At 42.4% G+C, this 253,631-nt stretch overlaps 4 protein-coding genes and 1 long non-coding RNA gene across 12 annotated transcripts; 2 read left to right on the forward strand and 3 right to left on the reverse strand.

The window, feature by feature from the left end:
* Positions 1 to 31,843: 31,843 nt before the first annotated feature.
* LOC310999641 (plectin-like) lies at positions 31,844 to 142,548 on the reverse strand. 6 transcript variants are annotated; one of them, XM_083990160.1, is made up of 36 exons: positions 142,305 to 142,548; positions 69,505 to 69,566; positions 66,647 to 66,661; positions 65,797 to 65,886; positions 64,145 to 64,222; positions 63,920 to 64,012; positions 62,471 to 62,637; positions 59,533 to 59,648; positions 59,281 to 59,384; positions 58,495 to 58,614; positions 57,637 to 57,732; positions 57,407 to 57,534; positions 56,030 to 56,123; positions 55,476 to 55,630; positions 55,039 to 55,360; positions 54,857 to 54,934; positions 54,556 to 54,717; positions 54,359 to 54,463; positions 54,151 to 54,246; positions 53,917 to 54,042; positions 53,603 to 53,755; positions 53,322 to 53,476; positions 52,793 to 52,919; positions 52,194 to 52,377; positions 52,063 to 52,086; positions 51,290 to 51,447; positions 50,102 to 50,280; positions 49,868 to 50,006; positions 49,338 to 49,694; positions 49,161 to 49,244; positions 48,930 to 49,034; positions 48,709 to 48,807; positions 43,471 to 46,824; positions 33,003 to 40,073; positions 32,679 to 32,795; positions 31,844 to 32,534 (listed from the first exon to the last, which is right to left on the reverse strand). In XM_083990160.1, the coding sequence occupies exons 1-34, from the start codon at positions 142,393 to 142,395 to the stop codon at positions 33,930 to 33,932; spliced, it is 13,560 nt and encodes a 4,519-aa protein (XP_083846286.1). In that variant the 5' UTR covers positions 142,396 to 142,548; the 3' UTR covers positions 31,844 to 32,534; positions 32,679 to 32,795; positions 33,003 to 33,929. The 6 variants fall into 6 exon arrangements, with proteins under 6 accessions (XP_083846286.1, XP_083846288.1, XP_083846289.1 ...); XM_083990162.1 differs by lacking the exon at positions 66,647 to 66,661; XM_083990163.1 differs by lacking the exon at positions 52,063 to 52,086.
* Positions 142,549 to 177,944: 35,396 nt separating this feature from the next.
* LOC310999454 (hepcidin-like) lies at positions 177,945 to 178,649 on the reverse strand. Its single transcript, XM_083989888.1, has 3 exons — positions 178,496 to 178,649; positions 178,331 to 178,408; positions 177,945 to 178,183 (listed from the first exon to the last, which is right to left on the reverse strand). Exons 1-3 carry the CDS (start codon positions 178,577 to 178,579, stop codon positions 178,091 to 178,093), a joined length of 255 nt encoding a protein of 84 aa, XP_083846014.1. The 5' UTR covers positions 178,580 to 178,649; the 3' UTR covers positions 177,945 to 178,090.
* Positions 178,650 to 183,781: 5,132 nt separating this feature from the next.
* Positions 183,782 to 184,461, forward strand: LOC310999263 (hepcidin-like). Its single transcript, XM_083989596.1, has 3 exons — positions 183,782 to 183,948; positions 184,036 to 184,119; positions 184,224 to 184,461. The coding sequence occupies exons 1-3, from the start codon at positions 183,862 to 183,864 to the stop codon at positions 184,314 to 184,316; spliced, it is 264 nt and encodes an 87-aa protein (XP_083845722.1). The 5' UTR covers positions 183,782 to 183,861; the 3' UTR covers positions 184,317 to 184,461.
* Positions 184,462 to 186,188: 1,727 nt separating this feature from the next.
* Positions 186,189 to 188,626, forward strand: LOC310999264. Its single transcript, XR_014596036.1, has 3 exons — positions 186,189 to 187,524; positions 187,619 to 187,696; positions 187,833 to 188,626. It is a non-coding gene; the product is annotated as an uncharacterized lncRNA (long non-coding RNA).
* Positions 188,627 to 196,505: 7,879 nt separating this feature from the next.
* Positions 196,506 to 249,186, reverse strand: rspo2 (R-spondin 2; the record flags this gene model as incomplete). 3 transcript variants are annotated; one of them, XM_083990214.1, is made up of 5 exons in its annotated part: positions 196,506 to 196,621; positions 218,224 to 218,412; positions 218,697 to 218,840; positions 227,346 to 227,534; positions 249,066 to 249,186. In XM_083990214.1, the coding sequence occupies 5 exons, from the start codon at positions 249,163 to 249,165 to the stop codon at positions 196,506 to 196,508; spliced, it is 738 nt and encodes a 245-aa protein (XP_083846340.1). The 3 variants fall into 3 exon arrangements, with proteins under 3 accessions (XP_083846340.1, XP_083846339.1, XP_083846338.1); XM_083990213.1 differs by having other exon boundaries at positions 196,506 to 196,612; positions 218,197 to 218,412; positions 249,066 to 249,165; XM_083990212.1 differs by having other exon boundaries at positions 218,197 to 218,412; positions 249,066 to 249,165.
* Positions 249,187 to 253,631: the final 4,445 nt, after the last annotated feature.

Below are 253,631 nucleotides of genomic sequence, written 5' to 3' on the forward strand. Positions count from 1 at the left end.
TTACCGAAGATCATTATGAAATGATTCTGATTAATGAAGAATGAGGATTTGAAGTGAAACATACAAAATTGTAGAAAAGTATGAGAAGATCAAACCACCAAAGACATGTCTGCTGTTGGCCTTAGATGATATCTGTTGATTTCATGACCTAATTTTTTTTTCTGCTGCACTCAAAACTGTCTCTTCATCTTTAGTGTGTCAATTTGTGAGCAAAACACACTGGTGTCCAGTCACAGGATGATATTGTTTTGTTTAAAAGTCCAGGGGTGTACATGGCATTCCTGTGACCTGGACTCATTGTGACTATTTGTGTAGAAGTACAATCCTCTGCTTTCTTTCTCAAAACTGCTGGGGCTCTGTGTTTGAACAAATATGTCTGTGTTTTTGGTACTGCATGTACAGTGTGAGCGGGACTGAAGGATTCACTTGTTCAGACATCAGCGGGAGGGGGGGGCTGAGCTGGGGGTTCACGGATGAAATTTCTAACATTGAGAATTTGATATTAAATAAAAAAGCAAACACAAGACAATAGACACCCTGACCTTTATCCTCATTTGTTATGGTGACTGCTGACGCCCTCTTTTATAACTGGATCCTGATTTGATGTGGAGTGTAACATGTGGCAGACTGACCTATATATTATTAATGTAAGACAATATTTGGATTATTTAATAGCATCTCTGTAACAACAGTGGAGCAAATGACAAGATAATTTTCATCTGATTGCAATTTGACATGACAAAGTACATGTGAATGATAGTAGCTCACTGTGCGTCAGTTAAACTGGCCATTTGGTTTGTAAATGTGCAGATGTTAACTTGATCATGTGCCTTCACTGGGCGATGTCTAACAGAACAGCACATGAATGCAGCATTGCATTAAAATGAACGATCACTGCAAATATGTCATTTTCATTACAAAAAGATTTATTTTTATACAAGTGGACTTAAAATTATTAGTGACATTCATCTACAGTTTCCCTAAATTAGACGTCGGAACGGGTGCTGGGTATAGAAACATTTACAGTACAGAAAGATTAGGGTGCATAGCAATAGTAGTGAAATCTGGCTATTGTATTTTCTTTTTACAGTGCAGTAAATTACCAACCTTCTCCAAACATCAACACATTGAGGCCAAGAGGAAAAGGTACTTCATCATGTAAAAACTGTTTTGACTTTAAAAAATGTCTTTCACAACTGCATAGACCAAATGCAATTAAGTACATAAGCTACTGTCTCCAACCTCAGGTAGATCTCTAGTACAAAGGGACAGTTGCAAATACGATACCTTTACACCGATGATATCACATTGTGTTTACTGCTGTATAATGAAACCACAGAGTAAAGGCCAAGCACAGAGCAACACTTAACAGCCTGTGCAGTGGACTGATGGTGGAGCTGCAGTTGCTTCTCTCTCAGGGGAAATTGTCTTCCAGTATTTTTTTTGCTAAAACAATGCATATTGATATTTCAAGATAAATCTCACAGGAAACACATTCTAACATGTTTCCAAAAGTAACAGAGTAATAAAATTAAGACAGCTGTGAGAATTTCTGACTGGACAGGGGATTATAGAACAACAACAAAGGCAAGAAAACAGAATATATACTGTGTATATATTTACTGTATAAACTGCTTTTGGTAAAAGATGCTGAACAGGTAAGACAGGGAAACTAAAAGGCAGAACTCACTAAAAAACTACACCGCTCAACCACTCTGCATCACCTCCAGTGCATTCTGCTGAAACACAATTGTAAAAATTCTTCTTTTTATGAAACACAAACCAAAATTATAGTTTGTGTTTCAGAAATAATTCTCTTGCTTATGACAACTGCCAAATTTTCCACTTTGCAAAAACAACCTATCAGTAGTTGGACACAGAAAAGTGCATTTTTTATGAAGAAATGTGCTAAACAAAACGTTCCTAGGCAGTATAGTGTTATAAAGAAAACAACACATCTACATGTTCACAGTAATGTTCCAGAAAAAACATACATCAAAAGGCAAAACCAATCCTGAGAAAATAATCTCTACTAATCAACAATGGCCCGTTGCACTGCAGTGCACTGATCATTACACAATCTCCAATGTTTAAAACATCCTTACAACACAGGACAATAAAAATACATTATTATTTGAAAACATGGTGTCAAAAATGGTAAAAGACAGAAACAGTGTGGCCCTGCCAACAATGTCTTCTTCATGGATTGAAAAAAGAACAAAAATAATATAACGAAAGTTGAAGGACAACATACTGTACCCTTCACATAGTAATGGTTTTGGTATATGTGTTTTTTGGATGCTAGTTGGGGCAGTCAAACAGTACAACACCCCCATGTACCATGTATACAAATGTGTTCTAGCTGTATGTCACTTTTACATCAGTTACACCACATTTTACTCTCAGCTTCAGGTACGACTGTACTGTCTGACTTGGCTTTTCTTTGCAACCACGTAAAAAAAAAAAAACAAGCTGGAAAAAAACAATCTGATTTAAGCAAGGCTCTGGCTATCATGCAATAAGCATCCATGCAGAACTTCTCAATACCTACTCTCTACACAGTCAGATACTAGTGTATAAATTGCAACAGAGGACAGTAAAATAATCTTGCATCTGGACTCAACTCCTCATTGTCTGCACATTATCTTTTCAGAGATTACTCAAAGCTAAAGGCCCGTCAGCATCACCTCTCGTGACCTTCTTTGTATTTTTCCGCCAGTGTCTGCTTGTCAGATGTGACTGATACTCCTGCTTATCGGCCCCGGGGCTGTGTGTTTGGGTTCAGTGCTGCAGCATACACATGGTGCTCAGAGGCAGAGGTAATCATGTGGGTAACCTCTCAGCTTCATCTGGAGGGTGAAAGAGAACGTAAACACACAGGGTGGTGTTAACTCAGCAGCTCGAGTTATACATATTTTTTTTTTGTATGTATCCAGTGGAAACTAATTCTGCATTCTGATTAATGATGCATGGCATAGAAAATTTCCTTTAGACCAACTGAGATGACTGACCTGATGGCGAGGACTGGTTGTCCTCCCCTGTGGTGGCAAACTGTAGATCAGATCCTAAAGCAGCGATGGAGCTCCTTGGACGGATGCAACGGTCACCTGAGAAACTCCTGCGGAGTAACGCCTGCTGCAAGAAACGTCAGACATAACGGGTTGTGACAAAGGTAAAATATTTTAATTTCCTATGGAAAATTGCTACGTTTATTTTTTCATTCCTCAAAACCACAAATAAAGACATTTTAAAAAAGGCTACTGTCCTTATTTTGCTCAGTATAAGATTAAATCCAGTATCTTACAAATATAAATACGTATAAGTCGATGACAATAAAAAAAAACAAAAAAAGAAGAAGCTGAACAGGAAAGAGTTGACATCTTGCCTTGCGTGTCATGGGGCTGGTGGGGGCAGAGGCGCTGCTGTAGAGGCTGAGGCTGGAGTTGGACCTGCTAACAGTCAAGCCCTTAGAGGTGCTTCCTGCAGGAGACAAGTACTTCTCCTTGATCTTCAGGTTGGTCCGACCTTTTACTGTTGGTGACACAGCAAGGGGAAAGGGAACACTGTAAACCTTGTAATTCATAGCAGCCACACCTTAAATAACAACCAACAGACACGGATAGTCAGAAAAAAATAATAATACACATGCGATGATTTGTAAATGATCAGTAGAGCACTTTTCAGTCATGTCATGTGCTGAAGGCTTCTCACGATACAGTGATGGTTTGTCTTTGAAAGACAGCTGTGCTTTGTTGTATTGAGAAAATGCAGAGTAGGGGCTTATGAAGGGTGTGCTGACCTCTGCAGGGGTCGTTCTTGACCAGGAACTCATCTAAAGCCGTCCAGCCTCCTCCCACCCTCACCATCAAAGTGCTGCGTAGGATACGGACCATCCGCAGCTGCTGGGAATCTCCAAACTGCAGCAAACAGACAAAAATATATTTGCAAATTGTAGCTTTGAGGTTACAGTTACACAATTAATAGAGTAGCAGATAATTATAGTCCTCATTGCTTTTTACTGTATATCCGTTATGTTCAACCTCTCTTATTCTCATGTGCAGCTCAGAGGATGCTCTCCCAGAAACGGCCACCAGACATAAGGTGATTAAAGCAGTGAGTGAAATTGCTGCTCCAACATTTGTGGAATTTGTGTCAATAAAACAAAAGACTCACTCTGTATCTGTTGGCACTTATTTGCTCCACTTGGAACCTCTTGGGACAGTTGCACTGTGACACCTGTCGACTCACCTGAAGAAACCAAATAATGAGTTAGAGAGATAAATGATAAACAAGCCACTCCTGAATCAAATTACTCAGTAGTTTGATGTTTTTCTTATGCACACACAGTTCATACCTCTTCATTGATTTGGTCTGCATCCAGTGTTCTCCTGTAGGGATCTCTGCTAGGATGAAGTGCACTCACAAACTCGTAGTAGTCAATGAAGCCATCACTGTTCATGTCGAAGATGTTTGCCACCGCATTCATCTCCAAGGAGTTGGTAGGAAATTCTACAGGAGAGAAACCGAGAGGGTTTTGAACTGTGTAAAACATATTGTAGGTATGGCATCATGGAAACTGAAAGCATGTGAAACATTGGTCACAACACTGAAGGGAATCATAGCTGGTGGCTCTTACTTGAGGCGAGAACATAATCAACAAACTCCTTCTGGCTGATGCGTCCGTCCTGGTCACGGTCGATGCTGCGGAACACGTCTAAGATCCGTGACTTCAAATGACTGATCCACTGTATGTAACGCTTTCGCCAAACATTGAAGTCGAAGTTTGCAAATTCCTCCATCTGTCCAGAAACATAGACATGTCATTTTACACAAAACTAAGCTAAGATGGGACTTTTTATTGATCCCACTTATGAGGAATATAACTAGGCTAAAAAAATGGCACTAAAATTGGTCTATGTTACAAAAGTGATATTTCGAAGGTCATAATAACCTCTTTGAGCGTTTGCTGGTGTTGTTCCAGTCGGGTTTGTCTGGCCACAGCCAGGAGCCAAAGCTTCTGCCACTGACTGACCAGCTGACAGAGCTGTGGGGTCTGGGGGTCAAGGTGCTCCAGGGGAACCGGTACAACAGGCTGCAACTTAAGAGTGCTCCTCCGCTCTGGATGGAGAAACAGAGGTCAGTTAAATAATATTTGTTTTATCATTAACAAAGAGACACGCCTCAAGCTGTAAGTGCTAATTATGACTTGTTCATGTGTTGATGCCATGTGAAATATACGGTGGCTTACTTGTGAGCGGCCTTTTGCTGGGAGACACGTGCTGTTTGGGAATGTTCTTGTGTTTGCAGGACTTTGTGGCTTGTTCAACCTCTGGAAACTTTTTATTCAACTCCTCCATGAATATCTAGAGGGGACAAACAGCAGTATATGATGATAAATATGCTTCATAATGAGCTGTGAGTGGGAATCATTTAGTTACAGTGTCACCATGGTTAAATGGTAGAAGTTACATTGTCATTTAAATATCCAACAAAGTATCTGGCCATCCTGACCATGATTTGACAGAAGGTGCAGTACTGTAAGATTGTTTTCTGGGCAGCTCATAGAGGAGAGGGAAAATGGTACCGTGTGCTGTTCAATGAGCTCCTGGTTCTGCTCTGTGGTCTCAGGAGGAGGCTCCTGGTCTCTGAGGCTGAGGGCCTCCTCTGCCGAGGAGATCCAGTCTAGAAGCCTCTGGACCTCCTCTTTCTCTGCATCCAGTGCTGCTAAGTTGGACTGGATCTTCTGTCCCTGCTGCTGAGCCCATGTTTGAACCTGGCTCAGAAAAGTGAAACAAAGTTAAACCATTCACATCTGGAACATCTGGATGTTCTGAAATATTGACATGCTTATTACGGCTTATTGAAAACATGTCTTCCTGACTTCAAAGCATTTTCAGTAAACTAATTGAACGCAACAAATCACTTCCTAAATAATCTGTGATTTATTTACAACACATTTTCCCTTTGTTTATTATGTGGTGATGAAAGCGCTCACCTCTTCATATCGGGTCTTGGTGACACTGATCCAAGATTTGAGGGTGATTATGGAGTCTGGATGACAGGAGGCCAGGATCTCTTCACCCAGACGCTGGATGTTCTCTAACTCCACAGCCTGAGCTTGAAGAGCACTCATTGACTCCTACACAGGGTTAGATAGAAAAATACTTTCCAGTTTTTTTTTTTCAAGTAACAATTGGGATGGCTATCATTCACAACATACAGCTGATCATTTGCCCCCCACCACCACCAGTAAGGGTGAAGTGAGTTCAAGCATTGTCTTGCTTAACTGCCCTTTAGCCAAATGCTGAATCCTTATCAGCACCACTTGTTATTATGTAGCAGACCCTGACCTTTGACCTCCGGAAAAGAAGGGAAAAAATGAACTTGCCTACAGGGAGTGATAAAATATCATGTTATACTGACCTCGTGCTGTTTGCGGAAGGCAAGTAAACTTTCCTCCTCTTCTGGTATCAGCCCATATTTCAGTATCCTCTCTACCTCAGTAAGACGCTCCATGAAAGAGTGGACAAGGCCATCGAACTTCTCAGCCTAATAAGAACAAGGAAAGATAAGCACTGAGATCAAATTTCAGACATATATTGAATACATGAATGTTTGTGATTTCTGCAGAAAAAACTTCAAATTTAAAGCCACTGTCCCAGCAATAATTCGTAATAAGTTGTATTCAAAATATTTAAAGGGTAACTATGCAAGTCCGGTCGCTTTTCCGCTGTTTTGCTAACCCTCCTCCTGGCCATGTGCATTTGTTTACAACAAAGCCAGCGAGAAAGCAATCAATAGAGCAGTACATAACGTTATATATCATAAACGATGTGACGGTGTGTATATCTGCGTAGTCTTATCTGTCATAAACATGAGATTATGGGTTACGGGGCGCGTTTGTGTTGTGGTGCCGCAAAAACGAGAGCTTGGACACAGGGTTAAAGATCTCTGATCTTACAAGGTTGTTTTTCAGCCAAGAGCTGCTACATGGAAGCCTCCATTCTCATGTCATTTATTAAACTATTACAATTACTCCAAAGCTGTTTAATTAAGGTAAAATTGTAGCACATTTAAGCGAAAACTCATGCATAGTTCCTCTCTAACAGTGTGTCCATCTCAGGAGGAAAACAGTCACAGTCTGATTCTCATCATGGTGTTGTGTACTTGGTCCACCCCTTTGCTTCACCTTTTTTATTAGCATTTTTTAGGTCTTCATAGTTGAACAAATACCTGCTGAAGTGCTGCTTCCAGTCTGTCTTGCTTGCTGACTGACAGCTTGCACACAGCCTCCCAGCGGCCCTCCAGTTCATCCATCTGCTCCTGCAGCCAGTGAGCATCAGCTGTGCTGCTCCTGGTCAGATCCCTCACGGAGCGCTTCAGGGTCCTAATGCAGCCGGCTCGCTTCCCTAACTCCTTTTGGAAAGCCTGAAGAAAGAATATTTACTGAGAACCTGCAAATCTTCTCAGGACAGGATTACGAAAAACCTGCCACCAAGACAAAGTTTGTATGCAACAACTTCACATGAATAAATTCACAGGTGTACCTTGTGTTTGTCAATCAGATTATTGACCATGTCTTTGTCTCCACCAACAGGAACATCCTCAGCCAGCTGGGGCTCTGCTCTGTACAGCCAGTCATTCAGGGCCTGGAGAGCATCAGTGAATCTGCCCGAGAACAGCAGTGCTTCCTCCAGCTTATGTTGCCTGAGAGAAAACCACACACATTGTCAACATTATTAAGGACAAACCAGTATCATTTAAAATAAATTGTATAGTGTATGTTCACCCTTCATACACGCTTCACTTCCATACCTCTCCATAGACTTGCCACTGATGGTGTCCCACGTGTCTTTGAGTTCAGCCAGCAGGTTTTCCAGATGCTGTCTATCATGGCTGCTTTGAGCTCGTTCGTGGAGGCTGCGACCGTTCTTCAGCGTGGCCTCGTACATGGGCCTCTTTGACCTCAGTAGTTTCTGGAACTCCTAATTACCAGACAGTTGATCAGCAATGGTACTAAAGGCAGATGAAACACAGAGCATGATACCAACGTTTTCACTGAAATGCACCTTTTGTTCGGTCAGCTGTTGTTTGATCTCCTCATGCGACACAGCGATCTCTTTATGGGTGTCTAACGTCTGTTCGACCTCAATCATCCAGTCCACGAGCAGGCGCCAAGATTCATTGAACTAAATTATCAGAGATCAAGACAGATAGACATTTCTTAAACTGCACACATGACACTTTGAGAATGAAAGTAAAGTGCATGCATTCACATAGGAGATGATGAAGTGGTTTACCTGTCTAGCGTTCTTTTTGACTTCCTCCAGCATCCTGCCTCTCTCTAAGCTACGTTGCTGTAGCTTTTTGTAGCGGTCCTGGACGGTCATAATTAGGTTATGGATGACATCGCAGTCTTCCTTCCTGCTCAGTTCAATTAATCTACAGCCTGTGTGCTCCACTGTGGTCTTCTTCTCACAGTAGCTGGTCACCTCATTCACTAGCGTCTGTGAAGAGGAGGAGAATGATTTGTGAATCAATTACAAACCGAAGATTTGAAGCAGGCGGGCGGAGAGAATATAGCAGGTATAAAAAAAAAAAACATACTCTGTGATTCTGCAGCTGAGCACAAACAGTGTCCAGAACAAAGCTGGGAGAAGGAAGAAGTCCAATAGACTCTTCACACTTGCTCATCTTAGTGAGAAGATCCTGGACGTTGCTGTGGAACTCCTTGGCCAGACTCAGTCCCTCTGTGAGCTTCGCCTGCAGGACAAGCATTACACTCGGATATAATCATGCACTTGCATTCATTATAAAACCCAGCTCTCGCTGAAATCAAATTCAGCTGAGATAATACATGATGACTGTGTAAAATAATATCACCTTTCGCTCCTGGACTTTGCTGTAAACAGACACCCATTTCTGTTCAAGAATAGACAGGCTGTGTTCAGTGTTCGATCCCCGCACAACGTTGCCGCTCTCCAGCATCCTGTAGATGGCATTCTTCACATCTGTGTATGCATGGAGCTTTGACTCCATCTCATTGCACAGCTCCTAATATGTGTGAGGACATGGAAATTGTCAGATTATGGGGAAAACATAATTATTTTCACGAGGGAAAAATTATTTTATCCTACTGTAGATCTTTTTTTTAGATAAAAATTCTCATAGGTCTCACCATGTGTGCACTGAGCCTCTCACTGGCAGAGTCCGGCATCCCCCACATGGTTTTGGAGGAGGACAGTCTCAGGTCTGTGTTCTCCAGCCACTGCAGAAGATCCTGAATTTCCATCGTAACATCTTGGACCTACAGTAAAAACAATCCATTGATTACGTAAGTGATAAATAATTAGAAACTGATAAAAAAAATTGTTATTGTAACACAATTGTAGGTTCACCATGTTACCACCACAAGATGGCACCATCACATACCAATGTAAAACTACAATGTGTTCTGATGTTGCCTCCTGTCATATTGTTTTAAACAATACTGTATAAACACAGGTGTTGGTGTAATCTACCCTCTGGCTGTTACTGTGATTACTACAGAATAATGGATGTTTTCTCTGATCACCTGACTCAGTCTGTTCTCTAGCTCCAGCTGCCTGCGTTCAGTTTCACAGCGAACAAACTCCCAGCTTTCATTGAGTTGCTCGAGCCGAGACTGCAGACCATGTGGACTGTCCCCGGACCCGACCTCCAGCAGCCCCCTGCCTGCCTGGTTCAGTGACTCCATTGTGCGAACATGGGACATGACATCATTGCGCAAGACCTTAGTGAAGAAAAAAAAGCATTAGAAGGTTAAAGAGAGAGGTCACAGTATCAGTATCATCACTAATTAATTCAAATGTATTGATTGGAAGTATTAGAGCTGAGTGTTTTCTGGTCTTTGTTGTGTTTTGCAGATCAGATAAAGACAGAATTTAAGCAGTTGTGAGGCCAGCTCTTGGTAAGGCATTAATTAACAGAACTGACAGACTGGTGTGCACTCTGTAGAGAGAAGCTTGTTGTTAATCCAAGGCTAAGTGTTCAGTGTTATCTAGCAGATAAAGATATAAAAACAAAAGCTGTTATAAATGTTTATTATTTCCTGAGACCTTCAAAGTCTCAGACAGTTTTATTAGCCCAGACCCTCTGATCCTCTAGCCCTCTCTATACATTGATGCTATTAGACCAGCACTAACCTTGTGTTTGGCCAGCTCTATCTCACAGGCCTGCAGGTCGATGCTGATTGGCTGGCTGCCCTGCAGTTGTTCTGCGGTGCGCGACAGCCATGTATGAAGCTCATCCAGTGTGTTTTGGAACTGGCCCAAACCGAGCAGAGCACATTCCAGCTGATGCTGAAAATATAATGTGTGGATAGAAAGCTTTCAGTGACACGGCATTACGAGAACAGTTAATTACATGTTTATTGATTACAGGTCTCATTTATTTGAATTGATGCTATCTGATACGATATTCTCACCTGTCTGTTGACCGTCTCTGACTCCAGGCCGTCCCAGCGCAGTCTGAAGTCACACAGTGGTGAGACTGAGCCTGGGCGCTCTGAGCCTGGAGACAGCCGGCACACAAAGCGATGGTTCAGGCTTTCTATCTCAATCTTCTTTTGGTAAAGCTCTCGCTTAAATTCCTGAAGCAAAAAAATAATGAAAAGAATTGTTTGGTCTAAAACACCAGCACGATTAGCACATTTACTGTGCAAAACTAGTCATCAGTTAGTCTTTGTTGGTTGTTACTGTGTGTGAACTCACCTTTAGGTCACAGAGTTGCTCTTTAACTGATTCCAGGTCAGTTCCTACCATGAATTCTTCAGTAGACCTCAGTTCAGCTGACTTCAACCACTCGAAAAGACCCTGTTAGTGGAGCAATAACACAATATGGATATAAGCCCATTTAATAATATTATATAATATAATATGGTTATATGCCCAATCTCTGTTCACTCAGGCCTTAATGTCTACCATGTTATGTGAGTGTGTGTAACATTGATGATTTTTTGTTTTGCCAAACATGTGTCCTTGCTGATACATGCAGCTGCATACATTTCATCCAGTTTTCTTTAGATACGGTCTCACACACACCACTGGCTCATTTGCCTTTGGCAGAGCACCACACCATCTGTCATTTACGCACAGTGAAACTGCAGGGAGTCACAGTGGAGAACTTTTCTATTGCAACAAAATAAAAGACGAGCTTTGTCTTTGGCAGGACGCCATAGGACTTATGCTCGAGTCAAGAAGTGGGTGCCAAAGTGTCCTGTCTGACATGGCTATCATACTGATCATAGCATGTTTGTTAATATATGGGTATGCATATACACATAATGCAAGCATAGACTGTGAGTATACACACACCTGCATTGTGTCTTGATAGTTCAGCGCCATTTGCAAGGACTCCTCCAGCTTTTTGTGACATTCGTTCCACAGTTTGCTCAAGTTGTTCCATGTGCAATAGAGCTTCAAGACATGAAAAGATGGCGTGTTAAGTTTGTCAGTACATCTTCATGTGACTAATATGATGTATTTATGATGATTTAAATTACTGCTTACTTCATCTAGGCTCTTTGTGACATCTGGTTTGTCTGTATCCCCACATGCTGACATCAGGTCCATTCCCAAAACACCAAGGGTGTCCAGATCTCCCTGTAAACTGTCAATATCCTCCCTGACAGTCTGTAGTGGGAAGAATAAAAAAATTATATAATGTCATGGCGAATAATCACAAACAGTAATACGGGTTTTTTATAATTCAAATTTTCCAGACGAACCTGCATGGTTTCAAGGCTCTGGCGGATTGTTTCAGAGTCTGTCCGACTAGCATTGAGGTCCAAAACTGCCTGTTGAGCATCGTTGAGAGCAGCCGTGACATCGCTGACATCACTCCAGAACTTCATAGCAAGGTCCAAGAGATGAAGCAGCCAGGTTTCCCTCTCCTGGGCCTGAGTGTGTGTCTCATCCCACAGCTGGGACAGGTTGGACACCCGCTCCTGGATTGCTAGGATCGCCAATATTGACAAAGCTTAAAATCGACCCCTTATCCTACAGGAGATAGCACTGCACTAGTGCCATTTTATATTGCTAATTTGCCAATGTCTTGGGACAATAAACGTATCTTGTTTCTGAGAAGAGGATTACCTGTGCCAATGGATCCATCACCAGCTGCCTGTGTGTTAGCCAGCAGCTCATCTGCCTGTGCCTTGACACTGCTGAGGCCCAACTCCAGTTTGGATAGTTCAGCCAGCGTGTGCTTGTTGTCCTGCAGCTGCTCCTGGATCCTTGGGGTGAGTCCTTGAAGTGAGGTGGGAGTCTGTATACGACTGCACAGTCGGTCCAGACTCTCTCTGATTAGAGTCATCCTTTCATTCAGCTAAAGGGGCAAGTGATTTTTAAAATTTGTGATATACTGAGTGAATTCAGAGTTGTTCATGATATTTACATGTACATTATGGACATTATTCAACAGTCTTTCTTACCTGAGTGAATCGTGGCAATGACTCTTCAAGCAGACTGGCTGTTTCTCTGACCCGGTCTCTGATGGCTCTGTGTTGCTCCTCGGCATGTGTAGCCTTGCGACAGAACTCATCCCCCTGAACGGGATTTAGTTCTGACAAGCGTTTTGCCAGAGAGCATACGCGTGCAATCAGAGGTCTGTGTTCTGCTATAGACTCCCTCAGACCCTTAGCAGAGGAGAAAGGTACAGAAAGGGTTTAATAACAGAGTGGTGAAAAGACTCCACTAAGAACATGATCTGAGTGTAATCCCTAAAATGGATTGAGAAAAAAAAATCATATTGTCTCACTTTACATGGCAAACCTGACAAAACAGAAATGTCATTATAGTACATTGGTGGAAAAGTAATCCTGTCAAGATGTAGATAAACACAAATGAACTATGCTTGAACAAAACAGTCCATTAGTCCATTAGGAAAATGGCTGCAGACTGTGAAGTATAAAAGAACTTCTTTGTTGAACAGGACAAGAAAAAAAGCTGGCAGAACTAGCTGTCCAGGCAGGTTTCTTCTACCTGTAAAAGGTCCTGTTGTTCCCGAAATGCTTCATAGCTAATTGTGCTCAGGGTGAGCTGGCCAATGAGGGTTTGAGTTTCTTCTAGCCAGGGTGAAACCTCGGCAAGGCCCTCTGAGAACTGGAGAAGAAGTGACTGAGCATGTTCGAGCTGCAAAACCACGTGGGAATTGGTGGCTGAAGTGGTGTTGCATTGCTCCTGTAACACATCTATTGGGGTCTGCATGGAGAGATGACAGTAAAGAAAAATAAATATTACCTCTGATGTGAATCTACAGTTATACAATCAGTGAAATATTTGCATAAATTAGAAACTCTACCCGAAGATCTCCCATTTCTCCTTCATCACTGTATGTAAGCAGGATTTCAGCAATCTTCACCATCTTCTCAATGTTGAACCTGTGTTGGAGAATCTCCACGGCCAAAATCTATTCAGGGCATGAAGAATGAAGACAGAAATGAACACAAACATACAGTCTCACATTAAACTGGGGAAATATCCGTTTAGTTTTACATTGAGTCAACAACAGTGGTCCTGACCTTCTGCTCATAGAGTTGTTCTGCTATGAACTCTGGATTCAGATTGATGGTTTTCAGCTTTTCAAGGCTTAGGGCTGTGTCTCTGAACCAAGCCATCTCTTTCACCACGGCCTGTTCCAGCTGAAAGGAATATGTTAGCAGATCATTATTACTTCAAACATGTCTGAAGTAAAACAACAGTGCTGGGCAAATCCTGACCTCAGTCATAACGTGGTCACTACAAGTTATACTAACATAACAAAATGAAAACACATACCGTAAGACAATAACATGATGAAACATGTCATTACTGTACCCAATATTTGCCATAGCAGGCTAATCAAGTGGGAGCAGGTACAGGCCCTCAGGCCAGACACAGCTGGAAGTGGAACTAATGACATTAACGAGGACCTCTGCCTCTGTACTGCCATTACTGCCAGTGCCATTACTGCACCTGTGTCTCTCTCCTACAATTACATGGCAACATAAGTGGTCTGTCTTACAACAAAGGAGTCCCGAGTGAGTTCCACTAGATTTATCTGTCAACCAACCATATATGGTAAATAATCTGATAATAATAATACAATATAATACTTTTTTAGAAAGGAATTTGTGTTGATTGATCTAGCCTGAAAAAGTACCTCAGCAGTAAACACCTGCATGAATTTGAGTGCATTGTTAGCTTGCTAACCAAGTAACCAAACCCAAACCTATTTGCGTTGCTAAATTGCTAAATGCTAGCGAGTGACCTCAGGGTTGCTAATGAAATAATACATAAAAAAGAAAAGTTTTTGTGTGTGTGTGTGTGTGTGTGTGTGTATATAGCTGACGAAAGCTGACTACTTTTTGTTTCTTGGTCAGATACTTAAATTGTGCTGTTCTGAGATGTGGTTGGCTGTTTGCTATGCTAAGATAAGAAATGCTAAACTGCAGCTCTTGTAGCCTAGCACAAAGTACCACATTAACCACATCACATTATGATTCAAATCATAAAATGTATTGGACTACGGAAAAAAAAGAAAAGAACAGAAAAGAAAAGAAGACATTTGTAAGATCACCTTTGCTCCGCCAAATTCGTGTCATACAGTTATGAAATTGTATTTATTTATTTATTACTTCAAAATCTCTCTTGCTGTAAAACGATGTCAGACGTTTGATGGCTCATCCTGCACTTGAGCGGAAACAAATGAGCACGTGAACTGCATGGAAGTTACTATTCATTTGCCATTTGTGTGCATTTACCCTCTGTCTCTCAGCTGCACATAGTACTGCATCTCCAGTGTGTGTCTGTGCTCCTGCTGCTCCCAGGAGCTCCCTCTCGATGCGGCCCAGCCACAGGTGGAGGTCCTCCTGGCTGGAGGTGCAACGACTGGAGGCCTCCAGGGCCTGCTCCAGCCTCTGCAGCACATCCAGACTGCTCAGACTCAGCACAGAGCAACGGATACGCAGAGCATCCACCTTCTCCTGCACCTGCTGGGCTTCCTCCCCTGTAAGCACAAATACACAGATATGGGACATAACAGCATGCATGGGTTAAATACCAAAATATTTAGCATACATTAGTTAAAATTGATCTAGTAGGGTTAGGGATTTATGGGCTATTATTATTGGCTGACATTTATTGTATAGCCTAATTGATCAGTATGCTAATGTATGAAACGACTAGCAATAAATGTTGCAATCAAACTGCCACCTCTCATACTCGATTTTTATTGATTTAACCACAAACTCATAACTGGGCACATATTTGTATATTACCTGTTATTGCTTCCATCAGAGCATGTCCTGACTTTTGTATTTTCCCTAACTCAGCAGTTTTGACTTTAATCTCTTCAACAACAGCCTGTTGAGATGAAGAAATGTTGAAATTATATTTTAATTTTCAAACAACCCAAATCCACATTTATTAAATTGTACACAATGAAACCACACATGGTAGATTTCCAACCTTGGCCCGATCCGTGGCCTCTGACAGATGCAGCATCACTCTCTCAGCATTTCGTAGTTCAGCTAAGGTCTGTTCCACAGAAATGAGCCATTGCTGCAGACTGTCTACTCCTTCCTGGAAGAGCTGGGCCCGGGGCAGAATGAGCTCCAGACTTGCCCTCCTACCAACAAGAAAATGTCCAGCGATTGTTAACATTGGTGGTGAGTCAGACTTTGATCATGCTGTGTGCTTTGATGAATAAATGTGTGCCATTGCCAGTAAAATCAGCTGACCTTTGCTCTGCCTCCAGCTGTAAGGCTTCCCACTTCTGTTTGAGAGTGGAGAGCTTGACCTTTGCCTGCTCCCCCTCCTCTCCTGGGTGGGCCTCTACCAGCCGAGGGCCCTCTAACATCATAGAGCTCATACTATTGCGGCGGTCTGTTAAGAGGCGTTGCAACAGCTGTAAAACAACATTACATGCTCAGGTAAAGTCATACTTCAAATCAAAAAGGTTTATCATAGATGGAGGAGTCATTTTAAAATTGTATCCCTCTTTGCAGAAAGAAAAATGACGTGATAAATATTTAAAAACCCTTACAAAGATTAGCATGAGTCAGACATGTTCTCATCACTATTCCTGAAATGTTTTTGAGGTGTAATTTCAGAGAAATCTCGTGGCTTGTAGCAAGATTTAATATTTATCAAAGCCCTATTCTTGTTTTTTTCTGCCTCCCTTTGTGTCAGTGTGGAGGACGCCCAGTCTTGTGTGTCAAGCTCACATTGTCAAGAGCCAGGCAGGTTTCACCTCATCTGAAGAGCTCACAATGGGTGTGATTACAGCTGAAAGGTGAGAGACTTCCTTGCTTTTCTCATCCCCCCCAGGAAATCTTTACAAAGCCTTACTGAGGTTCATTGTGACCACAAATGCAATCCCTTCACCACTGAATAGGACCGAATTTATGTCATAGAGGAAGTAGTTGACCATTTTCCATGACCTCAGCATACCTTTTATATAGGTGCACCATTCAGGTGTATTCCCTCTGCTAGAGTACTAGATGTTTTTAAGAACAAGGAATCAGGTGTTGTGATGTTGCTGATAACACACCTTTTGTTCTTGGAGCTGCGCTTTCACCACTTTGACCTCTGATGATGTAGGTTTCTGATTGGCTGTGAGCTCCTCTATCTCACAGACCCATGTGAGTAGAGCATCCAGGGTTTGGAGAAAAGTCTCAGAGTCTGTTGACACATCCTTGAGTGCCAAGGCAGATTTTGTTCCCTTGAGAAACACCATTATAGAAAATATTAGCAGAGGTATGATCAAATGAAAATGTGAGATTCGTTTTCAGGAGACACGTGGTCAGTTTTGGTGTTGCACCACAACGATAAAGGAGGTAAGAGTGAAACATACCCTCCATCTATCCAGGCTGGAATCCTGGTCTGAGCTTGAATGTCCATCACTTTGGAGCTGTAAAATAAAGACCACCCATATGTTGCATCAGTTCATCAAAAAATGATCCAGCACCTTGTCAGAAAACATAATCTGTAGATTATTATTATTTCAGAGAAGGAGACTGAGGTGAGAATGGCTGGTTTTGTTGAGAAGAGGAAAGAATGAAATGGAAGAAAGAGATGATATTTGGTGTTTGTTTTATCAACCTCAGCGAGTTCCTCGGCCACCCCATTCAGGACTCTAACAGTTCTGGTGACAATTGGGTCCCCTCCTTTTTCCGGATACTCTGTCACTTCTACGATTTCGGTTACAGTCGTCTCTGTCACCTCCGTCACCTCCGTAACCTCCCGTGATGCCACAGTCTTCCAGGACCAGGGACTTCCTTCTCTAGAGTCTCTCCTCTGGAAGCTGGCCCTCCTCTCTGCAGTGCCCATGTCCGAACGAGCCAGGGGGGATCTGGCAAACTCTGGAGGCACTGTTTTTCTTGTTAGTGTCCCATTTCGGGATGTTTTTATTGGTGATGGGCTGCTGTGCCAGGCGTTATCCAGAGTACTGCTACTCCTGATTGTGGAGGCAGGAGAGCTGCGGAGGGGTTTGTCTGAGATGGGAGTATGAGCTCCCTCCTCCCGCTTATAGTCAATTTCCTGTGCTTCTTTGTCTGTCTCAACCTCTCTCTCCTGGTTGGCATCCTCTCCAGCTTTGTCTTTGACAGCCTCCTCTCGTTTGGCCTCCCCATGTTGCTCTGAGGACTGCCACTCTCTTCGTCGCTGGTAGCACTCTTTCAGGAAGTCCTCATCTGATCTCACGTGCTTGGACTTCTGGCCCAGGCAGCTGGGCCGGCTGATGAGGTTACCCATAATCCTTCAGCCCAGAGGCTAGTGAGGTAATAGGTGAGGTTAGGCCCCGTGGCCATGCATGCAGGGGTTCCTTCAGCTACCTAAAATAAGACAAGGGGGCTCTGGGTCATCATGAAGTGGAAAATTGCTCATGCAAATCAACAAAACATATACCACTGCAGTTGTATCCTTAAAAATGCAACATTTTATGTCTTCAAAATCACACAATACTGTTTGCTGTAGCTTACGTCTTCAACAAACTGCCGCAAGACGAAATTAAACCTATGAACCCATCCTTCATTTGTTGTATATCTGTGCCAACGAGATGCAGAAAGCCCACAGGGAACTACAGCAGAGATACTTGGCCAGGATGTATCCTGTCCCTTTGTCTCCCTTGCAACCACATACACACATGCTCCCCTCTGTCTCACATCACCAACTGAAATATTCCGGGTTTAGAAATCAATGTGACAGGCTTGTCGAGGATCCCACTGTTTAGCCTGGCACAGACAGGCTTGTGGCAGCCAGCCAGCTCTTTCTCTAGCTCAGCCTCAACCAGTCCTGGGAAACCCGTTGAGGATCTGATCAAATATGACAGCCATAAAAACGCAGACATCACCTCATTTCTCTGGGGGAAATAGTAACACACAGTTGGATGGGAGCGAGGAAAATAAATAACACTCAACAGCATACTTAAGTATACAGTATAAATGCTTTTTTAAAAGGCACAAACAAATAAGCTCAGAATTTTCTGTAACAGTCACTAATTGGAGCTCATATGATATCAGGCTTTCCCCCTCCTCTTGCTACCAGTGCTACAATGCTGGATGCCAATTTTCAATCTAAAAATAAGCTCATCAACATTGTATTTGACTAAAGCAGATTATAGCAAGACTCACACTAACAGTGACAGTTTCAAACTGTGTCAGCCTGTCTGCTTCCCCCTCAGCTCAGTGCCTTCATTGTTTTGACAGTAGGGTTAAAGGTGAATGTAATTATCTTGGTCTAGAGAAGCTGAGGTGAGGTGAGCCCATCGTAGATCACAGGGAGGGATCCTGTTGAGCTTGGGTACCTCCCCCTGAGGCGGGGTTGGACTGGTTCATTCAGAATTATATAGGTTATGTCAGGTCATGCTTAGTGAGTAAAGATCTGCAGGGGAGCAATATGGGTCAACAAGGGGGAAATTGGGGTGTTGCCTCCTTTTCTTCTAGCTGAGAGGCAAAAGATATGAATTTCTAGTGGTGTCCGCGCACAGTTGCATCACGCTTACAGTCAAGTAGGCAGAGAAATTTATGCTGAATCTGCAGCTCACTGTTTCTAAGCTACTGTCAGTACTCCACCCCGTTTCAACCTAACCCCATTTGAGTATATCTCAAATATTAGACTAAATAATTATACTAATAGTATTTACAATATGTCCCAGCTTTCAAATAAAGTAGAATCATGACCTAGTTTGATATGACGCCTCCATGTGCATTAGGCTACTAATTACCTGCATCATGAATGTCTCTGCAGAGCAGATGATGCAGTCAGGGGGTCCACAGGGGAGTACACAGTCAGATCAGAGAGTGGTGCCCAGACAAAGCCCCAGCCCCAAGATCAATGATTACCCAGTTAGCTCAGATCACTGCCCAACGGTCTCTCGAGGAGGGCAGAGAGAGTGTCTGTGGCCATGTCCACATGGGTTAACAATTCAGGGGAGTGGGTGTGCCGTGTCTGGTTACTGCGCCGCCATGTGCGGTCATTTGCTAAATTACACAGTTGTCTCTACAGTGATCTCACAGCACCGCATGTGAGGATATGCTGAGTAGTTTTATTAGCAAGCACATGTGCTGTACATAAATATTCTAGGTATATACAATAGGTAGAATTTTTTTTTTTTTCGTGATGTCTACCAACCTGCTAAAAACAACATACACTTTGAGGAAAGCAAATTAATCATCTTATTGTTATTTTGGCCCAGGCATAAAACAATATCACAATACCATGACCTACATTATTCTACAGTCAAAGCAAACCAGGAAAATCCTCCCAACACGCCCCAAGCCTGTATTTGATATGCACCTCTCACTTTCTAGAATAATGATACTAGAGAGAGAACCAGGGAATAGAACCACTCCACCATTTAACTCGTATTGCGGCTGACCTAACCATCCCATCACTTAACCTACTTTGAAATGGCCCTTAATTCAGCCCAGCCCCTTATTTCCCCTCAACAGTGATTTATGATACATGACTGCAGTCCATTTCCTGATGAATTTGATTATCGCTGTAGTGTAGGGGTCTTTCCATGGTAGGATGGTAAAAGAGCATGAAATAAAAAATCATAATGCAATTGTCTGGTAAACAAAAGAAAAATTCAATCTTCACAATAATCTCAATCCAAATTCTGGAAACATGTGTATGCGTATGTACACGTTTCGAGCAATACCTCACATAATCCAAATACTATACCAAGGTTCTAATGTTGATCTCATGTATTGCATCGATTGACCCACTTAGATGATTCAAGTAGGTCTGTATGGGTAGATTTGTAATTTGTAGCACACAATAATCATCAATCACAACAGTATAGCACCATATTGTCATGTCACTGCTGTGTGTCTGTCTCTGTTAAAGGAGATCCTGAAGTAGTAATCATGGTAGTGGTCCCTAATCAAGGATGGCAGCTGTGCATTCACCCATGAGACCCATAACATCTTAGGGTGGATATTGTACAAGGTCACACGTTCATCCCAAAGACAGTCAATCTTAACATGCAACACAAAGCTAAATATATGTAAAAAAAAAAAAAAATAACATAAAAATAATGATAATATGTATAGTCCAATGTCAGCATGGCTTTGGTAAAATTGAAGGATTAGTGAATTTGGCCCGTCTTCTCAGAAATGTAGATGTAAAAAGAAAAAATAAATACTAAGAATCGTGAAACCTTGAATCTAAGAGGATTTAACTAATTAAGCTAAAAAAAATCTACTTACTTTAGAATGATCCATTCACACTGATGTTATTAATGGTGGAATGCCTCATTTTCTGCTACATTTGTACATTTTACTTAGAAAGAATAAGTGAAGAAAATCCCTGTCAGAACTCATACACTGTCACATGGTTCTCCAGATCAGTCAGTGACCAGCAAAAAGTCCAAACCCAAACTCTCTCCATGGTGATTCTGGGTCACTGGCAGTTTTGGCGGTTTGAAGCTTACGTGAGCCACACTTACCCTGAAGCAGAGTTGAGCGCAACAGCATGAGTAAAGGAATCCAGCCAGTCCTCAATCACCATTCAAAAAGCAGAGGGAAGAAAAAAAATCCAGCTTTGTTTGAGCATCCTTTGAACGGCCTCCCAGCTCCAACATCCCAAACTGATGGCTCCTCACACACATGCACTTGCATTCTCCATTCAACACACACTCAATCTAGTTCACTCATTCACACATGGTCACAAACAAACACACTTGCTAAACACACTCACACATGCCCTGATAACTCATGCTTTTCCGTTGCCCACAGTCACAGGCAAACAATGTCCTCCTCTCTCCTCACAGTGCACCCCTCCCCTCCCCTCACTTCACTTCTCCTCCCACCAGCTCTGCTCCTCTCCCTTTCTTCTTTGTTGTGGGAGCTGTGATAGAGGAATTCCTTCCTTGTTAACGCCGCTGATGGGATAGTGCGCCCAGATGGAGACAATGTATTCCAACGGCTCAGTTGAACTCCCACAGTTCCCGGCCAAGAGCAGTTTTCACATGGAGGTCAGATTGTGCCAGTTCCATATACCGACAAGGCGGTTGCATTCTCACCAGCGCTGCTGCTGCTCAGGTTGCTCTTGTACCAGGCAGCAAGGCGGCAAAGTGCCCCTTTTACCTTCCCTGGGCTTTTTTCTCTCACTCTCTCCCCCTCCTCATCCAACAAAGCCCCTCCTCTGGATCTAACTGTGGCTCAGAAACTCCATGCTGCTTCTGCGTGAAAAATGGGGTGGGTGGGGGGCAAAAAAGGAGAGTTTTCTAAAGACCCCTGGGCCGCCCTCGAAACATTCACATGTTAAGTGACAGCTGCCTCAGCCCATTCCCTCTCTCGATGGTGAGGGAGAGAAGTGCAGGCTACAAAAGAAGAGACCCACACCCACCCTGCTACCCACCCTCTCACACATTCACCCCCATCCCCCTTGCAGTCCCCTCTTTCCGCATTCAGAGTCAGTGCAGCAGTCTCCACAGCAGCAACAAAGACGACTAATTACTGTAAAACATCTCAGATTACTTTTCAACCCACTTCCAGCCATTGCAACCCCAACCCATAAACAAAGAGGCTGGAAACAAACACAAAATAGAGAGCAATGGGCACATAATGCTCAGTCCTTTCTCTGACTCTGGCATGGGAAAGCAAAGGAAGGACCCCTATGGTGAAATTCTATCTTGCCCCATTTCAGGAAGTCACAATATTTGCTATAGACCAAGTGTACTGTATGCAAACATCAATACAGCAGCAGTCACTTGCATTTTCTTGTTGCTGAACTCTTTCTATATTGAGAATGAGCTGTGGGTTTAACACTTGACTTAATAAACCAGAAATATCTCGGTGTAAATTGTGTAATGTGCAGGTGCTCTACAGAGACAAAAGTGTTCACACAGGTGACTGTTTTACAGTGAGGGTTTACACTCCAAGTCCTGCCCTCTTTATTCAATTCTTTCTGTCTTTCTGCATTCAACCAAATAATCAACCAATCCACTGATCCACCAAATGCACGCATGAATGTGCAACACACACACCCACCCACACACCCTCGTGCACTTGCCTGCATGCAGATACCAGTCATCTGCCTCCCCAGTCATTGGAGTGTTAACTGGTTGAAGGATAAACACTCTGAATACCTGAATATCACAACTGGTGCACCCAGAAATGATCATATCTTTTTGAAGTAGGAGGAATGTTCATGTGCATTCCACTAAAGTAAATAGATACATTACCTCATAAAACACACACATATATCACTTTATAAAACATCATATAATCAATACCACTAGCTCTAGTGTAAATGGCCTACTATGTTACATGTGAGTGGAACTGTCTGTGAACCTGTCAATGCAAACCTAGTTAATTCAGCCTGAGACGTGTGCCTAGACCTGATTTACTTTGTGTAGATCATAGGATCATGATGTAGGCCTAACTCCATTAACCAAGACTTAATACTAGTACAGTATGAGCGGACTTTCTGAATCAAACAGATACAAAGATGACAGTTTTCTCACATGAAGTCCTTTCCTTTGAAACAATTTGTAATGTGAGTGCACAAAACAGTGAACTGAATTTGAAGGCTGTGTCCCTAAGTCTATTTTTTTTTTTTAGAGATATTCACGACAGTGCACCCAAGAATTGTCAAGATTCAATAACAACCAGGAAGTAAAAGAAAAGAAACAGGAGTGCTCTAGAGGCTGAATACTGTAGTTACAGCACATCCCACCTCGGGGTGATAGTTACTGCACATGCACAACCATTCCTCCTGTTTACCTCACTGTTGTTGGTCAAATAGAGTCAAAAATAAAATGAAACCAAAGACAAAGCATTCTAGCCATCCAACTGCTAACAGGGAAGGTGAAAGAGAGGGAGAGAGAGAGGGATGACAAGCAGCAGCCAAAGCTTCTTAAACAGGACTCAGGTGTTACCAGTCGTCGCAAATGATCCCTGCCTCACCCACCAGGTGAAAAGCAGGCAGACAAAAATAGGTTGACAGGAAAGGTTAGGGGGTCATCATACAAGTTCAATGGCATCCAAAAGCTGTAAGAGATATTTCAGCCTTTTTCAGCATTGTCCTAAAGCCATGCATCTGGCTTTGCTATGCTGAATATGAAGGTATGGAAGCTCAGAGGAGTTGTTTACATTAATGAAAGGAACACAGAGCCCAATTACTAATGTGGTAAAACTGCTGAAATTGATGGGGGATGGGACTTGTAACATGACTTAATGCTTGAATAGAAACCATTCCTAGAGAGACACCAGTCTTGTTAAACAGTGTATCATGTTATTGTTTTGTAAAGATCATAAAAACCCTCTTTTTCTATGAAAGAGCCCTAAGAGTCTGATGCTGGTAAAAGTAGGCTCTTAAATCTGCTTTGAAGATACTTCAGGTTTTCAGAGGTATCCTCAGTCCCCACATCAGCAACCCCTCACCCTCTTCAAGCCTTAATTTATGCAAATAGGGATAAAAAAAAGTAAAAAGAAAACTGAAAGTGCCTGCCTCAGTGGCCAGTGACAGAGTGAGGGAAGAGGGTTGAATGACCCCTGTGGGGTCAAGTTATTTAACCCCTGCGTACTCTAGTGCTGATGCAAGAACACCACAGTCTCTGTAACACAACACATCCTGTAGTCGGCTCACAACCCAGGAGGTACAGGGGAAATCATACATTATTAACACCTTTCGCTGTGAGAGATTTACAAACTCCTGGATAGCTTTTTCTTAGGGTCACTCAGAGAGCTAATGTCTTTAGCCGTTTAATGAGCAAGTAAGGCCCACATTCCCCGTCCCCCCGTTCTTTATCTGAAAGAAGCTGGCAGTGATGAGGCACCACTTTGCCAGGAAGACATTGTTGTAGAACCATGACACCTGATCCCAGCTTTCAGCATCCTCTGTACTAATTAAATGACTTTGCCAAATCTCTCTCCTCTCCATTTCACAGTAGGTGCACACAGAGCCTGCACACAGGCCTAGAAAGACAGCAACTGATGTAGCTGAAGAGCAACTGGCACGCTGAGTTATATAGTGATGCAATAATCTGCTAAGATTTGTAGCTGGTGATGCCAGCTCATTTTTTCTTCAGCTGCCCTCATTATCCTTCCAAAATGCACATAATAATGGAGTGGACACAGGCTGGTTGAAGGAATAAAGTGGGTTTCCAAATTAATGTGATTCCAAATTAGTGACCGCTGGGAGTCCAAATTTGATCACACATCCCATGTGCAAAGGGACCTGAGAAAAAGAAGATTAATTTTACGGGCTTGTTTTTCCCCTCCTCCTCCATCTCAACCTCTCTGCGGCCTTCAAATTAAATAAGACCTCAATGGCTCCTCTACAGAACATGGTAATTAGCCCTCTTCATGAGAAATAAAAAAAAAGAGGGGGTCCCTTTTAGGGGTCAGACCAGAAGCACCATTCAGTACGCACACTGTCATTTATCAACGAAAGAGGTTGCTTCCAAGAAAAGTGGATGAAAGGCTGATGGGATTCCCTGTTGGGTTGCCTGGGCTCGGCTGGGCTGCCTGGAAACTGGAAATCATAGTCATGTGTGAGCGGAGGATTTAGCCACTTGGGGATAGAGGAGTTCAACCACATCATCGGCTCCGCTTTTGATTCAACTGCTCCCAAGAAGAGGATTTACAGCCATAAGTCTACATTTTCAACTGAGTACAGGAAAGCAAGTGCAATAAAGGAAGAGGCCCCACATTGCCATTAACCCTGATAAACTGTGTGAATCAAAAAGTCTCTTATGTGAGAGATTACCTAAAGAGCTATAAAATGAAAATCAATTTGACCCACTGAGCAAGAGACAAATAGGAGATTTAATCCTTAAAATATATGAGCTTACTTTGTCACCATTTAAACATAGACTACCTCTATATTCATGTGTCATGAAGGTGATTCACAGCAAAGAAAACAAGTGTCCTTTTCCCTAAAGGTTATGACAGCATCCTAGAGCAGGGGTTCTGTTTGCTGGCTGTCAGAAACAGAGAAGGGAGGATAAAAAGTCTGTGATCTCTCGACCCTCTTCTTGGGCCCGGTCAGGCCTGTTTGTAAGTTGTGTGTACAAGGCTTATTTGGGATGCAGCATCTGCCACTGGCCCAGGGAAACCAGAGACATTTAAGACACAGAGAGCCTTTATCCAGAAGAATGTCATCAGCAAGGGAGAGGGGAGGGGAGGGTGTCAAAAGAAGAACTTTTGACCTCATACTGACTGTCAAAGTGAAGAGACGTCGTTTTGACTTGTCACCGACATAATGTTCTGACACAGTGTAAAAAGAGACTAAAGTTGTTATCAAAACACTATTAGTCAAACGTGTGAGGATCTCCTGTTCTCCATGACTGCTTCTCATGGTGACAAAGACTGACTGAAACATTATCATGGACTATTGGTGACCAACCTGTTTTGTCTGACAACAGTCCTATCAGATGAGCTCACTTCATCAGTGTCAGCCACAATGTCCCATATATGTTGATTTCACATGCAATTTTAAGTGGGTGTTATTTAACAGTAGCATCATGAATTATGTGTCTGAAGTGTAGTAAATTATATTTTCACGCACAAGACATGGTGACACTAATTTCCAGACAAAGACTAGAAGTCTTATTTTTTTCAGAAAGTTTGCATTACCAATATTCAAAGTGGCTGAGACTTGACATTTCAACCATTTATCCATTACTTTTAATCTGCCTGGGTCTAGTGTGTTTATATATATATGTTGTAAGTGTCCAAGGTTGTTATGAGGTGTGTCATTAAAGCCCTGGATCAGGTCAGACGTGCCAAGAAGTGCCAAGAAACCTTCTGTAGTAATTCACCTTGATTCACCTCGATCCCACTCCCCCCAATAGTTTAGCACTGTATTAAAATATTGTGATGAAGTTTTGGCTAATAAGACCTGTATGGTGCTGTATGTATGATATTTTGTTTCATCATTCTAGGGTAGATATCCCTTTAACTATATAAAAGGTTATTGAAAACTGTTACTGAATGTGACTCAAAGTTAATTTAAATTTAGTTTTTGAGTTAAAACTTTACAAAATACTTGATGTTTATATTTTCAGTGCTTATTATGCTCATGCAAAACAACCCCCAGTTTGAGACTCATATGCATCCAGTAATCATGGGAAAAGAAGTCCAAGATGTGTCAGTGCATGCCTTGTGTCAAGGAGCAGGTGTGTGTCTCTCCTGTGTATTGTAGAGGGGTCTGTATATAGGGGGCTGCTCTGGGATGTCCTCATTCACGCTGCTAACTAACGAGTCCCTCAGGCCCAGACTGGAACCAGCAGTGCAGCAGACTAACAAGATTAACATGACAAAGGTCTGTTGTCGGATGCAGTATGATAAAGGCATGGTAGAGATAAAAAAAAGACACCCCCTTATTTCACACACTCTTGTAGGGGGTCGAACTAAAGCCCTCCAAAGCGTTCAAGCTTTCATGACGTGATAAGACATGCCAGTGCATCTTACCCGTCAGTCCAGGGAAACAGAGCCTCTCTTCAGACACAGACAAAACATGTAAAAGGATTTTTTACTCGGAACATCTGTTAAGAAATGATAAACTCTTCTTGAGGTGATATTCAGTAGTTTCTTCAAAGGTCATTTGAGTTCACACCCAGATCATATTTTGTCTCTTGGCCCTTTCGATAAATTAATGGCTCAAACATTCAGTCCTGACAATGAAATACGTTCATTTTAATGAGCCATAACTGTTTTTTACTATAGGTGGTAAAAACATCAAACACTCCTGATCCTTTTGTGTAATTGATTCACAGTTCATTGGATAAGGTGCAGTCACCCTTCACTAAGGATATTTAAATAAATTATTACCCTACCATCTTGGTGCTCGACAGAGCTGTATCATGTTAATGTTTTGTTCAAGAGTGCCTTTCAGTTACTGCTGTGCACTGGATTAATCTCAATGAGAATTTTTCATATTAAAAGACTTATTAATTCACTATCAAACAACTTCTTACACTATCGAAGCACAAACTCCAACCAGATAATACATAACTTGACAGTTTCATTGACGTATTGTGGAGCAATAATCAATTTGCAAATAAGGCTTCTTTTTTACACAAACAATTACACAAACACAGAGCTACTTTGTACATAGAAGTAAACTGGTAATTAGTTAAGTTCCATTTTTTGTCATTCAAGAAATTGACACAGCCCTCAAATGACAAGCACGTTTAATTTGAAATAAACAAAATAACACAACTTTACTCCGTTTAAAACTCCTGGAGTTTTTGCTGATGCAGCCTTGGTTTGAGCTAATTTCAGCCAACTATTGCTGAGTAACTGCCTTCTGTGTTGACATTTTACCTTTTTACCATCTACCATTGCCTTGTAATTGTCACCATGGTGAATTACAGTCACTTTAACCAGCTGACAGCCCACTATTGACCAGAGTTTTTGTTTTGTTTTTATTCAGCCAGTAACACAATTATTGCCCTCAGCTCTGACAAACTCTGTATAAATATTGGTATAAAGGTTGTCTCACAAAATCTACAGTTGTGTTCAATAAATGCCTCAACAGTCAGATCTGAGTGCTCTTACCATTAAAGATCCTGCTTTTCTTTTTTCCTGTCCCCTTTGCCTCTTCCTACCATCTGAGTCTAATGTCTTTTCAGCGTGTTCGCTCATGTGTACAGAGGGCCTCCACTGCCAAGCACTTCTCCTGCCTGGCTGTCCAGGCCAGGCACAATAGAGACTGATTCCCCAGCCGCTCTGTCTCCCTGTGGCCTAAAGAGGTCTCCCTGCAGGAGTGGAGGAGGACCACCTTGGTATTCGTCTGAGTATGCCAGACTTTGAAAAACATCCAAAATCCCTTTCCTCTTTTACATAATGCTTAATTAACTTAAGAGTTCATATACTGAACTGATTTTGTTTCTGTTAGTCAGATTACTAATTTTTTCTTTGCATGTTTTTGCTCTCTTGCCATATAGCCTCAGACAGCTGTTACAGATAAAAGTTTTTTGCTATTTTAGTCATGTTGCAGTAGGTAGCCTAATGTACACAGGGTAATTGTTGGTATAACAAGGTAAAATGAAATGGTGACCATTGTAAGCATTACCTGCGTAGTAGTAAGCACTGTTGCTCTTACAAGTATGGCCTCAGAACGCATGGCTGTAGACTCTTGTTATTTGATGATAATGTAATAATATTGTTGTATTATTCCCAGTGGGATGTGAAGGTCACACAAGTATCTTTGTAGGCTTCAGGGTTGTGGTTGTGGATTTATTTTCATGTAGACCAACTTGTCACATGGAGATGATGGGCCAGCTCCCTTTGTTTGAGAGAAGATGGGATGAGATGACAAGGGGAAAGAGACAGAAGTAGAGAGGGGAAGGATGACAACAGCAGCAGCCAGGAAATAGATAGTAGTCTCAACTGACCCTGGAGTCTAGAGGAGGTAACCTCATCTCCATGCTCTTCAGCCACTGTCTCAGGGCCCTGATTTGACCCCTGAACTCACTCTGCCACTGGCTCATGTCCTCCCCATCCATCCTGAAATAGACAGGAAAAATCCACACTGATCATATTTTACAGTTACCTTAGAATCTCAATAGTGAAGGAAATTAAAACAGATAAAAGGATACTACAACTAAATGTTGCCAAATGCCTTCTTATTTTAATTTTTAAAAGAAAGGGATCGGTGATATGCTTCTTCTGTGATATTTCTATTTCTATTATCTGTCTAATGAAATAATGCTTTTTCTGCACATGCAGGTGCTGTGACAAGTATGTGAGAGAATCCCTCCACTCATATAAGCCTTTGGTTTGTAGCCTTTGTCTTTTCAGGGGCAACACAGCAATTCACCAATGACCATGAAAAGGTCCATCTTATTTTATGAGATGAGTTTGAGGTTACAATCACACCTGCTACAACACCTGTCGCTTCATTTTGGACCACAGTGACAATGATAAAATGCTCTAGCAGAATGACTAAAAATATCTTCATATTAATAAGACAAATAGTATGAAAGTGTAGAAACCAAATAGGTGACCGTAATATACTATTAGACAATAAGTATTATTCTTATTTCAGGACAACAAAAGTAGGACTCTTTGGTTGAAAACAGTCAAATATCTCATTAGGAAGGCATCCGGCCTCTGTCTGCTGGGTTGGAACCTTGGTTTTTCTTGTAACGGTATGTTTCAATTAGATGTTTTACACTGTGTGCTCACTTCACAATCCACAGCACTGTCTTTGTGTTATTGACAAATGCAGACGCATCGGTCTACAAAGTTGATACAATTGACCAACTGTCGTCACTGGTTGTGTGTTTTGTTTAATCTGACTGTTGGTGGTCACATACATGTACAGTCATGCAGGATTAACTAATTTGGGTTTCAACAGTTGCTTTTCCAGAAATGACTGTGCAGTATGTGCAGTCAACCAGTATTTAATGGATATAAAAATCTGAAACACCAGTTTGTATCTCTAAAGGTTGTCAAGGACACGTGCTTCCTCTTGTGGCAATGCCAAGTAGTGGGAATGACGTTTCATACATTAGCCTACCCATATCTCTGATCTTGTGATGTAGGTGTTGGTGATCCAAAGAAAGCACCTTCTTTGTCCTGCAAGAGACCATTAGAAAAAAAAAAAATTCAAAATGACGTGTGCAGCACTTTTCCTTTTACTCTTAACAGCTATAGGGTTTCCAGCTGTGTCATCCGACACTGTTCAGTGCTCTGAGATATACAGTGTATGATGACATGAGTGATTTTACCCTGTCCACCATGTTCTTACCTCTGTGCCTGAAGCTTCAGATGTAGCTAGAGCTGGCAGGGAAAGCGTGAGATCTGAGTAGTCAAGGGAGCTCACTGAGGAATTCTGGGAGGTGAATGCCCCGTTGCGTCTGTTGGCAGGCTCCTCCATCAAATCCAGTGGCTAATGTTGGCACATAGTTCAAAAACATGTATAGTATGTTTGTAGTAGGATGGTGTAAATACAGTACACCAACTCTGAGTTTCTAATCACAATATAAAAACTGGTAATTTATTTTAATGTTGTGCTGTTGTATACTGTATGCATCAACAACTATACACTATGTATTCAACCATTTCCGGCCCATCACAGGCTTTGGAAAAGTGATCTCCAGTCATAATCTCCGTGCTTTAAATATTTTTTCACCAAGTTAGATGATAAACAATGATGTCAGTAGGGTTCATAATATGATCAGTTGTTGAGCAGGTTTGTTTCAACTAATGCACCTGCTTTCTCTGAGGATGAGTGTAGGTCAGGTTGATACTGCCCTCATGTGGCCAACTACTGTCTTTTCCAGTGGGAAGATGCATATCACAGACAAGGATCAGTTAACACTATTATATTAACAGGGACCCTGCACACAATATTAAAGCAGATATCAGCTTCACGGCCGTTTCGGCTAATGCTGCGTTCAAGGCAGGCTTTTGAAACCGTAAGTTACAGCTTCAAGTCACAACTACGACTTGGTAGCGTTCCAGGTAACCCGTAGCTCGTGTTTTTACCATCCTGTTGTCTGTGAAAGTTCCCTATAACGGCCACTCGTAACTTCCGACCCGTGAACTCGTACCAGATCGAACTGGTATGACTTCACAGGAAGGAAAAACACAAAGTACGAGTTTCTTTGAACGCACCATGAGTTAGCAGCCCCCGCCCTTGTCAGGCATCAATTGGTCCTCGTGCTACGTCACCACATTCACGCGCATCCCTTGGCTGCACACACAGCCCTTCATGCCGTTCTCTCTCCTCATTGGATAACACTTGTATCCCACAAGGAAAATTTTCTCCTCGGGTTACAGCAGAGCAGAGTGACGGAGAGACTCGTGTTTAGGCTGAAATACTTCATGTAAGTGATTGCTGACGGAAAATAGGACTATTTAGGACTTATATTAACAAAAACATTCCACTGATATCTGCTTTAATGCAACCGTCTCTCCTCTGATAACTTCTGCCATAAAATTTAATCTACTGACAGTGAAGAGGTAAATAAGGTCAACATCCGAAAGCAATATGTCCACTAAGACATGTTTACAATACCCTTCACAGACTGTAGTGTACAGTGTGTACACTATGTATGTATGTGATAGTTTTCATGGCTGATGGCTGATTTTAACACCAGTATAATGAAAAACTGCATGTACCCTAAACCCTAACCCTACTGCTAGAAATATATTCAGATGTAATATTATATGTATATACATACAGTATATATATATATAGATAGATGACAAGAGTGCCTCTTCATTGCATATTTATTTACAACAAAGTGTTATGTTAGGAACATATAGCTGTATCCACTCACTATATCTGCCCCATGAGCAAAACCAACCAGTTAGATGTGATTTTACATATTGCTAAAATGAAAATATGCACAGTTACATCTGCAATTGTCTTTATTTTACATCAATAATTTCCCAAATATCCTCTGTAAAGTTAGTAAAACATGCAAGGCAAATTCATAATATATCAAAAAAAAAAAACATGATGAAAACAAAGTATAAGGATTTACAGAGTAAACTCTTTAGAGATGCATAAAAGAAATAATTGCTGTGGAAAAATAACTGAGCAAAATAAAGCTTCAAGCTGTTTTTTTTTCAGGTTGCAAAGGAAATCTGTGGCAAAATGTCAGTGAGCTAATTTGATATAATACATACATTCATGCAATGTATTGCTCTATCAGATATGTCAATTCTCCAAATTTATCTCATTAGTGCTTTGGTTGAACTGAGTTTACAGTCAGAGATGATGCATAAAAATACTCAGTGGACTTAAGACTAATGAAATGAAGATGTGCTGTTGTACTGTATCATTACAGTTAATCACAATTTAAATGAAAAAAATGTACACAAAGATGTGCCTACGCTTTGGGAGTGTTCTCTTTCAAATAAGATGTGACAACATAAATATCACTGTTAACATTCAAGTAATAAATAGATGAAAAAAAAGTCATGAATAAAGAGTGCTCCTAGAAAAGTTTCCCAAGATGATGTCAGGTTCATTCAGCCTCAGCTTTCTTCAAATGTGATGGATGTGCAATGGAAATAATGGACATGCTCAATGGGAGATCTAGAACAAAAAAGAAAAGAAAATTGCTATGAATTAAAATCAAAAGGAACCAAACAAGGTGGTGAGACAAAAAAAAGAAACAAATCTAGTCGGAGCTCTGCAAATGAAAATGACAAAGTTGTCTAAAACAGCTAGATACTGTACCTGTATTACTGTGTGAGGATGGCAGGGACTCACAAATCCATCCATGTTGAGAGGATCATATGCTCCGGCCAACTGAGTGTCTGGGCTCACATGTTGGATTCTAAGAGACTGAGGCAGCTGTCAAAAATAAGAGGATAGACAACAGTCAATAAGCAGCAATTTGAAATTTAACCAATACAGTTCACCAGTGGTATCACCAGTGTGGCCTGTGGGATTGGAAGACATGGAATAATCTAGGTTCTGAGATGTGATTGATTTGAAATCAAATAAATAAAACAACAAAAAATAAGGAAATAATAAAAAAAAAAAAAAAAATCAACTTACAAGAACCAAAATAACAGGAGGCAGGTCTGTATGGAGGAGCAGGATCAAGTCTGACATCATCTTGGGATTTAACTGGAGCACTTGATCGTTGGTGAATGTGAAGAATCCAAAACTTGTAGTGTGTAAAACAATGATGCAATGAACTAAAAGAATGCAAAAGTCCACTGAATATAAGTAAGTACAAAGTAATGGCAGATGTGAAACTACTTATAGAGCAGTTTGCATAATTTTGCCTCTGGCACTTTTCAGTGTTGTATTCTTGTATTGTCTCATTTTAGTGTCTCACAGGTGTATTCTTACTGGGTACATTATTTAGATACCCTGGCAGCATTTAACATAAAAACATTAACACAAAATCTGTCCATACTCTATACAAACATTCAGAATTTGAAGGCATCTATGTATTTTAGAATCTGTTAAAAACATTAGAACTATGCTGACATACAGTATCTCATTATATAGTACTGTCAAAAAAGATAAAAAATAGACAAATAATTTTGAATTCCAAAGGAAACAAGGAATACTGGAAAAATATTTCTGTTTGACATACATACATTATATATTAGTTTCAGAAAGCACAAGTATACAACTTTTTAATGTGTAAAATGAAAACTATAAAGTCACATAAAAAAATTATAGCTGAAATGTCATGCTTTGCTCTGAAAAAAATATAAATTGACTTTATAATCTGCACTAAAGGAAATTAATATTCTGTATCTATAGCAATGCTTGGTAATGTATCCATATATGAGGCACATGTTTAGACATCTGTTATATATGAGAAAATCAATAGCCAATAGTAGCCACATGCAGGGCAGAATAAATAAATTATATTTTCTTTGTTATTGTAACTATTTTTTCCTGTGAGAAATGCAACTGTAAAGTGCATTAGTATTGTTGGTTCTTAGTAGAAAGAGAACTAGCTAATCAGAATCTGCGGCTGTAGCCAGTTGAAGAGGATGTGAAGGAAGAAGATGAGAAGTTCATGCTGAAGCCAGAGCCGGCATCGATACTGCCTCTCCTGGAGCCTGATCGGGATCCAGTCCTTGAGCCAGTCCGGGAACCATAAGCAGATCCAGAGCCACTGACATTGTATGGACTGTAGAGGCCTTTGCTGGATTGTGAGGAGGCCTCCAAAAGCCTTAGGCTAGTTCCTTCCTCAACCATACTTCTGTCCATGGCATCTTTGAAGGAGATTTTAAGTTTGGTTTTTGGACATGTCAGGTATTTAGAGTAAGTGCTGACATCTCTTAGTTTCTGGGCAGTGCGGGCGTCAATCATGCCCTTCCTGATAGATTCATCAAGAGTCACTCTACCCTCAACATCAGGCTCAATAAGTCCTCCAGTCAGATATTGGACCTCAAGGAAACGCTGTCCAGCCTCATAATATAACCACCCCTTCTTTAGAGCCTGGGAGGCAGACATCTTCACTTTAGTTCTGGGGTCTTCAAATCCATTGAATGCCTTTTGAGCCAGGTTGAGGCGATCAACCATGGCTTTATCCACTAGGCCCCGTTCTGTTGCATCAGTGACCGCCAATTTCTCTCCAGTTGCGGGGTCAATTATTCCTCCTGTGCAAGCCTGAGCCTCCAACAGTCTTTGGCCTGTGATATTGTCTACCAGGTTTCTGTGCATTGCCTCTGTGACAGACACTTTCTCCAGCGTGTCTATGTCCAATATTCCAGCAACAGGGCCAGTCTCTTCTGTTGGGTCATTCCATATGACTGCAGGTGGTTTAATGGAGGGTATGGGGCTCATAGGAGTAGAGTAGGTGGAGCCAGTGGTGGAACCAAAGGAGGATGATCGTGAACGGAAGCCTCCCATGTTTCCAGAGAGCATGTCAGCAAATTCGGTGATGGACAGGTGTCCAGATCGGTATGTATCAAGAGAATTCTGGTCAATGAGGCCGCGTGAAAGAGCATCATCAACATCATACTGCCTTCCTGACCTCCTGTCAATGATAATAGATTTGACAGTACCATCAGAGGAGGTCATTGTGATCTCTTCCCATTCGCACTCTTGCTCGGAAAGCTCCAAGTACGTTTGATGGTCGATGAGTCCCTTCCTGTAGGCCTCATACACAGTCATTTCTTTGCCTGTCTCTGGGTCCACGATGACAACTCTGCGTTTACGCACTGAGGACTTGGAGGAGGTCTTCCTTTCCCTGCTCTTTTGTTTCAGTAGCAGGAGCACCAGGCCAGTGTCAGGGTCAGTGATGCACCGCTCCATGAGCCCGAGGTATGTTAGGTTTTCCTCAGTGTTGGGATCAAAGAAACCTTTGGTGTCATCAGATGGATCAGTCAGGATCTCATTCATTTCCTCATCAAAGAAGCCACGCTTGTAGGCCACCTCAACTGGCACACGGTGACTTTCCTCTGGGTCAATGATACCACCAGTAGCAATCTGGGCTTCCAAGAGACGGATACCATGATCTTTTAGGATGAGCCCTTTTTTCATTGCCTGAAACAGGGAGATTGTCTTGCCTGAATAAGGATCTCTGTATCCTGTCACTGCACGCTCAGCAGAGAGGAGCTTGTCCTTGAATTCTGGACCCACAATTCCCATTTTCACTGATTCATTGACTGTCAATTTGAGGTTTTTGATTGGATCAATAACATAGCCTGTGGCTGCCTGTGCCTCAAGGAGCTCAAAAGCAGTTCCTGGCCTAATCATGTTCTTCTTCATGGCTTGGTAAATTGACAGACGTTCCTTTGTGGACTCTAAAAACACACCAGCAATACAGCTTGTGCCCTCGAGGTACTTTGATAGTCTCTTGCTTACCTCCTCGACTGTAACGAGGCCTTCATTCAGTTGAGTGACAGTCTGCTGATCAATAATTTGTGAGCTGACCAGCTCCTCCATTGTGATCTGTTTCCTCAGACCCTTAAATGTCAGTCTCTTGTCTCCCAGGGAGAGAAGACGCAATCCACCATCTAACTTGCATCTCTTTAGCAGCTGTGCATATGATATTTTCTCCTCAGTAACAGGGTCAACAAATCCTTTAACGTCACTAGCCAGTCTCTCATTGGTTTCCTTGTTGATGTAACTTCTTTGTATGGCAATGTCTGCTGGCAGGTGGAACTGGAATTCAGGATCAATAATACCACCAGTGGCAGTTTGTGCCTCCAGCATTTTCAGAGCATAATCCTCTGGAACAAGATCCTTCTTCATGGCCTGGAAAAGAGATATGATTTTCCCACTGTATGGATCCTTGTATCCTGTGACTGCTCTTTCAGCTGACAGAAGTTTATCATGGATCTCAGGGCCGACAACACCCTTCCGAACAGCTTCATCAACAGTGAGTGTCTCATTCTTTGCTGGATCAACAATGAATCCTGTGGCAGCCTGTGCCTCTAGGAGGCTGAGGGCCATTTCTGGTTTAAGGAAGCCTCTCTTCATTGCTTGGTAGATGCTTATCTTGGCGCTTGAGTCAGTTGTGACCCCTGCAACACAGCCTGTGCCATAGAGATACTGTTTTACACTGGTCATCTCCATTATGTCACGGATATTCCTCTTGCCCTGTTTAAGTAGGTTGTATGTCTCCAAGTCAATGATGCGGGCACTGTAGAGTTCCTCAATAGTAATCCTTCTCCTTATAGTCATACATGACAATGGGTTTTCATTTCTAATGATCTCTCTCTGCTCCATGATCTCAATGATAATGATGATCATCCTCTCTTTAGTGATTTGACCAGAACGATATTCAGCCATGAGCTTCTGGCGCTCTGTTTCTGGTAGCAAATTTGAGTTCATGACATCCCAGAGGCTCATTGATTTATCTGCAAGACCCTCAATTGGAATGTCAATCTGAGTGTTGGTCAGATCACTCTGTGTCTGTTCCTCTGTGTAGAGGTATGTCTTCTCCACCACGGTTGGAGACTGAGGTTTGGAGAGTGGGAGGATATACAGGCCCGTCTCGGGATCTCTTTGGCATTTGTCTTTAAGTTGTCTGTAGGTTACATTCTCGTCATTTTCTGGGTCTGAGAATGCCTTGTTATCATCAGATGGTTCAGATAAGGTTTTAGCAGTGTCTTTGCTGAAGATATTCTTTTGATATGCAACATCAGTTGGGACACGATGGCTGTTTACAGGGTCAATGATTCCTCCACTAACCATCTGTGCTTCCAACAGTGGCATGGCATGCTTTTTCAAGATGAGATCTTTTTGCACAGCTTCAAAGAGGGAGATTGTGTTGCCTGTGAATGGATCTTTATAGCCAGTTATAGCCTTCTCTGCAGAGAGGAGTTTTTCATGTAGCTCTGGACCAACAAGACCAGACTTCACTGCCTCATCTACTGACAGACATTGGTTCCTCACTGGATCTACAAGGAACCCAGTGGCAACCTGGGCCTCAAGAAGTGAGAGGCCTGTGTCATGTCTGATAAGCTTTTTCTTCATGGCCTGATAAATGCTTACAGTCTCTTTTGTTGGCTCCAGGTAGATGCCAGCAATACTATCAGATCCCTGGAGGTATTTATTGACATTGGGATTCTCACTGACTTGTTTAGGTGTTGTTTTACCTTGTTGGAGGAGATCGAATGTTGGTTTGTCAATGATTTTGGCATCAAGCAGAGAGCTTGCTGGGACAGGGGCTCTGAGTCCCTTGAAGCTGGACTGTTCTCGTTTCTTCGTCTCTTTCTCATCTACAATAGTGATAACAATCTTGATGATCTTTTCAATTGTAACCTTTCCAGATCTAAATTGTCTGAGCAGGTCAAGCCTTTGTTCCTCAGTGAGATATTCAGAGTTGATGATTTCCCAGATGGTCATCTTCCTGCCCTTGAATGGCCCAGAGTCAAGCTCCACAGTTGCCTGAGTCATAGCCTCTTTTGTCTGGGCTTCAGTGTATGTTGGCTCTTCCTTTGCATTGATTGCTTCATCAGAGAGTGGAAGAAGCTGGAGACCAGTTTTCTTGTCAGTGACACATCTCTTGTAGAGCTGTGAGTATGTGACTTTTTCTTTTTTGTTTGGGTCTAAGAAGCATTTGGTTTCATCAGTGGGATTGCTTAGAACCTGTTTCATTTCATCATCAAAGTAATTTCTCTTGCAGGCCACATCATGTGGAATGCGATGGCTCTTCACTGGATCAATAATGCCACCGGTGGTCATTTGGGCATCAAGCAGTCGGATTCCTTGTTCTTTGGGTATGAGATCTTTTTTCATTGCCTGGAACAGGGACACAGTCTTTCCACTGTAAGGATCTCGGTAACCTGTAACAGCTCTCTCTGCAGAGAGGAGCTTCTCATGCAGTTCCGGGCCAACAACACCTGCTTTGACAGCTTCATCAACAGTGTGCGTCTGATTATTATTGGGGTCAACCACAAAGCCTGTTCCTGCTTGGGCTTCAAGCATAATCAAGGCAGGTCCTGGCCTCATCATGTCCTTCTTCATAGCTTGGTAGAAGGACATTATTTCCTTGGTTGAGTCAATAACTACACCTGCAATGCAGTTTGTACCCTTCAGTGCTTGATGGACAGGCTCCATTTCAGACACCTCTTTGACAGTCTTATTGCCCTTATGCAATTTGTTGAACAGGTCTTTATCAATGATTTTGGATTCCAGGAGTTCAGTGGCAGGGACAGGGGCTCTTAGACCATCAAAAGTGATTTCATTCTTCTTCTCCTTCTCCTCTGCCACAGTAATCACAATCTTAATGATTTTCTCGATTGTGATTTTGCCTGTCCTGTATTGACGGAGAAGGTCTTTCTTCTGGTCCTCAGTGAAGTATTCAGAATTAATTATTTCCCAAATGGTAACAGTCTTTCCCTGGAATCTTCCAAATGGCATGGACACAGTTGTTTTGCTGAACACATCCTTGGTCTCCTCTTCTGTGTACATGCTTGAGCACTGGGCAGCTTTATCTGTGATTGGTAGCAAGAGCATACCTGTGTTAGGGTCAGTGTTGCATCTTGCCATGAGCTCAGCATATGTCAAAGGTTCCTGAGTGCTTGGGTCAAAATATCCCTTAGTGTCATCTGTAGGGTTCTCCATAATCTTATTCATTTCTGCATCATATTGTCCCTGCTTGTAGGCTATTTCATTAGGTACACGGTGACTATTGATGGGGTCGATGATGCCACCAGTTGCAAGCTGAGCCTCAAGAACTCTTATGGCATGATCATGCTCCATGAGACCCTTCTTCATCGCTTCAAAGACAGAGATCTTCTTACCAGTGTATGGATCTTTGTAGCCAACAACAGCCCTCTCAGCTGAAAGCATTTTGTTGTGCAGTTCAGGGCCGATCAAACCTTCCTTGACAGCCTCATTAACAGAAAGTTTCTGGTTCTTAATAGGGTCTAAGATGTACCCTGTGGCTGCTTGGGCTTCAAGAAGGATCAAGGCTGTGCCTGGAGTGAGTTTCTTCTCTTTGGATGCTTGATAGATTGTCATCTTTTCATTAGATGGTGTCAAAACACCGGCAATGCAGTTGTTTCCTTTAAGAATTCTTTTCAGATTTTCATTTTGACCAAGGTCTTCCACAGTGGCTTTGCCTTTTTTCAGCTTATCAAAGTTCTTCTTGGATAAAAGACCAACATCATGAAGTCTGCTTGCAGGCACCTTCTCACGAATACCGTCAAAGGACAATGGATCTGCACCATCTACCCCATCACCTGTATTTTGGCCATTGATAACTTTGCTTGTCTCTACCATTGTTACTTGGATGATCTCTTTCTCTTTGACCTGTGCTTCCTCAAGCAGCTGCAGTTTCTCACGCAGTTTCTGGTTTTCTTCTGCAAGAATTCTTTCCTGCTCCAGTCTCTTCTTTTCCAGTTCCTGCATTTCTTTTTGCTTGTTGAGCATCTCTTCCTCAGCCTCTTTTTGCTTATTAAGGGCTGCATCCATGGTAGCCTGGAGTCTCTTCTTCTCCTCCTCCATCTTCTGCCTCTGGCGTTCCTGTTCATCTTGGAGTGCCTTAGCCTTTTTGACCTCCTCTTCAAACTGGCTCTCCAGCCTCTTTTTCTCATCTTCAATTAGTTTTTCTTTCTTCAAGAGCATTTCCTTTTCTGTCAGGAATGTCTGCTGGAGCACCGTCTTCTCATGTTCCATTTGTTTCTGCTGTGCTTCAGCGACCTGATAAAAAAAATAGAGAGAAAAAAAAGTCATAATAAGTTTTTGATTATGGCACATAGTAACATCTTTACATATTTTAATTTAAATTGCTCATGGTTTATTTAATCTGTAATGGATATACATTGTACAATGCACTGTGCTAATGCAAATAAAGATACTGTAGAATACTGCTGAATAGTTTATTTTAAATGTATTGTTTTTATTATCACTGTTGTTTATTTTGTTGATTTCATTTAATATTTTAAACCCAAATAAATGTCCTCTGGTGTCCTTGTTTAAAAATATTCATAGCTTTTACTATTTCTACCTACATCACCAAGACTGAACAATGTGAATGACATTCAACTACATAATTATCACAATTATACAGAAATGTGCAATGGAATGTAATAGGTTACTATGAGACAGTTAACAACGTAAACTGGTTCGATTGTTGACATAAATCTTGATGTAAATATAGCCTGTCAACAGTAGCTTCCCTGGGACAGATCACCTTCGACTTCTATGTCACATACTGTACAATGCACATACTTACACCTCTACACACTAAAATACATATCCCAGTAATAGTACTACTACCACTTGGAACATACTGTACAAATTCATATGATCTGCAAACCAAGTATAGTATAAAATAGTGCATCCCCAATTGTGACAACTTGTTTGCAGTATTAACTCATTGAGTGCCGCGCTCCTTTCCAAAGTTTTAGTCAAGTGTACCGGCAATTTAGACCATTTTTGACAATTTTTGTGGAGCCACAGTGTATTCTATATTATTGCCACCAACACATACTGTGGCTCATTTGAAAGGTGAAACTTTATGCTTCAAATGGCCACAAACCGTTTGTTTCTACATGCCTCCGTTCCTGAGAAAACTCAAGCTAAACATGGCTGGGTTTCACCAAAATCCCTGCTTTTTTTCTAGAAAAGGAGATACAGCGTCTTTTATGAAAGGTGCTCTGTTTGTGCCTGTCGCTCTTCTGACACCCGCATTTCTGGATCAAAGGGCACGTGTAAGATAAATATATACAACAATTGTTGTTCTATTCACAAATCCACCATCGGGGGCGGGAGGGGGCGCCACTAAACAACAATAACACAGACGCACTGTGCCGTGGCACAGCCTCTCGCCGCGGAATGTGATGGTCTCTCGGCCAAAAACAGGTCGGGAACACCAGCCCCACCGGTGGTCGCGGCCTGCTTTGGCCCAGAGACCATCACATTTTACCGCGGGAGGACACGGTGTTGCTCCAGATGAAGACCGGCCGGGACTGTCGGCTGAGAGCTTCCTGTTTTGGCTCTGAGCTGCTGGAGCCTCGCGGGTGAGAGCAGAGCAGCTGCGCTGCATCCACATGCAGACCTCCGTTTGCAAAAGCCGAGTTATGATAAAAACTTCCAGATCATGAGCTGTCATGAGTTTTTGATCGTCATCTATTTCAGTTCTGCTCGTCGTAGAGTCCCGAAATTTACACATAAGGTGTGTTAAAGTGTCTAGTTTCATAATAAATAAAAAAAAGCAAAAAACGAGAAATCTCGTTTTTGGCACTCAACGCATGGGAACGAAAAACGAGAAATTACGTGGTTGGCACTCAATGAGTTAACAGTTTTTCAATACATATATTTTTTTATACCGATTTGGTATCCACTATACTGACTGCTGTTTTCCCAATGTTATTTTACTAGCTTTCACTTATTTGCATGTGTTAGTTTCCAGTTCAATTAAGGACATTTATTTGATAATTATTAGATAGTCACTAATGAAAGTGAGTAATTATTTTGCATGTATAATTGCATGTAGTGTAACAGGCACCCCCCCCCCCCCCCCTTTTTTATTTATTTTTTTAAATCTGTGTAAAACGCCATTAAATGCATACTAATGTATTTCATGGTATTGTCAGAAGGTAAGAATGTCTGACTCTAGAGTGAATATTCTAGCATATTTGTATTGATGACAGAATTGGGATTGCCGGAATCAGTATTCATACACTTTGACATATGGATACCTAGTTTTAGGTAGAACAGTCTTTCTCTCAGCCACTGTTTGTGATTTTCTTTTTAACTAAATTGCTAATGGAATTCCATACTTTTAAGAACTTAAAGGAACTTGGGGTAGGATTTGTGAAAAAATGCACATGCATTTTAAGTTTTTTAATGCTAATGGGTGATGAAGCGTTATAAGCCAAAATGAATGAGCCCACCCATGTATCTCTCCATTGCCTTGTGTGCTGCATAAAATACTGCAATTCGTGGTCCGAATTTCCCGCACAGTAATACTAAAGTTACACTAAAATAACATTGTTAGTTTATTTACTTAGTCGCAGTTGTAGGATATTCTGCGGAGATCTTGCAGTAACAGTGAACAGCAAGTAAAAGAAATAACATTAATATTTTTTCATGAGAAAGTCACAGTTTAGATTCCCAGTTTTAGTTTATCCAAATAATGCCTGTTAGGAAGTTTGCTCCGACGTTTTTAGAGTGCAGAGCCACCTGTGGCAGCAGCGACCGAGAGCAGCAGGTTGTCTCAGAGGCAGCAGCCGGTCTCCTGAGGTGATCGGCCGGTCAACCTGCGTCGTCATCCCGGGTGAGAAAACGAGCCGAGTCACTTACCCACAGGTTTTTAGAGGTTTACTGCTGGCTGGTTAAATTCTTTTTAGGAGATAAATGTTGGTCTCATTGATTAAATCTAACAACTGTGGAAGACACATTAGTTTGTTTGAATGAAAAGTGAAACTTCATGTGTGTATCGAAGAGCAGCACTGTCTCTGGGCTCTGTACAGAAATCACCACATTACATCAATAAATGTTTTACAATGAACCAATCAGTCTACATTAAACTTTATTTTATTAATTTATATAACGTGGTTACGGTGTTACGAATCAGTACGACATCCAGGAATTTTTCGCATACTGCAGATTTTGCTTTTGTTTGTATACTGTATACTACATGCTACATTTTGGCCAAATCAGTACGTACAGCTACTCTGCTGTGAAGGGTTCATGCGCGCTCCCACGCCGGCTTGCAGTTACCCTAACGGCCGCAAAAGCCGCTGTGCCACTATTACAGTAAGTCTTATTTATCGATCCTGCCCCAAGTTCCTTTAATCATGTACTATTAATTTATGTTGGTGCTAAGCTGCAACATGGTGTTGAAACTGAAATACAAAGCATGTCTTAAAATGGGAAAGCATTCCAGGATATGAGGAGGCATTCAGGATGTCTGCATGAGCACAGTGCACTGTAAAAAAAAAATTAAAACTAAAATCATATTGAAGGGTATGGATTCATGATTAGTATAGTCAGAAAAAGGGATAGAGGAAATTTCAGAAACAAGTGTGTTAGTTCAGATAGTATTAACAATGACATAAGCTGCTCTGTTATGCCATTTTTGACACAATACCTCTTTTGATTTATTTTGAAGTTCTTCAGCCTCCGTTTTCAGTCTAGACTTCTCCTTCTCTAGGTCTGCGATAGCTTTACGTAAATCCTCAGCCTCTTTGCTGGTATTAAGCCTCTCAACTTCCAGTTTTTCCACCACTGTATTTTTTTCTTTGGTGGATATTTCAGTCTCATGAAGACGAGCAGCAATTTTATCAGCTTGTTTCTTGAATTTTTTAGCCTCCTCTTCAGCTTTGGCCTGGGCTTCACTGAGCTGAGAAACTTGAAGCTTGAGTTTTTCTGCTTCGGCTACGATCTCCAACTGCCTTTTCCTCTCTGCTTCAAGTGATTTTTGGTACTCCTCTGTTTCCTCGTCGAGGCGCTGTTGCATAAGTTGTTTATCCTCCAGCAGCTTCTGTGCTTGCTCCTGAGCCAGGTCCTTCTGCCTTTGGAGCATCTCTGCCTCGGCTTTAAGTCTAGAAGCCTCTTGTATGGCCTGCATTTTCTCTTTGAGCATTTTCTCTGCAAGAGCTCGTTGCTGATTGAGGTCGTCTTCTGCAATCTGTCTCAAGCGTGCAGCCTCTTGGGCTTCAACACTAAGTCTAGCAGCATCCTCTGCAAGCCTTTTCATATTTTCAGCCTCTTCAGCAAGGAATTTCTGTGTGTTATCTTTATCTTTCTTGATGAGGCGCTGATTTTCTTCCTCAATTTTGATTTTCAGTTTGAGCAGTTCCTCCATCTGAACCTTGACTTTGAACAGCTCCTCCTCCACCTGGGACCTTTGTTTGACAGCGTCATCAACCTCATCCTTCAAGCGCTGCAATTCGTCATCCAAGATAGATTTCTGTTTATCAGTTTGATCAAGCTTCAGTTTAACCTTTGTGAGCTCTTGCTCCACTGAGAACTTCTGTTTTAATGTTTGCTCTGCCAGTTTTTTGTGCTTTGCCATTTCAGCATCAGCTTGTTGCTTCTGCTTGAGAGCCGCAGCTTCTGCTTGTGCTCGTTTAGCAGCTTCGAATTCAGCCTCCTTCCTCAGCCTCTCAGCATCTTCCTGAGCTTTGGCTTGGTTCAAAGCTTCTTGCTCGGCTGCAGCTTTTTGTCGCTCTGCGTCCTCTGCTTGTTGACGAAGGAGAGCTGCCTCTCTCTCTGCCTTCTCTCTAGCAGCCTCAGCCTCTTTAGCAAGCTTCTTGGCTTTTTCATACTCTGCCTTAAGCTTCTTTTGCATGAGGCCGTCTTCTTTCTGTTGAGCAAGGACACTTTGGACTTGCTGCTCAGCTGCACTGCATTTCATGGCTGCTTGTTGAGCTGCAGTAATCTGTAGTTCTGCTTCTTTGTCGGCTTCTTCTTTCTGTTTTCTGGCTTCCTCTGCTTTCTTTTTCAGGCGATCAAGCTCGTCTTGGGCTAGCTTGCGTTGTCTGGCTGCCTCTTCTTCTGCGGCTGCGATTTTCTTAACCTTCTCCTCCGCTTCCCTCCTTCTCGTCTCCTCCTCGAGGGCAAGCTTCCTTAGCTTCTCAGCCTCCTCCTCAGCTCTGAGCTTGCTTTGTTGAGTTTCCTCTGCAATGTTCTTCAATTTGTTCAGTTCCAGCTCCAGGTCGAGTTTTCCAGATGAAGCCTTTTCAAAGTTGAGCTTAAGAATTCGGATTTCTTCTTCGACAACGCGCCTCTGTTTGAGTGTGTCATCAACAATTGCCTTTTGTCTTTCCATTTCAGCCTCAGATGATTTCTTGAGTAAGATGATCTTTTCCTCAATATCATGCTTGTGCTGGTTGGCCTGGTCTTCAAGAGCTTTCCTCTGGTAAGCCTCATCCTCTGCTTGTCGCCGGAGTCTCTCGTTTTCTGCCTCCTTCTCTTTCAGGGCAATTTCAGCCTCTGTTTTAAGTCGGGTAGCGTCACCGATTGCAGCCAGCTTCTCTTTGAGTATCCTCTCAGCCTCTGCTCTCTGACGAGCTGCCTCCTCCTCAGCGACTTGTCTCTGATGCTTAGCCTCCTCGGCAATGGCTCTAAGTTTGCCTGCCTCCTCCGCCAGGTCTCTCATCTTGGCAGCTTCTGCCTCAAGGAGTTGTTTGCTCTTCTCTGTGTTGGACATCGTCTCCTTTTCAGCCTTGGACTTGAGCTGAATGAGTACGTCCATTTCGCTCCTCACTTTGGCGAGTTCATCCTCCAGTATTTTTCTTTGTTGTTCTGCTGCGACAACTTCGTTCTTGAGGCGGTAGAGTTCATCTTCAAGGAGGGATCTTTGCTGTTCTGCATTGTCAAAGTCTGCCCTAAGTCGAATCAGTTCCTGCTCCGCAGTGAGTTTCTGCTGGGCTGTGCTCTCAGCCACCTTCCTCTGCCTTTCAAGTTCTTTTTCAGCCATATCTTTCTGCTTCAGGGCAGAGTCTTCAGCTTTGGATCTCTTTTTAGCCTCACGCTCAGCCTCCTCCTTCTGTTTTTCAGCATCTTCTTGAGCGAGACTCTTTTTGTGAGCTTCTTCCTCAGCCTGAAGTCGTAGACGGAGGGCTTCATTAGCTTTCTGCCGCCATTTCTCAAGCTCTTTTTCTGCCTCTTCCCTGGCACGTTCTGCATCCTCTTGTTGTTTCTTGAGATGCGTAGCTTGTTGTTGCAGCTGGAGGACGGCACCATGCTCCTGTTTGAGGGATTCCTCTAACTTTGAGGTCTTTTCCACAAAGGAGATGTGTTTGCTCTGGAGTTCAGCAGCGGCACTCTTCTGGGCTGCCTCGTGAGCAACCTTGATTTGTCTTGATTTTTCAATCTCCGCTTGCTTCACTTGCTTTTCGGCCTCCTCAGCCTGCATTCGGAGGTTTTGAAGGTCATCCAAGGCTTTTTGCTTTTGCCTAGCAGCTTCTTTCTCTGCCTCAGATTTGCGTTTGAGTTCCTCCTCTGCCATGCGCTTTTTCTGGGTTTCTTCATTGACTTGTTTGCGGAGCTTCTCAGCTTCCTCTTGGGCAGCCTTTCTTAGTTTCTCAGCCTCATCTGCTCTATCACGAAGTTGTTGGAGCTCAGATTCAGCTGTCGACTTCTGTGTCACTGTGGTCTCAAGCTGGATCCTAATCAGGCGGATTTCCTCTTCAATCTTGACCCTGCTTTGAAGAGCTTCATCCACCTGTTGACTTTTGTCTTTGATTTGCTGCTCTGAGAGGTTTTTGAGCTCATGAAGTTCCAGCTGGATGTTATGTTTTTGCTTTTCTGCATCTACAGCAGCGATTTCTCGCCTGCTGACTTCTTCCTGCATTCTGAGCTTCAGCTCTTGAGCCTCTTTCTCAGCTTTGGCAATTGCCTTTGCGTGAGCTTCGGCTAACTGCTTCTGTTTGTCTAACTCAGCCTGCATCTTGGCCATTTTTTTCTGCTCTTCCGCTTTGAGTTTCTCTGCAGCTTTCTGCATTAGTGGAAGCAAATGGTAAAGAGAGGATTAAAATCAAGCATGACAGGTTAAAGGTAACACTTTACATTATACAGCTCAAAACAGTGTGGACTAAAATTGTAATTACTTCAGTAATCACATCCTAACCACACTGAAATAAGGGCAATATAATGTACTGTATTACCATGCCAATGTTAATGTTAAAATTAGCTCAGTCTAGATGCAAATTAGATGCACAAACACAATGTTAAAGTAACGTCAAAGTAATGTTAAATTCACGATGCAATTAAAAAAAATCATGACATGGCAATTCAAGAAAAAATGGATGATGTGGATGTATTGATTAATGTATGGAAACAAAATATCACTTCACAACACAGCAAGAAAATCATATGGCATGCAACTGTAGCTGTATAGCTAAACCCTCTAAAAGTATATTATGAAATATACCAGTAGATCATTTTCTACAATTTTACTTTACTGCTAAATATATATATTTTTATATATTTATTTCAATATTAGTAGCAATATTTCCCACACATATTTGATAGTCATTATTATATAAAGCAAAGTTGACACTAATGTGCTCATTAGCCAGTTCTTTATAGAACTGTTACACATAAAAAAAAAAGGTCTGTGGGAAAAGTATAGGTCACTTGATTATTTTACAGACTAAATGCTTCATGTTAGAGAATTATTCACACCATTCACTTTGTTGTTGTTTTTTTCAATTCATCCCATGCACTTGGGGTTCTTTAAATCACTATTTGCCATAAAATGGAATGAAAAGGAAAGGAAAAGCCAAAGATGACAGGTTCAGGTTCAGAAGATCACTGCAAGTTAAGAAACCATCTTGCAACTAAGCTCTGTAAATTAAGCTACAGAGGCTGACTATGCATGGACTGTATGCAAGGACATTAGTGACTAGGGGACAGTGGGGATAGTTGCAGTAATTCTATAAACAGCTGCAGTGGAAGCAAGAGGATAGTATGAGAGGATATATATGAAAAGCCAGAGAGTGACAGAGATGTTAGAGTGACAGAGAGAATGGAGTTTAAACAGTACAGTAGGTACCTGAATAATTTACCTCTTTAATGCTCAAACAAGTTAAGCATTCATCATGGCAAAGCACTGGCAAGCAGTTAAGAGAAGCAAAGAAACAAACAAAACATTAGGGTTAGAATAATAACGTAAAACTGTAGACTTTGTGTTAATTTAAGAGAAAAGGAGAGCTGCAGATCATGATATCCACACTGAACCACAGAGTCCTGACTTTAATTTTAATCTCAGAAAATAGGTGGGAGAAGAAAGAAAAGGGAAATCAAAAGAAGTGAAAGAAAGAACCCCTTTGTTTTAAATCCACTACAGCACAATACACACAAGGAATGGTAATGGAGTAGCTAATGCATGTATGAACATACAATGAGTTGTAATTATTCATTCTCATTTTAGACATTGAGATTAATGATCTCAATAAGGCCTCAACTGAATATTTTGTTTTTCTCTTTTTGCTGTTTTACAAACCTGGAGTCTTCATATGACCACTGAGCTACCTGTTCCTCTAGCTAATACTGTACATCAGCTACAGCATGCCAATGTTTCATGCATAGCCAGTGCAAAGGAACTATTTGCCACCCGTACATTCATTTTCTGCATGTATGTGTGAGAATATGTGTTTGTATTTCTGTGTGTGTGTGTGTGTGTATGTTTGTGTGGGGGTGGGTATGTGAGTGTATGTATGACACACAGAGAAGTGTGTGCGTGCAAGCATGCGTTGTGGAGATCAACAGGTAGAACTAGTTTGTTGGTTGGTTGGTTGGTTGGTTGATTATTTGGTTGGTTGGTTAGGTTAATGTTAGAAATTAGTTTGTTTGGGATCCTCAGCCAGTTGTCACGCACCTCCTCATCCTCCAGACGTCGCTGCGTGTCGGTGATGAACTTGATGTACTGACTCGTCAGAGTCATCAGCTCGCTGTACCGAGTCCTCAGTGTTACATACTGATACAGGGAGAAACAAATAGCACTTAATGCTAATATTAATAATAGTTATCTTGTATTGTGTTTTCAAATATTTCGTATTTTCTAAAAAACTGTAACTGATCTGGTTTGAAGGAACGTACCTCCTGGATAATGTTGTCAGAAGCAGAATCCAGTTTGGTTTTCTTCAAGGGAGAAGCAAGAGGCTCCACCTGAGCTTTGTAGGCAACCAACTGGAGCTCATAGTCCTAAGTGATGAGATGAGATGAACAGAGATGAAAATTTTCCATAGATGTGTTGTGCCACAGTCATTTATTACACATGATAATACTGTATGTTACAATTAATGCAATCATGTGTTACTTGATGCTCACCTTGATAGTATCAATGTATCCTTTGGCATATTTCTGACACTCATCAACTTTGTCTTTGTTCTTCTCAATCTCCTCCAGCAGTTTCTGTATTCACAAATGGTTTAAACAAGTGTTAAGCTCAGTTGTTTCAAATTAAACACAATGATGGTCAAATACGGTCAACATATATAAGTTTACCTTTTCCTTGGCAAGCTGCTCCTTCAGAGTTTTGCTGTCACTGATGGGCACAGCCTGGATCTTCTCCTGCCTCTGCTTGGCATCGGCAATCCAGGAGATCAGCCAATCGTAGCTCTCGCGGTAGTAGCCAAGCTGGCGACCAAGCTGCTCCAACTCCCTCTGGCGAAGGTCGATCTGAGTGAACACGGCCTTCCAGCGGTCCTGGAGACTAGACAGGAGCTGGCGGTAGTGGTCCAGCTCAGCATCACGCTCGCTGTGGACGCGGGACATCTTGTCGCTCACAGCGGTGGCTTTCTTCAGCTCTTCCTCCAGGGAGTCAAACACCGGCTGTTCGCCCTCAGCCTCAGTCCGCATTTTCTGCAAGTTTTCAAGCAAAACGAAAAGCCGACCAATGGTGAGCAGCATAGTCGTTCATTAGGAGAGACTCGGCTGACCTTTTTTTGTTTCATGTAGAATCACTTACAGTAATACATTCTACTCCAACTGAAATTATGTTTCTAAGAACTAAGATTTGGTAAAACCTTCTTTACCTTGAGTTTTGCTCTATAAGCCTCAACTTCCTTGATATCCTTAGGCACAGTGTGGACCTCACGCAGACAGTCCTCATACTGCTTGAGCACTCCCTCAGCACCCTGTGTGTTACGGATGACCATTTCCACAGTCTTCAGCCTGGACAAGACAGAATAAATCAATAAAGGAGTACAACACAAAGAGCATTACAGTAGAAAGCAGATCGTTTTCACTACAAGCGGCCGGGGACTCACTTCTCTAGATAACAGGTGGAGAGCATGTGGGCGTGATCCATCTTCTGCACGGTGATGTCGAGCTCTGACCGCAGCACAGGAGCTGAGGCAGTCTGCTGTGGGGAGGCCAAGACTTCCTTTGTCTTCACAGATACCTTATCAAGGTCCTTCTTGAGACCCTCAAGCTCCACTTGGACTTTCTGTACAACAGAAGAACACAAGTTAACAATGTTAAAAAAAAGAAACAAAACATAAACATTTTACATTTAAGATGAAAAGAAAAACTCTCAACATTTTCAAACAGCCTACTGTATATTATTATGTGCTGGAAGAAAACATTCAATTTTAAATGAAGCGGTGTTCAGGTTTTTCTGTGCTGTCTGGATTGGCCTGAGGCACAGCTCAAATTTTAACAGTCTCAGATCAGCAGGGACACACTGAGCTGCAGAACAAAGGCTCGTAAATCTCTGCAACTCTCACTCAACAGCCTACAAGCATCTGCAATTCTCTATCGTATTTATTTATATTGTACTGTAGCCGACGCTCTTCAACATGAAATTGTTTTTCCCTTTTACTCCTTGCTGCTCCTTACTCTCCACCACACTACATGGATACAATGCTGACTATAAGTGTGTTCAGGCTTTTTCACCTTTTATCAATCGTCCAATTATTCTCTCTTGAATTCACCTTCATTTTTTGTACCCCAGCTTATCATTCCTTCTTTCTTCTTTGTGAAAGGATTTATTTTGCATCTCGGATAAGTGGGCCTCTTAGAATTTTGTTATGGATGTTTTTTTCCTCCAACAATGTGTATTTATTGTTCTGACATTTTAAGTACGATGTTTTTGTTTAATCAGCTAAATGTCACGAGGCTCATTAATTAGAAAAGATCATTCATACATGATTCCAATGTATACATAATAATAACCACATTATTTGAAGGTACTCTTTGGGATATTTTACATCTCTTTTTTGAATTAAGACACATTTCCTTGGCTACACTACTTGTTTCCACCTCATCTTCACAAAGCTCACAGGAATACAAGGATGCGAGTGATCCAGCCCAATATAGTGGTAAACATCATAAAAACCTAGTGTAGAAGCTGGTAGAAGGACTCCTAAGGCAAATATATTAAAAACTGAATATCATAGGGACTTTGATTTTTATGTCATATTGCTATTTCACACATGACAATTTGATTACACTACCTTTTGCTCAGTTGTCTTCTGAACACATTCTTTCAGAGGTTCCTTTTCTATAGGTTTGCGTATGCGAGCAACGGTCCGAGCCTCACAGTCCTCAATGTGCAGACGCAGGTCCTTGATCTCAGAGATGTAGTTCTTACACAGAGTCTCATCCTGCTGACCTGTGGAGTAGCACATTAAATTTGTTTAGAACAACACGTAAAAGCTTTTACCTAAAGGTGAGCTTGAAGAATACACAAAAGGATTTTATTTTCTGAAGGACTGGAAGGCCAACACAGACATCCTGAATAGACTGATACATTTTTGAGTATAACACAGTATGATGTCCTGTTCATGATTTGATATTGATAAATAATTAGGATGAATTCATTTTCTGTAACCAATATCACATAGTAGTCACACTGTAGTGCAGTGCAGTGCATTTAAGCACAATCAGGACATGCAGTTCCGCATGTGTTGTGTCAAACACACTCAGCTGCATATACACTACGTACATTCATAGCAGACAGGATCTAGCGAGTACTTTCTGTCCAAGTAATCACACTACTATGTATTATGTTGTGACAAAAAGCAGAACATACTGTCCCCTAACACACGACCTAAGATTTCTACTTGATGCAGAGCTGCAACAAAGAAAAAAAAAAGCGACATGTGAAGCAAAACAACATGCTGTCACACAGGACTCTTAAACACTAATGGTTAAATTAAAACTCCTCATCCAAGGCTTCAAAGCGAGTGCACACACCAGCTTGGTTTACTGGCTTTGCATCACTCACCTTTGAGCCTAACAACCATTTGTCCTGAAAGGTGAATTGACAGTATAAAGTTGCTATACATACACTTATATTTGGTTGAATATCCATGAATAGTCACAAGCTAATTAGTTATTTAGGGAAAACATTTCTACCTTTCTCCATGGAGCGAAGCAGGCCGTCGAAGTGCTGGGTGGCCGTGGTGTAGTCCCCCTCCACCTGCATGCGGTCATCTGGACCAAAGACCTGTGAGTCCTGGCTGTCACGCATGAAGTCCTGGTAGTGGAGCTCCAGGTTTCTAATCAAGAGCCTATACTCCTCTGGTTTCATGGACTTTAACTGCATGGGGTGGAGAGAAAAAAAAGAGGAGGATGAGGAGACTGAGTGGCTGTCAGGTTTGTCCCAGGGCCTAAAATATACAGAATCATTAAAGCATAAATAAGTAGCTAGTGCCCTCTTCCTGTGCCAACAAATTATTCTCCAGTAATTGAGATTGATTACAAACACTTAATGCAATTAACACTTCTCTGTATAGCCTCCTCCCTGAATAACCCTAAACTTTGATTTGTTCTTGCATAGGACAATTAATTGAATCTCTATTGAACCCCCCCCCCCCCCCCCCAACAGACGGTTGGTTTAATCTTATTTTACAGTTGGCTGGGGTTAACATAGAAACTTGCTGTTGTGCTAAATGCACGGTAACTCTGATTATGCACATACAGTACAGGTCGACTTGCAGAGGGTAAATGCTCACCATTGTTATGTTCCAGGATCGTATCTGTGTGAAGTCTCTCATCAGGTATTGCCATGACAACAGACTCCTCATTTCTATGTGGTACATCTGCCACATGGTCACCATCTGCTGCTGACCTGCATCCAGACTGGAGTGGGAAAGAAACATATAGAGCACATTAGGATTGACATCAAAGGATCTGTTAGGCATAAAGGGTAACATAGTGGAGTAACTGGAAGACATCATGTGTAGCATTTGCTGTTTCTCAGAAGTCTGATCAAAAGATGACTCATGAAATCCTGTGAATCCTTTTACAGAATGCAGAATGTGTTATTCGAAATGTTCTAAATAATATCTGTCTATTATTTGACAGGTCTATTAAACACTGTAAGTATCATAACTTCATTTAAAGCTACTAACAGTCTAAGGTAGTGATATTCTGGTTGTATCTGAAGAGCTGCATGACTTAAAATACAGTGAAGTGTCTGTTCATATACACATCTGTCACACAGACTAGACTAGATTTAGTTTAGCTTAGTTGTGTTCTCACCTGGACACACTGTCCACTGCCTCCTTGTTGACTGGAGGAACCATGAAGCAGACAGAGGGCACCACCGCTTCGTTTCCAGAGCGGTTCAGGACCTTCCACTTGAAGGGCTGGGAGTTGTTGATCAGAGCACATTCATCTCCTTTATGGACAGTGATCTGAAACAGAAGAGAGTCCAAGATTGGAAAAACTTGAAAAAGACATAGCTACTCAGGCTTACAACTATGACCTCTCTGGGCTACGAATGATTATAAATCAATACGGCCACTGTGGAGTGTTCTCACCTCCTGTTGCTTGAAATCACAGACAGCCTGAATGGGGAGTTTGCCTTTGATTGGAGTGGTGGGGTTACGTGGTTTCAGCTGAATGATGGACTTGGCTCTCTTGTTCAGGCTGGTCACCAGGGTCTTGAATTCATTCAACTGCTCCCTCTCCTCCTGTTGAAAAAATGATGTCAAACTAGATTAAATTAAGAGGATTGTAGAACTTTTTTTTAACTTTACATAATCTCACTATTCATCTCAGAAAGTTCAAAAACTCTGGTAGTATACATGATCACATCCATCTCTCTTTTTTAACGTGAGCAATCAACACTGACCACAGCATCCTGCAGCAGATCCTCCAGGCGAGTGGCTGTTGTAGAGCGATCGCAGCTGTATTTCTTTTTCATGTTGTCCTGTATCTTCTTCATCTTGTCCTGAGCCTCTTTCACATCAGCAAAGAACTACAAGAAAAAGGACGTCATGTGAGGGACACTAACGTTTAAATGACTCCTCTGAATGGTGAGGGATGTTTACTGTTGGCCTGTTGAAGTAATGTCACGGTTACATACCTGGTAGTAGGCTGTGTTTTCTTTGAGATGAGCCTCAATACAGCAGCACAGCTGGAGGATCCAGCTCCACTGAGTCTGCAGGGCAGCGGTGAAGGCCTGGTATTGACAAAGAGGATATGATGAGAGTGGATTACTTCAGGACTCATTCAGTTGCTTTAATACTGTCTGTGGATTTTGACTGTTCAGTGGAGTTTACTACAGCAATTACCTCAACTGTCTTCTTGCCAGGATGTCCGTCCTTGACCATCTTGTCTCCCAAGGCCTGGATGTCATTGATCTTCTTCTCCCTCAGCTCCAGCTCACGCATGAGACCCTGAAGAATCCCATTGGAAAAGTTCATTACAAACTTGGGATAAAAATATATGTAGGCAGGGATTAGAGGAGACAGGGGGAAAAAAAGCTTACAGAGTAGTTGTCTTTCTTAGCAGTCATGTTGGTGTTTCTGTCACTCCAGTCAAAGTTGACCTCCTCCTCTTCTTTGTCATTCAACCACATCAGTTCCTTAGTGGCAGCGCTGACGAAGGCGTGGAGCGAATCCAAGTTCCTGAGGCGGGACTTGGAAGAGTTCTGAGAGAAGAAAAGAAAAGAAGCTTATCAGTGCTACATCTATTGTACATCTTCATTATATGCAGAAAAGTTATACAAAAGATTAAAATAACAGCCCCGGAAAAATGTTTAAAATGTAAAAAAAAGAAAAGAAAATTACCAGTAGTTTGCCATACTGAAGGTCCAGTTTACCCAGGTATTCTTTGTATGTACCCTTGCTGATAGGAGACAGCTGGTTCTGGAAACATGAAAGATACAACAAAGATAAATGAACAGAACAATGCCAACAATATCTAATCTGTCTGATCCAATCATAATCAGCAGTTCTGATAGTGACACTACCTCGTCTGCCTTGGCCCGTTCAATCTTGGATCGGAAGTCCTCCACAGTCTGGTGCAGGCCTCTGTGGCTGCCCAGCTGGGACTCCACCGAGGGCAGATCAGATCCCCACTCAGCCTCATTAATGCGATGCTGGTTCTCCTCCACCCAGGCCAGCAGGTCTTGGACGTAGCGCAAGGTCACATCATCCAACTCAGGCCGTACCTTCATGGTGCTCTGCTGGGTACTCTTCAAAAGGTTAACCTGGGTAGTGGTCACGGAAGTCTTCAGACGTAGGTTGTAATCGCTGCGCAGGTTCACCAGGCGCTCGTGGAGGCGGTAAACCCTGTGGACAATAACAAAATAACTTTACTTTGTGGTCTTAAAGTGCTTGATAGGTGTCCCTGGACTACTTTGCAATAAAAAAAACTTCACTTGAGTGCAAAACATGTAGCACCCACTTGCGGTACATCTGTTCAGCCTGAGGGTGGCGCCCATCCTTAAGTAGCTGCACATCATTGAAGAGCAGACGAATCACATTGTCTGCCTTGTCCAGCTCCCTCTCCACCTCGGCCGTGTGCTGAGCTGGTTTCCCTGCATTCAGCAGACGAATGTCCTGAAGGGATGAAAACCAGTGAAAATGTCAAGCCTTATCTTTTCTTTTCTTCTCAAATGTCACCTCAATTAAAGAGCTACTTTTTACTGCCTGAGGCTTAACGACATTTGCCTGGATTTTTTTTCCTTTACTGTCTTAAATGATGATTTAAAATGTCTGATGGGGGGATATTTGCAGTGAGTCTTTACTCTGGACTCTGAATAAAGACCAAAGGACTGGTTTGTATCATGATGCAAAACTTTTTTATATAGTGCTTAAAAAGCTGTGTGAAAACTTCCAGAACCTGTCATTTACTCCTATTGTGATATTTGCTTTAATCACATGGCTTACATTTTTTGTAACATTTTGAAGTACAGTAATAACAAAGTCTAGGATTACTAATGACTGAATAGCACTCACCGTCTGCAGCAGGGTCTCCAGGTGGCTGAGCTGGTCATCACACAACCCAGACTCCATCTGGACTTTACTGACAATCCTCTGAAGCCTCTCAAGTCTGTATTCGATAGAATAAAATTAAATAAAATTATAATAATTTCTGGGAGACAGTAGACCATTTTGTGTTTCTAAAACTAACCCTAACACACCAGGTAACATCTGAATTGCTCACATTAGTCAGCATCAACCCTCTTCTTAACAGGACTAACAACCTGTTGCACAACCACATTACATTACAGTCTAGCAGAAGCTAGAGCTCAAAACATGCTGATCCAAACACTTACGGCCATCTGCATTTCAGCATATATTCCAATTTATGAGGGTCAGTTACAAATGCCATCTCCATACAGATTAAAGTTCCAGTTTTTTGATCGGTCTTTCTCACACTCCCATTGTGTCTGCGGAAAACTCGCTGCCACACAGAGTGGGCTCAGAGTCGGGCAAAAATGTCTTGGTTTCCTGACAAAGATGCCCAGTCTGCTCAATCGGTCATTCCACATCGCAAGACCAAAAACAAGGCTATTAGATGACTGAACAATCTCGTGACATGAACCATCCCATTTACCAGGCATGACGCAATGCTATATTAAGTACATGGAAAACTTACAATGTCCCATCCTGCTTTATCAGGATTTATAAGGAATATTTTACTTACAACTCAAAAGAAGAAGAACAGTCTTTCCTAACGATGTCTGGCTTCTATAACAGCAGGGAAATTATGCACTAATAATAAATAAAGATGTTGCTCACAATATTTTTGTAATGTTTCATGTGAGTAGTTTAGTAGCAGGCTATCGCACAGAATGACCAACTTCAACAAATAACAAAGGCATTACTGTAGCTTAATGCTATTAGCCAAGTTCTAGTCCCTCCATTTTAATTTATGTATTTGATATTTTGTTATCTTGTTGTTGACGGAGGTTTTGTAGCTTCTGCTGGATCAACCTAGCTAACATTAGCTTAGTTTCCTTTACCAAAACTAAAAGTAGAAGAACATCAGTCTGTAATGTTAGGCTAAACCTACATGACAAGTTATTTGAGTTAGACTGTGCTGCTGTCTTTGTAAATACATATGCACTGTATTTAGATCTTTTTCATAACATGGTGTAAATTTGTGTTCTGCAATCATCAGCATTGTTATGTTGGCAAAGTGTTGGGAGCTACATATATCCTGACTTGCTAGTCTAACACGATGGCTGGCTAATTTCATTCTGTATTGTTTCATCTTTTTTACTGCTACACTTCTTGGCTGTGAGGAATTAGTGTACAGTAATTGCAAGTTTTGATCACAATAAACATTCATTATTCATTTTTACAAACAGAATCCACAAATGTGCTGACCTCTCAAACTCTATTCTCAGCAGTCGCTCTCTCTCAAGGATGGCAACATGGAGTCGGCCCCATTCTTTCTCCACATCAATGGGATGGTAGCCTGGAGGGACCTTCACCTGTCCAGCGTGCACAGCACTCTGTGGATAGGTGGACAACGTACAATGAATACGTTTATGAAGTAAACAAAAGTAAACTGTGAAACAAAAAGTAATATGAATTTAAACATTGAGTCAGCTTACCTCGAAGGACTGGTAGATCTGTTTGGAGTGGTTCTTGTCGGACTCTTTCACTGGGAGCTCTGTTTCTTTGAACTTCAAGAACTGACGCCAGAGAATCTAAAAAAAAAAAAAACATGAATCCTTTACATTACTTAAAAACTGGACACATTACTAAGTTGCTATTTTAGGTTTGTATTTCGGTTAACTTCCTAAATAGGAGATTAACTTAGTGATGGACATTCAAATAACACATCTCAATCAAATAGCATGCTGCTGCGGTTTTACAGGGAGGAAATGTGTTCTGAAAGCATTCATTCATTCCCCAGACTGGTGTAAATTAAATTGAACTTCTAATGAATCCAATAAATTCACGGCAGAAAAAAAAAATGTTACTCATGCTCTTGCTGGACTTAGAGTTTTATTGGGTGGTTTAAAGAAGCACACCCAAAACTATTACTTTTGATGATGCTGCGCCACTGATAATTTGACTTCAAAAACAATTAAGAGAAATACTAAAGTCACGCTAACACTTTTGTTCTGCACCACCGACAGGGAGTGGTAATACTCCTAAGGATAAGGTCCAACATTATCTGCCTTTTGGCTGCATTTTTCCAACATCAGCACTGCCCCACCCGCAGAACGACAATGTCTGCGAATTTAGTTTATTCTATCTCCCCACAGCCAGACATTATGTAAGCGTGCGCTTTGATTAAACAATCAAAAAAATCCTCATACTATTAAAATATGCACCATTTTCTAATTGGTCTTCCTTTGGTAACATCAACTTTTTTTATGTAACAACTATAACAACCCTCATACCAAAGACAAATCCGTGACTGTAGGGCTCAATATCCTCAGATAATCAACATATCAGCTTACCTCGATCTCCTCGTAGCTGGCGGGGAACTTCCTCTCCTCAAAGATCACTACATGGTGGCGAATCCACTGGAGCAGAACAGTCACCAGCTCATAATATTCCTGCCAGCGCAGCTCCAGCTGCTGCAGCCAACACAGCAGAAAAAGACAGCCAGAAGGTTAACAACAACATACAGGAAGACTCTTCTTCTCCTGCGTCTCCGTGTTCAATCACTCACACACCACACCTAACTCAATTAGGTAGCAACAATCCAGGTCTTGTGTGAAAGGAGGGAAGTGGGAGAGTGGGGACAATGGTGAGAGACACATATGTCTATTTGTCTCCTCTCCTTTTGCCCACATTTGTAGGGATATCTTACAGCAAATATGTTGTGTAATATGTAAGTTTTCACATTTACATTAATGCAACTGGACATAAAAAACCTAAACATAGCATTCGTGTTGTAAGTGAATTTGTGCAGACAACTGTGTAGTATGTTTTAGGTGAACACATAATGTGTGATTATGACTTTGGCCTCTCCAGTGTAAACACCACAGGTTGCTAATTTGCAGATACTTGGTTTCACAAGACTTCCATTTCTCTTTGAACATTAAGTTGAGTCGGAAGACACAAAGCGTATTTATAAGCAGAGTCACAAGCCATTTCGGTTTTGATTCAGTCTTATAAAGTGCTCAATCAGACTGAACTAGAACAAGCAATTACCTCAATCGCACTTACTGATTGCATTTGGGAATATTTTAGACTGGCGTCTCAACTAAGATGCATGACATTAAACATGTTCTGCTCACATTAGCTCTGAGGCCATCGGTCACATCAACCCGGGGCATGGCATCATACAAGGATGACACGTAAGTGATGATGGACTTCTCATCAGGGTGAGGGACATCGACATCTGAAAGGATAAGGAAGAAATTCGATATTATGATTTCATTATGTTGCAAGTTAATGAGAGTGAGTAACTTAACTTGCTGAATGAAACTATTAGATATTAACAAACATGTCTGGTATGTCAGTTGAAATTCATATTAGGTCAGTCTTACCCTCAGGGTCCAGGAGGCGTGTCACTCCCAGGTCTCTCTCAGCCACACCGAAGGCCTGTTCCAGGTTCTCCACATTGGTCTGTCGATACACTCTACTCATATCGATGAGTCTAGGACTAGAGGAACACAAAAAAAGGACATGCATCACTAACAGTGTGAGGGATATATTATTCTTTACTGAATATAATCCACAGTGTAAGTGCATAACTTTTGAGTGCCCCTCACTTTTGATAGAATAGAATAGATAGAATACTTTATTGTCATTGCATGTTAACACACAGCAAGATTGTTCATCCCTCGTAACACAAGCATTCATACACACATTATAAAAATAAAGAAACAATCTAAATGAGTCATATATATGTATATATATATATATTTATATAAATAAACAGAATAAAGTGCTATTTGTAAAAGATAATACAGTTAAGTGCTTTAAAAATCTGTTAGTATGGTGGCGAGTGGGCGGTGAATGCTGCCGTTGCATGTGTGGGATATGTAATGTTTTTGTAAAAGCTCCATTAGAACTTGAAGTGACTTGAATGGCTGCTCTCTCTGTGTAACATGAGACATCTCACATATCAAAAACTTGGACTGGAACGGGATTAAACAGGATTGAATATCACACATCAACACATATCCAGGAGGAACCCACTCTGTACAGACCTGCCCACTGAAATAGTATGATGTTCAACATATTTGCAAGACATGAGCCCCTTAAGATCTCATGGCAACAGAGCCCACCTGTTTACTTTCTTATAGAACTGTACCAGCACCTGCCTTTTTTCTTTTCTTTTTTTTTCGTCCTGGGGGCGTTTGGCTCTGGCAGATGTCAAAATCAGTCAGTAAGTGGAATGTAATTTAAAGAGCACCTGACATGATAAACGCTGACACATTTTAAGTCTGCAGCCAGCCACAACTTGACTCTCAGAGGATACGACATTTACGGTTAAATAAAGTTCAGACCAAATGCATCACAGAACCTCACCTATCATGCAAAGATACTTGACTAAAACAAGTTTAAATTACAAAGTCAGATACCATAGCAGTTTTAAAATGCAGAAACAAATCCATAAATTCAAATATGCCTGCAGCACTGATTCCAATATTTAGCAAGCAAATATGAGATGTGCACAAAACAACTTAAGGAGCAGATTCATACAGCTCTTGGATGCGTAGAGTGGACTGGCCCGGATCTTGCACATAAATAGACTCCATAGAGGGAACTTCACGGACAGAGTACTGTCTCGTTGGCCTGATGGAGATGTTTGGGGCCTCTCTTCCATGAACGCTTTGAGACCTCCATTCCTGTCCCATCTCCTCACTGTAGGAGCGTGCACCTGAGCTCTGTGAACCCCGCCCTGAGTCCCAGGAGGATTCTGCTGGTGGGATGTCCTCACATTGCATGACCACCTGGTTGTCCACATCACTGATGGATCCTGACACATCAGAAAAGACGCCCCGGCTTTTCTTCCTCTTAAACCTCTTCTTTAGACTGAACATTGTAAAATCTGTAGAACGTCCTTGTCCGGTAAAATGCTGAGTCGTTAGTGGCTGGTGTTCGATATTTTGATGGCTGCGTGTAAATCCATATTGTGCAGTGTCTCAGGTATCCAGCATCATGTAAAGATCCTGTTAATCCTTTTGATGGGCTGCCAAGATGAAAAAGCCTCCTAGTGGTACAACCAAGCTTCTTTAAACGAGAACTAAATGCAACTGTAAACTTCCATGTACCTACAGAAGACCTGGACACTTCTGAATTCTCCAGATGAATGCATATTCTGCACTAGGATACTCTGAATGTCTTGGCACAAAGCAACACCCCAATTTACCTTGAGCAGACTCAGTAACGCCCACGCAACACACCCCTGAGCTTCATGAAAGGCAGCGCTGATAAAGCCTCAGGAGACATTAAAAGAATTCAAAAAGAAAGGTCAGAGCTGAAGAAACTTGCCCCTGCAGGCATCGCTTTCTTCCAATCCGCTGCAGTTCTGCAGCTTGCCTGACAATTAATTTTCTCTCTGCACGAATCACTGTTATAAGGTCTAATAAGAAAAAAAAACAACCAATGCCAAATGGCATTGTCAAATCTTCCTGAGAAATAAATGCACATTCATTTCCCAGGATGCCACCACACAAAGCCATCTTAACCACTAATTCTACTATAAAGGCAAAGTAGCTTTAGGGAATTACTAGATTTGTTTCCAACAGCGGAGACATATGATTTTACTCTTTAATACTATATTTCCAACGATTTGTTAAGCTCCTCACATTTAATAGGACTTATCTTCCCATAACAACAAAAGGTAGAGTATGAGTCATACTCAACAAGTGATATTCTTTGCCCAAAGGCCTGACATGTTTGTGAAAAGGTGAAGGGAAATGAGAGCAGAGGACTAACTTGAAAAGCTTTCAAGATTTCAAAGCTTGAGTGAGTAAATACAACTTTGCAAATACAATGACATACTGTAAAGACGTTGCACTATTGAATCCCATCATGCTGCTGATGGCTGATGGCTTTAAAATAAACCACATGATACCAGGATTACATTACAGCATCATGGGTATCATGTCTAAAATTGTTAAAGGAGTAGATGAATCTTACTGAGAGAAGGATTTAATTACAGAGCAGGTTTAAACTGGCATTGTGAAGTGTAATTTCACATTTGGAAGAGTGCCAAGGTCCTACTCCGGCTCTACTGCACTTCATAATCAGTCACAATTAATGGTGATTATGTGTCATGATGGACAGTGACATATTGAAAGCAGTAATAAAACCTCTGCAATAGGATACAGTACTGTGTGTGCTGTGTTTATGCACTCAAAAAAAAAGATTCAATACATGTATGTATCTACTTGTTTCACACATTTCCTATTCTTCTTACTCTTACTCTTACTTCTGTGTGCCAGTTTCCTGTCAAGAGTCGGCCAGACTTACTAGTGTTTGTGTATGACGGCGTTGAAGAGCTTGCCGTCCCTCCAGCTGGTGGTGAAGTTGTCACAGCGGATGCCCTGGTAGCCGTCAGTCATCCTCTGAGACCAGAGCAGCAGTTTCTCCTTGGCCGACATGTCTTCTGATTGGCCATTCACCTGAATATCTGAGATCTGAGACAATACATAAATAAAGAGAGTGAGCATTAACAGAGAGGACGACGCACGATTTCTTGTGTATATTCTGAGGAAATGTGGAAAAAAAAATCAGTCATTAGTGGAAACCAAAAGATGTACTTTAAACCAAATTACTCAACACCAGGAGTTCAATTAAATCAATTTTTGTATGATCATTAGTCCCAGACCAATTAAGCCCTTTATTGTAGATTGACTTGATTTTCTTGGTTGAGCTGTTTATTAGCTTATTTGATATTTATTAAGATATTGGTTGAAGTGTTATGGTTTCTGACTTGGATAATAGGATGCAGCAGGATTTCAGTCTGGTCAAAAGCCACTGTGGTTGTGGCATCCGGATAACTTTTCATTTGGGGAATTTGGGAATAGGAAAGATGAGTCACAGGCATCTTATTTTCCATTTTGTGTGTGTGTGTATAAATGAATGTGTGCAAGTGCTAGTCAATCTCTTCTCCTCCCTCTTCTCTCTGAATCCAGATCTTTCATGCACTTTTTTTTCTTTTACTTAAGGGCAGATTCTTTTTTTTCTTTTTGTAAATTAAATAAACATAGGGTCATCACACAGTAGAATTTAACATTGCTGCACATGATGACTGGGACACTTAACTCTTCCTTTTGATTTCTCTGACTCACCAACTAACCACAGCCAAGCTTTTATCCCTGTCTATTCTATGAGTGTATAAAGACTCCGGGAACATTGATGACACCTCTATCAGATCACCTAACCAAACCACACCTCACTTTCTTTTATTCCACAGGCTACACTTGACTGTCTGCAAGCTGAACCTGAATCATCTGACATTAGTGGGTGTGTTCCCGTCTGGGAGGCTGGTGCCCAAGGATTCCTGCCTGGCAGCTCTTGGCATGCACAGGGACAAGCAGGAAGGGGCCTGGGTGTATGGGATGTGGTTGGCAACATTAACGTGACACACCCCGCCCTTTGGAATCAGGGAGACAGTGACTCACTCACACACCCTCCACGCTATTGCTTTATGCTGTTTGTAAAGTAGCTACAGGATATTAAAAACTACTTGACTGTGGTGTCAGTGTGTTATGATAGGTGTAAACACTTGTAAGAACACCAGAAGGAATGATCCCGTTGTGATTAGAAAATGCCATTTTCAGAGGAATTTTTCGAAGAGCAGAATCCGTTCTGATTTTGTCCAAGGAGGTGGGAAACGTCAGCTGACAGGTGCAGATCCCAGAGACAGAGGGAGAGAGCAATAACATAATGGAACACAACACTGACAGACGAGGAGACCTGGAAGTGGAGGATGATGGTCCATATTAACCCCAGGGTCAGCTTGGGGTTTCCGTCTGCTATGTCATCGTTTCTGATGTTGACCAACTTGACCTGGGAAAACAGAATGGACAAATATTTTCATTTATTTTTAAAGATGACAGCATCCTCTGAATAAACAGATACAATCAGGTCTCTTGTGACAAGGCATCTAAAGTTTCCATGGTCCGACGTATCATCTCATACCTGCCGATGTTTGAGGAAGTCCAGTGCTATCTGTACATTCTGCAGTTTGTGGAATCGCATGCGACCCTTCTCTCTGGGCTGCGGAGGACAGAGAAGAGACAAAGAGGTGTTTAGTTCAACACTAGACTGTCACAGATGATCCTTTTAGCGGTGGAAGGTGGAAAACATCCAACCAAAATGGAGAAATGACTGAAAGATGGAGAACTGAAAATCGATGTGGGAAAAACTGATAATTCCGTGATTACTAAGAATTCATTCTGGTGGATACATTTTTCAATTCTGAGCATGCACATAGAGATACTGTGCTGTATTTTTCTTCAAAAATGAAGCTGCTTTCTTTGGCTTAGTCCTTTTGTTCACCACTATCCCACACAGAGGACAAAAAAAGAATATGATGAGTATAATAAAGCCTCCAGAATAGCTGGTTACAGCACAGGGAATTTGCATTGGCTGAGCCGATGACATGGTTTTGCATTCTTTAAGTCTTCTGACAACAGAAAGATTAGCTTACTGCATAATGGTTACTTTGTCTTTTGAATTTCATATAGTACATCAATATAGCATTCAAACAAAAGGGTTCAAATGTATACCTGAACAAAGGGGAGAAAATGCAAAAAACTAAAAATGCAAAATAAAATGTTGCTTGCACCAAAATGTGCAAAGAGTATCAATGGTTCCTGCAAGTATCAGCAGCAGCACCTATTGATAACAGAATACACACACAACAGCTTGGTTGTTCAAGCAAGCCTGTCAATGAGAGAAAGAAACAAAGCCGGCAAAATAAAAACCATGCACAGCCAAGTCACAGTGAAAGTGCAGGTGAATCATCAGAAAAACAACAGGATGCCTACTTTAAGTTACAAACCCACTCACCAACCGAGCGCTCCTGACCACGTCTCTCTCCCTCGGCTAACCCCGGCAAGAGCAGGGCAAAGAGAGGAGGCGAAGGCCAGACGGCAATGAGCAGAACACACAGAGAGGGAGGTTAAAGGAGGGCAAACAAGAGGCGAGGGAAGGGAGGAAGAAGAAGAAGAGGAGTAGAACAGAAGATCAGAGTAATAGTGCACAAACACACACACACAGGCCAAAGTGAGGTCAATGCATTAAGCCTATGGAGGCATTCAGAAGATGAGCAGAGCTGGAGGTGGTGCAGAGAGAAAGAGCGATGAAAGACAGCAGCAGAAAAGCTTCTGTTCAGGTCTGAGCGAGAGAGGAGAAATACAGCGTCCTGCATCAGCCCTTGAGATGAGTGTGGAAACAGCCTCGATATTTAAGTCCAAGGAAAAAAGAAAAAAACTGATGGATGTGTGAGAAGTCACATTAAAAAAAAAAAAATAAATAAAACTAATCAGCTGTAATATTGAAACATGTGACTGCTTTTATTGGCTAATGGTGGCTGGTGAGATTGTAGCGATAGAATAAAAGCGCAGTCAGATAATTGGAATTTGGTTTAGCATAGTTCAGTGCAGGTTAAACCTTTTACTGACTATGTGGCTGCGATTGCCTTCAATTTTGGTAGCCCAGTGATAGGTTCTCATTATCTTCTCAAGACTGGGTTTTGGTTTAGGATAGAGGATGGTTGAGTTAAAAAAAAGAAACAGGAGATGCAGAGCTGGGGGCAGATTTGTCACTCTGACGACGCTGGTACTCACCAGTGTTTCCCCAGACAGGACCTCCAACAGAGAGATCAGGTTATGTCCATCTCGAAGGTCTTCATACAGGTCTGTCACATGACGCTGTGCCTGCAGAAAACAAAGACAAAACAAAAAGGAGGAGCTGTCACAAAGGTTCAAAATTAGATTATTCTAGCTAGCAATCTACACACAAGCACGATGCATAAGCATTGATGTGGCTGATTTTGATTCCTTTACTAAAAGTGGCAATTGCACGGCCACAATGTGTCAGGTGGTCTCAGAGGTAACAGCATACGGAGCAGCTTTTGTGGCGTGTGTATGAAACACGTTTAAATATTTCTATTTCACGATCTTAAATGACCACTCACAACTTACTTTACTGTATACTGTTACCTCTGTGTGTTAGATACAGTAAGTGCTCAGACTTTTCTCTCCACTAGTACAACTCTACACAGGTCAGGAATGTGCAGCCGTGAGCAGCCAGGCCTGGCTCCTTCTCTAAATGCCAAACAGCAGCTGTCATCCTTGACAAGTGATAGATGGGACTATGGATAAAAACCAGGTCAGTGAGCTAGTAAAGGTGCCCTAGTGAATGTAAATCTGCTAAAAGCACAGACGTATGTTCCCTTAAGGTGCTTCCAGATTCTTGCGGTGGCATTCACAGGTAAATCACAGTCACGACAGGATTCGTTGTTTATATAACAGAGGGGTGGAGTTCTGTTATTGCAACCAGACAGTGAGACAAAGTGAGAAAGGACGAGGGAGGGAGGGAAAGGGTTGTGAGACTGGATAGGAGGTGAACAGGTGAGGGACTGACCACACATACAGCACATTCAGTACAGTGCTTCTCCTACAGGCTGGTACCTACCTCTGCCCTCCGATGCTGGATGAAGATGGATGACAGATGGATGAATGAGAACAGACGGATGAGAAATGGAAAAATTGAAAGAATGGAAGAAGAATGGATAAGAGCAGAGATGAATGAACATGAAATGAAGCAAAAAATAATTAGGATAAAATGGAAATGCAGATGATTTGATGAAGAATGTGATGCTACATGAGACAGAAGAATGAAACACTTGGATAATTAAACGACGAAACTCATTTTGAAAGTTACAGGACAAAAATCACGGCTGATCCAGGTGTGTCTGCTCGTATGGGAAGAGGGAGGCTTCGGCCCTTAAATGGAATGAAAATAAGTTTCCCCTGCAAGTTACAACAGTAGCTGATTTATGTTGGCAAGAAGTTCAACAGTTATCCAACCTTCGCCTTGCTCCTCCCTTCCCTGCTGAGTGATGATAAACTGACACTGTGGGGCTGAACTCAGTAAAGGTAACCAACACTGTGGCCACCAGGGTTCACTGTCTACACACTGAAAAGTCCTCTGCTTTCTAATCAATGCCATATACCAATGCTACTAATAGCCAGTTTCTTATGCATACACACATATTATGATGACCCATGAGTATCTATTTCACATATTCAAATGATTTAAAAAAAAAAATCAAATACAGTAACTTATTGATTTGTATTTAATTAGGTTTTTCCTTGGTGTGTACCCTTAACCAATCACACTGTTGCTGTTTGAGTGTAGGTGTTGCATTAAAAGTCACCCTCTCAGGGTCAAAAGGATCAGCTCTGTTGAGTTTTCGAGGTGAAAACCATTAGCACAAACGGCTGACAGCCACTCATCCCGGGCCCTCCACTCCGTCTGGAGACAAAGTGCTTTACATACCTCAGGGTTTACGTAATGTTTATGTCATCCCGTATCTCTAAACTGCCTCTGATGGTGATCGTTTTCACTGATAACAGTGTATCATGTGAAGTCAATTCACCATATTAACCAGATTTACCAAGTGAGGTTTAAAAAAAAGAATCTGCTGGAAGACAGATTTTTGGATCTGACGTTGCACTGTCTTGCACGATATGAAAAGATTTACTGGGGAAACCTCTCAGTGGCCCTTTACGGCTCTATATGGCTGCACCACCTAACCCATTGTGTGCCCCTGTCAAGCAGCCATTAAGCCCTTAAATCAGTTTCACCTTAGAGGAGCCCTCCCGCACGCTCAGACACAGAGTTAACACTTTCTCTGCCAAGCACGTGCTCATAAATCGCATGGCGAAAGCTTATATTCCCGCTCCGTATGCTTATATTACATGGGTTATTTTCATACAAGGCACAATGACAACAATAATATAACAATATCAATGTGAAAACTTATGTAACCTCCCTGCATCAATGCGTGCCTTTCAGTGCAGGCCAGGCAAGAACGCGGGGGTCTGCGCAGCACATGTGCTACCGTCAGCCTTAACCGCCATGGGATCCGGGCCGAGACTTTAGTTTGCCTTTTGAGAAGGAGCTAAGTGAGTCCAGATGTGTACGACTCGCCCTCCAAAATTCACAGAGAGACAAACGAGAGGGAGTGACTCCACTGTGCTCTCACATACTGGTAGCAGAGTGCGTTACAACTGCACAATCATGGAAAGGAAAACACTCTCTTTGTGCAGGTTTTCTTTCCTCTTGTTCCATTAAAAAAAAAAAAATGAATGGCTCTGTGTCTGTAGAGTGGATACACAAATAATGTGGAAGCACTTAATGTCATGAGGCTGCAAATGAACTACTGCCAATGGGAGTTTTCTGGAAGGAAAGCAGCACAAGCAGGGATATTTTTACTGCTCGGTGGGAGGGGTGTATTGTATTTGGGGGCTAATTTTTCACTCCTAATGAGGAACTCCTGAGTGAGGAGTATAGCCTGTATGACTTTACCCTCATGCTGACCTGTTTGCCTCCTTGAATGCACCGAGGGCTTTCAGGGCTTCGTTTTGCAGACGAGTGTTGAAGGATGGTTTACACACATTCCCCCAGCTGATGACAGACTGGAACCTCTGGTAAGCCTCCACATCACGGTGTAATGTTCACAGCCAAGTGCGAAACAATAGATCAATAGCTAATGTGTGTTTGTGTGAGTAGAGGGTGGGGTGCTTGCAATACGTTCTGCAGAGACACTTACAATGGGCAGGTGAGGGATGGATCCCGTTTGAGAAGAGGAGGCGGTCTGGTAACCCTACAGTGAGTAAGTCATCCTTGATTGTACAATTGCATTCTGGGAGTCTGGGAGTCTGCTTGTCTGCTGTCATAAAATGTTGTTGTTTCAGCTTGCCCACATAAAATCAGTGTTGTACTGTGTGTTCACTCAGGTTTACTCATTCCCACAACTATGAATCACGCCCCAAGATCATTGTTTTAATAGCTATTCATAGCATTAAACATTAACAGTGTATTGAAATTCTTGCCAGCACAAATATAAATCAAGCCTGGCTATTTGCTACTGCAGAATCCATGCATTTAACTCTACAGGTAGAAATCAATCACCTCTCAAAAATATGAGTTGGTACATTTATTAAGTGCTCAACATAGCATCATGTGGCTGAAGGCAAATCACTGGTTCTGCTCTTTGCCACTGGGATTATTCCGGCCCTGGACCACAAACTGGGAAATGTACCTTTTGAAGCCGTCAACCACACATCCATGGAGTTGGGAGAAAGCTAAATTTGTCCACACTTATTGGTTGGAGTTCCATTTATTCTGCACAAGTGCTCTTTGTTTGTAGGAAAATGAGTTTGGAAAGCAGCACTGACGGCATGTGTGGGCACGAATCAATGTACTTTTTTTTTTTTGCAAACAATGAGAAAAAGTCAAAGTGAAGGCAGTGGTTCATGTCTTACCTTTATCAAGTGCTTGTTCACCCATTTTGTGAAGGTCTTTTTCTGTACTCGATCTCGTTCATCTGCAAAACAGAGAAAACCCGGTGATCAGACACAAATGAAAAGTAAGAAACAAACGTGGCAAAGCTTAGTTGAAATGATCATCACATGATTGATATGCTCTTTGTGCTGATAGTCAGAGCAGTTACAAGTTTAATTCTTCTCATATAAAAGTAGTAAACTAAAGAGGAAATCCCCAAAGTACCAGACTTGTTTGATTTGTGTCGGATAAACAGAATTCATCAGTGGGTGAAAAAATCCCTCTTGACTGTGCATGCCTGCATCTGACTCAGACTGCATCGACGCACATTCATTGTCGGCAGATGCACCCTATTGTCCGGGAAATGTTGTGTTTGCAAGTTGACATACCGCTCTAACACCTCAGCCAGCTGTGCTGTGCTCTTCCACAGTAAAATCTAGTGTCAAAGCGCCGCGGACGATTTCCTCGGGACGAATCGCAACTATTAGAAAGAAGGTGCAATTTCCCGACAAGAAACAACAAGATCTTGACTGGGAGCACACACCTATTAAGACAACAAACCTGCATACACCCATCCAGTGCTGTTTCCCTATTAGAAGTTCAAGGCACGAACCACAAGGCGTGTTACTGCAATAATTATTATGGACATGGTGGTTGGATCTGTGGATTGTACCATGTGATCTGAAGGCTGTGGTTTTTCTGAACACTTTTAATTCATTTCATTTTACTGAAGGACTCACCTTCTCTGACTCATCTGATCCCATTCATGTTGCAAAAGAATGAACTGTGGTGATGGACACAAAGTCCTCGGTCTTATCAGCCTTTAAGGGAATGATCTAACCGTCTAGCATACGGTGACACGCCCCGTAATGAAAAGCAAAGAGCAGTGATTCAACTCCAACGTGATATAGGCACCGGAGGCTACATTGCTTTCTCTGTAGGGTGTCACCAACAATTTCTGCAAATGTGTTGTGGAGCTATGCTTCCATGGAAACCAATAGACCATTAACCTTCTTGTTTTTCATTTAGGCTAAAGGCTTCCACTGGGGCACTCCTGTGGTTCTATTTCCTGCTAAGGGGGCAAAATGTCACAGTGGTGACACACACACACACACACACACACAACACTGGGATGTTTCACAACTAAAGCAGTTTCCCATGGAAGCTGCACCTTGACCTGTGAGTCTGTGAATTCTGTTCACACACTATTAGTCAATCTTTGGTTCAACTGATGCAACTCTTTGAGCTCTCCTGGATCTTTATGAGTGAATGGTATGAGAGTGAATAGGAGCTGAGTGAACCTCACGTATCAAATATCACCACACTACACTACACACCAAGGGGTTTCAGCAAGGTGCGGGGTTTACGGTCCAAAACAAAAAGACAATAGTAGTGGTGGAAAGTAAGTGCATTTACTCAAGTAAAGTTACTTTAATACATGTACACTATATTTCAAAGCATTTTTTTTATCTGTCATGTTTATGTGACAGCTGTAGCGCTGCTTACTGTACTCTGAAGAGTTCGATTTTATAAACAAAAGATAAGAGATGATATGATCACAAAAAAAGTTTACATTTAAATGCATCAGAGGCAATTATCCAATAATGTCATTAATAATCAATAAAGTGTTTAAATGCTCATGAATAGTTTGCCATTTGATACTGAGTGAGATACTGATATAGGACCTTACTAGTATGTTGAAAGACAGAAGAAAATGATTATCTGAAGACAAATAATAACAAAAAAATAAAAATAAAAAATAAGAATCATCAGTCTGAGAAATAGAGGAACAATCTGTGTGGAAAAAAAGAAGAACATATAACACATCATTCATCCTCACTACAACTGAACTGTGACTCATTCACCCCAAAACACACACATGCTACACAGCATGAGCTGCTGACCAATGCGATGCGAGGATGCTGCTGATGCATTAGGAAAAGGGGAGTATCCTCCTTTAAGTCGCTGTGTGAGGAAACAATGGACGCTACAGTTCATGTCTGTCTTTTCGGATTGGATGTTAGATATCTGCAGATTACATAATGACATTTAAACTTTCCTGTGACCATGACGCCACAATCTGCCACTGGAAACTGACAAAAATAAACCTCATTATAAACCCATTCATCCAATACAACCCGGTAAAATGTTGAAAATTACACTAAATGCCTCTCGCGCATCTTCCTGGAAAAAAAAAAACACTTAAATATTTGCTCAACAGCTTCTCACACACATGGGAATAAATAGATATAGATAAAGATTTGCAATGAAGCTGTTTTCCATTAACTGCCAGCATACTGGTACCTTTCCTGCCGTCTGTAGCCTTCAGCATCCCTTGGTAATAAACTTCGTCTGAGGGCACCCTCTCTCTGCCCAAGCTGTCAGTCGAGAAATTCCGGTACCTCTCAGAAGCCATTGTCTCTTATTGTCAGCACGCGCAGCAATAATAATCCTAATGATAAAATATCCTTGCCAGCTGGCCGGTTTTCCTCCTGGTGGGAACTTCTGCTTTCCTTGCTTCTATCTTTCTCTCTGGCCTTCAGTTCGTCCCAGAGTATGAAGTCCTGTGGCTACAACTCAGCACTTGACAAACCTATGATTTCTTTTTCCTTCTCCTCACTCCCTCTTTGGGTTCGGCTCTGCCCTTCGTTTTCCTTCTTATGTTTTTTTTTTTCTCCTCTCTCTCTCTCTCTTTCTCTCTCACTCTATTCCTTTCATTGCAAATCGTGCCTGTGGGCTATGAAGTCTGGACCTGTCCTTGTGTGTGATGTGCGAGTGTGTATTTAGTGGCACTAGTGTGTGAAGGGCATGGTGGGTAGGGCTGTGAACACACCCCTTCCTCTTGCAGTGTGAGACAAGGAAGAAGGAGGAGAGGCGGGGAGGGACGGACGAGGTGTGGTAACTTGCATGCACTATCACTTTGCCTCAATTGCGCAACAAAACACACAGTGGCTTAGTCACCGGGTATAATAAAAAATCATAAAAGTTAGCTCTGATGATGATTTTAATGCTTTATATTGCATTAAACTGAATTTGAATTAATAATTTACAGGTAATATGCAGGAAGAAGGTAAAAAGTTTCAAGCTCATATACAGACACCCCCACATAAACAGACGCAGTGCACCCACACACATGTAATGGTTAATCATTAATTGTACTGAGCATTCCTCAGACATTTCACATAAAGGATTACTAACTGTGACTAAGAGAGCGACGAAAGGGGGATGTGATAGTTTTGGCAACAGCTGCTATGGACTGTAGACAGTGATGTTCCACCACACCCAAAACATCACTGACTTACACAGACATATAGGGGCTTGTAGCTCAGCATTTGTGTATAGTGTGGTTGTTAAGAAAGGAAATCATTCAGTAGGTAAAATATCTGTAATGAAAACATCCATATTTGTTCTAATCTCTGCTTCTTTCTTGTCAGTGCTGCATTTTGTCTCACACAGGTTGATAAAACCATACTACTAAGTTCTGTTTTCACTTCTGCTCTTGATGATGTCTGATTCGCTGTAGGCAGAAACCTCTTTTTCTTAGCTGAATGACAACTCTGTGGTGTTTAAGCCGAACAAATTGGAGAACACACGCTCCGCTTCCTGTAAACCGGAGGATTCTGCCAAAACGGCACAGACAAAAAGATCATTTAAAGCATGAAATGTAATAAAAACAGGTTTCTTGAGCAGTTTTCACTCTTGGTTCTGTGTCTGGAAAATGTTTTAAGCAAACAGACTTTAGACTATTCAATCAGAAGTCCTATAATCTGAACAACAAACAGAGACTTTTGGAGTCTTCCAACACGTTTTGCTCAACAGCGGTAACTGTTGCAACAAGCAGCAGTTACCTTGTAGATGTAGAAAGATATAAATGCTAAATTAAAATAGCATTGTGACTCAATAACATATACTAATATCATTTAGACAGCAATATTATTTGTCAAGTCTAGAATTCCTAAGTTTGTTTTCTTGCTATTAAATTGCATGGAACACATGAGAGTCCAAAGTCCTGCATTTATTTAGAGTTTATCAGGACTTTGTGGTTTATTTACACTTGTCTCCTCCATAATGGTCCCCTATATGACTACTACGTCCTGATGGTTGAACTGGAAGGCAGGGTGTGTCCTCCCTCTGCTAAATCCTGCCCCTGTAGCCTGCAGGTGGATATATTTCCCCACCTTGGCTGACTTACATCACTTTATCAGGTATCTTAAAGCACTTTTTCTGCAGGCTTTTGAAAACAACCTGTATGAACATGAAGGTACTTAATGTGTCAGTGTAAGTATGCCCAAATGAGTGTGTGTGTGTGTGTGTGTGTGCATGTGCGCGCGTGTGTGTTGACTCATTTAAGCCACGTTAGCAAATTTGGAGACACACCTTTGTAGCTCCATACGGTGTCCAGGCAAGCAAAGGAATTAAGGAGTGGTATGAGGGTAGACAATTAAAAAAGAGAAAGGGATGGTATCAAATACAGTATTTACTATTAGAGACCGCACAACTTTGAGATGTAAAAAGCTTTGGCCTGTGCAGCCTGATACTTTGATAGTTGCAGACAGTTACAATACAATATAAATAGTTGTAACGTAGCAGCTGTAATGAATGAGAACAGGAAAAGCTAAGGGGGCATTTCCCGATGTAGAAAAGACTCAAACTCTCTGAGATGCAGAGGGAGTAGTGGATGGTAAGTGAGGACTTGATGACGTCCTGGCAGTGGAACATGCACCGACACTCACAGCGCTTGAGCTGAGTCTCTAAACCTCACGGGAATCACGAGCAAAGGAGACCCAAATGGGAACAAGCTCGGACTCAGAAAGTGTGGAACATCTTAGTCATGAGATCTTTCCTCCAAAAAGGAGACATATCATTAAGGTCTCAACATGCTTATTACTCTGCTCCCTCATCTGGCTTCATCAAAACCAGATGGAACACTTAAGCTTCTTCGGCAGGCAGGGAGAGTGAAAGTATGAGGAGAAAGTATTTTCTTTCTAAATGAGATGGTTGAGGTTTGATCATTTCTTTATGATGGATGTGACGGGGCTGTTGGGTTTCTTCTTCTCACGCTGCTGATGTTGCGTTATCAAACAAACATTTCGGACTCTGATACAACGGACCGACTTAGCGCTGGTGCTACATGCTTCAGCCGTTCAGCCTAGCAACCACTTGTTTATACTCTGAGTGGCTGCTGGATATATTTGGAGGAAGTTGGTGTTAAGGTGGTCAGAACGTAAAGTATTGTGTTTGTAAATCCTAATTATCCACACTTCCCTTTTTCTTTCCACATCTGCAGTGGCATGTTACTTTGTGCTCTTCTATTTCTGTGATATTATGAGTTCGATTTAAATGACTTTGGAAATGTTTGGTAAATCCACCACTTCAGTCCAAACTGAGCAGATAAGCATCTATTGGATGGATTCTCAAGTCAGTTGTGGTGCTTAGAGGATCAATCCTGACTTTGTTGCTACTATACTGTCAATATTTTTGGCTTCTATAAAATGTCCAACAACAATTTCGATGTTCATGTTCCCCTGAGGATGTGCTGTGATAATTAGATTCCCTACTGATATTCCCACCAGCTTCAGCTGTAACAAATTATAAAAGGTCATGCTAATGGTAAACATCATAAAATCAGCATGTTTGCATTGTCAGTGTAGGCATACGGTATTAGCCCCCTGAGGCTTTAAAAGCCTCTGCTGGATACTGACAAGCACATAGTTGAGCCTGCAGCTATTGAGGGATAGAACAGCCTGTAGTTAAGCATTTAGAGGCTGTGTTTCCAAACAATGCAAACTAATTAGACATCAAAAGAATCTGAAGAATGTGTCATTACATGTATGGTTTTAGAAAGTGCTGAACTGCAGCGCAAATACAAGGGTTTAGACAGAGGGAGGACAGACAACACCTTTCTTTGTAGAGGATGAAAAACTGCATTAAGGATGTGTTCTCCTATAGATTAGGTTACCCTTCCTCTCTATCTCATCCCTTCCTTGAGCCCACTCCCCTCGGTATCTCCCGGTCTACTAAGGTGAACATTTACTGCAATATCTGGCCACCACACCCCGCAGGGAAAGGAATGTTGATAAAACTAGGAGCAGCTGAAACACACCCTGGATTATCACCTCAGTTGTTCATTTAGGTGAAAGAGGAGGTGGAGTAGGAGTTAAGGAGGAGTGAGGAAAGGAGACGGAGAGGGGCAGGGCAGGGTACCTGGCTGCCACCTGAATCACAGCACACACCAGAGCATATTACTTCTTCGTGCGTGGTGCTGCAGACTGGGAAAGTTGAACAAAACCAATGCCATGTAGAGAGAGAGAGATCCCTGGCAGCATGACTGCTGTCTCGATGGTTTGGATTCATAAAAATCAAAAGCAGCTTTATCCTGAGCTGCCATAGTCACGATAAGTCTCAGGTTTAACTCTAAAACACAGAAATAGAGGAAAGTAAAAACCAAACGCAGACTTCCAGTTGGAAGACACCATCAAGGACAGTCTGTCCAGTGGAGAAAACTTAATAAGATCAGTGAGGCTATGTTATCTGGTATAATTGTGTTAATATATAATTGTGTTAAACGCACTGTACTTCTAGTCCTACAAAGGGAACACTGAAAAAGTCACTCTTCTAGTAACTGTATATTTTTGTTTATAGTCATTAATTTTGGATTATTTATACAGCACCTACTTGATCAAATGACAATAACATTAATGAAGGAAGTATAATGGAACTTCATAGAGTTCATGTAATTAGTTTGAATATGTGAGACTTTGTCCACTCTAATCACAGGGATGTTTGTCATGACATTGTAATGCTGCACTATAGCCACTTATCATCCAGCCTGACAGCAGCCTGAAGATGATGTTGTCAAAATTAGATCTAACGATGAAGGTCCAAACTCAATTTAACGCAGACTCAACAAGCCGGTGGATTAGCCGCGGCAGCTGAGTTTTAAAATAGATCGGCGCTGAGCTACAAGAAGCCTCCGTGGAAATCCCCAACATCTGGGTCCGTGTCTGTTTGCTAATATTTCATTTGTTGAATTCTAATGCAACAGGGCGGTGGAGAAATAGAGCTGAGTGGACTGGCACGGCAGACACTGTTTAAAAACAGCATGTGTCTCCCTCTGCAGGTGAAAGCAGCGAAGCATGTCACTCAAGTCAAATGTGGAACAGGGTGTAAAATACTGTATGTATAGAGTCTGTAATTCAAAAGACTGACTCTTGAAACTAGAACTAAAATTGTTTGTCGGTGGTTTACAAAATGAAGTTCCAAAATAAAGTGTAAGTCGGCGATAATTCAGGGCTGTGTTGGTGGGATTCTGTGACCAGATCCCTGTGTTTTAATTATTGTAATAAAAATGGCATTTTCAGAGCTGTAAATCTTGAACGGGCCAAGACTGTGGGTTTGGATGTGATTATAACCACCAACTTCTCCCTGCCTTCTTTCCTTCACTCCATACTGAATTACCTTCTCTGTAAAAACACAAAATATTCATACTGAGTTAAGTTTTTTCTTTTTCTTCAGGGCTTATTGCCGTGTTGTTTGTTCCCTGCTGTTCAGCCATGAGCTACCACTGCTGTGTTAGTTGCCAACAACTTCTCCCCTTCTAAAAAACTGTGAACATGAAATGTACAATCTGTCCAGAAGAGGATTTAACTATAGACAATATTACCCCCCAAAAAACTAAATAATAATGCCCAACAACAACAATGCCCAAGGCCACAGATGACTTTTTGGAGACATTGTTTGACCCACAGTTCAAACCCAAAGATACTCAGTTAAAGATAAAATATAAAAATAAAATATATATACATGTAAGAGCTCTTTTCTATAACTTTTCTATAATGTTACAGCAGGAAAAACAGCTAAAAGCTTTTTACTTAAAAAAAAGAAAAGAAACATACTTGATTATCAAAATAATTAATAGCCAAGTAATTGTGTGTAACACATGAGTGCTGACTTTTCTTTCTTTGTCTCTTTTTATTTACGGGAGCAGAAACAACAACACAACTGGAAGGAATTTGCTGCTAACATCTTTTTACCATAAGTGACACACTACACAATGATCCTACAAGAACTTGCTGGCCTCTGTACTAAGCCTAGATCACGTAGGTTCTTCATTTCCCTGGTGATCTATTAATACGTTATTATGACATGTGGTATTTCCATATGCTATCTCAGCCTTGGCAGTCTCCAAACACCATGTAAATGTGGAAAAAATGGGAACTTGAGAGACGTTTCTATGGCAGCGACAGTAAACACACAACACCATGTGCTCCACCGGGTAGCTGTGACTGACTCTTACTCATGGCGGTATTTTTAGATGCAGAGATGGAGGAGTCTCCGCTATATGAGCCGCTTGACGTAGAAGGAGGAAAGCACCGTCCTCCTCCGCCCACCCAACCACACACAACATCTTTTTAACAGAGAGCAGAGCAGTGGAACAGTTTGACCACCAGATGGGGGCAGAGCACAACCACACCCTGCACCGTCCCAGTCACACTGAATGAAGAATGAAAGTAAAGAAAAGGAAGTGTAAAATCTTCTGTGAATATTGTTCATGTTCTTCATCTGTCATATCATGTATCTTACCCTCAGCGTCAATGAAGCCTGACACTATCAGTGTAGACATGCAGCTTCTAAGCCCCTCCATAAAGATAACGCTGACCTCAACAACCATTTAAGATCAGCTGCAGTTACTCATTTACCACAAGGTGAAATGATATGGTATTTTAAACAATGAAGCCTCATATACATTGAAGAAGTGAGCCTATACTGCGACCTCTTGCTAATCAACTACTACTTATTTCTATAGACATCAGGCACACTCCACCTAGTGAGTGAACAACAAAGTCCACAGACTCAGTGTCTCCTATCACGAGATCACAGGTGTGGCAAAGTATGTAGATGGTTGTCATTTACAGGGTAAGATTCTCCACCCATTTGACTGGGGCATTTCTTTCTACTTTCTTTTTATCTGTGCTTAGTTAATCAAACACCTCAAACTACACATGCAGAATGTTAGGAATCTTGCTTTATTTATTTATTTATTTATTTATTTTGGAGTGTTTCAACAGTGTCTCAATTTATAAAATATTTATTTTATATATTATAATCATATTATGAAATGTATTAGATGTGTTGAATCAAACCAATATATTAAAAAATGGTTCAAACTATAGCAACATAGAGATACATGATACTGATATACACTTGCGTTATAGCATAACAAAGTAAAGTAAAGTATGCCTTTATTCATCCCACGACGGGGAAATTCGCAAAGCTACAGCAGCAGTACATACAAACAAACACACTTACACATGCCGTGCACACTGTGGTGGACTGGTAAAAAAATATAAATATAGATATTTATAAATATAGGGCAACCAAGATATTAAAAGACAAGCCACTGTGTTGATGAATACCAGCATAATTCTCTCAATAGGGAGTCAAAAGCGTACAACAAAATAAAAAAAATTAAGGAAAGAAAGAAAGAAAGAAAGAAAGAAAGACAGAAAGACAGAAAGAAAGAAAGAAAGAAAGAAAGAAAGAAAGAAAGAAAGAAAGAAAGAAAGAAAGAAAGAAAGAAAGAAAGAAAGAAAGAAAGAAAGCAGATCTTTGTTGAGTCTAAACATGAGTGTGGTAGTAACCACCACGTGGTTACACCAGGCTGAAAACACCATAGATCAATAAACTACACTAACTCCTCCCCACCTGCTCCATTCGTCAGACCCCTCACTCACCAAAACAGCACATCTTAGTGTGCAGGTATCTGCACCTTTCTCCATACGCGGTCATCTCTTGTTGATCATTCCCTCGCTTGAAGCTCCTCAGCTCAGCCATTATGCCATATACGTACTGTATACTGATGGAACCACACAACCACAAGATTACCTATAGCCCTCTTGTTTCAGACACACTGTGCCAGCTGGTGTGAGGAGACTTAAAAAAAAAAAAAAGCAGGGGGAACCACTTTCTGAAAGACAGACGTTGTTTGGGCCTGCCCCCTTTCATTGCACAAACTCGAGAGACAGGTGAATCAACATCATTGTCCTATCTTATTTGCTGATGCTGTTGGTCCTTTGATTCATTTATTACCATGCTGTATACTAGATTAAAACAAAAATAGGACCATGTTACTCATTCATTTTTTTCTTCTATCATGTTCGGGATTGGACAGCAGATTTACAATCACCCACAGACGCACACTGGTTCAGTATTAACTGCTATAAAACTGAAACTTCACTGAGACCTGAGTGTGGTGTATTAAAACTGGTCTTTAGCACTGACCTATTTACTGTATCAGAGCGTGGCATTTGTCCACAGTCAATGTTTATACTTCAGTTTGTGCACATATACACATTCAAAAGAGGAGGTGTTCGAGAGCCAAAGAGATAATGGTTTATTTGACAGTTCTCATGAGTCTTGGAAGTTTGAATTGAGTCCTACAGCAACAGTTATGATAATATAATGATTTGATTTCCATAATATCCTCAAGGCTTTACCACAACCAATAAACCCTGAGTGTTAAGATCACAGGGCGATGATTTTATATGTTCAAAGAAAGCAGCCCAGTCCAGCTGACTGACACACACACACACACACCTTCTGTTGCCAGTCAACGTGACAAGGATGTGACAATTTACGACAGGGCACAGCTGAGCAGTTCCTAGGTCAGATTTAAAAGGGAAAGTGACCTAAATATGCTGCGTTCTCTTCTTACAGGACACTGACCTCTGACACAGGACCGTACAGGAAGCTCTCTGATGTCTCCCACCGACTCACAGAGCAGCACCTTTCATTGATCTGTCCACGTTGGCTTTTTATGGAGAGATCAATGAAAGGTGCTGCTCTGTCTTTTTATAGCAAACGTCCTTCTTGACATATATGGGCTGAATATACTGTATCACACTGTGAGAATTAAACTGAACTTGGTTCACACATATGCAACCTCATTATAGACATAGCCGCAGGCCTAGATATTCAAATTTCACATTGAAGTTTTGCCAATAGTGAACACAAGTTGTGTGTATATAGATCTAATAAATCACATTATATGTTTTCTCACTGGAAATTAAATTTTATTACAACTCTCCAATGAAAAATAACAATAACTCTTGAATGGTAAAAGAATGTACTGGATAATAACCAGGGATGTGCGATTTAAACTTGCCTTCCAGTACTACTAAAGCTCATTTGCACATTGCACTTTGTTTATTTAGCCCACATTAATACAAAGTGTGACAAGAAAGGTTTTTGGTTTTATGGGGGTTTACTGACAAACTATTTCTTGGCATCTCATATTGACAACTCTGCAAGTTGTATCTGCGCCCTACTAAGACTGTGTTACCTTTGGACATAGCCAGGCTAGCCCTTTCAACATTTCCAGTAGATTTGCCAAGCTACGCTAACGATGAGGTCGTCATTTAAAATTAGATTACCTGTTAAACGTTTTTCTTTACTGAAAGTTCGGTTTCATTGGAAAAACGTCTGAAGAAACTTTGACCGTGTCAGTGGAATAATGTTTTGTTAATGTTCGTTATGACCTGAACTGTGTAAGTGTACTAGTGCATGGAAACATCACAGTCGTAAAAAGACACAAGCTCAAGATGTGCATTAGCATCTTCAGCTGAAGTCTTTCCTATATGGACCAAAGACTGCTGAGTAATCTGTAATGGAAGTCATGAGTGTCATAAATAAACTGCCAGCGCAGGACCGGATGTGTTTCCATGGTCCCAGTGCTGCTCCCAAATAAAATCATCTGCCGTTTTGTCTCTCACTGGGGTTTGTTCACTGCTCTCAGAAGACATGAGAACTGTATTCAAGAGCCCTGTTGGGTTTCTCTGAGCCCCCGAGGCACAAGTCCACTGTTTATAATATGACTCATGCCTACTGGTTCACTGGTAGCAGGCACTGGGGTGTAGTAGGCAATCTAATCTACTTATATACACTCATGGAAAAAAATACACACACACGCACACACACACACACACACTGGTGTACAGTAAAAGCCGGCTTGCTCCAGAGTGGGAGTCTGGCTGTGGCTGTTTCCAGGAAGAATGCTGGCTTTTCCACAAACCAGGCCAAAGCCAAAAGCCAGGACTCAACCACCGTAGCCCACACACTCATTTTGAGGGCCTAACGTTCATCTCTGAAGGAGGATTTGTTTGTCAGTATGTAAGATTAAACAGGACTCATGGCTGTAGCATGTCAAACAGGATGTTATACTTTACCAGCAATGTAAGAACAACGACTTAAAACATTCTCAGCTCAGGAGAATAAGCTTTATTTAGCTATAAGAACCACCTGTTTAACCTGCCTGAGAATACCGGCTATGGAAATTCTTACCCGCCCAACTATGCAAAGCAATTTCACTTCCTATTAACAACCTGAGAAAAACACCTGGACACCTGAAGCGATGGTTTAAGAAAAGCTGCTACACTATCTCCTGCTTGGCCCCTGGGTTTGACGTGCCAACTTTGGCAATCCGAGGAAGAGAAAACAAACACAGATGAAAGGTCAGAGTTCAGCGAGTGGGAATGCCGAGTGTTGTACCTTGTGTGTGTGTGTGTGTGTGTGGCACAGAGTATTTACAGTCTTAACTCCATGCCCCCTTTTCCTCGTGACCTTTCACATGGCCTAATTCCAGCATGGTCGGGGGAGACTGTTAACATCCATGTTCCCGCCTCTGCACGCACCACGCAGCAATGCCTGAATCTGAATCTGAGCTAACAGCGCTCAGCGGTGCGGTATCCGCTCTCGCTGCCGTTATAAGTTAAAAGCTCAAACTGCAGAGCGAGCGAGTGGACAGGGGACGGAGCTGTCATCGTTCAGAATAGACGCCAAAGAAAAAAGGGGGGACAGTTAAGACCAGAAATCCCCATGAAGAGCACAGATGAGCGGGGACAGCAGCTGCGTTTAGATCCCCAACATCTCGCACAATAAAACATTAGCAGAGAGAGGACATGTAATGTCATCGTTGAGTCAGAAAGATAGTTGAATTTAGATCCATTAGCTGGACCGTGGGGCCAACACTGATTGCATCAGTATCCTTATCATTAACGCACAGTGTGCCCATAAAAACAAAGCTGTTCTTGTGTCACCACTGTATCCTGACTCAAGTCTGAGTTACATATAAACTATATCTCAGCCCAGCTTCCTCTCACTGAGTCATCACAGCAGCGGCTCCTTCAGACACACACTATCTTAGATTATATTATATTGTGTGGCTAATGTGTGAATGTGGACACTTTCCTCAGATGACTTCCGCACTGCTGGTTTTATAAGATAACTTAACAACAACAACACTGAATACTGATTGTTGAATGACTGGCAATTACACAGGATTAGTAATACAATTACAATCCATCAAATAGTCAGAAGGAGATGGTGGACTTACACCAATACACCACTCAGTTAACAACAAAGAATAATGTGAGGTCCTTGGATCAGACAGCTTATTATTTATCTTTGGCGCTTTCAAATTGGATGTTTCTCCAGGGGAAGTCATGAAAGCGTTGCCTTTGAACACAGACATGTATTTGTGTCTTTGCGGCTTAAAGGCTGGCAGCTGGATTGGGGCCCGGCCAGCAGAACAACTCCAACCTGGCAGGTATAGTGAACCAGTGCTGCAAGACGGTTCATCTGAGATAAGAGACACTAGGGCACGTCCCAGCAAGAACACACACACACACACACACACCTTTGATCCATGAGAAGAGATGACAGTAAAGGACGGTTTTGGGTGGGACTTCACGATGGCTTTATTGCAACAACATTAATTAGCGATTCTGCAGTGCAACAATAGACGATGAGTCAGGTTCAGCCAGGTGGAGCATGAAGTGATCTTTATCTGTGCAAAATGACATGTCACACTGTTGTAGCATGGCTGAAACTTGGGCCAAATTGCTGTATAAGAGCTATAAGGACTGATCCCTTTGCAGCTGCAAGAAAGAGCAGATACTTCAATCAGCAGGCAGCAATGTGGCACCAAAAGGCCTGGTGGCACCTTGGAAGTGTTCACAGCGGCGACAGGTTTCAAGGTTACGCATGAACGTGACTCATGCAGAGGGTAAACACGCTGCACGTGAAGCTGTGTGTGTGTGTGAACTCATACGGGCTGGTAATATGACCTGTTTCAGGTCAGTATCACAAAACATAAGCACACAGGATACACCACATTTACGTTTCGTTATCTGCTGCCACTGATAAGACAGTGTAAGCAAAAAAAACAGAAGATCAAACACCAGACAGATAGAGAGACAGAGGAAGAGATGAAGCAAACACTCCTCTATCAGCCACCTACCTCACTGACTTCCCTCACTCTCATTTAACCTGATATGATAAAACCACTTCTCCTTACCTTGCCTCTTGGGTTTTCTCAAGCTCCAAAATACAATGAGGGAAACTAAGTGCCCCAAAACCACAAGGGCGGGGAGAGTGGGTCCTGGGGGGCTTAGAGGCATTTGTTGGGGCCGAGAGAAAGGGAGAGAGAGATAAGGTAGAAGAGATGAGGGGATGAGTTTGGCCTGTTGTGACAGGTGGGCCTTCACGAGGAGGCCGGGGAGGGGGGAGTGGGACGGCATGGGTGTGGCAGCAGGGAGGTTTTAAAAAAAGGACGGCCCGAGCAGGAATTCCTGCTGTTTTCCCCACCCTGGGATCTATTACTGAAAGTCTTCTCCTGGGCAGCTTCTGCTGATTGTTCAGCTGTTTTTGGATCTTTATAACACAGACCACACTGACTGACTGACTGGGCCCGTTTCTCTCTGTACCCAACATAGTAAGAGCAATGTTACCACTAGCCTCCACTGACATAGTTTGAAAACATTAGAATACATTTTAATTTAATTATTTAAATACATGTAAATTAAATAAATGTAAATTCTTCAAACAAAGAAAACTAGAAGCTGAAGTAATCAAATACGCTTTTTCCAAATCCAGCTCCAGCTCTTATCTCTGCTGGGTTATTATTCTATCTTTCAAGTATTGCAATTATTAGGATGAAAAAGCCCTACATCAACTTCCTCCTTATCTAGTACACCCTCATGTGCCATCTTATTGCAACAACCACTTCAACTGTTTGTAAAAATGGGCTATACAAATAAGATTGCCTTGCCTTCATATTATCAGTTAAAATGATCTGGCTATCTGCATTCGTCTGACACACAGCGCATTTCTGAGGAAAAGGGTCAAATCCATTAAAGCAATGACAGACAGATATCAACATCCTGAGGTCAGTTCAGCCTGCCGTGCAATCACAATACCCTCCAGACTTATTAATTACTAGTAGATTTTATTGCATTAGATAAAAAACACAACTTGCTGATAACACAGCAATAGAAGTGGCTATAAATACAAAAGCTGTATCATTCATTTCAAAACAATAACAAGCACTTCAGCTCTAGGCTTGTACAGAACCATAACAGGTGGTTCTGGTTTTTATGGCAATCTGAAATATCGCAGAAGCAAACAGCTGTGTCTCTTACACACACTTCAACGGAAAAAAGAATTAGTTTTTCAATAAAATACTGTCTTTACGAGCCGCCTCTGCTTGTTGACATTCCTGTCAGACATACACAGAGGAGATACACCTCCTAAAGGTAGAAAGAAGGGTGGGGTCAACATTACCTCCCGTGCCCTCACCCACTTTCTATCTACATACCAACAAATAAAGAAAAAACATAGCAGGCATCCAACCTCACTCATCATTCAAGCCAGTCACATCGTGGACAGGTTTAAATATGGAACACAATCTGGGCTGCATGTAGCCGAAGGTTGCTGTTCGTTACATGTGAATGTGTGCGTCTCTGTTGTGTGCACAGCCTAGTGGGAACACAACAAGATTTTTGTGTGTTTGCCAAGAACACAGACAGCAGCCACACAGACAAACACAGGCAGACACGCCACAACAACAACAACAACCCCCCCACTCTGTGGACCTACCAGGTATGATCTTCATCTAAGAGACGGTACAGAGAGGAAGAGGAGGTCGAGAAGAAGAAGAAGACGAAGAGAGCTGGGCAGAGGGGGAATGAAGAGTACGGGACACGCTCCTGTTTGTTTGCTCTGAACTGCCTTGTTTCTCCCCTTGTGTTGAATTTTGACAGGCTGTGCCTGCTGCTGGGATCCGTCAGCCTGCTCTCCCGTGGCCAGGGGAGGAGGGAGGACACGTCAAGCCTGGGGAAGGGGGCAGGCGCGGGGGCGAGGGGCTCACAGGGCAGAGAGGGGTGGGTGGCCAGGGAGTTGGGAGAGGGCTGGAGCTGACAGAGGGGTTATAAATATCCACCAGAGCCAGATGATCACACTGTGTCACAGTTAGAAACTGATGGAAGTGCTCTGGCGGGACACTTGGCTTAATTCGCCCCCTAGAGACAAGAACCCCCACAAACACAAGCTCTCGCTCTTTTTGATGATGGCGGTGGTGGGTAGAAGGTTTATTATGTGATGTTCAGTCACATCTCTAGCTAGAAATCAGATCTGGGCTTTTCATTAGCCAGGCGGCCTCATCAAAAAATAACCTCCGTTATCAATTGTACATTTGAACAGAATTGGATTATGAGTCTGAGTCCTCAGGGTACAATGTGATTAACACATGACAGTTGAGTTGCTATTTGGACTTAATGCTGTCAGTACTTTCTAAAGTAGAAACATCTTAATTATATCGCCAGGAGCATGGTTTATAAGACATGACGTAATGTGATCCAGGTTTTTGGTGCTGACCTTATTCTACTTGTTAGTGATCTAAAAGTTGGAACTGCTTTTAGTGCTCCCCTCATGACACATTAAGTACAATAAGATTGTTACTCATTGTCACACAACTGTGAATGACATGAGTTAAAATGTCCAATGGCATTATGGGGAAAAGAAAATACTGGCAGGAACACTAAGTGGACAGAAATAGCAATATGAAAACTGAGAACTAAAACACTTGTGGAATACTTTTTAAAATCTGCTTCGCACTTATTCCGTTACCAACGTCAAGTTTGGTGACGGACAGGCTGAGAGCATGGCCGCGGCTTTCAGCGTTTATCTCTTGTTGCTTTAGGGATCACAGCAATGCACAGCAGTCTCTAAATATAGATCAATATCTAAATGTATATGCATAGGGCTTTGTCAGTTCTAGCGCCGACAACTGGCTCCATTTCTCTGTAATACGAAAAGTATTTCCACTCAGTGTCTGGAGAGCTGAGCTGGGTTCCTTCGTCCCCTCCCATGAAACATGGGGAGTACAGATGGATGTCATGTGTGAATTGAAGGCGGCGATGCTGAGGAACCGTGATGGGGATTTACAGAGGATCGCAGGGACAACCTCCATCAACATCCAACAGCATTTGTGAACTCCTGAACTCAGGCGCCTCATACACATAGCATTCATGTTAGGACACACGCACGAAAGGCATTCTGAGCTTGTGTCCAGAGGGAAATACTTGTTGTCTCAATCTATACCCATGTGGAGCGGACGCTCCATTTTCCATATCGTAAACATTGCTTTCCTTTATTTAAACTGAGCAGGTGGTGAGGTGTCTCTTGAGAAAATACAGCAGAAAACGAGGGTCAAAACCTAAAAGGGCAAACACGAGGGGTGAACTTGGGGACTTAAAGATAAACACACCCCATGGAATAATGTAAATGTTGAGGTTTGAAAAATGAAAAATCAGTTTTTCTGACGCACAGAAGGGGTGTGAGACATGGGCCTGTAATAGGGTCCAACATGCAGCCTGGGAAATGACTAACGTCACAACCATCTTGGCCAAACCCTAAATATATTCCACATGTGATCGATCTGCCTGTTTCCATGGTTTGGCCTACAGTGAGTTAGCTATTACACTGCAACGACAGATTTCTAATTCCTCTTCACTGCCTAGCCTCTAGTCATTATGTTGAAACAGACTGCCATTAAACCCAATATCAAACTGGCCACTAAACGTTTGTTTTGGTAGCTCATGATGCTGTGTAAACTACAGTAGATTATTTGTGTCGTCCCGGGCCATCAGTAATTTCTCAAACAGTTTTGGGCCGATATCACAGACATGAGGACGACAGGCTGCAGTACTCCTCTCAAGTTTCGTTCTGACTGTGTGTTTTTAAATTCTTATGTCAACAACTCGTCTTTGTCAAAATGTTTGCTCGGAGTGTTTGTGTCACAGATTATGACATGTAGGCCGATATGTTCTGACATTCATGATGACAAATTAGAAATGGTTCCACAAGTGGAGTCAGCGGTAAAGGATAGGACATGGCAGCTAAGGTTATTTGCTTTGGTTTGAGAAAAACACGACCGTCGTGCCAGAAACAGAAGCAACAGATTCTGCTGAAGCTGCCAACTCCCAACACAATCTACTGATAGACGGCATGACTTTTGAACATTCATCATGTCGCTCAGTTCTTTTCTTTTTCTTGCTCAAAGAAAGGTCAGGCACATAACTCAAGCCCTCAGATTTCAGAATGGTCCGAGTGAGTCACGGCATAAAAATGATGTGCCACCATAATGAAAGGCACAGAGCTGCAGCACACTGTAGCTGTTCATTTCGCCAATCACACAACTATGCACAGGCAGGATTTTCAGAGATGAAAAAACACCGGGGACCTCTGTGGCACGTCTGGGATGTGATTTAGTCTAATTGGCCCTGGTGCCATGTGTGGGCAGAATTCAAACAGCCAATCAACCATGTCCAGACTCCAGTTCATAAAAGAAGACTCCATGGCACAACTTTTGTCACAAGTCCGTACAGCGCCGTTCATTCATTCAACAGAAAATCAAAAGTGCCACATCACATATCAAAAGTGTTCCCTTGAAACTGAAACCAGCTTCAGGAGCCCATGTTGTGAAATCAACGTTTTTGTGGCAAAAAGATTTTCAAATCCTTTTTTTTTCTTCCTGGTTTCCACATCACTGATGCAATAAAAAAAAAGGAGCTGCAGAAAAGCACACTTACATAAATGTAGTGTTTAACGGCAACAATAACCCAAGGCTGTAACTGAATCTGCTGACAGCTTTAGCTAACATACCAGGAATACCACACTAGGAAGGATAACAGCTCTAAAAACAGTACTGTCTGTAAACCGTATCTAACACTAACTCTTATCATATCTCAGGTGAAATCTGATAGAAACTCGCTTTGGCAACATGCGGCACATCCAGCCTCATGTCAAGCTCCATAACCATAAAGAAAACAAGATTCCTTGACATCAGAAAGTGAAATAGAAATCACTTGTAGTTTCAGCTTGAACACCTCTTCAGTATCTGTAGATGTATTTGACAAGATGACAATGGAAGTTAGTGGACAGCAGATGTCAGCAGTGGGTTAGTAAACACCGGTGTCCTCTGATGGCACCACTGTGTAAATCCCTGATATCCTCAATTGCATATGTTGTTCACTGCATATATGAGTCATAGCATTTCTATCTAATTGCAAAAGGGACTTATTCTGCTAATTGAATCCAGATCTACTGTCACGTGTGGAACCAAACAAACACACCCATGGAGCTGTGAGTAAGCTATTCCAACTTCCTGACTCTGTGTCCAGTGCTCACAGACAACGCCCATGTGAAGTCCTTTCCATTCTACCTCTTGGGGATATACCGAAATGAACACGCTAGCCAAAATAACATCTTCTTTTACCCCTTGTGAAAATTTAGACATTTTACAAAATCTGGAGTCACATGAACAAGCCTTGGCATCATGATTTAATATGAGTAATGCAGGTTTCACTTCAGCAGAAGCCACCCCAGCATCACATGGCAACTTTTTTTTTTTCTGGATCCAGTAAAAGGAAGATGGCCATGGCATACATAGCTGCTCTCACACTGTTAACATAACTCCCATATCCTACACATTCCTTTACATCATGATAAGCCAGGGGCATTCTCATCTCACGAATGAGTCAGACTAGATGGAGTAAGAAGAAAAAAAACATGCAGAACATAAACTCGTGCCAAGTACACAGTATTACTGGAGCAAAGAGGAGAAATCCTCCCAAAAGCACCACACCCCCCTCTCTCTCTCACAGTCTGGCTTTAACTCTCACACAACTATCTCTGTTGGGAACAGGCGAGGCTGAATCACAGAAAACAGCCCCACCTTGTTGGAATGAGTGCAGGTCTGCATTATCACATTTGGCAAACAGTCAGATGTGGCTCCAGAGATCGCGACAGTGTGCACAACTTAATTTATTGCAACAGAACTGGGATTCCACACCCACACCCGTGTGATTTTGGATTTCGATCTGCTCAACAGAACAATAACTATTGCTGTTGCATGTAAATAGAAAGGGTGGGGTGGGTGGGAGATTACAGATTTTTTACAGGTTTTATTTGTAGTTTATCATTTCTATGACTTTATTTTTCAGGTTATATGTAGTTTCTAAGTAAAACCTTCACCTGTATCTGTGAAGAAGAAGCACATGTCATATTGGGTGTGTGAAACCTGACAGTGTCTCAGAATACAGTTCAGGGTGTGTTATGACAGTGTCACTGAAACTTCTATTTCTATTTCATCTATTTTAACACTCGGATAATTGAAATCACAGCCTCATCTCAGTAGACTCTTCTCACCATCTCACTGAATCTATTCCTAAAGAGAGATTGCCTCGACTGCCTCGCAAAATAGAGGCTTGGCTCTATACAGTAACATGCAACTTTAAGCCATGAACTGTAATCAAATCACCCCAAAATAATAATTTGGAAAAGACGTCAGAGACGACTACAGTACGAGAATGTTCCTCAGTATGAAGTGCATGGTAATCTGAAAGGACATCAGTAGAGCAGACGTCAAATCCCCTACCTAAGACCTCCCACATTTCAAAGAAAGGTGGGATACATACAATAGCAATTACATCACATGCGTAGAGAGAGTAGGGCACGGCAGGATGTAGGTTAAGTGGCGCACGCTCAAACCAACCTTCTATGAAGTTAGGCCAAGTCTTCTCCTCTGGCTCCTCCAGTGAGTGGTCCCAGTCTGCTGCTTCAGGTGAGGCTCCTTGCACAGTGTCCCCTGCAGCCCCTGACCGAAGTGCACGCTCAATGGCAAGTGCCTCCAGAACATCCAGATCCAGCTCCTCTTCTTCCCCCTCAGGTTGTGCAGCTGGAGGAGGTGACTGCTCCCCAGATGGACTGAAAATCTGCTTCACCTCCACTATCTCTTCTACCACAACAATTTTCCTCCGCATGGCGGCCTCGTCAGTGTCAGAACTCAGAGACTCGCAGGTGTCGCTCAGGTGAGCCTCGAGTGCGGGTGTGGCAGTGGCAGTGGCAGAGGGTGTGTCCTCCTTCAAGTCACTCTTCTTCTTCTCTTCCCCTTGCTTTAGGGCCTCCGACTCAGAGAGCCTTTTCTCTGTGCTGCGCTCTGCTGCCTGACTGGCCAAATGTTGTGCAACTCTGGGAGGCTCCTCTTGCTTGACTAGGGGGCTGGCCACTGCCTGAGCTACAGCTGCCTCTGCTGTTACTGCTAGTGCTGCTGACGCTAATTCTCCGGCTGCGGGTGCTTCCCTTGCAGTGGAGGATGTTTTTGGTTTCGGAACCTCCCGCTTGATTTTTTCTACAGAGAGCAGAGCTGGCTCCACCTCCCCTTTGTCTGCCGGGGCCTCAGAGAGCACAGCTGCTGCCTGCACAATTTCCTCACTGCACATTCTTTCGGGAGTCATCTTTGGAGAAACATTAGTTTCTGTCAGCTCAGAGGCCGTGACAGGGCTGTCTTTAACTGTGGTCTTGGGCAGTGATGTCATGTCAGTGCAGGGCAATGCTTTCGCTTCAGGCAAAAGGACAGGCTTTGTGTTTATAGTCTCTGTTTCTGGTGCCTTAGCCTGTTTTTTCCCTTTCCCTTTCTTCTTGCTCTTTGAAGATTCCTCTGCAGCCTTCTCTGTGCTTATCGGGGATTTGGTCTCATCTGTGGGTTTTTCAGACCCTGACAGTGGTGCCGAAGTTTTCTTTTCAGCTTTGCAGCTTTCTTGTATGAGCTCCACTTGAGTTATTTTCTGCACAGTCACTGTTTCGACTTTGTTGACAAGTGTTGCCTCAGATTTCACTGGCTCCATGTGGGGCAACTTAGCATTTACCTCGCCCTTGGGGGATAATGGTCCCTGTGTGATCTTGCTGACATTGCTATTCTCAACCTTCTCTTTTACTGGTGCATTATCTACAAGTTCCACTGGGGGTGCTGTAGGGACCTTGTCAACTGGTACTGATGCTTCTTGAGTAGCAGTCTCAGCCTGTTTAGGGACTTCCTCCTTTGTCTTCCCATCAGTTTGTTTAGGGATGCTTTTGATTTGCTCACTCTCCTTTTTGATTTCAGCCTTTTTCTCTGTCTTTACACTGGTAGACACAGTTAAAGGCTCCGAGGTGATCGCTGGCGTGGGTTGGAGGGTATTTTCCATGACCTTCTCCACCTTTGTGTCAGGTGGCTCCTCGTTATTGATACTCTTCTCACCTGGAGATTTCTTTTTCTTTTTTTTGGATTTGGAGCTTCCCTCAACCATTTGTTTGGTTTCTTTAACCACCTCTGTGGCATCAACATTTTGAGTGGTCTGGGGGACTTTAGGGGCCTCCTCCACTGAGTCATCTTTCTTGACATGAGGAATCACCTTCACGTCTGCCTTCTCCTGTTTCATAATAATCTCTGTTACTGTGGTTTTCACAGTAGTTGTTGTAACTTCAATTTTTGAGGATTCAGTTTGTTTCATAGCTTTCAAAGGAACTTCATCGCTCTTAGGCTTTGCTGACAGATTCACTGAGGTTGCTTCAATGGGCTCCTGAGTCACTTGAACTTTGGAGATCTGCTTTACTGCCTCAGTGGACAATACTGGCTTGCTGGTGGGGCTGTCAGGTAGAGGTTTGGTGGTCTCCTGAGTAACAGTTACTCTGGCAGTTTTCTTGGCCTTCCCGTCTAGTTTTGATTCAGCTGGAGGTGCAGGTTTAATTGATTCCTCTTTCACCTTGACTTTCTGATCCTTTTCTTCCTTGACATCTTTATTAGCAGGTTTCGCAATGACAGGGGTGGTGCTGGTAGTCTCAATAAGAAGCTTCGAGGTTTCCTGAGCAGTTGGCTTTGTAGCAACTGCCTGGGGCTTCACTTTATCAGTTGTAGTTTCAACTGTAGTCTTCACTACAGCAGATTTAACTGTCTCCATAATCACTGTTTTTGTCTTCTCCTCTTTAACCTTACCATCATGGAGCATTGTGGTAAATGTATTGCTTGTGACCATTTCACTTGACTTGATTGACGCTTTTTCATCGGTGATCTTGGGCTTTTCTTTATTTGTTTTGAGAGCAGAAGGCTCAGCTGGCATCTTTGATGTTGCACCACCTGCAGCCACAGCAACAGCAGCCACCACTAATGGCAGGGCTGTTTTGGAGGACGCTGATGTCAGAGTGGTCTGTGACACATCCTGTTTGAAAGCTGCTGTCCGAACAGGGACAGAACTTGGCACCTTCTCGTTTTGGACCTCAAACACTCTTCTCTCCTGTGACGTTGTTACTGGCTTCTCACCACTCACTTCAGGCTGCTGACGAGACACTCTTTTCACCCTGCTCTCCTCCATCATCGCTGCCTCGGTTCTGAAGCCGTTCCCCCTCCTGAACAGCGGCTGAGACTGGTCTTCCACATCCCATGATGCTTTTGGCCTCACTGGTTCTGCTGACAGTGGACGACCCCTGAACCTTGGGGTCCTGTCAGTGTAACTTTCTTTTTCACCAGGGCCCGTCATCTTATGGCGGTAGCCTTGACGCTCGACCAGTCCCTCTTGGCTTTCTGCTTCGCCCCTGCGACCTGGTTTGGGAACATAAGATGTCGGACCTTCCACAGATTGGACCCGCGCAGCCCGGTGAGCAACGGCTAGAGTGGCAGCTGGCTTCCTCACCCTCTGCAAGGATGCAGGGACAATCTCAGGAGGAAGTTTGAGGTAGTCACGCAGGTAAACAATGCCCTCGTTGGTCAGGTACCAGTAGAAATGTCTCCAGGCAAATGTCTCCGTCACATAGCCCCTGGACTTCAGAGACCCCATGGCACGGATTACTTGGAGATTGCTCACACTTTGCACCTCAGGGTGTTTGACCTGAGGCCTCTTGTCCTTCTTGGCCACCATGACACCATCTCGAAACAGGACCTCATAGATAGCCCTCAGGTCATGAAGAGGCATCAGCATTCCAGCAACCATTGTGCTTTATGTCAGTATACTCTCTATAGTGAAAAGTCAAATGCACAACATCAAAGTGAGAGGAATCAGATTATCTCACGTCTCGTGTGAAAGAATCCAGTGGCAAGACCGGCTGTCACGTGTTTCTCAATTCAATTAGAACAAAAACGAAAGAACAAATCCTTGAAATCTTTTTTTCTTACTTTGTCTTCCTCTTGTTTTCTCCTTTGGTTCAGTCGAAGAAAAAGAATATTCCTCTGTGACTTCAACAAAGTCAAAAGTTTGCTGTCCCAACCTAGATTCAGCGTGGCTGGGAATGAACAGTCTCCGTTCTGCCGAGATGGCAATGACAGAATGGAAGAGAGTCAGCGTGTGTGAGAGAGTGTGAGAGAGAGAGAGAGAAGCACACTTCTCTGTCCGGCTCCTCCTACCTTCTCTCTCTATTTCTTAGGGGGAAAAAACTGGCATGGAAAAAAATTCTCACTAAAGTAAACAGTACCGCAGGAAGTAGGAGGCAAAGAAAAAAAATGAATGACTGCAATAAATTGATTGGTATAAAGACGGCGCAAAGTCAAATGAATGGGGCAAAGGCTGTTTGAGCACATGTTCTGTAGCTCTGTGACTTTTACGGAGACGCCCACCCATACAAGAGAGCACACGCCTCCTGTAAAATGCAGACACACACACACACAGCGGACACACACCTCTAAACACACACTGGCTGAAACACACCCTTCGTGTCATACACACCCGAATGGACGCTTCTAAACAGAGATTAGTTATAAGGCAGAGTGAACCAGTTGCCCTGCAGCGACGAGACTCACTGAGCGTCCATATCAACTACAAGTGTCTTGTTTTACATATTTCTTGATCAGGTATCACTGAAAAGCTTTTACTCTACACACAGGGTGTGGTTTTCAGATACTATGTTTGGCCGTCCACAGTAAAGGTTGGTGATATTTGAAGAGTAAATATGCAAGTCAAATTGAATGTACTTTGCTCTCCTTTGATAGGCAGAAACATTTACAAATCTTTTTATAGGATAGGAAAAAATACTGCTATGACACACACTGTAGGTTTGATATTTGGCAGCGCTAATATTAGGTTTATTCTATTCATATCTGTTTGTTTGGAGGGTTTCCCAGCCAGCAAGAAAAGGAAACTACGTAGACGAATCAGTGTTTCCCATTGCTGCTCATTAAAGTGATGCAACAGGCTGCAAAGCTCCATAAAGACGTGTTGCTGCTCCAGACAGCTAACATTAGGGCTTCATTCCTCCATTTAGCTGGGAAGTGAGACTCTTTCTTGCACAACTATATAAAGAACTGTGCATTATAGCTAACCTTTTCAGCACTCCCAGGAACATGATATCAGATTTCCATCCTAGATCACTTTTCTCTCCTGTACATCTGTCTCCCGTTCGTCTCTCTCTGTGTCAGTGAGTGTCCCCTGGCCAAGCCAGTTAGAGCCAAACTGGAAAGAAAACTGACTATTGTGGGACAGAGCAGAGGAGCACATGTTCACTCTTCTCGTTGAAAAGACGAGGGGTGTTGAATAAGCAGACAGTACACGGCTGGAACACGGTGATCTAGTTGCGAAATTATAGTGGTGAATGGGCAGCAGAGAAATGATGCATTCTCCCTGCTGCCGTTTGAAACCACACTTTCTATTACACATCCAAACACACATCCAAACACTGGTGGAAAACTGTTTTCTTCTTCTTTTATTTGCCATGGCAACAGTCAAATAAAGTGAGCCAGTACTGAGTAAGACAGATCCGCTTTCAGGGCTACAGTGGAGCAGCAGACCATAAATCTGTTGTCCTGGACACCTGGACCTCACTGTCATTCATCAGAGCAGTATTTGCAGAGACACTGTGAACTGACACAAACTATTAGCACTTAGTCAAACTTTCATCGGCAATCAAGCTAATCAGAAAATATCACTATATACAGTATATTCTTTTTACATACGTATGTGAGAGACTAACATTAAATGTGACAACTTGTCAAAAAGATTCAAACCCTTTGGCAAAACAGAAAGTAGTAGTTTTGGTAATAATGTTCTGCACCTCACAAATACCTTTCAATTATGTTGTCAAAAGAATTCATCTCACATAACAGTCGTCTGACATCTGTCTACACAGACCCAGTAGTGATGCCCCTGGCTGTGACAGTATGCGCTCCACCTAAAGGAGATATTGCCTAAATAACCGTGAATCATATTATCATTGTGGTGCAGGTGAAGTTAATGACTCAGACTGAACATTGGGAGGAGCTTCAAAAAGAAGAACAAAGGAATTCTTAGGTTCATTGTGCAAGAAAGACATTCCTCTGTATTACGAAACAAAAGTTTTATCATTGACATGCTGCAGTCTGCCTGACATTGAAGCAGGGATGGTGGTGGTTGTTGTGATGGTGATGGTGGTGGTGGTAGCAGGTATAGGCTGGTTGTGTTGGTGCATGTGAATCTGTAAGCTCAGGCTTAAGTAAATGTGTTGAAGTCACGTCAGGTCGGTTCTGAAGGGTTTTATCTTTCAACCCCTTCGGTACGAGGTTATATAACGTATAAGGAAGTTGTTGAGACACACACAAAAAACTAATACAATGCAAAATACGCAAATAAGCGCCAGCGGTATGCTGATCAACCCTGTGTGCAGAATTCTAGCCTGGAGCTATATCATTTGGGGTAATTTGCATCGCTAAGCATGGTGCCTGTGCTGTCTGGGCTGCATATCAATGTGATTTCATGCACTGTTTATGCACAAAGTGTTCAGTGAACTTCAAACTTCCCACAATGACCCTTACTGTGGCTCGAAGCCCAGTCCCCTCAGCCATCCAAATATGAAATATGCCCAAGAAACACTGTATGACCAGACTGGACAAACCTGTGCTTCTGCTTTTCACACCGACGCGCTCGTTACAGTCGTTGTGTGAAAGTTTGAGGTGGAGTTAACAGATTAAAAATAGACAGAAATCTCACGGGGAATGGGACGCACACTCACTCACTATAGAACTAATGTAATCTAATTTTATTCTGAACATAAACAGACATAGTAGCAGCCTACCACAGAGCAGCAGGTTGTGATTGATTGAAGCAGATAAAGGAGTAATATGACTTTGGGGAAGTGCCTGAATAGTTTCCTGGTTAGGAGCCCACTTCTGCTTCAGTAGGAGTTTCAGACCTCCAAGAGTCCCAGAATAGACTTGTCACCACCAACTGATGGTGGTTGGCGACTGGCCCATCGTAAAGGCCTTCTGCTCTAGGGTCTATTGGTCGGGCTGCACACGTGCCCTCTATTCTGATATCAGATCCAAGCCACTTCAGTCTCTTCCAGGGAAGGCAAAGGTCAGCGAGGATCTTTCTTGTCCTTTAGGAAAACCTGTGTTGACACCTTATGTCATCAATTTGTAAAATTTAGTGTGAGACAAACAATAAAAAAGGTAAAAGAAAATACATTTCTTCAGTGTTAAAAGCAGGTGAATATACCAGACAGAAAGAGTTTTGGACATCCAGCTTTGCAAGGCAAATGTGGATTGTGGCCTTTACTCTATTTCAAACCATGGCCTTCACTTTTGAAGCTTTGACAAATCATTCTGCAATGTCCGAGGACTGTCTTTATATTTGGATTACAAGTTTATTTTTTATTTGTGGAACTTGTCCGAGTTAGTTGGCTGTTGGTGACCCCCCAGTACGGGACAGCTGTGCCCCCTGACATTGCTGATGAATGTTAAAGCACAAACGCCTCTAATTCAGGAATGTGCTGAAGTTACAGTTACAATTGCGTCATATGGTGGGAGGGGATGTCACCGCAGTAATTATAGGCTGTCAGGGTAATTAATTTTAATTGATTATTTAAACTGTACTTAACTCATTGAGTGCCGCGCTCCTTTCCAAAGTTTTAGTCAAGTGTACCGGCAATTTAGACCATTTTTGACTTTTTATGTAGAGCCACAGTGTATTCTATATTATTGCCACCAACACATACTGTGGCTCAATTGAAAGGTTTACCTTAATGCTTCAAGTGGCCACAAACCGTTTGTTTCTACGTGCCTCTGTTCCTGAGAAAAGTCAAGCTAAACATGGCTGGGTTTCACCAAAATCCCTCCTTTTTTTCTAGAAAAGGAGATACAGCGTCTTTTATGAAAGGTGCGCTGTTTGTGTCTGTCGCTCTTCTGACACTCGCATTTCTGGATCAAAGGGCTCGTATAAGATAAATATATACAACAGTTGTTGTTCTATTCACAAAACCACCATCGGGGGCGGGGGGGGCGCCACTAAACAACAATAACACAGACGCACCGTGCCGTGTCACAGCTTCTCCCCGCGGAGCGTGAGGGTCTGTCGGCCACCGCGGCTCGGGAAGACCGGTCCCGCCGGTGGTCGCGGTCCTTCTGTGGTACGGGTCGGTGATGCCGGTCTGCTTTGGTCCAGAGACCATCAGATTTTACCGCGGGAGGACTTTGGGGAGGACACGGTGTTGCTCCAGATGAAGACCGGGCGGACTGTCGGCTGAGAGCTTCCTGGTTCAGCTCCGAGCAGCTGGAGCAGCAGCGCGGGTGAGAGCAGAGCAGCTGCGCTGCATCTGCATGCAGAACTCGTTTGCAGAAGCCGAGTTATGATAAAAACTTCCAGATCATGAGCTGTCATGTGACTTTGATCGTCATCTATTTCAGTTCTCCTCGTCGTAGAGTCCCCAAATTTACATATAATGTGTATTAAAGTGTCTATTTTCATAATTTAAAAAAAAAGCAAAAAACGTAAAATTACGTTTTCGGCACTCAACGCATGGGAACGAAAAACGAGAAATTACGTGGTTGGCACTCAATGAGTTAAATTAACATTTTTGTCTTTTCTGGAACTTTGAATGTTAATGTTGCATACTTTTAACATAATAAATAAACTACTGCAGCAGCTATTTCTGGGACTGATATCAGACTGGACATGCTAGCTGTCTCTTGTACTGCTGTATTGGCTGGTTGATCACTCTTGGTCCAACTGAAGTGACATGGATTACCTACTGTAGACATTTTATGCACACATTCAAGTTTCATTCAAGAGAAATTCAAACAGTTTGATGATTAAATTTAACTTGATCTAATTTAATCTTGTTCTAATTTAATCAAACTTCATATTTTAATTTTTCATCTCACACCATGATCAGGCCACAAATTAAACTTGCTAAAAAACAACAACAACAACAACAAAAAACTGGCTCATCACTAAATACCTGCAAAACTAGTTCCCTTTAGCTTCAAACAAAGAGGTTTAACACAGAAAACATTATATTTGTACATATTAAGATCATAATATTAGCCTTTAGCTCAAAGTAAATACTAATGTGGTTGCAGTTTAAGAAAAGCAACTCGGCAGGTTTGAATTTTTTCCCCCATATATTTTCTATTTGCTTTCATTCATAATGATGTCAATTCATAACATAACGTTGCACAGGCCTGAGCATTGATTGTGGAGAGGTGTCTTATCTGAATTCAAGGCCTAAACATTAAGCATGTCATATATTGTACAAGTTTATAACTTTGGCCTATATATGAACTTAACTTATTCATTGACTATTTGAACTATTCTCTGCTAATTGTCACATTTGAGGCTTTAATCCCACTCTCACAGAAACCTTATGACAACCTTGACTGATATTTGTGTGGGTCGGCATTAAGAACGGTGTCAATTAGCACATGAACACGCGGAGAAAGTGGCCTTTTGAAATGCAAGAAGGACGAAGGTGTCAGGATTAACCTCTAGCAGTGACTGGTCCTGGTGAATCTGGCTGTAATTGGGACGATCTTGTGGGGTTAAGGATTGATGACATGAGGGGAACTATGTATCCTATCCCATGTGTCAGGATACAGAGATAAGTTTCAGGAGTTCCTAGAAGAAAATAAATACATATACTGTAAACTGTACCACCGAACTCAAACCCGCAGAAGTGTGCTTAACCACAAATTGGCTGCAGACAAAGAGCCACTGTGTGTTAGGAGCTAGAGAGCAGAGAGGAAGACTGAGAGGTGTCTTTGGCATTCCTCACACTGCTGCAAAAATAAATAATCAACTGTTCTTGGATAACTGAGGCAACAAGGGGCAAATTACGGTAGAAAGAAGGAGATTTTTTTTTCTCTGCTCAGAGCTGAGGAGCCAGAACAATAGACAAAGTAAAGTTCTGAAATCAATCAACACTCTATGGGAACTATTCCTGTTGCCTCTGCCAACCTAAACTTTTCTTGCCTCGTAAATGTACTTGAAGTTATATAATGCTTGTAAAAAGCAACCTTGGAGCATGACAACAACCATTGTTTTGTAAAATAAGGTTTATGTAACCTTGTGTAAAAGTGATAGAAAAATCCAGCAGTGTTCAGAGTGGATTTTAGGGAAAGACTGAGCCTCAGCAATATCTGTGCTAATGTCACAAGTAGAATAGCCTAACTGTGTGGGTAGAGTAAGAAAAGCCAGCTCTTGGCTTTTGTCTCACCAATATACACGTAAATGCACATGGAAAATCTATAAACTGATGTGTGCTTGAGGTAAAAAAAAAAATTAAAAAAATGACAGGCCTTGCTTGTGTTCTCAAATCCAAGAGTCACGGATCACACTGACTTCTCCTTTTCCAGAGTGGAAAGAAATGAAGTCAGAGATTATGCCCTCCTTCTACCGACCAAAAATAAGCGGGAGCACTGAAAAAGTTTGCCAAGTCCCCTTCATTCTTACTTACTGTCACTCTAACAAGCTTTCCGTCATGGGTTAGTGGTGGAGCTTCTACAGTATGTATCCAACCTTACGACGCCCCCTACAGCCTCTCCGATTTGGACAGGAGCCCATCCGTGAGGGGGTAAACGGGGCCAGACTGAAAGCAGGCACAGCAATGTGACAGATTTGCCATGTCCAACACTTAAGCATCGACCATGGGATGGCAACAGGAACTTTCCCTGAAACCGACGCTGTGAACGCCAAAGTATATTAATCGCTTTTTTGTGAACAGGGTACAATTTCCTCCAGCAGCGTTACTATAAGCTAAGTAGAATATGTTCTTTCCACTCTCATGTAAAACTGAGTTCTGCAAACAGTCAGTGAGTACAAAAAAATGCTTTGTGTTGTAAACAAGTTCCAGCAGTGAGATCTGGACAGAAAATTTGAACCAGCCCTCAGCTCTCTTGTTCTTTCTCCTGTGAGAGCTGAATGCCAGCTCAGCTAAACAGCAGCCAGGGATCAGAATCAGCATGCAAGAGATGTATTGCACCATTTTGGCGATGTGGAATTGCATAAGAGAGATCAATGACATGCTCAACTCCCAGTAGTTCAAAATATGAGAGAGAAAAAAAGAAGCCTCATCTCCAAGTGGCCCCACCTCTTCATGACATGACATGAACGTATATCCAACCAGTGCCGGGAGCCATGCCTTCACTGTACCATTCTCCAGTATAGAGTCACTTACCTTTTCTTGGGCTGAGCCAGAATCGATCTCCAATGGGATCTCCTCTGTCCATGCTGCTTTGAATTGACATATTACACACAGGTTTCAGCAGCGCCAACAAAACACAACACCTTCTGTCTGCTCTCAGTCAAAACCACACTGCTACGTCTTGTTTTCACTCTTGTGAGACCCACTGCCTGACCAGCAGATCAACATGCCACACAAGATGGGGCTAAAAGAGAGAAAGAATGGGTGGTGGAGGGGTACATTCAGGGTAGGGAGGGTGTTTGTGAGGAAAAACAAGAACAAGAGAATCTTTTCATCTCTGGCCCATAAATGCAGAGGAACATCTACGATAAATCTGTGGGGCCTGCCGGGCTGGACACATCCTCCCCGCTGCCCCGGATACCCTGCTCCATGTCACATACATCTGAGGTCGCCTACGCCGTATTCCAACAACACCGAGATACACAGTGAGCGCCTTGTTCGGGCAACCTCGCAAATTACAGCCACAGAGGTTAAGATGAAGGGTGGACAACACTGGAAAAAAAAAGGGGAAGACAAGAAATGTAGACAGAGACAGCCCGAAAACAAAAGGCGCTATCAAGAAGTCCAAGATACACCCGACAACAACAGCTCGGGTTTTGTCTCTTGTATACTTATTTCTTGGTTTTTGGGGAGCGATCAAGCCTTTTGTAAGTCGATAAAAAGCAGTGTGTTAATGTTGGAGCTGGAGTCGGACATTAGCAAAGCAAAAGAGAAACAGTCCAAACACGCAGAGCTCCAATGCAAATTTTCTCTCAGTGGTAAGTCAGACAGCAAACAGGTGGAACTGCATTTCAAGGTAGGACCAGATGAAAGTGAGGAGAGTTTTTATCAGTTCTGACTTGCTGCCAATCAGGGCAATCATCTGACCTTGAAGATAAGACGAAGATATAAAGTCAAGACTGAGGTAAACAGGCTCGGAGCAGAGTGACACACACTGTTCAGACTGATGCGGAGGGAAATGAACCTGTCAAATCACAGTTCGGTTTTTAATAAATGTTGACGGCTGGGCTGTGTCAGAGCGAACACTTTAGTTCCTGCACTGATCCGTGATTAGAAGAAGCTTGACAAACATGACAAGATAATTAAGTGAGGATTTTCAATGAAGGACAAAGTGACACTGTCATTTTTTCTTTTTTTCTTTTTTTTTTTTGGCCCACCAAAGACAGGATGAGGTGCAGAGATGCACTCGTGTATCCTTGGTTTTGTTTTTGGTCTTTCTGAATCATTGACGGTGAGGGAAGTATATTAAACGATTCCTTTGACAAATCAAATTCTCTACCATGAAAAATATCTTTCTATACAATTTAATAATAACAATAACAATAACAATAATAATAATAATAATAATAATAATAATAATAATAATAATAATAATAATAATTAGTATTATTATTATTATTATTATTATTATTATTATTATTATTATTATTATTATTATTATTATTATTAAAAACAACCTTTTATCCTTTTCCATTCTTTTTTTTTGTGACACTGTAAATGACACATTTTCCTTTCTTAAAAACAAAAATCCCCACACTGACACTGACCGGCCTCAGCAGTTACCGTTAAATTAATACATGTGTGCATCTTCCAGAGTGTTGAGTATTGAGTAAGTCATGTTTACAAAAAAAGCATAATTGAAACATTGAAAGTCTCCTTTCAGTATTGCTGAATATAAATCATGCTTCACTGGACCCTCACAAAATGGAGCTGCAGCGTGGTGATGGGATGGCGTAAAATGGCCGTAGGGTGTGCCAGGTGTGGCACTGCCAGCCAAAAGCCACCAGTGTGTTTGTGCCAGCCAGAGCCGGCCATGAGTCGGCAAAGCTCATTCATTCCTTCCTCAGATTGTGATTGTATGAAAAAGTAGAGACATCTGGTAAAGATAGGTTCCCGCCATGAAAGAAAAGTCCCAAACAATGAAACAAAGTCATATTATTTAAACAAAAAAAAAAAAAAAAAAACTTTGAATACTTGCTCCATGAGTCAGTGTCTGTAAACCACACATGGGGTGTGGCCATGCCGGGCTTTGGTTGCTGTAGCAACACAGCCCACAGGTTAGCAAATACCATGTGCCGTCCACGGTTGAGGTCCCGGGGGAAGGTTGGCTTGCTGCTACTGCTGCTGCCATGGGCAACCAGCTATCAAACAACAAAACTGGACACAGGATCCCGGCTCTGACTTCCTGACTGGCTGCCACAGAGTGCGGATTTGTATTGTAACCTGAAGAGGCCGAGATTTATTTATAGATAGGCATCGTGACGATGAGCCCTTCAATAAAACGCAGACAAACACAATACAGGTGCCTCCTTGTGCACAAACGCACATATACGCTCCCTCGCAGAGACGCGGGGAGGTGATTTATCGTCATCACTCCCATAAAACCCCTCCATCTGGAGAGAATGAATCAGTTGCATTCTTTCTCTCCTCAGAGCGGGGAGAGAAAAAATGAGTGCACAAGCTGCTGCTCCGTTCAGTAAAAGACAGAGTTGCAGTAAACTTGTTTCACTGTTTGTGGCTGAGGAAAGAAAAGGACTATTCTGCTACAGCTTAAAAAAAAAATTCATTCAGAGACAGCGTTGACTCACCACCGTTATTAATTCTCTAACTTTCTCGAACTGGCTTTCACTGAGCCGAACCAACCGCAAGGGGGCTCATGTAACTCTATGATGTAGGAAAGAATCACAACAGCTGTGGCTAAGGGACAATGTGACATTTTAAATTCTGGCCGCTGCACACAATGTATCAAGACTTGAATCTTAGAGCACCATGGAGTAAAACAAACCTTAACTTCCTCAACTCATTCATACCAGCATTAAGACGAGGACAGAGCACCGCCCCAGCACAGTAAGAGACAGGTATGAAGTCCACTGAAGAGACGGTGACAGTTTGCAGAAAGAAGACTTAATGATGGGTGGGGTTTTCATAGATGCTGTGACATTAGAGAAGTACAGGAATGTTTTGCTTGTCTGGAATCACAACTCCTCTGCAGAAGTGTGACAACATGCACCCAACATGTCCGTTCATGCAGCAACGTGAGAGAAAAAAAAAATGCAACCCAGACTGGCTTTCATCCCACAACGCAAATAATCTGCATGAGACTCAACAATGACAACAATATTCAACTTGAAAATTAGAGCAGAAGTTTGGAGAGTGCCACGGGAGGGGGCGCTGCTGCTGGGGTGTGATCTCTGTCGCCGTGGGAGACGGAGCTAATCAAACAGGCTCATGATTATTTTCTCTCTCTCTGAACACCAACATTAAAGAGCTGTGGTCCTGGTCCTGTGTGTGTGTGCGCTTGTTTTTGCAAGTGTGTGTCTTTGATAACAATAACTGAAATGTTCGATTGACAACCAAGTCAGTTGATCTGAATATAATGTCTATGTGTGTGTGTGCCTGCTCAGGGTGGTGGAGTAGGTCTGTTGCAAGTTTCACTTACTGTGGCCATACTGTAGGTCACACAACTACCCACACGTCTGCAAAAGGCGCCTCTTATTTTAGCTTCCAAAATATTTACTCTAGAAACACCAAAAACGTAGCAACACATTGGGAAGGTCTCTGGTCTGCTGCTTGGTCTGAGAGGAGCCGCTGTTTTGCCACAATAAACTCAAATGTGAGACCCTCGCTGAGGCAGAATATCATCCTCTTTCTCCGCTTTTTTGCCAGACTCTGCATGGGGCAACTGCCCTTAAGCTGCCGCAGCACCCACTGAGTCGCATGTTTTGATTTATTTTGCCTTGGTCCTCTTAAAACTGTAGGACGAATAGTAAGTCAAACTTTGGTACTGAAGATGAAGAAGACGAAAAAGAAAAAGACAGAACAAAAGTGCATTGTACAGAACTTTGGGTGGAGTAGGAACTGAGAATCGACTACTTTACATTATTGTGTGATTAAAGTTCTTAGTTTTTTACAATGCACTGTCCGTGAGACTTGATACAGTCAAACATGTGAATGCTGACATATAATGAACCACGCCCAGCAGTGGTTCTGCAGCTGGGTTCATAAAATATCATCCCATCACTGTGAAGGCACATATCTGAATTACAGTGGGGAGAACAATAAACCCCTACACTGAACCTTTGCCTTAGCTTGTTAGAAATGTATATTTATCAGTTTATCTGATTTTATAATGGGGCTATTCATGGACTACCCCGCCCACAATTCAAGTGTCTTCACGGCGGCAGGAGATGGCATTTCACTTTCCTCCTTACTTGTTCTTATCAGCAGCAGGGCTGTAATGGCTCCACATCCTGTTTTCCACTGTGACACCTACTCCTAAAACCCCAGTTTTAAAGACAGGATAAGAACCCAAACAATGGACAGGCTTCCCTTCCCTAACGGTAATAAAGTTACAGTCGGCAGGAAACAGTTACTATTGGAAAAACACAGTGGATTCATTCACGTCGTCCACTGAGAGAGAAGTCCTAGAGTATAGGAGGAGGTAACAATCATAGAAAGTTGACAGTTTATCCTCTGGGCGTGCGGCCCCTGTGGGGACCAAACAGCAGAGTAACTGCAGTCAGCAGCTTCTCAGATTACTCCCCTGACAACTCCCCGACTCGCTTAATGTTTTTTCAGCCTCCTCTCACGATGCTGCTGCACACAAAAAACACACTGTGACCTTTGAAATAGTTTACTGTAACTGAACCACTAATTAATGTGCTGCTCAAAGGTGTGGGGAAAGTTGTGCTACATGTACTGTACAATACAACACTGTTTCATATAGGAAAACTACACCAACAATACACCCTTGTGGTAAAAAGTTAAGCTTGTAAACGTCTATCTCCTCGAAGGCACAACTGCAGCTAAAGTACATAAAAATTTAAGTATCAAATGTTGGCATGTCCCTCAGAAAGAAATGTGACCCGGTTTAATTATCTGTAACAATGAACGAGCTCACTTTGTAGAGCTGCCAAAGCAACCGTGTGAGGTGTGACTAGGAATAATTCCCAACCCTCAGGTGATGAAATGTGAACCATTGTGCAACAGAGCCCACACAAAAGCCATGACAGAGACATATGTGTAGCGTTACAGCATCACCCACCCCAATCAAAACAATACCAGCGAAATGCACTGACGTATGGATAGAACACGTTTTTATTGCTCCTGCATTGACACTTATTGACTTCACACACACATACACACACATTCTTGTGATTTTTTGTTCAGGAGTAAACAAAAACCTATTGTTTGCCCCTCCCCACCCTTCACCGACACACCCACACATGAGCATCTGACTGCATTTCTCTCCTTATCATTTATTTTTTTATTTCTTTACAGCACAACAGCAGCAGACATCGACATGAGGAGAGCAGACCAACCTCCTTAACAGAGGCCCACTCATATCACTCTGCTCATCCTTTCCCTTTCGCCTGAAGCGAAGCAATAGAGTGACCTGCCTCATTATGGGGGCCAGACTACACCCAGGTGTTACAGCCCCTCTGCATTTATCATTCCGGGTGGTTAAACATTCCAGATGCTCTTCAGAGGAAAATGACGGCCTGTGAGGGCAGGTCCTGACCCAGCCCTCCACCTTCAACAAAGCTGTGAATGATTCATAGCATAAAAACCTGTCCTGAGCTTACTGTGTCAGTGTGTTGCAGCACAATTATCGCTGAACTTGAGAAACAACCACAACCTATGCCATTTAAAGAGATATTTGTCATTTTAAGAATTGTGATAAAAGCACGTCAACCTACAGAAGCGATCAATGCTTTAATTCATGACAAGTCAAGGAATGAAGCCAAGGAACAAACATCACAAATGTCATCTTATTAGTCATTCTAAGCAAATGTATGCGTGTCTCATGTGCGTAATTGCATTCTCATGATTCTCCTGTTATGTTAATTTAATCAGGGTACTTATTGGTGGAGAGCTTCAGATGTTCTGGACCATCGTCTGACAAGAAGGAACACTCACCTGAAAAACAAAGACACAGGGTATTAGTGCAATCAGAGCTGTGGGACATTAACATCAGGGTAAGATACACCATAAAAATAAGTATAATAGTCATAACAGTGGGTAGAAGATGAAAATGCGGAGTTCAGATTTATGGTTTGGGAAAAGTATTAGACGCATCAGTTATAGATAAATCAGCAAACATGGAGACAAAGACAAAATGGTCTCCCATATGTGTTTCATTATCAGACAATGGCAAGAATGGATACGGCCTCTGACATGTGCAAACACTTCAGTCAAACGGACACACTTTCCTCCACATGCTGGAACACTTCTGGTTTTAAGAGCTGTATGACAAAAAGCATTTTTAGGAACATTATCAGGGTTCAGATACTGTACATCTCCTTCAAACTCAGGTCTGCAGCAAACTAAGAGTGGATTTTGGAAAGCCTGTTGCATGGAAGAGACAGAGTGAAACATCAGGATGGAAGCTCAGGTTAACTGGCTAATGTCACCATCTACTGGACAAACTGAAAAAAGGCAAGTGAGCAAGTTGCTGAGAACAGATACGAGAGGTACAATCATGACACTCAAAAAAGCTGTTTTACTTTGCATATGTTATCAGACATACGGTAGTTATTATTGAAGAGGGAGAACAGCAGGGGCGGAATACAACTGAGTACATTTAGTGTTGTACTAATGTAAAGTTTTGAGGTATTTTTGATTCATTTGTTTATATTTTTGACTTATTTATACGTCAATTAATTCTAATATGATACTTTTTACTCTACAACATTGTATGTGGGTTACAGCACATGTGATGAATTGTAAAATGTATAGATGAAACTACCCAGCAGAATGTAAAGATCTTAAAATTAGCTCCTATTTGACCTGCTAGAAAATTTAATATGTTCTTGTGACCAGTGGCATACTTTATAATACTTAAAAACGTATTGTAATATTACTAAGTAATTTTTCTTTGCAGGAGTTTTGCTTTTGATGGAGTTTATTTTATATTGTTTATGTTACAGGTTTCAGAGTACTTTTACCACAAATAGCATGGACTTCTAGACAAATTCAGTTTAACTTCTCTTCGCTCTTTCACAATCATAAACTCTACAGGACAAATTGTTTTTAATAGGTTCAAACTAAGTGAGAAAACAGCTTGAGGCTCAACACAGTAAACAAGGTCTGACCTGTTCAAGTACCACCAGACTAATGATGCTGTTACTGTTAGCTTCAGCATGTTTCAGACTTCCTAAGTAACTCGACTATTTCAGATGAAAAGCCCGAACTTTACAGCTGTCCTTTAAAACAGGGGTCACTCCACCCTGCCCTCAACACTTACACGAACCACCCACGTCGTTCTGCTACCGTGCAGGACCGACTCCTCAGACGCACGCACCCGTACATGTCATAGCTTCTTATGAATCCCGGCGACCCACCGTCGTCCCTGCTAGTGTTTCTCCTGTGTAACCAACACTGTGTTTAAATCATCACCTTCTGACACTGGTGATCTGAGAAATATCCTGTTCTAAAATAGTAGCTGTCTAACTTTTGGTATGGTTTTCAACAGCTGACCGTCACTGCCTGAGTGTTTATGATGAATACTTATAGGAAATATGTGACATAAAGTGAGTTGTTATTATGTTACGGTGAGGAAAATAACATTTTAGTGGGTAGGTTTAAAGAGTTTATGGATTTACATACCACATGCTGCAGCTGAATTCAAATGCTGGTGTGCCCTTTTCAAGGCCTTACTCGTTATTACTTTATTTCACACATGGCCAGTACAGGAAGACGTTATATGACTAAAGGATAGGGTATAAATACAAAGTTTAACCACTCAACAATTATCAGTTCTTCACAGTACATAATGAGATTTACTGTGCTACTGACATCATTGATGCCATTTACTTACAACATTATACAACTACAGTACCAATTATTTTCTCAAGTCATCTTTTAATCATATCTAAAATGTGAAAGAAAGAGTCACAATTTCCAAGTAAGATTCCTTTTTTTTTTAGCAAAAGATCTTATAGATTTTATATTATATCATCATAGATGAGAAAACTTCTTAATGTTTTACATTTAGGGATAATAATATCATACGATTTTTATATGAAAAACATTTATTAATGTTGCTTGATGACAAATCAGTACATGATGGTAAATTCTGTCAAGGTGTGGTTTATGGCAGGAATTTGATGCACAGGAAGTAATAAATTAAAGTGAGGAACATTTTTCCAAAAATATTCCCTGAACAGAAAAACATGTCAAGTATACTGTAGGAGAAAACTGGACACCGCCACCAGCTTCTCTTTTCAGCAAAATGCACCGTTACTTTGCGCAACTGACATGTGATAAAAGCTGCTGCCACAGTCACATGTCATGATTTATGCTTGTGACTTTTAACAAAATATGAAATACAGAACAACAGGATGTGAGAGGAGGCATCCTGACAGCGCAGTCAGTCTCTCCTCTGGAACATCCCATCATCGCCACATTTCCTGAGTGGACAGTTTAATGCTGCCGGTTAGTGACATAAAAAAAAAAAAAAAAATTGTGTGTCAAGCACAACATGATGTACCAAGGAGAACTTATTTCATTTTACGGAAAGTGCTTTCATGGAACAGCATCCATTCAAGAGCATTCAAGAGTGTACACTTCTGACTGAAGGGCCTGTCAGAGAGTATTACATCTGTTCAGACAGATGGCACCATGGTGCTTCATCCCAGCAGTCAACTTGGTAAGGACAATGTTATTATTACAATCATGATTTCTGCATGAGCTAATACAAAAACAAAGACAAGTCTAGTGTTGAACATAAAAGGTGTTCTTGATCTTGTAGGACCACAATGTCCAAACATGTCCATCTATTTATTGCCTTTTTTAAAGCATTTAACCCACTACACACTGTTTATCAGCGGGTGGAGTTGATTAGCATAGAGAGCAAGTTGCTGATGAAGACAGAGCTGCTTGATCTGAACGCACATCAGCTCAGGTCTGCAGCTAGAGGGAGGTGACGTACTGTATGGTTCCTATATACAGTGACAATTAATACTTAACAAAACTGTTGATAAAGTGTTTATACGACTGCATCATCATCATAAATTGCCTTGTTTTGACCACAAGTGCGACACAACAGCATCTACACCTTGAAATATTTCAAGAACATATGAAATCCTACTTAAAAGTGGACAGCCATGCGTAATAGCAGTGGGATCTGATGCAAATCGGGAGGGGGTACAAATCCATAAAGATGACCTGCTACCTTCAGATGACAACAAGGATTTAATGAATGGGCTTTATGCACAGCTCCACTACTTCCTGAAATAAGCCAGCTCCTTTATTTCCTGTCTTACATTATTGGACCAACTGATTAATCCAGGTGTGTCTGACTTCACAATAATGGTCAGGCACACCTGGATTAATCAGTTGGTCCAATAATGTAAGACAGGAAATAAAGGAGCTGGCTTATTTCAGGAAGTAGTGGAGCTGTGCATAAAGCCCATTGCAAGAGAAACTTTTCATACAGTATAAAGCAGCTTTCGACAACAAACAGAAACTACATACTTTTAGTCATATGCAGATGAAATAACCAATGTTCTTATTGATTTTTTTTGTAAGTCCATTGTTACTTATAGTGAAGTTTTGCTGGGACGGAGACCCCTGAAAGAGGGGGGGCAAAGATTACCCCTGCAATAAGCCGTTTGGCTGCCCACTAGGGGCCGGTGACTGGAACTTGCTTCAGTCCAACAATAGCAACACCCAAACACACATTTCCACCAGTGCTGGGAAGGCTGGTGACTGCCAGGCAGACAAACCTCCAGCAGCCAAACATTCCTTCAGACACACAGTGCAGCACTTCTTCTCACTCAGTGGGAGGTCTTTGAATCGTGCTGCAGCCTGATGGAGGCTCAGTGGGAACCTTTCCCTCGGTAATCCCAGAGACTGTAACAGCTAAAAAGGCCTTTGAGAGAGAGAAAAATCTCCTCCTCTGTGGACTGAGCGTCAGCAGCAGCACGGCAGCATCGCACTCAGCAGAGCGCGGGGACGGGTAATATACAGCTCAGGCTGCTGAAACAGGGACATGAACTGGCAAATTAGGGAGTCGAGCATAAACCAAGACAGTAAATCTGCACGGGGCCGCACGGCCACAGTCAGCATCATTTACTACCGTTACACCTCTGAAGGTTTAGTTCTTCTTTGATGCAGCGTTATGGGATGAGAGGTTGCTGCTGGACCTCCTCTGTTAGACACTGACACTGGACGTGATAGGGGTTTTAGCACTTTACTTTTAAAAAGTCACTCGTAAGTTCAACAGTGACTCACTGAACTACTATGACATCATTTTGTTGATATGCTCTTAAAACTGAGGATTTAAAAAACATTTCACCAATGACTCAATGAGAAACATTTGACATGATAAAAATCAAATTCACTATGTGATGCAGATGTGATGATACCTGCGTACCTGCTCATCAACATCTGTAGGCCTAACAGGAGCTGTCACTGTGTGATTGCACATGCTGAAACTACTTTGTCCAAGGGACTCTTGCAATGTATTCACAGCTTTTTGCATTGGAGCTTCAACTGAGTGTGAAAAAATTTATAAAAGGAGATTTTGTGTTTAAATCTGCAGCAGAATAAGAAAACCTTAGAAAAGAAATGCTAGAAATGTCAAAATGTCATTAATGGTTGGTTCCTGTAACATCTCATCAGTTCTTGAGAAGAAAAAACAAAGTCCTAATCACATGTTTTGAGGATTGGTATGAGGACAATAAACCTATAGTCCCCACTATTATGTCACGCACAATCATTACAAGCTTTAAAGCATGTTGCTCTGTACTCAATGCAAGCACAGACAAGAAAAGCAAACAGGATACAACATCTGAATGACACAATGATGCAAGTGGCAAACACAGAAGAAGGAAAGGGCGCTATGGAGAAGAAGAATACTGGCTCATAACGCCAACTCTGACAGTACAGGTAGGGTTGGGCTTCGTTTGGATTTTAACGATTCCAATTCAGATTCGGATTCTCTATTTCGATTCCTGTTCTAAACAATTCTCGATTCCGATTCTTTGAGGTGCAGGTCAACAGGTCACAACTTATTTCACAGGTTCACTGCTGCTCTACTTCGCTGTTTATTTTTATGCATGCGTTTTCCTGTATTAGCTGGTGGTAATCATGAGCCACTCTGCTCTGTGCTATTTAAATACACTTTGTGTCAGCACAATTAAGCACAAATGCAGCTGCTAATGAGATTCTCCTTTATGACAGGAAGCTTATTACCCCATGTACAATGCTGCCAGGCTAATATGGAGTGCAAAGGAAATGGAAAGATTTTTAAAATAATTTGAGATAATTATAATCATACTACTGTACTACTTCTTATTTTCTATGGACCCACTACTGTCTCCTACAAAGACTGCTTGAAATCCTTCCTACACCACAGCAAATCGTCCACACATTCCCTCAGGCTGGACACATTACACTGCTTGCATTGTACTGTGCAATGCTAGTTGTGTAATGTCATCGCTGTTGGATGATTTCACAGAATCAGATTCCAATACACAACTCAACTCATATATTCATTAGCAACCATACTGAGCAAACACCAAGCCACCGCATGTTGAAAAGCTACAGTCTAAGCAGTGCAGGAAGTTATATATCTTGGGGCATTTTGCATTTTTATCTTCTTTTTTTGGACAGGAGAGATGAGTGTCACGCAAAAGTTAGGAGACAGAGGAGGGAATGATACACAGTCCACATGTTTGATTCAAACCTGCAGCAGCTGCAACTACTGTAAGCCTATGGTATGCACTCTATACCGGGAGAGCCACTGGAGCGCCCCGAGGACTTCCATAGTTGTGTAAGTCTCCTTTTCTTTATCTTACATTTGCAAAAATGAACTTGTCCAGACTATCTGGAGGGGGCAGACTCCATAGATATAGATATCTGTGCATATTTGTCAGACATCTGCTGATTGGGCTCTTCGAGTCTCTATCAGAGTCTAAATGATCACCAGTGCACATGTGCAAATACTACTAATGCATTACTTTAGATACATACTTCTTGTATATAATTCCTATTGCAGTGTGAATATTAATCTTGTAATGACTATGAAGCATGTTATAGTCAAACATCGATGAAGGTGTGTCTGTTTCAGGCTAATCTAGTAATGTAAATACCAATGAGAAACGCCGCACTGATGCAAAAACCTTGTAAATCCAACACTGCCATAAAACAGTGGTGACTCGCCGAGCTGCATCATTACCTGCAATGGCTCAACGACATCAGAAACATTAAAGGGATAGCTCTCCTCCAATGATACGGCAAAATTTGACAACTGACAAATTGGGTCTCCCTAAAAGCAACCTGCCATCCAGACAGACACCTGTTATGTGTTTGCAGCCGCGTTAAAGTTTGACCCATGTGCGGTTCCACCCCCAGAAATTCCCTCTTCCCCGTCTGCTCCTCCACCTGTATCACTTTACCTCGTGGTCGTGGCTACCTGCCTCTTTTCTCTCCTTTCATCTGCACTTCTCTTTCTTTTCTTTTTTTTCCTCCTTCTTTTGCTCAGCTATGCACGACAGCGTGGCTTACCTTTGCTCGAGTAGAAGGACTCCATGCCGAACATTTTTACGGTAAGGTCCAAAGATCGAGTCCAAGATCTTGGAACAGCCGGAGTCGCCAATTCCCCTGTCTCTCTGCTTTTTTTTTTTATCTCAGCGTGTCACGTCGGATCCGTGACTTTCTCTCACTATCTGTGTTCGTTCTCCGCTCTCTCTTTCAAACACGTCACGCTGTGTAGATCAACAGAATGGGAGTCCCCCCCACCCCCACCCCCACCCACACACACACCCACACCACCAGCCCTCTCACCTCCTTCACAGGTCAGAGCCGCCCTCCATAATAATACCTCTGTTCGTGTGTGTGTGTGAGAATGTGTGTGTGTGTGTGTGTGTGTATAGCACTGAAGTGTTTGAAAAAGAGCTAAAATTTCAGAGCAGCAACAAAGGCAAACAAGGGCGTAAAAGTTGAAAGGGTACAAAGAACAAGAGTGAAAGGATGAAATTAAAATGCTTTGTGCCGGAGAGACAGATGAAATGTTTCATTCAATAATTACAGTCACATCGCGGTATTCATGAGGCTAAATGTGAGAGTTTCATGCAGCTTTGAGTGGAGGAAAAAAAAAAAGACCAATTTCCACCATTTAATGTATCATGATAGCGTGTCAGGGAAATGAAGCAGAAGAGAGAGAGAAAAAAAAAAACCACTGGGTGACAATCCGACAGAGACAGCAGTCTTTTCTGATTAAAGAGACAACAAGCCCACAGAGTCCGGCCGAGGCGGGGGGGCTGCAGCATTTAAATGCACTGGACCGGTGCCACATACTGTAGTCTAACAGACCTGGCTTTGTGCCAGCACTGAAGCCAGAGGAGGAGGGGGGGGGGGAGCGTGCGTGTGTTGTGTAATATACTGTAAAAAGAGGGTGTGTATGTCTGCAGGGTGAGACAGTGTCAAAGTTACAGTATATATGTATGTATAGGTGTCAAGTCATCAGGATTGTAATGTTGACGCTATAGTGAAGGTGAATGCCTTTAAGCTATAAAAAAAAAGGCACAGCGTAGTTTACACATCCTGCATTTAGTGTAAATAGCGGCTGCAGTTACAGTGTAGTTTAAGTGTAGCTGTTTAACCATGCAAAAGGTTAATGATTAACACTCATTCCTTAAATTGCAGCGCTGCACTACGCACACATTAACCCAACCTGGAGATATCACGTGGACCCGGGGGAGAGAGAGCTGCAACTGAAGCCTGAGGACAAAAAAAGCTTCATTTTCAACCAACAACAACAGCCTTTTGGTTATAAAACGTCTTTTTAAAGTTGATAACTGGAAGACTTCTTTCATATCTGGATGCAGGTGACCTCTAGCGGTACAGTAGAGCAGCTATGTAATTATTAGTCATATCTTAATTGAACATGAAAGCGTACTCCTGAGGTGATGAAGTCTTTCTTTGTTCTTCTCTCAGTCTGAACAAGCCTCTAATCCTCCTGTGAAAAAACCCAACACTACAACAGAGCCACAGCGGGAAAGGAAAAACCATCAGCGCTGATGTAGTTCTCTTTAACAGCCAGTCGTGTGTGTTTAGCATCAGAGTTCTTTTCTTTTTATTATCTTTTATGTATCTGCTCTGCTAGTGCACATTAACAGGGATTCATCAAACTATATTGGTTTGTATTTATTACTGTTTGCTGATAAAATATTCTAACGTGCAATATATCTTTTTTTTATTATTATTGTTAATGTGAATCTGCCTTTGGTAAATATCTTTTATTTAACTCTTGTGTGTTGTTGTCTTTTTAATCTCTTTTCCAAATAGCACCCAATTTTGTTGTGTTGTAGTCTCTACCTCAATTTCGTTGTACTCATGCAGTGACAAAGATTTTCTGATTTCTGATATTGAACTTAAAGACAAGCATGTGATATTTGATCATTTTCATAATCAATTCAACTGACACAGAATACTTATCTGGTATTTATTTTGATCCATCCTCAGATAATAGACTTAAAAGCCTAAAAGTTCCTATCAGCTTCCTGAGATCAGATGTATAGACTGGGTACATTTCAATTTAACTGTCAAATACTATACAGCGCAATAGGTAAAGGTCCATCAGACCCAATAACCGTGCATGTCCTGGCATGAGAGTCAGGCTTTAAAATAGCTGGCAGGTTAATTTTGGCAACTATACGCAAGCTAGCACTGACAGGCCTCACAGCCACCTCGCTGTGAGCTGTTATAGTATTATTTTTCTGCAGCAGGTACAGTAAGTAGATGCTTCAGGGCTTCTCAGTGAACTGTAAGACAGATTTCATACATATCAAATAAAAAGTTCCTTCAGTCATTACAAATGTTTTTTTTTTTTTTTTTTAAATGTGCAGAAAGTTTAATTCTTTGAAAACTGTAATATGAAGGTTTGGTAGGCTATTGCTCCTGCCATGAAACACATGTGGGTGCTCAAGCGATCAATTAAGCAGGCCAATCAGATGAGACATCCTTAGGAAAGGTTTTGTAAGATCTGTAAGACAAATCATTTCGACATGGAGAGCATTCAGCATCAGCGCAACTCTGCCCAGAAGTGGACGGCCATCAAAACTTTCACCAAGAAGCACCAGAAGAAGAATAAACCAGGTAAAGGCCAACCCACACATCACCTCCAGAGAGCTGCAGACCTGGGATAAATGTACATGTGTCAAAAAAAATGTAATATATGAGAAAGTTGCTGGAATAAGCCTCTGCTCTCAAGTTGCCTGTTTAAATTTCTCTTTCTCGACGTCCATTCTCTGGACAGATAAATCCAAAATTGAAATATTTGGCCACATTGACAGGTTTTGGAGCGTTCACAAACTTCCAAACAGTACTGTATGTGGGTCACTTACAGTGACAAAGAAATTCTAAGGAGGACTTAAGATCATTGTTTTTTTTGTTATGTAGGCTATTCCAGTGTACTGTATTTGGATCATTCAGACAGAATACGTGACTAGCTACCTAAAAAAAGAAGAGAAAAAAAAGAAAGTGGAGCACTGAACAGGTAAAGAGCCAGATATTTCCCCAAGGACATAAGGAACACAAAAGGCATCAGGTTTCTTGAAACATACCCCGCAAACGCTGGATGTGTAGAAAGACAACTTTCACCATATTAACTGAATAAGCTGAATAATGTCAGTGTCAGCTTGTGTTGTCCCTACAGACTACAGACTTACGATGAAGATTACTGACTTCCTTTCTGCTGCCAGTAAACTCTCTCAGAGGCCAATTTTCACTGACAGTAAGAGACAATAGAGTCATTAAGAGGAAGTCTGTTCCTTTTCCTTGGCTTCTTGTCTGGTGGTGTTTGCCACGAGGGGGGACACCAAATCAAATCACAGCTGCCGAGCTGATGATCAACCTTACTACAATGTGAGGTCTTTCCCCTGGACCTCACTATCGCCATAAATAGTTCAACAACAGAGAGGGGAAACTACTCATGATGCATTTCCTAACAGGGATGCAGGACTGTGTTCCAGGAATGTCCTGAATTGTGTACAAAGTGCTGGAGGCATTGTGGAGAGGGGTGTGAAACCAGATGCAGAGAGAGCCTGTGTGACAAAGAGGGCTAATGTGCCAGGTTACAAAAGTGAGAATGATAATATGTCAGATTTAGCATGGAATAAAAAACACAGGTTAAATGTAGAGTTAACGGACAGAGTCTGAACCGCAGCAGTAACATGCTAGAGAAAGCCTGACACATAATAAACAGCTAACGAAAGGGCTGTAATTCCCATGTGGTATAATACAAGGAAAAATGAGGGGAGGATGTTCCACAAAACAATACCAAGCGTCACATAAGCCATTGTCTGGCTCATGTTGTAAAAAAAAAAAAAAAAAAGCCCACACAGGGCAGACCACACAGACGCCAGATGACCTCCACGGTTTGATGATAATCAGAGCATCATCATCATCACATGCCGAGCAACAATTTCATTTATCTCAAACGGGAACATCTAAGGTCAGATTGCTGCCATTTCATTAAGGAAGAGGTGATGGAAACTCATTCCATCCTAAATTTTGGAAAAGGTGAAAGTGAGGACGATTTCAATATATGTTGATGAATGTTAGTGTCATTTACAAACTATTTGAATGTAACCTTGTTGCCACTTTAGATAAAAAGGACAAACATATGGGTTGTGTCCCAATTCATGGACTGAATCCATTGGAGGCAGCATTTGACATCTGAAAAAAAAAAATGCAGCTGACGAAAGCAGTGTCTTTTTTCTTTGTTCCTTTTTCAGGAACGATAAACTGATGAAGCTAATCAGCCCTATGTCAAAAAAGGGCTGAAGAGTTCATTATCTTAATTAGTTCGTTATCAACCGGGGAAGATCATCATTTGCTCCTCGTGAATTTCCTTGATTACCAATAACTGTGTGGTCAGAATCTGTGAGTCATACGTGGTCAGAAACATTCATTCTTTGACTCATTTGTTGATTGTGCATCCCTTTTGATAAAGAAGTCTAAACAAATAATCCTAAAATGGGCAAATCTCTGTGTCTAACGATCGGTCAGTGAGTCACTTCCTGTCTGAATTAACATCGAGTTTTTAAAAAAGCTGCTGTTTAGTCATCTATGTGTACTACCGACCATGAGAAAGTGAAACACTGGTTTGATTTTCCCAAGCATTGGATGCAGATTGGAGACGAGACCACACCCGACCTGTTTAATGACTTATCTGCAATACTTGAAGTTCAAGGGGCCTGCTGCCGATCATTCCTTCAAGTTGCAGCATCCAAGAGGAGGATTTCTTCGCCAAATTTTAGAAACTCGTAAACAATCCTCCCAAATACTTATCTTACTCTCCTCTGAGCTTTGAGGACTCATCCCACTCCTCTGACATGCAGCTTTTGTCCAACAGATTGTTGCCTTTTTTGGCAGCTGCCTGTCTCTGATCAAAGACTTGATGTTTGTAGCCAAAATAACATCACGCTTTACTTTAGAACCGCTGCCAAGTTGGATTACAGTGATTTTAACCAGGCTGCTGTAGCACTGCACGAGCAAACATATCCATTTTGATAGAAATGAGTAATGGCTGCACAGAAGCACAGGTGAAGTCGCACGTTTCATGTCTCCGTTAGGGCAACTACGACTTCCCGAGTCCTCAAAAGCCTCCTGCAACTTTTCCTTCCCGTCTTTGTGCTCTCTGTTTCTTCAGTTTCTATCAGTGAGAACCAAAATCGTGGATCCAATTCAGCAGCACTTAAAAGAAACAATTGTAACTAAAGAGAGTGAGCCAAACAGTAGATCTGCCAACAGTATCTGGAAATGGCGTGATTCACATAGGACCAGAGACTACTGGCTCTAAAAGTAAAAGAGAAAGGAAACACAAAGTAATAAAAAGTTGCTACAGTCTTGGAGCAAAGTCATGTATTCAGCCTGTAGGTGTTTCTTGCAGGTTTAGTAATATACTGCAATAATAAAACATTTTTTAGTTGCGGTCCTTGGCCACCAGATCCCAACCTGAGGGTGTCATATTGCCTCACGATCCGACAATCTGACCTAGGACTTAGCGATGGGCCGGATGGAAAATAACACTGCAGTGTTAGAAAATCCGAGGGCATGATTCATGACAAAAACGCACGCAAACGCACAAATACACAAATACACAGACAGGTGTGCTGCTCACATCTGGCACAAACGCTGCACAACTCTGTGTCACACAAACACACTGGTCACCGCGCTATAAAAGTGTCACATTTTGAGTAACAAATAACACGTGAAGCATGTAGAGCATCTCACTCTAGTGCGAAAATGAGGATGCATTTATCATTACCCCGTCCTGTGGCGCCTCCTCATGTCTGGCAGCAAACACCGGCCTCAAACTGCCCTGAATGCAAACAGTGTTCTCTGTAATCAGCAAAACTGGCGATAACCTGAGCAGCCAGTTTGTTACTGGCACGGCTCGTCGTTCACATGAATGCACCGTGACGGCAACACGGAGAGACACTTCAAAGAGTGGTTCAGATAGACACGCAAACGCTGCAACAACATGTGATTATGGTAAAAATGATGTCCCAAAAGACCACTGATAGCACCTTGTGTACTGTGCTCCCTTGCGGATGTCATACTGTTTTACTTTTTGTTGTTTTAAAAGGTGAAAATTAAAACCCAAAGAACAGTAGCGAGCGACATCATGTCGGTGTGACGAATCAGAAGACAGTTGGAGGGAAACAACCACAAGAAAAGCTGGACGACATCCAAATGCAACTTTGTTTGACACGCATGCATTACACAATAGCCTGGAAGGCCCCGTGGCCCTGCATCTGCAGCCTTGGACTAACCCTCTGTTTACCCTGCATCACTCCAGACATGACAAATAGCACAGAATGTCACCTCTGCCTCACATTCCTCAGGTCAGGAAACAGCGGTGCAGCAAAGTGTGACAGACGGAAACTGAGTGTATGTAAACGTTGGAAATGTGAATACAGACTTCCACGCAGGTCAGTGGCTGAATTCTTTTTTTTTTTTTTTTTTACCCGTGGCACAAAAACAGGGGAAGTAAAAGCAGGAAGACGGAGGGCAGGAGCGGTCACCCCCCGAATACCTGCAAATAGGTCAGGGAATTCCCTCTTACCATGATTAGAGAGGTGTGTGTGTGTGTGTGTGTATTGAATGAGCGAGCAGTATGCATGACTGACAGCGGGAGCTCCAGGATCATCTGATGGCTGGAAAAAGATAATCTTGTATTTAAAATGGATAAAAGAAGAGGAGGGCGTCTTTGAAATCCACCACAGCTCTCATTACATCCAGAAAACTAATTTTAGGCCCGATTCACCATAGTAAAGTAAACATCACATCTGTCAACAAATGTCACGAGTTTACACCAAAAGTGTTTTACTGGCCTGGCAGATGTTAAAAACAAGTGTTCAAATTGAACTCTGATTTAATTTCCAATTTTTTCTTTTTTCCAAACATGTGGGAATGCAATACAAACACATTTACAAACCCAACATTTCCTGCATAATAAAAGTTATTTCCGTCAGACAATAGAAGAGAAGAGGCTGCACGCACACCACGACCTCACCCTGTTCCCCACTTCAGTGTGTGTCTGTGTCGCAGCTCTAAATGGATTACAGGACAGTAAATGTATTGAGGGTTTTTTGACCATGACTTGACGCCTATTTATTTTCTTGTCAGAACGGGAACAAGAGCGGTTACTGAGTTGTATATTGCCGCCACACACAGAGTGTAGCTGGCATTATTTATGTCTCAGCCATTGCTACAAACACGTCTCTGTGTTTACTGAGATAATTGCGTATAAAATATTGTGTATCATTTTCATGAAGCATGTTGCAAAAGACAAAAAACAAACACATGGGAAAAAAATGTTATAATTCTACCATGTCAAGTGTTATATTGAGTCCTTCAATCCAGTTTCAGGATATTATCAACCCTGAGGTTAAAGATCAAGGAAGATGAGACCCTTACTTGCCTCTACATAAGCTGACTGTTAACCTATATTTGCCATAAATCATGTGTGTGTGCGCGTGTGTGAGACACCAGGATGCTACAGCTGCTAATGCATCCAGTTTTATGGATCTCTGTTACTAGATACAACAGGCAGGAAGGAAAGCCTCTAGGGTTTTAAATGGCTGCAGATCCCGACCCCCCTTGGCCCTCTGTGTGCAACTGACACTGAAATCAATTCAGAGAGGAGATGGAAACATGGCCTCCTGTACATGCACATGCATGTGTCCACGTGCACACATACATGTCCATTAGGGATGCATAAGTATAACTATCGGTACAGATCATTTTTGGTCTGATATTGGCCAATAATTATTAGCCAAAATACACAGATACGTCTGATAAGGACAATTATTTACTGATTACTATCAAAATTAGCCAACATTGCCTTGTTTTCACTCATTTTCAGTCAGTTTGCCCCCTGAGATAATTTGAAACAATAATAAATGTTGATTTTCTAAGAGTCATAACTATCTTGTTTTTGTTGTGATTACAACAGTAGTGATGTCGATTATATTATTTTGTTAAATCAGAAGCAGAGCCATAATGTTTAATTCATCTTTACTCACTACATCTCAGCCTTTCTAAACCTCAGCTGTGTATATAAACTATTGAAAATGGTATTGGTTATCGGCATCATCATCAGTAATGAGAAGCAGGAAGTTATCGGTTATCCGTATTGGTGGAAAAAAAAAAGTTACTGTATCATGCCACCCTAATGTCCATGCACTGGTGTGCCCTGCCACTAAATATGTTGCACTATGTGCAGAGCATCAAACACTGAGTCAGCCTGAAGTCCTTGTCTAACTTTTGCACTGTGGTGAGATCCAGTAAATAGTTTCCTATTAGTGCGAGTGTGCGAAGACTCACACACCATCGACAGAAAACACAGTGTCAGACAGTCACACGTCTGTAATTATGTAAAGCTTTATTCTGGGACGCTGATGAAGAAGTTTGCTTAATTCGATCATCGCTGGTGTTTTAATCACCACCACCACCATTAATCCCGTGGTTCAAGATCACGCGTGAGCATGAGCAGACCACCTCAGAAGAGAAGTGCCTGGTTAATGACTGGGGCCTGTGTGTTAAAGGGATAGTTCAACATTTTGGCAAATTGGCCCATTGCCATAATTGCTATAGTCATAGCAGTAGGTTCGTTACCTTTAATTGTAGGTGTAAGCTATTTTTAGTACAGCGGAGCGCAGCAGCAGGCTGCTCAGAGCTACGCTATGGAGGCTAAGGGAATTTCTTGGTTTCCCTCATCAAACTCATCAAATACAAAATCCCAAAACTCCACAGCGCTTTTGTAGACAAGTTGTGAGCTGCACAACCACCACGCTATGAGATAATGACGGAACGATGCGAAACGGAGCCGTTTTCGAGGTAAATTCATACAAAACCGCTGATGCGCGTTGCGTTCAGGGACAGTTTTTCAGCAAGCAGTCTCCGTATTTACCCTGTATTTACCTCGAAAACGGCTCCGTTTCGTATCGTTCCGTCATTATCTCATAGCGTGGTGGTTGTGCAGGTCACAACTTGTCTACAAAAGCGCTGTGGAGTTTTGGGATGTTGAATTTGATGAGTTTAATGAGGGAAACCAAGAAATTCCATTAGCCTCCATAGCGTAGCTCTGAGCAGCCAGCTGCTGCGCTCCGCCGTACTGAAAATAGCTTACACCTACAATTAAAGGTAATGAACCTACTGCTATGACTATAGCGATTATGGCAATGGGCCAATTTGCCAAAATGTTGAACTATCCCTTTAAGTCAGCATGAAACTCATTTATCAAGTGAATCAATATGACCACCTCAGCCCTACGCCATCACTCTACCCTGACAGCCACACACCACCCTAACCCAGCCTTTATGAGTGGGGAGTGGCATCATGACACCACACGATCACATTGTCTCCTGCTTTGGACTCTCTCGGAGTCAGAGTCAGTTGATTTGCCATCAGCAGAAAAGAAACCGCATTGGAAAACGATTTGCAAGAGCTCAGCTGAACACTTAGGACAATAAGACGGTAGACAATATCAAAAACCTAGAATAAAACAAGGTGAATGAATATAGACAGAGACAATTTGCCCCCACGGATGTAGGCCGACAATCACCTGACCTGAAGAGTATAGGAGTATGAAATACATGGAATGTATGTTAAGTTACTTAACACTGGTTCCAACAAAATTAAGTGTGCGATTTAAAGTTGTTCAGACTATGCACAGCACTAGGAAAAAAACTGTTTACATGCCTAGAGAAAGAGCACTTGATCGCACGATACTGTCTAGCCGACGGGAGAGTGTAATGTGTACAGTGGCAGGGTGACCAGTAAGGTCATTTACAATATTTAAGGCACAGGACAGAAGCCTGCAGTTGTAAATGACTTCAAGATCTGGATGGAAGGTCAATACTGGACTTCATTTAGGAGTCCTGAGAATCTGGAAGAATTGTTTTCTTTATTTTTACAGGAAAAGCCACTCATTAACATAAAATAAGAATGAATGAAATTGCAATCAATGAGTTTGTCCTCATAGAGAGCCCATGTTGGGTTCCTTTGATACACAAAGCTCAGCTCTGCACAAATAAATCTGGCTTTGACTTATTTTGCCCATGTGTTCTCTGTTTGCCTGCTTGTGTAATCTTACATATGTACAGTACATACATACAGTAGTTATCTCTGTCTTGTTTAAAGGCTGCTGAGAGACATGCATCTCATGAAGTAGAGTTACACATAATAACAATGCTAACACTGTGTCTGTCATCCACTCTGTCTTATCTTTCTGCTCATCTTCTTCCCGAGCGCAGCACTGATCTAATTCTTAGCATTCTCCACTTCCAGACTCTTTCATGTTCCTCGTCATAAAAGTGACAACAGGAACGTGAACGGCACGTGCCAAAAACTTGTCCCGAGAGGTAAAACCTGACGGGCCACATGTTGTGAAGACGTAGCTATGGCGACGTGCAGAGTGATGACAAAAGATAAAACACAAATGAGGACAGGTGAAAGCAAAGAAGACAGTAGAGAGAAACCTTTTTGTGTGACAATCGACAGACTTTGTGGCTCATCTGATGTCACCCACATGCTAATTAAAGCTAGAGCTGCTCATGCATTAGGCACAATATCACCACTATACTAACTTTAGCTGAGGCACAGTGATGTTTGACTTTGCATGCATGGTTTGCATGGCAAATTTGAGGTCGGAGTGTACATCCCCCAAATAGTCTTCTTTTTAAGTCTGTTTCCGCAGACTGGGATGCAGTGACACACTTCTTTGTTAACAACACAAAGGTTGTGGACAGAGAAAGCAGCACCTAACACAGGCAAGAGGAGTCCTCTCTGCTTTTATCCACAGCTGTATCTGCCAAAAAAAAATGAAATGTCCTTTTCATTTTGAAATTGAGAAGCTGAGTTACAAGCTGGGGGATATTCTGAGTTTCCGCTACTTCTCAAACAATACCAGAGTCAGACACCCCTCCCTGTCTGCCTTCCTATGAGACACAGTAACACAATAAAACTGTCTCCCTCATTCTTTGCTGTCCAGCCTGTTAATTTAATGCCAATCCCACATAACACACATTTATGTCAAACTCACACGTTTCGGATCCTGTGAATTACAATGTGAATATGTAAAATACCTTTCAGAGAAGTAATCTCATTTTGGATAGACCTGTAGCTGTCCATTGTCACTTTTTGGTTTCCTTGAGACGAACGATGATGCCGAATGCTGTTAATATTGATGAGGATTCAAAAAGTGTCTTCCTGGCTGTCTGGCCCAACTGATGACAGAGCTGGTGCTTTCTCCGAGCAGATTCCTGTGTCTTAAATCTTGTCTGTCTCCCTGTGGTCACTGTCCTCCTGCCTGTGCTACTGAACGTCTACTGACCGGGACCCCTGCTCTGTTTTGGTTCCTGTGATACACCATGTGCACAAACACACACACTTACTCACACTGTTACACACCCACATACATACACACACACACACACACACACACACACACACAAATGTGTAGTGTATGCAGGAATCTACACAATACAAAGCTCCTCCCTTATCCCCTCCCTTTCCTCTTCCTCCTCCTATTTTTACCTAAAACTGGCTACTCAGTCTGTCATTGTAAAAGTAAACTCAACCAATCACTGAGTGCTGTGCCACAAAGCAGCCAATAAGGATAAAGAGCTGGATTAGCTATTGATCGCTCAGTGAGAGTGACAGTAGGAGGGAGTTTGCAGTGGATACGGATTAACAGGAGGTAGAAGCAATTTCTGTTGGTTTGTTGAGCAAAAGACAGAAAGAAATACATTATGTCATGTTTGTTTGTGTGTGCGTGCGTGCGTGTGCCTTCACCACACCCGGATCCCTGCTGTAATCCCAGGATGAGGCTGCTGCTTACACAGATCGACTGCAAACATATGGGGAGATAGAACAACTCCCTCTATCATTCCTAACTAAACTGTCTGAATGCTGATTACATATTGACCCAGTTATGTACAAGTTCCACAGAATGAAACAATGATTCTTTGAGACAGCCACTGGTTAAACAAAACACTTTAACTACAATACAAAGGATTTTCAAAAGGGGCTCAAATCATCAAGTCTTGGTAAAAAAAATAAAAAATAAAATTGCTATAAATACAAAAACATGTAGAATCTGTAATGCAAATATTTATCAGTGGAAAAAATAATAGTAGCATTTACGATCTTCAATTAAAAAAAGTTGTCTGTCCATGGCTCACCAGAATAAACTGCCCCTTTAACAGTAGAACATCGGTACTTTTTAAAATCTGTTGATTTAATCTTATGATGTCAAACACTAATGAAGTTAGAGGTTTTTTTTTAATGATTTGGTTGCATTCAGGGACAGAGAAGGTTTTAAATATTGAGTTAAAGTACAAAGTGTTCAATCCCCCAAGGTCTTATGGAAATATTACATTCACAAGGCCAAAATCATGTTTTATGAAGTCACTGTGACCATGACCCCCCCCAACCCAACCCCCTCAAATCTAATAAATATTGTGTCCAGCAGCTTCAGTATAAAGACATGGTCCTTCAACAAAGACCAACTCTTCCCCATATAAATTCCACAGTTGTTTGCTCACTGTGTTTTAACCTGAAGTGAAGGAATGGGAAAGATAACTGGTTGTGTGGTTTTACAGCTGAAGGTACACTAAGAGAAGTGCTTTCCTGGTGGTTGCTGGAGTAGCCTGCTCCTTTATTATCCTCAAAGTTAAAGTGTATAATTACACCAAACATCTAAAAAATCTCCTCAGCTGAGAGTTCCCCCGAGCTGGGACAAAAAAACATTTGTGGCCCAAATCCCAAATCTACTGCAGTGACTAGACTTCTAATGTGACACAGTCAAAGCATCAAAGTTCCTCTCCAAACGTGTTTTACACCACATAAACATCTGCTGTCATTAATAATTTGTTTAAACATGAAGGCTGGAGGCAAATCTACTCTCTCTGCCTCACTGAGGAATCTGGAACAGGGTTGTTGTTTGTTTTTTTCCTCCACCCACCATCTCTACTGGTGTTACATCGTCAGGTAAGAGAGCAGTAGGATGGAGTAAACATCCAAGTGACTCAAACCCAGACTCAGATGAGACAGGGTCTTGCAATATATTAAACTTAAATATGACATGTTGATAAGGCTGGTCACTTGGTTTTAATTGGATGGAGCCTTTAAGTATTTCCTAAAATCTGCTTTATAGTTATGGACGGACTCAGTCTGCACTTCAATGTGAACGAACCCAAAGCTGTCCTCAGTCAATAACTGACTTCCTTTGTACCGACTCTGTGGCTGCCTTGTATTGTAGGCATTCACATCCACCACTTATCAAGCTCCATCGCCACCACAGAGTCCCCTGCTTGTACCCAGTAGCTCAAGCTGTGGTCAAAGCCACAGGAAATGGATTAAACTGCACCAAATCAAAACATAACAAAATAAATGATGGCAAATCAATGCCTCCGCTAATAATCGGTTAGCCTCAGTCGCAGCTCAGACAGCGGGCGGCCTTGTTGCAGAGCTATGATTTGATTCAGCTCTTGTACGGCCTCTCGTACATAATAAAGGACGTCTGGAGGAAGCGACTGACACTTTCTTGGCAGCGGGGGGAAATGGAAGTCTAGCTGTTCTGCACTGTCAAGGAGAATTCAATCATGTGTGTGTGTGTGTGTGTGTGTGTGTGTGTTTTGGAGAGTGTGTTGTGAAGTGTACAGCTCTCAGAAGTGGTTGTGGCAGAAATCTCTGAGTACTTCTTGAGAATCTTTTTTTTTTTGTTTTTTTATACCAGTCTTATACAACAGAATGACGCACACAAACATGCAAATCTACAGATGGGGCCAGCTGTGTTTTTTTGTGTGTGTTTTATGTGTGTGTCTGTTGAGTGTTGTGGCTGCTTGCTTTGGCTGACATCAGTGCCCCTCTGGACATGTGCCCATCTCTCTCTTTCCATGCCCGAGTCTTGTCACTGTGACATGTTCCATTAAGAAAAGCCAGACAATGGAATGAAAGGATGTTTATACTGAATTTGGTATTGACAATAGACAGTACAAGCACTTTCTACATGAACCGATCAATGTGAGGGTTTTTTTTTTTCCCTTTTGCATTTTGAAGATAAGCAGGAATGGCTCAATTATGCATTTTGTAGAAAGTTAGTTAAATCTGGGATACTGAACAGGAACTGGAATGCAAGATGGTGTCCAATTCATTACAATAAAACTGCTTACTAGACAAATACCCCAGAAATGTTTTCCGGGCATGGGCAAGAAGAGTCTCTGTAGCTGAGCCATTAAGGCTTTAGGCTTCATTAGAGACAGTCTTCAGACTCTCCACACATATACAGTAATGGCATGAAATAATTTATAATTGATATAATACTTAGGGAAAATAAAATCTATAAATGTGGCATGAATAATGAGAAAAAAAATGACTGCAGTGTCGTCAGTAGTTTCGTTGGGAAACTAAATTTAAACTAACACACTGAGGCAGCTGTAAATGAAGTTGTAAATATTAAATGTGTGTGAAAGCCCATAAAATTCCGAACACAAACTGTGCCACATTTGATCATCATTAAATGTGAACACCTCCATGTGCTGCTACAACACAACTCAAATCTGGGCGGCTCAGCTATACTGCATATAAACGGCACATTAAACATTAAGACACCTGAAAGGAGGAAATAACCCTCTTATCAAACCAGGAAATGAGCAATTCGTGTTTCTGTTATTTGCCGACATGACTCATGTTTAATTGTTCAGAAATTCACAGTTTCCAACACTACAAACACACACACACACATACACTCACACACGGGGCCTGCAGCTGGATATTCAATCACAGATAATGCCTCTAATTGCAGGAGTGAATTCCTCAGTTGGAGGAAAGAGTGGAAATCTAATAGTGGGGCTTAATTGCAGCATGCAATGAAAACCTGTGAGTAAGCTGTATCTGATGTGGAGCCAGAGGGAGGTTTGGTGGCCGAATTGTCGAGCTTATCTGTATTTGCTAGAGATTTATTACATAATATGTCGAGAGTCTGGAGAATAAACCGAGAAGTACTGTCATGGCTTTAAGGAATCCCTGTTCCTGGCTCTGAGCACACTACCTCATACATCAGGTAACATGGCAACACTGTGTATTCTTCTTTAATCCCTTATTTAACTTTTGCCCCGTGCCTAACACTTGGAATGTGCGGACGTCTCTTCAAATGTTTAATAGAGACGTAAAACAAACCCTGGATCTGCAGCTGCTCATACGGCTACATACTGCAACAAACACAGCGTTGCAAAGTCAAACACTAAGTCTTGAGTTGTTCAAGGTTACAAGGATGAATCTTTTCAGCCACTGGCAGCGTTTCATAACCGGGTCTGGGGGAGGAATGAGAGTTATGAGAAGCAGAGCTTTTGTCATGCTTCCCCGGGCAGAGCTGGAGTTATTCACTTCTGAGTACTTTTGTAAGTCCAGCGCAGACTTACAGCAGCATCCTGCCAATCTACACAAGAGTTTATTAGCAGCCAGGCAGCCCATAAATTGCTGAGCTCTCCCTTTTTTAAGGCCTGCTTAAGGAATCCTCTCTTAACTTCACACTAACAGTACGAGCGGCATTTCGCTGCATCCCTGATGAGTTTTCGACAATCCCCATCTGTCCTTTTCCTCATTGACTTTTTCAGCAGCGTGAGAGACAGCTAAGTGTGTGTGTGTACTGTACTGTATGTGTGTGTGTGTTGAGTCAAACAGTTCAACCATCACTGAAATCCTAGACTGAAGCCAAGTCAATTCACCGGAGATACAAAAGCTACCAGAGGAAAATCAAATCCTCTGCCATTTCCAAGTTCAGTGTTAAAGGTTGAAGGTCACGCAACCAGAGGTCCGACTGAGTCCACAGGGAAATTCATTTTTCCTGATGGCCATCATACTTCCTGATGTCTAAGAATTCAGTGGATTCATTTGTGTCCTAGGATCTTAATCTCAGTCGTAGAAATGGGGATTCACCATGAAACCTCAGGCGATATAGTATTTCCTCAAAGACATTCATGGTGTTTCACTAAATCCTGCACAATAAAAAGTGGTGAAATAATTTATGTGAAATGAAATGAAAGAGACAGAAGTTCAAACCCTGCATCTGTTTGCTTTGGAGAGTCGTAGAAATGGTCGGACACGGCCTGTCGTAGCTCTACTGTATGAAAAGGATTTCAGACGCTCATGATCTGAAGCAATCCTGATGATTCGTTAAGATGAAGACTTTGTATTTTTGCACATACTGTTGGTATTAAATGTTTATCTTTACATGTGTGACCGATGTTGTTCTGGCCTGCCTGAGTGGGTTTCGAACCCGGGTCTCCTGCACCATGAGCGACGATGCTAATCGTTTCGCCAAGAGGTCAATGACCACTTGGCAAGCGGATTAGCACGTCTTTTATGGGTAAGTGAGTTTAACTTCAGTACCACTAACCGCCGCACGCCGTCACTTCTCCTGACTTGTACCTCATGACTGCGGACCTCCGTTACACATGGTGCAACGACTTGAAGAGTAAAAAAACTCATAGCTAGACAGGAGTACTTGTGTTTCTGTGCAACAAAAGGCATGGAAGGACACAAACTAAAAAGCAGAGAGCTTGCTTGCTGAAGGACCTGGAAACATTAGTGCAACATTTTCAGTTGGACTGTTATGCAAGTTTCTTTTTCAGTGAGACTTTATTGCACAAAACGAATGCCCGAACCCTGCTTTTTTTTTTTTTTTTTTTTTTCTTGATTCACTTCACCTAAAAGTGTTTCATAGCGGTGCTGACAGCCCCTCTGCTCTGTCTACATCAGACTGGTAGCCCTGCTGCGGACATCCAGACAAAACATTCCTTCTGTCTGAGGTCACCCAGCCACTCAAATCTCTGGCCCAATGTACCAGCTTAGAGCCTGGGGCAGCAGTCAGCAGGAGAGCAGCCTCCCCACCGAGAGAGACAGTGCCTGTGATAAAATAGTTAAGCCGGCGGACTGAATACAACAGATCATGGTGCGTCAATCAGGGATCGTGGTGCATTGTGAATTACTGTAGGGAAGAGAGAGCACGCAAGTGTCAGGGAGTCCACGGCTTAATCTCAAATTTACGGCATTGTTTCAGCTTAAAACCATTGCATTGTTTATTGAACGGTCATTTTTTCTGTTTCGGTTTTACGGCTCTGTGTGTTGTGTGTATACAAAGCTGCTAAAAGAATGTGTACTGTAGAAGAGGCTATTCTGTTTTCCATGCTGACAGCAGGCAAATGTCCAACAGCTGCTACAAAATCCGCTAGTGATACACGCAAGATTGATGAGGAATGCTGGGAATTGAGACACGGCTACAAAACAAGACATGGAGCAAATTCCCCGTCTCCTCCTATGCTCCACCCTTTAAGACCTAGGACCAGATCCCATGGGGGCCTTCAAGTGTGTGTGAGGTCGCTCCCTTTTATAGGCTCCTGTTTTGAGATTGGGATGAATTACTAACTGCTGGTGGACACTGGAAGGTTCTGCTCTGAGTCACATGCTATTTGCAGGAAGAGAGAAAAAGGGAGGAGTGATTTTAAATGAAACACTTTCTGCGGTGGACCGGGAGCAAGCTGAGGTCCCAAAGGTCCGACCGCCCCCCCCCACCCCAACTCCCTGACTCACTGGCTTTAACTCAGAATCAGTTGGTTGGAGCTGGACCAAGACCATCGCTGGAGAGATGCTGTCATATTGGCTTTATTTAGACTCGGCTATCAGCTACTGAGAGAGAAGAAGCTAATCCATGCCTTGATTAAAAGATGATCTTGGGATCCACACGCTGACCTCGAAAGATATCCGGTACAAAATGGAACATGATCATCACCTTTTTCAGCTACTGGCCCAGATACTGTGGAAATAAGCTTAAAGCTTTTTTATGCCCTAAGGGTTTCCTTAAAAGTCCATTCTTCTTCCTTTTATTTATTTATTTTGAATTCAATTCTAAGGTCTGTTGTTATGAGGACAATGATCCACTAGGGGCTGTGCTTTGCCAGCGTAAGCAGAAGTAAGAAGACTTGACAGTAAACCACATATCAGGAGCCTTTCAGTGCCAGAATTTATACTGAAGAAACATCAATGAATATAAAAAACTAAGTATTTTAAATGTTTATTTAAAACAGAGGAACAGAGCAGGGGGAATTTCATTTGATTACTGGGTAATGCACTTAGGAATATGCATACTTACTGTACTGTACTGGGAAACGGAAAAACTTCCTTTCATCAGATATTCAGTGTTTCTACAGGGAGACGCTGAAGTCTCCAGGGAGCTGTGAGCTGGATGCTTACATCAGGCTGGAAACACTAGCTGTGCCAAGCGATGCCTCCCATGGGCCGTTAGGGGAAAGTACATGAAGCTGGCAGAGTGTGTGTGTGCGTGCGCTGTGGGGCTGTCATCGCCATTCGAACTGGTTGGGATTTTAACTGGTGGAGCGCGTCACTGCTGCTAAGTTTACTGTTGTAGGCAAAACAAAGAGGAGTCACAATTAGCTGAGAGGCAGACACTGAGACTTGTCATGACTTTGTTAAGTGAGAGTCAACACCCTGCAGAGAGCGCTAATGATTCCACTATATAATCCTTACTTACTCAAATGACCTGTCTGCAGATTCATTTTCTGATAATGCCCTTTTTAATTAGTGATGGATTGTTTCTCTAGAATATACATTTTATAACCTTACTGGATAAGTATTTTAGTGTGTTTCATATGAGGAGAGAGAGACTTGAAGGTCAACACAGAACCTCCCCAGCAGGGGTCCTGAGGCCTACCCTGACAACAGACCTGCCGTCTCACCTTACACTCATCCCTTCATCGAAAAAACCCCAACCACCTGATCATTACATGACAGAACAACTGCGCCCTCTCTCTCCTCCATGTTCTGCTTTTTCCTCATCTTAATTTCTGCTTACAGTCTCTTACCCACTTTCGTTTCAGCGCCCTATCTCTCCACTTCCTCTCTTGTCTCTCTCCCACACACGCTGAGTGAGTGCCTCATCATCTTTTTCTGTCTCTCCACTATGCATGACAGGGAGTTTCTGCTGGAGGCGCCACTCCGACTACTGGGCAATGCTCTCTGCTCCCAGGATAGGCTGTGGGGACTTCTGTCCCACATGGCTGACAGATTTACATCACAATTCTTCCACACACCTTTCCAGAAGGGTCTAAAAGCGTTTACGTCTCTGTACCTCTGCACTGACTCTTGCAGCCTTCTTGAAGACACGCATACAGTAGTACATCTATTTAGGACCTGACTACATTTTAGATCTCTTAAAATACCGGATGTGTCCAGAGAAGGTAACTCTTCCAAACATGACAGAGTTATGAATAAAGGCTGACTTTGTAAATGAAACTGTGTTAATATTAGAGTGCTCGGCTACTCACTGCAGATATAAATTAATTCATTTGCAGAAACAGTTTTACTTGACGGCGCTACTCAAGACAGAGGAGACTGTGTCACAGTCCTGTGTGGTAAAGCAAACTCTAGGATTATGGGCATTCTGGGTTTTTCCTTCTCTCCCAAGATGCCCTCTGTAAAATCTGGGGAATTAAAATCTGAAGTGCGTCCTAGATGTAACACACTTGGCACTCAGAGATCAGTCTATAAATGTCTAGTGGTACAACATTGCTCAATGTCGCAGGCATATAGCGTGAGTAAACGTACCGTCCTATCATATTCAGGACCATTAGTCCCGGCCTTCAGCTGTGAATTCATGGTATGAATGTAAGGGCCAGGGATGAATGATGTAGCGGAGGTCACAGCATTCCTCCCCCCCGTGCAAGATCTCACTGTTCTGCTACACATCAAGCAGAGTCCAGGCCTGAGCTGTGATAACAGCTGTAACAACCTCATGAGAGAAAGGTAAAATATTACACACAGGGTCTGTTCCTCCCCTGTGCTCTTTCCAAACATTTCAAAACACCGTCCTTGTCCAGGTTAGAAGCTACTGGAGAGCAACTGTGGAGCCACAACAGAGGTCCAAATACTGTCAGCAACAGTGCAGCTCCAGCACCACAGGAAAGCCAGAATTAGCAGTGATTTGAACTTGGAGATAAGAAAACAAGCAACAGCCAGTTTTTTTTTTCTCTCTTTTTTTTCCAGGGTTTGTTGTTTGACCTGTGGTCAAAGGGAGAGGGGGCCACACCCCTCAGAGACCAATGGCCACACGAACACACGAGAGGCCCTGTTTGGTTTTACAGCGGCCTATCATCTGAGAAGCTTCTTTATCTATGAAACAAATCCAGCCCTTTACGTAACACCAGTTTGTCTAACCCTTTTTGGTGAAACCAAAGCCAGCCACACCATTTAGGGCAGTTTTTAACTAACCGCGTCTTTCTACCGAAGGCTCAGGAGAATATGACTCTGGAAGGTATTTTGGAGCCGCTAACAAGCTTTACTCATCTGCCTTTGGCATCTCAGACCAAAGGAGGTGAGCCGATCTGCCAACAAAGAAGTTATTTCATCTGGTATGTTTGTAGTCTGACAGTGCGTGTGTGCTCATGTGGGAAGAGGAGAGAGAATTATAATGTAGAGTGTCAGTGTGTGTATGTGTATGTGTGTGTGCGCATTCCCCCCGCTGTCAGCTGTGTGGGGTGACCTGCTGTGACATTCCTGGCCCGTGTGGTGGCTGTCACACCGGCCGGCTCCAGTTGCCCTGAATACCACTGACCCTCAATAAACTCATTGCCTTTCAATGTCAGGAAATGACGGCGCTGACTGAGAAATAGACACACACGCTCATAAACGCGTACTCTCCCTCCATCATTACCTGCTAATACACATCACACATCAGATCATGTGCGAAGGGTAATTTCCACTATTACTCACTTTCAATATAATTACCCCTGAAGTCTATTTAAGTACTGGTGGCACTAAGGCGGGAAATGTTTCCACTTGCTCTGGTTTCCAGAAGAATCTGGACGGTGTTCAATGTGAATAAAATTACTCTGGCTATCAAAAAGTTCTTGTCTTCCCTCAACAGAGCGCTCCTTCACAGAGGACACGCAGATTTCTGTTTAAGTCCAGCCACGCTGGAACAGATGGTACTTCAATTACCGCCGAGAGTGTGTCAATCAGCTCACACACTGTCAGCTTCTACCAATTCCTGTCCTTATTTGTCTGCTTTCTCTCAAACTCTCAATGAACACTGACTTGTGTTCATAGTGCTGCAGAGGCAGATCCAGCGGCTTCTGTTAAAATATGTGCATCGCAGTTTCCAAAATATGGACTGGAATTAAATTCAAGGTCAAATTGTGCACTTGAATAAAGCTAGCATTGCCAAAACAGCTATTGTTTGAGATCAAACATGCCTATTCAATTTCCGCATTCCAAAACTCTGCAGGGGTTTTAGGGAAAAAAAGCATGACACCTGTCTGTGTGAAGCAAATCACAGCTGAAGTTGGGATAATAATAATAAAGACCCAATAATGACACATCAGTGTGCACTGTAGTGTAATGAAAAAGACTCACATCTCACATTAACCCCATGAAGAAAACATACCAAACTGACTTTTATCTGTGAAATGTTTTTTTTTGGGTGCCTTAATCTATCTGTTTCTCTCATACACATTAGTCTATTGTTCTCACACACACATTTAGAAACTTCTGTCCAGTTGTAAAGATCATTTGCGAAAGGAGGGTTGGGAAATGAGGGGGAGGGAATGTTCTCCCTGCCTTGGAGGTGGTGGCTCCTCCAGGTTTTAAGACCTATTCAAAGTAAAATGTTGCAGCAGTGGTATGCACTTGTCCGAGTGAGTGTGTGTGTGTACATTATGCCTGTACAACATCAGGATGTTTTGTTGTTCCCATTAACTTTTTCATTGCTGATTGTAGCTTCAAGGCTCCAATCGCTGCCTCAATAAAGCGGCCGATCCCTGCGCTGCAGTACAAAGCAGGAGAGACACACACAGAGTCTTTGTGTCAGAAACTACCCAGGTGTTAGAGCTTCAGGATTTTCCACACAAATGGGTTTTCCACCCTCTTTTTTTTTCCTCTGGAGCCACACAGCCATGTGTCTCGGCCCTTGTAAAAATCAGGGAGAACCTTTTAAATGCTTAAACAGCACAGAGCTCCTGGGCTAAGTAGAAAAAAAGAGAGCAGCAGTGAGGCTCCAACACTGGCAAGGCTGCAGACTTACAGGTTTGATGCTGGCTTGTGATTATTCACATGGGGTGACGCGGACCGACAGCTGCCACTCAAGTCAGTTAAGCAGTTATCCTGCAGTTTAAATCAACACAACACCATGTCAGATTAAATAGGATCGGAAGTACAGTCAGCGGACTTCATTATCCAGCACCAACAAGACTGCCGTGCGGCGTTACGCGGTGAGACAGCAGATACACATCTGTCTGACTCAGCACTGTCATACAGTACATTCAGACAGGAGCACGACTTTGAAAGCTGGAGTTTCAACGGATTAAAACCAAGCCTGTCTGACATCTTCATACTCTGGCATCATTGTGTTGGGGGTTAAGGTGTATCTAATGTTTTAGCTGTAGGCTACAGCAGCGTTTCCAGTTATCTATATATAAAGACGGGATGACAGTACCCTCACCCGCAGAGTATGTGGAGTGAATGGTTTGTTGAGTATGAAAATCATCTTCAGGCTTGCAGAATCAATGCCAAGCAGCGCTGACGCTGTTCTGGCAGCACCCGGTGGCTCCACACCTTACTTGGGCACTGGCAGTTTATCCTATTAAAGCCCCTCATCTGTAAGGTCTGTAAGCTGAAGCTGAAGCTGGAAAGGATGTTTACAGGAGATCGTTTAGGTAATAAGTTTATTGTTGGCCTTCCTTTCCTCTTCCAGTTAAATTAAACCAAGCAAGGTGATTGTTTTAAACCGGCATGTTCAGGCTTTCCTCACTTCTTTTTAGAATTTATGCTGGATTAAGCCTGTGAGTGTGATACTACAATAACTACAAACATTTGGCCACCTTTGCATGAGAATATCCCTCATTAATTATTCTTCTAGGCAAAAAGTCTGACACCAATTTCCCTTTCAAGTGAATGGGAAAGTGATTTCATTAGTTTACTTATTACCTCATCATCCAGCCTCACTCCTTGTTTCTTGTAAACATTTTGCATTCCTTCCTTTTATTCGTCCACTTTCAGACTCTCTCCCACGTTCCCCCTGTTCACACACCAACAGTCATAAAACACCAGAGATTTAGGCATAAAAGAACAGCAGCTTCTGTTCTGCAAAATCATTGAGTGTTTGACAGGAAGGCCGACAGATTGGAGGAACATCCCTCCAGAGTTTCTCTCTCTCTCTCCCTTAAAAGGCCCTGAAGGAATCCCAGCACAGGCGAGTTTATCAAGCCCTACCCCAGAGTAACCTCTGACCTGAGCTGCTGAGCTGTGTGTCACTGCTGATCTATCCCAGGCAGCAGGATGCTGCTGACACACATGAAAAAAATAATATGACCAAAAAAAGAAAGGAAAGGAAAAAAAAAAAAAAAGACACAGTCTTTTTGGCCTGCACAAATCTGACAACTCTCACAGCGCAGCAGCATGGCTTGAGAGACAAAGCCAAGCACTTTCTGACCCACACACAGGCTGCACAGGGACACACCCTGTACCACTTTAATGTGATGCTTCACTTTCGTTGGTGCTTTTAACAAAAACAGAGTCACAGAGAAGTTCCATTACAGAGATTTTCCTTTTTGGTTTGCATGTTGGGTAACGGTCAGCCTCAGCTCTAAAAGGGCGACGTTTGGCTTCACTACAAGCAGGGGAAATCTCCTAAAATGTCATGCAACTGTACGTGGTGGTACACTCACACACCAAATCCACTGCTTTTTTTCTACCAACGGTCTACTTTCCATGAGCGTTTTAACTGGCGCTGACGTCTGTGTATGGCTGACCTCAATATGGATCCAGGACTTTGTGTTTGAGTAGTAGTGGTGAGAGTGCTCGCTCGCTGCAGTGGGAAAACAAATGGCACAAGTTTCAGTGATTTCACTGGCAGAAATACACAGAACAACCGTCACCATATTTACACGTTAACTTCCGTAAAGCTGTGTCATGTGCAGTAGGTGACACGTTTTGTTCTCAGGCCTCCTTTTTTGGGTACATTAGCGGCATAGCTCCATCCATCGGTAAGTCCTATTACTCTATCACCATGACTACTGGATGATTTGTGACAACAACTGCTGGTCCGAGGCCAAAATGTACATTTTTCATACTAAAACATTGGTTTATAGTCAGAAACCATGAAAATTAATGGCACTCACCTCAGCTGAACTTATCATGTTTAGCACTAATCCTTAAATATCAGAATGCTATCATCCTAAACTAAACTTAACTAAAACTAAACTAAACTAAACTCATGGTTATAATTGAAGGATCATTGTCTTTGGGAGGACGTCAGCATGCTGGACACAGCTCAGAGTTGCTAGCATCACTGTAGTCTTAGTTTTTTTTAGCTTCTTGTGGCTGGAAATAAATTCCAACAGGAACTTGAACTGACACCTGAAAGTAAAGACACAAATCCACCGTTGCAGATAACTATCACAACTCTCTACTATGATAAGAAAGGAATTCTGTCATAGCAGGAACACTTTATGTTATTGCCTCTACAAACTGGTATCTTTAACAAAGTATGCTAATTATCTAGCATATGTATGCAAACAGTATGTATGATATATGACTGGTAAGACTACCATTACTGTAAGCAGAACCAAAAGAAAGGTATTGCCATCTGTTCGACAAGATGGCATTTCTTTTTAGATGTAGGAAGTGAAATTCCTAGGTCTTATACAAGAACACAGTCTAAGTGCGTCCACATCTATTCATTGCAGGTTAAGTGCTTTTCTCAAGGGCACTCCAACACCAATTGTCCTTGCTGACTACTTTATTAACACTTCTCAACCTGTGGCAGGCGGCCAGCTCACAACTCTGACATACACTGGAAAAGAAAGATTTGATCCAGCACATATACAAGATATTCACCATAGCTTGAGCTAACATAACTCAACTGATCATTTTTCATAGCCACAGCACAGGAAATGAAATGACCTCACTTTTATCAGCACACCTTCTTCTGTCCAGTCATTGTTCAGTGTATGTGTGTGTGTGTGTGATGGGAAAACCCATGCTGGTGGGCGACTTATACTTAGCAGCTTTAAACAGACACACACCCAACAACAGTTGGTCTTAAATATGCCCCTAGGCTTTTTAAAGAGTTTGTTCATTCACAAATGTGTGTGACAAAGCACTTCCCACACCACTTCTGACCTCACACAATGACACACACTGTAAATAGAGGCCACTACATCCATTCACAAAGATAGCTACACTATATCTGTACTGGTCTAAAAGGTATAGTGACAGTGCATTTATCCATATGACTGATATAAACAAAGGATAGGAGTTGAAAAAGATTCATCATTGTGTATTCCATTCTGGTCAGATATGCGTTTCTTCTACACACATCAAAGCTGGACTTTGCTCAATAATTCACAAATGTTTGAATGTTTCAGCCGAGGAGAAGCTGGAATTTAAATTACTCTTTGCAGACAATCAAGCCTGCCAAAAATAACCATTTAATTGGCTGACTGAACATGGCCACTGCTATATTTAGGGGTTATTTTAAGCCCTGCGGGGTATAGGACAGGGTCTTGCAGGACACACGGAGGAGAAAAATGGATGCCAGACCGTCACCCTCACCCTCACAATCACCCATCCATCCTACTTCAACAGGGCAATCCCCCGCTCAGGAGGCCCAGTAACGTCGGCATCAGCTGCTCGCACAAATTGCATTAGGGGAAAGTGGGAGGGCAGCCAGGCCTTTACCATTCAGTCGAATACAATTTGGAGCAGGCAGTGACACAGCAGTAAGTAACATTAGAAAGAGCAGCCTGACTGATCAACTATAAATATATTTTAACCCATTTGGAAAATATTTTTTTGATATCAGACTTACATGATACGTCTGTACTACTGTATAGTTTTTGGTTGTTTTTAAAGTTATGTTCTATTATTAATCATAATGAAATGACGACCACTTCAATCTGAAGAAACACATATCAGAGAGTGTTAGTGACTTTCTTTAAACTTTCACAGCTGAACAGGATGTAAAATATATGCTACACTAGCTAACCCATAATGTCATTGTAGTTGTACTCATAGCAGTGCTTTGAGCTAAATACTCAGCATGCTACTAGCATGTTCACAATGAAAGAGGTGGGCTAATAGACTAGTTTCGCCATCACTACAGCCATGCCACTTTCAAATACCTTCAACTTTTCAGTACATAAAGAGACCTCACATACACTAAGGTAGAATATACTGACCAGATAGCAACCAGATAGGCAAAGCTCCACAACTGGAAGTTGTATTCTCTATCTAGACAGCATCAGTGATAGCACAGGCAAATGATTTCTTTCTATGACAGCGTGTTGTTCAAGTTGAGACATCTTTCTAACGTCCAGTTAATCTTTTACATAATATCAGTTTATAGAGGCTGTTGCCATTCAAATGATGGCTACCTCCAGTCCTTGTACTATCTGATATTAACATGTCTTTTGATGCAGTATGCCTTTAAAGACCTATATTGCTTCAAACCGTTGGAGGAAGAAAAAAAAAGCCTTGGTCTGTTTTTCAGGGTAAAAGCAGGTCAGTACATGGAGAATACGGACAAGGACGTGTATTTAGGACAGAGTGCTTATATAGTGCAAGGATAAAGATGGGTATCTAACAAGAGAGAGGCGTTACACTGCAGGGTGTCCTGAGAATGTTTACAATCCAAATACTTTCCATTATCAAACATCTGCAGCCGCAACAACATACAAACAACCTACACAACCACACTGCCTACAGGCTATGATGTACACCGTTATGAGTCCTTCACTGAATAACAAGGTTCATGGGGTTTACAGCTTCGTGCAGCTTTCCCACATTCAACGGCGCAAATGCGGCTCATCGTGTGTGCCACGATTTGGTGGGATTCTGCACAGAGAGAGCGTGATCAAGTCAGACGGCTCTCTCATTGGCTGCGTGATCAGTGTGCCTTAATAAGGAGAGCAGGACCTCAGAGCAGCACAGACACTGTCGAGGAAGGAGCACAGAGGAACGTCTGGAAAATAAACACCTGCCACAGGGCCAGCTTCTGCTTCCCATTACCTCCTGGTGCAGAAACAGCACTAAACACGCAGGGATATGACAAACACACACTCGCATATAAAGCCACGTAGATGTATTCTGATGTTGTTATGAAATTAACTGTGAAGATGTCAGTATCGACACCCTACCCTTCTCTGGCATGTTCACTATTTACTACCACTGTTGTCTTGAATATGTGTCAGAGGTTACTTTATTATCAGTCTTTCCACAACGTTGAGGCTTAAAAAGCTGGTTCTGTTTGACTGATAACAGTACATAGCTCCAGTTCCAAACTAAATCAAAACAAAGGCCGGTAGTACAATGTATTTGGCAACAGCTCTGTTTGCTAGTAGTAATTATACAAAGGGCCTAAAATCAATACATGTTTCGCAGGTGTAAAAACTGCAGGACAAATCAGCATTTTCAAATAAGACACGAGACGTCCACGGAAATAGACCTACCAACAAAAGAAAACCTGCAAACATGCTGATGCGGAGAAAATAAGCAACGTGATTCAGCACAAGCGCAGTCGCCAGTTTCACACTGAAGGAGGAAAAAAGAAAAAAGAAAACTGGGGCAATATTTATAGAGGAGCTCTCCCTCTTCCTGATGATCCGTTGGAACGGAACAGATGAAACATGCAGCAGGAGAAAAACATGGAGTGGAAGGAAAAGTGAAAGCATATCAACATTTGAGACTTGGATCGAGGAATGAAACTGAAGGAAAACTTTGAAATGAAAGGACGCCGCTGGCACTGACACTCTCTGACATGAGGAAAGTGATAAAAAACGCCAAAGTGGGCAGAAACTAAAAATGTGTTGGGATGGACTGACTTTGTTTGGCTGTGGATGGATTTCTCCTCACCAGGTTCACCCATTCACATCTCCAGCTTTCTGATTCATTTGTGCAGCGCATGAGGATTTCCAAAAAAAGGAAACTATGTGAGATAATCCAGCGAAGGCACGCTGAGCTGCACACTTGAGGAGATAAAGGGATGAAGGGATAAGGTGAGATGAAAATTTGAGAAGAAAAGCATGAACTCCCCGCGGGGCATTAATGAAATTCATTGTTACTCAGCAGCACCTGTTAATGTCCTCTGTTGTGACTGGACACGGGATAACAATCAGCAGAGCGCTCAGACTTTAAACTAAGCCCCTCTCTCAGTCTCATGGAGGTCAGAGGTCAGCTGAATGGGTTTGTTGCTACGGTCACATATCAAAGCCGAGCACTCCTGTAAATCCACCGGACTCTCACAACACACACTCAGACAGGCAGCGTGGAAGACTGACAGCAAACATGTGCGCCAATCAATAAAACACTCAGCAGTCAAGAGATGCAGTGTGCAGGGCTACCGCTGTTTCACACACACACACACACACAAACAGACACACACACACAGCAGCCAGTGTGATGAAAGGCCGAGGAAGGTGCATATGCAAACAGTCACATGTTTGCACCTGTGCAAAGTCAATAAAACCAAAAATAGACAAATGAATTAGAAACACACGCACAGACACACACATACAGAGACAAGTCTTCCATTATGACATGTTGTCATCATGTCGTGTGCTGTGGCTGTCATCACTGTAATGTGAGTGCAGGCTCCCACCTTTATACTTCTCTCTGACGTTTTCATAAGCCTGGATGAAGTCCTGCTCCTCGGCGTTGGGAGGCAGGTAGGCGGGTTCGTACATGGCCATGCCGGCGGTGTCACCCTCTTCTTCTCCTCCTCCTCCTTCTTTCGGCTTTCTTCTTTCAGGGCAGCGTTTTCCTCTGTGTGTTTGGATGCGTGTGAGGCAGCCTACGCTGTCCTCTGTCTGCTCTCTCAGCTGTGTGTGAACCCTCCACAGCTCCCAACTTCATTCCACAGCCCCGCGCCACACCCCCACCACCCCGGTGCTCGCCCTCCTCCCTCCTCTCTCTTCCATACCCTCCCGTAGCCTGGCTCAGAAACACTAATATAAATGTCAGGCTCCTCCTCTTAAAGACACACAGACACGACGCACAAACAGGCACATGCTCACCGTGCTGCTTGCCAAGCACAAGCACGGCAGTGAGGACAGCAGAGCAGCAGCAGCAGCAGCAAAAGCTCTCCGCTAACATTTCAGCTGAATTAGACTGTGATGGATGGAAGCATCCACCGAAGCACAGACACACTTCTCTTAGTGTCACGCAAACGTCAGATCCGTTTGCACAGCAGACACAAAGTTACTCATCGTAGGCTATTTGCTGTTACATCAACATCACATAACACCTCTCAGGTAACAGTGAGTATTATGGTTAAGACAGGTCACTCTGCCGCAGCGACTTTTACGGCTCTTGTGTCTGGTAAACTCTGATGGTAAACAGCAGGATTTCTATAAATGCTAATGATGCTAATCCAGTAATCCAGGGTGAGTATTTTGTGTTTTACACTTAATTGAGTTGTAATCGTAACGTTACTAATGTGAGGCTTCAAAGGAGCCAATTGCTACTTGACGTTGAGCTTCAGCCATTGTTGGCTTTACAAGATGTTATAATGTGTCCTCTCAGCAGCGCTGCGTTTCAGGGAGGCTACAGAGAGTTGCTATCGGAAAGTAATGATGACACAGATCAAGGCTAGCTGGTTGATATGCTGATGTAGAAGCTAAAGAAGTGTCAACATTGGTGTTGCTTTTCTCTCTCTTGGTGAGTAAAGGAATGAAGTTTGATGCTGAACGTGCAACAGTAATTAAACAGCTGTCAATGCTAATGTTAGCTTTGTAGCAATAGAAAACATTCACATGATTCATTTAACCTGTTCTCTCTGTAGATCATTTTGGAAACCGCCTACAGTACAGTTCACTACCTGTAATTCCAATTTTGTGTAGACTGGATTAGCATTATCATTGCCTCGAGCTACTGTCCCTCATTTCTATGTGACATGTTAGTTAGCTAAAGCTGAAGAATCTACGTAGCTCCAAGGGTTCTTATTGTATGGTAATTAATCTGTCATCAGCTACAGGTTTATTGTTCGGCATGACCCAGTTTATTCTTCTGTAACAATGATCTTTGACCAGATTTATGCATCAATAAATGTTCATATAGCGAGCACATGGCTTTGTGCTACAAGATGGCATGTTAAAAAACAGTTTGAGTAATAGGTGAGATCCGTAATCATTTGTGTTACCACATTAGTACTGATTTTTAATACTGGATGACTTACTTATTTATCTTTTTCTTGTGTGAGTGTACATGTGTGTCATTGAGGTTGTCCTTTTTAGCTTGTTTTAGTCTGTTTTAGCCCTGGAATGGATGTGGCACCACAAATTTCGTTGCACTTGTCTGTTGCAATGACAATAAAGGCTATTTGATTTGATTTGATTTGATTATTGCAGGATACTTCATTTTTGTAGTTGTAAAAAAAAATGTCCATAAATGCTAACGTGACATTGTGGCAAGATGTTTTGTTGCAACCTCTCCTAACATGAAACCAGTCACTCCTTATTATTTGGGTGATGCTAAAGTGAAAGTTATTGTTGCATAATCTGTTTATTTAATCACAACTGAAAAGTCTGCAGCCATTTGCTACAGGACATAACCCCATAACAATGATGTCCACCCTGTTTGTGCTGCAGTAACACACTCCAGCTGCTCGCTGTTATGTTTAGGTCTGTGACTTTGAAAGCTGATGCTTGTGTACTGCAATAAATACATTCAAAAGGGAGCCCATGGTGTAGATATGCCCTTGACATCCACTGGGAACATCAACTAGTGGGGCAGCCCCTGAATATTCAACAGTTGCCCGATGACCTGCCAAGGCTTGAAGCTGATGACTAAAAACATTACGCTGGCACAGAGAGACAGTGGTTTCTGCTATCAATGGATCAGGCTGCTACACCGAGTTGTAATCTAAAAATGATGTTGATGTGTTCTTGAGTTTTATGATTGCAAATCTCATTAGAATGATGAGGACACTGACAGCTCTCTGAAGAATAACATCACCCCTGCACTATTTCCATGCTGGTTTGCATAGGAGTCAGTTACAGCACAATAAGGGGAATCTAATGGAGGAAAAAGGAAAATCCCTGCAGCTCAGCCCGGCTATCAGACGTTTCTTTGGCCAAGGCCAAACTGACATCAGCCAGGACACTTCCCCGAGAGGAAACACGATAAGTCCTCTCCAAACTCTGCTGCTGCAGAAGCGCGTGTCTGTATCTTTACACTAACTCCAAGAGGAAGTCTTGCTAGAGCTAAGCACAATGTCCAGCATGTTTTCTTTCTTTCAAAGTTCAGACACTTTGGAAATTATGCTTTTTATATTTTCAGCAGCTTTTAAAGAGGAACTATGCAAGATGTTTACCTCAACTATGCTAAATTCTGACCTTAGTTAACACCATAATCAGTGTAACAGTGCAACCCGTAATCTGTTGTTTATGACAGATAAGACAGATACTGTAAATGACGTTATCCACCAACTCCTGGTGCTTTCCCGCTGGCTTCGTTGAAAAGAAATGCACATGGCCGGAAGGAGGGTTAGCAAAACAGCAGAAATACGACTGGATTTGCATAGTTCCCCTTTAAATGTGAGAATATACAAGTATTTCAAAGATTATGCTCATATACATACCTTTAAATGACCATATATATAAAAATGCATTCCTAGTTTTTCACATAACTGCGTATAAAGACATGCACAGTGCATCCACCACAAAACAGTGTAGACAGGGAGTTCCCCAGGGCCATAAAATTATAGCACAGAAAAACTCAGCTGCCCAGAGAACGAACAGCTGGATAAATATGCAGACAACATAAACTCCTCCTGAAGCAGCACTAAACAGCTAACTGTTGACGAAATAGGGAGAGGTACAGTACTACGGAGGGAATGACATCAGCGTGGTGTTGACTTGTGACAGATAACACAGCACAGAACAATAAAGAGAGGCCAGCGTCCAAGTGTGTCCAGGTTAAGTGGTGCTGTGACATCAGTGTTAGGCTATACTGCTGCCTACAGTAACATATGGGAGTGAAGAGGAAGCTAAGTGGAGATGTTTAAGACTAAACGTTTAGCACATCACCCACTATTAACACTCACTGACACAGGATCTCACAGCGTCATCCCACACATGCACGCACACACAAACGCATAGCGGTGACACTTAAGAGGATGCTTACATTATATCTCTCTCTGGCTGCTCACTAGATCGTACTAGATTTCTGTCCGCTCCCAAACAGCTGTAAAACCACACCTGGCTTTGTGACATCTGTTTATTTAGTTAAGCGGCAACTTTAAAGGGGCACGTGATCTCATAATCTAAATGAGTCAGATAAAAGCTGTGGAAGGAAGGAAGGAATGAAAGTATGTGTAAGTGTATACGTGTGCAGCTTTCCCAGATCTCATTCAACAATACTCAACAGGTGCCTAAAGCGGCTCAGGACTCCTGCACGCACATAAGCTTTCTACATCAGAGGGCTGGAAGGTGTGTGTGTGTGTGTGTGTGTGTTCAAATGTGTGAACTGCTTTAGATGCATGTGTGTGGACTCTCGTCTCAAGTGTTTGTCTGTGCATTTGCACTTCATGTGATACTTGTGCCTGTAAATGGTCCCACGGGATGAATGGAAACCAACAAACAAAGCTGTGAAACTAAAGACGTCCTCTGCCTCCTGTATGTGCCACATAGTACAACTGTAGTTTCTAGCTTTTACTGTACAATCTTGGATGAATTGTATACACACTTACAAGGATTATGCAATTAAATAATACTGTATAATGTAAGTTTGCAGAGATTTTATTAGTATTCTTTTCCTTAGCTTGGAATTCTACATAAAATGTATCTTTATGCCTCTTTAAGGTTGTAAAATAAGATGTTTTTTTCTGGATAGTACACTGACACTGCCATTAAAATATTTTTTATTTCATTCTCAAATGTATTCTCATTCCCCAGTGGCTGAAAAAGCTGTACAGCTGGAAAGTAAACAACAGTCTGTCTCTGTTTTTTTTCCCAGACATGTTTCCTTCTGTTTGATATTCTAGCGGGGCCAATACACAAGACAGGCGATGCTACAACAACATTACCATCATTAATGCTTTTCACACCACTCTGCTCTAAGAGTGCAATACCACTCCTCACAAATCACAGCACATCTTTTAGATTGAAGCGTCAAGGGCTTTACTCACGCTCGGCTCAGTGCTACTGCTGATGGAAAAAAAACCAAGGGGGAAACAAGCAAAACTTTGTGTACACAAAAGTGCACACACACACAACTGAATGTTCACACACAAATACACAAAGGCAGGAGTTTAATAGTGGCCAACAGCTAGACTGATAGTCTGGCTGTGGAAGATGACAAACCTCTCATCAACAGTGGGACAGCTGCTGTGAGGAGGAGAATTTATCACCAGCTTTAACTTAACCAGGACTCATCCTCTGCTGGAACGTGATAAGATGGAAAATTATTTTGTAAGCAGAGACATGGTTTTTAAAAAAATCTCACTTTCTTTCTTCCTTGTTTTCCCATCCATCACACTCCTTAATCCTGAATTGATTTATTGGAATGAATGTGCCAATGTCAGTGGCAGACAGATCATGATCAATAGCACTGCAGAGGCAAGTCCAGAAACCCCTCCTCCTCTACAGTAAAGCACCTATACAGCTAAGATACATGTTGAAGAATGCGTCGTGCAAATAACCACAGTGTACATACAGTGATACAAGCAGGCGGCATGTTATCTTCTCTGTTAGCTCCTCATATCTGAAGGTTGGATGTTTAGTGTTGCTGCATAAAAACACATGAGTAAAGTCGGGACCTCACCCCCTCCTTTCTCTGACACAATCTCCATGAGTGTATCATCATCTTTTTTGGGAGTTTCTCTGTCAATTAGCCAGGGAGTTGACTGACAGATTTCACAGTCTGTTGCAATCATGGTGCAACAGCTAAATCACAGGCGTTAGACATTTCATAGAAAACAGGCCTGGCTCCCTCTCCTGGATATCAACAACAGACTCATATGTGATGCACAACAGTGACCACTTCTTCTCCTATTTGCTTTTCCACTCAGATCACACACACATTTCGTTATGGCTCATTTACAGTATTTCAAAACTGACGTCTCAGTGTTCGGCGTGCTCTCCCTGGAGTGCTGTGTAATGGGGAAGGCATAAAGGTCACAACTGTAAAAAAAAATAATAAAAAAAAGGCAGAAATAGAGATATTCTGTTTGACAGGCTGCGTCAATGAGCGTAAAACTTTTTGTATTCTGAAAAAAGGCAGCACCCTGTAACGCCATGAGCACAAGGAATACACTATGTAGGCAATGCTATTTGAGACGGGTGTGGGAAATGAGGCACATTTTCCAGAAACTGTGATGACTCCAGGTCCAGGACCAACACTTTCAGGCAGCCCCACCAGCCCCTTATTAAAAAGCGCCACCTGCTGGGCAAATGTGTTATTGCTGTCTGCACGAGCCTTGATAGCAGACAAGATGATAAGATGACATTTAATAATCTATTGTAGTGCTTTTCAGACTGCATAGAGATCCAAGAATAGGTGATGGAAGCTATAATTTATGGAGAAAACCCAGACATTCAGGTTACACAATACTCTCAAATATCTCTCAAACCCGAGGAATAAGATTAGAAACACAAAGAGCTTCTCATAAGTGAATCAGTTCAACAGTCTGAAACTGTGAGGAAGAGTACAATAAAATGCCATTCTATTCAGCTCAATGCTTCCATGAAATTTGCTTTTTACTGCATCATTATGAAAGCTGCCCAATGACAATAGACAATCTGTGTCTGCGCAGTAACTGCCTATGATACAAGTGTGTTTGTCTGGGAGAAGATTTATACTTGCAAAGGGCCAGTTCACAGCCCAAACTAATCACACTGCCTGGGGCCACAGACGATGTATGACTCACATATTTCCCATTAAGCCTATAAAATAAGAGCTACAGTGCTACTGCTGAGATACTTGGGGCTCTGTTCATCCACACTAATCATTTTTAATCACAGGAAATCTCAACCGTTTACAGTCTGTGTGCATGTGTCGGCTATGTGTGCATGTGTGTATGAGAGAGGAGGAGAGAGGCTGTGTGTGGTGTTATCTCAGTATCAGATCATAGCCTCTCCAATAATAAATAATTGAGGAGTACTCTGCGGGGATGTTTGCCATTTTCAGTGCCGCTTGGATTTTCAAGGCAACGCTGAAACACATTCTGACTGTGAGGGTAGTTAACATTTAATGCAGGAAAGTCAACAAACATGATCCTATTTATGTTCGTATAACAACTTACCTAAAAGGGCGTAATAGCAATTTAGCCATTTTAACAGCACAACAGCCTTTAAAATTGTTATGCCTGATGATGATGAAAAATCAATCCTGTCTAACCTGTTTTTGTTTTGTTTTTCGTATTGCATCTGGATGTGATACCTGCACAATATGCCAACTAAAATTTCATTAGAATTACAGGCTAAATATTTTCCCTTCTAAGTCCTTTAAATATACAGTGGCTTCACGCCCCTTCGCTTGTGCAGCATTGTAGATTTAGTCTAGGCTTAATAGCTCCGATTGACAAAGTGAAACCATATATTACATATTTGACAGTCAGCGTGGAAAAAAAAGTAATGAGCTCCACCATAAAGGCATCTTATGATTATCACAACGAGTATGTAAACTTCTCAATGAGGTCATGCTAAATGACATGAGCACACCACACACAAGAACCAGTTGATGTGTTACTTGATATGTGAGGGATGAGCATTCATGTTGACATAATGATAATGTATATGTCACAATAGCCTGAGGAAGACGTGTGCGTGTGTGTGTGTATGTACAGAGTTCTCATATCCATTGTACTGTGTCCCTACAGTGAAGGTCAAACAGTGAACCACATGGTGGAGTGTCTGATCTTGTACTGAGTTATGTTGCAAGGGCACAGAGTCAGTCCCTGAGAACCGGTCTCACGAGAGCACTAAGGAGTCTGAGCATTCCTCTGACCAGGATCAGGGATGACCTCTGACCTCTTCCTTTGCTCCTGTACTGACCCCATGCAGTCATATAGTGGACAGTAAATCCTCTCTATAGCCAGTCTGACAGCTGACTGACTGAGGCGCTTTCAACTCAATCACTCACTGGTTTGTGAATGGGTGTTCACTGCATCCCAGCAGCGGATATTACTGTTATACATCATCTTTATCGCCTAAGGATGTTCAAGGAAAGAGACTTTTACAGAGTTAGTACATATCTAAATAGCACCATTAGCTTCACGTGCTAATCCCAATGGAGTCTACTCTGTCTATTCACAAGCTGCTAATGTCACCAGTAACTGAAGCCCTCACTTAACAAGTCTTAATAAGCTCTCAATCTAAATTTTCTGAGTCTATTCCCACAGGTAATTAAAACAGTGTCTAAGCTGCACTAATGGGTAATTAGAAATATAAGTGTAATTTATTAACTAATTTAGAGATCTGCAAAGTTGAGAGAAGTCATCAGAGATAACTGACAAGACAAAAAAAATTACACACTTCCCATGTAACCTATCACATGACTTGCACAACCACAGACATGCCATGCACACACACCTCTGTCAGTATAATGAAACACATACTGTCGTTACTCATACGTAAGTAAAAGTTTTCAAAACAAAAAACACGCTTATGAGTCCACATGTCATGCTAGTGGCCTGTAGTGGGAATGCTAATATGTTCAGAATGACAATACTATGTTTGTATGCTATATTAAATGCATCTTCCTATGTTGGCTAATGGCTAGCTGTCAAGTATTGTACCAGTCAGAAAATCTACACAGCCACAAACAGCGGAACAAGATGGAAACTCGACTGCCACACAAGCTGCTCTGTTTTGCTGTATATAACAGTGTGGCTTTGACTAAATGCAAAGACATAGGATGCTAACATACTGGCAGTCACATGCTGACGTTTATCATATTAACTATGGTTACCGTTTTCATTTTTTATATTAGCATGCAAACATATAAGTACAACTGACACCAGTGGGAAATAGTTTTGCAAGTATGTGGTCCCCAACCAAATACTGAACGAATACGATGTTTGACGTGTTGTTGGCACCAGATTAAAAGTTAAGGGCTCTTCAAACTCATTAAAATTAATCTTGTCAGGAGCAAGAATGTCTTTACCAGATTTCATGGCAAACTACCCAAAAGTAGTTAAAATATTTCAGTTGGGACTCGGGATAAAAGTGCTGGACCGAAAAGCATTTCCATGCTGTCACCATGGTTTAAAAAAACCTTGTTTTAATTCCTTAATGCATTGAACCAGTAAGAAAACAGTGGTTTTTAGGCCACCAGGTATCTTCCATCTACATCTATCCAATGCAAACAACGAGAGGTCAGACCACCAACAGCTGCAACAGTGGATTACAAACAAGATCTGTGTTTAGTCCAGTTGTGATTCCCCTCTAGCACATGTTTGTCTACACAGAGTCAGGGATTCTTCAGCAGTGAGTTAGTCAGTCAGCAGAGCCGACAACAAAAGCTCAGCCTCACCCATGGGTGCTGACGCAGCCTGACCTGGCCTTCTGATGGCTAGAGGAAGAGGATGTGGATGCAGGCCTATTGTAGGTGCTAAAGTTGTCCAGACTTCCTCTTAGCGCGGCAGGAGCACGGCAGGAGCACGGCACTCCAAAACAAACCCGATCAAAGACTTACTGAGGCTAAACCTGGCACATTGTAAATAAGCATATCGCAACATAAAAGGGGAGTACTGTACATTTTATTTTTGTGCAACAATGACAAAGTAGCCATTCAAATAAACAGGTTTTACGACCGTCTCTTCATCGTATCGGTGCAGTTGTGAGGTCGTCCTGCCTTTCCCACAGTGGCACCATTTAAAATCCATCTCAATCAAACACAATGAAGATATCAAATGACTAGTACATTATTGATTATTGAAGTAATTTCATAGAGGTGGCACTAATTACACATAAAATGATTATGACTCTTCACTTATCTCTGATTCATCTGTCAATTTTACACCAGGCCCTCTCTGGCAATGAGCTGAGTAAATGTGTCTAACATTTGGCCTCAGGCAATCAGCACATCACGGAGATAGAACTACAGTACCAGCCCATAGAGTAAATAAATAATGTGCTTCCAGCATCCCTTTAGATGAACTGGACAGGATCCCAGCCTATTGTCTGAGCGAAACGAACCACACCTCACATTTGGAAAATTACTCTCTTGTGCCACTTTCCTTGTCTGAGCAGAAAGAGTATATCCTGTTTGGATGGAAAGGCCTATCATCAGTATGCACGGGGAAATAAATACACATATAGGTGATGAGACAGTTTAGCATCCTCTTTTGACTCACACTGTTATTTACAAGGTTAATTGTTGCGCAGGGACCTTCACCTTTAAAGGTCAAGGCAGGCTTGAAGGCACGGAGGGGGCTATAGCAAAAAAAACCTCCCACAACACTAACAGGAGTCCTGTTCTTAGCCCTCCCACTACATACAAAGATCTTACATCTACAAATGACACAACAATATATAACTTAATACAGGTACTTATGCACATATTAACACAACACTGTGACCTGTTCAATGGTCAGTGTGTCAAACTGAGCTGACTGTCATGTTCTTTGACAAGCTCTACCCAGAACGCAAACAAGGACATGCCCATAGATAACAATGGCCCATTAATAAATGCATTTTCAATACAAGTAAAACACTTATGAATTATTTTCTTTCTTCTCTGCTTATGAAGGTTCTTCAAAGGCAGCACAACACCCACTGATGTCTCATGTCTGACTTAAAAACACCATTATCACTCACATTTCTCAGCCGCCCCTGTGGGAAATAGCTTCACCAACTTCTTTTGGTTTAAAGTCTGAAGTCTGTTGCGACTGTGACCACATGGAGGTGTGGAATTTGTAACTGCTCCTACGAGCCCGGTGACACTCGCATTCAAAACAATGACATGTTTCTGCTCTTCATTTGAACACAACTGTAGCGCTCACTAGATGTGCTCAGTGCTGAAATCTTTCATGTCTAGAACAACTTCACTGTCCTTTCACACATACACAAATGTCTCCCTTGAATAAACGGCCCAAATCAATTTCTTTTCAAAGGCTGAGCTAATAAGCAGTTTTCATATTCATCCTACCTGCAATGCGAATCACGGCCCTCTCTGCTGGATCCAGGACTTCCCCTGAGGCTGATTTCGAGCGCTTCACCCTCTGGAGCTTGGACAGGTTCCAGGGGAGGGTGTCTCCAGGGCAGGGGACGGTGCCCCTCTCTTCATAGTTTTCCTCCAGTGGGGTTCGATCCCTATGTCTGTCTTTACGGCTCGCCATCATCTACCTACTGGAGAGATTAAAGAGCAGTGTTTAAGATTACAAACCATATCCAAATATTTTATTTAGGGGGTTTAGTTTATGTGGACCAGCAAAAAGCCTGGCAACTGTGTTATAACGCTACAACCTGGGCACACATCCCCATAAAGTTACCATGCATGTAGTTTGTTATAAAGCAAGAATTAGTAATTAATATCCCACACTGGTTTACAAAAAGTGCAAGAGGAGATCAGCCACATGCTTACAGTCCCAGTTATGATACTACAGAGGGCAAAGAAGGGTAAAGTCTGACATCATTGTCACAAGGTGTCAGAGGTTTTCAAAAACATAAACACTACAACTTTAAATTCTCCGGCCAAATCACCAAATCATTAAACCACTGTTGACTCTGCCAAAACAGACACCCACGTATTAGTAAACCGACCTGGTGTATCAGGTTTTCTACTCTCCTGTGCAGTGCCATCATTTTTTTTTTTTAAATATTAAACTGTCACCGACAAGATAAAACTAGAAATAAAAAGCTCGATGTCAAGAGTGCCATAAAATGCAAACTGCAGGACTCAGACACACAATGTGCTTTGTGAAATATCATGAGTAGCGGGTGGAGATGTCTGCAGGGAGAGGCCCTGGGACCTTGATAACAGTACTGTACTTCTACCGCTCATGCAAAATAAAAAAGGGTGGAGTAACATTCCTATAAGGCATCCATGAATTTTTTAAGTGAGCTCTGCAAAAGCTGCCGAGTGAATAAACACATTTATATTCTTAGACTCACATTTTATGATCATGATATGTGATGGCAATATTAACCACATTATGTATCCTGAAAGTACACATAACTGTCCTTCAAAAAAAAAAAAAAAAAAAAAAAGTCTAGGAGAGGAGACCATGACTGTTCAGGACTGACCTTTGCCTTCAGGTTAAATATTTACCAGGAACATGCTGCATTGCCATATAGCGACAGAGCTAAATAGTAATAATCAGCGTCACTGTGAAATGTCACAACTCACTACAAATGACATCATATCTATCACATCTCCCATTAATCCTGAGAGAGTAAGCCGTGAACCATGTTAAGGGGAACCAATTCCTCAGTTAGCAATCAAACCCAACTGTGACATTATGGCTGATTTCCATAAGGTGTGTGTGGAGATGAAGCCTAACACAGCCTGAGGTGATATGCACATTGCACATCAATGGTTACTGGGTTAGTAAAGTACAACCTGAGCTCAGTCTGTCAGTCTTCGGCACTCATAAGAAGTCTGTATATCTAAGTGAACTGGTGATTCAACACCCTGTCACTTTCTGTCATATCAGGATACAAATCTCTTAACATTCTGTCAGCATCAATATTTCAGCAGAGCTGTGTATGAATGTGACATGATAAGATAGACCTCAGCTCAAGGAGCTAGCCTGTGAGTGAGGCACTGTCACAGTGTACTACTACTAATAATAATAACTTTATTTGGATAGGGACAGTGCATACTGATGAACAATAGTAAAAAATAAAAAAATTAATAAAAATATTGTAATTATGCCGGATTACAACAGAGCTGCAGTCCCTAATAAATACATAAAATACAGCTGACAGTCCACTACATAGAATAAAAACAGTACAATAAATAAAATACAAATAACAGTCCACTACACAGTCAGGATAAGATAATACAGTAAATAGAATATAGATCACTGTACTGTAACATGCCCTAATGTTGTCAGTTCAAAGTTCAGTCCTCTGTTATCATACTTAACATGTAAATGTTTTGGCACCTACTCAGCATGAGGATCATGATGTCATCACAAAACAAGCTAGAGCAGGCCGACACAGAGGGACATAAAATAATATGACCAGAGCAGCTGTAAATGAATTTATTTAATACCATGTCCAAAGTAGTGAATTGTTTCTGAAGCACTGCTTACCATGACATTTGAAAATGCAAATGACCAAGGAAACACTGTCACTGTCAATACTGTAAGGGAGTTTACTTAATGGGAAGAATTGCATAATATTGCAAAGGAGGCCTGGACTTGTATCAATATTAAATAATAGTAAATGTACAGCTCTTGTAGTATGGTAACTGTCTATCTTAGTTTATCTGTGACATTTGTGTCATCTTGGGGATAAGACTGTAATAAGAAATCTAAACACATATCCCATTTCCATCTCTTATGAGTACACTGTACTACAGACCACACAGTGATGACACTATAATGAATGGCCACTGTTTCTGGACTATAATTTAAAAAAAAACAAGTCTACTAATGGGCTCATACATTTTGTAATGTCTAATTAGTAGTAATACAATAGATCCCACAGTGATCCTGTGATGTTGACAGTATTTAATTGTGGATGTGTATTTTTGTAAATTGAGTGACACTTACAGAATTCAGATTAGATTACTGTCTAACTGAGGTTATTTATTCAATGCATGTTTTGTTGGGAATATTAATACTACAACACCTGCAGTTGCACACTGCTGGCCTGAGGCACCTGCAACAAACTGAGCCCCAGCTCACACCAATACATACACAATGACTCAGTAAGGTAAGTTAAGACAATCCTGCCACTGTAACATGTTCCCTGCATGGTGCTGCCAAAGTCCTAATTACTACTGAGAACACACATTGTCTTACCTTGCTGCTGTGTTGGATCAGTGCGTAAAAGCTTGTCAAACAGCCATAAATGCCTGCACCGGGCGCTTCAGTCTGTGTCTGTCAGGTTATTGCCAACCAAAACAAACGAAGTCGCTGCGTGCCCGTGTGTGACAGCGCGTTGCATGTGTGTGCCGGTAATATTGAGACAGCCACTCCTTTCGCAGGAGGCAGGACAGGAGGAGGCTGGAGAGACGACCCGCCGTGCAGAATCCGCAGTCATCTGTGATGTTTCCCTTTCCCTGCTCGCTCGCTCTCATCCAACATCCCTCCCTGCATGGCGACACCACTGAAATAATCATTCGTTAACTGACAACCCAAAGCTTGGAAATATGCCGCTTCTACTCTTCATGACTGCAGAGAAACGACGACACATAAACAGGCGTCCTTGCCCGGACGCTGTAACGCTGCACCGGGGACTTGCTGTGGAGCCGCTGTGCCGATCGACAGCAATTAACGGCGTGTCTCCACCAGCACGGTCTGGTTCTGCGGTGAAAAGCTGCATTACTCACCGCTCGATTAAGTTGGCCTGGTTGTCCCGGGCTGAGCACTGTTGTTGTGTCTGCAGCTGCAGGGAAATGCAGAGGACGGATTATGTGTTAAGAAGCAGAGATGTTTTATTAAATGGCTGCAATGATGTTTGGAATTAATGGGAAAAGTGCAAGTGGTTTATCTGTGTTTCTAAATGATGCACTGTCAAGCTAACATACTGTTGTGATGCTGACATGATCCAGAAAATTAGACCTATACTCATCACTTCACTACATTAAAATGTTATAAACGGTATTAAACATGAAAAATCTTTGTTGAATAATTTTACAATTTTTGGCGGGGGGGGGGGGGGGTTCACCTGCCCAGCAAAGCATCATGAGTTACGACGGTATTTGAAAGTTTTGCTAGCATAGCCTATGTTAGCATTAGCAACGGTTTACAACTTACCAGTCTAGAAGAAACATTGTCAGATCAGTGTCAAAGTAAATCCGCATCGAGTCAAACGAAAGGTCGATACTTCGCAGGTGAGCAGTAAAAAGTGGAAACCACCACAGCCGCCTTCACTTCACCATCCCACCGGTTTCCCGTCGAGCTGTGTCTCCCCTAGCTCCGCCCGGTTTAAACCGCGAAGGAAGCGTTGCCCATATTTGGAAAGGCGTCGTGTCCTAGATGTAGAATATCGCTCCGATTAAAGAGAAACGCACAGAGTCGTGTTCTTTGACGTGGAAAATTGCATTTTCTAAGTATCAGTCAACACAACCAAAAAAATAAAATAACTAATGATTAAACTGTCATAGAAATAAAATAAAATAAAATATAGCCAAGGCTATTGCAAGTAAGTTTTCACTTTGAATAGGCTAGCTATCCTAGTAGTTTTGGGACAAGTGTTCACTTAATCATGTAAGATGGACTTTGTAGGCAAAAATATGTGACATGGCCATGGGGATATGCCTGATCTGATGATACAAGTCAACAGTGTAAAACTCAAGCAGTGGGACCCTCCTTTCATATTCAAAACAGGGGGGACGAGGAACTTCCGGGTCACTGATGGAGTAGACGTGCTTTCCTCGAGCTCCCGCTCAACTTTACATATAAATCGGTTTCAGAGCCTCATTTGCACATCCAATCGAACTGGACCAAACAATTAATGCACAGAGAACCCATTTTCTCCAAAAAACACAAAAATGGCTGCGAAGAACAACAAAAAGAAGGACTCATCCGCCCCGGCCCCGGCTCCGGCCCCGACCCCGGCCCGGGCCCCGACCTCACCTGCCCCGGCTCCCACTCAAGACATCATGGCTAACATGACGAGGGTCCTCAAGCAACATAAAGAAGCCCTCTCGCTTGAATTCAAATCGGCTATTACACCGCTGGAACAGAAACTGGACTTTGTTCAAGCCACTGTCACCGACCACGAGCACCGCCTGTCCTCACTCGAGGAGAACGCTAACCAACTCAGCGACCAAGTTGGGATGCTACAGGCTAAGTGTGAGGCTATGGAAGAGGGCTACGCTAAGCTAAAGGCTAAGACCATCGATCTTGAGTCCCGCTGCCGCCGCAATAATATAAGAATAGTCGGCCTACCGGAATCTATTGAAGGCACACAGCCCACGACTTTTTTCTCCAAGTTACTGGTGGACATTCTCGGTGAAGGGATCCTCCACGCTCCCCCAGAGCTCGATCGTGCCCACAGAGCCCTCACAGCAAAACCAGCCCCGGGGTCCAGGCCCAGAGCGGTAATCGCCCGTGTTCACCATTACAAAACCAAGGAAGCGATCATCCAGGAGGCCAGACGAAGACGAGGTGAGCTGTCCTATCAGGGAAAACCGGTGGCGATATTCGAAGACTACTGCCCCGAGGTCATCGAACAGCGCACGGCATACCGGGGGGTGATGTCGAAGCTGTACCAACAAGGCCTGAAGCCATCGCTGTTGTACCCGGCTAGGCTACGGATCACAAATAAAGACGGGAGGAAAAGAATGTTCACATCGGTGGAGGATGCCGAGGCTTTCGTGACACGCAGCGATGATGCACCACACTCATCAACCGGGGAAAAGCGGTAACTTACTCAGGGTGGCCGATGCTATAGCAATGATGCTATTTAGCATGACAAGCTAATGTTTACAATGAATGTTGCGTTCGCTTTCTCTGTTTACACCTAGTAGGCCTTTTTATAGCACTTTGAATACAATATAAACATATGTTCCACGTTGGACTGTCTTTACAATGATGCTTTTGTACATTCGGCTGCCCTGTAGTAGGTCAACTACCCTTCTTTTTTTTCTTTTTTCTCGCAACAAGTTGCGGCAATAACATTTTCACATGGCTACTACGGGGCCGCCATATTGTTGTTTACACGGAGACTGTTTAACACTGTTGCGTAGCAACAGAGACATGTGCCTGGGAACTCAGCCACTGCACTGCACTTGGCTGAGGCTCCTCACAACTCCAGAAAGATAGCTTCTATTTATTTGTGGCACCTCAAATCTTTACTTCTGGTCACTTATTGTTATTTTGAATATTATAATTGGTGCTATTTTTAGTTTATTTTACTCTACCACTATTGCTATCTGTATTTCTTTATCCACCACAGCCAAGTGTATAAGACAGCTTTTATTTATTTACATTATCTAGCCCACTACTATTGTGACTAGCCTACTATTATTGGTTCTATCTCTTTGTTTATTCTACTACTGTTTTAGCCCTGTATTTCTTCATCCACCCTAGTGTCATTTGATAGAGTAATCAAAGACAGCCTTTATCTGAGGCTCCTGTTATCATATGGGATTGAGGTAATTCCACAGGAAGTATATGTGCAGTTCTGTAAAAGTTAGGAAGAGCTTGCAACTGGCTGTTGCAGTTGCTGTCTGGGACGTTCTCATTTTGTTTTTGTTTTTGTTTTGGGGTTTTTGGGGATTTTTGGTAGTCTCTCTGGAACAGAGACTGAGGGATGTGTTACTGTGCTCCAAACTAGGCACACTACTGTGTTTTTTCAGGGAGGCTGCAGTGGTGCTACCTCATGGAGTCTGCTTCATTGGGAAACTTTTCACTCACATCTTGCACAAGACTCATGGGTAGCCCCCTTAATTTTGTGAGTTGGAATGTCAAGGGCCTAAACCACCCAGTAAAAAGAAAGAAAATATTCACTCATCTCAAACAACTTAAAACAGATATTGTCTTCCTACAGGAAACGCATGTGCGCTCCTCTGATAACTCCAGACTTATGGCGTGCTGGGCGGGGCAGCATTTCCACTCCACCTTCCAGGCAAAGGCAAGAGGGGTCTCAATTCTGGTAGCCAAACACATATTATTCGAACCAAACAATGTTACAGCAGATAAAAATGGAAGATTTGTAATTGTCTCCGGGAAGCTATTTAACACAAAAGTTATCCTTGCCAATGTATACGCTCCAAATGTAGATGATGTCAGCTTTTTTGACCGTGTCTTCTCTCTCCTCCATGACCTCAACTCACACTTCTTAATACTCGGAGGGGACTTCAACTGTTGGTTGGACCCAACTTTAGATCGTTCTTCTAGTAGACCTGGGGTAGTGAGTAAATCTGCCTCGTGTATTCAGTCTTTTCTCTCAGAGTTTGGGGTATCTGATATATGGCGGTTTCTCCACCCGCAGGATAGACAATATTCCTTTTTCTCCAGTGTCCATCACTCGTACTCGAGAATAGACTACATCTTTATTGACAATAGATTGATCCCCCAAGTTCGCTCTTGTACATACCACGGTATTGTCATATCTGACCACGCCCCTGTAGTAATGGCACTGTTTCTTCCTAATGCACCACAACCCATGAGGCAGTGGCGCTTTAACTCAACCCTACTCTCAGACAGCGAGTTTGTCAAATTTATTGAACAAAAAATTAGCTTCTTTTTTGAAACTAACATCACTCCAGATGTGTCTGCTCTCGTGATCTGGGATACACTTAAGGCTTACTTAAGAGGGGAAATCATAGCATTCACCGCAAATAAGAAAAGACTTTCTCAGAAAGACCGACTAGACTTGATAACCAAAATTAGAGAGATTGATCAACAATATGCGCATACTCAAACCCCCGAACTATACAACAAACGTCTGGAACTAAAAACTAGGTTTGACCTTCTTACCACCTACCAAACACAGAACATTCTGTTAAAAAACAAGAGTAACTATTATGAACACGGCGAGAAATGCGGAAAGCTCTTGGCTAGCCAACTAAAAGGGCAAAGGGCTAAACAACTCATAAAAAATATCAACACTAAAAGTGGAGAGGTCACTGTAGATCACACTAAAATAAATGACACCTTTAAGGATTTCTACTCTGAACTGTACACCTCCCAATGCGATGATGATGCTGCATCAATTAAGGCATTTCTTGACCCACTGTCCATGCCAACAATTTCCCCTGAGGTGGCAGGGGGATTGGAGGCACCTCTTACCCAGACAGAAATAGCCCAAGCAATATCGTCAATGCAATCTGGGAAATCGCCAGGCCCGGACGGCCTTCCGGCCGAATTTTTCAAGAAGTTCTCAACGCTTCTATCTCCATTCTTGACAACGGTCTTAACTGAATCCCTTAAGCAGGGATCACTTCCCCCATCAATGAACGAGGCCCGTATAGTTCTTATAGCAAAGAAAGGAAAAGACCCTGCTCACTGCGCCTCATACAGGCCGATTTCTCTGCTGAACACGGACGCGAAAATCTTCGCTAAGACGTTAGCACATAGACTGGACGATGTGGCCCCTTCAATAATAACACAAGACCAGACGGGTTTTATTAAGAACCGCCATTCATTCTTTAATGTCCGACGTTTATTTAACATTCTGTACCCCACCTCAAACAACACACCTGAGTGTGTTGTATCCTTAGATGCCGAAAAGGCTTTCGATCGGGCCAAGGCCACTTCCATTCAGGAGTGTGTAGATCACCCCCTTCAGACCGAGTTTGAACTGTTACCTTCAGGTCGGAGGTTAAGGGTGCCTTCTATCAGGTCAAATAGATATAGGTCTTCTTTTGTTCCTTCTGCCATTATGATGCTGAACAGTGTTAAATAGCGAGATAATTGACAGCTGTCTTGACCACACAGTCTGTTTTATCCTACCTTGTTTGAATGCACTTGAATGCACTTTGTCTCTGTATGCACTTGGAAATTAACTACTCTGCCCAATATGTGTTCTTATGTGTTGCTCTATGTGCTGTTTCTTTCCTAACAGAGGTTGATTGCTCTGTGTGTGTGTTTTATGTGTATTTATTGGTATTGTATGTTTTTATGTATTTGGACATCTTGGCTGCAAATCAATTTCCCAACTGGGACAATAAAGAGAACTTTGAACTTTGAACTTTGAACTTTGGAGTGGGTGTACCTTTTCAAGGTCTTGGAGAAGTTTGGATTTGGACCATCATTTATAGCTTATATCAAGTTACTTTATACCTCTCCCATTGCAAAAGTTCAAACAAACAGCATAATATCTCAATCTTTCACCCTAAGCCGTGGAACCCGTCAGGGATGCCCACTGAGCCCGATCCTTTTCGACCTAGCAATCGAACCGCTTGCAGTGGCCCTCCGAAATAATTTAAACATCCCCGGCATCTTGAGAGCAGACACCGAACATAAAGTCTCGCTATATGCAGACGATCTCTTATTATATTTGTCAGATCCGATTGCATCCCTACCCACAGTGCTCGCCTTGCTCAAACAGTTTGGATCGATATCTGGGTACAAGGTTAACATGCATAAGAGTCAGCTATTTCCAATCAACAATGAGGCACTTGGCCTTGATTATAGCAATATACCATTTCAAATTGAAAGGAAACAATTTACCTATCTGGGAGTAGCAGTCACAAGACAATTCAAAAATCTTCTGAGAGAAAATTTTCTCGCCTTGCTAAATCAGGTAAAGACTTTGCTCACACAGTGGTCCCCCCTCAAGCTATCACTTGCCGGACGAATAAACTCCATAAAAATGAATGTCCTCCCGAAATTCACATATCTATTCCAGTGCATCCCAATATTTATTCCCAATTCATTTTTTCTGTCACTCAATTCAATCATTTCTTCGTATATATGGCAGGGTAAGAGGCCTAGGCTTAACAAAACTTTGCTTCAGAGGCCAAGAAAAGATGGAGGTATGGGGCTCCCTGACTTCCGCCACTACTATTGGGCCGCTAACATTCGCTGCATGGCCTTCTGGACCCACTCTTATCTGCGGTCTAAGGGCCCAGACTGGACCCTTTTGGAGCTCAATTCATGCAAAGATGTCTCTCTCGAGGCACTCTTAGGTTCACCCCTTGATGGCTCCTCCCCAAAACCTCTAGACAATCCTGTGGTGCGTCACACCTTTAAGATATGGGTACAGTTTCGGAAGGTCTTTGGCTTAAAACGCCTTTCCCTCCTGAGCCCAATTGCCTCTAACCACCTCTTCATTCCCTCGTGCTCCGACCCAACTTTTAAGACATGGCACAGGAATGGTATCAAACGTTTTGCAGACCTGTTTGTGGACGGATATTTTGCCTCCTTCAACCAATTGTCTGTGAAATACAACCTACCAAAAACCGACTTTTTTCGATATTTACAGGTTAGACAGTACATTCGTTCCCACCTACCAAGCTTTCCCTCAAAACCAGACATTAACCCGATAGATTCCTTTCTTTCTTTCGACCCACTATCTAAAGGTTCAATGTCTAAATTATACAGGAACATATCCATATTGTCGCCCCCGTCCCTGGATAGGATTAGATCAGCCTGGGAACAGGATTTGGGACCCTTGTCTGATGACCAGTGGGACTCTATATTACGGGCAATACACAAAACCTCACTCTGTGCAAGACATTGTTTGATTCAGTTCAAGATTGTCCACCGGGCTCACATGTCTAAGACTAAGCTGTTTAGCTTCTACCCTAGCTTAAGTCCAATCTGTGACAAATGCAAAGCCAACGACGGTACCCTCTTCCACATGTATTGGATGTGCCCCAAATTACAGATATTCTGGAGCAATGTTTTTAATACGTTATCTAAAATATTGGGCAAGAACTTTGCCCCTAGCCCCACTCTAGCTTTATTTGGCATTGCCACTGGTGGCAACCCACAATTGTCACTTAGCGAGCAACATATGGTCGGTTTTGCCCTGCTTCTGGCCAGGCGCGCAATTCTGCTTAGATGGAGGGATGCTGCCTCGCCCACCCTGAGCCAATGGCTTCAAGACATAATGACCTGTCTCAAGTTGGAGATGCTGCGCTTCTCTATCGGCGGCTCAGAGAAAAAGTTCTATAAAACATGGGATCCTTTTTTATTATATTTTCATAATACCCAAACAACATGACAGTGCTCAGATTTGGCCCTTGACATAAGCATTCGCAGCCTGACCCCGTGAGGGGGATACACCATAAGCTAATGTTTTGAACTGTGCCTTAAAAATGCTCTCAGTACTGTAAAGGGAGGGGGGTTGTTACGTGCAGGATTGTATTTGTTAAACCCTGCACTTATTGTTTGTTGAAATAAGGATCTACTGTCTACTTTGTGATCAACATGAATATGTCTGAAAAATCCAAATAAAAATATTTGAAATTAAAACAGGGGGGACAATATCTGACAGTATTGTTCTTATAAGGATGCCCCGCCACACACCCCACCGGCTGTACAGGGTATGTTCTGATGATACAAGTCTGCAGTGTAATTTGTTGAATTGGATAATTCTCTGTTCCCATACTGTTTTTGTTCATACAGCTTTTTTTTTTACCCATGCATTTAAAGCTTTTGAGTTGATGAGCTGTGTTGTCACCCATATAACATGCATTGAAAATGTGCACAAAAAGTCATAGAAAAACATTTTATCACAAAATATTATGCGAGACACATGGGGTTATATCATTTCTATACAATAGACTGTGAATCTATGCAGTTATTTACAGTAAATGCTGTAACCACCGGATATACTGCACATTATTTCAACACCATGTGCATTATAAGGCCCTTAAGTGCAGCTAATGTAAAAAGCACAGACAAGTCTAGACACAGTCAAACCGTAGAGAAGAGGTCAGGCAGTGCTTCATCTCTCGTGCTGGGCATATGTGGATATACTGTGAGCAAATGCAACCATCACTGATTTTGATGGACTGCTTTTTACCTATAGGTTGAGAGCTTGCATGAAGCCTTTCACCCTTGCACCCAGAATTCAACTGGAGCAAAAACAAAGAAACAAACTAAAAAAAAATGGGAAGAAGAAAAAAATATTTGTGATTTTTCATGCATGGTAGCCTATGGGTTGTTTTCATGGATACAATGTCCTTCCTGAAAGTCATGTACTGTAGCCTGCAGCCTGACTTACTCAAGGGTCACTGCTTATAGCATATTGTCTGTGCACCCGCTCACCTCCGCTTGTCAAGGAGAACTCAATTATCTTGTCAGTGACAAATGTCTCACTGTTGCCTCACAGCTAGATGTGCACAGGTTGCTTCAGTACATGTACAATCCTCTCGGTGATCTGGAGAGTGCATGATCTGTATGACCTTCAGTGGCACCAATCAAACAAAGTAATACATGATATTAGTTTGCAGAAATGAATGTGTCAAGTTGTTTCAACTGTAACAGCTTATCTTGCCTGACAAGCTAGAATTGTTACTGTGCTAGTATGACAGATGTTCTAATGCCATACATTTGACACTGTATTGTTCTTACATTGAGTTGTCATGCACAAATTATTGCCTGGCATTGCTATTGCAGCTATACTCATTTAAGATGTTTTCTGAGCCATTGGGTTATTGCAATAACAATTTCTCTATATATATAGATATAACGCTCTCTCTTGTTGACTTGAATATATAGCTATCTTAAAACAACATAAATCCAAATGTTCTGTTTGGGGTCCTGGGAATCCTGCTGAAAAGACAGAGCCCAAACCATTCATTTAATCTGCTCTGTACCTCCGACTGGTGTTGACAGCACTTTTATTCTGCACCACCCCTAAGTCCTGAATAAATCTATTTTCATTTCATCCCTGTTATTATTGTACTATTATTACAGCTTGTATATAAGAAATCAAACAGGAAATCTTACCATGTTGTAAAACATTATACATTTCTCTGTCTGTGAAAACAAATGATTATGTTACACACATCCTGCATAACCATGAAATGTGTCCTTAGTGTAACACCCAAGCTTCATTTCTTCTTCATTGTTACTTATCAATTTATTCTTATTTTTCAGTGCAACAAAAGACACGGGTAAGTCTCTGAGTCTCCAAGTCTCTCTGTTATCCATTAAAATTCTCCCCCTACCCCATTTGGGATCTCCTAGCTACCCATAAGAACTCTTTGCTCTGTATTCACAGACTTCTGTCTGGAGTCTTTCAGTTCTTGCCAAAAAAGCACCCAATTGGCTCCACTAGTTGTTGTTTTTTATTCCCCATGCAGTCGCTTAGTCTTCTGAACATTGTTCTGTCTAATATTTACCAATTTGTGCACAATAGTTGTCCAGAGTAAGGTTAATGGTCACTTACATGTCCAGACTGAAGCCACTGCTAAATGCCATTTTGTGCATTATTCATTATTTGTAGCTGAATCTTAAACTAGACTATGTTAGTTCAGCCCAGGCCTGAGCCTGGTCTCTGGTTTGGAACTCACCCTTCCATTATGTCCCATACAATCTGACTTCTGGTCACTCTGTAAAAATGACTACCCTAAAATAGCTCAGTAGTCAGGTGTCCATCAGTACAGCTTCCAGAGAGAGCTGAATCGCCGTATAGTTTAGTGCTGAATAAGGAATGCTGGGACAGCTGCCAACTGAAGTCAGACCAGATGAAGTCCCCTTGAGTCCCCTTTGAATGAGCTGACCTCCCCGCCTCCAACCCATTCTAACAGCATGTTTTGCCCCCATGTGAATGCCTGGACCTATTTTTTTTTGCTCACTCTACAGTCTTGAAGGTTTATGCGTCATTTGGTGGCAATACTGAGAAGGCAAGAGGGAGCAAAAGAGAATACATCAGTCATCTTGACCTGGACTTCCAATGACATACAGCACAGTTCACCTGCAGGAGCAAGCCACTATTACATGACCAACACTGCCCTCCAGTGGAGATGTGAGAAAGATTTTCTCAACTTCTATTACAGTAAAAGTGGGACTGAGTTCAAGGCAGGCCATGGATTATTTGATCAATTCCTCGTGAGAACAGTCTTATTAAACCAATTGGAAGAAACTTTGTTTTATCCACAAAGCCTCAGACATAACATTCGCCACATCAATAAAGATCATTTTATTCCTCAAGCACTCAACATTCTCCAGGCATCTACTTCCTTACCCAACGGAAATACCACCTTAGCCACCGTGAGCCTTTTTCTGTTTAAAACATCATAAGATTCTTATTTTCTATGGAAGACGCATATTTTCAGGGAGCGATCATACCAATAAAGCCATAAAGTAATGATGGAAATTTGGAAGTGTATGGCAGACATTATGTTCAGTCTATATGATTTACATAAACAATAAATGGAAAGACTGCACACTCCTCCGCAATGAGTCACTTTTGGAGCAGACTGTATCATGGGAGAAATTGTGCAGGCAATAAAAGGGCATCAGAGCACTTTGATATATGTTTGCTGTAACGTATGGCTGTGTATCAGTGATATTAAAGTGGATATATAACGTGATTATTAAAAACCACCAAACACACTCGCACACGCACAGTCATACCATGCAGGCATGCAGGATTCAACGTTGGCCAGATGCACACACAAACATGCTTAATCCACACACATGGCCATACAACCAGGAGTCCACACACATGCACACACACACACACATGGGTCGAGTGCGAAACCACATATACACATGAGGAGCCCTCGTTCGTCATAAACCACATGCATACACACACGCACACTCCTGCAGTGCATACCTCCCCACTATTGGTCCAGACCCAGACACCGCATGCCAGTGCACCTCGCTCCCTGAGCCACAGGCCGCAGGAGTAGAAGAAGAAACAGATGGGTACCAGCTGTTTGGATGAGAGCCCTGGGTACACAGCTACTGTATTGCACCACACACACACACACACACATGCATGCATGCATGAACACAAACTCCTTCACGTTGTTTAACTGCACCCTTGCCTATACTGCTTCTACTATTTACTCACACACATTTACAGGTAATGCAGTGTTTGTGCTCTGTTAAACAATAGTTGCTTGAATTCAAATGCTTTCACTCTGCTTGAAACAGAGCTTCCTGTTTTGCCATTAAACAGCTTTTCTGCCAAGTACAATGCGGTGTGTTTATGGTAATTATGCTGATGTTTCAAATTACTACCAGTTCAGTGATGTTAGAATGCTACACAGAGGATATACAGTGCAGTCTGTAAGTATTTGGACAGTGATACTGCTTTACCACTCTGCCATAAAAGCATAAGATTTAAGAAAATAGGAAGAGCTAGAGGAAAATGTATAAAAAAAGGCAATATGTAGTCCACAGAGTAAAAGTTATAAGGTCAATCAAAATCCAAAGAAAACAAATGGGTCTTTAGATGCTTTTTTAAAGATGTGCTATTTGACTATGAGGTTAAAGTGCTGACTTTGAATGAATGAGTTCACATCCATATAAAACATGTAGGAATTATACAAAGCAAGCAAGGAGTTTCTAGGCCAAAATGTAGCCTTCTCTTGACCGACCAGGCTGGTTGCCCTGATAGAGAGCATGTGTTTGACTTGCTGAATAAAACACTGAAAAAAAAGCAAGAAATAGCCAAGTTTCTGACGCCGTATTTTGCCAGTGTTACTGTAAAAACAGGAAAAAATAACTTTGTGTAACAGGAAGAGGGTTTGTTTGTTTGTTTGTAGTGACCCACAGTTTTCATCAAATTCACTTCAGGTCTATGGACTGTTTCAGTGTCTCTCTCATTTCTTGCATCATTCTTGTATCCAGATGCATGACAAGCTGTGTGCATTCATTACCTGTGCAGCACCAAATAGCTGACAAAGTTAGCACCTTGCACCACTCAGTCAACAGTTCAGCGGCTAAAATGCTAGGTTTCTGGGAAGTTAAATGGAGAATTAACATCAGAATATCGGTGGTCTTAAACACAACTCCATATGAATGCTATTTGAATAGACAGCTGTTTGCTAACATGTTCACCATTTAAACTTTATAAGACCACAAACTAACATATCACTGAGGTGTTTATAGCTTGTTTTGCTTACCCCCCAAAAGAAAAAAAAAGATGATTAATATCACTTTATTTGATTATGTTACGTAACTGACAAATTCACAAAAATATGCATAAAGATAGTGCATTTGCCCAAAGTTAATTGAATGTGAAAACCATTAGGACAGCTGTCATTTGCTTTTTAAATCTTATTGTTTCTGCTCAAATCTAATCAACTCACCCAGACTTGACTATATATATAACTTATATATATAGTCAGGTAACAGTTTTATCATTACTGGTGACAGCAGGTGTATACTGAGATAGAATTGTATTAGAGCGATACATGTACAGTTATAGAAAGAAAGGAAAAAGGTTATGAAACAATTTTGCTTCTCCATATTTTGTTTCTCAATAACTGTGATCTCATTTCCCCAAATAAATGTCAAGTGAACTGTCCACAATGAGGTTTGAGGATGCTGTTTATCATCTGTTCCTTTCTTTTTGTGTTTCCTGTGTGAACCCAGCAATTTCTGATCTAACCTCAGTATCAACTTTCTTCCCATGAGCATGCTAAGGTGGTGACTCCTTCAGCTCGTTACAACATGACTCAAACCAAAACTCTCCTTCCTAAACTTGAGATTCTTCTGTCTGAATGTTATTAGTTACAGCTAGCGGTTGTTCCCTCTTATTACATTTGCTTTGAACACATTCTGTCTCATTAAATAAAAATAGAGCATTGTGTGAAGTACTGTAAAGTTAGGGGTTTAATACATCAGTAGTTGAGGCTGCTGTGACAGTCCTGCCACTACAAACGTGACATTAAACATCACAGAGCACCATCTGCGCAGCTTACCGGCATCCTGGAGCAACGCTCAATACTGTACCAACTATTGAACACTGTGCAGGAAAAAAATGACAAATGGAAATGGTATTGTGTGTCTGGTTGACCACGGTCATCCTGTGATTTCCAGCTTCAGTGCTGATGTGGTCTGGCCAGTGTGGGTTTAGAGGGCAGACCGGAGCAGCAGCAGGCTGGTTCGGGATCTTTTTCCCACTGGAAGCCAACAGGATGTCTTTAATGAACCGCAGTGTGTTTGAACTGTCGCATCTCACCATACAGCAGTCCAGCCCTCATTGCTGGCGTGCACAACATGAAAAGGAAGAGGCACTGAAATAAGAAACATGCAAAAAAAAAAAAAAAACTGAAGATGTGTCAAACCCAGGAAACGTTGTCTCTGAGACAAAGACCACAAATCAAATGTTGGCCATAATAGAAGAGGATCGCCTTTGGATAATGTATTGTGGAGATCTCAAGTGACAGGGGCAGCCCGGTTCTTGTGCTCACTGCCATACACGTCTTCATGTCAGCTCTGACGTGACCTCAAAATTGGACTGCAGCCAATGTTTTAATGAAGACCGTAGCCGTAGTTTTAGGGAAACACAGTTGTATACCACAGGTTCCTCTGTACTGGGGCTGACCCTGCATGATTCCTATCTGCTGCTGAGTGAGTTTACCCCCAACTTCCACAAGATGGTGTTGCTGGTTCATCCTACAGCCACATCCAGAACCGCTGCAGAAGTTACTGTGGCACCAACGAGGAGAAAACAAGCTCATGTTATTATCACAATATCTGCGAACTGTGGTGATGGTTCACTAACTGTGAGTGTTGATATGCTGCATATTGTTTCAATTACTCCAAACTGTTGTTCCAGACCATGCCATAAGAGATTGCTCAAAATACTTCATGTTTGATCTTGTGGGCTCTTGTGAAACTGGAAATGAATGGTGATTAACTATAATGATGATCATCATGGTGAAAGGTTTTGTGCCACAGGTTATTTGACTGTGTGAGCCAGTCTACATGGAGAAAGCTGAAAAAGGAAAGACCTTTAAAACCGTAAGCATTTGTGAAGAATATGTCATGTGTTACCCATGAAACAACATGAAACAAGGTAATGTTATGTAAAGTCAGCAAATGAATTTATATTTTGTCAAAAAATATGTGAAGGTAATATTTCAGAGACAAAAGTTGTGAAAGTGTGACAAAGTTGTTTGTCTTTCCACTTTGCATGGCAGTTGGAAACAAATGAACTGCTTAAGTCTAGCTCTGTTTTATTTGTGTGTGTGTGTGTGTGGTGTTGTAGTGGGAGGCTTTGTAGTGCTGAGAGAGAAAGAGGGATATGGGTATGATTAAAGCAAGGCACTAAAGCAAAGGTGGTAATTGGGATCATAAACACTCACTTTTCCATTTACCCCTCTAATGAAGCGTTCCTGTTTATTCTGAGCGGCCGATTCATCAGAAAAACAGCATCCATTTGGACAAAGTCTGAATCTTTAGCAGCCTGCACATCTGCTTATATTATTGTGGCGCCATGAACAACAGCAAAGACAGAGCATACGGTGCGCAGCATAAACAAGCAACGGTGCTCAGATACACTCATTTCTTAGGGATAATAACACTGTATCAATATTTTCGCGCTGCGGTTGCTAAGTGGAAACAATTTACATAATGTAAAATAACAATGAAGGGTAACCCAAACATTGACGTAAACTAAGTTTCTATTCATATTTTGAGCAATTTTTAAAAGTGTAATTTCCAGAAAATTTTCAAAAGAAAGTGTGACCACTATGAGGGGGCGGCTGCACGAAGATAAACAGGTGCGATTAAACCTTTGCAGAAGAAGAAGACACAACAACCAGACATAATTATATGAATTAAAATTCAAGTGAATGAAATCATAGGAGACTTTATGAAAATGTAAGATTGGCCTTGCTCCAATCATGTCATCAGTAAAAATGTCTTGTGTCCATAATTAATATTGCATTTTTTTTCTTCACCTCAAACAGACATTTAAATTTATAACTTTTTCATGCAAAAAATAATAGTGCAGAAAAACAGGTGGATGGAACACACATAATGAAAAATTACATGTTTTCCTTTCTCATTGTGGGATGTGTAGATGAAATATGATTTAGATACTTAAGGTTTTGAGGTGACACAGAATCCACGGCCCTTGTGGATTCAGGCTGGAGCAAAGCGTGCCAAAGTGTGAACTGCCAAAGTCATACACACAAACTTGTATTGGTTAGACCACCTGTTTAAGCCCCCATTTAGTCATGCTCTCAGCTTCCCAGTCACTCTTGACTGGAGTGCGCCTCCTGTTCTGTATCACATCAGCCGCTGTCTTACCTGCCAGTCTGTTTAGGTGCCTCTGTTGGTCAAATTGAAATATGATTAAATGTAAGTCCAAAAGATGCATGCAGTCCTTCCTCAGTTGCTGCAGATTGGACACAGACTATGTGCTCAGTGATGAGTTACTGTACTGGTGCTCTTTCCTTCATCTGTTCAACAATTATATGAATTACTGTTTAATTGCAGCCCCTCCTCCGCTCCAAACACACTTGAAACGCGTTTATCTCGGGAAACCCACTCAGGGTGTAAAAGCACCACTGAGTTATTGATAAAGCATTTGATATATTGGTTTTTCCGCTTTACCAAGACAAACTCCTACATTACAGCAAGATGTTGTGTCTTTAGTCCTCGTGAATTTGTGGCCATAAAAGTTCTTTATAGTGACCAGAAAAAGCTAAAGTAAAACTAAAGCTGTGAGGGTCACAAAGGGGTCAGGTGTAATTCTTAGCTAAAAAGTAATTTTTCATCTATTTCTCTGCAATTAACCTTGCATATGTGTGTTTTTTTCTTTACGAAAGTACGTAACACTGGAGGACAGAGCTGTCATGCAGTTCCAGACACAGGCTTGTTTTACTGCTGATCTGAGCTCTGCCAGGTTCTCCACGCACTCTGGCAGTGGCTGCTGTAATACAAGGAGTCAGACAGAGGAGATATAAAGCCAAAGCAACTGGCGGCTCATAATCGTAAATATCAAGGCGGGAAAATTCACTGTTGCTTTTCTCATCAGGGCAACAATGTTTTTCATCTGTGGTGGAAAAAGTCACAGGTTGTTCTATCAGGACATCAAACTCTAATGTTTGAATGGAGCATCAGGTGGCTGACATGTTTGATATGTGTTTTAATGAGACGTATCCTCCCTCTGCACGTATCGCAGGCCTGGTTTGACAGATGCTTTATTATGACTGGAAGTCTTTCACTAAACATTACGCCTGCCCTCTGGCTTCTTAGGTTAAGCTCTGTTTAACATTCTTCTCCTTCCCTTTAAAAAACATGTATCTGTTAGGCCATCTGCATTTCCAGGTCAGCTCCACTTTTAAACATGATTCTTTTCGACTTTGCCGCTCACCCAGTACATGGAACGTTAATTTACTGTAATCCTTTGAAGAGGGGACCTGGAGGAAGCTCACCCAGTCAGTGTGTTCCCCTCGCTTTTCCAAGCACAAATGCTGTGTGGCATGTTTGACATAGTGAATGAAAGGAATAACGCAGGTTGTCAGGTAGGAAAGAGCCAGGCTACGAGGCCACAGCAATCAGGAAAACTGGGTCCGGCACTAGGCATGACTTCAATAAAATACCGCCAGTCCTACTTTTAAAAGCATTAGTCCAGGGCAAATTAAAAAGTAGAGTGCAATTAAAAGAAATCACTGTGTAAATGTTAGCATGTGGAAGTTTTTCTTTTCCTTTTCCCTTTTTCTCCCCCTCCTTCCTCCTAGCTGAACAAAGAGTGCCCCAAAGGCAGAGCTGCGCAGCTGCTGAATATTACTACATCCATGTGTTTTGAATAAGACCCCATTATAATCAAAATCATAAAAAAGGTAATGTGGTTCTCTTAAACATTTAAATTTGAGTTAACCAATGTAGAGTTCAAGCCTTTGTGAGCGTTTTTTTGTAGTTCCTAATTGAATGGATCTTTGGAAGAAGCAGATTAACAACCATCAAAGAAGTCATTATTTGTAACAAATATATTGCTTTATTGAAGGTATTTAAAACAATAGTACATGTAATTTAGGGGCTATTACAAGTTCTACCTTTCTAAGAGTTTGTGCTGGCTTTTTGGCCAGATGGTGTGCCTTGGGAAAAGCCTCTGTTATGCAAGACCACAATAAATTGTTTACAGAGGATAATGATTGACACAGTCCACTGCAGCACACTCAAATGTGTGTGAGCAAGGTTTTCATCTCCGACAAACTGAAAGCTACACAAGCTCTACTGCTGCACACTAGCAGGATTACAGCGCGTCTTTGTGGCCCAGTGGTCTTGCAAAAGATTCCTGGGCTCGATACAAGTGGCAGTTGTTCCTGCAAGTGTCACTCTCTCTGCATTTCATAATTCACTGTGAAAGACTGATATTAGAATTGACTTGAAACAACATTAGCAGAATAAATGCAAAAAAAGAAAAGATAAGAAAGCAAGAAAAATAAAAAATATATCTTTAATTAAAGCGTCTGGCTTACTAAGACGACCTGTAGTCATCAGAGGAGCTCAGACGAAGTGGATTTGAAATGTTTTTTCAGAGAAACCGGAGCACCTAACTGCAGATACATTCTGTGGGGCCTACTGGTCTGCAGAAGTCTGCTGCACTCAACCCTTTGGTTAAAAGTCACTGAGGGTGTCGCCTCACACCAGGACAGATGAGTTTCCATGGGAGGAACGAAGATGTCTGGCCAAATCCACTTTTCCCCCTTATTAAAATGGATATTTCCGAGCTGTCAGAGGGTAAAGTCTGGGTTTTTCACAGACTCGCACTGACTTCTCGCTGACAGTGGGCTTCCTTCCCCCATAGGTTCAGTATCTCCAGTGGCTCCCCCTCCCACTGTTAGGTATAGCAGCTTCCCTGTGGATCCAGGAGCCAACACAGCTCTGGTGAGCTGTTCACTTTTCACTTAGCAGCACACACTAATTTAGTGAGACTCGACACTGTTTTGGGTCGGCGGTGCAATTCCCACGTTCCAGCTGAGAAAATATATCATTAGTCGCTCATCGTGTAATGCTTGCCACGTTACGTTATAAAAGCTGGGTGTAAAGCAACATGGATAAAACAGGAGCCATTTCTAGTGTGCCTCATTTTGACCGCCTGCTTTGGAATAAGTGGTGGGCGTCAAGAATTTGAAAAGGGGACAAGATGTGGTGTTGAAAAGGCCATTTTGCTTACTAAATACTCCTGGGTGGCTGGAAGACTAAGCATTTCCATTGCAAATGTCTCCAATAACGTATTACAGCCATACGAGTGTAGGTCTTTACGAGCCAGCCTTGAAAGTTATATGGATTAATTAACTTTCCAGGCAAATTAAGATTCCATGCTAATTGTAGTCTAGGTATGTTTAATGAGATCTGGACAGAAGATGGGTAATGCACAAATAAGTTCCTTCCCCCCACAGATGTTCAGTCTCTGCATTAATACTTAGAATTAAAAAAAGACGTTTGTTTACTGCACAGGAACCAAGTGACTTCATGGCGGACCAAGCGCAGCACTGTCACTGAGAGCGGCCTATGTGTCGCTCTGTCATTACGCACGCAGAGTGAGTGAAGACCCTTTTTTGGCACGAGACCACAGATTTCTGGGTTTTTCACTTCACAAACATTTTTACAGGCGTGACAGGCTGCGACCGAGCAGGCCGCAACAGACAGCTTTGTCACCTCAAAACAACCACCCCGCAGGGCCACACGAGACGGCTAAATATATCACCTCCCAGGAAGCACAGAGAGGGGAAAAAAAGAAGAAATTGTTGAGTCTGACTGGCTATCTTGTGGCTTAATTAACGAATACAGGACATAGCAAATTAGAGGCCGATGGAGGCTCTCTGACTGGATTCTTTGTAGGCTTTACCGCATGGTGACCACGATGCAAATGGCCTCACATATCACTCATCGATGCCATATTGTACACCCAGTCACCCCACTTAATGCGCTCATGTTTACTCTTGTTTACCGGTCTACTCAGTGCTTCTGCTTATCCAGATTACTAGGAAACCATCTACTACATCTCCAATCCCCCTATTTTCTTAATCACAAGTGCACAAGTCATTCATGTGGCAGCAATTTGGGCTGGCCGACACCCAGTGGTGAATACGCCTGACCCCCTTTCTGCCCCCTCAAGCCTCCCCCTGACACCCTCAAGGAAGCCACATCTATGGCCCCGACTGCTGGCCCCAGCCCATCAAAGCTGTGCCGTCAGGACTGTGTCTGCGTAGGTCTACATCTCCGAACTGGACCTATTACAGGTTACAAAACAATGTTCTGGGCACATACGTGACCTAACTAACCTACGTAGCCCACCGCTTGCTCGGTAATGAGCATGGTAGCGTACAGTGCACTGTATTAAACACATATAACAGTTTCAGCTCTGTAATTCTATTTAAAGAGCTTTCCTGAGCAGTTTTTATGGAAGGTCCTTGCGAGCATCAGTGCTATGTTGTGGATTTAATGAATGTTATAAGCATCTATGTTACTTAACAGATAATTAAAACCAATGAAAACCAGCATGCCTGTGCTGTGGTCTCTATTATGTACATATATCTTTTATCAGTTATTGGAAAAAGATAAAAAGAACTTCAATTATAAAAAAAATCCATTGATGCATTTATTACATCCTCACAATAGGAAATAGAGAAGCAGTTTCACATTTTCTCGCATCCAAAATAGCAGAACCAAAGTTTTCTTAGTGCGGGGGCTCCTCTTAAATTGTTTCATTGCCACAGAAAAGCAGTGGCCTTTGACTCCTTGCTGAAGACATCATCCGCTTACAAGCTCTCACAATAAAACCCATACACGCCGTAATAAGCCTCGCTTTGTTTCTAATACATCCAAGTGAAAACATTTATTGGACTAATTACAATGGTCTCCCATTGGATTTTCTTCCTGTGTTACACATGCGTTGGCAAAGTTCCCAGTATTGTGTCAAAACGTCTCACAGCTCATGACTGTGGTACCAACTGCCAAACATGACGGGGGAACGAAGGTAGGAAACGCACAAATAAAATGAAGGAGGAATAGCGGGTTAAATATTTGCTCCAACACAGCACCCATCGCCTGAAGCAACCCTAAAGTCACCAGATCACTATATTTGATTATTAAATGATAGACAATGTCATTAATGTTGCACACTTGGTAGAGACTCCCAGGTGTGCATGAAGTTTATCTCTTTCTTTAATCTGACAACACAGGAATACCAACACGGTAAGTAACCAGGTCGGTCCCTGCAGGCGCTCTGCTTGCTACATCACATATATAATAGACATTTTCAACTTAAATGTCCATAAAACATTCTCACACATCATACATCCACATTCACACAACTTATTTAGCTGGTCACTGTAATACAGCTCCTAGCAGTGTGCCAATATGAGGTGAAACACTGTCCTTGTTCTGAACGGTAATAACTTGCGCTGCTCACCTGACAACACAGGAATACAAACACGGTAAGTTACCTGGTCTGCTTGCTACGTCACATAGCCTACACGCCTGACCCTGAGGACCCCTAGCTGCCAACAGTGCCTGCATCACCTCTATACTCTGTAACTCACATTAACACACAGTTAAATCAGGATATAGACCAACTAAATGAAGAAATAATATTGAAATAAGAAATAACAGTATAACAGTGATAAATAATTAGGGGGGGTGCCCGCGTCTCATTAGCATTTTCAATCCCGGGTCCCACATTAATTACCCAATGTTTCTATAAAGAAAACATTCAGTTCAAGGTTCTTGAGTTTTGACCATGAATAACCATGTGCGAAGGCCAACTGCAACGCACAAAGTACAGATTCATCCCGTAAACTAAACAGGTGCTGTATTTAGCAGAAATAATCGATGGTTTGACCTGTATTATCTACAAATCAATGAAGTCTGATAAAACCCACTTAGAAAACCTGCAAATCTGATGCACTTTAGTGAGTGCACAGGAATCCATGTCCTCATTTGCTCCCTTTTATTGTCACCTGTGTTTCTTGCTCCACTTCCAGTGTCTGTTTCATCCTTTTCACTCTGCTCTTCTATTGTGTTCTCAAATGTCCGCTTATAATGGTGTCCTGGAAAAATAGGGGCAGCATCGCACCACCAGGTATTGTTATGATATAATCTGATGTCCACTCAGATAACACTCACAAAACCTTCTTTGATTTTTTTTGTTACATAAGAGCTATCATAACATTTGCTATCATAACTATATTTTTAAACTACAATTTCTAGTTGGTCAAATGACATAAATCTGTTCTGAGATCTTTATGAGTGCAACACAGAGGAGAGACACTATGTGCACAGTGTTCACTTAATAACACTGTAACCTTACTAACTTTATTATGCATTGGTCACAGTATCAATGCATAATAAGGTTAGTTTAAGGTGACATTATTATGACATCATATTTCTGTTTAACACTTAACAGCGTACTCTCTATTCTTTAGGCCAACATCTGGCCTCAAGACCTGTAGCCTATTAGCCCAATCAGTCTCGGGTTTGAGTAAAGAATCTAACCTATAGACTACTGTACATATTGAAACTAAACCTAAAGTCCACCTTTTTCAAGTTAAATGTATGCAGCTAATTTTTTCTATTTTTAAATGTGCTGACAGATGGAATCCTCAACCAAATCAGTGCTTTACTTCCTGTTGCAGTTCACACAATCTATTTCATTCATAAAGCAAAGTTTCCATTGCAGCTACGATGATTTGAGATTTGATGCCAAATGCCTGCCATGCAACGTGAAGTGAGAATGATTATGGACCAAAATGAATATTGTGACATCAAAGTTTACTGTGCTAATTCACTGTAGCAGGCAGCAGATATTCAGGATAACACACGGATGATACAGTCAAACAGTCACAGAGTTTTACAACCATGTTACAGCAATTCAAAGTGCTAAATCAGCTTGAAGACAAAAGGCAAAAAAGTTGAATGTTTCATGGCTGTTGGAGCAGAAATCCTCAGAATCTACAGCACAGTCCACAGACACCGGGGGTGCAGCAGCCGCAGCAGAACCGACACTTAATGCCACGCTTCTGCCTGTTGTATGGCATCTGTGAAAGAAAAGAGACATGGGAAGGTTTTGTTTATTTTTTTTAAATCTCTCACTTCTTTCTTCTTGTGTGAACAGCGCTTAGGAAAATGCATCCACTTCCATCTAACGTTAATTGTCTTTAATTGACTGAATGACCTGAACATACCATCCATGAGTCCGCTGAGGTCTCCTGATATTCAGCAGCTGGATTGTCATAGCTCACTGGCTCCTCCAGCTCCACTACCTATTCATGAAGAAACCAAAACTCAGTATTTTGGAGAGACATTCGTGGCCAATGAGCAAATGAAACAAGTTGACATCAGGTTCTTACCTCAGTAGATGTGGCAGAGCTCTCCTGAAGCAGGATACAGGTGAGCATGATGGCCACAGCAACTGCAAGAGTGAAGGTCTTCATCGTCGGAGAGATGTTAACTTGTTGAAGTTGTTATTTTCTTCTGTGACTTGTATCAACTCTTCTGAGTTCTCAAGACTGACTGATGGCTAAATGTGCAAAATGTGCTGGTATTTATACTGACTAGAGTCACTGTTACCCCATCACTGTGGGGTACAGCACCAGTTTTCAGGAACAGGCTTGCATCAGGCCCAGAGGAAAGCAAAAAGTGGGGAATTCCTTTTTAGTGGAAACTCGGAATTCTTTATCTCTGTTTGTCTGTTAAACAAAGTCAATCTTTCTCAAACTTTCTCTCTGCTTTGTCTGATAGTACATGTTTACTTATTCCAAACATCTTTATGTTAACAATGATAAAACCAACAAATAAACACAAGCTAAAATGGTAGGAAAGTTTATTTTCTTTTCATTTTAAGCAGTGACTCCTAGATGTGGTTGCAGTGATAATAATCATATGTGCACTGTCAACAACTTTAACTATGAGCAAACCATAAGATACCTTTTGGCATTTTACTGAGATTAATTGACTTCTCAGTGTATTAAACTAAAAAACATATATTTTAAGTACTTTAAGTATTATAAGTACGGTACAGACACAGAAATCAATAATGTTGGGGTGCAAATCACAAAAAGAAAATATTTTGTAAAAATATTGGCCAAATATTTCATAAGCCTGGGTGAAGACCAACCACCCTGCAAAATGCACAAACATCTTACAATTGGAAATCAAATGTTCAATATGGAGCTGATATGGAACAGACTTCAACCTACACTTTTCAGACTAATTTCAATTTAAATCATGCAGGATATAATATAACAGGTTAAACTCTTACCACGCTTGCATGCTTTTGTGACTCATGTTGTGACAGACAACCAACTTGTCTTGGCCAATAGTTTTACAGTTTTTTGCTATTTTTTCTGCATGAAGCTGAAACAGAAAAAATACACTTGTCATACAGTCTGTTAAAACAGGCCTGGTTCCTTCTGTAGAAATATTTGCAAATTTACTTAATTTTAGTGAGTGCACAGGAACCACTGTCCTCATTTGCTCTTTTATACGTCACCTGTGTTTCTTGCTCCACTTTCTAGTGCCCATCTTGTCCTTTTTACTCTGCTCTCTATTGTGTTCTCAAATGTCCACTCATAGTCATCTCCTGGAAAAACAGGGGCAGTATCACATCAGGTATTGTTATGACATAGAAAATGAAAATTAACCTGTCGTGTAAATAGTGTAAACCGATATCTTTTGGGTGTTTGAAATTTCTCATTAAGCATGCTCAGATTAATTGATCTCTTGGTGTATAGAAGACAAATTCAATTCAATTTTATTGTCACTTTCATGAAAAACCTTGATTAACATGGGAGCGAGAAGCCGTTCTCCCTGTCATGTTGTTTGCTGAACAAATAAAAAGGACTCACATTTAAAACAAGACAAGCTTAACATTTAGATTTCAAAGAGTTTTACTGTGGCAGTATGTCCCTATGTACTGTACTGTGACTTACTGCAGTCCATAGTAGATTTAGCTTAGCTGTTTCTTGTCAATGTCGTCTCTAGCCTACATCTGGTTGTAAGAAGACAGTAAATGCCAAATCGTCCTGCAACTGAAGAAGACACATCTTTAATCCTAACAGCTCTGGGCATGAATATAATACTGTTTGGAAACCAGGCCAGTTTGGTGATACAGTATGCTCAGTCTGAATGGCAGCCACAAAAGGAGTGGTATTGTTCCTGAAAGCCGGCACTGTGCTGCCACCTGGGCCACGGATGCTACAATGTCCCAGGTGAGTATAAATACCAGTGCATTTTGCACATTCAGCCATCAGACAGGAGAACTCAGAGGAGGTGAGAAGAGTCACCAAGAGATTCAACGAATAGAAGACTCCTAAGATGAAGCCCTTCACTCTTGCAGTTGCCGTGGCCATCATGCTCACCTGTATCTGTATGCAGGAGAGTTCTGCCACATCTACTGAGGTATGACTTCATTTGCTTATTGGTCATGAATCTCTTCAAAAATACTGAGGTTTGGTTAAACTTTCTATATGAACAGGCACCAGAGCCAATGAACACTGACACTCCAGGCGTTGATCCTCAGGAGACCACGGCCAACTCATGGATGGTATGTTTACATCACTCGACCATTTAGGACAATTAACATGAGATAATTCAGATGGAAGTGTACATTTTCTTTTCCCTGAAGCTCTGTTTACATAAGAAGAGAGAAGAATAACGGTGAGTAATGATGTTGGAGATAAAAAAAAAAAACCTTCTCATGTCTCTCATCTCATCACACAGATGCTGTATAACAGACAGAAGCGTGGCACTAGGTGTCGCTTCTGCTGCGGCTGCTGCACCCCCGGCGTCTGTGGATTTTGCTGCAGATTCTGAGGATTTCTGCTCCAGCAACCATGAAACATTCAGCTATTTTACTTTTTGTCCTCAAGCTTATTTAGCACTTTGAATTATTCTAACATGGTTGTAAAACTTTGATTTTGTCACATCATAGTTAGTGTGTGCTCAGTGATGTGACTGCATCATCCACATGCTATCCAATGATCTGTTGCTACATTGAATTATCACAATAAACTTCAGTATCACTATATTATACGGTGTAAATATGTTTATTTGCTCTATACTTCACAGCTTTTAACTGATATTTTTGACTTGTCACAGTATGAGAATTATGTGAGTAACAAAATGACTAATGGCTTATTTCTATTTAGCTGCTGCAGTGTGAAGGTCCTGCTATTGTTCAGGCTGCTCTACTGTCATTAGCCTACTTACCTGTTATTTCCCTACAATTTTCCTTTTATATTCTTATGATACGAATAAGTAAAACATGCACACACATAGACTGTATGTTAGATTTGTTAAAGGATTCAGCATTGATTTGCTGCTGTGGAACAGACAAACAGGTGGAAAAATGTCCCAGTTTTCTTTACAGAGGAATTTCCCACTTCCATTCAAAGCTTCCCTGAGGGCCTGACACAAGCCTGTTCCTGAAACCTGGTAGGCTACTGTCAGTGATGGGGCAACAGTGGCTCTTTTATTTTAAACACAATAGTGGCTATAAAGCTCTCACAGAGAGTTAAGTAAACAACAGCAATGTTGTTAAGAGTTGCTTCATAGCTCCCTCAACTTTTTGCTGAATTGTCCCCTTGTACAAATCTCAAGCTATTACCATTTTTATATAAAATACTTTTACTGATAAGATTAATGCTGGAGTCAGGTTTATCTGTAGCAGCATGTCACTATACTAACTGTTACGCTGTAAGTTAGTAGAATCAGCTTTGCCATTTCTTGCTAATGTGTGATAGGTTGTTGCTAGATCTGCCTGTAAGAAGATTGTGTAGCTGGAACACTGCTCTCTCTTGTCACACCAGGTCGCTCACACCCAGCAGTCGTGTCTGGCGATGTGTCTCTAAAGTAGTCTGGTCCCACCTTGCACGCCCTCTCCTTTTCCGGTTCTGCTCGTCCCCCCTGGTGTGGCTGTGGCTGGTGTTGTTTAGCTTGTGCTGGTGAGGTGAAGTTGTGGAAAGTGGTGGAATTGTGTTCTTTTGGCTCCTTGGCTCTTCTCAGCCGTGGCTGATGCCAAAGGCTCCACGGAGCTGGCATTGGAGCTTTGCTACTGCCCCTGGGATTGTTTATCAGTTAGTTAATCTGAATGGTATTTGTTTTGTATTAATTTTGTTAATATAGTTAAATGTAGCCTACATTTAATCATCTTTTGCGGTTTTTTTTGTTTATTTTTCTTATTACTTTTGCCGTGTGGATTTATAACTGCCAGGCCTGTTTTACATTTTCCCTTTCTTTGTGGACAGGTACTGTGGGCCAAGGTGGCGACAATCCCTGGTGGTGGTTTTTCTTCATGAATCCTTTGTATAGCTGTGTGTGTATGCGGTGCCACAGGTGATTTGTTTTAGTACTCGTCCCTTGATTTGGTTTTGGGCCACTGTGGTAAACCCCAGCCCTGTCCTGTCTAGCCCCAATGTATGTAGGCTACTATGTGATTCAGCCAATGTTGAGTTAAATATTTCATTGCCCCGTGGTAATTTCGAACTGTGTGACCTGTAAACAACAGTAAAAGTAGGCTATTTAACTATTTCTACAAGCATTTAACTATCTCCTGGGGGAAAACTGACAAGGTGGCATTGTTGGGCGACATACCTTCCCCAATCCTCCACTTGCCATAATGGTTATGCCAAATCCTACTGTATTTGCAATCTGCATACAGTAGATACAACTTTAATCGTAGCAGCTCTGTGCATGAATATGATACTGTTTGGGTCAAGTTCAGTGTAAGCCTAAACCTAAACAGTGTAAGATCAGTCTGCTCCCATTATACGCTACTGTGGCGATGTAGGGACAGACCGAACTACTACATAACAGGAGCAATTAGAAAATCTTTTTCATTTTTCATTCTTTTAGACCTAAGATACTATAGGAAACTATAGTCCCAGGTTTGCCCTGAATTGTCCTTTTATTTGAGGTGTCACTTATGCTGTGGATGCACCCCCGATGTCTGTGGACTGTGCTGCAGATTCTGAGGATTTCTGCTCCAACAACCCTGAAACGTTCAGATATTTTATTTGTTGCTACAGCAAATTATCACAATACACTTCAGTATCACTATGTTACACAGTGTAAATATATTTATTTGCGAACATGACTTGTCAATATTGCCACCATCAAAACATTTTTGATGCTCTACAATTTTAACATACATCTTTGTCCTGTCACAGTATGAGAATTACATAATGTAACAAAATGACTGATGGCTGATTTCCATTTAGCTGCTGCAGTGTGAAGGTCCTGGTATTGTTCATGCTGCTCCACTGTCATGACATATTGGGACACTTAAATACAACAGAGTCATTGATAATGTTAGAACTGTAGTACCTGTGATTTATCTACAATTTTCTGTTTGCCTTCTTATTCCTATCTTTGGAATAAGTAAAACCTGAACACACATACTGTATGTTAAAGTTGTACTTTCAGCATTGATTTGCTGCTGTGGAATAGACAAACAGGTAAAAGAAGAAGAAAAAAAGTCCCAGTTTTCTTTACAGAGGAATTTCCCCCACATCCATTCAAAGCTTCCCTCAAGGTCTGGTCCTGGAAGCTGGTAGGCTACTGTACTGTCAGTGATGGGGCAACAGTGGCTCTAGTGAGTATAAATACCAACACATTTTGCACATTTATCCATCAGACAGGAGAACTCAGACGAGGTGAGAAGAGTCACCAAGAGATTCAAAGAACAGAACAACTTCAACAAGTCAACATCTCTCCCATGATGAAGACCTTCACTCTTACAGTTGCCGTGGCCATCATGCTCACCTGTATCCTGCTTCAGGAGAGCTCTGCCACATCTACTGAGGTAAGAACCTGATGTCAACTTGTTTCATGGTCTCATTGGCCATGAATGTCTCTCCAAAATACTGAGTTTTGGTTTCTTCATGAACAGGTTGTGGAGCTGGAGGAGCCAGTGAGCTATGACAATCCAGCTGCTGAATATCAGGAGACCTCAGTGGACTCAGACTCATGGAGGGTATGTTCAGGTCATTCAGTCAATTAAAGACAATTAACATGAGAGAAGAACCAGAGTGAGTGATGACATTGGAGATGACCACTTTCTCATTGTCTTTCACACAGATGCCGTACAGCAGGCAGAAGCGTGGCATTAAGTGTAAGTTCTGCTGCGGCTGCTGCACCCCCGGTGTCTGTGGACTGTGCTGCAGGTTCTGAAGATTAATGCTCCAACAGCCATGAAACATCCTGTTTTTTTTTGAGAAACAAGTAACACTATATTAAATGTGTGTTCAGTGATATGACTGTACTGTACCATCTATATATTTGCATATACTATGTATTATCAATAAACATCACTGTACTTGAATGGCATATTTCTCTTAATATGAATGGTCAACATTTAAAACATTCTCTGCATTTTCTATACATCTACAAACTAGTGAATGGGTGATTATTTTTTTGTGTTTGATGATTCATTTTATGTTTTCTGCAATGAGTTTTATCTGTTATTAAGTTATATATCAATCAGTTGTAAGGACATGACATTCATTTTTTAATTAACACTCTTTATATTCCAAGATGCATCACTCATTTAGAAAATGTTCAAATTTCATGACCTCCTTTTTTTTTTTAAACTGTTCATGGGTCAACATTTAGAATAAGTTACAGTAATTTAGTACTTTCTTGAACAGTACAATATGAACCTCTGAATAAACTAGGCCTACAAATTATAACCATATACTGTACCGTGCTGTTTCTGCATACAGTAGCTGCAATTTCATGGGATTTATCTACAATTTCCCGAACTTCGTTCTTTGAAATAACTAAAACTTGCAAAATGTGTTGGTAGAGTTGTATTTCTGAAAGAGTTCAGCATTGAACTCAACATTTGATACTGTAGCACAGACAAATAGGTAAAAACAAAAGTTTTCTTTACAGACAAATTTCCCCACTTCCATTCAAAGCGTTCAGGGTCTGATCCAAGCCTGTTTCTGAAATTGGCACTGTGCTGTCAATGATGAGGCAACAGTAGCTCTGGTGAGTATAAATACCAGCACATGTTACTCAAGAGTTAAAGAACAGAACAACTTCAACAAGTCAACATCTCTCAGACAATTAAGACATTCACTGTTGCAGGTGCTGTGGCGCTCATGCTCACCTGTATTTGTCTTCAGGGGAGCTCTGCCACATTTACTGAGGTAAGAACCTGACATCATTTGCTCATTGGCAATGGATATCTTACAAAAAATATTGACTTTTGGTTTTTTCATGAACAATGGAACATCAGGTGACGCCAGTGCGCGCATGGATGGTACAGTATGTTCAGGTCATTCAGTCAATAAAGACAATTAATTAGATAATTAGTTAGATCATTCAGATGGAGGTGCATGTTTTCCTGATACTCTCTTTGTTCACACAAGGAAAGAGAAGAAACCAGAGTGAGTGATGATGGTGGAGATGAAAACGTCTCTTGTCAGACAGTTGCTATACGACAATCAGAAGGGTGACACGTGTTGTTTCTGCTGCGGCTGCTGTGAACCTCATATCTGTGGACTGTGCTGCAGATTCTGAGGATTAGAATCAATAAATATCAATGTCACTTTGATGACTTCCTTTTTTCCTTCATTCAAAACCTTCTCTACATACACATCAGGATGCACAAGTTGACACTAGTAAAAACAGACCTATTGAGTGGTTATGTTTTTGTGTTTGATAATTCATTTCATGTTTTCTGAAATGAGTTTATCTGTCATGTTCCATTCATATTTTAGTTATATATCAATCAGCTGTAAGGACATGGCATTCATTTCCCAGTTTACACTCTTCATGTCCCAAGATACATAACTAATTTAAGAAATGTTCAAATTTCATGACCTCCTTTCTTTTAATTATTCATGGGTCGAAATTTGGAAGTAATAAGCAATTTAATACTTTCTTGAATGTTTTTCATACACAACATTTTGAATAAAAAAAACAGTATTGCCTCTGAATAAATGATGAGTTATATACTGTATATCATATAGAGCCCAAACCAAGCATTATGCCCATTTTTATGTGAAAATGTAATGCATTACTTTTAAACAAGAACATATAAAAACATCCATGGCAACAAAATATCTTCTGAAACAACTTTAGATAATGTATCCCCAGGAGCTAATTAATGGCATATACAAAAAAAATAAATGTGTCATTGATGTTTAAGAATAGGAGAGGAACTAGACATTATGGGTTCTCAGTGCTCAATACTAAATTGTGTGTTCAGGCATAGTTACTAATTGAACTGAATAGCAACAGTAATTACAAACCATTCAGAATGGATTCCAAGTTTCCACACATTTACAAAAAAAATGGAAAACAAACAAACAAACACATTTAGCAGCAGTTAACCACTGTCATATGAAAATGAAAATTCTGTAGATAATTAAAAAGAAATGAGAAGCCTGTGGTGTGTGTGGGGATTCTTTATTATTGCACAACATGTGGAAAGACTGGAGTTACCCAAGATTCACAGAGCTCTTATCTTATCAGAGTCAGAAGTAAACAGAGTGTTTCTGTATCTATTTAAAACCTAATTTATGAATAAGTTCTTTGCACCAAGTAATGAAGATGTTTCGAGTTGTTATGATATTTTCATCAAACTTGTGAACTGATAAAAAAAGTTATATTATATGATACTTGTAATATTTAAGGAAACAAATTATTTGATAGTAGCCTACCATCTGTCATTTTTCAAAAAACACTGCACGTGCTCTTACTACATATATTGTTTAAACACTTTTCCTGATCAGATTAACCTAATCAGACCATGTTCTTGCATGAGATTAATTAATATCCCAAATGGATTTCACTGCTTTCACTTGGTCGAGGATTTTCCAGGTTCAAAATGTGCAGCCGTACAAAACCAGGTGGACCCATGTATCTTGCTGTACAAAGGTTTTCCCATGTCTCTTCCAAAAACAAATAAAACTCTATTGGACATGTGTTCTTTTTTTCTTTCTTTCCTCCCACCCCTCCACTGAATCCCTTAAAATACAGCTTAAAGCATTAAAATTACCTGAATACATTATATATATTGTAACACTGTATAAAGAATATCATATCTGATTACTGGAATATAATTTAAAGCTTCCCGGCAAAGCAAACTCTGTGCCCAGTAAACAAAATTAGAGAACGCCCCTTTGTCACTTCCCAGGAATTTACTACATTCATGCTGCCAGTGATGAGGCAACGCTGTCCCGCATGAGTATAAATAGCACCATGTTTTACCCACTCAGCCATCAAACAGGAAAAATCAAAGGGACTGACGAGAGCTACACCACCTATCCTACCTACTAAGATGAAGAAACTCAATGTTGCAGTCGTTGTGGTGTGTGTGCTGAGCTTTATTTACATTCAGGAGACCTATACATTCCCATTAATCTGGGTAAGACCATTATTAAGTTTATTTAAATTGCTTATTATAGTGTTTTGCTTGTATGCTGACATGTTGCTCAAAAGTGTGCACATTTCATTTACAGTTGGAACAACCGGAGGAGGCAACAGGCAATGACAGTTCATCCGCAGAACAGGATGAGACATCAGTAGAAACATGGATGGTATGTTGATTTGATTAGATAAATTAAGTCATCTATCATGAGCCCGTTTAAATGTAACTGGATTTGTTTTTCCTACAAAGTGCCCTGAGTCCAAAGATGATTGACCTTGATGATTGATCTCTTGTCTCTCTCACAGATGCCATACGACATCGGGCAGAACAACTACAGTGACCCCATTAGATGCCAGTTGTGCTGTGACTGCTGCGTCCCTGGTGTCTGTGCTATCTGCTGTGAGTGAGGATTTAAAAAAACAACTTAAAGGAACACTCGTCGCTGTATAACTTGTTTACTCTGGAAGAGCGCTGCAACCTCACAGCGGGAAGGCTCTGGACCTGAGGCCTTTCTGTGTGGACTTTGTTCTCCCTGGTTTCTCCAGGTTCTCCAGCTGCCACGGAGCATATGAGGCTGTGATAGACTGGCAACCTATCAGTGGTACCCCACCCTCGCTCAGTGTCAGCTCCAATTCCCCCACAACCCTACACGGATAAGCTGCATAGATAATGGATGGATGTTTGCACTAATAACAACCGTTTAGCCATTATTTGGATGGTTGTATGTATTGAGTTGTTAGGATTTCGATATTTTGTGGCTGAAATTGTATTGGTAAATGCACTACCTTGGCCCCTGTTCATAAGCTTCTGAAGTTCTCATCAGGGTGTCCCATTTTTCACAAACTGCTATGATCATGTTTTATATTTTAAGTGTGTTTCATCTGTGTGAAATAATATATATTTATATTTATTTATTCAAACCCAATGATCATTTAGAATGAAACCTTTGAATAAATGAACTGGAATTCACCTGCCTTGAGTTCCCACAGCAACAAAATCCAACTTGTTTTGCTCTTTGTTGTAAATTAAAACTCTGATGTCACTGGATTAGGTCATATGTGGCTGCATCATCAATATATTAAACATTTGTATGATCACATTTAACTTGAATGTCAATTAAATATCATGCCATCAAGATAAGTGCCAATTGCTGTGGATGAACTGTCAGCTTAGTACTTTAATTGCTATGATGTACGGTCAATAACATAACTCATACGCAGGCCCACATACTGTTAAGGAAGTAACTTCCTCCACTGGCCTCTAACACTTTCAGAGGCAATTTCATTTTCCAAGGGTGGTCTGCTGTCCAAGTGCTCACCAGGCCCAGCTCAGCTCTGCTGTGCTTCACTCGTTATCCAGTACAGTACAGGGAGGTATGGCATTCGGCCATGGTGGTATGCATGCTATTGTGCTTTCAGCATGGCTGGACTGCGCCCCACAAGTATAATGACCACAGAGGTCATATAAATGGTCTGGTGTTAATTCAGTGAAAAAATGATTAGGGAACACACAGTCTCAGATGGACTCCGTGATAGAGTTAGAAACAGTGAAACAACTTACAGAGAGGTCAACATATGCAGGCCATGCAAGTGACAAGCAGAACAATGGTAAACCTGTGGTTTAAGCCTCTGTGATTAGGATTTAATTACCGACAGACACACACAGAGGTGTACGTACAATGTTTGCTTGCACTTACATATGCACAGACTAGCAGTCTGGAGCCTGGCGGACTCCAGCCCTGATCCCACCCTCACGCAGCCTTGCAGGGGGCTGAGTGTGGTGCCAGGCCTGCCTCACGCCCAGACGGATGCCCGTTGTACGCCCCCATACCAACAGAGCTGCTGCCAAAACCACACAAGGAGATAGTAAATGAGAGCAGAGTTCTGTTCAACTTCCTCACTCACATACACATTCATGCACACTCACACACACACATACACACTCATACCATGTGGTTTATTTTATCTGACTCATACCCACATATATACACACGAATCACAATGCAGGCAGCAATTAGGGGCCTGTTCATCGGTGAACTCCAGTGTACCAGCTCCATAAATCTTCAAGCTAGCATTTTTTAAGTGCACCATCTACAGCGCTTGGGTGGGAAACAGAGAAATCCACAGGATGTTGCTGTTGCTATTTATTTGATTAGTAGACACTCTTAACTGGATACACTCAGACAGCCCTTAGTACAAAGTACAGCTGAGGTTGATGTGAATGCCATCAGTTGTGCAGGTATTTGATCAAAAAAAGACTTGGACATGTTTGAAATCTGACTTGATTATGGTGGAAAAGTCAGAAAATAACCAACCAGAGAAAATGAGAAGTGCATCAACCAACTTTTATTGCAATTCATCAGATAGTCCAAAAAAAAAAGTCCAAAATGTCATTAAAGTAAGGGGACCACCAAAGTCTGCAGGCTTCCATCGCCTGAGCACCATACATGGAATAGCTATTCTATAAATAATTGTGAATAAATGTAAGAAAAAAACTATAATTAAGAACACAAAATTAAATAATTTCTACTTCCTATCAAACCATATGAACATACTTACACTGTGCACAATACAACACAGACCGATTTTGTGGCTTATGTATTGTGAGTGATACTTGTTTAACTGGATGTCTAACACTGTGGAGCAGAGTGTTGGAATAGCTCTCTATTACTGTTCCTCTTGATTGGATCCAGAGGGACACATTTCATACAATATTGGCTGTAATATCTTGTTTGACTGCAATTGTTTCAGACTTTTAACCAACAGATTAGTCATCACTTTCTCCAGTTAATCTCTAAAACCAGCAACAGCAGAGCACAGAGTGTGAACCAGAGGCTGCACCGCAGGTCACACTCCACAGCAAAGGCTGGGAGCCATTCTCACACACACGCACATACACACACACAATCAAAGCTGGGAACCACTGTCATGAGGTCAAGACCTCCCCTACAGCTGAGTTGATTAAACACATTTCTACAACCCACACACTGCCCAATAAAATCTGCTGTGCTAAGGGATGATGACTGTGTTGCACTCACTGGGAGCATCACTGGCTCCAGTCTTCCCAGAGATCCCGGCCCAGTGTGTGAGAGAGCGCTGAGGTTCAACACCCTGCTGCACGGCTCCGCTTCCACCTACGACTCGCCCTCGCTTTGGGGGGAGCAATGAACCTGGCTTCTTATTAGTGGGATAATGCCCGTTTGTAGATGTGTATGTGTATGAATGAATATTTCCTCTGCAGACCCTCCACTTGGAGGCAAAGGTTGCTTCTGAAGCATGGCACTGCATAATCCGGTCCTGAATGAAGGCTGGGGGGAAGATAAACATTCCTGGACAATGAGACCCTCCTTTACCCCCTGCTGTACTCATACCCACTTAAAACCTGCTTACCCACAATGCAACACTTGGCTCAAGTGAATACCCCCCTCACCCCCTCATGCCGGAAGCGGTGCGGTGCCACTAACAGAATAACTCCTAAAAGCCACAAGTGTCAGCTATGGCTCAGATACAACCCTTCTGGGCCCCTACTGAGCATATTATACCCAATTCAACTGGTCTTAATATACTTTAATAAGACCTGTTCTTGATTAATTCTCCCTTGAAACCGGTAGTAACACGGCTACTAGGCACATATAAAAATTGAATGAATGGAGTAGGGCTGCCAGAGAGTCAGGCGGGGGAAAAATAGGAATCCTTGTGGATTTGTCCTCAACAGCTGGCTCTTGAGCCCAATATAATGATTGTGCCCATGGCTCTCAGAGCACCAGTAAGAGGAAATATTTGCCCAGTCTGTAATGTGTTTAAGGTGCGCAGTATGATTCAGCTCAGGCCATAAAGCCCTTGCGTGTCACATCCTGAGTGGAAGGACAGAGTCGTTCTGCCTGTATTCCCCTCAGGTGAACAGGGACAATGGCTTTGTGTTGTGTTTGGATGTCAGCAGAGAAGGAAAAGCGCGAGGAACATGGGGTTAAATACGACAAAAAAATAATAGTTACAGCACCCATAGGACACACCACACTGGGTTGGTATAGAAATGCCTGTCCGTTCCATGTAATGAATGGTGATAAAAAGGAAATCCCATGTTACCCACTGCACCTGCTGTTATGAAGCCTAATCACAGAAACGCTACCGCAGCCCCATGACTCATAAATATTCCAGCGTTCGTCGTCCTAGAGTGAATAAAAAGTCAAACACAGCATGGTCATATTAACGTGTGAGGTGAGCATAAAGACCATGAATCTTTTTCCTCTTCCTGTGCAGCAGGTGAAGCAGATGTAGAGCGGCTCTCGTGGCTGCGCTCGACATCCACACAGCATGAGCCGTGTACTTCCAGCACCGCTCCGAGTCTCTTTTTACGGTTTCTCGTTTCAAACGTTTCTGCAGCAAAGCAAATAACTGTCACAGACAATTAGCTTTTATTGAAGAACATATTTATTTTCGGGATTAACTTGTTACCTAGCAACTCCGACTGAAGCCAAAATCTGCATTGAGAGTTGACTTTGGATTGCATTGTTGCAATTAGGAGCAAGTTTAGTAGTAAAAGCCACCCATTAATGCCACCATTTAGCGGGTTTGTACACACCATGATGGCTAACATATGGCAAACTTGTTCAAAATATTAAGATCTGCTTGTCCTTTGACACCACTCTGTTCCTGCTCGTTGCTGTTTAGGCCCGCATGCCAAACACCACGGCAAACCCATATGAGGATTAATGATTCCAGATTTCCCTCAACTCAAAGGGCAAGCGATGGCTCATTATATAGTTATTAAAAACAGCAAATTATTACAACATTTATTATCCCGGGCAATCTTATTTGCCCCACCAATGTCATAACTTCCATTTCTGCCATCTGCATCGGAACGAATGTGTCACATGTGCCACAACTGCACACTCACAGTAAGCTACAGTATATAGAGCAGAGGTCCCCGGGCCCCTCCTCTTATCCGCTTACTGTCATGTGAAGTACGTACAGTGCGTACAATAGATGCAATGAATGTGCCACAACAACCTGCTTTGAAAGCACAGATTGCTATCACTGATCTATACAGTTTGGAGCCCACTGGGTCGTTTCCTGTTAGCGGTTTTCACTTGTTGTGCCTTTGAAGCAGGCCTTAATAATAGGACCCAACAGAACTAATGAAAATGCTCTCTGTCAGATTAAAAGGGAGCTTCAGTCTCAGCCACCTAACCACATGCAGCACAAACATTAAAACACACACACGTACACACACATACACACACAGAGAGAGGCATGCATGCACACATACACACATACAGAAGTGGTTTACACAGGGAGGACCATTCCTTCTGATGTGTGGATGACTGCTAACCCTCTTAACAACACTAAGAATACCAGCAGTGTCCTGTTTCTCACAGCAGTAGAAAAAACAGAGAGGACTGATGTCAAAAGGGGAAAGGTGAGGGGAAATAAACAGACCCACTCATCCGAAATTTGTGATGCGATTCTTTTTGTACCCCTGTCTTTTTTTTTCTTTCTTTCTTTCTTTTTTTTTCCATTGACGCTGCAATGTGCGCTTTAGTGGTGGTCTTGTGCTTAATGAATCCACTTCAGTGCAGTTCCTCTCCGTAAGCCTTTAGGTTTAATCCCCCAGTCTGGAGCAGTGATAGTCTGGCCCAGGGGATGACATCTGTGAATCGTTCATTAACTTGTAACCAGCAGCAGATGGCTTTAAAAACAACTTGCTACATCTACGCCTTATTTCATTCCCTGCAGCAGTCAGTCTTGCTTTGCCTCATTCACTGGCGGCCCTGACCAGCTACATGGAGCTGCTCATTGACCTCAACTGTGCAATGATAAGGTTTATTTGAAAAGAATGTGCAATTTTAAAGTGGTAGAAAAGGGTCTTAAAACCTTCATCTAAATAAATACTTTTAAGTTTTATATTTACTTACTTAGTTTTATATGGTCATATTCAGTGCAGTTACTAATTTAAGTCTATGTTTACCAGCATAAAATGTGTGTCATCCTCAAAGGGTCACATGATAAATGTCAGAGGTCGTGAGATGATTAGTGGCTTCAGAGAGAAAAACATATGGCAACACAATTTTTTTTTTAAAGAGAAAGAAAATATCTCTCCAGTCTTTACTTTATGTAAAATATTTCATAATTTAGTCTCTTTTGGGCTTCCAACTGTAATTTGAAAAGTAAATAATGAAAGCATCTTTCGGATAAAATGTAGTAAAAGTAGTAAAAGTATTTCATTTCATTTCATTTCTTTATTTATTGAATTGGGACAGTGCACATTCATCAACACTGACGCATTAAGTATCAGTGTAAATGTGCCGGACTTAGCACAACTGCTAAATTTGACTCTGGGTATAAAGTTAACATACCGTACAATAGAAGAATAGAAATACTGAAGTACCTCACAGTAGAGGACTGCATATATAGGTAGCCAAATATGTACAGATGGAGCAGAACATGTGCAGTTGAATATGGGGCCTGAAGCCTGAGAAACTTTATACAGTGAAAGACAGTAAACATAACATGCACCTGCGGGTGAGGTTAAATGTTGAAAGTTAACTTTAAAAGTGTAGCTTTATATATAATATCTATTTATGATGTATTCAGTTATATTTTTTTGACTTGTCTTAAAAAGTTTTACTACCTTTTTGTCAGTTCCAGGACTCCATAGCATAACTGTCACAGTGGAAGTGTTAAGCTGTGAAAATGAAGGGCCTCCTGTGTAACATACACCGCGCTGCTTTGAACACCTGTGAAAGATGTTCAGGCACTTAAAACTGCAGAGTATTAGGCCTCAAGGTAGAGACGGAGCACAGAGAGAATGGGATTTTTCAACACGGACGGGCTCCCTATGGAAATATCATGTGTGATTTTGGGGGGTTAACCAGAGCAGGAAGACTGTGGTCTGTGACTCCCAGGATGATATATATGTGACACAATGTAATTCATCTGTTACTGTGCATCCATGAGCTGTCTGGCAGATTTGGATTTTTTTCTCCTTTGGGATAATAATTATACAGTGTGGATCTTGGGCTAAATTAGCCGTGACTTGCATTAAAACATTTTCTCTTTGCTCATATAAGACTTTTATAAGTGGTTTTTTGATGTTTTGAGGACCATAAAAGTGAATAAGTGCGACGTGCATCACATAAAGAGGTGATCGAATGTGTGTGCGTGATGAAAGACAAGTGTCACCGCCAAATACACGTTGTTAGGGCATTACAGTATGATGGTGGAAATGAATGAGCCACCAACGACACGCGCTGGTTTTGTAGCATTCATGAGGCTACGTCATAGTGAATTACAAACCCTTAACAGTGCCGTCATGCAGTTAAGGCCCAATCGAGCATATCCAATCCTTTGGCTGGAGGCAGAGCTTGTGTCATGCAGTGCGACATGATGGATTTCACAAATGTTTTCGAAATCACATAATTGTACACTGAGTGAGACAAGGAAACAGCAGATTCGGAGTTTAGCCACATATATTATAACCATAGACAATAATGAAGGCTTCATCATACAGTCACATGGAGTGTATTTTAATAAAACACAATGTACACATATGCAGTCCTATGACCATACATTTGCTGGATCCTAATTATTAAACCTAGAATATGTCAAAGCATGGTTTTATTTGTCATTTTTTTCTTATTCTTTAAAACATAGAAATCAGTAGATGAGGTCAAATGAATAATACAACACTTTGCGTGACATCAGACAGAAACCTTTTCCACATGTTAAAGATATGCACTGTTATAAGGAACTCAAAGAATATTTCAGCATATAAGAGTAACAGTATGAGGCAAAATTCTCACTGAACAAAAAAAAGTACAAAATAGAATTAATAAATAAATCAAATATATACCATATAAATGAAATAGCTATGTGGCGGCTATGTTTATTATTTGTTTTTTAATCATTTTAATCTGTAGCTTGGTATTACAACCTTTTTATCTCTAAAACATTTAGAACGGTGAACGAGTCAATACTGAAAATACAGTAATAAGCTTTCATAATTAGATAAACTATGTACATGAGTCTGTTGCCATGCTAGTCGAACAACTAAATTTCTTCTTTTTTTTTTATCCACACTATACAGTTAGAGCATAAAGCGGTCTGAACGTAAACAGTTTGTGCTGAGAATAAAATACTTTGCAACTATGCATGGTAATTTCTTTAATATTACTCTCAAAAATGTACATAACATAAAGGCCACACATGGGAACACTCTGTCTCCATTTAGAGGGAAGGTGAGGGTAGCTTTGACATAAATATAGGAACAAAAAACAGTCTCTTTCAGTTCAAGATGCCATTTTCTTGTCCATCAGCATCATTTGTTTCAGCCTAATTTCTTCTGCCTCTTCATCCTGCATCTTTTGTTCATCCTCCCTGGTTCAGCCTCCCCCCCACCTCCTGCATTTTGGCGAGCAGGTTTAGCTTCCCTCACTACCTCTAATATCCACCTCCCTCCATCCAGCTCTCCCGTCTCCACAGTCTCTGGTTTGCCCGTCCATCTTCCATCACCCTGGATGGGTTAATGACATTGTTAATGATGGGAAATGAGTTCAGTAATGTCAACTGTGAAGGTCCACAAGGCAAGGGGTTGGGAATAGGGGTGGGGTGGGGTGGTTGGGGTATAGGGGGCAGGGGAGCGGGGGGCAGAGTCACTTGGCTGGTCACTGCAGTAGGGGGGAGAAGCAGCGGGAGGCGGAGACATGAAGCATGTGTTTAGTGTGTTGATACTGATATCCTACGTTACACATATATTTTTTTCGCAGTGACAGATTTATGAGTCATGGCCGTGTCCTGGTGCGCGGTCGGTGGGGGGGTGGGGGGGGAGGTGGGAGGGAGGGCTGGGAGGCAGGTGGAGAGGGGAGGAGGTGGCGGTGGTGGTGGTGGTGGGATTCGTGATAGTCGTCGGTCAGAATATGGGTGCAGCAGCGGCTAGCAGCTTTGCGTTGGTTCTTTGTTCAATGGGGTAGTTTCAGTCCCTCACTGGCTGGAGCGCGCAGAGGCCAAGTGGTCGCTGTGCTGGTTCTGGGCCCGAAACCGCAGCCTTTGCTTGTTCTTCTTCTTTGGTTCTTTGGGTCGGTGCTTCCCTGAGCCACCTGGGAAAAGAGGGAATAAGAGAAAAATGGTGAGCCTTTTACTCAGCGCTATACTCACACTTCTCCAAGTAATGACCACGATCCTGTATCAGTTATTGTGTGGTACCTTCAGTAACTGTGCAATTACTGTGCTAACACTATGCTTATATGATGTTCTTATAAAACCAGTCGCTTATCATGTAATCCACCTATCTTACAATCATTTCTCTGCCTTTTTTTACATAACAAAAATGTACCACTAAGTCCTGCCTGCATAAGAAAAAGGAATTCATGATTTCTTTTTTTTCTTTTACTTGTGATGAGATTCATGCAGGGCTTTTCTTCCATGCACAGAGCTGTGTTTCTGTCAGAAACACAGCTTCATCTCATAACCTCATTGACCTGGCCTTACTATAAAGAGACTGTTGGCAACTGCTTGGTGCTGTTCTAAGCACATTTGCTTTAAGTGCACCAGGGACGGTGCTGTGGTATTAATCATGGCACTCACACTTGAATATTAATCAGTCGGGCTCAAAATTGGGACAGCTTTTTTTTTTTGATGCTGTGTTTCATTTGTACATGATATTTTGCGTAAAAAAAACAGCCACTGACAGGGTGATGCAACATATTGATGGGTGCAGAGGTTTGGTTTTAAAGCAACAGATTAATGACCTGTGAGCTTCACTTCATTGATTTTTCTGTAAAACAGGGCTACGTATAAAAGCACAGTCATGCAACAGACTGCTGTGGTGGCGGATCTCATGAACTCAACCTGCTTATTTTGGGCTGGAGAACTGAAGATTTGAGAGTTGAGCTTGGATTTTATTACACCAACCAAGACTTAAATTTGATAAAGGTGATGGAATAGAAAGATAAACACTTGGAAAAAGAAAAACCGACTTCAACTGCAAGTTTCCTAAAAGAATCCGTAGGATTGCAAGTTGATGACGCTTAAGGTTTCTGAAAAGCCCCTATGTTATGTTATGCTATGTAACTTTTGCCAATGTAAAAGACTGAATTACATAAAGAAAATGAACCTATACATTATGAGGGAACATCACATATCAGGTCCTTGTTTGCTCCAACCTGGACTGAAACTCAGTTTTAAAAAACTGTCTGTTCAGAGCAACACTTTTCACTGTCACTGCAATGGAGAGGGGAGATAACTATGGGAAGTTGCATAACTCTCTTTCCAAGTTGGAAAGGCCCCCCAGCCCAAGGTTAATACATCCCAGGTTTCACTGCGATGGGCAAAGCATGCTGGGAACTGACTTCCTACTCTTATGGAAGCTTGTGTGGTGGAGATTCTGCACCCACGGCTTTCTGCGACAGAGAAAACTCTGGCTACCGAACCACAAAGCAACAATCTGGCTGCCAAGGCCACAAATAAGATAACGAGGTGTGTGTGCGAGATGTATGTGTGCGAGGAGGGGAGGGGGGGAGGCGGGTGAGTGTGAGGGAATTTAAGGGAAAAGAAAATCTAATGGGGGGAAAAGTAGAGTAAGGCTTGGATGATGAGACGCTATCTGGATCCTGATCTAGAACACAAAGAAACAAGCCTCGCTATGGTTCGCTGAGGGGGAAGCACAGGAAAGTGCTACAGAAAAACAAGTCTGAAACGCAGGCCTTCGCTGCCTCACTCTGAGTCTTATTGCTTGCACTTGTTCAAGCTTTTTCTCTCACGAAAAATAGGTACGAGTGTAAAATGTGGCATTATCTCTAATTGCCTTCTCATAAGTGCTGGCGTTGCGGTGGCCTTTTAAGCACCCCAACAAAAGACCTATTTCCCATTCTCAGGCTGACACTGTGAGGTAGATTTGAAAATATTCACTCGTTTAAGCCGACACGCATGAGAGGGCAAGATATTGCTCTGCTAATAAGGTCTCCCAATGAATAATACAGATGCATGCAAACATCAAAACCATCTTAGAGCTATTTCCTGCAATTAATTTAATCTTGTTATTTTGAGTCACTTTGCCAATCTGAGCCATGGTAATAAAGCTTCTCGCACACAGCTCCCAGTTAAACTCTCCCTGTGAAAGCAACTTTCACATCACTTCCACCCAAAATCTCATGCCCTTCAATTGAAACGTATTACGAGTGGACTTTGTACACTTGCTTTGCTGATGCCACTTTAGATTGTTTGCGTGACTTATGGTACGATAATGTTTGTTAAAGTAAATCTGGAGCTGAGAGGCATTTGGCCTATAGGTTCGTTTTCCTAATTGCTCTTTAAAGAGGTAATTTTCATTCAAAACAGTGTTGCTAGGTGCCTGATAAACATGGCTTTCAGAGCAATCAACTCAAGATGAATTACATTTGACGGCAATAAAGTACATTGTGCAGCATTAAACTCCCTCTGAAACGGGCAAAGCCCTCATGGGCCATTCCTTGGACGCAAGGCTGCATTTAAACTGAAAAGGCCTGCATTTACAGCAATTGCTTAAAACACAAATAAATATGTGAGAGTTAAGTTAAAAAAGTAGTTTTCCTGGCTAGATCAGGACTGGGCAGGAGATCTGTAATCCAAAGAGTTTTACGCTCTCTGTAACAGTGCTCAGTCACAACACACACACACACACACGGACAGAACTGCAGCGAAGAAATAAATTCAGCACAGACTGAGCTACTGAGGTCAACAGGTATAATACATAGATTTCATAATTTCACTGATAAATAATTTCATACTGATACAAATTAAGCTTTGATCCAGTCACATCACTCATGCTAAAGATAAAAAGGCTAGCAGATCTCATTGTCATCTCATCTTTTAAATTTAGCGGGAATTGTATTTTAATGTGGTTACACTAGCTTTAAATGACACATTTCAATTATGTTTTAAATTGTATTAATTAGATCTACAAAGTATATAGATAGACACCTGAAGAATTGAATTGAAAATCTTTATTGTCCACTGCTGTGGAAATTCATGAAAACATTTTATACAACATGGACTCTATCAAATTAAACCTGCCAGAGAGAATGGGGATGAAAAAATATAATTTAATTAATACATAACATTAAAGATTAAAGGGAACAGAATTTTTATCTATAAGCTATTATGTAGGTTGTATGGCAGTGATTCTGGGGGGACAGAGTGGTGGTGGTGCTGGTAGTGTGTAGCTCTAATCAGCTTAAAAACACCATGAAATGAAGATTTTAAAGCATTACAAGCTTTTCATCTGAAAACTTCAAGTCCCTTTTTTTCCCCTCAGCCTCACTCCCTCTGCACTGTTCTCTGTCTGCAGCTTTGTTTTTGCTCCTTGTTGAGTCTTTTTGCTGTAAGTTGATAACAGCTGTCAAGAAAGCGTATAGGTCAAATTATCATGCTACATATGGAATATACAAAACAAAGTTATGGAGGTCTTTATAGCGGGAACCAAAATATACTATGCTGATCCCTGATATTTTCCAGTCATTACTTTTAAATTGCACCCTTGTAAAATGACCAGTTTCTGGATAATGTAAAGATACTGTACAATATCCAGGAGCGCTGACAGTTCCAGTCCTGCAGGAGATTTACCCATCACAGGCTATTACTCTTACTCTTCCTGAAAGATTTATATTGATAAGAAGATACCCACAAAGTCCAGATTGGTATGATCGACCACTTTTCCTGCAGAAACTGAATACTAATAAGACTTCTCTGTACTGCAACAGCTTTATCTATGTGTTTCCACCTTCAGCTCAAACTCCCCCAAACTAACTGATGACACTATAAACTCAGCTCCTCACAAATGTTGGACCATATTTCATAACCCAATCTCGGTGCTGACAGCTAGAGGGCAACCAATCCCCACACAAGCCCCTTCCCCCTGCATCTGATACAGTCCTATTGAGATGGTCTATCATATCTACCCAAGAACTCCCATTTAGTCTTTCCTCAGGGCAGTATGCACTCTGAACACTGAGCTTTCATCATCTCATATTTACGACCGATGTAATCACTTAAGCTGATTACCAGGGTTCACAGAGGAAACAGTTTAATTTGCCTGGAAAGAAATGATTAAGTCATCTCAATTGCTTTCAAAACCAAGAACAAATTCATAAATCTTAGAGCATGTAAAGATAATTTTGTCTTGGAAGGCACAGTAGGTTTCAAATCATTTTTCTGTCTTTGTTTTACGTCGTAACTGGCACGGTACGGATCAAATCAAGAGTATGGCTTTTATCAGAAAATTATAATCCCTCTTTATACTTTTCTTTCCGTTCTGGCTGCGTTTACTATCACTACAACAAACCATAATTTCACCAATGTTTAGTTTTCCCCTCATAGATACCATCTTCCTCTGCCAGCTTGATGTTTGGAATTAAAAGTAAATCAAACAAACAAACAAAAAAAAAATCTCCAGAGCAAATCAAAATGTTTTGTATTTCTGAATCAGAAGCAGAGTCTGCGGTGGGGGCGGTTGTTTACCGCTGTCAAATATGACCTTTGAGGAATTCTTTTATGTATCTGCAAGTGTGTGTGTGTGTGTGTGTGTGTGTGTGTGGATGTGCATGTGCATGTGTGAATGATATACGTGCTCTTTATGCCAGTGCATCAGTGATTGCAAGTTTCTATATCACCTATGTGAGCTTGAGAAACACTTAGTGTCATTTCCAATCTTTTCAGCCGCCAAACCAGAGAGCAAAGAAATATTAAACTCCTCTGCACGCACTGTGGTGGACGGTCCTCAATAACCTCTCAAAGCCAGTCGGGATCCACCGCTCTTGCCTTTTCTTCCCCATCGTTCTCCTTCTTCCCTTTCCTCTCCTCGTGTCCCTGCGATGCTATTTGAAGCTCTCAGCAATAATTGAGCCGACTGCATGGTGAAGATCCAACTAAGAGTTAAGCGCTATTATACGTATCATATTATTAGGCTTGCACTCCAGAATAATATCTCCTTGCGGAACGGCAATATGACTACTTGTCCAACTGATGCACTGAAAGATAATCAGTCAAATCCATATCCAGGGGGAAGGAAGCCAAAGCCAAAGCTCCCATCATCTGTGTCAAAGCTAATATCTTTGTTTTGGAAAAGGGGACCAAACTCAAGAAAATGTATAAGTTTACATGAGAGAAAGTCTGCGTCATGAAACAGTGTCGTATTCCTCTGAAATCAGGCTTATTCTTTCTTTTTCTTTTTTTTTTGTCACTGAAGAGTTCTCAACCAGAGAAAGGAAACCTGGGGCTTCTGTAGGGTTAACTAAATGTAACCCTATAATCACAGAGGCCATGACCTGCTAAAAAAGAGCAACGCACCGACTGTCGGCGCAGGCCAAGTGATTTCATCCACTAACAGCTTCGACGGCATTGCAGGAACTGAAGGCCTAATCTTATCTCCATTGCTTGTGGTTTGAGAAAAATCGATGGCTGACCTCGAGAAGGCATTAAGACATACGGTAAATGGGATCCTATACTGCTGAAAACTCTCCCTTGCTCTCCTGTTACCCCATCCCTCCACTCGACGCAGACGGTCAATTAATAACTTTCGTAGGACACAGAGGAGGGAGGCGGGGGGGAAAGGGAGGGGGTGGGGGAAAGGAGGCAGAAAAAAAATCCAAACAATTTTGAAGAAGATTCGGGTGGACTTAAGGAAGGTAAAGCCGGAATTTTTGGCGGCTCGTCTTTTTCATAAACAGGCCAAAGCGGAGGCCATTATTTGTGAGGGAAGGAGAGAACTACTGGCGCCAGTGAGATTTGATTTCAGTGGCAGAAATTGGATTAGCAGCCATTAAGGGCCTCCTCACACATACATTTATAATGCTGTGAAGGGGAAAGGATCTGAAGCCAGCCAGTGCTCTCTTTACTCACACACCGACAACTCCTCTGTCTGGGAAAAGGTTACGGACGCTGACACTGATCTATACCGCTGCTGAACGAAGTTTTCGCTTGATTTATAGGTGGGACACACTTGTATGACCTCAAGTCACCCATAGTTCATTAAGGCGTAGGCCAGAGGTAGGCCAAAACTTTTAATGGCGCTTTGTGCTGCTGTCTGGCCTGAAGGGAAATTTTGCAGCAGGCTGATTCAACTTTAGAGGAAGAGGAGAACATGATACAGATGAAAATAAAGCTAAAGTGTAAAAAACTGAAATTTGTAACAGACTCGGATCTGGACAGAGTGAAAAAAGCTACAGCGTTTGAGAAGAAAACAAGTGGGAAGGAGACACAGACGTCAGATGTAGGAAAAAAGAAATCAGCCTTTTGACAGAGAGGACAATCATTTACAAGAAGCTCATCTTGCCAACCAACTGACAAGAGGCTCTCTGCACAGTGTCACTTAGCCCTAACAAGGTTACTCTGGATCACACTCTTTCATTCACTCTTTCATTCTGTCATTCCCTTTCCCCCATGCTCTGCTTACTATCACCGCGCTGCTAGGCGAGAATGATTTAAAACATACACATTCCGATTTAAAAAGCTAATGTTGGGATTAGGTCGGTCATTATCTTCTCATCTACGACCCAGTGGAGGATCTGCGCGGAGATTAAAAAAGCAGGTTAGCTCACCGCTCCACTCTTTGATGCTTCTTTTCACTGACAATAAGTTAAAGCGAAAACCTGATTCGGAGATTAACGTCTCTAAGCGGAGTAGTCCCCGGCAAAAACATGCATGACTGACACGGTGATTAATACGGCCGATGGTCAGCGCAGACAGCGTGCTATTTTCCCCCTCTGGAGAAGGTCAATCACACCAGCAAGGAGCAGCCACAACCTGCCCTGGAAGGTTACAGAGCAGATGATGACCCAGCACATTAAACTTCTTCTCCATCAGTCTACCCAGAGTTCAAAGTCATGCTCTGCTGCATTTCACAATATGGTAACTGTTCCCTTGTGCTGTCTGGAGCTACCACCTCTGGCTGGAGTGCTCAGAGGTAGGTTATCAAGTAGAAACCTTCCATGACAGATGTTAAATTAGGCCAATGTCCAAAAAAACTCCAAAGTAAGGTCTGGCTTCCAGAACTGTTTCCTCCACCATACCTTCACTTAAAACACTTACACAGTGTTTCAGAAATGTTGGAAAATTAGGGACTACTTCTTCCTACCGGGAACAGGGGAAAATGCAATGGAAGGATCTCTTACTGTATGTCAGATTTCCAAGTTGGAAACTTGGGTTATGATTTCTCAGGTTTCCAAAATAAACTTTTATGATGCAACTGTATTGTAATTCCCTAAATACATCTCTGGTTAATATTCGGTATTGAACAAAAGCAAAAACTCTATAAAGATCACACAAATGTTTGTTTATAATTAATAAATATGTTGTTAATTAGTCCAACTCTATCACAAGTCATAGTACAACTAAGCCTTCAAAACAGATGATGGGACATTGTGGTCTATCGAACAGTCGGTCCATAGTATTCAGGTATTTAAGCAGGTATTACAGTCAGCTTATCCTTAGTCCAGGTGACTGCACATATTGCTCTAAGTCCAGGAATATTAATTAATGTAATCAATCATAGTAAGGGCATGCCAAGATAATCTGTGTCCAATCAGACAGCATTACGCCACTGTACATGAGGATGGTATAAGAAAACAATAAAAAGCGCAAATGTCAAATGAAAGGAAACAAGAACATTTTTATAAGCGCTGCAACTCTTCACATTCACACTCCTTTTTTCTGCTCTAGCTATCAGTATTCGCAACAACAGACAAAAGATTTAGTAGACCATGTATAAATGTTGAATTTTTCATTGGCTGCCATTTTTACAACAGCTGTGAGGAGACTTTTGCAGGATACTTCAGCTCTGATTTGGGAAACTTAAAAAGTAGATCCACACAGGACCAGATGGTTTCTTATCAATCCATGTAACACTTATTAGTTTAAAGCTGTGCTAAGCATGATTTACAGGAGAAATTATGCCTGCATGGCGTTTTAGCCTAAATTGCAAAGTGAGGGTTCAACAGGGTGTATACCCTCCCGTCACTGTTGTAACCTTTTTGCCCAAATCAGTGTCTAGTAACGGCTTCACATTCATCACACGCAGAAAGAGGTTCATACAAACATGAACTGCAGTGAGCAGATGCCTCATGCTGAGACAACTGGTCTGAGCAACAAAGGCTAGATTTCATCATCCTAGTGGTAAAGTGGTTGAGCCATTATTTCGAAATGTCTGGTGGGGGTATACCAGACACTGAGAAGAAGAAATTAAGTCTGAGGAGTTAAATCACATGACGTTATATGGTTTCTGGGCTGTGACATCTTGCCAACTGTTACAGTTTTCCCACTTCCAATTGGAGCTGCCAAAATGTAAAGACTTGAAAGTTTAACTTAAAAGCAGGAATCTACATGCGTGCTGTCGCCCCCTGCAGCAACAAAGGGTCATTTGAATGGAAGCCTGCTGTTTATGTGACTCAGTCTCTGCGCAACTTAGAACCTGTGCCAGCTCATGAGGTATATGATAGTCACTCCTCATTTTTCAGTTTTGAATTAAGGCGTATAACGGATCATTATTGACTTTTTTTCTCTGCTAAATGGAACCTTGTTGTGTTGCACAGGCCGTGGTGTCACGACGAGGCTAACGTCAGCAGCCAGGCAGTGAACAGGCATCACGACCGGCCTGATGCGCCTTGAAACCACAGGTCTCAGAGAGAAGTGAGCAGCCCCCTCTGCGGTCTGCTATCTCCCGACTGACTCATCGACACATCTGGGCTTAAGTATATGGGGCTCTCCTGCCCCACGGGCTCTTGGGTAAATGAGGGATAATTAGTTTTAGTTGACTTTAATGAATGGCTTAATGTTGTGTTTCATTTCTGATGAGAAAAATATAAAGCTCAGCACTTATCAAAGGGAGGCCTCTGCGCCGATGTTCCCGAGGGCTTGCCGCGGGTGTGGGTCTGTTTGTTTTTGTATTTGTTGTATGCATGGGGCCGAGACAGAGCGAGCTGAAGATAGCTACAGCATATGAGGGAGTGGTTTTCAAATGTGACCGCAGATCCAAAGATCAGGAAACCTGCAGGGGTATACAGTAGCAAATTCATCATTCTGGCTGGGAAGTTATTACAGATGTGAACTCTGTTTGTCTTTACTCAAAGATAGAAAGGGTCACAGCACTCCACTTTGATTTCCACAGCCTCTATATCAAGATGAGATTGCTATAAAGGCTTTGATCCATCTTATAATTCCCACATGCTGCGATATAAAGCAGGAAGTGTCTTGCAGAGTTATGATAGTCATCCATCTTAGTTTCCGATAAGTGTATTGCATTGAGCTGATGAAATTAATCATTTTCAACAGACACAAGATATGGCGTGGATTTATGTCTTCTTCTATTCAGTTTTTGATAGCAAGCTCTTCTGATAAATGTCACCTACATCCTCAAGTCTCTACACTTGCGTACTGTTACTTGCCACTGCAGCTCAGTATAGTTCCTATATGGTTCCTAGAGCTATAAAAAGTTGGTTTAACACATTCTAACTTCTTACAGCAGACCAGGCTTTCCATGTGTTGACTGAAAGAATGAAACACATTTACTCTACAGGACTTCACCAATTGTCCCCTCTCTCTTTAATCCTGCAGCCCATCCTACAGTAGGATACCGCATCGTGAAAAGCACATCCTGCAACAACACTATTAAACATGTGGAACACTTATTATTTATCTGTGGGGGTGAATCTGCATTTCCAGAATCTGTTGAGTATACTTTAAGTCTGAGCCTCAGGTACCGGGGGGTGGGGGGAGGGTCAACCCCCAACGAAGGGCCCTGGCTCTGGGATTTACCCAGCTCAGCCTCAACCCATGAGCCACCAGGTCTTCATGTAGAATCCCGCTGCATTACAACACACCATTTTCTGGAGCGGAATAAAATGGCTGTAAATTCACACACAGTCGTGAGGGGGAGCGCAATAAGTTACACTAAGAGTAAGAGGCTTTCTGCACTATAACTCTGAGGTTATAAGGTGGGGGAGTGGGGGGCTGAGGGGGGCAGATGAGGGTCTCTATAAGTAAACTGTCAACACTGTAAACTACTGGCATACACTCAGCCAACCAGTGCGTGCCTGAAGTAAGCTGCTCTCAATAGCTAACAAGCTTATTACCTAGGGACAGAGTTACTTCCAAAGCCAAGATGCATATCAATAACATCATTTGTGGAGTTCCAGGCTACAATGACCACAACTAGAACATCTGGATTATGACTTATTTACTTGAAGCTAACATTAGCTCTGTTAGCTGGCCAGCTAATAAAACTGCCAGCAACAGTTGTCATATCTGTCATCTGTGAATTACTAAGAACTTTTAGCAATGAATCTGCAAAGATTATTTGTGAACGGTTTATGTGCCATGAAAGAGGAGGGAGCCTTGACAGGTGTAGCAACAGTAACTAAGGAGGGATGAAATATTATGGCTAAATGAGGAGAGAACAAAGTGACCATCTGTGATCCACACAGTCACCTTTTCCACTGTGCATGTGCACAACTATATCTGCTCTTGTTTAGTATTTTGGAGCGTGCGTGCTCATGCACACGCATGTTCATTCTCTAATTCCACCTGGTGTGCATCGTCCTGGTCTCTGTGGGTCTCGAAGGGAACTGGGGAGGATATAGGAGGAAATTGTCCAGCATGATTCCCTCTTTATATCTCATTTCTGCACAAGTCCTTTCATCCCCCCTTCTCTCTACTGGGAGTCTCCAGGAGGAAATCCCTCACATGTTTGGACATGGAGCACAACTGTCCCAAAACAGGACCAGGCCCTAACGAGAGGGGAGCCAAGCTAAGTCAGACGGGCTTAGACACCAAAACAGAGACAGGGGCCATCAGGATCATGGCGCAATCCCCGTGCAATGGTCAGTGATGAGGGAATCAAGTCTGGCTGGCGCTTTCTTGTTTTCTTTGATTGTTCTGCTAACTCTCCAAGGGCACCGTTGTTCAGATTCTTCTGATGATCCAACACACTGCACATATTTTTTGATAAAAATAGTTCATTAGTTCAGGGGCGGAAGACGGGGGCAGGGTGGGAGGGGTGATGTTTGATGTGTTCACAGAGCTCCTGAGAGAGGTAAAGCCAATACAGGAAGGGCTTGATCCTCTCTAAGGCCTGTGCTGCATCAAACACTTGTCAAACACCAGGCAGACGGACAGCTGAGTGGCTCTGACAGATCTGATCACAGACATAGGCAATAAGAGTCAACGCCACTCAGCTCCTCTATCCAGGCAGCGCTCTCCCCGCTCTTGTCAATAATCCCCCTTCAACTCACTAAAACACAAACAGAGGGCTTTAAGGCATATGGCAGACATTTTCTTGTTGTTTTTAGCTGTGTATGATTACAGTGCAATTTCAACGGTCATTTCAGGGTCTCACCTCGCAGAGGAGAGGTCTGTGTACTCCAGAAGGCAGCAGCATCTGTCAGAGATGCAGCAGGGGAAGGAGAAAGGAATCAAATCAAAGGGAGAGTTAAGCTCCCACTAATCCGAAAGAACTGTCTCAAGGCCTGTTGGGATTACGGTCCTGAACCTTGCCACCCAGCGGGAAGGAGCATTTATGTTTGAAGGGATTTGATATGGTACCTGGAATGGGTTGAGTTTCATGACACCAACCACTTAATCATGTCTTGAGATTGTCCTTGGAGAGCCATTATGTTATGTGCACCGAAAAGGCAACAGACAGGGAGTTTCTCAGATGACAGAAGACTCAAAGAATCTTAAAAATGCATTTTGAAAAGTAATGTGAAGGAATTAAATCCAAATACTGAGCAACTACAGACAAGGGAAAATACTTGTCATATGTGAATTTCCCAAGTTAAGTAAACTTATTATACAGTATATTATTTATATGACATATTTATTTCACTACTTTCAAATCAATTAAAATGAATATGTACAATGAATCAGTTATTAAACTGGAGCAACAACTGTGTGAAATTTCAGCAACAGTCTATAGAAAAACAAATCTATAAGTTATATGGTGATAATAGTTGCTACATCTATATTTGAGGGTACAACCTGACTGTACAATGATAATTATTAAACCCCCGGAGGGGTTTAGAGTGGGACTGAAGTTACTTTAAAGCACATTTGTCTAATCTTGTATGATAAAAGCTGCTTGAATCAATGTTTATCCACTGTTAAGAGGGCAAATGAAAATAAGTGTTGTGCAAAGTGTTGAAGTAGAAAAGCTTTACAGAAACAGTCTGTACACCATCAAAACGCAGACAAGAAGAGGAACCAAAGTAAGTGTTTACAAAAAGGTGACTTATTAGATCAGAATATATCAATGCCATGTTTCCACAGTAATACGTTTTTGCCCACTTTGTGTAACACTTTAGGAGTTGGTTGGCTAGTTGCAGTAAATTGCCTATCTATGACATCACCTTTGCTCTTTTGTGTTGATGGGAGAGTAGGGCTCTACAGCCTTAGTAAGCTACCCTGGCCTCTACTTACCACTATAATGGCTCTGTTTTTAGTCTGCATCCCCCCCTGTATTTGTCACTGTTGGTTCACACACGCACACAGAAAAACATCCAGACACACAGACAAACACACAGCCAACGGCCAACAGGCCTATACTTGCTACTTTGTTGTGTCTGCATGTCTGTGCACTGGGTCCAAGCTCATGGACATGAGTGGGTCAGAAGCCACAGCCTCTCTCTGAATCACCAGCTGTAATTAAAAGCCGTGATGTCTCTATAGAGATGCCCACCAGAGATGGAGCAAGAGGGGGACAGAGGGGAGGAGAGGAGAGGAGAGGAGAGGAGAGGAGAGGAGAGGAGAGGAGAGGAGAGGAGAGGAGCTTCTGGTGGCTGAGCCAGTGCAACTGTGCACCAGATGTTTTCAGGCTCCCCTGTTCGGCTTCTAGCCTTCCTTCTTTGCTCCTCCAGCCAGACCACTGGAGAGGGAGGACTCCAGTGCACGCAGCACCGCTTCAAACAATGTGCACCACGCGAACACATCCCTCTTCTGCATGCACATTGTTCCTCAAAAAGCCGCGCGCTCTGATATGTGATACGTGAGTGAAAGAGTGTCATTCGAGTGCGAGACAGGAAAGAGAGAATGGAAACAGCGACGAGGAAAAAGAGTAGATAATGTGGTGACTCGTTCTGCTTGTGAGGTCTGTTTTATTGTTTGTCTGTGTCTATTACGTGTTTCTCACACTCTGGGTTGTGTAAATTTGTGTGTGCGTGCGTGTTTGCGTGCATCCTCCGTCTGCCTGGTGCGGTGTAGATGTGGAGATGAAAGCGTTTGCGGCCCACAGGAGAGCTGGCAGCGGTGCCGGACTGGAGGTCTGGCAGACAGAAAGAGGAGGTGCAGGGATACAGCACGATCAGACGGATCCCACTCTGACCAGCTCCAGTTATCTAAATATGAGGTGAGAAACCCTGACACTTCAAACTTGGGGTTAGACTGAAATGGGTATTTGATATTTTTTGGGCTGGACTGAAGCAGAAAACAGATGACGCTTTGCACTCGTGTTGCAAAAAATTTCATCGTCTTTCTCCAAAAAACCTCCAGTAAAGACCAAAATTCAACATTTTCCTAGGATTTTATGCCTGTCAGAGGGGAAGAGCTGCTAACGCTACATTTAGACGGCCACGGCACGCTCCAAATCCATACTAATGAAATTTTTAAAAGCAGGGTGAGCAGGTTTCATTGCAGGTTTTACAGATTGCCACCCCTGAAGCTGTTCTGTAAAATCCTTTAGCACCTCACTGTATCGATTTCTCAGCTCGGTCATCTGCTATAAAATAAAGGGAATAATCACCAACTGTGGTTCAGGGGCAAACCTCCGTCTTGGACATCTCTAGCTGGCGGACACCAGATATTTCATAAAAGACAAAGAGGAGCCCTGCGTAGGAGCTGAACCCTACTTTAAAGATGTCATCACAAGCTGTTGCCATCCATCCCTGTAAAGACACAGACTCGACTGCTGTAAAAACTCACAGGGTGTGACAGCACAAACTGCCCATCAAGGGAACGTTCACCGAAAAGGTCTGTTTTACGGCCCCGACCGTGTCATGGGCAATATCAGCCCCGTATACAGCGCAGCGGGGGGAAATAGCTCCTGTTTGTGGGGCATGAGAACATGAAAACATTCCACTTCTGTACAGTATCTCCCCCCTTCCCCCCACCCCTCAAGTTTGCTGCCACTTTGTTTGTTTGTGTATGTCTGTTTTTGATGGGGCTGTTGATGTCGGCCCATATGCCTCATTTCCTCTGCCAGAAGACGCCTCGCAACCAACAACGCAGCCTTCCTCCTCCTCCCGCTTTAACAAAGTCACACTCGGAACAATGCGTGCAACAACATCCAGATTTTCAAACTCGCAAAATGACTGATTTGGGCGGGTTATTTTATAAACTTGTGCAAATTGTGAGTGTAAACACATCACGCTCTTTTCAACATCAAAATGTTGTTTGATGAAGAGCTATAGCTGCACATCTGCTGGTGTGAATTTATTGGGATAACACTATCACTGATGCACACTCCACAGTAAAGAGAGTCAAACAAATAAGAGCGGCTGTATCTAATGTGTGTACATGAGTCTACAAAAGGCAGTTCAGCAAAAACCACAAAACTCGACTGGGCCAAAGAGTGTGAAAAAACCCCTTCACTCGCAGCACCCTCCTCTTTTTTTTCTTCCTGCTTGGAAAAGACCAGATGACAGTAATGTGGAGCACGGAGCCCCAGTGAGCGCCGCTGACCCCTCCTCCTCCACCTCCCTCCTTCTATCCATCCCTCCCTCCCCCCCACCATGGTCTTTGAAAGGCCTCCACGTGTTTATGGCTCATGCCTGTGGTATGACGATGGATTCTCCATATAAAAGCCAGCAGGATCATGGGGTGTTTCAAATATTGCTCTCTGAAGGCAGTTGCTGACAAAATGACAGCAGCCATATTTATTTTGGTCAGAGAGCAGGGGCACTTAGTGGGAAGTTAATCAGAGACCTCCCCCCTCCCTCCTCCTCCCGGCTTCCAGCATCGCCCCCCCCCTTGCCCCCTCCACCCCCAATGAGGAATGTACCCAGCACAGAGAAGTCTCAGAGACAACTGGTAATGACTTTCTCCTCCGATGGAAGATTTAACACCACTAAACTGCACGAGAGGCAGAAAAATAAACCCGAAAGTTTGGTTTGAGACTATCAGCATAAAGCAAGTGTTGATTGCCCGTCCAGACATGAGCCTAGATAATCAATTTTCATCTGGTTTGGAGGAGATATAAAACATAAGCGTGGAGACGGGAGGGAAAAAAAGAATAATCTATGGCAGAGATTTCACAAATATGGGATAGCTGAAACAGAACTTGTGTTAATTTGTGACTGCAACCGCAGCGGTGACCATAACTGCCATTGGCACCGGGATGTTGGAGACCTGGCCAAGTCAATGACAGGTTGATGTGTCTTTTCCTCATCACCCATACTCTTATTCACTAGAGCACAGTGCAAAGCTTCCAAAATACTCTCTGTCATCTCGGCTTTGCAGCTTCACAGGCGTGTGTGCAGCATGAGGAAGTCATCATTGTGTTTCTTTGTCTTCGCAACCAGATTGGGGGCAGTGTTTAATTAAATTAATGAACGTTGCAAGTCTTAGAGGTGGGCGGTGGTGGCAGGGGGAGGAGGGGGTCATCCCAGTCGGACACTGGCCTGGGCTCTGTGTCCGCAGCCAGACCGTCCATGCTGTCCAAAGGAGGCAGGCCACTTCTGAGGCCTTCTCACCAGCTACTGTGTCAGCCCCTATGGAGCGGCCTTATTAAATGAAGATTAAGCCGTGGCTCCCCCAGTCACAACAGGCTGCGGTGTGAGGCGCACATAATCACCATGACAGGGTGGCTGCCAATTAGTGCTCTCCTTCTGTCCTGGGAAAATGCTCCTCACTCCGCTCCCGCTGGCGGGAAGAACTGATCCGGATTGTCCGTGATATTACCCGGGCCAGAGATCGCCGTTAATCACCCACCCGTCATTCCACTGCGGTGGAAATCAGAGCGCGAGTTGTCATCTGTGCACCAGCTCTTCCATCCAAGAGAAGTGACTTCAGATAGAGCACACCCGGCGGACATTAATCGGAATAATGAGATAAGTACACGAAAGAACAGAAGTGCAAACCTCCGCTCTCAACTGCTTTGGGCAGAGTTCAGAGTGGTGGCTCAGGCAGCGCTCGATTGTTGTTTGGCTTGGAGAAACTGCACCATGAGCTCCTCTGCTGAGACAGAAGAAGAACATGCTCCATCAATTAACCTCAAGTTGAAAGCATGTGTCTGTTTTAGAAAGAAGCTGGCCTGATGGGAGAGGGCTACGTCTGACAAAAATACATCCAGAAATGTGTTTGGATGTTGGGTTTCCAAGCCAAACACAGGCCAGACTCAGATGTGATCATGCTGAGTGCGTAACTAAAATGCTCTGAAGTGAATGGCATCTTTCGCCAGAGCTTAAAACTCTTGGCTCAGCGAGTATAAACACCAAAATTGTGTGTCACACGCTCATACGCATGCATGCGCATTAACTGCTCGCTCGTATGCAAGGACTGCCAGAAACCGGAATTGTTTGGCGTGTCGAGCGGTATGTGCTACAGACAAGGCGGCTGCGCTTCCTCCAGAGCGGATTTGAGGCAATCACCATTGCTCTGTGCATCGTTTTACAGGAGCAGAGACTTTGCAGCAGATGGTTCGCAGACGGTGAGGACCAGGAGGTCCACAGCGCTGTGGATTCACCGCAGAACCAGACTGGTTTCAGACAGAACCTGGCGTAAATCCCACCAGCCAACCAAATCCTCCCGGGGTCTGGTCGATTCAGGGCGGATCTGGGTTCACTTTGGTCCTTTATGCACCAGACTGTAGGTGCTTGTGCAGTAAATTAATCAAACGCCCGCCTCTCTGTCACGTCCAATGTCCTTAAATACAGACAAACAGCCTTCAGGGCCTTCAGATTTCTCACTGTGGAGGAAGGAGGAGGAGGTAAACTGAGTCTGGGCGGATTTATCCTCCTCTACACCGCCGTCACAGAGTGTGAAACAAAAGGTGTTTATCCAGAGTTTCAAATTGATGGCAGTGGGAACGGAGTGAGCTGTGTGACTGGTTATCACAGTTACAGTATAAACACAAACGGCACGCAGAAGTTATGACATACAGTATTAGTGGTGGCTGGAGCCGAGCACACAGATGACGGATGGGATGGAGGGCTTGGCCTCAGTTGGGCCCTACAGCAGTAAGGGTTTCTCTGGTTACACACACAAGAGATCAATTCCCCCACAAAGACCTGTAGCTCACCAAGTGCAGTACAGGTACATAATCCAACAGCCAAATACAGTATGAGCACTGTGTATTCCTCCGCTCTTTCTGCTTCTCCCCTGTTTCTTTCCATGTGTTCAGCGGGGCGACTGTGAGTCATCACGAGCCCGTAGAAGTGTAAATTGAACTGCATTGTTCTGGAAAACCAGGTCTTAAATATGTTTCTGTTATCGGTTCCAAAATTTTCTAAGCTATAAATTTTTACAACTCATAACTTCATATTGTAAAACCCCTGCTCTTGTTTGGGTTCACATTTGGGCCTGGCCACCCCCTCCATTGCAAAACGACCCTTTGAGGAATACTTTCACCTACAAATCAAGCAAAGCAGCGCTGCACAAATGTCACTCCCGACTGCTGCTATAAAGACTTCTATGTCCGTCAAAAGAATCTGAAAGCCGATTTGTAAAACTGTCGGAAATTACCCCTGGTTTCAATGGTGCATTTGTGTTGGACTTTACACCCTCTTAAATCCCAAATCAGGGATTACATTTAGAGTGGGAGTTTCAAGGGCTTTAACATTTTAAGTTGTTTACACAACATCTAATGTCAGTGACATGGCAGAGGCAGCTGTTGTTCAGAGATTATGCAGTTGTAGAGTGGGTGGGAAAGAGAGAATTGGAGGAAACAACACAGATGGATTGATAAACAGGGAGGGGGGGAAAAAAGAAGCAGCGGAAGAGGAATTAAACTTGTCACACACGTCTGTTTGTAAACCAGTGAATCTGATGACAGGGGGTCGCTGGGAAATCTCCGTAGGGAATTCCCTAACAGCATCAATATGGAACAGCAAGGCACTGCAGCGTTATCACTCTCCTCACCTTTCCTCTCCTCCCATCAGCTCACAAGACAGCGAGAGAGCGAGAGAGGAGGGGGAGCCCAGTCTGTCAGTGCTGATAGGGCCGAAGCAGCTATTAATAAAGTCTCTTTATTGTTTATGGTCTGCTCAGAACGCCACTCCGGGGGATGATAGACGAGCATTTTACTGTCTCCAGGGTACGATGCAAAAAAAACGCCTGGCACACACACCAGCCGAGCAGCAGCCATGAGACGAAGCTTCCGTACTCCTCTAGAGATCGTCCATTAAAGAAAACGATGCTGCGAATTCAAACAGCTGGATGGAAATAATCATATCAGCGTCGCACGAACAGTTTCTTCCTCATTTGATGTTTTACGTAAGTTATACGGATAATAACACAAGCAGCCTGTTTTCCTATAAATAGTGTTACAGGCCAAAAAACAAACAGCAGGTCGATAGATGCTTTCAAATACTTTTTTTTATTTGTCCACTACAGCCTTTCTGTCATACAGGCAGATGTCCATTTTTATTGGCGTGCAGTGATCCTCAGTGCATCTGAGTCAAACGCATCTGGTGGACACACACACACACACACCGAATTCCCATATTATGTTTGCCAAACTTCAAACGTTTGCTTCGAATTAAGTTGACAGTTGGATGGAAATGGCTCTTTCGACGGTGCAACCACCACATTTTTGTCAGTCCATGCACCAGTGTGTTACCGGGACACTGCTGATCTGGCTAACGCCGGCGGAGAACAGCAAATGAATCCCAGCAGTGTTGAATGATACACATTGTTTACACTGATCAGCGGCTTGTACGGAACGCATCAGACACGGTTTACGCCACTCGTCGCATAGCCTCCTCTGTGAAAACACCTCGCTTTCTTGACGTGATCTGTGTTTTTTATTCGTTTTTTCATTCCCCTGGTACGTTTTACAGAGGGATTAGATCAGTGCAGACACAGAGGAGAAAGGAGCTCGTTCCCATTGACTCGTGCGCCTCAGCTATAAGCTGGAAGACGGGGATCTGTCAATGACGTCCAGTGTAATTTAAATTCAAAGGAATGTAGAAACACAAGCCAGGGCGATCTGATAAGCATTGCCATAAATAGTGTATACCTTCATACTGCTTCCTCTTATTTCTGTGTCCAGCATCTTTATGGTCTGCAGTTATATAATCCTATGCAGATCCTAAACATTGGTGTCTGGTGTCTGGTTAAAGGAGCTGATAAAAATTTCCATTTTTAGACATCTTGAGTTCCACCCACCTCTTATATTTATATTTCCATCTGACTGAACAATCTATACATTGAGGTTACAGTTTTCTAAACTCTATTTAAAGATGACATTGACCATACGGCATTACAGTCCCTTTTATTTGTAAGTAGCACTCAGGGACTCTAAGTGGCAAAGACCTTGATATTTGTCTACATTTCTAAGATCTCATATTATATAAAGATAGATGTTCATGTCTTTTTTGGATTATATATCAGGTCTTGGTTCGATATCAATACTGTATCAAAGTGCTCAGTCCACAGAGAAAGGCGCATGGCCTGTATTCAGAAAACTGAGTCTGAAAATGACAGGTCTCAAAATGAGGTCAGGAGTTGTGTAAATTTGTGATGTCACAACAAAGCAGTAGCCGACCTCGGCCATCAGTTTTACTGAGTGTTTTTCCTGAAATCTTCTATATTTTTCATTTCATCACTCAGAAAGCAGTCAGCCAATCGATTGTCTCACGACCTGTTGTTCCAGAGAGAGGCCTTAGAGAGGAGATGTGAAACTCCACTGAGATGTTTTTTTGGTGTTTAAAAACCTCAAATGTGTCTTCTCATGGGCCCGACTTCAAATAAAACCAGAGAAGTGTTAACTATGAGCCACCTTTGCAAGATATTTCAGAATGAACTCATCCACACTGCAGCTTGATCTCCGAACACTTCCTGATCACCTGTGCTCCAGAGGTTGACCTCCTCTCCCATTGGACTACGCTTTATTATCTCTCGCAGCGAGTGATTATTTTACAATGTCAGACGGTCGAGCTCCCATGCGATGGCGCTGGATCTGTGGAGTGTTTCTCCTCTCCTCTGACTTCAGCCGCTTACATTTTACATTGTATTTATTTGAACTGAAGAGTGTTGCATTTCACTGGCTTTTGCCAAGTGGGGATTTTTCACTAGCGGTCGAGTGGGGAGGGCGGGGGATTAACAACACATGCCTAAGTCTGAAATTTACCTTTATTAAACAGGCCACTGCAGCACTTCACGAGCCCAGAGAGATGCACAACACAGTGACACTTTTACACGAGCATTTAATCACGCGGCTGAGGCCACTGATCCTCCACAGTCATTTGATAAGGAACTGTACTGAGAGGTTTACAGTGACCACATCGCCAGGGAACAGTAGCTCTAAGTAAGATGGACATGGGGAGTCCGCTGTCGGTTTCTAAAGGGGCGAAGACGAATGGTTCTGCTTTGCGCTCAATTTCTTCACAACAACTTCCCACCGGCTTCATGCTTGAGATAATGGACGGCAGTAACCATGTGCAACAATGCCAAATTTTAATTAAAGAAGGCCGTAAAAGTTCCTCGGAAAAGGTCAAGCAGGCACGGTAAAGTCATGAAGTGGTGCGTGGGGGTTGCGGAGAGTTTTTCCCCCCCTGACAAACGGGACAGGGATTTAGGAACTAAATGTGCCATGGAATCACAGTTTCCAACCCAGAGAGCAGGCACTGCCTTGGTAGTGCTGAAATATGAGAAACTATCAGGGTTTATTTCAAGTTTATTTACTCTTTCACCACTTCACTAAATGATCCTCCCATTCAACACTCCAGGCCAAAGATGGAGAGAAATCCTCGAGGTTACAATATTTTCCTCTTTCTGTTAAACAACGTTTTTCTTTTTTCGACAGACTGAATGATATCTGCCACTGTAATTGCTTCCTTATTTGGTGAATTAAATATTTACACTTGGCCTATCCTAATCCAAAGTTTATGAGAGATGTAAAAGGACATTAAGGGGAAAGACATTTATTTTAAAAGCTCTGCTAACTGAGGCCATCACCCCAAATGGTGTGTTTGGACCATCTGAGAGAAATGGTTTACTTTCAGAAAAAAAAATATTTCCCTTAGCTGTATTCACACACGGAGAAATTCCAGATTTGACTTCTCATTTAATGGCCCGCCGTACATGCTGTGTGCACCGCAAATATCTCTAAAGCTGATGGGAGGAAACAGAGACGGCCATTGAGGAAACCTGAAGTTCTTACTTTGAAGAATTCCACCGAGGAGAGTAAGAGAGATGGGAGAGGGAGGGGGGAAAATATACCTCTGGCTCAAACAAGGCTGTCATGGAAAAATACTGATATTTCATGCACAGAAACGCCAGTGTGTGCACCTCAAAAACACAGACAGAGAAAAAAAAACAAGGCTGAGTGCAAGGTACAGGGGTTACATGAGACAGGTGAAACTGAGAGAGGGGGAAGGAGTTCTCCTCTGGGATGAGTGGGCTGTTTTCTTTAATATTCACCAGACTAGGGTAAACTTGGATGGGAGTGAAGGTGGATGGAGTCGGGACGGACTGACAGAATATCTCTCTCACACACCAACATATGGCTGTTTGACGTCCTTACCTCTCCTGCAGTGCCTCATGGCCATTTTGCACATCCTGGACTCGGCGATGGTGGGACAGGGTATCGTGTCCTTGGGTGGTTTCTTAACAATGTGCCGTGTCCGGGTCTCCAGACCCCACTTATAGCCACAGGTTTTGTTTCTCCTGGTGCAGGCTCCCCATTCGCTCCACTGGCCCACCTCGCAGCCCTCTGCAGAGACGCACAGGAACAGTGATGAAAAACCACAGCACAGGGCCAGTCAAGAGACCCTAGGTCAAGTTTTAATACAGGGTGAGGGAGCTTTACTGTGGATACTATAACCTCTAAGTGTGTGGTCCCTGTTGAACTGCTTGTTTTAGGTCCAAAATAAGCAGCACAACTGAGAAGTTATGGAATACTGTGCGCAGGTAAGAAAGGTGTAAAAGACAAGTTTATTTACTCTCTTGAAACCGGATCTTTTTTTGTTTTGTGCATATTTGTGTTGTTTCACATACCTCCACACTCCATAGTTTCCTCCATTGGAGCAAAGCCCTCGGGGCACTTGTCATAGCAGCGCCCTTTGTGAAGGTAAAAACCCAACTTGCACTTGGTGCAGAAGTCTTTACTGAAGCAGGACTCGCAGTTCTCTATCCTGCATCCTGGAGAAAGAAGGAGAGAAAGAGGAGAGTCATCAGGGTCTGAGCAGCCCTCTCATCTGGAGTTGATCGAGAGCTAAGGGGTTTGGGGAAGGGGGCTCTTCAGAGGATTAGATCGTCTCTCCTGCACACACACACAAAAAAAGAGCTAGCGATGCCTTGTGGATCATTTCTCTCCGGGGCTCAAGTGTGTTTCAGAAAACTTGTTTTGCCTGACAGATTTTTTTTGTTCTCAAACTTCCTGTTCTTGTCCAGAGAGAGCAAACAGTGTGAAAACACAACAGCAGAGACGGAGAGGAATCATGTCACACTGACCTCTTTCAACAGATCTGCACCGACATGCAACAGTTTGGATCCAAACACACTACAGCGCACATGTTTTTAACTAACGGTGTGCTGCAACAGGATGAATAAATCCCATTAGAGCTAAATACTGTCCCTAATGTGCTGTCTTCACACTCCACTCTGCTTCAGTCCTCAGTCCTTCCCTAACTGAGGATTATTATGGGGTGTCAGGTTGTCATTAAAGAATGAATGATGGCTAGTGATCACAAAGCACGCCTGCTGTGCCGATCCTTTAAGTTTGTTGGCTCTGATATAAAAGGGAGTAGGTGGGTTTGGAAAAGGAGGGGCGGGGGGGCAACAACATTGTGCAGCCTTGCCAAACAAATGCTGACGCGTTTTAACCAGCACACAACCAACACAACGGCGCACTTACAGTATCCTCCCACGCCACACCCTGCCACTGCGCATGACACACTGCGCCGCGCTCTCGCAAAGAAAGACCTAGCAATGTGTCATCAAGCTCTTACTCTGCAAATAGCACGTCAGGCAGGGCCAAATTACAACAACCACACCAACACGGCGACACACAGGCCCACATGATTAGAAGGAGGCTCCTAGTGCTGTCTAATTTATGACGCTCCTCAGAAGCTCTATGTGGCTCCATTGCCCAATAGGCTTCCAGTGCAAAACCCTCCTTGTGCTTGCAGGGTTCTCCCCAGGTAGAGTGTCATTCGCTGCTCCGATTGCATCTCGCACGAGGAAAGCACCAGCGCCACCAGCACCACTATCGCAGCGCATCAGTGTTTACGCTCGTCTCTCCACGCGTCGAACCTGCACTGCAGTGATTTTCCACATGTGAGAGAGCGACAGAGGCTGAGGGCTGCTGCTCTTTTATCTGTGACCCTTGCAAGGCCCGGGGAAGGGAAGGTTCTCACAATCACACCCCTTAATTACACCATCTCCAGCTAACCATCAGGCCTCCTCCTCGACATTCCTGCAAAACGAGGGGGTCCCTCCCCGCTTTACTTTGAACCCTAAAGTATGGCCTCTGCCCACTCACTCTGGTCTCACGCTTTCCCGACCAGTCTAAACAAACCATTGACACACACACACACACACACACACACACATGTGCACAAACACACGCACATACCAATCAGATATGGCCGGAGATAGACCCTCTCTGCAATAAAAGCTGCGCTCCACATTTTGTAAATATAATTCTGATCATAAATCACCGATGTCTTTAGCAATTTCCTGTCTTCTCACATCATTTTCGTGTTATTAATTCAATCATCTGATATTATTTAGCTTATCTAAGTGTTCCTCTTGCTCCATTTTTTATCTTATATCTCAACATATGTCTTGGATCTCTGGAGCTATGCAGCGCTGTAGAGATTTCGGTGTGGAATGCATGAGTCCAAAAGAGGTATAAATATATTTCGCTGTCCTTTTTCTTTTATAGCTTTCTGCCTCTGGTTCGCTTCTCAGTCGGGCTTGTGTTTGATATAAGACGAGCCCAATACAGGCAGCAGGCTAATAAATCACCAAGCTAATTGAAAAGCACAAAGCTGTCTTTTACCCCTCACACTTCCCAGGCCTGTCATCACCTGAGAGACTTTAAGCTCCCAAACAAAAAAATAAAAGCGTAAGGAGAGAGAAAGAGAGAGAGAGAGGAGGGGGCCAAAAACATCTGGCAGTACTCTGAAGAACTGGGGTTGTTGTGCAACCCACAGTTATTGACAGTAAATACGAGCAACGCAGATGTGTGAAACACTGTATCCTTGCAGCCGCAGTAGCACATAACAGGGTTTTTGATTTAAACATCACTCTTGGTTTCGGTTTCAGATGAAGTCAGACAACGGCTCGAATGCTGGGAAATTGTGTTTTCTAAATAGAAGATAAGCAATAATGTCACCGCGCGTGATGGATGAGGTGAACGACACATCAATGCGGCTCCGCGGGATTTAGAACGCAGGGAGGCTGGGAGCAGCTCGAGGGTCGGAGGTCATCAGAGAACGAGGTGGGTAGGAGAGGGATCACCGTGACAGACGTTCATCCCTGTGTCCGGTTATCAGGCAAAAGGCTATCTTGAGACAGCGAGGGGCTATCACACTCCCACCACTGGACGCTGGGCGCTCAGCTGGCCAAGTGGACGGCTAAGGCAGCTACAGAAACAGATACAGGGGAGCGGGTTCATTCTCCCTGCAGGATTAACCTCTGGACCACCTTTAAAGTCTTCATCTAGGTGCCTGAGGGAGACTAATGAGAAATAATGAGGTCATCAGATCCCAGTGAAGGCCCACTGTTCCTGGGACTTAAACGTATTATCATCATTATCTCCCAGCCTGGTTCTGGCTGTGAGTTACATTATGAACGCAGGAAGAAAAAAGCCTCATGCCTCAGCTGTCAGTGGGCGCACGATTGAAAAAGATGTTGTCAGCGCCGCAACAGTTCCATCGTTACCATTATCGGTATTGCCGTTTTTTTTTTTTTTGTTTGTTTGATTTTACACTATGTGGTTTGCGTGTCAAGTGCATTTGAAGTTGAGAGATGAGTCACTTATGATCTAATGGCGCATGCTTGGCAGGAGCCAATCCTTCATCTGTGGTCTGGATAGAGAAGCAGATAGATTTTTATCATGGACGCTCAAAGCATCGTGTCAGCCTCAGTCAACTGCTGCTCCTCCGCAGACTGACAGCACCACCTCGCCATTTCTTTACATGAATATTCACTTTGTGCGGAAAAGGGGGTGTTAAATCATTTCATGAAGATTAATGAACCTCTCATGTTCCAGGCGGAGTCTCTCATACGTTTGCCGAGCCGGAGGTGGGTTGTGAGACTTGCTCATCAGTGCACCGAGAGCCTCGGCCTCTTTCAGAAAGCTAACCAGACCCGATGTTGCGCAGCAAGGGTGTCCATGTCGTAAAAGGCCTGGCAGTGTGAGGGGGAAAACAAGCCCTATTTTTCCAGCCTTCGCCTCCAAGCTGCGTCGAACAGCTCTGACCTACTCTCTAGGCCCTGGGTTTGGCCGACATGGAAGCTTTGGCTTGCTCGCTGCCACCCAGCCATGTCGTGTGGAGCTACGGATGGCAAGAGTTCATGGTAAAGGCTGGAGCTGCCATGTTCTCCCCCAGCTCTCTCCAGGCAGTTTTCTTTCCACATGGGTGCTCCTCCGCTCGTGGTGTAGGGGCTAGGTGAAGCAGAGGTGGTGTTCCTGTCAATCAGCTGCTTCCAGTGAGAGATCGCGGTTGACAGATGTGTCAGCGTCCGTCCAACCTCCTGCACTCCAAGGAACACAGTGGGCGATATACCGGGATACGCTCTCGTATCTGCTCAGGCAGCTCCGCACACACACACACACACACACACATACACATACACAGGAAGATCAAGCTTCAGACAGTGGTCAAGCACAAGACAGCTCCTCCTCTCGCACTATAGCATGCACAATTATGCACTGTTTTGAGAAAAAACCCGCTTCAACTCTGGGTCTGGCTGTAATGTCCTGGGAGCAGGGCTTGGTTTGGTGGGTCCATTGTATTGTCTGGCAAATCTGAAAGTGCGGTTACTAAAGCTGTGATGATTAAATGTCCCTCGGTGAAACTCAAAGGCCAAAAGCAACTGGTCTTTTTGTTGGTTAGACTGTGCAATGGAAATACCCACAAGCTCAGAATTAGAGCGAGAAAAGAGAGAAGTTGAATGAGAGACGTGGAGAGGCAGGGAGGGAGAGGGAGAGCCGCCAGCGCTGCCAACGGGAGGTTGAAAAACTTGTTACACAGCCCTGGTACGCTTTTGGCCGAGGCCCATGATGCATGGCTCGTATCCACCTCCAACATGACACATCCCATGATGTGCCTTAAAAACTAAAACGATCCTGGAAAAGATACATCCAACCGGCTTCTGCGTCCAGCCTTAATTTTATGTGACAAACCAATTCGAAGGACTACAATGGGATTTGGTAACAGATTTCCCTCAGTCTATGAAATGCTGTAAAAGAAGAGAAAAAAAAAGAAAAGAAAAAAGAAATCACGATAAATTTATTTTTTCTAAATTACCTCAGACGGGAGAGTCTCCAGTGGCACATTACACTGGCACTGAATGAAGCTGTGATATTTAAACCGTGCTTCCAGGATATTGGCAATCTCAGGCCTTGATCTGGCTGCTTGTTGGTTGGCAGCGAACACAGCTGAGGTTTCTATGTGTTTTAAAGCCACTGCAGTGGGGTAAGGCAAAACAGGGTTGGTGGCTTAAGTATATGTATGTGTGTGTAGCAGTGGGGGGTCCGTAATACACCCCGAGGGAGGAAGTTTTGAATGTAGCCCTGCTCTCGTGCTGACCCTCTCAACACTCTCTCTCTTATAAAAGACAGCTCTGATAGTCGCCTTTCAGCTCATAATTCTTTCAGCCAGAGAGCTCGCCTGCGATACAGAATGACTGAATGCGCTTTGGCTTGGGAACGTATGTTAAAACCGAGGTATTATGAAATGTGACTGAGGCAAGAGCATGACTGCACCGCATTCAGACAGATTTGGCTGTACATAACGCAGTACACTGTGTGACTGCTGCTACAAGTCTTTCCCCGTAGAGCGGCGGGTTGACACCCACAGACACTGGTGTGGGACTTCTTCTAGGGGGGGCTGATAAGAAACTCTGTGGATAACACTAGAGCTGCTGCATATGGTTTCTGGCTTGCATCAAGCCATCCATTAGCCGCTGCAAGTGAGTCCTTGCCAAGCACGGCCCGAGGAATATAATACGTGGACATATAGGAAAGGTATTATGCAACAAATGAAGGCATTGGTAACAAACCAGCAACATCCCAGTAATGGCGCTGCGGCTCCCACATCTCGGGCCTCGTTGAAATCCAGTTGAAGTGTAGCTGTAAACGGGCGTCCAGTTATGTTGCGGAAAGTATAGTTCCCATTGTTTTTGGCTCTAATTATGGTTTATTTTCTCTGCAGTGAAAGGGAAACCCCCCACCCCAGAAGAGTGAGCCTTAAATTTAGCCGTCATCATGCACGGCACAGTTTCTTAAATGCTTCTGAGAAATGAGTGGGTTATATATATGGTAAAGTCCATAGATTAGGATGCTGCCTTTGGGCATACTGTGCTGCTTCTGGTCTTTGAAAGTCATAATTCTCCACAATTTATGAGCAGGAATTTGACCTATGTTGGATAGAACAGTGCATCTGATACCTAATTTACAGTCTGTGACATTTCACATCAACACATGGTGAACAACTGGCAGGAACGGTGAGGCCAAATACATCAGACGGCTCACGTTTTAGCAGAGTTTTCCCCTCCTGTTCACCCAGTGTATGCTGGGATAAGCTGCAGCTCAGCCATACGGAAAAGAAACTAAATAGTGTTTTTTTTTGTGTGTGTTTTTTTTAAGTTAATGTAATGTTTTCCACTCAATTAAAATAATTCATACGTATGAGCAAAAAACTGATCATGACAGATGAAATTTAGCAGCTCTGCACTGGTCTTAATGTCCCGATTGCTCAATCTATAGTTATCCGGTGACTCTCCTTGCGTCAAATTGCATCACATTGTCAGTGTAGATTGTAAAAAAAAAAGTGTATTCATCTCTCCACCCATAGCTTCCTCTGTCACATGCCTGTGAATCCTCAGGAGCCCCTTCAGAAAAACTGAGAGTGAAGCTCCAGCCAGCGAGTGGCTGAGTGTATAAGCGTTTTGCTTGTCTAGCCCATGTTTTCCTTTACCCAGGCAGTCCATGAAAAATTCTTGAATGAGATAAGATCACACAGACAAACTCTGGTGTAATAATAAGCAGCTGCTCCCCGAGTGATTTCAGAGCCTGTGTTTAAAAAGCTCATGATAACAGAGACGTAATGCCACGTTCCAGGCCTCTTTGGAAAACCAGGAGCACACTGCAGCTCTGACTGTGTCGGCGGAGAACCCCCTCACCGTTATCTGTCCGCTGTGCCTTCGAGCCCTCACGCACCAGTCCCCTGTGTCAACTCACACATATTCACCGACCGGACAATTAGCTTCCGACCCAATAAAATATCCCTTTATGGAAGTTGGACTTGAACAGTGTAGTGAAAATGACATGCAGAGCGCAGCTGAGATGTGAGGGTCAAATAGGGAAGTGGATTAGAGAGCCATGACTGAAGCAGCGATCACATCAAAGTAGGTCTCGCTCTGAGATCTGATGCTACGTGACAATACAAGATGTTGCTCTACGAGCAGTTTGGGAGAAGGATTCAGATTAACTTGCCACACATCAGGATCAGTTTAAGTCAAAACTCACCCAGCATGGGGATACACTGGTGGTTAGGATGGCAGGGTTAAATAAAAAAAAATAAAAAAGGAGAACAAGATGTCTTTCTCCTCCAATTTTCCCTGAGTTACGAAAATAGGACAAAATGACTGTGGGGGCCTTTCGGACTTTGCCCCTGATGTGGGGAGATTTGATCAACATGCATACGCAGGAGTGAACGAGGCTGCAGTGATCAAGTGTATTGTTTGGGGGGAACCCAATCAATACCAGCAGTTTGCTTTAAAGAGACTTATACTCGTTAAAACTACGGAGATGTTTTAACCTCAAATTCTTTTTATACGTTGAGTTATATATCAAAACACAGAGCTGAATAACATGATTTCAATCTGGAATCAACTAAAACATTTTTGTGAAAATCTGACATTTACTCAACATCAGACATAATAAGTAATTTGGTATCGATGTGAGGCATCAATGCAGATTTAATCCTCCTGCGTGACGACATATCAGTGTTTTAATATCACTTTGTTATAGAGATAATTATATCCTCACACCCGTGTGAAGCTAATATGTACCAAACCAGTCTATTCACGGAACACACAGAGAGGGAAATGATATAAAATGATTTAATCCAAGCTGAAATATCTAAATAACAACGCATTGTTTTGTTTTGTTTCGTTTTTCTTCCTGCGCTACATGTTCATATTCATATCAAGCCTCGGGTCCGGACACCCTCCTCTGGGGCTTCATTTTAGTGTGTGTCAGGAGTTTGGCTCAGGGAACCAAATGGGTTCAAGTTCCTCTGTGTTTTTATATGAAACACTCAGCCAACACCTCGGGGCTGAGTGTAAACCTATAACTCTCTCTCCTTCTATTCATCAGAACATATTCCATGTTAGGGTCAGCTTATGACATGAGATCGGGGCACTACATGGGGAGGAGAGGGAGAAATTTCATTAATTGGATTTTAAAGTTATTCTTTAACAAGAAACATGGGAACATTTCAATTTCTAAATGTTAGTGTTTGCCGTTTTTTTTTTTTTTTTTTAAATAGTAAGACATAATTCAGAATGAAGGCGTAGTCTGTTTCAGCTTATGAAACCAAAACAATGTTTTTCCATGAAACAGGATTGTGAGAAAAAAAAAGAAAAGCTTACTACCTTTACTGCCGTCCATAACAGTAACATGTGTAACAGCAAGACGACTAGAAAGTTTTACCACTGTAATAATAAATAAAATTCAATTTAATTATATTTGCCTTCCTTGTAAAAATAGTGCTAATCTTTAGGGTTAATGCTCTATTTTCCTTTATCTAACTTCAATCAATGCACAGTTGATGTTGGAGGATCTGGACGCATGGTTGTGACTGGCTTTATGTTCAAAGCCAAAAAATACTGCCAAGAAATTACACTGTCTGGTGAGAGTCTCAATCCACAAGCCCCCGCAGACAGTCGACAAAAGAGGTTAATTTCATGGCCTAATGCTAATATATAATCATCTCTGTAGTGTAGTAAGTGATATTGAGTGTCACGGCCAAGAGGTCTGGTTTTTACGTGTTGCTCCTGATGTGACGGCTGAAGCCTCTGGAGTGTATATGACTGAATCTTCCGCACATATTGGTTGAATTTGCACCCGGACTGCATGCTTTGATACATCCTGGTGAATATAGGAAGTTGGGTAATGCAGGTGTAAAGGGAGTGTTAAAGAGAAATGAGAAACAGCGCTCATCCCAGCTCTCTGTCTACTCCCGAGGGAGACACTTTTAAGACGAGAGTTCCCCTGCAAACACCTGTACGAGCCGATGAGCCGTTCAAATTGTGAGGTATGTGTGTCTTCTCTGGGTAATTGACGATAAATCATTCGCAGTGGGAGAGTGGGAAGTTGAGGGAGGGTGTATATGTGCGTCTGGGGAGGATGTGGTGGTGGGAGAGGTGCAGTGTGAGAGGGAGGCAGGGTGAAAGGAGAGGACTCACTGGAGCACATGTTGAGTTCGGGGGTTCGCATGCCGTAGTATCCGGCCGGACAGTCGTGAAGACACTCCCCGTACTGCCTCATCCTCTCCCGCCGCAGAAACAGGAAGAGTTTGGGCTGGCAGTTTACACAGCCGTTGTCCCTGGAGCACACTGTGCAGCCTTTACAGATGGGGTACGCTCCATAGCTAGCTGCAGAGGAGGAAACAGAGAGGGTGATTAATAAAATGGGATTACATTGATACAATGGATAAAAGTGTCAGCATGATTCACAAAGTAGTATCGAAAAACTCCTCCACATACATAGTTTTCTGACATCAACGATCCAGCAGTTATCCACTTGATGCACCGACTGACCAGGTGTGCAGACAGGCAGTTTAAACCAGTCCAACACTGTCAAAATCTGAATGATTATAGCATATCACCCCATATTCACCTGTTTGAATGTGCTTGATCACAACAGCCTTGGATAAACAAACTGCCCTTCAACTCATGGACGTTTTCTTTTCTTCATTTTAAGCGTTGGCCAAATGCGATTATGAGTTTTCAAATAGTTTTTGTTCAGGCAGTGGCCATGGCATTCACATTTTTACTTTGAACTGATCAGATGTTCAGACTGTGCTCAAGCTATTGTGGAAATACCTGTTGTCATGTTCATTTTACTTCACTGGAAAACTTTTCCTTCAAATATATATTTGCTTATTTTAAACCAGCAACATGCATAACATCCCGCTGTTAAATTTATGATTTGGCGCATGTCTCTAAGTGATGAGAAGCAATTTGTCTGGGTGGGTGGCGAGTGGCTGATTTATGCACACGCACGCATTCAGATGACATCAAAGTTGATCTGTGCATCAATAGTAACGACAGTAGGCTACAAACACTTTCTGGTTTCCAGATTTTTGCTAGGACTCAAAAATGCTTTTAGCAATTAGCTATAGCAGTTAGCATTCGTACCTTAGGCAGTGACCCATAATCATCATCATTCACTGATGACCACTAATAAAGAATGAGAATTGAACTTCACTCATTCCTTATTCTTTCAGTCTTTTGTGTTAAATTCAAATTCAACACAACTTTGTTAAATTTAATTATTAAATTCACAGATGTCACAGGTTGATTTTCTTCAGATTTGCTACCTGGTGCACGAGGTCGGGGCAAACCCAGCTGTGGTGCAGCCAGGTTAGTGTTATGCTACAGGAAGCATAGCTCATACTGGGCCTGAGAGAATGTAGCAATTTTAAAATGTAGGTCAGAGCTGCTGTTAGTTTTTGCTACGCACTGGAAAGTGCATCTAGCACGGTGGTTCGGAGGGCTGTTTATTCTGCGCGAGCAACAGAAGAAGCTGAACTCTTGTAGACCATCAGTCATCTGTGGATGACCCTCACTTCACCCGATGACAAGAACAGACTGAACTCGAGATGATAGAGTCGACTGTGGGAGGGCTGACCAGTAGAAAACAAGCCCAGCACAAGAATAAAACCAAAACAACCATAATAGATATATCAGCAGGATATTCTCTAATTCATTGTAAATATGTCCAATTCAACAATTTGTCATTCATGCAAACTCTGGTTCCCCTCTCGGCGTTCGAATGCTGATTGGTTATGAATGTGAATATTGCATTAATTCTGGTCAGAGCTGGCCACCGGAACGATTGTGTTGAGACAGCCGATGAAAGCCCCCAAAACCGCAGTGGCTGTGGCCTCAGCTCGAGTTGCCTGCGGAAGACAAAGGACCCAGTAAAGAGACAGTCCGTTCCACAATAAGCGACTCTCAGTGTAAACTCCTTACCGTCCCGTTTACAGGAAAATGTCCTTGGGCGAATCCAATCTCTCCAAATGAGAGTAACACTTCAATTGATCTAAGCCAAGTCTTAAATATCACAAGCAGGGACCGGGTAAGAGCCGCTGCTCAAACTGAGCGACCTACCACAACGCTTAATAAAACACTGAGCAGCAAACTGGACAAACCCTGAGAGACAGAGCAGAGCATGCCGGCATTACTGGCCGTGGATCCACATATTAGATTTCTCTGAACAGATTCACCCAGACGAAAGTGAGCGCTAAGTGGGCCCAGTGCAAGCATCAGTTTGTAATCATGTGAAAATCAGTCAGCAGATGTCAGTGGCTGCCTTGGACTCATCTTTTTTCATTTCTTTTTGCTGGAGCGCTGGGAGACGGTCTTCAGAGAGGTGCGCCGGTTCTGCCAAACGACGCTCATTCTCCTGAGTTGGGGTGGATGGAAGTAAGATTAAGTGCTAATCAAAATGTGTCTCTGATGGTCTGTAGGGATGAGGTTTTACAGTGACACCCCATTGATCACAGCAGCGCCGGGACGCACACTCGGAGCCTATTCATCACACAAACTGGTGATTGTTCATCTCCAGTCGACACTCGCTGGGTTCGACATGAGGGAGGAATGAAAACCCCAAAATTATGAGTAGTTCTGGCTCCTCCGGTTCTCACATGGAAAACTGTCGTCTGTTCAACTGTCAATCCAGCGTGTGAAATATTATTTCATCAGTCAGTTGTGACAATGCCGCTTGTCTCTCTTTCAGTAAGCTGGCTCTATAGATGCTGATTATCAAGTACATCATCTGTCTTTTTGACTTTCTGATACCACTTTTACTGTAAATCATGTCCCAAACAGAAACGTATATAATTATTAGATAAATATTCCATTCTTTATTTTATTTTCACACATGGAAATTGAGAAGGTGTTTATTTTTCCTGCCAGGTAACATCACACATTTAGGTTTTCTTTAATAAATCTCAAATTTCATTCTGTCAGTCCTTCCATTAAGTAAAACTAAATTCAGACCAAACCTCAATACTTAACCATATGTTTCTGTAGAATATACAGTCTGGATGTGTTTACAGCAAACTGACATTCACATTAATTTGGTCATATTTACTCCCTCTGCCCTCGCCAGACTTGAACACAACACTGACAGAAGAGGAAAGCCAACTTGGCAAGAGTAAAGAGCCGCGAGGCCGGGAAGCTTATATCGCCAGCTCATTTCGAGCGGGGCAGACTCGACATAACTATTAACAGTGTGCTAACAATACTATCCAAACAATAATAGAAAAATAAAATCTGGGAATTGTGGTCATCTTAGATCATTGGCAGGTCAGTCAGCAGAGAATTTACAGTCGCTGAAAAGCCTCTTCATGAGCCTTGCCTCAGAGATCACGCTCAACTCTTTTGTTGCTAAAACATTTGTTTTGCTGGTTGCTAATCTCCCAACGCGCGCTGATTGAGGAGAATAAAATCACACGGCGTTTGAATGTAGCCGATCCCACATTCTGGACTAAGCAGACAACTTGTGGAAAAGAAGGGGAGGGGAAGAAGGCTGTATACGGTGGAGAGAAAGCCTGATCTGAGGAGATAAGTGTGAGCGTGTGTGTGTGTGTGTGTGTGTGTGTGTGCGTCTGTGGAAAGGTTTGGAGGTTTCAGGCCACAGGTATGTCAGGAAGGAGGCCACAATTCACAGTGTCTGGAGCAACGCTGTCCAACTCACGTCCAACACTACCGGCATAACGTCTCACGCACTTTACATCAATCTGTCGACGGCCTGTAGGTTTCAGCTGTTCTTACAGAAAACACTCATTCACATGAATCTGATTTTTGAGACCAGACGAAACAGAGGAGCAACTCCTTCACAATCAGAGGGAACTGAGACTTAAAAAAAAACAAAAAAAAACAGTAATTGCAAGAGAAGTAAAAAAAAGTTTTACCTCAGCCTGCACAAAAATTGAAAGCAGTTTACAAAGCTTTTCAACAGCCATGTTTTTAAGTGGCACCAAAGAGGAGAAAATGAAAGGGAAATGCGTTTAGTGTATGACGATCTGAAGTCTCTATAGATCAGTGCAGATTAACCTAATACAGCAGGAACATGAAGCTGTAATTTCAGCATGCTGGGGGCTGTGTTCTCAGTTCTAGATGTGGTTTTTGTCTTGAATATTGTATCTTTCTCCCGTTCTCAAGCAGCGGATACTTTCAAACCCCGTCTATCTGAATGCTTACTGTGTTTTGACACATGCTCGACTGCCCTCTACAGCCTCTTCTTTTCCCCCCACAAATCATATAATGCCTCGGCTCTTCTAGTGTTTCCTCTGTCAATCACGTTGATAAAGAAGTGACCCAGACATATAGAGAAGCCGCACAGAAAGTGCATTGTGAGATTATGGATATCAGGTTCACCATACATGTCTCTCAAGACAGGAGAACGACGCACACGTCATTCGACGTGCCACTCCCTGCACACGATAAACCAATGCCGTTTATAGTTTCAACCACAGAATACATATTACGTGAAACAAAACAAATCCGCAGTTCCCACTTCTGACAGCTAACTGAAGATCCCTCTGAGCCTCGAGTATTGTATTTACAAAAGCCAGAGTCCAGATGAACATCAGTGAAGAAGCCTCTACAAGGACTTTTTAACACAGAGACTTAATAAGTGTCTCAGTGTGTCATGTCTACAAGGCAAGGAGTGGGGGGGGGGGGCTGTGAGAAAGTGCTGCTCTTGTAAAGGGACCACATGAATAATGCTTTACATATCCTGCATCACTTATCAATAATATATAGTGACACTGAGACAGAAGATGAAAATAAATTTCAATCCATTTGCTTGTTTGCATTTTCAAATTACTATTATTGTGTGTGTTCTAAAAGAATATTTTGACAGTTTCTCATTTGCATCCTGTAAAAATGTTAAACTGTGGTCAGTCAGTTGGCTTAAGACAAAATATAATATAAAATAAATATAATGTCTTAATTAGAAAGATGTAGCGTTTACTTTAGATAAAGCCAGGTTGGTTTCCTCCCCCAATACATGTATTTTCTGTTCAGATATACAGTAAAAGTGGTTTCAAACTACTCATCTAACTATCAGCAAGAAAGCTAATTCATCAGACGATCCACAAATAAATGTTTTTATTCTTTTTTTCTTTTCTTTTTAAATTCATCATTGTCTTTGACACTACTCATGACAGTTTCAGAAATCCTAAATTGAAGCCATGACATCAACATCACCCTGTAAACTGGCCTTGCAGATGTTCACTGATAAGTATCTGAGCTGTGCAGGTGAAGTTTTTTTTTTCCCACGTGAAACAAACAGTCACTCACAACGTGAAGAGGAACAGCATGTTTTGGAGCGCAGCGCTCTCTGCAGCCGTGTAGCTTGCAGGGAGGTTTGCTCTGAACGCAGCTCAAGAGCAATTAGGGCTGCGGAGAGATCCAGCAGAAACCCAAACTCTGTCTCAGGTACGTTTTTATGAGTCCAAAGCAAGCGTGACAGACTGCGCTCAGGGCTGCCAAAAGCCTCCACATATACAGGGGGTTCCACCCACGGCCGGCTAACTTCCTGCCTCCCATTCACCTACCGTTACCCATGAAATCATTCACATTGACCCATTCCAACTCTCTGCAACCCGAAACCCTAACAAGGCAAATTGCACATAATTTTTGTGTTTCTTTTAGAGCTCCGAACTTAACATTGAGAACAAGAAGACATTCTTACGTAGGGTTTTCACTGAGGTTGGGCTCTTGCAGGCTGACTTCAATAAAAACATTTTAAAGCCAGCGCTGCTGAAAACTGATACCTTGCGACCATTTTCAGCTCTTTAAATGTGATTATTTGATTGTGATTCTAAGAAAATAACAGAGAGAAAATTCATTATCGTGTAAGAAATATATCAAACATCGCATCAGAAGTGGACGACACTTGTTGGATTTTTAATAAAAGTTCAAACAAATCATCACGGGTTTAGCGACGCTTCCTCCTGTTTCATGTTTTATGGACGAAATAGGATGATGAAGTAAGGCCAAAATATTCATATACATGTAGATATTTTTATCAGATGTGGAATCTTTGTAGTCTGGCATGTGTGAAAAAGTTTTTTTTTTTTTTAAGTGGTTGCGCGGCTCTTTCTCACCTCTCAGCTGCTCACTTCAGTCACAGAGTTTAAGTGTGCACAAGTGATACTTTTTCAAAGAAGAAACTCCATCTATCATCACCTTACTGATCTGCTACAACCACTGTAATACGGATGAATGTTTTTTTGTTTTTTGATTTGACTTGTGTCTCATTTGTATTATCTTAATAGCGCATACGATAGCAACAGGCCACTAGAGACGCAGCGAGACGGTCTGGAAATGCAAGTAGAATCACAAACGCAGCAAAGTGAAGACAACAGCTTATATTAAAACACAACAGATTCTATTCTCACAGTTCTCCTCCATTTCTCCGCGGGCCCCTGGTATGTAAATCTAATAATACAAACTGAATGCAACTAACCAGCAGCCACACTGTCCATTGTTAGGAAGAGGCTCTTACAGTACAGCACACATGAGAAAGTTTGGCGTCATCGAGTTACATGACAGGGAAAAAACAAAAAAAGTGATTTGCTTTATTCACTTCATATATTCAATCCATAAATGTCACACAGTGGAGAGGCAGCGATGACAAACCTCAGGTTTTGGAGCTACATAGCAGCAGCAGGTCATGAAGATTTGTGCTCTCATGTGGAAAGCATCACAGTCACCAGCAGAATTATACGCTTTCCTCGTGGCACTGAGACAATTATTGTTTATTGTCCACCTCCCTTGTTCCCCCTAAATGATGGTATAAGCTTACTGCTGCTCCACTTTTGAGGAGAAAGAGAAAGCTTGAGAGAGAGAGAGAGGGGGAGAGAAAGAGAGAGGAGAGGGCAGATACGGGACAGAGGAGCGGTGCAGCCAGCGGCCGACTGATGGCGGCATGAACCGCTGAGGAGCAGAAGCAGCAGCAGCAGCTTTTCTGGATCTCTGTTCAAACCGGCGAAAACCATCCAGGTTCACACTCCGTGGCTGTGAAGGGCAGGACAGCCAACGGTGTCAACCCTCACACCCGGAGTTCAACAGCTGTTGTAACGTCTCAACGTTGTTCAAGCTCGTTAAAAGGCGGGACATGGAAAATGACATCAAACCGGCCCCGCTTTTTCAGGCCCGTGACTTTATTTGTCATGGATCTGGAGGTCGCACTTAGCTCAAACACTGTGGAGAAGAAACAGAAGGGGTAAGAGGGGGGTACATCGGGCCCGTGCGCTGAAGGCACATTTCTGTTCCAATTTAGCAGAAAATATGTTGGACTTGCCTCCGACTCTTTTCCAGCTGGAAATAGTCAGGTTTTAGGATCTACATTTTTTTTTTCTCCCCAGTTTACTTTAACAGATCATACTGTAAGCACATGTTTATAATTTAGGACAGTCCTGCTGCTTATAATGATTTTGCAGCATGAGACTGAGCAAACACATTTGCTGTCAGACATATTAGCCCGGCCAGAGCGTGTTCCTGCGACACAGATCCACCGGGCGAGGCGGGCAGCGCGGAGATTTGAACCCTCACTTGAAAGGGCGGTGGTTTTTCGAAACGCGCTGAATGGGTAAAACAGGCAGCCTCGGTTCAAACAGGCAACTGGAAAATTGGGGGCCAATTTAAAGCTCCACTTTTTTTTAGTGCACAATAAAACACGAGCGCGGGGTAATTTACTTTGGTGTGATTCAACAGGTCGAGCCGCAGACACATGCAGGTGAGAAAAGTGCTTTCGACTCCCCGGATGACCACATTTACCAGCTTACTAAGAAAATCTTATTACCTCCGGGAGTTAAATGAAAGATTGTTGGGACCGGCTCCTCCTACGTTTCCCAGGAAACCTAACCTGCACGTGCGTATTGATCATTGTCTCTCAAGTCCTCTCACGATTCTCTGCACCTTTCATCCATCTGTCCAGCTGAACTCATCATGCCTCTGCCTCCTGCACTCTTTCCAAGTCTATGTAAGGACCCCAGGTTAGTCCACTTCCTTATTAATATCTTTATGATGGATTATAACCTAAATCCCATGTTCTGGGTCAGATCCCACATCTGGATCCCCTGATGCGAAAGAGACCTCGTAATTCCTGTTTGAGGAAAATTAGAAATAAAAGGCGACCTGGCCGACCTAACCTTGTGATACGCCCTGCAGTCTTTTCACACCCTCTTCCCCCATTGATGGACACGTAAAACCTTTGACCATAACAGTCATCTGACCAGCATGGAAAGCCCTACGGCCACGTAAGAGGGGAAAAAAATACAAAACAAAAAAAAACCGAGACAATGACCTTGATGTGGTGGCCGAGTAATAGCATTGCCTCTTCACTGTGGCTTGCGGTCCCATAAAATGTTTTACGGTCCATGCTGACCTTGAAAACAACAAACTATCTGTTCACAAATAGTGTTAACATTATTCAAGCGATGCACTAAAACAATGAAAACGTCTAATCCGTTCAACTGTTGTTCCAGTGGAGGAAAAATCCAAACACAGTTTTGACACTTTTAAAAATAGCAACGAGTGTGGCTCCATTTATGGGAGAATTTTATTTTTGGTGTTGTAATTTATGTATTTATGGCTCAGTTGTGAAGAGTGGGATTTGGGATTCTTCTTTTATGAGAGATGCACATACGATAAAACTAAAACTGAAATACGTTCTGTTCTGTCTCTTCTTCTTTTCTAAATTCAAGCTGGCACTTCCTGCTGAGTGGCAGGTCAACACTCAGCATCTGTCTTTCATTCTCTTGATGCTGATTCTCACTTTATACTCTTTACACCGTGGTTGGTCAGCGCAGGTGCAGAAAGGACTTTATGACACTCAAGAATGGAAGCACTCACGAGGACGGGCTTTATCGCTCTCTGGGCAGACAACAGAAGACAAGCATGTGGATTATATTTCTTGCCAACTTCTTCGTCTTCTTCTTCTCACCCATTTTTATTCACTCTTTCAAAGAATTATGTTAACGTTCTTGTGAAACGCCTCCGTAAATTTCCACCATTCTTTATCGTTTCTCAGCAGCTCATACCATACCTGCACTGGGCCACGAATACATGATCTGTATTTTAGTATTAAAATGTTACAATACAATACAATAATTCAGAGCAACATGGAAACTATGGATCAACTAAAGTCTTCTCAGATTCAGTCCGTAACTGAACGCTTTTGACTACGGAAGTGAGATGATGAAATGACATACATATGATTCTTGAAGAATGAATGGGATACATCATGGCTCGCTTTGTAAATTTGTGCCAAAACACATTGGACTTAAGTTGCAAAACTATATGGAGTATAATAAATCCTTTTACAGCGTTTACTCATGAAGGGCCAGGGATGATGCACGCCACATTTGGAAATTATTAATTCAACTCTCCAGGAGGTGTTTGCAAAATACAGAGTTCTCTTCTTCTTTTTTTCAGGAAATTCAAATTGTTGGAGAAATTTCCAGAATGACAAAATATAGTAGATTTACTGTACAAGCAACTGATTGAGCTGGTGTCCAAATTTCTAGACAAAGAAGACGTTTTTATAATGACAAGCAGTTTAACTCATGTGGAATCTGTTTGTTGTGGGTCTTCTGGTTTTTAAGATTTAGATACTTGCAGAAGAAAAACAGGAGACTGCATTTTCAATGTATTATGGTTAGAGTTAGTTAGTTTTTTTGGTAATGACCAGGCATCAAAATGCAGAGACCACCCACATCAATTAGATGAAACCAGCGAATTAAAAAGAAGAACGGCACAGAAATAAACTATGGTTGCCACGTAAATGATGCTCCATGAAATTCAGCTGAAACCTTTTACTTTAAAGAAACATTTTTCATTCCAAGAAATCCTGTAAACTGCAGGGTAATATATCATCTCGGAGGGCAAGGTTGAGTCAACACAGGTGTTGTGATTATTTTGTGTTATATCTCATATAAATCTAAAAAGACTTAAGGACAGTAACCAATCAAACTGCAGCCTGAAGATGAAGTGCACGCAGAGCAAAGCAAGACATGAGCCCCAGAATCAGGGGAAAGGCTCTGGAAGTTTGAATTTTTCAATATTTACACTCCTTCAAATGCAGTCAAGCTGTGGGAGAAATGTGTTTTCCCCTCGGTACAGAAAGAAGAAAAGGGAAAAAGGGGAAAAGGGTGGGTGGAGGGAAAGGTGGAGTGGCTCCCATTAGCCCACATGTTGGTAATTTATCACACATAAACCTCACACCTAATTTTCACACCTGTAGCTCAACGTGCTGGAAGTCTAGTAATTCACTCACTCACACACACCCGCAACTCCTGCCACACGCACACGCCGCTGAGCGAGGGCTTGGCCGTGGATTTCCCTCGGCGCTGAAGGAGAACGAGGACATCACAGGCCAGGATCAGTGAAGTCGGCGGGCATGCTTGGCATATTTGCACCCCATGTAGGATTGCTCCATCTCTCCCACCCTAACCCGTGTTCGCTCTCCCTTCCCCATTTGTCATCACCTTGACTAAACTCATCCCGACTTCCAGCTCACACATCTGAAAAACAAAGGAGTTGGATCGGGATTTTTCAGACTTGCCAGAAAGCATAACCTATATGCAGATCCAGATGGAGATACTCATCTCTTGCAGAGGTGTCACGCAAAACAGGGTGTAAACGGAGAAAATGTGAAATGTACAGGGGAATTGTACTAATAACAGTTCCTTTTGCTGCAGAAGCAGCCAAATTCTTCACTTAATTAAAATTAGAAGAGGCTGCATTATTAAAGCAGTGAAGATGAGCGTTAAAATGGTTAAATAATAATGTCAAATGTAAAGAAATGCAGCTGAAATAATTTTCCTTTCCTTTTTTTTTTACTTTTAAAGAGAGGTTTCAGTTTAGTAACATTTTCCAGAGCTTCCATCAGGCTCTAGGCCTTTATCAGCAGATGGGGTTTGCTACGAGAACCTAAACTACTTATATATCTGCTGATGATGACCATGGGATGTGATTTAAATGTTAGAGAAAAAAGCCAATAAGTGGCCCTTGAGTTGGGTTTTTAATGTTTTGAATATTTGAAGAAAAAAAAAAGATTTACAAAAGCATAATAGTATCAGCAAAAATAATACTGACTGAAAATGTTACTTATTATGCAGAAGCCTGATCCTTTTTAGAGATTAATTATCATTGTGATATTATCCCTCCATCTCAAGGCGGCACGATGTGAATGTCTGCCGCATAGATTCGACCTCATTAACCCTTTAACAAGATACAACTTCACACTCCTCGTCCATACAGGCCTGCAGGGAGATCTGAGGTGATCGCCTGGGTCAAAAGTGGAGTGCACCACAGGGGACAGATGGTAAAGACCTGGTCTCACTTTCACACATGGTGCCTGCCACTTAAAAAAACCTCCTAAACATCAAAGCCTTATTTTTCACCCCCCAAAAAACAGACTGGATCCAATATCTACATGACGTCTTTCATGGGAAAAGGAGACAACCTTGCTTGTTTTCTCACCTAACTGAAGTCTGCTTCATGCTTAATGAACAGTCGCACCACGATCAGATCACTGCGGTGGTTAGAGGGTTAAATTTTAGAATACTGATATTTTTCTACTCAAGCCATTGTGTTGTTTCAGCTGTCTTTAAATGTTGCCATGTCTTGATCAAAAACGTGGAGGTTATTACAGGCACACGCACAAACACACAGAAGTACTTAAAGGAGAAGTTCATCTGAGGTTCTTCACGGGCCTGTGATATACAGTTTGTTTAGACGGGTTATTCTGCATCCAGATGAGAGAGCCACCACCTCCTCCTCCTCCTCCTCCAGCAGGTGTCTGGGTCACATCTGGCCTCATGTTGTCAAACACTACCACAAAACTGCACCTGAATGGCTGGCACTGCCTGAGCTTCTTAACAGGAACCGGCTCATGTTGGCTCTGAAAGGCCGCCCTCAACCCTCCAGAGTACACATTTCTTTTCTAAAGTACCCTGGAATAAATGCTTTCATAAAGTATGAAGGATGAGTTTATTCCAAGGGCCTCAGTAGGGCACATAAGGCAAAATGAACAACTATAACTGTGGTGCAAAGTTAATTTCCTCTCAGTAAAAGCACACACGCCCTGGTGGGTGTTGAAATGCAATCTGTTGCCCAAATAACAAAAAGGAAAAAAACGAAGCAGAGTTTCGGTATGCAGGTGTGCGAGTGTCTAACGAAGGTGTTAGATGTTGCGATAAAAATAACTTTTGGATGAAGCATGATGACTTACATCCAAAATCTCTGGGTGGCATGAGGTCGCTAAGTGTATTATTTCATGGAGCCGGCAGACTCAGATGCACAGAGCTGTACCTGTCTTGTGTCTACATGCCGCAGTGTTTACTGCTACAAATGAGCAGCAAATTGGGTTGTCATGTATTGGCTGCTCTTCCAACAATGTTCCAAGGTGCTGGATGAGCCAAAGAGCCATGCGATAACTCAACCACAGGAGTTGTCTCTTCTTCTCTAAACAGGCTGGATGTATTGTCATCTTCTCCAAAAATAACCTCTAATCTCATCAGTTATATAAACTCTTTTTTTTTAGGAAGATACGCTTATGAATATGCATGTGTGTGTTCGTAGCCGTTGATGATAATAACCAGCCCCGCGTTGTCCATTACACTTCACTACTGTCCATTACCGCGCCAAGGCAGTACCATCTCTAAAGCCATTAGCTGGTAAACATGTAAACTACATGTGACCCCTGCCTACAGTTATCTATTAGTTATGACTCCTGCTGGTGACAGCTGTTTACACAGCTAAGGCCGCTGCTCCTGAGACCTGGCTCCAGTCCAAATAAAATAATATCCAGTTAAGGAGAAGTCAGCCAAGATGTAATACAAGTGCATAACAAGAAAGGAAAAAAGAGTAAAGGAATGTGAGAAATGTAAATGGACTTCTTTTTCTTTTTAAGCTTTATACTTTTCTGTCTAGCATTTGTCTCTACCGCAGTCTTGTTTCATTGTCTGGATACTAAAACAAGATTAGTGAGAAACCCTGATGGGGAGAGAAAAGTCACCACAATTGATGTGCTCTTTGACAAGGCGCAGCATAAAAAATGTTCCGCTTTAAAATCATAACACAGTTTTACAAATTTGGCCCATTCTTTCTCTTTTTAGCCAGAGCTAAGCACAAAAATCATGCACGAGCTTAAGTCAACACAGGCAACAACAAGACAAACAACAACGAAGACCACAACCACAGGACATGCTGGGTCAGTCATGCATTGTATTACACTGAACAGATCTGGGCCCATTCTGGTGCAGAGTGGGGAAACTTCTTGGCTCAAAAGAACAAATTACAGCGCATATGTATTCAGCGACAGGTGAACAGAGGCATGATCCAATGTGCAAGTCTAACAGGTGACAAAGGTTCAAACTAAGACTTGTGAAAATGGTGCCAGATTTCCATGTGAGTGTATTTCATGTAAATTAATTTAAAGCAACCTGAGATTTCACTGTTGAAAAAACAAAACAAAGCTGGACACATTCAAGAAACATAAATGTCATCAAACTATTCAGCAACCCTCACTGCAACTGCGTTTGTTTCCCTCCACTCGTTTATTCATGTCTTTCCTTTAATTTGTCACCTGTCCATGGGGAGTCTCCCTTTTGAGACCCAACAGTGACAACCATGGACGCAAACTGTGAGCTGTAATTGGATTGACAAGAAATTGGCCCCACCCAGAAAAGGGCTGATTGTGAGAGGCGTCGGCACGGCTGCCACTGAGTCTGGGTGTGCACATATTGAAATAATGAATGAATTTGCAGAGACACATCACCACTGATCGTAACCATGAAAAATCACTAATAAATACTTAGATATTAACAGCTAATCAAATGCCCATGTGTAATATGAAACTTTTATGAACCAGTAGGGCTCTGCAGACTCCCTGCATTTTACAGTCTTTGAGCTCATTGTTTTGGTTTAGTTTGGATATGAAACATCTGCACTTACTACACTCCAAATGAAGGCTAATGATACTGGATGTGTAAATGAGCAACTCCCCCTTATGAACGGCTTGTTGGGCTGCCCCCATGTGGACAGAAATCCATTGTGATGCAGGGTTAAACATCAATAACCTGGAGCATTGTTACCTGGGAGACTCAGTAAGAATTCAAGGCCCCCCATCTTTTTTTCTCTTTTTTTTGGCCTGTGGTCAGTCTGGTTGTCCCTAGTGAGGTAAGGCTATTAGGAGAGTCACGGCAGCAGCAGCAGCAGCAGCAGCAAAGAAAGGCAGGGAAAAAAAACACAAAACAGCTTAATGTGCACCACATAATGCATGTTGAAGAACAGTGAACATCTGTGCAGTTTGTTCAAGCTCAAGGACAGGGAAGAGCAGACGGGCTAATGTGCTTACAGCTCGACAACGAGGATGCTAGGCGGCGTTAGCGAAAAGTTGTGTGAAGACGGAGGCGCTTTCTCATCCGAGAAGTGATCACACAGCTCGTAATTAGGGTGTAAGCTTGAAGCAATACACTCTCCTGCCTCGAGGCAAAAATATTACGTAGACTGTAGCTTCCATTACATGATTGATCTACAATCTTATTGCTAAGGTCTGGTAACAGACACATGCATGTCTCATTCAATCAGTCCACTGCTCTGTGCATCCTCTCTCTCTGTAGCTGTTCTCCTCTTTGGTCATTCTCTCCTGACCATATGAATCTATAGAGAATGCCCCTTTAAGACCTCTTTACATGTAAAAGGAACATTATGCTGGCCCCACACGCCAAACACTCACACACACACACACACACACACACCATCTCCTCCCCTCACTGTGTCCTCCTCTCTCTCCACAGAGGGAGTCAGGGAGACAATGAGCTCAGCATCGAGGGCCCAGTAATGACTCCCAGCCTTGCTCCTGATTAAAAACACGCCGGGTGCTTCTGCACTCAGTAGGCAGCCATGAGGCCTTCCCCTCATCACACCGCAAGGCCTGAGAGCTCAGAGATAGAAGCACAAGCCAGCCTCAACACAGCTCCATGCCCAGGAAAACAAAAAGATCCAGTGTAAGCCTTACCCGCTGTAACATTCAAAGCTCTTGTCCCAACTAGTCCGAGGCAAGTCTTCATTTAGTCTAAGGGTGCCCAATTACTAAGTGTAACCCCAACCTCTGCCAAAACCATAACAAAGCCATAACAGAGGGTGCATACAGGCTGGCTCAGATACATCAAGGGTGTGGCTATAATATCTTGTCATGTATTTTGCATGCTTTACCTTTCTTACAACGTCATGGCCCGATTCGCAAAACACCTCAGCTGCTCCTGTTGCTTATTGAAAATACTGTCAGTGCAACAAATGTGCTGTAATTACACGCACAGCATCAGACAGTCAGTCAGTGACAGAGGGGGCTGCAGCACCTTTACCTTTACCTCTCTGCATGTCCAAATTACAGGCAAGCTCTGCAGAGACCCTTTATTGCATCTGACCAGCTCACTTCCTCTCCATACCAAAGGCATTGCATGCTGAGCCTTATTTTGATGTGGCATGTAAGCATAATTAGAGGTCCCATAAAAGCAGGGAGAGAGGGGGAAAAAAGGACTCTTGTCCATCTGTCGAGTGTTAAGGGGTGGGCACCGTGGTCGCGATCAGAGCCCCACACCTCCCTGTTCTGTCGAGCAGCAGCCAGTCAAGGAGGCACTGATGCAAACAGCCTTCAGCGCCAAACAAGTTGGTGTGTGTGTGTGTGTGTTTCTCTCTCTCTCTCTGTGTATGTGTGTTTGTTTCTGCACACGATGGTGTATTTTCTCAAGGGGCCTCCTTGAGTTTCAGATTTCCAGGCTTTGCAGATCGATGCAAAGTAGGTACTGGTCGGCACGCACAAAGAGAGAAACACACTGACAAGGCAAACAAGAGCAGTTACAGAGCGCTGCCTTTTCTAGAAACATTAGACATTAAGGTTCCTTCCAAGGACTCTGGGATCAGTGAATCCCTGCAGCTCTTCATCATCATATTTAGGGATGGAGGGGAATCAAATTCACAGCATGTCAGATCAGCTTATCCAAAGTTGCATGCAATGAAGATGGTGACATGTTACAAATGCAATTAATTAGATGAGAAGATCACATCTGTACAGTAAATATGAGCCAGCAGCTAATTGGCTTAGCTTAGCATGATGCCTGGAAAAGGAGGTGCAGCTAACCTAGCCGTCTGAACACCTAGCCACATTACTGTACAGCCGCGCATACACTAAAGAGTAAAGACAGCAATATAGAATGAATACGGAAAACACCAAATCATCGTATTCGTGCAATTCTTTTGCACAGATTAGATATAATGTGAGCTTCGGCCAGAACCACGTTGGCCGTCAGCTTTTATGCAAAGACAAAACAACCGGATGTTGGTCATAGCATCATATCGCAGTCATATCAATCTTCACGTTATACACTTTGGATAAAAAGGAAGGATTATTGCTCTAAACAACTGTTTTGCATTTACCTTGGTAACTGAGCCTATTTAAGTTGAAGTGCAATTTAGTGGCTTTATTTTGTAAATAACAAAAGGGGAAATTGGTCATTTTTAACAATCCCTACGGTCACATTCACTGGGGGAAAAAACACAATGGATGCCTATTGTGTCCATGTCATTACCTCTAAACAGCTCTTCACTGAATTCTTTTAGAGGTGTGTGTTAGTAATGTGAGAGGTAAGTAGTCTGGAAGTGCATTTCAGTGTACGCCTGAGGGGCTCCATCTCCGGCTCTGGGCAGCTCTCCTACCTATGAAGCCCTTGCATGAGTCATTTTTCAAAAAATGCTCCTTTTGTGTTGTTGTTTTATGTGTGGCACTTAGAAATGATTCCCACATTAGAATTTTTACAGCCCAATAAACTTGAGAGCATCGGACCAAATTGGCTGGTCATATTTAGTAGCTTTATAAGGAAACGTATTAAGGTGTAATTGCTTCAGGGGAGTGTGCAATTGAGGGAACGGGCATAGGTGAGGGTTACAAAATCACCCTCACGCTCTGGAGGGACACTGCACTTTTTGTCTGCTGCTCGGGAGTTTCCGATCACCATGAGGAAACATGGAGTGTATTATAAGATTTTTACATAATAAGTTCGTTTTATTTCACATTTCCGAAAAAATGAACATTTACAGTGTGGTAAAATGCAGCCTGAAATAAAAACATCTGTTTGGCATTTAGCTCTGCCAGCACAAGGGATCCTCTGCTGACAGTGATTGAGGGTGGAAGAGAAGATACCCTCGTGTATTCCCCCGAAAAGAAAAAGGAAAAGGAGGGACCGGATCGCCGCACAATGAATATTTTTTCCCTGTGATGTGATGTGATAGATGGAAGTGTGAAGTGTTACAAAACAAGCTTTGTCATCCATGGGAAATGGATCCTGCAACACCCAAAGAGTTGACAGATGAGTCTGAATTCTGCCTCCCACCTCCCTGTCTTGATCTATTCACAAGCCTACTGCAGAAAAGCCAAGAGAGAGAGGATAATTTGTCCAATTAAGCTCATAAGGATGCATTTAGTTTTTTAGGATAATTATGAGATGAAGAAGAAGAAGAATTTTTTTAACCTGAAATGTAACAATGAAAAAGTGAAACAGATCGTTGTCCACTCTTTGTCACATGGTTCCCCCCCGAAAGAATCTCTCTCTGTGTGTCTCTCTCTCCCCTAGAAAGTTCATGCCACTGCATGTTTTTTCCTCTGCTGGGGTTTTCGGCAGTGTAGCATGGCATGAGCGCACTGAGGAGCCTTTCACCGGCTTCATCTGATACCGCTGTGACTCGGAGCAGGAGCTGCGCTACAGGCCAGGATCGACATGCATGGGTTAGTAGGTCAAACAAGGAGCTAGTCTTTCGACAGAGTTCGGAGGCTGGGTCAGACTAATGTGATTTATCAATACGGCACATAAGTGAATCATTGTACTTAATGGCCACGATAATCCGCGAGACAGACCGTGGATGTGATTGGTCGGAGAAATGGGGGTGTGTGAGCAAAGCTGATGGGGGTGTCTACGTTCTTCTAGACTTGATGTCTTGATTAGAGCATCGGGAACATGCACCTGCAGAGTGCCCGTGTATCTCTCTCTCTCTCTCACTCTCTCTGTCGTTCACACACACACACAGATTTACACTTATCGAGGTCTGGCTGATGGGGCCTGGGAGAGAAAAGACAGAGCTCTGTTCCTTGACGCCAGAGCTCGGGCTCAGGTCAAGACTCAGCTCGCTGTAATCCCTCTCAGGTGATGCTGTTCACATTCAGCCGTCTCCAGCTGATCTGCTTAAATATGCCTTCCTCATCCCCTAAAAAGCCCCCCACCTTCAACTTCAACTAGCACAACCCTCCAACGAGAGGAGAGGAGAGGAGAGGATTTAGGACCACGGCTATTCTATACTGTCAAACTTCAGCATTTAATCAATCACACAAATCAAACAAACCAACTGTCTAAGTGTCATGGAACAAGAAAAGGTCAGGATGCGGGGGGGGTTACACCACCTGGATTAAAGCTGTGGCATCATGTCAGAAGACCTTGTTAGCAGACGTGCAATCTTGAGAGCTTTTTCACTTTTTCCAAAGGCAAGAGTGGCAATGCTGGTTTAAAAGCAGCCTCTTGGAGCGCTCCCTCTTCTCCCCGTCAGGCACTTAATCAACATATTATATTGCGCTGAGGTGCCGGGTTCCAACATTAACACTTACACCCACAAACCTGGGACGTTGTATGAGCTTTCAGCACACAGGGGTAATTTCCAAAGCTTAAAAAGGGAGAGGTCAGCGTGTGCCCCGAGATGCTATAATTTCTTTGATCTGTGCAGCCCATCTGACATGAAAGTATTTCCAAATCACCTTTTTTTTGCCTTGTTATCAGCAAAAATAACCAGAGAGTCAATTCACAGCAACACAACTAATACCTGAGAGTATTATGTTTCCACACACTCTGTGATTCTTTGTTGACAAAAAGCCACAATCAGCCGCAAATCAGGACTATTCTCTGTGTGTTTTGGCATCAAAACCACGCCACACACACGCCCTTGTTGCTGACTATCACCAGCAGCACAAAATGTCATGCATCTCTGACCTCACTCCCTCCACCCTGCAGGGCTGCTGCACTGGTTTCATCTAATCACTTTTTGTCCTTCAACAACATCTGGGAATGGAGCTGAGTAACAGATTACACTGCCGAATGTGATCCGAAACATGCCGGGGCCTGCTGGGAATTCAAATTTGGGATTTCTGGGTAGACGTGGAAGGGTTAACAGTATCGCATGGCAACTTTTCACCACTCTCCGCTGCCATTAGCTATTCATTACCTGTTTAAACGTCTTAGGGCCCCACTGTGTGTCTCTGTTCCTTCAGGCAGCACTGGTACTCCAGCCTGATTTTATGTAGTCAGCAGGTGGCATCATTAGCCAGAGAATAAAAATGAAATGCAATACCCTTGTGTCTAACTATGATATCATAGCAGGGCTCATTGGCATCATTTCCCTGTTTCTGGTGGGCAGGATAGGGGGTAAGGAGGTGTAAATTTAATATGTTTTGTCATCTGTTTTACATTAAAAAAAATGTATATGTACAATTACCACAGCCAAGTGGGAGATTTGGTCATGCCATGCAGTGTGAGAGCAAGACAAGATCAGCCCAGAAACCACACAAAGATCCCAATCTCAGCTGTGCCCGTACATTTTCAGCGAGCTGCTGGAATCACAGGCGATGGCTGTTTTTTCCCCCCCTTGACATCCCCTAATTATAACGGCAGCTTTTACACCTCACTGAGTCATGTGGCTGCGTGTGCACACTGTATGTCAAGGGCAAAAACTTTTTATGCACGCTAAAATGAAAAAGAAATTTGTGAAATCACACAGGATGTGCCTTGTTACGCATAAAAAATTGTTACGCCTGGGGAGCGGAGTGTGGCCAAATTGAGTTTCGAACATGTCTGGGTCTCAACACCCCTGATCGGACTGGATAGCTCCCCGTGCATGCCAGACAGGCTGTATATAAAGCTGTCACAGGAACCTTGAGGGCTAGAAAAATATTCAAGCATTTCTGGGACTATTGGACAATGATCTCTTACACATGCTTCTTTCAATATAACCGTGATAAATAAAGGAAGGAAGCAAATACCGAAAACTTGGCCGGCTGCCACTGCTTGTGAGAATGGCACTTTTGGCCCAAAGTCCTGTTCCCCTCCTTCAAACACACACACACACACACACACACATACGCAGACACACACATTCACTTTCAGCATTACTGTAAGGCCTGAACCTGTACATATTTGAATGGGATTAGTTTGACAAGTGTAACATCCGCTCTGAGTGCTGGCGGCAACAATGTGTAGTTTATAGTGCTCAGCCTAAAGCTGTTCTTGAGGTCAAATGTGTAAGTTAACCTCTTGATCTCATCCCCACTGGTTCGCCCACCCCGCCACCCTCCTCTCTCTCTGTCTCTCTTTCTCTGCCCTGTTCTCTCTTTCGCTCTCTCTCACACACACACACACGCACACACCACATAGATAAACAGACACCCTGAAGACAAATGAAAACACTGGATTTGCCACCTCCATCCACATCCACATACAACACCATCCACGGCTTCTCATGGAAGAGTTATCATCACAGTAAGGAAAGTGGATTCTATCTCCCGCACACCACCTCAAGATCACACAGTCCACAGAGAAAGAAACACACAGAGGGGCTGAAAAACGTGTGTGTGCCAGTACCCCGCAGTGTTTGCCTGATTATTTGCAGATGGGCAGTGGAGGACTTGCAGAGTGTGGAGGTTCCCCCTTGGCACGCAGCGCATATGATTAAATCTGTGATTGCCTTACAATTTACAAGACACCCCCCCTCCCCTTCCCGTCCCCCTTCCCCTCTGCACTGACTTTAAATGAGTTTTTCTACTGTACCACCTCAGGGTCCGGCTCGGCTCAACACGGTCTCCCCCTCATGGTCGTCCATGAGGATCTGGGCGACGCGTTATGTCACAGGTCTGAGGAGGGCTCGGCGGGGGCCACTTTCCTAATCCCACTGTCTCCTCATTCATTCAGAGGATAGAGTAGTATTTACAAAGGGGCTGATCTCCTGCTCAACTCCCCGCGCCTCCGCTGAGCGATTGTCATGCGGGTTTCCGACCAATTGTTCAAAGTGGTTATGAGATCAATTAAAACCAGCTTAGGGGGTGGCTGGAGTGGAGATGTGCAATTCATAAGTCAGGGGAAAGGGATTCCGTATCTTTTCATTAAATAACTCCAACAATACGACCCCCGCCTCCTCCCCTCCTATAAGCCGCTGCTTTCTATAGATCGACCCGCCGCAGCAGCAGCTTTTTTAGCACATGTAAATAATACAGGGGGCCCTTTGTTTGGGGGCCACTACACCGGGAAGTAGTGTTAGTAGCGCGCCTGACAACGTGCTTTACATAGGCTACGGTTAGCCAACCCACTGACGCAACGCGTGTTAATATGAATTTCAGACAGCAAAACACACGCGGCTAATTTTGCGCACATTTTACGCATTCGCCACCGGCTCTGAAACTGTTACATAATACGGATAAATGTTCTTTTTTAGTAGGTAAATAAGTTAAATCAGACGCCACGGAGGTGAACTGTGTGTTAAAATTTCAATTTACCGGAATTTTCATGAATTACAACCAGCGTCGACAACTTTAACCTGTGCGATTTCAAAATTAAACAAACAGTTTTTTGCTATTTGGTGTCATTTTCTTTTCTCCCTGACTTTCCACGCGCACCGTGCTCAGTGAGAACCTGCAGAGGATACACTGGGACTTTCTCAGGACGTGAGAAAACCTTGTTTCAGACTTAGGAGCGTTGCCTCCCGTGACCCGCACAAACTCTCTAACCATCTGTTAAAGTCACTGCCTGGATGCTGCTGTGAGACCTGTAGGTTATAACCCCGCGTTACCTCTCTTGCTTCTCCTCCAGCGTTGCGATGGCGCCTGACAGTTGCTGTACTCCATACAGTTCAATACGATCAGGGCAAATGAGAAGAGTCGAAACTGCATCTGGACGGCGATCTGTTGTCCGGACTCCAGTAAAAAGGTGCCAGCGGGGCTTGGGATGAATTCTCTGACTTTGCAATGTCCTCCTCCAGTTTCTTTAGTCGCTCCTCAAATGTGTCAAACATCAGACGAGATGCGACATGGTATCACGTCGCCGACTGGGATCATTTTATGGAGCGCGCTGATCCTCCAGTCAGTAAAAGTGTCCGTTTTGGTGCGCTGCGGGGAGAATGACAAAAGGAGGTTACTGTGATAACAGTGGAACAAAAAATCAACACCTTCCCAAATACTGATGATGCGTGGAGCGGACAGAGGAGAGGTGGGGGGATTGAAACAAAAAAACAAAACAAAAAAAACAAAAAGCTTCTTCTGTGTTTAAATGTGTTAGAACAATCGCAGATGCAAAGGCAATGCGTACTGCTCAGACGCCCCCTCCAAAAATGAGCGCAGCCGTGCGTAATAGTAGCCAAAACGCTCCGTGAGATAACGTGTCGGTCGAGCGTATACCTTGCATCAGATGTAGTGTAATTCCGCTCCGGTCCACTTTAGGTTCCCTCTTGAGTGTAAGTGTGGCTCGGGAACATGCAGCATCCCTTTTTGTGTGAGAAACTTGTGTCCCCCTGAAGAGAGCAGAGGTCCGAGGAGGAGGAAAAAGGTGGTAGCTGTGAATGAGGAGGAGGAGGACGAGGAGGAGGAGGGGGGGATTTCCTTTTCTTCCTCTCTGGAAAAGCTTAGATTCCGTTTACCTGCGTTTCCTGCCTCAAGCTCGTCCTGTCCGTGTCCTACAGCGCAGCAGAAACAAACTCACATGTGTTGCTTCTCTCTCTCTCTTTCTCTCTCTCCCTCCCTCTTTTTTTTGAAAGCAGAGAACCGGGGCCGGCGAGTGTGTTGAGTGATTTTGCGTTTTGCGCGCTGCTGAGGTTGAGCGGTGACTGACTCCTCACTGGTCCTGATGCTTGCTGCCCTTTTTTTCCTCCTCATATAGCGCCGAGCGGCTGTCACGTGTGAAGGTTTTCTAGTTTTGTGTTTCTCTTCTTATTCAAGATGTTGAAGATGACATTTCGTGTAGTCTCCCCCCACCCCCGCGCGCGCGCGCTCACCCACAACTGGCCGGTACGAGGTTGCCTCTGGGTCCTAGTGAGCAGGAAAGAGCTGGAAACATCCCTCAGGAAAGAAAAAAGTTCATGTCATCTTTCTTCTAAAAGGAGATTGCAGCGTGTCTGCGGCGGCAGGCGGCGAGAAGTTACCTCAACATCCAGACTGTTCCTTTAATATTCCAACGCAGGTCCCAATTCTCCAGGAATTCATCACATAATTAAGCTTCTGTTTCTTCTGGATGTCTCGATACAAGTTTCCAATTAAAGTTTAGAAATGGAAATTGAGTAATTGCTACACAGTGAGTCCGGTTACTATCTGGGTTCAGCTTCCCTCCACTGATGATAGCCCTATTGAATAATTAGAGGTTCACCAAAAAAAAGCAATTATCTGCATAACGTGCGTAATGAGGAGGGCCCGCAAGTCAGCCATCTCGTCACGCCTAGTTCAACCCCCCCTATCCTCCTCCTCCTCCCCCCCCTCCTTTGAAATTAATGATAACTGTTGGAGAGGCTGTAATTGTGGAACATGAATAAATCATTCAATAATTTCAGGCTTTTCCAGGGCTCGAGCCTTTCACACTGACCCGCGTGACCTCATCAGCGGAGACGTGAGTCGGTCAGTGCGGAGGCAGTTTCTCCTTCACTCAGTAGCCTAACAACTTACCCCGTATGTGTGTGGAGAGGGGGGGGCTGGCAGCCGTCCACTCCCCCCTGTGACATTCAGAGTCTGGCTGCTCGTCAACTCTGCAGATAAGTGCAGAGAATCACTGCAAATCAGAGATGAAATGTGAGGCAGGGGCGTCAGGGAGGGAGGGGGAGGGGTGGACAGGACACAGGTGATCCAGAAAACCGAAACCAAACAATACAGAGCTTTTTTTTTTTTTATCACATCAACTTAATCAATCACCCCCGCCCTCCCAGCCCCACTGCTCCACAGCGTGATTCGAAGTCAACTTGTGAATGCCCTACCCCCTTTAGCCACTAGGTGTGGCACTTAATCTTTTATTTATTTCAGGAAATTATTTTCATGTGAGAGCTGTTTGGTCCATGGCAGTGACACTTGTCCTGAGTAAACCCAGGACAAGCACAAAGCCATTAGTATGACAAAAATTAATTAAAATAATAATATCTATATAAGTTAGTTTTTTTTTTGGTCAAGAAACAGAACTATTTTTTGTATAGTTAAAAAAACGTATTAGTGTGGTTGTGCTAATGTAGATCACTCAGACCTCACATATTAAAACAACAAAAGTTCATTCAAACGCTGGTTTTACATTACACACTAGCTACATACACATACACACACACACACACAACTTAAGTTTTCATTTCATGAGTTGATTGAAAAGTGTGTAGGGGGAAAACCTATATAAGAAAAAATAAAGATGAGGAGGAATTATGGTTGTTTCCTTGCCAAAACCTATAGTGACCTTTGTCCTGACTTTGTTTATTTATTTATCCTGAGAGCAGTGACAGAGGTTGTGGTGAGGAGGGCTGTTAGCCACAGGCAGTGCCGCTGGTTTGGATTCCTCTCTAAAACAACATCTCAAAGTGCACGGTTAAGGTGAATGTGATAATTTAGGCCTGAGGCACTTTTATTTTCATGATGTGTCATGGAGAAGGGGGCCGGTAAACCAATCACTTTATTCTCTCCATCCCTCCCTCCCACTCGTTGCAGTGCACAGAAGTGGGGGGTGACGTCAGCATTTGGATGGTCTGGCTCCGAGCCCTCAGTGCCATAACAGCAATGAGGGGAGCTGCTATACACTCTGTTCATCAGAGCTCGAGACTGGATGGTCTTCGGCGTGGGATGCTGTCACAATTTACTATAAGAGAAAAAAAAAGTCCAGCCCAGACCGGTCATTTAAAAGTCAGAAACTCCAAAATGTCAAGGGCAGGATGAGACTGAAGGCAAAATGAGAAAGTTCATGTTATACTTAGCAACTTTCCATGTTTGTGATTCCAAATGGAAAAGAAGTAAAGTTCAGTGTCTAGAAATAATCTAAGATGACATTCGCAAACAAAACTGATACATTATGGGCCACGTGTACAAACACCATTTTTACAGGCATACCAAGTCTAGTCATCTCAAGGTGCATTTAGTTGCTCTGGACCTTGAACAAAAAAATGGACTGAATATTTATTGGTATAGTTTATCTCTTGATGAAGATCATAAAACATGATCACAAGCTCACAAAGTTATTAAATGGACTTGGGGGCGAGATTGTTGTCGAGTGGACTCCAAGTTTCCAAAACTGTGTAAAATCGTCAAAATTTTGTTCCAACGGTGTGAAAATGAGTTTTTGAAGTCAAAGTTTATGCTCCTTTAAAGGCCCCGGAGATAAATGTGCTTTGGGTTATACACGAACACAAAATATTAAAAATGCTTCAATATCTAATTTTTTTTGACTCCTAGACCAGTTGCGGTTTGTTTGACGTTAGTGATTTGGGTTTGTTCTCTCTCTTTTTTTTTTAAATGGCCTCAGTTGGACAAACATGATATCGCACGAAGTTCCAGAGTGAACCGGTTTTGAACTGATCATCTCTTAATATATAAAACCTGTGCTGTCTTTCTAAACCTCAAGTGTTGATTTTATCATAAAATCTATTGAAGAAAACACAGCAAGTTGTCTGAGGCTCTCAGTCGTTACTTTTTCCTTCTCTTTTTTTATACACTCAAATTGCCTGATGCACACATTTAGAGTGCTCTACCATTCAAACGTACTTTGAAGTTTTGCCGCTGGCAGCCAGGAATAATTTACTGCAGGTAAAGAGACAAAACTAATGGAAACAAAAACAGTGTAAGTGCTGAGCAACTGGACCTTCCTCCTTTTAAAATGGAGCATCAGGCTGTGTGGACTGACTGAGAAGGGTCTGTTTTTAAAAGTATACTGAAAAATACATTGGGTAATACAGTGATGAAGCATGCATTTATATTTCACCTCTTGTGATAAGTGCTCATAAGGCTGTGATGCATTGTGGGAAAAATAAAGAGAGGGGAAAACACCTAATTTGTGCTGCTTCTTTGAATAATATGATACCTCTTGTTAAATGAAGGTTTGTGAGTGAAGATCCCAATTGATGAGACACTCGGCACTTTTGAGATGAGCCTAATAAAAACAGGTGCATTTTTACACAAAACCCTTGTTTGGTGGTTAAATTACACATAAGAGGGGGAAAATTAAAGACGTGAAGGAATGAAGACCCATTTGTGAGCAACTGCGATAAAGGAGGGAGAGGGAGTGAGAGTCAGAGCACTGAGTTATGAGAAGGTCGAAAGCAGAGAAAAGCGGGGGTGGGGTGGGACATTAAAAAGATTGTGTCCGTCTGGCTAATGGTGCTTTATGGCTCCCTCATGTCCTCAGATGGGCA

Source organism: Trachurus trachurus (genome assembly GCF_905171665.1).
Source record: "Trachurus trachurus genome assembly, chromosome: 16".
NCBI classification, from domain to species: Eukaryota; Metazoa; Chordata; class Actinopteri; order Carangiformes; family Carangidae; genus Trachurus; species Trachurus trachurus.

What these genes read in the sequence shown, in the direction of transcription:
- LOC310999454 (XM_083989888.1), bottom strand. Translation starts at nt 178,579, where the DNA reads ATGAAGACCTTCACTCTTGCAGTTGCTGTGGCCATCATGCTCACCTGT. An exon ending in GCTCTGCCACATCTACTGAG is followed by an intron (nt 178,409 to 178,495) that starts GTAAGAACCTGA and finishes CTTCATGAATAG; the next exon opens with GTAGTGGAGCTGGAGGAGCC. An exon ending in CCTCAGCGGACTCATGGATG is followed by an intron (nt 178,184 to 178,330) that starts GTATGTTCAGGT and finishes TTTCTTTCACAG; the next exon opens with ATGCCATACAACAGGCAGAA.
- LOC310999263 (XM_083989596.1), top strand. Translation starts at nt 183,862, where the DNA reads ATGATGAAGACCTTCACTCTTACAGTTGCCGTGGCCATCATGCTCACC. An exon ending in GCTCTGCCACATCTACTGAG is followed by an intron (nt 183,949 to 184,035) that starts GTAAGAACCTGA and finishes CTTCATGAACAG; the next exon opens with GTTGTGGAGCTGGAGGAGCC. An exon ending in TGGACTCAGACTCATGGAGG is followed by an intron (nt 184,120 to 184,223) that starts GTATGTTCAGGT and finishes TCTTTCACACAG; the next exon opens with ATGCCGTACAGCAGGCAGAA.
- LOC310999641 (XM_083990159.1), bottom strand. Translation starts at nt 90,681, where the DNA reads ATGCGGAGGAAAATTGTTGTGGTAGAAGAGATAGTGGAGGTGAAGCAG. An exon ending in AGATCTACCAGTCCTTCGAG is followed by an intron (nt 57,535 to 57,636) that starts GTAAGCTGACTC and finishes ACCTATCCACAG; the next exon opens with AGTGCTGTGCACGCTGGACA. An exon ending in GCAGTGGACAGTGTGTCCAG is followed by an intron (nt 52,920 to 53,321) that starts GTGAGAACACAA and finishes TTCCCACTCCAG; the next exon opens with TCTGGATGCAGGTCAGCAGC.